This window comes from Rhododendron vialii, chromosome 11a (genome assembly GCF_030253575.1).
Source record: "Rhododendron vialii isolate Sample 1 chromosome 11a, ASM3025357v1".
Lineage (NCBI taxonomy): Eukaryota > Viridiplantae > Streptophyta > Magnoliopsida > Ericales > Ericaceae > Rhododendron > Rhododendron vialii.
In genome coordinates this window covers 19,465,392-19,749,738 of record NC_080567.1, presented here as the reverse complement: position 1 = coordinate 19,749,738, position 284,347 = coordinate 19,465,392, and the positions used below count along the sequence as shown (strand labels likewise).

Below are 284,347 nucleotides of genomic sequence, written 5' to 3'. Positions count from 1 at the left end.
ACTCCAGTGCTACCCGAAAGCTGGACCCCTAATCTCATTAGGGGTGATCGGCCTGTTCACATTGGGGACAGTGCCAGCTCTTCGGAGACAGCACTCGCCCTTGCCCAAGGTCTACTGCTCCCTGTGGATATGCAGAAGGAGTCTGAAGCTACTCCTGATCGGCTTGTCGCCACTGGACTTGTCAGTGGTATTAAGGTAATGTGACTTAACTTTTTCCACATAAGTCTTTGTGCATATTTCGTGTACCATGGATATTCTCATTATCTTCTATTCGGTGTTTTGTCAGTTCATCCAAAAGATGGTCTCGTTGGGCCAAAAGTTTGAAAATGCTGATAATGAGAGGATCACATTGCTGAACAACAATACCAGACTGCTTCGTACGATTACTAGACTTGAAACGGAAAGAGACAAAGCCAAAGCAGACTTCGTTGAGGCCAAAAACAAACTTGGAGCTGCTGAGGAGGGGCTCAATCAGGCACTGTTGGAGATCGATAACACCAAAAAAGCATCATATGAAGATGGCTACCAGAAGGGCTATGATGCCACAACTGCCAGTTACGTGGAACAGATGCCAGCTTTACAGGACCAAGTCTGGATTGCCAGCTGGGAAACCTGTCTGACAAAACTAGGGGTTGCTGAGGATTCACCCTTCTGGGTTGACAACGAGCTGCCTAGCACCCGTGTTCAAAACATTGAAGACACTCCAGAGCCAGCAGGTCATCCAGAGGAAGACTTTGAACGGCAAATTGAAGAATTTGCCAATGCTGAGGAAGATATCCCCACAGATGTGGATCCTACTGAAGCTCCTGCTCGGGATGTACCTACTGAGCCCATCAACTTGGATGAGAATGTAGTCGAGGGTGGTGCTGATACTGAGATCAACACTGATACTTCAGAGGTCCAGAATGTGGATTGATTTGGTAAGTATAAGAATTGTTTTGGTTGCTGGTCCTGCGTGACCATAAGCATACTTTGGCCCTGTGAGGCACCAGTTCAGTTTAAATACCTTGTTAACACAGGTATTCGGCCCTTCGTGGCATAACCTTATGTTTTGCTCGGCGTCCTTTGTTGCTGCAACTGTTCGTATGCAATTTTTCAATCTAAGTATGTCGTACCGTTTACGTATCATTCGTTTGCATAAGTATGTCGTACTTTTTAGCAAATCTTTCACGCCTGTTAAGTTTCACGTACTTAATGTTGTTTAAGTTTCACGTACTTAAAAACATTTGTTTCCCAGTGTCTCGTACTGTTTTAAGTTTAGTACTTTACAAGTGTATTCATACTTGTTAAGTATCACGTACTCACACAAAATCGCCTAAGTATCACGTATTTAGAACATCACACAAGTGTTTCGTACTTGTGTTTCAGTTTCACGTACTGAACTAAATGTGGCTTACATTTAAGTCAAGCCAATATAGGTTCTCAAGTATCACGTACTTAAAACACCATATAAGTATCTCGTACTTTGAACGTCCATACAAGTATTTCGTACTTGTATTTGTTTAAAAGAAAACACACAAGTATTTTCATACTTGCTAAGTATCACGTACTTTAAGAAAAGACATACAAGTGTGTTCATACTTGCATTCAAATGTATACCCAAGTTTCACATACTCAAAAGGTATACCCTGCTCCCCAATACGAATAAGGAGAACCAAACTCGTAGTTCGTATTTAAATACCACAACAGTTATTCGAAAGAAGTGATTGTATTCATAATCTGTAAAACGCAAGAGGGCGTTACTCGTACCCTTTTAAAAAATAATCAAAACTAGAACAAAGGAATTATATTCGTAATTCCCACACAATCACGTAGTGTAAATCCAAAACAGGATTTTAATACTTCTAAACAAAGAACTTTCGTAAATTATGAACATTCCAAGGCCTTGGAATTGGATCACCATCCAAATCTGCCAATCGATAGGCTCCTATGCCTATAATCTCAGTTACTCTATATGGGCCCTCCCAGTAGGCCCCCAGCTTGCCTTCGTTAGCCACCTTGGTGTTGCCGAGCACTTTTCGTAGCACAAGGTCCCCAACACCAAATTCTCGAGGGTGAACATGCTTGTTGTAGCTTTTCATCAGCTGTTCTTGGTAAGAAGCAAGATGTACCAAGGCTTTTTCTCTCCTCTCCTCGGCAAGGTCAAGCTCGATTTGAAGGGCCCTGTCATTGCCTCCACTTTCAACCAGAGCTGTCCTGTTGGTCGGCAGACCCACTTCCAGAGGTATGACAGCCTCTGTTCCAAATGCCAACGAATAGGGGGTCTCTCCCGTAGACCTCCTAGGCGTTGTTCGGTGAGCCCACAAAACTAACGGTAACTCATCAGGCCATTTTCCCTTTGCTTTGTCCAACCTCTTCTTTATCCCATCTAGGATAGTTTTATTGGATGCCTCTGCTTGCCCATTACTCTGAGGGTAGGCTGGGGTGGAATAAAAATTTCTTATTCCATATTGGGCACAAAAAGTCTTGAATTTCTTCTGAAATTGGGATCCATTGTCTGTAATCAATGAATAAGGGACCCCAAAACGAGTGATGATGCTTTTCCACACGAACCTTTCTATCATAGGCTCAGTGATTTTGGCCAGTGGTTCTGCCTCAATCCACTTTGTAAAATAGTCAGTTGTAACAAGCAGGAATTTTCGATTCCCAGTTGCTTTGTGCAATGGACCCACGATATCCATCCCCCATTGAGCAAAAGGCCAGGGACTTGTTAATGGCACCAGATCTTCGGCGGGGGTTCGAATCATTGGTGAGAACTTTTGACATTTCTCACAAATCTTTACATACACCTTTGCATCTTCTTGCATGTGTGGCCACCAGTAGCCTTGAGTAATTGCTCGGTGGGCAATAGATCTGCCTCCAGCATGGCTCCCACATGTTCCCTCGTGGATTTCATGAAGGAACTTCTGTACCATCTCAGGATGTACGCATAGCAAATAGGGACCTGTAAAGGATTTCCTATACAACTTTCCCTTTGGGGACAGCCAAAACCTAGCAGATTTGACCCTTATCTTGTGGGCCTCCTTTTTATCAGAAGGGAGTATCTCGTCTCGTAAGAACTCCATTATTGGGTCCATCCAACTTGGTCCTTGGTTCACGTCCAAGACCAAGTCTACATTACTTCCTATGCTCGGCTCATTTAGGTATTCTACCGCCACCCTTCTTTTGAACTCTGTTGGTACGGTTGCAGCCAACCAAGCTAAAGAATCTGCATGAGCATTCTGTCCAGAACTTATTTGCTCAATATATACCCTCTCGAAGGTATCGAGCAAGTCTTTTGCTGCCTGCACGTAGGCCATCATCTTTTCATTCCGAGTCTCGTACTCGCCGGACAGTTGATTCACAACGAGCTGGGAATCACAATACACCCTGACCCGTTCTGCCTTAAAGGTTTTTGCACTTCTCAATCCTGCCAAGAGTGCTTCATATTCAGCCACATTATTCGATGCACTGAATCCAAGCCGAACAGAGAGTTCAATCAGAACTCCTTGAGGAGGAAAGAGGACAACTCCAATTCCGGAACCAGTATTACACGCTGATCCGTCAACGAATAACTTCCATTCTTTGGGATCGTGTTCGGCTACGGGTTGATCCTTTAATGATGATGTCTTAGTTGCCTGTTCCTTTCTCGTAGGAGGCAAGGGAGCAACAGTCGGGGAAAACTCTGCCACAAAATCAGCCAACACTTGGCCTTTAATTGCTGTGCGTGGCCGATACTCGAGATCATACTGACTTAACTCTACGGACCATGTCGAGATCCGTCCCGAGAAATCTACCTTTTGAAGCAGTGATTTTAATGGATACTCAGTATAAACCACAACCTTATGGCTTTGGAAGTAGTGTGGCAATTTCCTGGTTGCTGTCCTAAGTGCCAGGACAAGTTTTTCTAAAGGCAGATATCTCGTCTCTGCATCCAACAATGTCTTGCTAACATAATAAATGGGGATTTGTTCGATCCCCAAATCCCTCAACAAGACTGCACTTACTGCATGCTCGGAAACAGCTAAGTACAGAATTAAAGACTCACCAGGCTGTGGAGTTGACAACAGTGGGGGCTCGGCCAAGTACTTCTTCAGGTCCTGGAAAGTTTGTTCACATTCTGCTCCCCATTCAAATCCCTCCCTTTTTTTCAATAACTGAAAAAAGGGTCTGCATTTGTCACTTGACCTGCTGATGAATCTGTTAAGTGCTGCTACCATTCCAGTCAGTCTCTGGACTTCCTTGGTAGTTTTGGGACTCTGTAGTCTTTGTAAGGCATCAATCTGATCGGGATTTGCCTCTATCCCTCTCAAAGTTACCAAATGGCCCAGGAATTTTCCTGAACCAACTCCAAACGCACACTTCGAGGCGTTGAGCTTTAATTTATACTTCCTCAGGATTTCGAACACTTCCTTTAGATCAGAAATATGCCCTCCCTTTTCTCGACTCTTTACCACCATATCATCTATGTAAACTTCCAAAGTCTTCCCGATGAGCTTCTTGAACATAATGGTTGCAAGTCTTTGGTATGTAGCCCCAGCATTCCTCAACCCAAACGGCATGACACTGTAACAGTATAACCCTCGTGGTGTGATGAACGAAGTCTTCTCTTGATCAGGTTCAAACATAGCAATCTGATGATATCCTCGATATGCATCGAGAAAACTCATTCGCTCGTAGCCAGAGGTTGCATCAACCAATTGGTCAATCCTAGGCAAAGGAAAACTGTCCTTAGGACATGCCTTGTTCAGGTCTGTGAAGTCCACGCAGACACGCCACTTTCCGTTCTTCTTCTTTACCACAACAGTGTTGGATAACCACTCTGGGTAATAGACTTCACGTATTGCCTTGGCCTCCAATAAACGATCGACCTCTTCAATCACTGCATCTACATGCTGCGCGGCAGCCCTTCGTTTTTTCTGAATGATCGGCTTGTGTTGAGGGTCAATGTTTAAATGATGACAGATCACGTCTGCATCCACCCCGGGCATTTCCTCTGGCATCCATGCAAAAACATCAATGTATTCCTTTAGAAATCTTATCGACTCAACCTTTTCGTCTGCTGGTAATGATTTTCCAATCAAAAAATATCTTTTAGGATCAATCTCGTTGATCTGAATCTTCTCCAGGCCTTCAACCACTTTTTCAACCGGGCTTCTCCCAACGTCCTCGATGGTTGGTTGATCTGGTACTTCCAGTGTGTGAACATGGTGGACCTTTGGGGCTGTTTTGATGATGGAAATCAAGCATTGCTGTGCCACCTTCTGGCTTCCTTTAAGGACTTCAATCCCATTTGATCCTGGAAACTTCACCATCTGGTGATAAGTCGAGGAAACTGCTCTCATTTTGTGCAACCAAGTCCTTCCTATAATCGCGTTATAGGAAGATGGGACATCGACCACCAAAAAATCTGTTCTCAGCACTACTGATCCGGCCCGAACAGGTAACGTTACCTTTCCGAGGGGCCAAACTGCTCCTGCACCGAACCCAATAAGAGGCGTTGTAGACTGTTCTAAGTCTGATTGGGCCAGGCCCAGCTTCTTGAATGCATCATAGTACAACACCTCTGTACAGCTCCCCGAGTCCACTAGAATTCTTTCGATGTCGTACTCCCCAACTCGGAGGGTTACGACCAATGCATCATTGTGGGGTATTTGGACCTCCGCCAAATCATCGTCACTGAATGCCATGCTCTCGTTGCATGCATTAGTCTCTCGCCCTCTCTTTTTTCCCAACCGCATCACGTGCTGATCATGCTTGACCTGTCTTTGCAACAGCCTCACCTCACTCCTCGTATAAGGTGCAGCCAGCCCATGTATCATATGGATCACGCCTTTAGGGTGTTGCTCGTAACCCAATTCCATGGCCTTCCCTTTCTCTTTAGGGTCCTCCTGGATAAACTCCTTGAGATAGCCCCGAGAGACCAAATCATCAAGGTGCCTCTTGTATACCTCACAATCCTCGGTCATATGGCCCCAATCCTTGTGATAACTGCAGTGCTGATTCGTAGCACGTTTTGCATCTTTGTCTCCACCTAGACTTGGGGGCCATTTAAAATATGGCTGATTCTTTATTCGATAAAGAATCCTGTATATTGGCTCTTTCCAAACCGTAGTGATAGAAAAGAAGGACTTGGGGTCAGGAGCTTGCTTGTCCTTGTATGCCTCCTTCTTAGCCTGCCCGTACTCCCTTCTGTCTTTGTAAGACTTGGGTTCTGGCTTATCCACCTTTTTGGCATGTGCCTTCTGCTGTTCGGCAACCGTCCTGCCATCCTCACGGAGTATGTCATCCTCCATTCTGGCGTGTTGCTCTATCCGTTCCATCAATTTAGCCAAGGTGGCTACTGGATGTTTATTCAATGAACGGCGCAGCTCCCCCCGAACAGGCAAACCAGTTTTGAACGTAGCAATTGCATACTCTTCACTGCAACTTTCAATCTCGTTGAAAGTTTCCCAGTACTTCTTTGCATAATCCCTGATCTGCTCGTTCTCCTCTTGCTTCATGGTGGAAAGACTCTCAAAAGTCTTTGAGGCCTTTCTGCTCGTTAAGAACTGAGCAGTGAATTCCTCTGCCAACTGCCTCCATCCTCGTATGGATCGTGGGGCCAACTTATGAAACCAGGATAAAGCCACCTTGCCAAGACTGGAGGGAAACATCTTGCACAAGATGGAATCATCCCCCTCATGCATAAACATGGCCTGTTGGTAATGCTGTATGTGAGCTACGGGATCCGTATTTGTCTCGTAAAGTACGAATGCACCGTGCTTCACTCTGCTCGGCAACCTTGCTTCTTGTAGCCTCTTCGTAAAGGGAGAGGCTGCAATATTACTCAGGGCCTTGCGTGCTACTTCTCATGCAGTCGCTGTCCCATCCTCTTGCTCCTTTGACTTGTGGGCCGAAGTCTTGACCCAATCAGCATCAGGTCTCTCGTACCTGTCTCGATGATGCTTTCTCGTGTCCTCTTCCTCGGGGGTAGAACTCCGGTCTCTGCTCCTCCTTTTTCGTGAAGAAGTCCTTCTCTCTGGTGTTCGGCTTCTACTTTTTCTTCCCCTTTTTCGTGGAGAAGCTTCATGACGCCCTATGACAGGACTTCTGCTCCTTCTTCCTCGTGAAGGATCTTTTCTGTATTGTACCATAGCATACCTACTGCCTCTAGAATTTCCTCGAGACAGGCCAGAATCCTCCGGATGCTCCCTAATTCTTTCCAATTCTCTGATCTCATGCTCTCGTTTTTTAATCAGACGAGCATATTCCTCGACTTCTTGCCTCTTTCTATCAAGAACGTCGTCACTATGGTGCACACTCCTGGAGTGCGCGATCGATTCATCCCTTTGACGGGATTTACTCCTTCTCGTGGATCTTGAAGCCGTCTCTCCATCTCCTCTATTTTTGGAGTTATGATGCACGGTAAGGGGGTGGTCCTTACTCGTGTTCCTTCTGTGCCCACCCTGGGGCTTTCTCGGAGCCCCAGGTGGGGATTTGTCCCTTCCCTCATCTAACACGTCTTTTGGTTCATGCGGTGTTGCTGGAGTTACTTCCACCATGGTCGTATTTCAAAAGGGAATTCTTTCGTTTCCCACAGACGGCGCCAATTGTAGGGGGATGAAAACAATTGACGCTTCGGATCAACTGGATTGCAACGGCTTATTCGTGCCTCTTCACCGGAACCCTAGCTCGACGTCTGAACCCTAATCTGCAAAATAGACAGGGGGTGAGTGCACCTTTGCCTCTCGTGGCAAAGGCCCTCCGATGCCTTTGTTAGTATCACATACTAGAAAACTCAGCCCTAATTATCAGTAGGAAAGCAATAATAATGCAACGTATTGCGTACCTCTCACCTCTAGGTTTTCCTCATATTTATAGATTTATGGATGCTTGCTGTCCAAGCATCCTTATTGCCATAGGATTCCTAACTCGTATAGGAAACCCAGGATATCAAGGAGTCTCGTTTCCTTTATCAGTTTATGGAAAAGAGTCCTTTTAGGATTCTTTTCCTTTAAGAGCCGAACATCCCATACTCGTTGGGTATCTTTCTCAGATCCTATATTCTTGGGATCTTTATCCCTATATGAGACATGACTATTCTGGAATCTCCCAGAGTATTCTCTCTGCTCCTACTCTCGATTGGAGTTCCATCTTTGTTCGGCCGTCTCATAGCCGAACAGACGGCTTGGACCAGTTACCTCACATGTAACTGGTCCTTGAGCCCGTACAACCTTCCTGGACCATTGACTTCTCATGTCACTGGTCCATATTGCCGAACACTTGTTTAGCATGATGACTGTCCTGTCTATATTCAAACTATGGTCCCACGTACCATTTATTCGGATATCGATTGCATTGCTTTCAACCCGTGATCACTCGTATCACGTGCTAGGTTCTTTACATCATCTGTTCGGCTGTATCATAACCGAACAGTCTATTTATAGCCATGACTTCTCATATCACTGGTCCATATCGCTGTTCACCGAACTACTCGGCGATAAGTCCAGTCGTATTTACCACGTGTTCCCAAACATCACGTGTTTGGTAACTAAATGTATCTGCTCGGGAATACCTCCCTACAAAAATCATCAACACCAAGAAAATCAATCAGTTCAACTTCAACAAAATCGTGGGATGGTGAAGACTCAACAGGAGTGCCGACAACATCTACAAAATTCTCATGAGGAGAACATTGGACAATAAGCTCATCATGGTATCCAGGCTCTGAGGTTTTTTTCAAATCCAAACCAACCTCTTCAATAATAATAAGCGGTTCTATTTTCTCTTCCTCAACATTTAATTTGGCCTCTTCAACATTGACATCATAAACCCAAGATTCTGAACTTTCGGCCAATTGATCAAAGTAATCCCAATTTTCATTAGCGGTTTTATCCGAAAATACACCATCAAACATCCTATCTACAAGCTGACGCGTTGTAGAATTTAAACTCTTATAGAAAATGGGAATAAGGTGCCTTGTTTCACAGCAATGCTGCGACCAATAGAGTATGGGATATCTAAACCGCCACCAACAACATGCAAAAGGCTCTTCATCAAGTTGATAAAAATTTACGATTTCATGTAGCAGCATATGAGTCTCATGAATTGGGGAAAACTTTTTGAAAAACTGATTTTCCATATCTTGCCATGTAACTATTGATCCTGGGTTCATTGAATCAAACCAACTCTTAGCCCTATCTTTCAAAGATGATGGAAATATCTAAAATAAGGCCACTTTATCATTCATGCAAAGCTCCTCAAGTTCTACGATGTGCGCACATGGATTTTCAGAGGCTAAGCCATGAAAAGGGGGCAAAACTTGAAGCATGCTCGGCTTAGCACTAAAAACACTGGCGGTTGCCATTCTACTACAAAGATAAAAGTATAAATTAAAGACAAAAGATGGAATACTTACAATGCGGTGTAAAACAATACCTCCAAGTTAGCTACCAATTGATTCCCCGGCAACGGCGCCAAAAATGCTTGCTCGACCAAAGTGTGTCGTAGTAAAGAGCGCCCCAAGCGTAGGGCTTGGTCAGTTGTAGCATAATAAACTCGAAAGTCCGAGGTCGAATCCACAGGGAGCCAATGGAGCTAGGCTGGAAGGTTTGCTTTACGAAGGGTTTTTAGCATTAGGACCGCCAACCTTTAGATTTGGCGTTAAGACGGCCAACTTTTGAGTGGTGAAATTCTCTCTACCTCCTAACGTAATTGAAAACGAAGATTGACTAGAAATTAAAAGCGGCAAGGTCTAGGGGTTCATTCCGCCCATAACTTAGGCCGTTCAATGCTTCTCTTCGATAACTCAAATGAGAGTCATTGTCATTTGATCCCACTCGGAAGATTTAACCATGAAAATCAAGTTTAACTCATACAACGGGGTTTGGAAATGGATGAAAACTCGTTTAGGCATTTTATCGAACACAAAGAGAGCCATGGTTCTAAGCATTGGGTGTGCCAAAAGACTTGTCTACACCCAATCAAAGAAGTTAACATCTCTAGGTTTAGACCAAAGATTAGAGCTTAACAAGTTCTTTGAGGCATTTTTGCAAACACTTAGAGTGACATAGCTCCAAGCATTATATGTGGCAAGAGATCAAGTCCTTGCCTACACGTAATCAAAGAGGTTAACAACCCTAGGTTTTGTTACATAAAAATTAACTTAATCCATTCACAAACCACATTAAGCACAAGAAATGAGAAAAGCCATTAAACTACCTAAATCATGGGGTAGAAATTACCCCATGACCAAGCCTTGAACACTACTCACCCTTAGTGGGTGTAAACATGAAGGGAAATGAGGAGAGATACGAAAACATTCACAAAAACGAAAATACAAACTAGATTAAGAAAGATCTTGAGTTAACTTACAACTTTAATGAAGAACACAAGCCTCCAAACCCTAGAAATCAACCTCTTTGGAAGAGAGAGTGAGAGCTAAGGAGAGGAGGGAGGTAGAGAGAGAAGTGAAATTGAAAGATAACCTACTAAAATGAGGTTAGAAAGTATTTATAGGCCCTCAAAGTCGGGTTACAAAGGTCCAAAATACCCCCAAGTCAAAGTGCAGTCGGGTACAAAAACGCAGATTTTTTCCAGGTTGTACCGGTACCACGAAATCTCGGTACCGGTACAAGTCTTGTTTCTCAGCATTTTGAACCAAATCTGCCCGAGTTGTACAGGTATCACAGATCCGCGGTACCGGTACATTGCTGGCAGAAAACTTCCAAATTGTTTTCTTCTTTCCAACGGCCACTTTGATGCCCCGAATAGCCTTCGACCCTTCTTTACATGCTCCTTGGGACTCGGTGGTGGGATGCCACATGGTCTTGGCTCTTTGGATGCTTTCGGGTTGTCCTCCTTAGCGTTCAAAACGTCTTATTTCCACAATTTTACCTATAACTCACAAAAACATAACCTCCGTGCAATATCATCTGAATAAAGCAAGTTACGCACGTGAGAGTGACAAAATAGGGATCGATAAGCCCATTTATTTACACTATCGAGGGCTTATCATGTGCCTGAACACACTACGTCGCGCGACGCATCGAAACGCCGTGCGGCGTGGTGCCTTCAGGACTGTGGTAGCTTTATTTTCTAAAAATGATTTTTAAGTCAAAACTTAACCAAATGGGGTTAAGCCTGACAGCAGAAAAAGTTTTCTCAAGGTCAGGACTGAGCCAAACCCAAGGAAATACCTTTGATCTCGAGCTTGGACGAGGACGGATGACGGTGGATGGGCGTCAGGACGGTCAGTTAAGAAAAGAAAGGTGTGGATGTGCGTAGTAGATGGGTAGATTAGGTAGTTGGGATCTTAAAGTGAGTAAAGGGACTCACTTTTAATGGTGAGGAGAAAAATGGAGGACTTTGAGAAAGGAGAAGCTCAGAGAATGTTTTTGGTGCAAACTTTCTCAAGACTTGAAAGTAAGGAGTGGGTGTGAAAGCATGATGAGAGAGAAAGAGAGTTCAAGGCTCATTTCCCTTGAGTGGAGGGGTGTATTTATAGGCAAGAGCCAAGGATTTTGAATTCAAATGGTGGAGGTATTTTCTGGACGGGCCAGAAGTGCATTTTCAACTTAGCCAACTTGTAGTTGTGGCTCAAGTGGGCGTGACCGACAGCTAGTTGAGCCAGTCAGAATTTTATCTAAAATGTTGTGTGGTTAACCTCATGACCTCGTGCGGCATAGTGAATTCTATTATGCCGTGCGGTGTAGAAGTGTTCCGCGCGGTATTCTAGGTCCAGTTCAGGGCTTTTGGGTTTTTGGCCTGGGCTTTGGGGTTTGGGCTGAAGGAGTCCTTTATCCAAGCTCTCAAAGGTATTGTTTCTTTTATTTCATCATTGGGATGTTCAAAGACCCTTCGAGGTCCTGATTGGGGTGTCTACAGTAGTCCCTCTTTAATGTAACTCGAACACCATTGATTGGTGTGAGTGACGCTTAAAGAATAGGCATCCCAATCCGTTGCTCTAAGATCTTTAAACGGAGACAAAACAAATGAAAACCGAAATGCAAGCAAATGACGATGTGGTCGTGCTCGTGGACCCACCTATGTACCGTATGTGCAAGGATCAGACCAACGTAGTTCAATCGGGACAGTGCAAACAAAACGAGTCCCAGAGAACAATTTGTAAAATTATGCAACCAATTTGAAAAGATTGAGTGCCAGTAGTGTCTAGTGTTATAAAATCCGTTAAACAAACGATACGAGATGAGCCCTCGGGAGGTGAAAAGTTCAAGATGAGCCGTTGGGAAGCGAAAATTCGAGACGAGCCCTCGGGGGTCAAAAATTTAGGATGAGCCCTCGGGAGGCGAAAATTCGAGACGAGCCCTCGGGAGGAAAAATTTTGAGACGAGCCCTTGGGGAGGCGAAAATTCGAGATGAGCCCTCGGGAGGCGAAAACTCGAGATGAGCCCTCGGGGGACGAAAATTCCAGATGAGCCCTCCGGAGGTAGATTGAGACAAGACGAGCCCTCAAAGGGTGAATATAGCGAAAGAATGCGAATACGGCGAGTCCTCGAGGGACGAAAAATTCTGCGAGTCTCGGATGACAATTAAAGAACCCTTCAACTAAGGCACAACATTCTAGCAAATTTTTCGACTGGAATATTTGATTTCCTAGGGGATTTTGGCGGCCGAATTGAACAATTTCCGAGAAAAAGGATTTAATCATGCAAAGCCATAATGTCGTGCGGCTCAGCATTCCAACGCACGACATTTCAATTTCCCATGCAACTCTTCAATTTTCGAGAACAGTCGGCTGGTTTAAGGGTGCCCATTAATACAGGCGTGCCCGTTCGTGCTTTTTACCGTCTTTATAAGGGTTGTGAGGCCTCATTCCCTGCACCACCACCGAAATCTCTTTACATCCTTCCCATTTTTCAAAAACAAGGTGCTTTGCGGCATGGCAGACAGCAGTGTTATGGCACGAGTGATCTCCCTCGAGGCTGAGATGGCCTCATACTGGGAAGAGATTGAATGCCTCACCACACAAATTCGAAGATTGATTTCGATGTTCCGTTCCCTCCGTCGCGCATTCTCTAACCTTCAGGATTTTGCCTTTGATCAGTTGGATGACAAGCACGACCCGAAGTATGCATCGGAGCGCGGGTCGGAGGAGACTGCGGAGGATTCCGAGGGGAATCCGAACAATTCGGATGACCACTCGGATGATGCAAATGACGCGTCCGGCGAGGGGAGTGATTGAAGGGGAGGATGAAGAAGAAGAAGAATAAGGGGGGCAGTAGGAATTTCTTTTTGTTGTTGATTTTGTTTTGTTCTTCTTCTTTTTTTTTTGAATAAATGTACTGAAAAGCTCTCGTGGTTTACCCCGGTTTATGAAATGAAAAACCCCCTTCTTCTATATTCCCATCTGTTTGTCTTCTTCCTATGAATGCGAACAAATCTAAACAACACATCCCCGAATATCAAAAACTGCTCTTAGAATCTGAACTGTTGAAATAACCTAGAACACCATGCGTAGTTTACAGAGGGGCGCACGTCATGACAGTTCAAAGAATTCTGCAAGTTCGATCATTATGCCGCGCGCCTTAGCCAAAACGTCGTGCGGCCTTATAAGCCATGAACTCGGTCCAGATTTAATTTCAGGCGAGCCGATTCGAGGGAGGGGTACATACAGGTGAGGCGTATACGATACACCTCACACCGTTCGAAATTCTCTCTCGCGCCCTCTCTCGTCTCTCGTCTCTCTCACAATGTCTCTCTCTCTCTCTTTCTCTCTCTCCCAGTCATCTCTCTCTTTCTCTCTCCCTCTCTCTCTGCCCTCTCTCTCTGTTCTCTCTCCCATATTGCGATCATGGACGGTAAGGAGGTACCCGGTGGTGATCAACTACCAAGGATCGAAGTTACATTACATCCGATCCCTCCAGAGAGCGAAGCAGTGATTAGGGATATTCTGGAGACCGTGGGGGTCTCGGCTCGGGCAGCCATGGCCGAGGAGGCCACAGCCTCAGCTGCCGCAGTGGCCGGCAGTGGTGGCGGTAGTGAAGTGGTGGCTGACTATGGCCAGGGCGCGGAGAGTTCGGGTGCAGTGGAGCCAAGGGGTGAGGACGTGGCCGCGGGCCAGTCGGGTGATTTAGAGGAGAGGGCCATGAAGGCCGAGGGTGGTGGCAGTTTGGACAGAATAGAGGAAGAGATGGAGGCCTCTCCCGTGAGGGAGCCTCGAGCCGATTTAGGGAAGGCCTCGGTTGTTGAGGAAGAGCCGGTGGAGGAGCAAGAGACACCGGCCATATTCGCAGGCAATGGCGTGGGCAATTATTTAGAGACAGCGTCCTTAGAAGACTTAGTGGAGACCTTGCGAGGAGTTCCTAGGTTAGCAGAGGCTTTGCTTGAGTCTCGTGAATGGGAATTACGAGCCAAGCTCGAGACTGGAGCGGCCGAGGGGCCAAAGGTTGAGGAGGAGGAGGAGGTTTTGGCTCCACGGAGGGCCGTGGTGGATGAGGCGACAATAGTCCTCTGGCGAGACTGGCCTTTTACCGAGGAGTCTTACGTGCCACTTCGGCACGCGGTAGTGCCTTCGCTACTAGACACTTACAGGCCAGAGCGGACTGCCTACGATAAGGCTTTAGTTCCGAGGGACCCACAACAGCACTTGTCCTTACGCCGAGACGAGGTATGCTTTGATATTCATATCTCAATACAATGTACCATGCTTTTCAATTCCATGCTTTAAAATATCACGCCCGTTCATTGAATCATTCCTCTTATTGTATTAGGAGATAAGGATCTTGTGCTACGGCGGTGCCGGCGATGTGCCCCAGTTTTGGGAAAAACTCCCGGAGGCCTCGAGGGAGATGGTGAGGGTGGCTGGTTTTGGAGAGTTCGTTGGGGTGTTGACACGGGCGAGCAACGATCACCAGGTGGTGAGGGCCCTTGCCAAGAGTTGGTGGGACACAACAAACTCGTTCCACTTCTCTTTTGGTGAGATGACGGTGACGCCATTGGACTTTGCGGTGATCACTGGTCTGAGGGTCGGAGGTGACCCTATCTCTTACGACGTTGTGGCGAGGAGAGACCCCGAGCTTCAGAGGCGTCTCTTGGGTACCGGCTGAGGGAAGAGAAGGGGGATGCGCCGTATGCTCAGCTGTTGGACTTTTGGACGGAGCCTCCGGTGGGTAGGGTTCAGGAGGAGCAGATGGCGAGGTGCTTCCTGTTGTACGTGCTCGGTGCGTCTCTGTTTCCCAATAGACGCAACCAAGTACACTTGTCATTCCTGCCGGCCCTAAGGAATATTGGGGAGATTGCTCGTTTAAACTGGGGTGGCACGGCTTTGGGGGCGTGCTACGCCTTCATGGGGTCTCTTTCCCGAGGAGCAGGGAAGAGCCTTGGAGGCTATTGGCGGGTCTGGGAGGTATGCTTCGAAATCCTGCTTCTTCCTTTTAGTTAGCCTTTCATCATCCTTTGTATTTCACGTGCTAACTTTTAATGCTTTAAACTTCGCAGCTTTGGACGTATAAGGTGCTGGATATGTACCCTCCCACGACGTCGTGTCCCGACAACACAATACTTCCTCGGGCCCTTCGTTGGTTAAAGGAATATCGTGGGGTAAAGAAAGGAAAGGGGGATTTGAATGCCTATTGACTGTATTTGGACGAGCTGCGTCCTGACCGGGTATCCATGCTTCCTTGGCTATTTAATTCATGTTCCCAACACATTTCTATTGAATGAATTCCTGATGCATGCTTCCCGTTGCAGGTACACTGGCGCATCTGGGATCGCTTTGAGATTCCATATGTGGGCCCAGAGTAGGGAGGTGGCGAGGGGGAGAGTGTTGCTTGAGTCCCCTTATGGTTGAGAGTGGTACCTGGGTGACCGGGTATCACGTTAGTCGTTAAGGCTGGACACTTTTTGAGTCCCTGGGCCACTTCTTCCTTCTGTTCAGAGGACGAGCTAGTGCACGCTGGAGGAGGTTGAGCGGTTCACGCTGCCGGACCCTTAGCTCGAGCCGCTATTTCAGGCCGGTGTTGACTATGCGGAGTACCAGGCTCAATACCTGATGCAGGGCTTTGGGATTCATGCTGCCTGGGAGGCGCAACGGCAGGCGCGAGGTGGTAGAGGTGGTAGGAGAAGTAGGGGAGGAAGAAGAGGAGATGGAAGAAGAGGTGGTGGAGGCCGTGGTGACGGCGCGGGTCAGAGCGGGGCTAGGTTGCCTGCGCTCTCCTGGACGGTGGATGTGGTGACCGCTCAGGGAGTCCCTGGCCTGGTGGAGGTGCCACATCCTACAGTCGAGCCTCCGGAGTTCCTTGCTCAGGTATGACATGCTTTAATTTGTGAATGTACTGTTGTTGCTGCCCATTCTAATTATCCTTTTTATTGCGCAGGTGACTCCGGAGTATGCTAGGGAGATGGCGGCGGCCATGATGGGCCTGGAGCAACTTGTGCGACAATATGCCATGGGCCACTCCCCACCGGTACTGACTCGCCACTACAAGAAAAATCACTTTTTACAGCGTTCTAAAAACGCTATTGAAGGGTATATATAGCGTTCCGTGGAACGCTATATTAGCCAATGTTGTTAAAAGTCTTGGACTTTAGACAGCGCTCTTTGCACGCTATAAATTTTAAAGTTTCTACAGCGTTCTTTGCATGTTATAAATTTGAAAGTTTCTATAGTGTTCTTTGCATGCTATAAATTTGAAAGTTTCTACAGCGTTCAAAGAACACTATAAATTTGAAAGTTTTTACAGCGTTTTCGAAACGCTATCTACTAAAAACTTTCTATTACCCACAATAAATTTTCTATAGCGTTTTCGGCCCGCTATCCATTGTAAATTTGCTACTACATTTTCAGCCTGCTTTTTTTTTTTTTTAGATTTTGTATTGCATTTTTGGCCCGCTATATTTGTTCAACCTTCCATAGCATTCCATACTGGCTATGTAAAATGATTTTCCAACTGATTTTTAACAGTTTTCTTTACTTTATACAACCCACAATCCAATAACCTGAGTAGCATTCTACGTAGCAAGCCCATACAATGCTAAAAATAAAAAAAGATGGCTCCAATGACTTCCTTGGCACATATTCACATATAGCATACAAAACCAACAAAATGTCTCCAAACATCAAAGGGATTACCATTACATAGAAGAAAATCAGTTTACTACATGTCCTTCCAACATTTCTATCTATCCCAAAAGTGGAGTACAAGCCTTGTCACCAAAAATCAACAAAAAGGCCCTCCGAAACATCTATCTATCTCAAAAGTGGAGTACAAGCCTTGTCACCAAATATCAACAAAAAGGCCTTCCGAAACATCTATGTATCCCAAAAGTGGAGTTCAAACCTTGGCACCATAATATTAATAAAAAGGCACGATTCAACCAAAATAGTCCTTCCAAAATATCTATCCATCCAATAAGTATCAACAAAAAGGCTTCAACCAACCAAGCGATCATGACAACCAACACGCTAGTAAGATCATACCTATATCTTTAGCAAAAAGTCACAACAGCACTTCTCTATCAACCCATAAACTTACATATGGTTGAAGCAAACATATCAATTTGATGGAGTCATAACAATTTCTACTAAACATCTTCTTTCAGATTAGTCGAAGGTGAGCTTGGTGTATCTTGTTCAATATTTTCCATATCATCCAAAAAATTGCATAATAAAAAACCAATGTAAATGACCAATGATACCGTGAACATATATAACAAGTTGATCGAACACACAAATAGCGAATGAGTTTGAATTTAATGCTCAAGTTGCCCCTAAATTTAATGCTTGCCTCCATGATATTCATCAAGAAGATATTCATTATAAGGGGCTTTTGTTTACTTAGACTCTATGAAGCACAGATACTCTATTTTGACCTCTGTATCACGTATCGGATACCGATACTCTCTGGATACATATCCAATATATTTTTTAAAAGTATTTAGCTCTTAGAATTATTTTTTGGCATCTCGATACATTTCGGACACGCGATTGACCAAGCTTTTCGCTGGTCCCTTGTACTTGAGTACTTTGGTGCCATCCATTGTGATTAGAAATAGGATTTCGGTGCTAAAAAGTAGCCTTTCATGACTCTATGCTCTAGCTTAAACTTACCCAAGACTGAAGAAGAAATCACTTCTTCAAGTAGTGGCTAACCAAGCACAATTGAGTCTGTGTCTGTGTAGTGGCAGTCCTCTCTTGAGATATAAGGGTACCTCTAGCTTAAACTTACCCAAGACTGAAGAAGAAATCACTTCTTCAAGTAGTGGCTAACCAAGCACAATTGAGTCTGTGTCCGTGTAGTGGCAGTCCTCTCTTGAGATATAAGGGTACCTCTAGCTTAAACTTACCCAGGACTGAAGAAGAAATCACTTCTTCAAGTAGTGGCTAACCAAGCACAACTGAGTCTGTGTCCGTGTAGTGGCAGTCTTCTCTTGAGATATAAGGGTACATATAGATCCTAGCAGAGGCAGTGATCACAGCAGCTAGTTGGACAGCAGAGTTCTTCGGTGGGTTCCAATAATGTGAGCTCATCCCGATATTGCTATGGTAGGCAACGATGTAGTAGTTATCGCTAAGCATATCACCGAATACCAACTCACTATGCCTAATCAAATGTTTGTATCAATCTTCATCGCAGACCTCGGTAGTCGTGCATTAAGGGTTAATGCCAAATCTACCGTATAGCGAATTCATAAGGATCTTGTACACATAGGCAAAGGCCTCATTACCAGATTTCCTTGCCTCTAACCTGCTCTCAAAGAGTGAGATAACAAAGTCCCTGAATGGGCTTTCCATCGGATACGCATGAGCGTAAATTATATATATGATATGATTTTTATTTACTTTTATATTCAACGTATCCCCCAACATATTGTATCCTTCTTTTTTATTCAATACCATATTGGTAACGGGCTGTCCACATAGATAGAGAAAAGCAACATATTCTTCTTTTTATAGTAACGGGCTGTCCACATAGATAGAGAAAAGCATCATATTCTTCTTTTTAAAAGCATGCATTACTTTGATCAAACACCTTCATAGTCAATGTTCCTTTCAAAGCTATTAACCGTTTTCTCCTAAAAATGACCTTATCGTCAAGTTTCTGCATTCTCGTCATGTTATGCCTACTAATGTCCTCCCAAATAGTTAACTAATGTTTCCTTGCTCCACTTGTGCAAGAGTCAGATTTCAAACAACATAGGTGTAGTGACCCATAATTTATTGTTTTAAAAAAAAAAGAAAAGAAAACTAGTGTCATTCTTGGAGGCAGACATGTGGCAATAAGGAAGCTAGGTGTACATGTCAGGTATGCGGCAAGTGTACCATAACGGGTCTTGTGATTAAATAAAAGAAATGGGATCGAGTCGGCAGCTTGTATTTTTATACATTCATGAATTTAATTTTACTTATACTTAGAGAGCACTAGTCACAATGGAATTTAAGAGAATCAAACCCCTTCTTCTTTAAGGTCAGGCCATTTGGCCGTGGAGTTCTTCTTGAGTTATTGAAGGCTTTTTATACACTTCAGACCTTGATGTTTCGGATCAGAGAGAGTATAATTTTTAGGATGGTTCTCATATCAGCAAGGTGATATTCAGGCATAACTTAAGGTACCGGGTAGTGTGCAATACATTCTAAGCTAAATCTCTTTGCAAAGAGTATTCTTTGATTCTCTCATATTTGTACTCATTTGATGTCTAAGCTTGTTGATTCAGTTATTGTCACTTCTTATTTCGTGACACAAAAAGTATTTGGCTGAAAGCCATGGAATAGATTGGTACATGTTTAAGCCCACCGGGTCATAGAGTTATGAAAGATGTTCGATGGACTGCCGCACGGGGCGTCCAGAATGTTTATGGGGCACATGTGCCCAATACAGAGTTTGACCTGGGTGGTGCTTGGTATGTTATCGAAATGAGGCGGGTATGAGGCTATAAATGAAAAGCGTTCAGAATGATCCTACTTGATTTGTTATCCTCGTTTATTGAGCATATTCTTATTGCTAGCCATGTTATTGTCCTCGTATTGCATATACTACCCGGGCATTTTATATTTTTCAGGTGCAGAGCAAGTAAGTAGGGACCCGAGTTGGAGTATTGAAAGACTCAATTTTAGAGATTGCTTAGAAAATCTGTAACATTTTGGAGTTTTTTTTGCCCACCATGTATATTTATCTTGAGGATTTGTAATTCTAAGAGATGTATTTATTTTGAGGCAATGTGAAAATTCGGGTCGTCACAATAGGCCAACACTAAACTAGCCAAAAATGGAGAAACAACATTGGTCAACACTAAACTAGCCAAAAATGGACAACACTAAAACTAGGTATGCATAAATTCTGGTATAGCAATCTACCCTCCAACATGGAGATCATTAACACGGGCAATCAGGCATACATTTATCATCCGAGAGAATACTTCGATATGGAGGAGAGAATAAAAGTATAATACCCTGGCGAAGAAGAGTCCATAATAACAAAGTCAGCAGGCCATGCGATGGTAGTTCCCACAACATCTTTGATATAGATCATATCACTTCGAGCCCTCCATAGATACACTTCAGTTTTCTTTGCTACATCCACCCAAATTTTCATTGCATTAGGTCCAATCGGAATACAATGAGCACATGAAGTTGGATCACTTGAAGCCCAACGCCCCTCAGCAACTACGTCTCCTGTCCCCATCCAATCTAGCAACTTGCACTGGGTAATGTCACTCTGAGGATGACTTCTTACCGAGGGAGAAATAATGGGTGTAGGTGTTGCTTCATTTGTCACTGGATTCTGAACCTAGAAAGTTCAACAACGGGAAACAAATAAAATGTCATTAATCAAACTAGTCCGAAATGACCACCAAGGAAGAAAATGATAACCGACTTACTTGGCTTTTCTTGAACTCGTCAACTATATTTTGCATATGCGACATTTGAGACTTCATCTTAGCATTTTCTTCATGTAATTGAGCAAACTAACCATTCATTTGTGATAATATAGTTAATCTTGTTAGTGTGACTCCTTTTCCAAATGTTCTTAAATGGCCACGCCCTTCAGCACCAAGCACTTTAGAAACAGCATCTTTTTTCAGATTAGTTGAATTCTGTCCATTCCGTTCAATTTTTCCCATATCTTCCTAAAAATGGCATAATAAAAAAACAATGTAAATGACTAATGAGATTGTCAAACATATGTAACAAATAAAACACACAAATAAAGAATGAGCCATGGCCTTACAATCTTTTGAGCAACATTTTTGTTCTTGGGTTTACCATTCTTGTCTCTATGTCCATCGGCCCAAACAACGGCTCTACTTATGGAGGTCACTTTTCTTTTCTTTTTCTAGAGTAAAAACAAATATCTGATCAGAATTCAATTTAAGTTATAGTTTGTAATAAGAAGTCCAATGACCTTTGATAATGAACAAAATAATAGAGGTATTACCAGTTCAGCAGTCAACAGTGCATATTCCTTATGACTCATAGTATGCTGCAGCTCCAACTGTTTCCTTCTCATATCTTTAAAGTTCTCGCTTGTCACCTAAAGTCAAGAATAAACTAAAATCAAAACCATTCTTTTGATCACAACCATTTTTTTTTTAACAGCGAAAATAAGGTTTTATTGATATCCAAAAGAACTGTACAAGAACTGGGAGAGGGAAAGGCATCACAACAGATTGCATGTGTCTGACCAAGGATTCCAAGGATCAAAGGTAATTTGTGGCTCCAATTAGAAGCACTGTACAAACATCCAACTCCTCTGTCAAGGTGTCAACTTAGGATGTGAAGCAAGTCCTAAATGCAGCAAAGAAGGGTAGTAGCAACTCCTAAATATAGCAAAGAAAAAGTAGTAGAATGGAGGCCCAATGATTGTGTTCCTCCCTGTGAGAGCAGCAGCAAATCCTAAATGTGTGTGAGAGCGGCAGCACTGGTCTATGAACTGTAGCCACAGATTGTGTACCCACCTAGAAAAGGCACTAGCGATCCCAAAATGCAAGTGTAGAACTAAAGAAACCCTTTAGAAGTGATCAGCTTCAAAGATTTGATAGATTTGGACCGTGGCCGTAAAAAACAGCCCCAAAAGAGTTGAAATGCACCAAATTGCAAGTCTAGAACTATTATAATACATCAAAAGTTATACAGAGACAGACTCAACCCAGAAAACCAAACCCAAACAAAATATATAACAAACTGCCTAGACACCAAACTCCACCAAGCAACCTAACCATAGAAACAACCACGTAGTGCGCACCTACTACTCCTAGTTCAATGGTATCGGAGTTCTCATATCTTTAAAATTCTCGCTTTTAACCTAAAGTCAAGAATAAACTAAAATTGAAACCATTCTTTTGATCAAAATCACTCTTTTAAAGTTATCCTGATCTTTTAGCCCTTGCCACTTTGTCTATTGAAATGCAATACCATTTCAATAGACGTGTTTTATTATCTATAAGATGAAGAAAATCGAGTACGTACAGAATTTTCAGGAATAAAGTGGTGGAGTGGGATGAACAGGGTGCACATACCTTGAATTGTTCACTAGTCTTTTCCTTCACAAAATTCTTCCAATCATGCAGTGATTTGACATTATCAGGCTGTAGCTTTAGCCTTTCCTCCTCATTTGAAGCATTTCATTTTTTTTACTAATATCGACTTTGAGGCTCTCCAATCTTCATTCATTCTCCGGAAAACCATTTGTCTATGCCATTCTTCATGAAGATTGAATCTTACCTAAAAATTTGAATGTAACTTGCATGAAATTCTATAATTTTTAATTCCACAAGTAATTTGGGGAAAAAAAAGAGTTGAAGTCATAAGATTCTATCATGTAACTCTATCATCATGTAACTAAAAGCATTATTGTTGGGCACTATACCATACCTTAATGCATTGCCATAGGATTTCTGCCATTCCTGAAGGAAGTTTTTACCAATCCGAAAGTGTATATGGTACAATCTCTCGAACTAGAGGTCCCAAGAAAGAAGACAACTTGATTGATCCCTCACCTATTGGTTGACCATTCTCATCAAACATAACTTCAATCCGAGTACTTCCATCTACAGCAATGGTTTTCAGCTTGGTCGGGCCTCTTTTGCGTTTGAGATTTTGGGACGCTTTTGAAGTGATTGTAGGAGTTTCTGTAGAATTTGGCATTGGATATGAATGTATGTATGAAATGTTACATAAAAAAAGTAAGCAAAGAAGAAATAAACTCATAATATTGTTTCTCACCTACGCAGCCGACAACCGTATGTGGGCTGCAAAACATGTCTGTTTGTTCAGTAGGTGATGTGGGAAGCTACTGAGCTTGGGTTGCTCCCTGGGGGCTGCCACCCTCTTCCATCTGGACTGCACAGTGCCCAATGTCGTTCTTTTCCTTATCATTACCTTTTCCGTTACCACTTTGATTTAAGCCAAACAATGACTTTGGCACATTCTTGATTCCAGCAGCCTTTAATTCTCCTAAGTTTTGTTCCATTCTTTTTTCCTTTAACCTTTGATAGCCTATCAACATTTTGGACAAGTGCCTCAGCTGGATATTCATGTTACTGAATACATAAAAGAAACAAGTTAACAAAAAATAAATCAACAATGTTCAATAATATAGCAGGAACAAGAAATTAACTTAACGAATATCCAAGTATAATATGAACAACAAATCAAGGCACGGTGGCAAGATATGAGCCAAAAAAGACAAATCAAAAGATCCTAGGAGGTGCCTTTAGTACAACATTCCAAAAGTTACAAACCAATAAAGATCTTAGCAAGATACAAACCAAAAAAGAAAAAACCAAAAGTTACAAAGCGCGATCACTAGAAATCCTCAATCCATGTACCCTCACAATCTCCTCTAACATTAGTTATCCTTCCATTATCATCGTCATCATTTATACCAAGGGCTGAAACATCTTGCGGCCTAAAAGCTGTATCCACAGTATCTTCGTACATTTCCAAGTCATAAAATCCCCTAGGAGGTGCCTTTAGTACAACATACCAATTCGAAGATTCGGTTTCCCTTGAATAAAAAACTTGCTTTGCTTGGGATGCAAGGATAAATGGATCTTTGTCATATTGGGTCTGACCTTGGCGTAGGTTAACAAGTGTAAAACCATCTTCCATCCTAACACCATGGCCAATGTTTGCCCAGTCACACTTGAACATTGGTAGTTGAAATGTGTGATAATCTAACAAAATTATATCCTTTATCACCCCGTAGTATGAAACTACATCAACAACTTGTGCATTGTCCTTCACACTTGATCTACATAGAGTTGCCGCGTCAATGGAAACACCACTATTTTGGGTTGATTTCTCAGCTTCCTTTGTGTGGAACCGCTGCCCATTGATGATATAACCCGTATAACTTATAGCATGCTTCCTAGGACCATTAGCAAGCCATTGTAGTATCTCCAATTCATTATTTGTGCTTGCTTTTATCTGAATCTGTTCAAGTATATGCAACCCAATTAATACTATACAGATTACAATATTAAACTTGATAAACCTCAAACAAAATAAGTGGTAACCTTTTCCCTCAACCATTTTGTAAAGTTGTCGGCGTGCCTCTTCAAAAGTAAAGTAAACTTTTATTTTTTTGAAGACCAAGACTAGCATCCAAATTCTTTAACTCCTATATATGCATCCTAATAGAAAAAGAAAGAATGAGTAAGTGATTCACATGTGTATGAGAATTCATGAATTTTGCAAGCAGAATTTCATCAAGCTTACTCCAAATAGGGTTCCACTATGGTTGTATTGAATAACACGTAACGATGTGCACTTTCTAAAACTTCATCAGTCAATGTGATGGATGTGGTAGCTGATATTGGACGACCTTCAAGAATTACATCGTTTGCAAAATCTTGATTGCGAGGTCCCCTATTGTTTGTTTCCACAGATTTCATATGTCGGCTGCAAAATGTTATGCACTCTTCTACGAGGTAGCGTTCTGCTATACAACCTTCAGGTCGTGCATGATTCCCAACACTTCATTTGTATATCTTCATATGTCTAATCATGAAGAAAGTACATTGACATTATACAATTATAGATGATGGACAGAACCATAGATGATGCATTAAAAAAATAACAAAAAAGGTTCACCTCTCAAAAAGATACATCCAACGATATTGGACTGGCTCGCAAAGTCGTGTTTCTCGTCCTAAGTGAATTGTTAAGTGCACCATGATATCAAAGAACGAAGGTGGAAAGAACCTCTCAAGCATGCATAACGTTTCAACCACCTCATCCTCAATGGATGCCATTTTTTCTTGATCAATAACTCTTTGACACAATCTATTGAAGAATGCACAAAGGCGAAGTATTGCATTTCTCGATCCTGTTGGTAGTAACCGCTTTAAGGCTACAAACAACAACTAAAGCATTAGCACATGACAGTCATGAGATTTGAGACCCGTGACCTAATATTCATCCATTGATATGCAATTCCCAATATTTGAACTATACCCATCAGGTACTTTTAAGTCAAACAACCTCTTGCAAAATATTCGCTTCTCGTCCTTGGACAGTGTATAGGAAGCTGGAGGAAGATATGTCCTAGACCCTCGATCTTGCGGATGCAAGTCATGCTTTATTTCTAAATCTTGCATATCCTTGCGAGCATTTAAACCATCCTTGAATTTTCCGTTAATATCCAACAACGTACCAATAGGGCTCTCAATAATATTTTTAATGATATGCATGACATCCAAGTTATTACGTACTAGCAATTCCTTCAAAGAATAGTAGAGAAACAATCATAAACTATAATAAGATCAATATATGTAAATATAAGATATAGATTGATCAAAATGCTGGTTGATAACACTTACCTCAAAATATGATAAATCAAAAAAGATTGACCTCTTTTTCCACCTTTGTTTATCTTCATTGTCTCGCTTTCATTTTCTATTTCCTTTTTTTCCGTTTCCACCTTTCCCCAATCATTCTTAATATCTTTTAGAGCATGCAAAATTTGTTTGCCATTCATGATTCTAGGTTTTTTCCCCTTTTCTTCCTTTCCATCAAACCATGATTATTTCTTCCTAAAGGGGTGAGACGGTGGAAGAAAGTACCTATGGCACAAATATACAGTTTTCCTACAGAATTTCAGCCATAGAAAACGTGTATTTTCACCACAAATAGGACATGCAAATTTATCCTTTGTCGTACACCCGGCAACATTTCCATATGCTGGAAAATCATGCATTGTCCACATCAAAATTGCCCTCAAATTGAATGTAGAGTTAGTGAACCTATCATAGACAAGTGCTCCGTTGGTCCACAAAATCTGTAGGTCTTCAATAAGAGGTCGTAGATATATATCAATATCATTACCCTGTTGCTTAGGTCCTGGGATCAAAAGTGTCAACAAAACATTTTCCTTTTTCATCCATAACCAAGGTGGCAAGTTGTACATAACCAACATAACGGGCCAACAACTATACGTCGAACTCAAATTTTGAAATGGGTTGAAACCATCAGTAGTAAGACCAAGTCTTAGATTCCGTGGGTCTGCTGAGAAAGATGGCCACTTATCATTGATTGTTTTCCAAGTTGGTGAATCTACCGGGTGTCGCATCTTGGCATCACTGCTTCTATGAGTAGAGTGCCATGTCAAATCTTTAACTACTTCCAATGACCTATACATGTTCTGAAACCTTGTAATTGTTGGAAAATATCTCAACATTTTGGCAGGAACCCCTTTTTTTATTTTTTGTGTGTGTACGTCTACCTTCCATCTTGAACAACCACATTTTGGACAATTCTCCAATTCTGCGTTCTCTTTCCTGAATAAACAACAATCCTTCACACAAGCATGAATTTTCTCGTAACCCAATTCAAATGTTTTAAGGAACTTTCTAACTGCACAAACAGAGCATATCAGTGAATTATCCTTGGGGAACATATCGTGAAGTTTCCCCAAAAGAATAGTGAAACTCTCATCTGTCCATTCACTTTGAGCTTTGATCTCGTACAAACTAACAATTGCTGACAACTTCGTATAGTTTTCACAACCAGGGTATAATGGAGTTTCTGCATCCCCTAATGCTTTTGCAAAGACCTCATCTTTAGCTTCGTCGAGTGGTTCAAGATGGTCTGTATCTCGTGCATAAGTCGCACTGTATAAGTTATGAGCATCTGACGTTTCCACTTCATTAGGTTTTTGTGCAGCACTTGGCTCCTCCCCATGATGAAACCAAGTTGTGTATGTAGGATTCATTCCATTTATGACCAAGTGTTCATAAACATCATCAACACGATGGTGACTCAAATTCCGACAATGTTTGCAAGGGCATAGAATCTTTCCTAAATATCCTGCGTTTTGATTAGCCATCTCCATAAAGTTCAATGCTGCGTTCAAATACTCGTCAGTGCATCTACAAATGTACAAGCTAAGTGTGTTAAATGTTTTAAGAATATGTAATTAGTTATCTATAGTTGTCTAGAAAAGTATTTTCTATTACCTATTCAAATGTACCCAATCTTTGTCCACCATCTTAACAACACCAAGCTTGTTTCCTGATATCACACAATCATACATGTAATATATTGAACCAGTAACACATAGAGTTATATCATTAATTGCACATATACTTAGAGGTACTAATCAGCATAATAAGCCATATAAGACATGTGGAGAAGATGGAATATCTCCTCTTATAAGATAGGGTAAGCCCATTCATCTTGGAACATTAACCGCGAACGATGCCAACAAAAAATCCTACAAATTACCCCATAAAATTCTTTATAGAGCTCATAAACCCAAATAGCATCAATATTATTGAGAGAGCAGTAGACCACTAGAATATAAACAAATCCAACCTCTATTCTCAATCTAAAACGTTCAACATAATCGGAAAGGTTTATCAGGAAAAAAAAAATTCAATTGTTCATACGTCACAAGAGTTGGAAAAAAAATCTTATAGGTGCTAAGGAAAACTTTTAACTTGCAAGTTTCAGTCTTTTAGACTTCAAATGTCCACATTCTGAAGCTTGAAGTTCAACTCCTAGGGAAAAAAATACCACTGAAGGTATTTCCATATAAAATGTTCAGACTAAGGACACATATCTCTATGGTTGCCATTTGCCATAACTAGGTGTTCTTCATTGCACCATTCACTTTCCAGTAGTAAGTTTCCTGATATAGTGTTCCGTTAAATGTATTAAGTAACAAGTGGGTATTGGATGGAACATAACATTGTTCAATGTCTTCTAATCTGGCAAGTGAATATGGGAAAGAATCCCAAAAAACCTATATATCAGTGAAAGAACCACAAGAATTGCTTATCAAATAAAATATGAAAGAATCATACAATGTACTATTGGTAAATACCACATAATTATAATTATGAGTCTTATACCAAGAAAGGGAATCAGTAATTCATTTCATCACAAGGATTGAACGTGAGGGATATACACATACTAGTAGAAAGAGATTTCCCTCAAGGAGAAAGGCTTTAGGACGTAAGTCAAAGACATAATTGATTGACAAAGAACCATTCCCACTACTTTACTGCCACCCCTTTTCCCCAGCAGGCAAATACATTTAGTGTTAAAACCTAAGGAGGGTCCAGTACCCAGGTCAGAGATGTAACCATGTAAATGTAACCATTATATTGTTGCCAAAATACCTCAATGGATTAAAAATGTGTTACCCATCCTTACAAGTGCAAATAATGCTACTTCCTTCAAAATTGATAAATCAAGACAATTATATGTGTACAACAAATTTGAGTAGGAACACCAAGTGTAGTTGATGTCAATAGTTGCTTTCCAAAGTTCGCAACTAGCTATGATTAAAGGCTCGGCCAATAAGCCTCTCCGTATATGCTCATGTTTCATTTAATGATCCTTCGTGTAGTATTTGTCTGTCAATAAGTCAACACGACATTTTGACATGCTCTATTATAAATAAATAAAAGATTCTAATAAAAAGTGTTCCAATAAATAGCGTTCCCTCTTCACTTGTCTATTATATCAACCATCATCTATCTCACGAGAAGAAGACTTCTCGAAACCTTAACGAGAGCCTACTATTTCATTTGACACCTCAACATGTTCCATAAGTGTACATAGGTGTCCTGAAAGTTTTCTAATGTGTCCCGACCATGTTCTAGAGTGCCTCATGAGTGTCCATATAAAAAAGAAAAGAACAACAAATATACACTTGATTTGAGTGTTGGACACGTGTCCAAACAGAGTGTCTGGCAAGTGGCTAACACTGGCATATGACCTCCAACATCTTCTTGCTTCATGGGTTGCAGTTATTAAGCATGAAAGGGTTGCAGTTCAAGATTGTATTCACCAAGTAATTCACATTCCTACCATGTGCTTATCCTATTGGAAATTTCACGACAGTATATGTGGTTAAGGAAAACCCAAGTGAAACTCTTGAGCATGGAATTAGTGGCAATGTTAATAGTCAAGATGTGAATCAAGGACGAGTTTTCTACAACTAGGGGAGACTGATGCAGCCCACTAGCTGAAGACATGATCAATAAGCCTCTTCATTGATGCTAAGTTTCATTAGTTATCTTTTAGTTTGTACTACAATTATGTCAGAAGTCCTACACTATATTTGATTTTCATTTACCATTCTTGGAAATACAATAATTATGTCAAAAGCTCTGTGTTAATGTATCATAGTATAGGTGGTGCTTCAAAGGCAGTTCGGACAAAATGCAACCAATAAATTATTGGTTAGTATATTACATCAATTCCAAAAATTATGTCTTACGAGTTACAACCCCTTTGAGGATTTAATTTCAGCCATGGAGCTTGTTCTTAGCATTGGCAGGAATTATTTAGACAGAAAACGTCATTGGATTATGGCAGTCTGTTTTGCTGCATCACTTTTTGCCCACTAAGGAAACTGTGGCACTGGAAGATGAAAATATTGAACACGTCTCCTTACATTAGCAGCTTACTAATAAAGGTGGTCAACATCCAACTGAACATGTGCACGAGCCACAAAGCATACTTTTATACGGTGGAAAGACAGACTTTGGTGTGCCAAACTTGGAAGAACCCAAAAGCCCTCTAGCCTTGTACAATACTGGCTATGTAATTTCAACCAATTCTTTAGTTCAGTTTCTTGCTGTCATCGTGTACCAGAGTAGTATAGATAAAGAAGGGTGGCATGATGCCGTGGCAGAGTTTTCATATTAGAAGTGGTAAAAAAGAAAAGTGGTAGTCAAGGTAGGCTAAATATATAGGTTTGATTTGGTCATACGAGTGAATCACCGAAGCGCGTGGAGCCTTAGGAGCTTCCAAAGTTCCCCTTACTATACAATGGAGCAGAGCGTTAAGAAAGAGAAATTCTGATCTCATTGCCTATTGGTACTTTTGATATGGAACATGGAATATGATTCTGCCCCCTCATCCCAAAAAGACTTTCTTTGACTAATTAGATTAGATATTCTTATTTAGTTAACTTTTGGTCCATAACAAAGACCTTATAACAAAACCAATTATGCAGCCCTTTGTAACAATGCAAACAAGCAATCAGTTAATTAACTTCAAACAAACACACGTTGCATTATTGTAGAACAACCAACCTATCCACTCTTGGGCACTATGTCAAGATAATGCATATGTAGGCAAGTAAGGCATGTACGAAAAATTAAATACTCAGCCAATCCTAGCAAAAATCAAATCAAACCTATTGAGCACTCTTTGAACTGGCTGTTTACTTTTATCAGTGCAATATGTATTCTTCTCTGACTGCGGAATCAAGAAGCAAAATAACGATGAAGGTCAAGATATTAATAAGGAAACAAAGGTTAATCCATGCACTTACAATAATACACCAATATTTGTGCATCGACATCAATAAGCAAATTATATTCTCTCAAATAATTTAGGGACACTAGAACCCAGCCATTAAAACACAACTAGTGGACCACTTCAAAGTTTTTCTTTATAGTTGTTTCACAAAAGGTAGGGTAGGAGCCCACATAACTTAAAATAAATTATGCTCTTTGCAGAAAAATAAATTATGCTCTTTTCTCTGCAAACTATGTATATAAAATGGAGATTTAAACAAGGTAGAACATTTAGAGCACATAGACCCCAAAAAAAACTCCTAATTTCTAACAAACAATGCAGAATCACAAACCCCCAAAATCCAACCCTATTATTGCTTAACCATACATTTATGTCTTTTAAATATTTAAGAAAATCACTGTCAAAATCACTGCGTTTGTGCATGTTCGAAAGCTTCTCACTCTACAACTGGGTTTGTGGCTGAATTTGCTTAATCGTACATGATCAAAAGCTTCTCACTCTAATTTCAACGTGGTTAAGTTAGTGCGATGATTCAATCTGATGGTTGATGGCAGATCTAAGGGGGGTGTGTGTGTGTGTGTGTGTGTGTGTGTGAGTGAGAGAGAAAGATGGGAACAAACCCATTTAGATTAGATTGTTGGAAAAATAGAGGAGAAAGGACCAAACCTTTGGGTGGAACACAAATCAAAACGTGATGCCCTTTCTCTCCGAGAAAATGGTGTAGATTTTTCGGCAACAGCACCGTGGAGGTGGAGAAGGAGGAGACGGTAGTGGTTGTGAAAATCGTTTTTGTGAGGTTTTCCGAGGATGAGTTCACGGCACCATATCTTCAAATGGATGGGAATCAGCGGCTGTCCATCTAGTTTAGAGATAGAGAGTGTGTTAGGGTTTAAAATTGGAATTGTAATATGTACGAAATTGGAGAGAGAGAAAGGATTTCCCACCAAGTGTTTTGCATCTGAAAATTCCCCACCGCCGAAAGACTCGCACCTTTTTAATTGGGTGAACGCTATAATTGAGTTTAAAGGAACGCTGTGAAAATCTTCCGCTCCGCTATAGTTCCGTGCACGTTATCTTAACCCAGAGATGCAACACTATTACAGTATTTTTTAAAGAACGTTATAAAATAAAGCTATTAAAACTCATTTTTGTTGTAGTGCGCGCTGGGGGGACAATGGTAAGCCCTTAAATCTTAGTCGTTTACCATTACCCTTACTCATGATTATGATGTGAATGCTATATGAATGCTATTGCAGGCTAGAGGAGGAGCTGCTCGGGGGCTACGCAGGAAGTCTGTTTGCATGCCTGTGCAACAGGCTTCTTCCGCTGGCTCTCAAGAGGAGCGTCCATCGAAGAGACAGCGACACTCTGGCGGCACCGAGGAGGAGTTTATTACCATTTCAGACAAGACCGAAGAGCCTACAGACATTGAACTGAAGGATACCTCCGGTAGTACCGTGCCTAGGATGACTCGCACTCAGGAGGTCGTCAGCTCTGAGGTGGAGAAGGAAGTTTCTGAGGAGGACGAAGAGGAGGGTGAGGACAGAGATGAGGATGAGGACTGAGTTTCCTCTTTTGCTTTTTGTCTTTTGATGGAGCATGCGTGCTTCCTTTTGTAGGGTGCCTGTTTACCCTTGGTAGATAGGATTTTGAGCATCAAGCTTGCAAGCCTTATTCTGCTATGTACTTCGCCGGATGAATGCCCAGGATTTTATGTATAGAAATCGTTCTTTCAATGTCCTTATCATCCAATCTCGAGAATGGAATAACTAAGACACTCACCAAAATGTACAACCAACCATAGATCATAAAACTGAGTCCAATGCGTGGTTTGCAATGATTGACATAGAAGTAGAAATCGAAGAAGTAATTGAACGAATTTGGAAAAATCAATGCTTTACCCAAAAATTTACATAAATGCCTTTGTCACGGATTTGAATACGACTATGATAGACTTCAAAACTTGATATGTATCCTAAAAGTTTGACCTTATGCTTGGAATACGCTAGAAAACTAGGAAGAAGTTGACTCTGGAAGGTGACAACTTCAAATTTTGACTTGGGACCCGAACCGGAACTTGGACTGAGTTATTTTCGACCAATATGACCTGTTTGACTCAAGAAAGTGACTTGAAACGGCTTAAAACGCAATTTGATGCTTCGACACGACTCAAGAATTAGATTATATAGACTTTTTGTACCACGACCTTGAATCTCGGGGGTTGACTCAAAACAAAACGTCCATGAAGTCCCAAATACTTGTTAGAGAGTGTTCTGGTGGTTGTCGGTGCCCTGTGATACCTCGAATCCATTACATGCTCTTGCTATCAAGAACTGCAGAAATGCAGACGTAGTATGCCGCACAGGTCTTCAAAACGCCGTGCGTTGTGTCATAAGATTCCATGGTATACCAGTGAGATACTATGCTGATTTTCTGGTTTGGATGTTCCACGCGTGGCTCTATTATGCTGTGCGTGGTTGTCTTTCTGACAGTCTGCATTTTGTTATTTCCCAAGACAGATTGCACGATGGTTGAAGTTTGACCTGTGCAATGGCATTTCTGAGCCAGTGCATATCTGCATTGTGCTTTCATGCTATGACCAAGCCTTTTTCCCATGCAAAACTCATGGAAAATTTGCACTTTTGAAACCCGAGGCTCTTTAAAAGTTGAAATTGTTTCTTCCATCCTTCCTATAAATCCAGGCCTTCTACTTCAAATTCTTTCTATCCCACTCAACTCTCATTCTTCTAAAGCTCACTCTTCCTCCCAATGGCCCTTTCGCTCACCGGTTCGCTCCGCTCATGGCTAGTTTCAATGGAAGGCATCGATTGGCTCAACTTCCGGGCTCATGGCCTCTATTCCATGAGGTACCTTCGCAACATCCGTCTTTGCCCTGAGCTCTTGAGGGCAGCTGCGAGTCTCTGGGATCCCAAGGTTCATGTGTTTCGTTTTGGCGAGCAAGAATTTTGTCCCACCGTGGAGGAGTTCCATGCGTACCTCGGCGGTTTCAGCTCGAGAGAAGTCATTATTTCTCCTGTTTGCGAGAGCGTCCACAAGGTTTTAACCACGGCCCTTGGTTAGCGATGGTCACCTCAACGTGATGCGACTTATTGAGATGTTTTCTCCGCCGGTGATCTTGCGGACATAACTTATCACACTTGGCGCATGATTACCTTTTGCATGTGTCTGCTTGCGGCCTACCTTTTGGTACCCTCCACTGGTCATGCTAACTCAGCTCTGGTCAGCATTGCCATTCAAATCGAGGCTCGAAAGGACGTGATTCCGATGGTTTTAGCTGAGACATTGATAGGTTTGGATAAAATTCGTTCTGGAGAGACTGAGACTTTCGGGGGTAGTCCTCTCCTCCTATAGGTTGGCTTCTCACTCAGCTCTCCTTTTTCGAGTCTTTCTCACGTTCTCATTTTACCTCAATGCTCGGTTCGGCTTTCTATGGTTTCTTACTTGTTTTTCTCTCTTTTGTACATCTGACTTTGTGATAAGGTAAATGTGCTGACCATTCCTCCGGGCAATTGGGCATATGAGGCTAGGTTGTTGTCTCTCCGATGCTTCGAGTTTGCAGATAGGCGAGTTCCTGAGTGGGTCAACTTCTTTAGGCGTCTGCGAGCTGAGATTGTTTCGTGGAAGCGTTCGTGGCTAGATCTTCCTCCTATGATTGTGCACTTCATGGGCCTCCAGTGGGTCGTCCTTGCTTGTTTAGAGGCCTTTACTTTCTATATCCCATACCGGATCCAGCGTCAGCTCGGCCTTAGACATGAGGCCCCTGCAGAGGTTATGGTCGATGTTGTTCTACCCTTGTTTCGTCATTCTGTTCTTTGCAACTACCAGCGGTTCTGGAGGACCCGTGAGGTGGCCGATACATATCCTTATCTATCTATAATGATTCACGGGAGCTACCGGAAGTGGCTTAGGAGAGATATTGCCGCAAGGGCAAGAGCTCAAGGAAACTGTCTCAATCCTACTACCCTAACCATGGAATAAATTGTGGACCCTGTTTTCATCAGGTTGTGCTTTTTGAAAATCATGCTCAGCCTTATGTATTAGAAGCAGTTATTGTAATAAAATGAGTTGTGGAGGGCTTTCCTCTTTTGATTCAGTGCTTTGAATTCTCGCAACCTGGATTTTTATTTTGATTGATCGTGATCGGGCCTCAGAGTAAGGCTACCTACGTATCCTTATGGCAAAGGAATCAGGTCATAACGTAGTTCAGGTTAAGGTTCGCTCTGGTTTTGACACTCTCCTTTTGCACTCTAAATTTTGCCTAGTACCGCCCTTCTGGATTTTCGGTCTAGCAAGCTCATTTATTGCATGCCTTAATTTTTGCCTAGGATGCCCTTGCAGGTTTTCATCCTAGCAGGTATTTGCTCTAACTTTTGCCTGGGTCTACCCGCCCTTGCGGTTTTCAGCCCAGCGAGCTTCTCTCAGGGATAATAGCGCTTGAGTTGATCCAGGATAATCAACGTTAAAAATTCGTTTCCATCCAAGTCAATAAGCTGCGTAGCTCTTCCAGATAGGATAGTCTTGATGATGTACGCCCGGACCACTTCGGTCGAAACTTTCCACGTGGATCATAGACTGGCGCCCTGATTTCCTTTAAAACCATATCACTTTCTGACAAGTCCCTAGGCTTTACCTTTTTATTGAACACGCGTGCAATTCTCCTCTGATACCCTTGAATATGATAGAGAACCCTCAACTGACGTTCATCAAACAACATGATCTCTTCAAATCGATTGCTTAACCACTCTGCCTCCTGGACCTCGCACTCGATCATAGTCCGAAGAGATGGAACTTCCAGCTCAATAGGAGTACAACCTACATACCGTAGACCAAAGAGTAAGGGGCTGCCCCTGTTGGTATACGTACGGACGTGCGATATTCCCACAAAGCTAGCGGCAACTGCTCATGCCAATCTCTTGCTGATTGAATGGTCTTTTCCAGGATGGCCTTGATCGTTTTATTAGCTGCTTCTACGGCTCCGTTGGTCTGCAACCGATAAGTGGTTGACTTGTGTACTTGAATTTGGAACTCATCCAAAACTTCCCTGGCTCTTCCCTTGATATGAACCCCATTGTCAAATACAAACACCTGAGGGACTTCGTATCAGTAGATGACGTTTTGCTTGATAAAGTGCGCAACTTGAACTGCGGTCAGTGTGGCGTAAGAAGCAGCTTCTACCCATTTCGTGAAGTAATCGATGGCCACCAAGATAAATTTATGACCGTTAGATGCTGCTAGTACAATTCGCTCGATGACATCAATTCCCTATACCGAGAAAGGCCATGGCGAGGTCATTTGATGCAATTCGGATGGTGAGACATGCGTGAGGTTGGCATGGATCTGGCACTTGTGGCAACTGTCACGCCCTAGATTTTTAACTTAATTAAATAATACATTTCAATAAAAGAGACTCGCATATCATATATGTTAACGAAAAGAGTTTGCCCCACCTGTTTAGTTTACAAACAAGTCCCCAAGTTTAGAAATTTTACAATCTTGGCACTCCGGCCCCAAATAGATCTTAAGTGCTTGTACGATCAAACCGTTAAGTTACAAACTGTTCAGTCAAAAGGAATTTCTATAATGTATAGTTACAAACTCATCTTTACCAAAAGAAAGTCAATTACAGAAGATGATTAAGTAACTAATGCAAAGTTAGCTCCCAAAAGTCTTTCTCTGTCAAGCACACGATACATGCAACCTATTGCCTGGCGTTTGAACCTGAAAAGAAAGATTGGGTCGAGCTACAAGCCCAGTAGGAAAATCTTTACCAATTCTATGTGCAAACATGAAGACGAGTGCAGAGAGATGAAAACATGAAGGTATAACTCAATCGATAAATATGAATCATTTCAAAGGGATGCCAATCATTCATAACAATCATTTTAAGACTTGCCACTATCACCAATTAACCACATTGTTCATTGTTCATAAGACTCGAGCAACGCTACGATTCGACACGACTCTTTATCACTAAACTCCACCATCGGTATTTCCACCCCTTGCGTTACCGTATTGCACTACAAGAGTCACCGTATTACCACCCCTAGCGTTACGGTGTGCACCAATATCTAGGATCTCCGTATTACCACCCCATGCGTTACGACACCATTTAAGTCTTCGTATTACCACCCCTTGCGTTACGAGACTTCCTAAATCGGCCACCGACCCAAACAACTATTTCCTCACTAAACATACAAGTTAAAGCTTTTCAAAAACCACATTCATTCATAAAGTATATCACAACATGCCAACAATATCACAATATACCACAAACGTTCAAAAATAATCATTCGTTCGCAAGTTGCATCTTATTGACACTTTAACCAAGTAAGCTATTATTCATTCCTTACTAACGGAAGGCTAACGGGTCAAAAATAACATCTACTAATCATAGAAAGTCATAATGACAAAACAAGGATCATAGGAGTAGCCAATAGATGGTAGGAGACCGACACACCCCCACTCTAACAGTCATAACTTTTTGTGTACTTATAGTCTTTAGGTTATTTTGGTAGCAATGGAAAGCTAATTTCAAGAGCTTCGAATCAATATAAAATTTGTATGAATCCGACATCAGACGAGAAAGTTATGGCTGTTTGAAGTTAGGCTGAAATCCGAAAGACGAGCAGAAATTCCAGAGAAGGGAGGGATCGATCCCCCCATCACCAAGGATCGGTCCCTGGGCTGGCTGGACCAGAAATGAAAGGGGGGATCGATCCCCTAAATTTAGGGATCTATCCTTACACGATTTGGGCAATTTTTTGCAGATTTCTGACAGCTTTCGAATGAACCAATGGAGACAATCAATGATCGATTCTTGCATAAAATCAACATATAAACACATAAAAGAGGTAAAGAAATCCCTACCTCGCGACGATAACCAAGATCTACAAGATTTGAGCAAGCCCTAGCTTCTTCGAACCTCAAAACTTCGATTCGAGCCTTACCCGTTGAAACCCTAGGATTTTCAGGCTTAGGAACGAGATTGCAAGGCAGGAGGGAGGTTGATTCTTGGATTTCTTGAGTGATGGAGTGGAGTTTTGTGAGATAGCAAGAAAGAGAGAGAGAGAGATCGATGGAGAGAGAGAGAGAGACGTGAGGGAGAGAGAAAAGAGGGAGTGAAAATGATTCTCTACACACACCCACATATTTATACCCCTATATTTTTATATTACATCAACACACCCTCAAATCTCACTTCTTTCACTTCAATCCTCAAATCAAATATCCACCCAATAAACCATACTTTCCAAATTTGCCCTTTTTACAAACATTTCAATAATTAACGAAATTTTCGGGTCTCTACAGCAATGCCGCACTTATTCCACACATTCTATCTCCATGGTAGACCAAAAATATCCCTGCCTAAGGATATTCTTGGCAAGCATCATGCCATTCATGTGAGGGCCACACACACCTTCGTGGATTTCTTCCATCACCCATCTCGCCTCGGTGCCATGGATGCATAACTTGTGCATGCCACAGTGCGACCTTCGATATAGATTTCCTCCGCAGATGATGTATTGAGCTGTCCTCCTCTAGAGGGCGATTTTGTCTTTCTTGCGTGCTTCAACGGGGTATTCTCCTCTTTCCACGAACCTCCAAATGTCATAATACCAGGGGTGACCGTCTTCAGGCTCGTCAACACCATGACATGCTGGTATACCGATGTGTCCCTTTGTTCGATCACAATTGGCCTTAGCTTGATACCAAGAGGGATTTCGACCATGGACGCCAGAGTTGCCAAGGCATTTGTAAATCGATTTTCGAGCCTCGGTACATGAGTGAAAGTCACCTTGTTGAAATGGGGGATGAGGTCTTCGAGGTCTTGATGGTAGGGCTTCAGCTTTTCCTCCTTGACTTTCCAGTATCCGTTGGCTTATGACACTACCAAGTTGGAGTTTCCCACCACTTCCAATTTCTCTATACCAATCTCAATTGCTGCTTCCATACCCACGATGCAAGCCTTATATTCCGTTTGGTTGTTGGTGACCTCAAAATTTAGCTTGAAGGCGAGCGGGATGTGAGACCCGTCGGGTGCTATTAACAACACGCCAATTCCAAACCCTTTATGATTCGCAGCGCCATCGAAGTATAACTTCCAAACATCCTCAGCCAGAGTCATTATGTCTTTATCGGGAAACTGAAACTCGACATCTTCACCTCCTTCGACTGGGCAGTCGGCCGGGCAGTCGGCAACAGCTCTTCCTTTTACGGATTTCATAGTGACATACCTTAATTCGAATTCTGCTAGCATTAGTAACCATCGTGCCATCCTCCCGGTGAGAGCTGGTTTCTCAAACAAGTACTTGAGAGGGTCCATTCAAAAAATCAGCCTCGCTGGGTAGGCTAGCATGTAATATCTCAACTTTTTAGAAGCCCAGACGAGTGCCCATCACGTTTTCTCCTACGGAGTATAACGCTTTTCACAACCCACCATCTTTTTACTCAGATAGTAGACAACCCTTTCAACCCCATCGTCTCTTTCCTGCGCCAGCATACACCCCGTAGAGGATGGAGTGACTGACAGGTATAGGATCAAAGGTTTTCCCAACACAAGAGGCGTCAATACTGGTGGATTTTGTAGATAAGTCTGGATTGCTTCGAAAGCTTTTTGGCACTTATCGTCCCATTTAAATGGCACACCCTTCTTGAGCAGGAGAAAGATTGGTTCACAAGTCGACGTTAGTTTGGCAATGAACCGACTGATAAACTGTATCTTACCGAGAAAACTCCTCACATCCTTTTCAAAGCGTGGCGGTTCCATCTCCAGAATCGCCTTGATTTTTGACGGGTCAACCTCGATACCCCGGGTGGTAATCATGAATCCGAGCATCTTTTTGGCTATGACTCCAAATGTGCATTTAGCTGGGTTAAGGCGTATTCTATATTTTCTGATTCTTTTAAAAATCTTACTGAGTGCAGGCAAGTGCCCTTCCCGTTCCTTGGCCTTGACGATCATGTCATCAATGTAGACCTCCACTTCCTTGTGGATCATGTCATGCAATAAGGTCGTGGCAGCTCGCTGATAGGTGGATCCAGCGTTCTTTAGTCCAAAAGGCATCACCCGATAGCAGGATGTTCCCCATTCAGTGACGAACGTGGTTTTCTCCCGATCTTTTGGGGCCATTAGGATCTGGTTGTACCCTGAAAAGCCATCCATGAAGGAAAGCAAAGCATGCCCAGCAGTGTTGTCAACCAGTACATCAATGTGTGGTAATGGAAAGTCATCTTTCGGGCTTGCTTTGTTGAGGTCCTTGAAATCAACACAGACCCTAATCCTACCATCCTTTTTAGGGACGGGTACAATGTTTGTGACCCATTGAAGGTATTCAGTTACCATTAGAAACCCTGTGTTGATCTGTTTAGTGACTTCTTCCTTTATCTTAAGCATCCAATTAGGTCTCATACGCCTCAGTTTCTGCTTTACAGGTTTTGCATCGGGGTAAAGGGGAATCCAGTGATCTACGATTTCGAGATTGATTCCGGGCATATCAGTGTGTGATCATGCGAGGACATCCTCGAAATCTTTTAGCAAACTTATGAGGGCTTGGCGCTTTTTGGCAGACAACGGGGAACCAATCTGAACCATTCGGGAATCCCCCTCATCCCTTGTAGGGAGGTATTCCCGAGAACATACATCTAGTTGCTGAACACGTGATGTTTGGGAGCACGTGGTGAATACGACTGGACTTATCGCCGGGCAGTATGAAGAACAGCGATATGGAACAATGACATGTGAAGTCCTTGGTCCATGCAATCTGTTCGGTTGAATAAAGGCCAATGACATGACAAGTCACTGGTGTAAACTATCTGTTCGGCAGATAAGAGACATTCTGATTACGTTTGGACCAAGTTACATGTGAAGTCCTTGGTCCCGGTAGTCTGTTCGGCAACGAGATGGCCGAACAAAAGAAAGAACTTCAGTCAAGTATTGGAGCATAAGGAACATTCTGGAAGAATCCAGAAACAATAGTATTCCGTTAAAGAATAAGATCCCGAGAATATAGGATCTGAGAAAGATACCCAACGAGAATGGGATGTCCGGCCAGTAAAGGAAAAAGAATCCTAAAAGGACTCCTTTCTAATAAACTGATAAAGGAAACGAGAATCCTTGATATCCTGGGTTTCCTATACGAGTTGGGAATCCTATGGCAATAGGGATGCTTGGGCGCCAAGCATACGAATGTCTATATAAACAGAGTAAAACTAGAGGTAAAAGGTACGCAATACTTTGCATTCATGCTTTCCTACTGATAATTAGGGTTTGACTGCTAGTACGTGATACTAACAAAGGCATCAGAGGGCCTTTGCCACGAGAGGCAGAGGTGCGCTCACCCCCTGTCTATTTTGCAGATTAGGGTTCCAACGACGAATTAGGGTTCCGGTGAAGAGGCACGAGAAAGCCGTTGCAATCCAGTTGATTAGAAGGCATCAATTGTTTTCAGCCCCCTACAATTGGCGCCGTCTGTGGGAAACGAACGAGTACCCTTTTGAAAAATAAGTACGATGGAAGAAGATCCAGCTACTCCATTTAGTCCGAAGGACCAGTTGGGTGGGGGAAGAGATAAATCCCCACCAGGCGCACCGAGAAAGCCTACTGGTAGACATGACAGAGGTAGCTCCAAAGAAAAAGGAGACAAAACTGCTACTGGCTCCACAAGAAGGAGTAGGTCACATCGAAGGGATGAGTCAGACATCCGTTCAAGAAGTATACATGATGACAATGATCTCCTAGATAAAAAAAGAGGAGAAATCGAGGAGTATGCTCATTTGATTAAGAAACGAGAGTATGAGATACAGGAGTTGCAGCAGATACGAGAGCACCCAGAAGATTCTGGACTTTCTCGTAGGCATTCCCCAAGAGATGGAAGGACGCTGGTAGTCCATAAGCAGACCCATTCACGAAGAAGAAGGAGCAGAAGTCCTGTTATAGGGCGTTATGAGGCTTCTCCACGAAAAAGGGGAAGAAGAAGTAAAAGCCGAACACCCGAGAGAAAGGCTTCTTCACGAAAAGGGAGGAGCAGGGACAGAAGTTCCACCCCCGAAGAGGAGGGAACTAGGAAGCATCATCGAGACAGGTACGAGAGACCTGATGTTGATTGGGTCAAGGCTTCGGCCCACAAGTCGAAAGAGCAAGAGGATGGGACAGTAACTGCATGAGAAGCAGCACGCAAGGCCCTAAGTAATATTGCAGCCTCCCCCTTTACAAAAAGGCTACAAGAAGCGAGATTGCCGAGCAAAGTGAAGCACAATGCGTTCGTACTTTATGAGACAAATACGGATCCCGTGGCTCACATACAGCATTATCAACAGGCCATGTTTATGCATGAAGGGGATGATTCCATCTTGTGCAAGATGTTTCCCTCCAGTCTTGGCAAGGTGGCTTTATCCTGGTTTCATAAGTTGGCCCCATGATCCATACAAGGATGGAGGCAGTTGGCCAAGGAATTCACTGCTCGGTTCTTAACAAGCAGAAAAGCCCCAAAGATTTTTGAGAGTCTTTCCACCATGAAGCAGGAGGAGAACGAGCAGATCAGGGATTATGCAAAGAAGTACTGGGAAACTTTCAATGAGATTGAAAGTTGCAGTGAGGAGTATGCAATTGCTACTTTCAAGACTGGTCTGCCTGTTCGGGGAGAGCTGCGCCGATCATTGAATAAACATCCAGTAGCCACTTTGGCTAAATTGATGGAACGAATAGAGCAACATGCCAGAATGGAGGATGACATACTCCGTGAGGATGGCAGGACAGTTGCCGAACAGCCGAAGGTGCCGGCCAAAAAGGTGGAGAAGCCAGAGCCCAAAACTTATAGAGAGAGAAGGGAATATGGGCAGGCTAAGAAAGAACCGTATAAAGATAAGCAAGCTCCTGATCCAAAAGCTTTCTTTTCTATCACTACAGTTTGGAAGGAACCAATATACAGGATTCTTTATCGAATAAAGAATCAGCCATATTTCAAGTGGCCCCCAAGTCTAGGCAGAGACAAGGATGCAAAACGTGCTACGAATCAGCACTGCAGTTACCACAAAGATTGGGGCCACATGACCGAGGATTGTGAGATGTACAAGAGGCACCTTGATGATTTGGTTTCTCGGGGCTATCTCAAGGAGTTTATCCAGGAGGACCCTAAAGAGAAAGGGAAGGCTATGGAGCTGGGTTACGAGCAAAACCCTAAAGGCGTGATCCATAAGATACATGGGTTGGCTGCACCTTATACGAGGAGTGAGGTGAGGCTGTTGCAAAGACAGGTTAAGCACGATCAGCACGTGATGCGATTGGGAAACAAGAGAGGGCGAGAGACTGATGTGTGCAATGAGAGCCTGGCATTCAGTGATGATGACCTACGAGAGGTTCAAATACCCCACAACGATGCATTGGTCGTAACCCTACGAGTTGGGGAATATGACATTGAGAGGATCCTTGTGGACTCAGGAAGTTGTACAAAGGTGTTGTACTACGATGCGTTCAAGAAGCTGGGATTGGCCCAAATAGATTTAGAGCAATCTACAACACCTCTGATCGGCTTCGGTGCTGGAGCAGTCTGGCCCCTTGGAAAGGTAACACTACCTGTTCGGGCTGGAACCGTGGTATTGAGGACAGATTTCTTAGTAGTCGATGTTCCCTCTTCCTATAACGCGATTATAGGAAGGACATGGTTGCACAAAATGAGGGCGGTATCCTCAACTTATCATCAGATGGTGAAGTTTCCAGGATCGAATGGAGTTGAAATGCTCAGAGGCAATCAGAAAGTGGCTCAATAGTGTTTGATTTCCATCATTAAAACAGCCCCAAAGGTCCACCATGTTCATACGTTGGAAGCACCGGATCAACCAACTATCGAGGATGTTGGAAGAAGCCCGGCTGAAAAAGTTGTTGAAGGATTGGAGAAGATTCAGATCAACGAGACTGATCCTGAAAGATATTTTTTAATTGGGGAATCACTACCAGCAAACGAAAAGGCTGAGTCGATAAGATTTCTAAAGGAGTATATTGATGTTTTTGCATGGGTGCCAGAGGAAATGCCCGGGGTAGATGCAGATGTGATCTGTCACCATTTAAACATTGACCCTCAACACAAGCCGATCATTCAGAAAAAACGAAGGGCAGCCGTACAGCATGTAGATGCAGTGATTGAGGAGGTCGATCGTTTACTGGAGGCCAAGGCAATACGTGAAGTCTATTACCCAGAGTGGTTATCCAACACTGTTGTGGTAAAGAAGAAGAATGGGAAGTGGCGTGTCTGTGTCTGTGTGGACTTCACAGACCTAAACGAAGCGTGTCCTAAGGACAGTTTTCCTTTGCCCAGGATTGACCAATTGGTTGATGCAACCTCTGGTTACGAGCGAATGAGTTTTCTCGATGCATATCGAGGATATCATCAGATTGCTATGTTTGAACCTGATCAAGAGAAGACTTCGTTCATCACACCACGAGGGTTATACTGTTACAGTGTCATGCCGTTTGGGCTGAAGAATGCTGGGGCTACATACCAAAGACTTGCAACCGTTATGTTCAAGAAGCTCATTGGGAAGACTTTGGAAGTTTACATAGATGATATGGTGGTAAAGAGTCGAGAAAGAGGAGGGCATATTACTTACTTAAAAGAGGTGTTCGAAATCTTGAGGAAATACAAGTTAAAACTCAACGCCTCGAAGTGTGCGTTTGGAGTTGGTTCGGGAAAGTTCCTGGGCCATTTGGTAACCATGAGAGGGATAGAGGCAAATCCCGATCAGATTGATGCCTTGCAGAGACTACAGAGTCTCAAAACTACCAAGGAAGTCCAGAGGCCGACTGGAATGGCAGCAGCACTTAACAGATTCATCAGCAGGTCAAGTGACAAGTGCAGACCCTTCTTTCAGCTATTAAAAAAGAGGGAGGGATTTGAATGGGGAGCAGAATGTGAGCAAGCTTTCCAGGACCTGAAGAAGTACCTGGCCGAACCCCCACTGTTGTCAACTCCACAACCAGGTGAGTCTTTAATTCTGTACTTAGCTGTTTCCGAGCATGCAGTAAGTGCAGTTCTGTTGAGGGATTTGGGGATCGAGCAAATCCGTATTTATTATGTTAGCAAGACATTATTGGATGCAGAGACGAGATATCTGCCTTTAGAAAAACTTGTCCTGGCACTTAAGACAGCCACAAGGAAATTGCCACATTACTTCCAAAGCCATAAGGTTGTGGTTTATACTGAGTTTCCATTAAAATCATTGTTACGAAAGGCAGACTTTTCGGGAAGGATCTCGACATGGTCCGTGGAGTTAAGCCAGTACGATCTCGAATATCAGCCACGCACAGCAATCAAGGGCCAAGTGTTGGCAGATTTTGTGGCAGAATTTTCACCTACTGTGGCTCCCCTACCTCCTACGAGAAAGGAACAGGTGACTGAGACATCATCCATGGAGGATCAACCTGCAGCCGAATAGGATCCCACGGAGTGGAAGCTATTCGTTGACGGATCAGCATGTAATACTGGTTCTGGAATTGGGGTTGTCCTTTTTCCTCCTCAAGGAGTTCTGATTGAACTATCTGTTCGGCTTGGATTCAGTGCATCGAATAATGTGGCTGAATATGAGGCACTCTTGGCTGGATTAAGAAGTGCAAAGACTCTTAAAGCAGAACGGGTCAGGGTGTATTGTGATTCCCAGCTTGTTGTGAATCAGCTGTCCGGCGAGTACGAGACTCGAAATGAAAAGATGGTGGCCTACGTGCAGGCAGCCAAGGACTTGCTTGATACCTTCGAGAGGGTATATATTGAGCAAATAAGTTCAGGACAGAATGCTCATGCAGATTCCTTAGCTTGGTTAGCTGCAGCTGTACCAACTGAGTTCAAAAGAAGGGTGGCAGTAGAATATCTAAATGAGCCGAGCATTGGGAGGAGTGTAGACTTGGTCTTGGACGTGAACCAAGGACCAAGTTGGATGGACCCAATCATGGAGTTCTTACGAGACGAGATACTCCCTTCTGACAAAAAGGAAGCCCACAAGATAAGGGTCAAATCTGCTAGGTTTTGGCTGTCCCCAGAGGGAAAATTGTACAGGAAATCCTTTACAGGCCCATATTTACTATGTGTACATCCTGAGATGGTACAAAAGTTCCTTCATGAAATCCACGAGGGAACATGTGGGAGCCATGCTGGAGGTAGATCTATTGCCCACCGAGCAATTACTCAAGGCTACTGGTGGCCACACATGCAAAAAGATGCAAAGGTGTATGTGAAGATTTGTGAGAAGTGTCAAAAATTCTCACCAATGATTCGAACACCTGCCGAAGATCTGGTGCCTTTGACAAGTCCCTGGCCTTTTGCTCAATGGGGGATGGATATCGTGGGTCCATTGCACAAAGCAACTGGGAATCGAAAATTCCTGCTTGTAGCAACTGATTATTTTACAAAGTGGATTGAGGCAGAACCACTGGCCAAAATCACTGAGCCTATGATAGAAAGGTTCGTGTGGAAAAGCATCATCACTCGCTTTGGGGTCCCTTATTCATTGATCACGGACAATGGATCCCAATTCCAGAAGAAATTCAAGGCTTTTTGTGCCCAGTATGGAATAAGAAATTATTATTCCACCCCAGCCTACCCTCAGAGTAATGGGCAAGCAGAGGCGTCTAATAAAACTATCCTTGATGGAATCAAGAAAAGACTGGACAAAGCTAAGGGAAAGTGGCCTGACGAGTTACCATTAGTTCTGTGGGCTCATCGAACAACGCCTAGGAGGTCTACGGGAGAGACACCCTATTCATTGGCCTATGCAACAGAGGCTGTCATACCTCTGGAGGTCGGCCTGCCGACCAACAGGACCGTTTTGGTTGAAAGTGGAGGCAATGACAGGGCCCTTCAAATCGAGCTTGACCTTGCCGAGGAGAGGAGAGAAAAAGCCTTGGTACATCTTGCTTCTTACCAAGAACAGCTGATGAAAAGCTACAATAAGCATGTTCACCCTCGAGAGTTTGGTGTTGGGGACCTCGTACTACGAAAAGTGCTCGGCAGCACCAAGGTGGCCAATGAAGGCAAGTTGGGGGCAAATTGGGAAGGTCCGTATCGAGTGACTGAGATTGTAGGCATAGGGGCCTATAGATTGGTAGATTTGGATGGTAATCCAATTCTGAGGCCTTGGAATGTCCATAATCTACGAAAATTCTTTGTTTAAAAGAAGCATTTAGTTCTGTTTTAGATTTGCACTACGTGATTGTGTGGGAATTACGAATATAATTCCCTTGTTCTATATTTTAGTTGCAAGGGGTACGAATAAACGCCCTCTTGAGTTTTACCGATTATGAATAAAATCACTTTTTTAGTATAATTGTTATGTTCTAATAATTTAGAATATTGGTATTTGTTTTAAATATGAACTACGAGATTAGTTTCCCTCATTCGTATTGGGGAGCAGGGTAAACAGTTCAGTACGTGAAACTGAAACACAAGTATGAAACACTTGTAAGATTTTCAAAACTTTAAGTACGTGATACTTAGGCGTTTTTGTGTAAGTACGTGATACTTAACAAGTATGAAACACTTGTATGGATTTTTAAAAGTACGAGAAAACTTAAACGTTATCCAACACATGAGTAGTTCTAAGTACATAATACTTAGAACTACTTCGGATCAAAGAAGTTACGTGGAACTTAACGAATGCAAGTACGAGACTCTTGTAAACGTTTATTGGCATGGCTTGAAAACATAACAAGTATATGTTAGCCACATTTATTCAAGTACGAGAAACTTAACAACGTTAAGTACGTGAAACTTAAACACAAGTACGAAACACTTGTGTGATGTTCTAAGTACGTGATACTTAGGCAATTTTGTGTGAGTACGTGATACTTAACAAGTATGAATACACTTGTATGTACTAAACTTAAAAAAGTACGAGACACAGGGAAACAAATGTTTTTAAGTACGTGAAACTTAGATTCAGTACCAATAATCATGTTTGTAGGATTTGCTTAAAGTACGAATACTTATGCAAACAAATGACACACAAAATTAAATTGATCAAAGTACGAAATACTTAGATTACACTGATGCTCCAAAACGAGGGGAGCCGAGCAAACTGTATAAAGTTAAGCCACGAAGGGCCAAAATACTTATCTTACCAGGAAAGTATTACCATACTAAGAATAAAGTACTGGTACCACGCAGGGTAAAGAAAGCTATGGTCATGTAAGACCAGCCGGATGATTTTTAAAACAAAACTACCTGTTTACTATCTTAATCCAGGTTCTGAACCTCATGAGGGACGTCAGCCTCAGCAACAGCAGCAACAGTTTGTACCTCTGGGATAACAATCTCAGTGGTCACTTCCCGAACAGATGGTTGCACGTCATTTTGTGATTCAACTTGTATTTCTTCATCAACATCTGCAAAATTGTCAATCTGTTGATCAACATCATCTGCTGGAGCTGCAACTTGGCGACTTGGTAGATCATTCTCAACCCATAGGGGAGAATCCTCAGCAACTCCTGCCTTTGTAAGGCACGCCTCCCAGTAAGCAACCCAGATTTGATCTTGAATATCAGGCATCTGCTCGACATAACTTGATGTTGTGGCGTCAAAACCCTTCAACCATCTTCAAAGGATGCCTTTTTGGTGCTGTCCATCTCGGCCAAAACTTGATGAAGGCTCTCCTCCGTGGTCTTAAGCTTGCCCTTTGTCTCAGACAAATCAGCTTTAGCTTTATCTCTCTCCCTCTCTAATCTCGTGACTGTTCGGATCAGCCTGGTGTTGTCATTTAAAAGCCTGATCCTCTCGGCTTCAGCTTCCTGGAATTTTTGGCCCAGTACAACCATTTTTTGGATAAACTATAGCAAATAACAAAACGTGAGTAACTTTTCTCTTAAATATTACAAAATTGGAGCTTTAAAAAGAGAAGTTTATGTTACCTTGATTCCACTGACGAGACCAGTGGACACGAGCCGATCAGGGGGAGACGAAGACTCTTTCTGTAAGTCAACAGGGAGTAGCAATCCTTGGGCCAGAGCAAGTGCTGTTTCCGACGAACTAGCACTGTCCCCGACGTGAACGGGACGGTCTCCTCTAGTGAATAGAGGAGTCCATGATTGAGGAAGTACTTGGGTAGTTGGTGAAACAGGGTGATGTGTTTCGGTATCTGCTTGAGAAGCAGTACCAGTTGGGTCTTCTGATCTAGGCCGTTTGTCTCTGTGAGCATCACTGGCCTCTATGGTAGTCTCCACTTCACGAGATGAAGTGGAGCGGTTCGAACCTCCTTTGTTACGACGGGGTGCAGGAGGGGCGTTCCCTGTGGAAGCTACCCGACCAGATCCCCGTCCCCGAGAAGAGACGGTGAGGAGAGAGCTGAGGTTTAAAGGTTGACGTGTCATGGTGCTTGAGTTAGGAGAAAATTGAGAGTAACCTGAAGAGGATGATTGATTGGTGTCAAGATTCAATACTGGCTGTTCGAGTTGAAGAGGAATGACCTGTCTGGATCTTCGAACTCTAACTCGAGGTAACGGAACACCTTCAGAAATAGGGATTTCACCCAATTGACCAGCTACAGTTACTCCTGCGTTAGCTCTTGTGCTCCTAGCCTGAGGAGCAGTTGATGTAGAGGCAGCACTGGTGCTAGGATGAGCAAGCCTCCTGCCGATGACACCTCTGTATGCAGTATCGTATCCCAGAAGCACGTCAGCATCACGACCCCGACCAGCTGTTCGGGTACCAGGCACGCCTTTATATTTTAGGACTTTGTTAATGTCCTCTGTTCGGATGTTGCTTGGTGTACGTCTGGGACGATGATTAACGTTTTCAGCTGCAAAATTCAAATTGAAAAACCAAATTTAGTTCATGAGAAAGCTACGAAAAAGCAGTAAATGAAGAATTGTAAAAGGGGAAAATCAAGAGCATACGTGGATAGCCCCATATGTGGGGGCAATGGAGCCCCAGCACTTGGTCATCTTCCCCTAAAGGCTCGAATGCTCCAGTCACATAGAGGAAGTCGATCTCATGGTCACGAGCAGAATCTGGCAGATTGAGCACGAAGCGCTTCTCTGCCCTCCTAACTTTGAAGTAGTAAGTATTGTACTCAGGGTTTAGTACTATACTATACCACCACTGGATGTCCCAGATTCCTAAATTGGTCTCTAGAATCCCATTTAGGGCTATAGTCCCCATTATCAGTCTGAAAACGTTCGTAGAAACTTGCATGGGTGTAAGACGGTACCAGCTTAAAATCTGGCGAAGTAATGGATGAAGGGGGAAACGCACCCCGCCTTCGACAATGGACACGATTGGGATACACATTCTATCCCACGATCCAGCATCCCTATCCGCTCCTAATGGGGCGAGTTCAAGCCCTACGTTTTCAAGAATATTGTATTTTTCTCTAAATGCCGCCATGGCAGCAGGGGTATCACAAAGCTTCCTAAACTTACTGGGTCTAGGAGGGTTGTCATCCGCCATGAGTATATTCAGAAAAGGAGAAAAAATGGAAATGGGTACGAATTGAAACCCTAGAAACGACCCACGAATCTGAGAATGAGATCTCAGATGGAAATCTAAGCAGACGAAATGGAGTGAGAACGAGAAATCTTACAAGAATACTGTGACGATTCCCTGGAGTGCAATCGAGTTTGCAGACGGCGGCGATGGCGGAAGGCTTGGAGAGAGAAGAAACTGAAAGTTCAAGTTATATTGTGGGTAAAAACCCAAAACAGCGCCCTTTCAGGGGTTTAAAAGTAAGAGACGGAGATGAAACGTCTCCTCCCACGCCGTTACAGGTTAAAGTGACGGAAAGCAGAAACCGTTCTGACGCCGTTTCATAGAACGTCAATTCGAAATTAATGCTAAGCATATGAAACGTGCCACGTGGAGTCATTTACCCCGAGATGGTATAATGACAGAGGCGCCAAAAGGCATCAATGAAATATTGAAATTATGACTGCACGGGATCAGAAGATTCTGATCTAAATAAATTTTTGTTTCTAAGCTTCATATATTGCCCCCGAACAGTGGTAACAAGATGAAGCTGGGGAGCAATTGTAGGGAGGTATTCCCGAGAACATACATCTAGTTGCCGAACACGTGATGTTTGGGAGCACGTGGTGAATACGACTGGACTTATCGCCGGGCAGTATGAAGAACAGCGATATGGAACAATGACATGTGAAGTCCTTGGTCCATGCAATCTGTTCGGCTGAATAAAGGCCAATGACATGACAAGTCACTGGTGTAAACTATCTGTTCGGCAGATAAGAGACATTCTGATTACGTTTGGACCAAGTTACATGTGAAGTCCTTGGTCCAGGTAGTCTGTTCGGCAACGAGATGGCCGAACAAAAGAAAGAACTTCAGTCAAGTATTGGAGCATAAGGAACATTCTGGAAGAATCCAGAAACAATAGTATTCCGTTAAAGAATAAGATCCCGAGAATATAGGATCTGAGAAAGATACCCAACGAGAATGGGATGTCCGGCCAGTAAAGGAAAAAGAATCCTAAAAGGACTCCTTTCTAATAAACTGATAAAGGAAACGAGAATCCTTGATATCCTAGGTTTCCTATACGAGTTGGGAATCCTATGGCAATAGGGATGCTTGGGCGCCAAGCATACGAATGTCTATATAAACAGAGTAAAACTAGAGGTAAAAGGTACGCAATACTTTGCATTCATGCTTTCCTACTGATAATTAGGGTTTGACTGCTAGTACGTGATACCAACAAAGGCATCGGAGGGCCTTTGCCACGAGAGGCAGAGGTGCGCTCACCCCCTGTCTATTTTGCAGATTAGGGTTCCGACGACGAATTAGGGTTCCGGTGAAGAGGCACGAGAAAGCCGTTGCAATCCAGTTGATTAGAAGGCATCAATTGTTTTCATCCCCCTACATCCCTCAAATTTATTGAAACAATTTTTTCTTTTACAGGCTGAGCATGCCTTTCCTCTTCCCTTTCGATTAGGGATCGGATTTCTTTGGGGACATCTCCATCAAAAATCGATCTCTTCATCATCAAGGTCAACACAATTTATTCTGAAGTCAGGGAAGTAGGCGGAATCAGATTCATTTATTTCATTGCTAGCGAAAGCCTCTAGGGCACCATACACACAGGTAGACTCGAATTCAAAGTACAGACTATGAGGAGTGGGGCCAAGGGGCACCGACTTTGACTCAACAGACTCAGAAGACTCGAATGACTCGGACTCAGATTTGGACTCAGCGTCAGACCCTTGGCATGTTACACTTGGTACGAAAGTCCAATTCTTGTAATCTCTTGCGGCATCCATGATGAGCGAAATTGGGTCTTCGGGGACCTCTTGTCCCAGCATCAACACTTCACCTTCTATGACTGTACCCATTGGCTCGTCCTCCTTGAACAAGACCGCTAGACTTCCTATGTTGAAAACCTCAATCCAATTAGCTGGCTTCCCTGGTACCTTTTCAGCCTTAAATTCTTACTCGCTTTCTGGCCAAACATCATTGGCGAATATCTCAAACCCTCGCAGCAGAGTATTAGTTTCCTTATCCCAAAATGGTTCTGGCTGACCTTGATAGACTTGATTTGCCTTCTCTTTAACAAAATAGTCTTCCAGTCTGTCTCCCTTGTTTGTCTTACTGCCATTTAAGGGCAAATAACCAAGGTCGGTAATACGCATGAGGGTTCCGCGGGCCTCAAACTTCGCAGGCCCTTGGAGGTTCTTTCCCAGTCCTAGACCTGGCATGTAGGACATTTTCTTCATTATCTTTATGGCGACATTGCTAATGACAAAGTCGTAATCAATTCTGACTGGGAAGACAGCATTAGAAGTATCCAACGAGAAACCTCCCAGAGCAATGTCTTCTTCCCCATCTTGGATTTCCAAAAGTGGGGTATTGTCTTCAGTAGGTGTGTGGATCCCAGAGTCTCCGTGAATGGTGAGCATTCCGGTCTCAAGTCCTAAATGGATTTTCTGGTGAAGAGTGGAGGGTACAGCCATAATGTCTGGTCAATGCAGCCAGGGCCTTCCCAGTAACAAGTTGAAAGAAGCGGGGATACTTACCACATGAAACTCGACCTCAGTTTAATAGGATCCAAAAGTCATAGGGAGCATGAGGGTTCCAACCACATCGCGATGAGTGTTGTCATATGCTCGGACCTTGAAATCTGATGGAGAGAAGTCCTTATTTTTGTACCTCAAGCAGTAAGCAACACGGATCGGGCAAACGTTGATGGCTGACCCATTGTCAATTAAAATCACTGGGACCCATTTGCCATGGCATTTTAGAGTGACATGGAGTGGCTTATTGTGATCTGTCCCTTCGGTAGGCAGATCTCGGTCGATAAAGGTTATGGCATGCTTGATGGGTATGGTTTTAATGAGTGCCACAAGCTCATCTGAGGTTATGCCGGAGGGAACTTCTAGGTGGGAGAGGTCTTGGATGAGTCCTTCTCGATGTCGAGTGGAATGAACAAGCACGTCCTAAACAAACATTTTAGCTTGAGTCTGTTCGAGCTATTGCTTGACCATCCCTTCAGGGTTTTTCTCAGGACGGGACGGTTCTTTGGCTGGTGGAGCGAAAGGTTGGAAAGTGTTTTTGGTCAGGATAGTGAAAGGGTTTGAGGGCTCTTTGGCTGGTGGAACTATAGGGTTAGAGGATTCTCCAATTTGGAGGTTGGGAGGTTGATAGACATGGCCACTCCTAGTCAAGTGATCGATCTGGTGGTACTTTGATTCTTCACTCCATAAGTCGATCGGGGCCTTGCGCTTGGTTCCGATAGAGGTATCCTGAAGGTTGGATGCTAAATCGGCAATAACCAAATCTTTCCAAAGATCTTCTGATTTCCATTGTTCAGCTTCCATTATTGCCATGTTCACAGTCCATTCCTTATTTTCCACTTTTATATTGATAACTTCGGAGTTGGCCCATGGTTTGGCTCCTGGTTCATCATGGCGACATCAACGTCTTTCGGGAAGGTGACCGAGGGTTCTGATCCCGCTTCTTCCACGATGTAATCCATGGGGTTAAACTCACTACTAGCTACCTCCTCCTCAGGTTCTGGAGGTTCATTGTAAAAGCTTGGATAAAGGGGGACAGGCTCCAGCCCACCATAGGCTGGCATCTCAGGTTGGTACTCCTCAGCGAACATTGCGGGTAGAGAAAACATGTCCAGCGGGTCACCCTTGGTTAAAAATTGATACTCAATCAGGGTTGGATCCCATTCCCACTCTAGAACTTCTTGAGGGATCTGGTAGTCATTGTTTTGCCCTTCAAACATCATGTATAGAGAAAACCCATCAAGGGGGTCAGCGTAAACATTCTGCCAATCAACTTCCCATGCAGACCCGAATGGTGATTCAGCATCCCTCTGGAAACTGGCTGCTTTGAATTCCTCCCAATTAGAAATGAGATCTCCCCATGTGTTTTCCTAATCCCCCAAGAAGCAAAGAGAAATTTCTTCAGAAATTGTCACAGCCGGCTTAGGCTCGGTATCGGGGGTAATGAAAAGGGTTGGGTCAAAATCTTGGGTGGTTTTGTCCGGTGTTAAGGTGATTTGGTTAATACGAAAAGGGGTATTGTATTGTGGTAAGGGGTTTGAAACGGTATTCAGTTTATCTGGAGGAGGGGTTTCAATCACCTTATTGTCGATGAGGTTTTGGATCTCATGACGAAGGCGAATGCAGTTATCGGTGGTATGGCTAGGCATCTGATGAAATTCACAACAAACACTTTGGTTTAGGTTTGGTGGAATAGTTTGTGGTGGTGGGAGAGGTTTCAGTGCCCGGGCTTCTACGAGTTTCTTGAGTAAAGTAGATCTAGGGGTGCTGAATTGGGTAAAAGCTCGATTCTGGGATTTTGGTTTTTCAGAGATCTAGTTAACTTCTACGGGCTTGGCTGAAGAAGTTCCGGCCTGATTGGTATTTCTGAAGAGGTCATTGCTGTTACCAGTGTACGCTTTTTTGGACTTCGATCCTGCTTCCTTCTTTTCCAAAGTACCATCCTGTAAGGCTTCTTCCACAGCCAATTCAGAGTCATAGAAAGTCTCGAAATTTGGTGCGGTCTGAGAAACAACCATGTATGGGGCAAAGGAACTTGGCAGGTTCTTTGTTATGATTCGTATCTGTTCCTTAAGATCCGGCTTGTTTTGCATTTGTGCAGCCTTCGCTGTCCAACGTTTTACAAAATCGGCAAAGCTTTCTTCTCGCCCATCTTAGTACTCTCCAGCTCTCTCGTGGTCATTTTTAGATCAACATTGAAATCATATTGAGCTACGAAGGCCGTCCCATTATCTTCCCAAGTCCTTTTCTTAGATGGCTCGAGGGTGAAGAACCATTGCAAGGCTGGCCCGGACAGAGACTCATGGAATAGTTGTGCCATGGCTTCCTTTTCAATCCCTCGCATGGTAAGGGATCCAACATGTAACACCATTTTTAATTGAGGTGCTTAAATGTTATATTTAATAACCTAAAGGGCTGGAGTACAATTTTTCTTTAAGATGGTGCATGTGTGCCGTGTGTGTTGTGTGGTGTTGAGTGTGTGTGTGTGTTCTTTTAAAACAAAAAACAAAAAAAATAAGAAAACCCATCAGGTTGTTCCAACGTGAGAGAGAGAGAGAGAGAGAGAGGGAGAGAGAGAGAGAGATCAGCCGTGAGGAGAGAAAGAAGAAGAAGAAGGAAGAAAGGGATTAAGGGTTTTGAAGCTTAATTAGGTAATTTACATCTCTTTTAAGTATTGAATTTCCTATTTCTCATGCTATGTTTTTTGTTCTGCATCTAGTTAGAGCTGGATTGAATCCATAGCAGAAGGTTTTTGAGCTTGGAGTTGAGTTTATTCCTGAAAATTCGTGTATAACATATGAATATGCATAACTATGATTTGAGCAGAGTTGAGTCTGTCCTGTTTTTGACGAATTTTTACCATTGACATACCGATCATGTTATTTTCTGGTATTTTTACTGTAGATGCGTCTTTGTGTGTAGTTTATGCTGTAAAAAGTTCAGAATTTTCTGAGAAACCTGGAAAAAGATAAAAATCTTGAACCGGACTGCAGTCAGATTCGCGTCTGTGCTGACAGCCCCGACACATGTTGGAAAAACGGGCATAACTTCTTGCTCGGGTATCGGTTTTAGGCACCGTTTCTTGATTCCGAAACTAGACTTGTATATCTTTCTGAATCTGTAAAGATTGTGCCTTAGTTTGGTCTGAGCAAATTCAGTATTGGTTCCGAAGTTAATAGTTTGGTGATTCTGAAATTCTGGGCAGGTTTTATAGCTGTGTTCTTCATCAGTTTTGTCATAGTTGAATATGCTTACTGACTATGGATGCTGTTGAGTCTTAAACCTTGATCAGTTGGTGTTGTTTTTGCGTTGGAAATATTGGAAAAGATTGAGTGTGTGATTTTTAATGAGCATTCGATCGCAGGCTGTTCTGCTGGGTCTGTAGTTTCTGTTTTAGATGTGTAATTTCAATTGAGCATATCTTAGTCATTCGGAGTCCAATTTGGGCAAATTTTATATCTAGATTGATGTACTAGAAGCCTTCTTGCTAGTGGTGGTGGTTTTGTAGTATTCTTTGAAACCTATAGAATTCTATAGTCAGAAATCAATCAGTGGTTCTGTTGATAATGTGTGAAATTGTGGAATTCTTGGTTTTGGGTACGAATTGGTGAATTTACTTTTGTTCGGCATACGTTAAATAGTTGAATTGATGCAGAACATTGTTAATGCATTTGTTAAAGCCTTAAAAGTATTTCTATACTAAAATGTTTGGCTTGTGGATAGGTGACGAGTCGGTGAATCAAGGAGCACCGAAACCATAGTTGTACTTTCTTTTGGAGTACGAGGTAAGTGTTTGATTCATAAATGTTATTCTATATTGAATTGAACTTGATTGTTGGCTTAGTGCCCGGTGATTGGCTTTATGCCATATGGCTTTATGCCTTAAACTATTGGCTGTGTGCCCGGTGATTGGCTTAATGCCAAAAGGCTTTATGCCTTAAATTATTGGCTTTGTGCCCGGTGTTGCTTTTAATTGCTTGGTTCACTATTTGACTGGTTGAAATATATCTTTTAGCTGCACCTTTAATATGGAATTGCATCCATGTCTCATAACACTCCTGGATTCCATTTTGGAATCCAGTTTTGCAGGCGTTGTAGATATCCACTGCTGATCGTCGTGGGGTTGTACGCTCGCTCAGGGTAGCATGTTGGGAAGGCTGGACTAGTTTTGGCAAAATTTTGTAGATAGGGATGTAGTTGCAGCCTATGTTCATATTTGGTTTATTGTATAGTTTAATGCTTTCTTAAGACTTCCGCTGTATTTGTAAGAACGTTAAGTTTTGCGTTATCAATAAAATGGTTGTTGGTTAATTTAGTTGCTAAAACTTGAGTTATAGAAATGGGTTGGTGGTTGATGTTGCACCCTCACGTCGGTTTAGGCTCATTTGAGTGCTGGCCCGGGGTGGGGTGTGACACAACATACCCCTGAAGATGTGCCTTTAGATCACCGGTGCCGTTAAACTTTGCAAAGTCCACACCTTTGAACTTTTCTGGCAATTTGGCGTTCGGGAATAAGCATAGTTTATTCATGTCGACCTCTCCTTTCCCAAGTTGCCTGGTTTCTTGAACAGACTCCTCTAGCTTGCAGATCTTGTCAACGAAAGCGGCCATCTTAGGATCCATTGTTTGCGTTTCTTCTTTGGGCTGCTCTAGTTGTGGTGGAGATTTGGTTTGAAGCTTATCACTAATTTCTTGCATGGCCTCTATCACCATGATTATGTCATTCTTCATGGACACGACGGAAGCCTTGAGCTGTGCATCGACATTGGCAATGAACTGTTTAAATTGAGTATCTAAGGCGACCATGTTTTGCTTAAGCTCCTTTACCTTATCTTATTGGTCAGCCATTGGTAAGGGGTTTTCAAGTGGTATTTCTGCTAACGGTTCTTGTGGTGTTTCTATTGATGGTTGCTCCTCCTATACTACCTGAACCTCAACCAATTGAGTGCCTTCCAGGGTGTCTTTGCGAACCAGTCTTAGGAGGGGGTGAAACCAATTGGGTACAGTTTCTTCTCATAGGCGATCAATGTTTCAGAACTGGCAGCAAAGCAAGAGGGAAAAGTCATGACTCATCACGGGTACGTAGCCTACCCTTTCTCGTGCCCTCTAGAAACTAGGCCTTAGACCTACCGTGATCCGAACCTCACTTAAGGTGTTCGCACAAAAGATTTTCGACAATCCGGGTAGGTGCTGTCAAACAGGTTAAATTTCGAATGTTTCGGAACCAGAGCCAATCTCCTTACCTTGACCATCAGAGGTAGAGCAATATGATTGCTGGAATCCAAATACGTACACACTTAAGGTTAGTCCTAGACCAGGGGAGCCGTTCGAGCACGGCAAACACCAAAGGTATCTCAAACTCCATGGATTTAAAGTCTCCTAGACTGATCGAATCGTAAGGGAGCCCTACCCTCTAGCCTATAGAATGCAATGATGCACGAATGATATGTATAGACAGAAATGAAAAGCACATAAACAGGATATATCACATAAGTCCTAACCACGGGTTTCTGTCTTAGTTGGGATGGTTCTATGCTTATGTACAAGTGCAAAGGTCGGTTTTGGTCTCAAAAGGGTTCCCCGGACTAGAACCAAGATGTACTCCCCATGTCAAGTGTATTGCAAGACAGTGGTCGAACAACACGATGGCTCATCATCATCGAGGGTTGCAAGGCATTTCGGGAAAGCTTGTCACCGATAAACTAGGCAAGATTGCCGAAACACACTGGCGAGACTTGTGCGGTGCAGAGTGTATAGGATAAAAGAGCTTTATTTTTCAAAAGATATAAAAAATTCCCTATCGAAAATGTTTTTCAAGCTTGGCTCATTTTATTAATCAAAATACTTTGGAGAAAACCACATAAGCGAACAATAGTAAAAGTCTCACTTCGGATTGGTCGGATGTAAAATCCTGTTACGTCACCATTCCGTTCTTCAGTAGCATGGAGCATACTGTTTTGACAGACTTTTACAATATTGTTCATTTGTGTATTAATTTCCAAACCTTTGATTAATGCTAAGTCCCCAGCAGGGTCGCCACTATGGGCTCCCTGACCGGCGCGCGCCCGAGAGAGTTGGCACCTGGATTTTTGAGATGGATGATCCGAGAAACCGATAACTCGTTTGAAAAAGGCTTTTGGTCTAGCGAAAAACGTCGAGACTTTGGGTCCGGGAGCCATGTTACGAATGGGGAAGGTTTTGTTGAAAAACACCACACTCGCCTAGTGAAACCGGTCTCTACTAAACATTTGCAAAAGAGAAAATTTTCATGAATCTTTTGGAAAATAGAGCTCTTTAATAAACAAGTAAGAGGGGAAGAGACATGGGAAATATATCACATTGACGTGTACATGGTGCTATCTGTATAGAGGTGATAAAGATGATGCAGTGCATAAAAGAAAAGGGAAGCTTCTGGACAAACTGTCTGGACCACTATGATCTCCTTCACGGCATACTGTAATGCCGCGCACGGCTTTACAATATGTCGTGCGGGGTATCTGTTCTGTTATCAGACTGTCATCAGCTCTTAGAATATTACGTGCAACATTTTTTTTTGAGAGGCATCCGAAGATTCTCAGTCATTGGATCACCTTAGGACAGTACCACTTCAACAAGTCATGGGCGTAAAACAACTTTTAGTACGTTTAACCGCTTGAGATAGTCAAGAAAACCTTGTTTATAAAATGGAACATGGCTTGTAGATATGGTCTTATTATCAAGACACTGATGACTGGTTCCTCAACAACAAGAATAGGCCTTATAAAAGATAGCTTTGGTTCAAACAGTTTAAAGAAGAAAACAATAGCTGATGAAGGGTCGTGCGTCTGAACACACTATGCCACGCGACGCATCGAAACGCCGCGCGGTGTGGTGCCTTCAGGACCATGGCAGCTTTATTTTCTAAAAATAATTTTTAAGTCAAAACTTAACCAAATGGGGTTAAGCCTGATAGCATAAAAAGTTCCCTCAAGGTCAGGACTGAGCCTAACCCAAGAAAACTTAGTTTTTACCTTTGATCTTGAGCTTGGACGAGGACGGATGACAGTGGATGGGCGTCAGGACGGTCAGTTGAGAAAAGAGAGGTGTGGATGTGCGTAGTAGATGGGTATATTGGGTAGTTGGGATCTTAAAGTGAGTAAAGGGACTCACTTTTAATGGTGAGGAGAAAAATGGAGGACTTTGAGAAAGGAGAAGCCCAGAGAATGTTTTTGGAGCAAACTTTCTCAAGACTTGGAAGTAAGGAATGGATGTGAAAGCATGATAAGAGAGAAAGAGAGTTCAAGGCCCCATTCCCTTGAGTGGAGGGGTATATTTATAGGCAAGAGCCAAGGATTTTAAATTCAAATGGTGGAGGTATTTTCTGGGTGGGTCAGAAGTGCTTTTTCAGCTTAGCCAACTTGTAGCTGTGGCTCAAGTGGGTGTGGCCGACAGCTAGCTGAGCCAGTCAGAACTTTATCTAAAATGCCGTGCGGTTAACCTCATGACCTCGTGCAGCATAGTGAATTCTATTATGTCGTGCAGTGTAGAAGTATTCCGCGTGGTATTCTAGGTCCAGTCCAGGGCTTTTGGGCTTTTGGCCTGGGCTTTGGAGTTTGGGCTGAAGGAGTCCTTTATCCAAGCTCTCAAAGGTATTGTTTCCTTTATTTCATCATCGGGATGTTCAAAGACCCTTCGAGGTCCGGATTGGAGTGTACAGTGAATTTTTCATGTTGTTCTGCTTGTATCGGCATCTTTTCAAGAGCATTATTCCAGCTTTAATAATTAGTTCAAAACAATTCAGAAATCCAACGTATCCTACGATGTGTCTAAAATAAGTAGGGACGGGTAGTTTCCGAGCTCAAAAGTCACCTGATTGCTATGGAGTTGTATTTATTTTTCACATGCTTTGTACAAAAATTACTATTTGTTGAAATGCTTCTTGAAGTACCCAGTTGAGCTAAATAATGAACCATTCATAAGGTATACGGTCTACCACAGTAGTGAACTTACGAAAAATACAAGCTTTCATATATTTCCTCCCAATTGAAGCGTTTATATTGATCGTGCGAAAATCAATCGGATAGCAACCGCAGTGAATGGAGATATAATTTGAGTGGTTGACGATTTTTTTAATTTGGTCGACAGATGCTCAATTTTATTCTTTGCAGGAATGTAGGAGTCATATGAATGCATATCAAGCTTTGGTTCAACTGACGTATTAGCGGATTGCAAGTTAGAGATCAAAGAGAGTTTTCCTTGGCATTTATTGGTGTTATCTTATTTGCTTCAATCATGGCCGAGATACTGCTACGAAAACTTGACCTTTATTTGAACTTATTTATCACACCACGGAGTTCGTTGAAGGTGATATTCAGAAGGTTCTGATCGTACAATTTTGTGTTTTTTTGACTTTAGTAAACTGTTTTGGAAGTTCTAAGCTGTTTTGGAGATGCCAAGTGTTGTATAAGATGTACTATTTTTGTAAGTGAAACTCTTCACTCACGAGCATCCAGTCAGTTCCATGTAAAAAAATATATTTTAGTTGAGTTGGTGGTTTAGTTTTATCAATGCTTGCGACTAGAAATTGCGCAACAATGCTAGGAGCGTATAGCATTCGCCAAAACAAGGATTTTTAGGGGCTTTTTGGTTATGATGCGAAAATTGGCTCCGAGTAAAATACAAGTTGTTTGGGCTAACTTCTTTGTCTCCATGGTCAAGGCAAAGTGTTTGCTTCCTCAAAAAATTCAAAACATCTTAAATTTGCATTTAGCCCGAAAATCCTTTCGAGGAGTTTGTCCGAACTTAGCCAAAGTGTAGTTTGTCCACTTGGCAACATCTCTCATTCCCTCTATATGACCATTTGCATACAACGAGGTACAAAACATGACGATTGACGGGGCAGGAATGGCCATAATTTGTGCAAATATGTACTCTCACGCGATCCGTCTCCATCATTGCATATGGAAGAAAGAGAGTCGACGATTTTTTTTCTTTGTTTTGTAGTAAAATAACTTAATCTTTGAATTAAATAATTTTTGTGGTCCTAATCTTGATAGGAACCCCAATTAACTAGGGAGGTCATCCAATGAGATGGTAGACTCTCGTGATCTTTTTCTCTTCTTAAAAAAAATACTTTTGATAGACAGAGCCTGGGTTTTTTTTTTTTTTTTATCAAATTTTGATAGATATAGACTGGTTTTTTTTATTATTATCAAATTTTCAGTTAATATTTTATATAATTCGTCAGTCTTCACTGCAGGGAAATATTACTGAATTACTAATATTCTTAATTTCTGATCAAACTCCATAATTGTATTGTACAAAAATGCTTTGATTTCTGTAATGACTCTTTGAAACCGTTATCCAACACATTTCTATACTTGGTGAGTTGGTGGTTTTGGTGCACCGTCTTGTGGTGCACCAACAACACCCTTATCCACCACATATTTTTGGAAGCCCTAGTACTTAGTGTGTGAACATAGGCGTGCGGCTCCATAGCCAAGGCTAGGTGGTCAATTGAGTTCACCGTACGATTTTTTTTTTATTTTACATGTGGTAATTTTATATCATGCTTCGTTTGAACACTTACTCTATATTATAAAAGACCCATCAATCCAAGTAATTCACATTGAATATTTAATACATTAGCCCAAAATAATAAGGTAAACACTCGTAATTAAGAATTTAAAAAATTAGAGGAAAAAAGGATCTTTTGGATTTGGTATCATGCTTTGCCTTCTCTCTAATGACAATCACTCATATCTCAAAAAATAAGAGCATAAGCCAAAAAAAAAAATAGTGCAAACTTTTTCGCCATGCATAGGATTTCCTACAAAAGAATATTAGTGTATTTATGCACCAGTTTAGTCTTTCTTGGCTCAAAATATTAAAATTCACTGTGAATAGTTGTCCCATCTTATGCATTTTTGTATTTTTTGGTCACATTATTAGCACTGATGTATAAAAATTTGGGTGTATATAACTGGTTAATAGAGCCAGTAGATTTATTAAGGTGATTTTTAACATCTTGTTTAAAATTCATGGAGCGCCCATTATATTTGAACCCTGAAAAAATGTGTGGTAAATATAGGCGTTAAGGTACCACGCGATGGTGCCGTAATACCATCGAATAATTACTCTTGTTTTTTACTAACAACCCTCCATTAATTATTTTTTAATAATTTTATGATTCCCACAACAACCCACTGAGTCTTTCAGTGATTGATTCGGTCTTTTCTCATCCACTTTCCTATATCTTATTTTCCTTAAAATTCCATCGTTCTTCTTATCTGCTTTTCCAAACAAGACCAAAAAAAAAAAAAAATTATATATATCACTTTCTTTGTCGACAATAAAATAAGGAAATTGATATTCGTGCTCCACTTTTTACTGATAACGCTCCATTTTGTTCATGAAGTGACTAATAACTTTCACGTTAAAATTGAAGCACCATCAGTAAAATATAGAGCGCGAAAATCAGATTCCTAACGTTTTCTCATCTTCAGTTGGAGTATTATATTCCACAAGGACATGCTTTGAACGGTATGCAAATCAACCCCTCTTGTATTTTCTTGGTGAAAATTATTTAAGTGAGACTTTTATGTGATAAAGTAGGTGACTCTAATCCTGACCAAGTGATTTTGGCTTGGAACTTAGATGTTTGTTTTATCTTAAGATTTCAGGTTCAATTTTCTTTGTCAATAATTCTCGGGGTCAGCTCATCCCCATGCGTAAGCGTGTGAAACGGCGGTTTTGGAAGGGACTATAAGAATTCGTCTGAGGTGCGAACAAGCTGACTCGGGACATCTTACATTACCAACAAACAAACAAACAAAAAGTAGGCGACTCTGTGACTTCCAAGTCTACTTTCACTTTTCCAAGTTCAAACTTTACGAGGAGGCAGTTCGTAAAACTCTCCTTGTCCTTACAAATTAGGACTATGCATCTGGAATATGGCATGATTAAAGTGATAAAATTTGATTTTGGTGTTCTACTTTTGTACGCATGCTATTTTGTACATTAAGTTATTAGTAACTTCACGTTATAAGTGGGCCTGAGTACAAAAGTGGAGCGCCAAAATAAAAACCATGATAAAATAATGTTTTGTTCTTTTTATGCTTCCAAAAAGGGGACAAAAATCAAACAATAAATTTTTTCTTTATATTGTGAATTTGTAATTTGGGCAAGTCTGAATTTCTTGGGGTCTTGTTTGGATTCTAATTAATTTCAAATTTGAACCTTTTGCAACAAGTAGTGTACTTTTTATTTTGGGGAGTGATTGTGCCACTCCCCAAATTGTTAACGGCAGGGGAGTGCCAAAATCAATATGGATTGATTTTGGCACTTCCCAATTTGTTAACTTTTGGGGAGTGCCAAAATCAACATTCAAATTGTTAACTTTTGGGCAGTGACAAAATCAATATGAATTGATTCTAGGGAGTGCTGTTAACAATTTGGGAAGTGACAAAATCACTCTCCTTTGTTTTACTAGATTGATATTAGATTTATAGCTACTCCAGATAAAATTATCTTCTACTTTTATTGCAAACACCTTTGTACAATGTTTTTGGCTCCATACCAGAAAGGAAGCAAAAAATTACTATACGTGATAAGTATTTACAACAACACTTTCAACGCAACCTCTATTCTACTATTTGAAATCTCTCTGTTACCTAAATCCTAATCTAAAAACACAAATCGCACCAAAATTTCACTATTCTTCTTTTCTCGATGAAAGTTAACATTGTTGGTTGTTGTTAGTGAGATTTGGACCCCTGTTAAATCCATGTAAATATATAGTGCCAACCACGTGACTATCACTCAACTTGAGTCCCGTCAACAATCTTTCTTAATTACCGTACTTTTTTAGTCTTCATAAGTTATGGGAAACATTATTCCATCAAGGACAAGCCCAATTGCCTAACCATTATAAACTTAGAAATGATGGCTATGCCAACCTCATTTGACTCCCATAGGGTTAGCAGGTATTCCACGCCTCCAAACACCAAATTAACTACCCTTCTTTTGCCCCCTTTCTTTTTGGCCCACAAAAGAAATGAAATAGATGGTTCACATTGGACTTCCAAGTCTTTGATATTTCACCATTCTAGATGCCTTTATAACTTTTCCACAAGTACTGAGAATACATTCATTCACCCAAGGGAATACACGTGAACATGATTACATTGGAGATAATTCAGGTTAACTAACATCACAGGCTAGAAATATGGAGTCACGACGGTGTAGCACACACTCGTAGTGCATTGGTGCAAATCTCTTATCCTAAAAAATAGTACTTAAATTTTGAAAACCATAAGCCTTATAGACCAATTTAAGCCTATGTTTGAGACTTTGTAGATAGAAAAGACAATTGATGCGAAATTAGCAAGTGGGAGAGAAATTTTGGGGGAAGTAATTGTTTTGTTCTGTCTTGTTTTTCAAAGAAAGAAAAGAAAGGAAAATTGATCGATTATTCATTTTTTGAGCTCATTGAAAAGAGGAAAGAATACAGAAAGGTAACTTATGTAAGGTAACAAAGAAAATGCTGAATCTTTGTGGCCTTTTGCTTGTCACAATCTTTGTGGCCTATACTTGGTCTCTTCTCGATGTACCATTTGTCGGGTTTTAAATAAAATTTTGTTGCTCGCCTATTAAAAAAAAAACAATGAAAATGCTGAATGAAAAATCAATAAAAGAAGTTAACTTTTGTTCTCATTTTGCCCTAAACTTTTTCTCTCTCCAAAAATAGCTAGGAACCAATCAAAGAAAGGAAAATTGCTCTCCCTTTTTGTGTTTCTTTACATTTCGAAGCATGATTTTTTCCATTGTTCAATTACTTATTTGCATAAAATAATTTTCTATAAGCAAGACACAAAATAATCAGAATAAGAGCAAGAATTGCCAAACATGTCACAAGTTATAATTAATTGCATAAAAGTTGGGCCAAATAACTATCAGTGGAACAATTAGTTGCGGTTGAGATTTCAAAACACGACGTAATTCATTGAAACTGTATCATAATCTATCCTTTAAGTCTATGAATTTCAATTTCAGCCAACCGCATTTCGAGCCTATTCAAGGGCTCCGTTGATGATCTGAACTGTTACTTTTTAATCAATTTACTTAGATTATTCATCAAAAAATCTAATTGGTCTAAAAGGAAAGTACGAAGTAAACGATACTATGTTACTTAACAAATACAATTGGATTTAATTTTATCATGAATAATCCGCACATGTGGACTAATAGAGAAGGATGGATCGAAAAATAATCAACACGTAAGCACACTTAAGTTAAGGGGGTTTTTTTTTTTTTTTTGTTGGTAAATGGAGATTTTATACCAAAAGCAGACCTTACAAAATGTCAAAATACATCAAAGGCATTAATCCCTAAGCAAAACAAACAAACTAGCAGCTATACAACATTTTACAAAGAATTAGGCCCTAATCAACAGTATATGGATATGGGGCCAGTTCCATGCATGAACACATTGAAAAACACATCATTTGTGTTAGTTTTGCGTGGAATCCATTTTGGAGTCTAACGTAAATGATCGAAACCGTTTAATTTATTAGAACATGTTTTTAAGAGTTTTCGTAAAAGATCAACTCATTTGGCTATCAGCAAAGACTTGATTGGTATTTGTCCCTAAATTTGTCAGGATAAAAACTTAATGAATTGATCAAGCAGATCAAGATATCTAAATAAGTTGATTTTTTATGAGAACTGGTGAAAATATGTTTTAAGCAAATTGAATGGCTCCGACTCCGATTATTTGCGTGGGACTCCGATTCCCCATATATATTTTTATACCACGGATCCTATAAGGGATCCCTTATTTTAATAAAATGCGAATGTCTCATTTTCCGATCAAATTTCGATGATCCGAACCGTTCAATGTGTTCAAATTGTGATTTTAACGGTCCTCACAAGAAATCAACAAAAAAAAAAAAAGAGTCCAGGTAGTGCTTCATCCGAGCAGTTTTCATTGAACGGTTCAATAAGACCGTAGAGAGAGAGACATTACATTAGCCTCCATAATGTCACGTGGTCAAACAAGCCCCTCGTAGTTTGAAAATTGGCAACATCACAGTGAGCAGTACCAGATCCAAAGGCACAATCCTTGCATCTGATGTGTTTGATGCACTCCCTCCTTTTCATCATCCCTATAGGAATAGTATATCATTTTTTTTTGTCTTCATTGCATCTAAACTAAGGGAAATACCATTTCATTGATTGCTAAGTAATTTTATTGGGAAATTTATAGAAATGGTCCTCCTAGTTTCATTCGAGTCTTATTTTCGTCCTCCAAGTATCAATTACAACTCTTTTAACCTTCAAGTTTGGTTTTTTACCAAATTGGTCCAATTGATAACTTTTATCAGCCAAATTGAATGGAAAAAATCTAATTGATGGCAATTTGCAAGTTGCAGTTCGTACCAAGTTGGTCCAATTGATGACGTCTTCCCTCAATCTAATTTTTTCCATCCAATTTGGCTGACAAACGTTATCAATTGGATCAACTTGGTACGAAAACCAAACTTAAAGGTCCAAAAAAGTTGTAATTGATACTTGGAGGATGAAAATGAGACTCGAATGAAACTAGGAGGACCATTTCTATAAATTTCCCAATTTTATTTGAACCCAAAAAAAATCTCTCTAATTCCTTTTTTTCCACGCCATTTCAGAATTGAACCTAAAATGTCATCATCTTCAAATGGTGTATTCACTGTAAAATCTGCTTATTGCTTGGAAAAAGAGAGCTTGATCAATGAGCTGGATAATCACGGAGCTCAAACTAGTTCTGCTAATGTGATGGCACTGATTTGGAAGAAGATATGGGGCTTGCCTATCCACCCAAAGATCAAATTTTTTGCTTGGAAGTGTTTCAATGAAGCTCTAGCAACCAACTCAGCCCTAACCGCTAAGAAGGTCCGTTCTGATCCAATTTGCTCACTGTGTGGAAATGCGGAGGAATCTATTTGTCATTTGTTGTTCCGATGTGATTTTGCTTCAAAAGTGTGGATTCTTTCACCTTTTCGTCTTAGACCTGAGGAGCTTGAAAACTGTAGACATATGTCTGACTGGTGGCATTGTATTTGCGATCGTATCCGTTTAGCTCATCTCCCCTTTTCAACATTGGGTCTTGGCCTTTCATATTGCTGGTGGATTTGGAAAACTCGAAACGATTTGGTGTTTAATGGTACAAGTTGGCCTGCGGAGGCAGTTAATGGAAAGGCACAAGCCGATTTTTTTGAGTTTCTAGAGGCTAATGTCAAGCCTTCCCCTACTCAAGTGGCTTCTTCAAATCCTGAGACTTTGGTTTGGAAGAGACCTGAGGAAGGCATGATAAAAATTAATGTTGATGCAGCGGTATCAAAGGCAACGAGCACTATTGGCATAGGAGCAATTGCTCGGAATGCGAACGGCTCCATTTTGGGAATCTTTATTAAGTCATATGAAGGTCTCACCTCTCCACGGCTTGCGGAGGCTATGGCAATTAGAAATGGAATGAATTTGGGTGTTGCTCTGAATGTAGGACGTGTTCTTATTGAATCGGATGTGGAATCGATTGTCCGAAGCTATTCCATGTCAAAAAATCCACCCTCTGATATTGCAGTTTTGGTACAAGATTGTTTAGCTTTGAAGGATTCGTTTCAGTTGTGTGATTTTAATTTTGTCAAACGTGATTGTAATAGAGCTGCACATGCTTGTGCAAAGAAAGCCCTTTCTTGTAGTTTGTCCGGTTTGTGGACAACTACCTTGCCCCTTTGGGGCTCCTTTCTCTCTGATGGTTAGGCGTTTTTCCGCCTTTCAGATTAATAAAATCTTCTCTCTTTTGTTAAAAAAAAAAACTTAACCCTAAAATTAAGTTTTTTTTTTTTTCCCCTTCAATCTACTACGGCACCACCGCCATCGACTACAAGCCGATCTATCTTGGCCAACTGCAACTTTGATCTCGTCTAGTTACTTATCGTCGATTGGAGATCACCCACCGGGTCACAAAGTAAAATATAATATAGTAAATTCACATGAATATATAGGGAAGAAAGAAAAAAAAAGAAGCTCACATCTCCTATAAAAGAAAGTGAGAAATTAATTCAATTTTCCCTAAATTGAAGTGTTTACTTACGTTACGTTACGTAATTAAGCCGTCAACCTCTAGCTTCTAGATTATTTCCACTAGGGTGTGTTTTTTTTCTCCCACACTTTTAATTAGGGTGGGCTTTGCATGTGTTGGAGGAAGTTGCTTTGAAGCAATTCTATGGAGACTAGCACATTATTCTAGATAGACTTCCAAGGCACTGCTTTACCGCTCTCTTAATTAATTTCCCCGTCCGTCTCGGCAATCTATGGTTCGGATTTTAAAAAAACTCTTTTATGGAAGAATCTGGAAAAGTTTTTTAAAATTCAAACCGTCCAAAATACTTTTGGGATGAGTTGAGAATGGCGGGAGAGCGGTAAAAGTGAATGATGGGTGTAAACCAAAAACATTTCCTCTTTGTTTTCATCTAGAACGATTACAGCAAACATGAAAACTATTTGTAATAAGGAAATCATTAACTACCATATATATATATATATATATATATATATATATACAGTTCCCATCTGGTAGGGGCGTCCGTATTTTCCTAAAATGCGGACTTTTCGTTTAAGCCGTTGGATCTCATCCAACGGTTGTGACAAAAAAGAAGAGTTCGCGGGTTAAAAGGGGACGGGTCGGGCAATATTGTGGGCGCGGGTCATAACAAATGGATCCGGTCAAACCACCCCCACAGCTTCCAAAATACGCTTCCAAAATACGCGTGACTGGAGAGAGAAGAAATCGACTGGAGAAGACGAAGACGACTGGAGAAGAAGAAATCGACTAAGAACAAGGTTTCTCTCTCTTTCCCTCTCTCTCTCTCTCTCTCTCTCTCTCTGGCTCGTTCTCTATCTCAGAAGTTAGGGGGGGTTTTTTCTTCAGATCTGCGAATAAGAACGATGAAGAAGAAGAGGACGACGACGGCGACGAAGAGAACGATTGAAGGTATTTCTCTCACTCCCTCTCTCTCTCTGGCTTCGAATCTTCATTTTTCGAGTGAGGGTTTTGCAACTTACATGTTTGATAATCTGCTTTGTTAGGGCTCGATTACAGAAGGTTCCGGCTTGATTACAGAAGATTAGGGCTCGATTACTGCTCGATTTGAAGGTCTCTCTCTCTCTCTCCAAATCTGTTCGAATCTGATTTTTTTTTTTCTGAAATTTAAAATCTGGACTTTTTTTTTTTTTTTAAAATGAACTGTTTTTTTTATCTGAGTTAGGGGTATTTTTGAAGTATGATTACAAAAAAGAGAGAGTAATATGCAGGGGCCTCTTCTAGGATGAATCACTTGATTTGAAGGTCTCTCTCGCGCTCTCTTTCACTCTCTCAGTACTTCTCAATTTGTTCTAAACCCAAAAAATTAGGGTTTCATGTTTAACTTGTGACTTGGGGATTTTGTTTGAAATAGGGTTAACACCAAAACGAAGTAGAAAAACAAGGATGACGAAGACACCCAAACGAAAAATTAGGTTTTATTGTTTTTTTTCTTTGAATGCGACGAATAGGAAGACGAAGAGTATGGGTTTTTTTTTTATTGAACGCAAAATTAGGTTAATGGGTGTATGGATCTGCTTTTGATTCTGATTTGATTCTGATTTGGGGAAATTAATTTTGCATAAGATCATTGAAATTTGATTTTGGGTGTATTATTCATAAACTGAGTCTAAGCATATGGTTTGGACCTTTCCATTCAAAAATATCAGTCTTTATTATCACCATAATTCCCTACATAATTTTTCCGGCTGGGTTTCAATTGCATGTGCCAGCTACTAGCAAATGTGTTTGGTGAGGAATTAACATGCTTCAATTAATTTTTGTTTCATTTTTTATAATTTAATTGCTCTTTTATTGATATTATCTATATTCGTGTTTCAGGATGACTTTGGAACTCGTGACAAGATGGAGATGAGTAATTTGTGTAGGAGAGAGAGAGGGAGCTGGACCTGTGCATGAGTGTATATAACTTGTGTAGAATGGCTTTGGACATGTACTTAATTTTAATTGTGGCTGTTTGGTACTCATTTGATTTGTAAATTGGAATTTGGAACTATTACTGGATTTTTGTTGACAAACAACAGTGTACAAGGGTAAGTAATTCTAGTAGGATTTGAAATTATGTTGTTCACGGCCAATGTAAGGAAGCTCTAGAACTGTATGGCAGAATGGAGACCTCGAATTCAAAAGGCACTCGGGAGTCATTTGCGAGATGGGGGATCTTTGAGTCGCAGGATGGGATTGGAGTATGGCTCCAAGGAACTCAGTTTCTTGTTTGTAGCATTCACTTCCACCAAATTGGTAAACGGCAGTAGTAGTCAAAAAGTGTGGAGAGGCTGTTAGATTTTGGTTATAAATAACATAATGAATTTTTGGGGTTTGTCGAAAAGGCGTGGGCAAGTTTTCTCTGGGCAATTTTTATCTATTTGTTTTGTTGATCAAGAAGTTCCTATTTCTCTCGAGTGAAAATGCTCAATGTCAAATAATATGCAAGTGAACCCAGCTTGGATGCTTTGTTCTTTTTTCTCCCTACTAGTAATGTGCACATGCTTTGCACGTGGAGCAGTCAAAGGGAATTTTTTTTTTTTTTATGAGCTTTAAATTCTGATAATTGTGACGAAGTTGTTCAAAGATATTTACTTAAAAAGTGTCAATTTGAATTCAAGAAACCTACAGGTATGGCTTCCATTCCAACATGGTACCATCTAAAATTTTTCGCGTTGTCTTCATAACTATAATCACCGTACAAATATGCCATTCATAACTAAATGTTAACAATTCAAAAGCCAAAAACAAATTTGAGTAATTATTCTTCTTGCCATAGGGAAAATATTTCATACCTAAAAAATACACACACCACTTAGCCCATCATATAGGCATAGTGTACATATTCACACACCAATGCTTGTCTATAGTGAAACAGAAGTATGGATCTGGAAATATATCAAGGGGAAGGAAAATATATGGGAATATAACCATTTGCGCATTTATTTTCCTTACGCAACCAAACTAACTTGCTAGCTAATTCTTTAATGAATCATGCGACTTGAACCAAGGCGGCAAACCAGCAACCCCTCTTCTAGATCCACTATGATCCTCCCAACTTATTGTCCCAACTTATTGAAAAGGCAGATACATTAACTTCAAATAGCTACCATAAGTGATGGCATAATACCAATTTCTCCTGAACCTTGTCCGATAAGTGACATGTCTCAACACTAAAACCTCTGATCCTCATGTTTTTGACACCTTTAAGGCACCCGCTGGTAAAGTTTCAATATTGTAAGATATGTCTCGATGGAATCCTTTGTCTTTGACACCTTCAAGCCAGAACAAGGAACTCTACTTTAAGTACTTTTGAATGGGTAATTCCAATCCACGCTAGTTTCTCTACAGCCACTGCTCTTACATTTGCATTAAACAAATTCTTTCCAAAACGATTCAGACAGAGACCATTAACACTCAGCAGAAAATATAACTTAAATTGCTTCTAGTGGAATGGATTGCCAGAGAGTATTGGATTTGAAGCAGCAAATTTGTTGCCCTAAATATAGTCTCTATCCTCATACCCAATGCTCAGAATCTTACCCACTTTGGTTGCAACATCTGTACCTCTAACCAATAACACGATTTAAATGGATACCACCATTTAATTTATAAATCAGCAATTGAATTATTAGCTTGAACCCAGCCCAACACAATTTTGGGTAATCAATGGGGTCCCCCAGTTCCTCTAACTGCTCTGTATTGGAATTTGATTTTCCATGGTTATCCACCCCCCATTCACTCCATTCTCAGCCACCAAACCAAAAAGCCATATTCTCAATTGAGGGACTTGTCTCGCAAATCACGAGTTCATCGGTTCATCTCCAAAAACTTGATTTCTATTATCTATATCGTCCTCCACTTCCAACTCATCATTATTAGCATCCAAAATTCATCCCCATGTACTGGTTTGAACAATCAGTTGCCAAGTCATCATCACCGAAATCATCTACTTGATCTTCTCGTTCACAGTGAAAAAGTATCAGTTCCATGACCATATTCAAACTTTTCCGGTTGTTTTGGAGAATATGGATATCATACCAATTTGAAGTGACGTTGAATCAGAAAATCGTGGTTCCATGGTTTCCATAGTGATGACGAAGACACTGCAGATACAAAGCAGATATTTGCCCACTGATATATCTTTGTTCATTTTCACGAGATAAATCGCATCCTTAATCTTTAAGTTTCACGAACTCCTTAATGCATTCCAAATGCTTGGTTACAATGAACAATCTTCCTTAAATGAAAGCTAAGCATTTTAGCGTGGTTTCATCAAGTTCAACAACTTCTACGTCCAACCTACCAATGTTAAGTTTGAGGACGACATGAAGGGGAACCCCAAAGTCAGAGATCCGTTTACACCTTTATGGGCTAACTTTTTGTTTTTTTGCCGAACTTTCTGTTTTTCGACTTCGATTTTCATTCAATTCAAAACAGTCACTATGGATTTAGTGTCCAAAAATGCTACGAACTGTTGGAAAATTTTAAGTGTAGAATTCAAGGGAAAAACGCAAGCAAAACACAAAATCTCTTATGTCCTCCTACAAATTAAAGGTTTATAATAATCCAATCAAAGTTTGCATGTCAAATTGGTTACTCAATAAAGCTCTCAACTCAAAAGGCAAACAAGACTTATATGGGCACACATAGTCTTTGATGGATTTGCAAAGTCAGATAGATGACTTGGTGTCCACCGAAACAAATTAACCTATAACATCTACTGTTAGGTCCTCTTTCTCTTTGATTAATTTCTCTTTGCAAACTTGTTTGGATTATAATCAATGGCCATAGCAGCAATTCATCAAACACAGTGCAATAACTATTTGGCGTGAGCCACATGACCAACAATATCCAAAACCCAGCATTAGATTAACACGTTTTAGGAATACTTACCATTTCAAATTGGTAGAACACTGGCCGGAAGAGATTGCGAGCACCAAAGGAGCCGCTGTGTGCTGCCATTGTGCGGTGTGCAACGTCGGGAGAGGGTCATCCGTAGAAGTCCCTCTGGAGAAGCCGGTGCATTTAATGTTGCATTTGGTGACTGATGTAACCGTTGTGCTATGGGTTTGGGATTTGGAGGCGCGACTGCACGAGAGATGGGAGTTGCATCGTTTGTCATTTTGGTGTTGTTTGGAAACATTGCAATAGTTGAAGCTTTGAATGGAATTTGGCAGGGTTAGTTTTTTTTAAAAGGCTGAGGGTTAGTTATTCTAGGTGTTTTGAAAGGGTATTTTTGGAAGATAAAGTGTACGAAACATTTTCGTACATTTAAAAGAAGTAGTATAGATTATGACAAAATAGGGCATTTTCGGATTTCCCTTTATGAACAATGATGCCAAACCTTGTAGAAGAATTAAATAGGCAGTGTCTGATTTATAATAAACAATGATCATTATCATCTTCGCAAATAAATAAGATGTAGTCATGTTGATGGAGCACAAACTGAAATTTCATGCAAAACTTCCCCATAAAATGATGCAATGTGCTCCTGGAGGAAACTGCCTATTCGGAAGGCAGATTTATGGCTGCAATCAGAGACCTAGACATCACCAACAAATCCCTTTTCAACAAAACCATTCTGGCTATTTGGACAAAACGTAGACATTTACAACAATCAATAAACTCGAAACTAACACTTGAATGAAAACTCCGAAAATTCAATTATCCAATACAAACCACTTCAAAAGGTCGATGGGACTGAAATTCCATCAAAAGAAGACAAATGAAAGTGTGGAGTACACAAATTACATAAATCTGGTCCCATTGAATTCCCAGTGTTGCTCAACAATTACATGCGCATAAATACACCAAGGTAGATTGCTTGGAGTACGACACTAGCAATCCCAATAATGATTACAATCCGCAAGCACAACGCCTCTTCGGTCATCCAGATGTGGCATTTGAAGAAGCGGAAGCCATGCCAAGCTTTAAGGATTGGTTTCTTCAAAGTAAGGATTGGATCTGAAAATTCTGACAAACATAAGAATCGAAGTAAATCGGTGTCTAGAATAAAATCAAAAAAATCACGACATGTAGGATTCAAAAATTAAACGGACAAAGATAGATCACTAACAGCAGTTAGCCAGAAGTCAGGAATGGACTTGATAATATCATTACACTTCTCATAAATACACCAGATTTGCGTTACCACGCAATTAGCACAAAAAATGGTAAAGACAACAAACCAATGTATTACAAACAACCCTGGCTCTCAAAACACCCAAATCTCCACCTTTATTGCCCCAAATCAGAATCAAAAGCAGATCCATACACCTGCAACCCTAATTTCGCGTTCAATAAAAAAACCCCTAATTTTCATCTTCCTGTTCGTCCCATTCAAAGAAAAAAAACAATAAAACCTAATTTTTCGTTTGGGTGTCTTCGTCATCCTTGTTCTTCTACTTCATTTTGGTGTTAACCCTAATTTCAAACAAAATCCCCAAGTCACAAGTTAAATATGAAACCCTAATTTTTTGGGTTTGAAACAAATTGAGAAGTACTAAGAGAGCGAAAGAGAGCGCGAGAGAGACCTTCAAATCGATTGATTCATCCTAGAAGAGGCCCCTGCATATTACTCTCTTTTTTGTAATCATACTTCAAAAATACCCCTAACTCAGATAAAAAAAACAGTTCATTTTCAAAAAAAAAAAAAAAAGTCCAGATTTTAAATTTCAGAAAATAAAAAAAAAAACCAGATTCAAACAGATTTGGAGAGAGAGAGAGACCTTCAAATCGAGCAGTAATCGAGCCCTAATCTTTTGTAATCAAGCCGTAACCTTCTGTAATCGAGCCCTAACAATGCAGATTATGAAACATGTAAGTTGCAAAACCCTAACTCGAAAAATAAAGATTCGAAGCCAGAGAGAGAGAGGGAGTGAGAGAAATACCTTCAATCGTTCTCTTCGTCGCCGTCGTCGTCCTCTTCTTCTTCGTCGTTCTTATTCGCAGATCTGAAGAAAAAACCCCCCCTAACTTCTGAGATAGAGAACGAGCCAGAGAGAGAGAGAGAGGGAGGGAGAGAGAGAGAGAGAGAGAGAGAGAGAGAGAAACCTTGTTCTTAGTCGATTGCTTCTTCTCCAGTCGTCTTCGTCTTCTCCATTCGATTTCTTCTCTCTCCAGTCACGCGTATTTTAGAAGCGTATTTTGGAAGTGTTTGGGGGGGGGGGGGTTGACCGTATCCATTTGTTATGACCCGCGCCCACAATGTTGCCCGACCCGTCCCCTTTTAACCCGCGAACTCTTCTCTTTTGTCACAACCGTTGGATGAGATCCAACGGCTTAAACGAAAAGTCCGCATTTTAGGAAAATACGGACGCCCCTACCAAATGGGAACTATATATATATATATATATATATATATATATATATATATATATATATATATATTATCCCCATGCATTACACATTTCCATGTTCATTTTGTAGGTATCTATGTGTTCTTTTTTATTTCGATGATGATGTATACTGTGTCGAATTATATTTTTCAGAAAAAAAAAGAAAAGAAATGAATGGCGAGAGTCTCTCGTAGTTCCGTTTCTCTTGCTACAGGTTTTCTTCATTCAAAATTTTAAATAGACATTGATGTCTGAACAACTTAATTTTTGCATAATCAGTGATAAAACATCTAATTTCAGGGGTAATGTGACCAACACTTCAGGCGCATAAATCAAACTACCCGAACCGCATATCGTGATCGTAATGGATCTTAGTTTTTTGTTACTCGAGGTATGGCCCGCCTTACATGATTATTTCTCCTTATGACGAAGACATATCTTGGAAGTTGGACCAAGGAGCAAAGAATAGTCAAAATCAACTAACAAAACCACCCAAGTCATTCATTCAAAATGGGAATATTCATCCTCTAGATTGATAGAGACAGAACTAAAATAATCAACGCTATGATTTATGAGTGAAGAATACCAGGACTCCTTTAATTGTTTTTTGACCTCGTGCACGTGGGGGCTTCTAGGTTTTAATATCTTTCCTGGGATGTCCTACGTGGAGAAATTTTTCAGTGCAGGGTAGGTATCACGTGGTGCCCGCTCGGCACATTCAAGCCGTCCGATGCGACTTTGGTCAACTCAGATTTAGAGAGAGAAAGAGGAGGGGTGAGAAGAGGGAGAAAGTTTCAATATGAGCCGTCCAAAAGTGCAACGGACGGCTTAGGAGTGCGCGGACACCACGTGAAATATACGCGGTAGACATGAAAAATTTCTCATCCTACATGGGCTTGCTTTGCCCATTAATATATCACACAAAATCTAGGGTGAGTTTCATATTAGTATATTTTTAAATCATCAGATAAATGCCAAAGTGCTATTTATTTTCACTAAAAATATCAAAAATATCATTTGATCCATTTAGATAAGGAAAATGAGTAGTCTTGAATAGTGGATATTTAGGACTAAAATAATGAAAATATTGTTTAGTTAGTACCGTGAAGTCACTCTTATATTGTAATGACTACAAGTAAAATACTATTGTGAGAAATTTTATGCTCCAAAACCTGCATAGTATTCTTTTTACACCCAAAAAAAGAAAATCTATCAAAGATTTTTTATTTAAAAACTGAAAGCGCTTGTCCAGCCTATTTACATTAACCGATTTCGATTTTCCTACCACACCTGCTTTATACTCCAATAAACCAAAAATACTCTTGATTAACTGTTCTTATATAACTCAAGTGTCAGGGCTAGCTTATGCGCACATCTACTATTTCTGAGAGACCCCAATTTGATCACCGTCAACTAGTGAGGGCCCATAATAACCGGAACAAAGCCCAAAAGAGTTGGCAACTGCTGGTTAGACCTTAGGAATTTGGAGGGATTAACCCCCAAATTCGAAACCGTAACTCCCAACCAAATCCCATTTGGTTCTCTTGAGTTAACTGTTGACTTCTATCAACCCACAATACCGCATCCGTTCCACTCTTTCTTCAAGGATCCCTGCCTCCATCCTTTCACCCATCTCTGGTGGCATTTTAGGGTAGTGTGCAGGCGACGTTAACTCAGATTTGGTGGCTCAACTTTGTTCCGAAGGCTACAATTCTGTGCTCTTCAGTCCATTCGACGTTGTTTGTACTCTGTCTGATTTGCCTCTAGGTCCTTCCTTCCACGTTCAATTCTCCCGGTAGGTGTAGAAGTTTAAGGTTGACGGAGCGTCGACCAAATAAAAGAGAAGGGAAGCCAATGGATTTATTTATTGTTTGTCAGTTTTTCTGTTATGTAGTTGCTTTTCCCTGCTTACTGTTTCTTTTCCCCTAGCTAGGTTTTCCCGAGTCCGGTTACCTCTATCTCAGACTCTAGTTTGCCCAAATCTGGTGGTGACTTTTGGCGAAAATTATTCTAGTGTTATTCATGAGTTAGGTAAGGTGTTGGTTTACTGGAATGCATCAAGATATTTGAAGTAACGTTGATGTTCTATTTCGTTATTTCAATTATTAAAATTAACGAGTTGGGAAGTTTTATTGTTTTCTAAGGATGACTTGGAACTTATTCAATTTTTCGAAAAAATGAATCATGAACTGAAACATCACTCTTCTAAGAATTTTTTTTTTTTTCCATTTCGCGGACTCTTCTTCAATCATGAGGCCTAAAAGTTGAAAACATTCAATAAACAACAATGCTCAAATACCAAATTTATACGTATCACTAAAGACAACCCCAGCAACTAAAAAAATAGGACTTACCACACATTTGATGTTTCATTTCATTTTTTCATTTTTTTTTTTACCAAATGACAAGAACTTCATTATTTTTTTTTCTAAGAGAAAAGAACAACATTAATAATATGGAAATTACAACGCAACACCCCACCATAAGTAACAATTAATACATAAGCATAACCACAAAAAGCAAACAAAAGACAAAACACAAGTAAGCGCGATATTAAACAAATGCAAGTCCGAAAAGAGCATGCAAGCTGAAACCGATATCTATTGACGGTGGTCAACTATATCAAACCTCTGCCACCACGATCAACCAAAACCAACCAAATACCCTAGATAGACAACACTGCGTGCATGCAAAGACGATCCTCGAAAGAAACAACCCAAACAACGGGCTAAGGCCAAAAAGTTCTAAGAGTGAGATAAAAATGAAAAAAAGAAATTCCAAGAGTGGGACACTAAGAATTGGAAAATTTTGTTTGTTTCCTTAGAAAATCATGGTGCACGTTACTTTCGTGGGACACTGCGCACACAACCAAAATACTCCATATAAATATTCCCAAACACACCTCATGTAGTCCACCAAATTTGAAAGTCAAGACCTTTGCCTCTTCACATTTTCCCGGGAAATAAACTCCCTGGCCTCCCGACCAACACTTCACACTCAGTTCACAACTGAAAAAAAAAAAAACCCAAATCCACAAAGATGACCAAACTACCCTCACCCTTCCCACCCCTCCCAGCCCCCTTCCTCTACTTCCTCCTCACTCTCATGCCCTTTCTTGTAATTTCGCAACCCCCAGCAGGCCAAACCCAAACAATCCTCCTCACCATCAAACGGCAGCTGGGAAACCCGCCGCAGCTCTCCTCGTGGAGCACCTCGTTGCCACCGTGTTCGTGGCCGGAAATCACCTGCACCGGTGGCGCGGTCACGGGGCTCAACCTCACAAACTACGACATCACAGAACCAATCCCACCGTCCATTTGCGACCTGAAAAACCTAACCGTGCTCGACCTTTCCTACAATTACTTCCAAAGGAATTTCCCCACAGTTCTCTACAACTGCTCAAACCTCCAGTACCTAGACCTCTCCCAAAACAACTTCGTGGGCCCCATCCCGTACGACGTCGACCGCCTCTCCTCTTCCCTCCGGTACATCGACGTCAGCACCAACAACTTCTCTGGCAACATCCCGCCAGCGATCGGCCGGCTGCCGGAGCTGCAGTTCTTGAAGTTGTACTATAACCTGTTCAACGGCAGTTTTCCGGCTGAAATCGGAAACCTGTCGAATTTAGAGGATCTGAGCATGGCTTACAATCCCCTGTTTCCGGCGAAAATTCCGCCGGAGTTTGGAAAACTTAAGAAACTGACTTTCTTGTGGATCACCTTCGCGAATTTGATCGGCGAAATACCTGCAAATTTTTCGGGCTTGTCGAGCCTTGAGCACTTGGATTTATCTTCTAATGATTTAGAGGGTCCAATTCCAAAAGCTCTGTTTCAACTGAAAAACTTGAGTGTTGTTTATTTGTATAAAAATCGATTATCAGGTGGAATTCCGACCCCTATCGAATCATTGAACTTGACCCAGATCGATTTATCGGCTAACAATTTGAGTGGCTCAATCCCAGAGGATTGTGGGAAGTTACAGCAGTTGGACCTCTTGAATCTATATTTCAATCAATTTTCCGGCGAAATTCCGGCGAGCATCGGATTACTTCCGGCACTAAAGAACTTTCGGGTTTTCTCGAATCAGTTGAATGGCACCTTACCACCTGAAATGGGCCTTCATTCCGATCTTGAAGCTTTTGAAGTCTCTGATAATCTGTTCACCGGCGCCTCGCCGGAGAACTTGTGTTTTCGCCAGAGACTGACCGGAGTTGTGGCTTTTTCGAACAATCTCGCCGGAGAAGTGCCTGAATCGTTGGCGAATTGCGTTTCTGTGCGAACGATTCAGCTCTACGACAACAACTTTACCGGCGAGATTCCGGCGGGTATCTACAGGTTGTTCAACTTGTTAAGTTTGATGATAAGTAACAATTCCTTTACGGGTAATCTTCCGAGTGAATTGGCTTGGAATTTATCGAGATTGGAGATCAGTGATAACAAGTTTTCGGGTCAGATTCCAAGTGCGGTTTCCTCTTGGGTGAGATTAGTTGTGTTCATGGCAAGTAACAATCGGCTTTCCGGCGAAATTCCGGTGGGTTTGACTAATCTGCCGCAGCTGACTACTTTGAACCTAGATGGGAATTCATTAACCGGAAATTTTCCCACGACGATTTTGTCATGGGAAAATCTCAACGCTTTGAATCTTTCGAGGAACCGACTCTCCGGTCAGATTCCGGCAGTGATCGGAACTTTGACAGACCTTTTGAAGCTCGACTTGTCGGAAAACCAATTTTCCGGTCAGATTCCGGCAGAGTTAGGCCAGTTGAGGTTGGCCACTTTGAACTTGTCATCCAACCAACTTTCTGGCCAAATCCCAAGTGCATTTGATAACTTGGCTTATGACACCAGTTTTTTGAACAATCCCAATCTTTGTGTCACTACCCCTATTCCAAATGTCCGATTTTGTTCATCCAAAATCCGAAAATCGGACGATTTGTCCCCCAAGATTCTCGTGTTGATTCTGGTTTTCGCGGTACTTCTGTTCTTCTTCACCACTCTATTGACCTTTTTCATGGTTAGAGACTGCCGGAGGAAGAAGCTCAAGCAAAACCTCGCTGCGTGAAGTTGAGCAATATATTGTTGGATTCCGAGTTCAAGGCAAGGATGGCTGATTTTGGCCTTGCCAAGATTCTGGCCAAGCGCGACAAGCTTAACACCATGTCTGCTGTCGCTGGATCGTTTGGATACATGGCTCCAGGTAAGAGGGCTTGCGTTATCTGCTATATTCGTGGTTCATTCTGTAGTTTATCTTGCGTCTATTATTTCCCTATTAAATGCGAAAAAATGGGTATTGACTAAACTATGTCCCACATTACTGAGTATGCTTATACGACAAAAGTGAACGACAAGATCGACGTTTACAGTTTTGGAGTCGTACTCTTGGAACTTGTGACCAGGAGAGAGGCCAACGACGGGGATGAGCACACGAGCCTGGCAGAGTGGGCGTGGCGTCAACACGGAGAAGGAAGTCCCGTCATTGAACTTTCCACAACAAGCGAACCAAGGAGCAAAAAGCTGCTCAAAATAGCTGCCAAGTTTAACCCCCAAGTTCCATTCCAATAGATAATCCTAAGGCTCAGAGCATCTTCCTTTTCCTTTTTTGTTCTTTCTTTTGGTATTGAGTACGTCTTCAACAGCCCAGCAAACAACAACAAGAACCGCACACTGAAGGACCCGTCGGGCACATTTCTCCCAGTTTCCACAACCCTTGCCCAAATCGACAAGATAATAAAAGTGTACCTCTCCCCTCGTACATGATCAACTATGTGAAGGATTCTTCTCCAAATGTTATGCTGTTGATTTCAGACTTAACCTGCTAAAAAACAAGGCAAAGAAACAACGAAATAGGATAGAATAAAGACAACATGCATCACGTCACAAAGCTTAGGGCTTCGAAATACATGCCTCATCTCGGGCTTCTGCACTGATTCAGAAGTTGCCCCACCTTGGGGTTCCACCACCACTCCAAGTGCAAGAGTAGGCTACAATATAAATCAAGTGGGAATAAGTTTTGGAACCAAAAAAAGGTTAACTGTAACGATGGGAATAAATAAATGGAGAAGGAAGGATTATGTATCCAAGCCTCGGACACAAAACATGTGTTAGGTTCTTAATCACAGTAACTAGAGATGTAGCACAAGCTGTGGTGCTGGACCAATTACCAAAGATACACCAGTTAGGAGATTCTGTGCAACAAATTAGAAATGAAATGATTATGGGAAAAATGGGGCAAAAAAAATTGTTCATATATCATCTGAAAATCAAGATCCTTCACCATCAGATTCTCTTACATGCGAGAACCCACAGACTATTTGATCCTTATCTTCTAGTTGCGAGCCATGCAACAAGGCTTAACATGCACACAAAATTCTAGTACCCCTTTCCGAATTTTCTCGAATCAAAGATGTAAAAAGACATCTTGGTCCTTGTTATGATGACCCCATCACAAAGCAAGAGATTGGCACAGGGAGAACAGCACATATAAAAGAATAATACACTAAGAATTGGAAATATACCAGGAAGCAGCAAAGAGTAGCAAAAGACAGGAGCAAGAAAGAAAAAAAGGCTTAGATTCACAACCTCTAACGTTTCTGCCAAGCTGTTTTCAAATACTCTGCTTCGATTTAAACACCCATTTTCCAAACGCGTGTCTAGATCTTCTGCACATGCATCACCCTGCAAGGATCCCGGCTCTCACTATCTTCAAAACTCTCAGTATTCTTACAGCCATCTGCGAACCCAAAATCCTGAAATGAAGGAACTCACCTCGCCATTGAGGGATTGAATGCTGAAATTTGATGCCAATGCACTATTGTCATTTTCCCCCTGCGCCATTTGCTTACATGGTTTCATCGGCTCTCCCACACCATCAATAGGACCCTCTTCCAGATTCAAAACCCTCCTAGTACATCCAGCCTCATTATAATCCATCTTGATCTTTGGTGAAGGCTCTAATTTAACCTCCACAGAGCATCTGGCCTGAGATGTTCCGCCAGATGTACTCATAACACTTGCTGGAGAAATGGACCCTACCCTCTGGGGGCTAATAGAAACCCGCTTCGCTGGTATATCTTTCTCTGCATCCACTAATTCAGAATCAATTTTCCTTTTGAGTTGTTTTTCCGCAGATTGAGACCTGCAGCCTTCAGCATCTTCTTCAAAAGTTCTTTCTGCCTGCTGGTTTGTGTGCCTCGATGGTCGTCAACATTTATATCCATCCGGAAAAACATATGCAGGAATCTGATTCCTACGAACATGAGAAACATGAATATCCATACCCGCTTTCCAGAACATGTACATGTTTACATCTTGCTTAAACTCCTCAACTATTGCGCGTGTTGGGATTCCACCCAAGTGGGGTGGTGGGCGCGAAGCACAGGATCACTCCTTACCTTATTTCCTCAGAGTATTAGGGTTTTATTTTTGCCTATATATTGATGTATATGAGAGCAAAGAGGTGTGTGACTGAAATCATGTGAATGAGAGAGGTGAGGTCGAGTGGGTGCCGGTGTGGCTCACCGAGAGGTGGAGAGCCGGTTGTGGCTCTCCCCAGAGAGGTTTTTTCATCTTGTATTATTGTGTAAATAATATTAAGAGAGTTTTTCCTCATATCATTGTGTTGTTGAGTGACCCCGGATCCTAACAACTGGTATCTGAGCACAGGAGAGCAAAGGGGGGTCACCGAAAAAAACATACGACCTCCATTGACGCACGGTTTGTGCGCCTCACAGAGATGATCGCCACGGTGTGTGGGCGGTCGGGTTTCATCCCCGGAAGAAGTCTCACAGGTGTTCGTGGATTGTAGGAATTACGGCATCCCAGGGTGTGATGCGGGCGGTCAAGCAGTGGAGGATCGCAGATAGAAATGGGTCTGCTGCGGACATCTCAGGTTTGAAATGTGGAGCATCCGGGTTTGGATGCAGGCACTTCGGACGAGGTGCGAGCACTCTATTGAGGGGGTGCTAAATATCGACGAGATGTCAATATTGCAGCCGGACAGCGCTGCGGGTTCAACTACGAAAGATCTAGTCTTGCAGGGAGACACTCGGTCAAGCGTGTACTTCATGAGGGGGTGCCGAGACATTGACTTAGGTAGTGATAACAGGCGCTTGCTAGAGTAGCTGAATGGTTTAACGATTACCCCACTTGGTTGGAAGGGGGTGATTGTTGGGATTCCACCCAAGTGGGGTGGTGTGCGCGAAGCACAGGATCACTTCTTACCTTATTTCCTTACGAGTATTAGGGTTTTATTTTTGCCTATATATTGATGTATATAAGAGCAAAGAGGTGTGCGACTGAAATCATGTGAATGAGAGGGTGAGGTCGAGTGGGTGAGCCGGTGTGGCTCACCGGAGCGGTGGAGAGCCGGTTGTGGCTCTCCCAGAGAGGTTTTTTCATCTTGTATTATTGTGTAAATAATATTAAGCGAGTTTTTCCTCATATCGTTGTGTTGTTGAGTGACCCCGGATCCTAACAACACGTATATCAAATTGCTGGCCTTCTTGAACTTTTACCCCCAGTTTCCTCTGCAAGCCCATGAAGAATGCATAATGCGGGCATGGAGCGGTGGAGAGCCGGTTGTGGCTCTCCCAGAGAGGTTTTTTCATCTTGTATTACTATGTAAATTAATAATATTAAGGGAGTTTTTCCTCATATCGTTGTGTTGTTGAGTGATCCCGGATCCTAACAGCATGTATATCAAATTGCTGGCCTTCTTGAACTTTTACCCCCTGTTTCCTCTGCAAGCCCATGAAGAATGCACAATGCAGGCATGGCTTGGATGAGTACCCATACTCATTGGGATAAGGGTGGCACTACAACATGCCATATGTGTCCCGTTCTATCTGGCAAAATGGCATGAAGAACAAAAAAAAATATTCCCTTTCATGATCAATTTCATGAGTTTGATAATCCTGTATAGAAATATGGGTATGATATTGTGTAACGCTATGTCCACCCTCTGCTTTTGACCTTTTGCATTTAGCATTTAATGTGGCGCACCCACTAATGTACAAGGGTTGTGGGACGTGCCCCTAAGATGGTAAATACAAACGGTCATTAGAAGTATTTGAAACCTATTCTGCTGTTTTTAGAAGTTTTTTTGATCGGCTGCTGTTTTTAGTTGTTGTCAATGTTGTTGTGGTCATATGATCTACAGTTGCTCATGATGGTGGTAGGATTTGAGGGTCATTATGGTTACTATCGCTATCAGATATTATTTCCGACAAGAACAGTTCCTTCTTCTTCTTTTTTATCCGCCCGACAAGAATAGTTCAATGGAGCAAAAAGGTGATCCATGTAACACCATTTGATTTTTGTAGCAACTGTCTAACTCAAATATTCAATATCAATTCAGAAAGTTATAACTCATGGTTTTCTAAATAACTCATTTGCATTTAACAAAAGTTAGGTGAATTTTTCATGTTGTTCTGCTTGTATCGGCATCTTTTCAAGAGCATTATTCCAACTTTAAAAATTAGTTCAAAACAATTTAGAAATCCAACGTATCCTACGATGTGTCTAAAATAAGTAGGGACGGGTAGTTTCCGAGCTCAAAAGTCACCTGATTGCTATGGAGTTGTATTTATTTTTCACATGCTTTGTACAAAAATTATTATTTGTTGAAATGCTTCTTGAAGTACCCAGTTGAGCTAAATAATGAACCATTCATAAGGTATACGGTCTACCACAGTAGTGAACTTAAGAAAAATACAAGCTTTCATATATTTCCTCCAAATTGAAGCGTTTATATTGATCGTGCGAAAATCAATCGGATAGCAACCGCAGTGAATGGAGATAAAATTTTGAGTGATCGACGATTTTTTTTAATTTGGTCGACAAATGCTCAATTTTATTCTTTGCAGGAATGTAGGAGTCATATGAATGGAGATCAAGCTTTGGTTCAACTGACGTATTAGCGGATTGTAAGTGAGAGATCAAAGAGAATTTTCCTTGGCATTTGTTGGTGTTATCTTATTTGCTTCAATCATGTCCGAGATACTGCTACGAATTGAAAACTTTACCTTTATTTGAACTTATTTATCACACCACAAAGTTTGTTCAAGGTGATATTTAGAAGGTTCTGATCATACAATTTTGTGTTTTTTTGACTTTAGTAAACTGTTTTGGAGATGTCAAGTGTTGTATAAGATGAACTATTTTTTTAAAGTGAAACTCTTCACTCACGAGCATCCAATCAATTCCATGTAAAAAAGCTTTTAGTTGAATGGGTGATTTAGTTTTATCCAGGCTTCGTGACTAGAAATCATGCAACAATGCTAGGAGCATATAGTATTCGCCAAAACAAGAAATAATCCAACTTGTTTGAAGAAATCAAAATTTTGAGCTGGGTTAGTGAAGTATGTTATGCGAACTGCCATACTCTTCTAAAGCTAACAGAAGACTGTATTAACCGGACAATTGGATTTTGTGAATGTTTCCAGGGACTATACTTGTAAGAAGAACCAATTTAGGGTGAGCTTGGATAATTTTTTTTAGGGGCTTTTTGGTTATTATGCAAAAATTGACTTTGAGTAAAATATTAGTTGTTTGGGCTAACTTCTTTGTCTCCATGTTCAGGGCAAAATGTTTGCTTCTTCAAAAAATTCAAAACATCTTAAATTTGCATTTAGCCCGAAAATCCTTTCGAGAAGTTTGTCCGAACTTAACCTAAGTGAAGTATGTCCGCTTGGTAGCATCTCTCATGCTCCCTATATGACCACTTGCATACAATGAGGTATTGAGGTACAAGACATGACGATTGACGGGGCAGGGATGGCAATAACTTGTGCAAATATGTACTCTCACACGATCCGTCTCCATCATTGCATATGGAAGAAAAAGGGTCGACGATTTTTTTTTCTTTGTTTAGTAGTAAAATAACTTAATTAAATCTTTGAATTAAATAAATTTTGTGGTCCTAATCTTGATAGGAACACCAATTAACTAGCGAGGTCATCCGATGAGATGGTAGACTCTCGTGATCTTTTCTTCTTAAAATAAAATACTTTTGATAGATAGAGCCTGGGTTTTTTTTTTTTTTTTTATCAAATTTTGATAGATATAGAATGGTTTTTTTTTTAAATCAAATTTTGATAGATACATATAATTCATCAATCTTCACCGCAGGGAAATATTACTGAATTACTAATATTCTGAATTTCTGATTAAACTCCATAATTGTATTGTACAAAAATGCTTTGATTTCTGTAATGACTCTCTAAAACCCTTATCCACCACATTTCTATACTTGGTGAGTTGGTGGTTTTGGTGCACCGTCTTGTGGTGCACCAACAACACCCTTATCCAACACATATTTTTGGAAGGCCTAGTACTAAGTGCATGAACATAGGCGTGCGGCTCCGTAGCCAAGGCTAGGTGGTGAATTGAGTTCACCCTAAGAATTTTTTTTCATTTTACATGTGGTAATTTTATATCATGCTTCGTTTGAACACTTACTCTATATTATAAAAGACCCATCAATCTAGGTAATTTACATTGAATATTTAATACATTAGCCCAAAATAAGGTAAACACTCGTAATTAAGAATTTAAAAAAATAGAGGAAAAAAGGATCTTTTGGATTCGGTATCATGCTCTGCCTTCTCTCTAACGACAATCACTCATATCTCAAAAATTAAGAGCATAAGCCAAAAAAAAAATTGTGCGAACTTATTTGCCATGCATAGGATTTTCTACAAAAGAATATTAGTGTATTTATGCACCAGTTTAGTTTTTCTTGGCTCAAAATATTAAAATTCACTGTGAATATAAGTTGTCCCATCTTATGCATTTTTGTATTTTTTGGTCAAAATATTAGCACTGATGTATAAAAATTTTGGGTGTATATAACTGGTTAATAGAGCTAGTAGATTAATTAAGTTGATTTTTAACATCTTGTTTAAAATTCATGGAGCCCCACTGTATTTGAACCCCGAAAAAATGTGGGGTGAATATAGGCATTAAGGTACCACTCGATGGTGCCCTAAGACCATCGAATAATTACTTTGATTCTTCTTACAACCCTCCATTAATTATTTTTACTAACAACTCTCCATTAATTATTTATTAATAATTTTATGATTCCCACAACAACCCACTGAGTTTTTCAGTGATTGATTCAGTCTTTTCTCATCCACTTTCCTATATCTTATTTTCCTTAAAATTCCATCGTTCTTCTTATCTGCTTTTCCAAACAAGACCACATATATATATACACACACACACACACTAGCGAATGCCCGTAGTGGACATGACATAATATTGCTTCAATTGACAACGCCAACTATTGACATCAATAACTAAATCCTAATCAACGAATCAAATTTAAATCAATCAAATCAAATTCTCCATCAAATTTAACATGCAAAATGAAAATGAACCGCCAAAACATGTGTTACATCTTTCAAAGATTTAGCCGCAAAGAGTATTCTCAAACAGAGAGAGAGAGAGAGAGAGAGAGAGAGAGAGAGAGACTAAAGGCGCATAAGTGAAGAAGTTATGAACATGTATTTTTTGCTCCATTGACATTGAGGTTGTTTTTTTTTCCCGTTGTACACTATTTATGTTCTAGCAAATTTTCCGATAACCGAAAAGCAATCAAGCCTTAGAATCTGATTTTATGCGTTAAAAACTACAAAATACACGAAGAAGTTCAAATAGGATATGGTTAGGCAGCAATAGTTGGCCAAGATTTCAGCTTCCAAACTTGAGGTGCATGTGAACTTGTCACAGTAACCAAGGAGCCATTTGCCTTCTCCTATTTTGAGACCACCACCAAAAGCTCATTTTCCCTTACTTTCATACCAGCTGTTGTGCCAAAACAAAATTAAGAATATAAACAAAACAACAAGCGAAAATCAAGAACACAAGATTTACGTGGTTCCCCAAACTGGGTACGTCCACGGGAGAAGAGCAAGAGGATCCACTATAATCGGGGAGATAACACACAGAGTCGGCTATACCCATAACTCTCATTGAAGTATCCAATTACAGATATCTAGGGACAAATCTCTGGCGGAATCCGATAGGGATACTAAAACCCTAGGTGGAAACCAATAGAGCATAAACCAAAACCCTAATATCTAATTTTCAACATGAGAAACCCCCTGGGGGCCTCTCCAAAGGGATTCACTCAAGAAGTCCAAAACCTAATGAAGAGAATAAGGCTATATTTATAGCCACATAGTCCTTCATAACCAATACTTGCACAAACAAAATTCCTTGCACCCAAAGTCTAAACCAACAAGGAAACAAATCTTTTAAGACGTCAAATATCTTTTCGACCATTCCAAATTCAAGGCAAATCTCCACCTTGACTTGAATTCCCTCGAACTCAACACTATAGGCAATCCTCTCCTTCAATCGCTCATCTCCCCAAAAGCCCCCACGGGGCAATCACCAATGGCACAAACGAGCAAGGCTTAAACACACCTGATTGACCTTGTAAACGCGACTTAGGAAACCCAGCCGCATATGCCTCCAAATTGAGCCTCTATCTTCCAATGGGCACCTCCCACTAAATACATCCCTCCCGAATACACACGAAGATCTGTTCAAACTCCCCACAGAGTTAATTACCGACTCCACCACAAAGTTACTCACTGAACAAGTATACCGATAAATGTAGTCTCCTCCTCAAACTCTCGACAAAACTTTATACTTCTCCTTCAACAAAACCCTTGAATAATCCTTGTTGAACAAACTTCTCAACTTCGTAACGAGTCGCCATTGAAACGATCACCAATTGCACAGTACACAACGGAAAACAAAAGCCTCGGATTGAAAACCCGGAGCTCTAATACCAATTTGTTGTGCCAAAAACGAAATTGAGAATATAAACAACACAACAAGCGAAAATCAAGAACACAAGATTTACGTGGTTTCCCAAACTGGGTACGTCCACGGGAGAAGAGCAAGAGGATCCACTATAAACGGGGAGATAACACACAGAGCCAGCTATACCCGTAACTCTCATTGAAGCATCCAATTACAGATATCTAGGACAAATCTCTAGCGGAACCCGATAGGGATACTAAAATCCTAGGTGGAACCCAATAGAGCATAAACCAAAACCCTAATATCTAATTTTCAACATGAGAGACCCCCTGGGGGCCTCTCCAAAGGGATTCACTCAAGAAATCCAAAACCTAATGTAGAGAATAAGGTTATATTTATAGCCACATAGTCCTTCCTAAAACCAATACTTGCACAAACAAAATTCCTTGCACCGAAAGTCTAAACCAACAAGGAAACAAATCTTTTAGGAAGTCAAATATCTTTTCGACCATTCCAAATTCAAGGCATATCTCTAACACCAGCTACCATCGATGTTTAGCTTCAGAGTACCTGCACCAGGATGATACCATTTAACTAAAATAGGAGAAGTCAAGAGGATTTGGGGGGAGGGGGAATTTAAATGCGCCAACACATTTAAATTCGTAAGACCCAATTTTTCTACAACTTACTAGAACGTTGGAATAAATTTTATTAAAAAAATTCCTATGCATCCAAGTTGTGAGTGGGTTATTCAAGTCACTCGTATAGAATTGCTCACATTATTCCTCTGCACCTATATGTATATAAGTTGAAGTATCCATTTTTAGATCATTGTCAAGTCCGAATGCAGATAAAAAAAAAAGGGGCATACAATGCTTTCTTATACTTCAAACAATACCACTTAATAAATGTTAAACCAAATATCTCAAAAGAATTGATGATAAGAACCGAAGAAAACTATACTATGAAGCACAATAGGAGGAGGTACTCATGATAAGTTTGTTCAAACCTTAACTCATGAAAACGAAACTTGAAAATTAACAACACATCTATATAATAAGACAGGACTAATTTTGAAACCAAAAGACAACCAACGATTCAGATTTATACCCTATATATTTCTCCACCCTCCATTCTACATTGGCATTTTGATAAATACATTACATTTTTATGCAGCCGCCGCCTCCTCCCCTTGAACAGCTTAGCCACCACCTCCCTCCCTTGCTTAACAACCAGAGAGAGACGCTCTCCCCGCTACCGCCATTCCCGTCCGTCCATGCAGCAGCCGAATCGCCGATCTCCACCTACATGCGCTACCTTCAAACAACGACCCAACAACAACTATGGCTTCCTCTGCCGCAAGCCTCCGTGGGTCAATCGCCCTTCATGCATTTCATGCTTTTAAGTTCCTCAATACACCTTTTTCCTCTTTCTCAAGCATTTCATGCTTTTGAGTTCCTCTACTTTCCTTGGTTAATCCCTTGCCTAATAGTCTGGATTTGGAGTTGCTAGATCGGACAATGAACTCTGAGAATAGGGATTTTCCCTAGTCATTTTATTCAAAAAGGAACACCGTGGAGTTGCAATATGTTTTGGATTTTTAGTTGTTGAAGAAATGATAGCTGATAGTTGGTTATTTTGAGTTTTGTGATGTATATAGTTGTGAAGAACCTAGGTTGGCTCTTTGTTATTAGTTTCTTGATTGGAATTGGGGGAAATTCTCCTCTTTATGGTGATGCAAACTAGAGGTTGGCTCTTTGTTATCAGTATCTCTATTAATCCCTAGGCTTATTTGGTATGTCATGGCTTAGGTTCTGCCTTATAATGCATCTTAAGTTCTATTTGTGGTCTTTGTTTATAACATAGCAAAATATCACTATTCATGGCCAAAATAAGGCAATGGCACAACCCATTGTAGAAAAACCAATGTAAGTTGACTCTCCATCGAGCTCGAAGAGGCTAGAATACTGAATGAATAGCTCAATGAATACACCAGAGCTTCAACCAACACTATCTGTTTTCAATTTTATTTGGTTCTATTTGAGGTATAATGATAATCGACCTTTTGTTTAAAATAGAGTTACTGAATACAAAATTCAATTGTTTCAATGGGGTGTTATGTTTGATAAGCTGCTTACTGAGTATGATGTTCCGTGGTGTGAACCTTTTTCTTTTTCTTATATTCATTTGGACTTACCATAATCTAAACATGGATACTTCAACTTATATACATGCAAGTGCAGTGGAAAGTTGTTGACAAGGGAGCTTTGGATTTGAACTACCACTCAAGTACGTCGAATCGCAAGATTTCAGATCCGTATGTATTCACTTATTATGCAAAGCACTAGCATAGATTTGCTCTTATGTTGTTCAATGCAGAGCACCGGTGTGCTTAGATTTGCTCTTCTGTTGTTAATTGCAGGCTTAGATTTTTACTGATGTAGTTGATGTAGATCATTGGCCGGTGTGTTTAAATTTTAAAATTTTGGTTCTTTGTAAGTATTTATGTTAAAAGTTTTTTTCAAATGCAATATTTTAGAATAAGCACTTGATTGTGGAGTCTTTGATTTGGAACAATTAAAAGCTGTGATTAGAACCAGAAATTAGATGGTAATTGATGTAATTACAAAGTACATGCTAGGATTAGTCATAGAAGGATGGAATCAAGTAACTTATGGCTAAACTTAATTTCTCTATAACCTGAAATTCTGTTTTAAAGTGCTGAAATGTTAGGTACATGCTGAAATCATAGTTTTTGTCACAGCTTTACTATTGATTTCTTGGAAATTAACTTCAGACACACGGGTACCATCTGTTCGATAAATTCCATGAATGAGAAACATAATGGTGGTGAATTAGTTTTGGATTTGTTTGGTCTAGGGTGAAACAATTCCAATTCAAGTATTCAACATTAGCTTTTTCTTATCGGTATCATCTTGATTATTATCATTGGGGAAAAGGAAATCATATGGGTAGCCCTGGTTGTGCACTTGGAGTTAGGAAGCCAGGTTAGAGAATTTTGCCAGGGTATTTCCTATATTCCGTTGGTGGGATATGGTAATTGCAACATATAGTTTAGTCCATTTGTTATTTTCTTCCTTTTATTTTTTATTACGTGGGCCATGTTCCATTGGAAATACTTGAAAGGTGATTGTATGTTGTTAGGATTGGAAATTGGAGAGAGGGCGAAAGTATTTTTCCAAGTAATGCAATAACAATTGTGTCATAAAACTTTGCAGGAGAATAAGTCATAGAACCCACCATTAAAACCACGGGCACGTTGAGAACGATCTGGGTTAATGAATTTTAGACCGGTCAAGTGAATCACCTCAAGACAAGTAGGCATCTCCCTCACCTTTAGCTTTTTTCTTGAGATTTGAAAGTGAGGCTTGGTTGTTGATTAAGGTGTTTTCCCCCTGCGTGATAATTATTTTGGAGTTGCAAGAGGTTCACGTTTTCTAGCACTCTAACAATCTGTGTTGATACTACGTTGTAGAGGTAACATGGAAAGAGTGGAAGTGCTTTTGGTGGATGATCGGTGTTCCACCACCGATCTTTCTTGCAAAGCTCCTATTCTTATGGAATTGTGGTGGTATGATCAAAGATCCCTTTGGGTAAAGTGCTCTCTTAGCTTCTTCTTCTTCTTTTTTTGTTATGGTATTAGTATTGGCTTTTGGTTGTTGATGTTGACATACTTTGGCTTTGAGTAACATAAGTGTTACCAACAAATTTTTTTAGTGGCTAAAGCTCAGTCGAAGCATGCTTCCATTTTGGAAAGGCAAAACTTTGATCACAGGTGTAAAAGTTATTGTAATTGATAAAAAAAATCTTCTTTGTTGTAGTTATGTTAACTTCAGGCTCCTAATATACTCAAAGGTACTTAATTTTTGGGTTTCTTTTTTAAGAGTATTGATTATATCCTGGGTTTTGTTTGTTATTTGGAGTTGGAGTTTTCATTGTTAGTTATATGGGTGTGTTTATTTTAGTATGAACATGAATTTTGACTTCTATGCTTTTACATCTTTTAAATTCTCTTGATCCCTTTTTCACTTTTTGCATTTGTGTATTTCATTGGATTGACCTCTACACTCATTTTATCGGTATGAGACGGTTGTGTAAGTCTAGGTTTAATACGTACCTCAACTCCAAGGACACGTATCTGTTGATGTGACTTAGTATAGTCTTTTTTCTGGCTATCATACTTTTTGATTGCTCTATTCAACGAGGTTAACAACATTTTAGAGTTCTACATGAGATATATTCGTCTGTATTGCTTTGTTTCCTTTTTTCTCTGATGGAATTGCCTCTCTCTTTTCATTGTGTGGCTTTGGGTTTTATTATATGTTTTCTTCATTGGTTGTGTTCCACCATACATGAAGTTGTTATTTTGTTTAACAGAATGAATTTGTTGGACAATTGAAGGACAAAGAGATAAGATGCTCAAGAGGTACTATGTCATTACTCATTAGTTGTGAACATGCCATATGTGCCATGCCAAAAAACCAAAGACCAATTGAATGTTTTCCTCTTCATTCAATCGTATTTATGTACAAAGAACTAAATGTTTCAAGTAGAAAAAGAAGGGGGGAAAAAGTGAGAAATAAATTGTATACTTGATGCACCATTACTACGATCCAGTTTTAGACTTCATTTTCCTTTTAGAACATCTAAAATTCCAACGCAGCTGGCTGTGAGAGTAGCTCAATTTTGATTGTAGCATCCATTGCTATGTAGCATGCTCACAGACAGATTTCTACAAAAATGTAGACACATATTTTAATTTCTATACAAAACTTATAAAAAGCAGTAGGCATGAAGGGCGGTGGGACTTGGCATACTTTGCTCAATGAGCTGGAGGTATTGCATAAATATTTGAGGCAGGCGTTTGTGTATCACGACATCATTAACGATGAGTTAGACACTTTTTTATTTTTTTAGTTGAAGTTGGTAGTAACTACTTAACTGGTTTGATCTGGTACCCTGATCGAAAAAGTTTCTCTTTCTAGGTAAGTTGATTTTAGAATGGAATGTGTTGTTAATTTTCAAGTTTCATTTTCATGAGTTAAGGTTTGAACAAACTTATCATGAGTACCTCCTTCTATTGTGCTTCATAGTATGGTTTTCTTCGGTTCTTATTATCAATTCTTTTGAGATATTTGGTTTAACATTTATTAAGTGGTATTGTTTGAAGTATAAGAAAGCACTGTATGCTTCTTTTTTTATTTGCATTTGGACTTGACAATGATCTAAAAATGGATACTTCAACTTATATCGATATAGGCGCAGAGGAATAGTGTGAATAGTGAGTAATTCTATGGGAGTGACTTGAATACCCCACTCACAACTTGGATGCATAGGAATTTTTTTAATAAAATTTATTCCAATGTTCCAGTAAGTTGTAGAAAAATTGAGTCTTACGAATTTAAATGTGTTGGCGCATTTAAATTCCCCCTCCCCCCAAATCCTCTTGACTTCTCCTATTTTAGTTAAATGGTATCCTCCTGGTGCTGGTACTCTGAAGCTAAACATCGATGGTAGCTGGTATGAAAGTAAGGGAAAATGAGCTTTTGGTGGTGGTCTCAAAATAGGAGAAGGCAAGTGGCTCCTTGGTTACTGTGACAAGTTCACATGCACCTTAAGTTTGGAAGCTAAAATCTGGGCCAACTATTGTTGCCTAACCATATCCTATTTGAACTTCTTTGTGTATTTTTTAGTTTCTAGGCATAAAATCAGATTTTGGGGCTTGATTGCTTTTCGGTTATCAAAAAATTTGCTAGAACATAAATAGTGTACAATGGGAAAAAAAAAACAACCTCAATGTCAAGGGAGCGAAAAATACATGTTCATAACTTCTTCACTTATGCGCATTTAGTCTCTCTCTCTTTTTGGGAATACTCTTTGTGGCTAAATCTTTAAAAGATCTAACACATATTTTGGTGGTTCATTTTCATTTTGCATGTTAAATTTGCTGGAGAATTTGATTTGATTGATTTAAATTTGATTCGTTGATTAGGATTTAGTTATTGTTGTCATTAGTTGGTATTGTCAATTGAAGCAATATTATGTCACGTCCACCAGTGCCTGCATTCGCTAATTCCATTCTAAAATCAACTTACCTGAAAAAAGAAACTTTTTCGATTAGGGTACCAGATCAAACTAGTTAAGTAGTTACTACCAACTTCAACTAAAAAAACAAAAAAGTGTCTAACTCATTGTTAATGATGTGGTGACACACACACACCTGCCTCAAATATTTATGTAATACCTCCAGCTCATTGAGCAAAGTATGCCATGACCCACTGCCCTTCATGCCTACTGCTTTCTATAAGCTAAACATTACCATGTTAAAAATAGACTGCTGCCATGAGTTGGTTTGTATGGAAATTAAAATACGTGTCTACATTTTTGTAGAAATCTATGTCCGTGAGCATGCTACATAGCAATGGATGCTACAATCAAACTAAGCTACTCTCACAACCAACTGCGTTGGAAAATCAGAGGACCTAAAAGGAAAATGAAGTCTAAAACTGGATCGTAGTAATGGTGCATCAAGTGTACAATTTATTTCTCACTTTTCCCCCTCCCTTTTCTACTTGAAACATTTAGTTCTTTGTACATAAATACGATTGAATGAAGAGGAAAACATTCAATTGATCTTTGGTTTTTTGGCATGGCGCATATGGCATGTTCACAACTAATGAGTAATGACATAGTACCTCTTGAGCATCTTACCTCTATGTCCTTCAATTGTCCAACAAATTCATTCTATTAAACAAAATGGCAACTTCCTATACGGTGGAACGCAACCAATGAAGAAAACATATAATAAAACCCAAAGCCACACAATGGAAAGAGTGAGGCAATTCTGTAACAACCCGGATCCTCAAGCACCACGATATTAAAAAGACCACAATTTGTCCTTTATTCCAAAAACTATATAATTTACAACTATCTTTAAAATAAATAAACAACAACCCACTCTCACAGCAAATCGGACAAGCTTATACCACCGGCACCTGTCCCGCTAACCAACCTGCAAGCTGGAGTCCAAAGGACCCCAGGAGTGTGTGAGACATAATAACGTGTACAATATCAACACTAAAATAACTCCACAACATCAACCACCATGTATTAACACCAACCACGAATATAACACCTTCCACATAAAAGGAACCACATATCCGGTCCTCCTCGGTATATGACGGGTGACATACCATCTCACTAGCCTCACCACAGCCCATTGGTCAACTTGTCTTTTGGCACAGCTTTTTAGCCTAATCACCCCGTCACATACCAAACAATTTCACGACATACGGTCACCACACATAACACAACCAACAAGAACCCAACATTAATATTGTACAAGAAATATGTATCTCACATTCACTGTCACTCAGATCCCATAACAACATTGGATTCCTTCGCCGATCATTGCTTCTCTCGGTTCCCTCTTGGAGTTTCTCATTGTTCTCTTAACTCCTCAAATAGGATTAACCTTATTCCTATATATATAACGGGATATCATGCCAAAGGCCAAAAGTCACTGGAAACCCTTGCATGCATTAATTCACCAAATTTCTACAACTAAGATGCTTAAATTCTCTCATGCTTGCACGTTTCACCAGCCAAGTCCAAAAGCCTACTAGCTTACAAATTACTTATTTACTCTATCTTTATCTTTCCCTTTTCTATTTATGCCAAAATACTTGCAACACTACAAGACAACAAACAAGTTACTAGGTCACTTAAACAAAACATATTTTACTAATTTAAAGTCATTCTTTTAATAAATGGGGTATTACAAATTCCATCACAGAAAAAAGGAAACAAAGCAATACATATGAATATATCTCATATAGAACTCTAAAATGTTGTTAACCTCGTTGAATAAAGCAATCAAAAAGTATGATAGCCAGAAAAAAGACTATACTAAGTCACATCAACAAATACGTGTCCTTGGAGTTGAGGTACATATTAAACCTAAACTTACACAACCGTCCCATACCAATAAAATGGGTGTAGAGGTCAATCCAATGAAATACACAAATGTGAAAAGTGAAAAAGGGATCAAGAGAATTACTCCCTCCGTTCCAAAATGACTGACCTTTTTGGGATTCCGTGTCATTTTATAATGCTTATATCTTCCGATTTATGAAGTTTTATGTTATTCTGAAAACTTTGTTTAATAGAACTAATTAAAATCTCTCAAACAAGATCCATATTGCATATTTGTTAACACTCACATTGAAATATATAAGCAATTGAAAATGACACGCTTTCCCAAAAAGGTCCCTCATTTTGGAACGGAGGGAGTAAAAAGATGTAAAAGCATAGAAGTGAAAATTCATGTTCATGCTAAAATAAACACACCCATATAACCAACAATGAAAACTCCAACTCCAAATAACAAACAAAACCCAGGATAAAATCAATTCTCTTAATAAAGAAACCCAAAAATTAAGTACCTTTAAATATATTAGGAGCCTGAAGTTAACATAACTACAACAAGGAAGATTTTTTTTTTTATCAATTACAATAACTTTTACACCTGTGATCAAAGTTTCACCTTTCCAAAATGGAAGCATGCTTCGACTGAGCTTTAGCCACTAAAAAAATTGTTGGTAACACTTACGTTAACTCAAAGCCAAAGTATTGTTGGGAAACGATTCCCAGAACCCAGTAATAACGCGTACAGATTAGACAACAATCATTGCAAAAAACCCTACGAGGCGGAATTAGAGTTTTACCGCAACTCCCGCGTCACGAACTCTGGTTGAACTTGTTACAGCACATCTTGCTGTATGCCACGAATACTGCTCGACCGTACCTTACGATCTTCTACCATATTCTCTTATACCTCGAATCACGTACCCGTTTGTGAAAACCCTACGTGATTGTTTGTTCTTTCTCACAGCCCACTTTTTTGATCTCTCAAAAACATCTTGTCGACTTAGAGAACGAAGCGGTATATTTATAGGGCTAGGGTAGGGACCGAAGGAGAAATAAATCTGGGCTCTTTGTGTAAATAAGAAATCTTAATCCCACCAGGATTCTATTTTTTATCACACAAATTACAATTCACCCCACTACAGATAGAATTGTAATTGCACTCCCGTCCTTATCTCAATTATATTTCGAGCTCCATGTTATTAAATACTTATTAATCTCCCCACATTAAGATCACAGATACCCGTTAATTAAAATAAATTACTAACAATCTCTCACTTAATCAACATCTTAACTTGAGACTATCCGCTTAACTTATTCGATATGTTGGATACAAATATCCACCTGCAGGGTTTGGCATAATCGAAACTTATAAGCTTATTCAAGGGGTATCATCAATCCCTATTGGGACGTAGATTCCATTAATAATTAATAGCTGTCATATACATAATGTTGCTACCCAACTCACCGAGACTATTGACCGTATAAAGATCTCACTCTTTAATAAATCAAAGTCAATAACATTAAATATATACTTCTAATAATTATCTTTGGATTAAGAGCATAAGTATTCATAATAACCATGAGATTACAATTGTCCTATAAAGTTAGTACAAAGACATTTACCTCAATGTGGTCCCGTTCAATATGCACAAAGTGTACTAGCACAATGAGTTGGAACTAGATCGTTCCCTATAGTCAAGACAGACCTACTAAACATTGTACTACAGCCCTACCGATGGTGTGTCCAGTTCCATCTAAGACTATGAACCATATCTTATGTTTCACAAGAACCGATGATCTGATCTTCTGTGTATAAGCCGAACTTTACACACCAGATCATCTACTTTGTAAAATAAAAGACACACATGCATAACATACAATAATATTATGCAAATATTGCCCATAAAAGATTCTCATCAGAAAGGGATAAAACTAATTAATACATAACAATATTAATCCATCATATAAAATCATAACTTTTACATAACCTCCTAACAACCTCCCACTCAGACTCAAAGTCATGCTGCCACGCATCTCACTCTCATTTCCTCTACATGACTATCAAAAGTCTTAGCTTGTAAGTTGTTCGTAAAAGGATCTGCTAGGTTGTTTACTAATGCGATCTTGGACACATCTACATCACCTCGCTGAACGATCTCTCAAATCAGGTGATATTTACGCTCAATGTGTATTCCTTCTTATGAGTCAATGGCTCCTTAGAGTTAGCAATTCCACCACTATTGTCACAATAGATATAATAGCTAATTGCACTAAAGGAATCACTTCTAGATCCATTAAGAAGTTTCTAAGCCAAACTGGCTCTTTGGCTGCTTAAGAAGCTACCACATACTCGGCCTCCTTGGTGGAATCAATCAATGCACGATTGCTTAATACTCCTCCAACTTATGCCTCCACCTCCTAAGGTAAACACACATGCGGAAGTAGACTTTCTGGAATCCTTATCTGACATAAAGTTCGAATCTGTGTAACCATAAAGTACCAGACTCTCTGATTGGAACACTGACATATGATCTCTAGTTCTTTTCAGATACTTGAGTATATGTTTCACTACAGTCCAATGCTCTTGCTCTAAATTAGACTGAAATCTACTAACTATGCCAACGGCAAAACAAATATCAAGTCTAGTACACATCATAGCAAACATGAGGCTTCCTACTGCCAAGGCATAAGGAACTGCCTTCATCTTTTCCATCTCCTCAGGTGTCTTACGGCACTGATCATTAGATAGGTTGATTCCATGTCTAAAAAGAGAGGAACCCTTTCTTGGAATCCTGCATGCTAAAACAAGCAAGGATCTCATCGATATAAGTAGCTTATGATAAGCCTAACATCCTATACAAGGATGTGACCGGCTTCTCCCAAGTCTTTCATATCGAACTAGCTAGATAGTCACTCTTTTACCGAAGACAACATTCCCACATCGTTTTCAATTAGTAGAATATCATCTACACATAGTACCAGGAACACCATCACTTTTCCGTTGCGCTTCTTGTACACACATGACTCATCCGGACATAAATCAAAACCAAAAATAAAACTCGATTGCTTGATCAAAACGGATGCTCCAAGATCTAGATGCTTGCTTGAGTCCATGAATAGACTCCTTAAGCTTGCACAACATGTGCTCTTGACTATTTGCTATGAATCCATCTGGTTCCATTATGTGGATGCAGATTTCACAGCCTTTTGCCAAAGTTCCGCATCTTTACTTTATAGTTCCTCATTATAGTTGCAGGGTTCAACATGTTGTTCTTCAGGGATCATATCATAAGATTCTCCCAAGAACGTATATCGATTGGGTGAGACAAAAACCCTCCCACTACGATGAGGTACCGGTGTGTCAACAACTCTTTCTTGCAGTGTAACCTCCTGTGCTATTGGTGTTGAAGAAGTCTTTATCAGTCCCTCTCCTCTCAATTTCTTTAGAACAATCTTGCTTCTAGACTTGTGTTCTATTACATAGTCCTATTCTAAGAACCGGGCATTAGTGCTAATAATTACCTTCTTATCCGTAGGACTATAAAACAGTCCACCTTTTGTTCCTCTAGGGGTACCCCACAAACAAGTAAACTTCTACACTCGATTCCAATTTATCTGTGTTCCCATTCAGCACATGTGCTGGACTACCCCAAACCCGAACATGCTGCAGACTAGGTTTACGCCCAGTCTATAGTTCTGTGGGTGTAGATGGTACTGACTTAGATGGTACCAAGTTAAGAATATACACTGTTGTTTTTAGTGCATGTCCCTAAAATGAAATTGGTAAATCTGAATAACTCATCATTGATCTCACCACATCAATAAGTGTCATATTCCTTCTTTTTGCTAAACCATTTTGACGTGAATAACTGGTGCTGATAACTGAGATGTAATCCCTTCAACTAACAAGTACTCCCTAAACTCTTCCAAAAGGTATTCGCCACCATGATCAGATCACAGTGTCTTAAGACATTTACCCAGACGCTTCTCCGTTTCCGCCCTATACTCCCTGAATTTCTCAAAGCATTTGGACTTACGGTGCATCAAATAAATATATCCAAACATTGAGTAATTATCAATCAAAGTGATGAAATACTCAAAATCACCTCTTGTTTGGATATTTATGGGTCCACACAAATCAGAATGAACCAATTTTAACGGCTCTTTGGCTCCATAATCTTTTGTTGAAAAAGGCCTTTTGGTCATCTTACCTTCCAAATATGATTCACAGACTGGAAGTTCCTTAACTTCTAATGAACCTAAAGGTCCATCTCTAACCAGTCTAGAAATCCTATTCAGATTAATATGACCAAGGCATAAGTGCCAAAGATACGTTTGGTTCAATTTAGAAGGCTCTTTTCTCTTACATTGTAAATTATTAGTGTTATTCAATTCATGTCGTTACACTGTAAAAAACATAGGATTAATAATGTAGAGATCATCCACCAATGAACCAGAACAGATAAAACGTTTATTTAACTTAATAACTATAGAGTCACTAAACTAAACCAAATATTCATCCTTAATTAACTTAGAAACTGAAACAAGTTTCTTCTAAGTGTAAGAACATAAAGACAATCTCTCAAAATTAATCTCCTATCATTACTAAAATTTAAAATAACATTTCCTACTACAACTGCTACCACTGCTGTAGCATTACCCATGTGCAAATAAATCTCTCCATCATTGAGTCTTCTAGTTTCATGGAACCCATGCAACAAATTGCAAACATGATTAGGGGCTCCCATTCCCATATCTACACACCAGGTATTGGTAGATAACACCACTAAACATGATTCAACGACTAGCGAAAAGATCTATCTTGATTATTCATTTTATTGAGATAGAATAAATATTCCTTCTTCCAGTGTTCTTGCTGCTTACAGTAAAAACACTTGCCCTTAGGCTTTTTCACTCTACCTTGAGGCACTCTAACTGACTCCACAACCTTCATCTAAGACTTGTTCTACTTCTTCTTGTCTTTCGACTTAGAAGTAGAATCCTTTTCTGCCACTAATACAGATGGTTTCTTCACACCCACAAGACCCTCAACTACGTGGAGTTCCTTAAGAAGTTTCGCCAAATTTAAATGCATTTTGTTCATACAATAGTTCAGGTGAAACTACTTAAAACTCTCAGACTACAGTGAGTTAAGAACGAAATCGATCTAGGTTTCTCCGTCAACTTCAGCTCTAAGGATCTCTAGTTCATTAAGAAGAGCTATCATCTTCAGAACATAATCCCTAATCGGGGTCTTTTCAACACGGTTGATACTCACTAATTTTTAAAAAAATTTGCTTCATGTTCTCTGGCATTCTCATCAGGTCTAGGAGGGCACACCTCAGACAACACAAATTTGTGCCCCTCAGCAGTTAACACAATATCCAAATTCTTTTTCCAGTCAATATAATTCGTAAGTTTATTTGCTTTGAAAATAATCGCAAGTGGATTGAAAGAACCTATTTTTGAATCTAAGAATCACATAACAACAATTATGAAGGGCAATAAAAACTTGAATTTCATTTTAATATTGATTCCCTCAACCACATGTTAAAAGAAAAACATTGGCAACCCTACACACCGTGAAGAGCATGCCTCGATGGGAAGGTCGTCTACTCTTCATCATTCATGTAGATAGGCACGACCTTTTAATTTTACTATCTAGACATTAGACCATGCCAAGCAAAATTAAATAGCCAATATTCATTCGGTCCTATAAATAATAACAGTGACTCAGATAGAGAGGATATTATTATTTATAGCTAAGTGTATACCATTACCTAGCTTTTAGACCTATTGTTCCGTTATGAACCACCTCAGATGGAGAAGTGATGCACACAACAATTATCTTAGAGCTACCCCTTTAGGAAGTTTGTACCGATGATGCCACAATTAATTTTGTCCGATAGGGTGGAAGGTTCTGAAATCAACACACAAAATTAATTATATAATCTACAGACTAGAAATGGAGGCCCTGGAATTTATTCAAAATAAATCCCTCTCCCACTTAGTTATTTAAAAAAATTTGTGCAAAATAAATCCCTCTCCCACTTAGTTATTTAAAAAAATTTGTGAGAGTTATCAAATTTTCGAGTTTGCAAAAAAACGCGATCTAGGTCAAAAGCCAAATATTACTATGTTGTCCCAATATGGTAAACTATCACACGTGCAAATAATATGGAAACACAAGTAATAAAGAAATATAAGATAAAAGAATCTAGCTATTATGGTCAAGGATGCAATCCTCGAACGACAAGGAATTCTTCCATAACTTGAAATCCTAAAATGAGAAGGAATCTTTCCATAGCTTGAAATCCTTAAGCATAAAGGAATCCTTCCATAACTTGAACTCCTTCAGCCATACTTGTGTGGAAGGCTTAGATACTTTGAATCAATCAAGGAAACATAAATCCAACCGTGCTTAGGCAAGAAAATTCGGATTTGATATATTCTCACTTAAATTGCACAGCCTTCAGTATTTTGGCCATATCTTCCTCATCCGATCTTCGATTAAAGTAATTCAAATTGAGTTGGATTCAAAATTCAATTATCTACAATTTCCGTGAAGAACAGAATTTCTAATTCCAACAATGTTTACTGGGTAGAAATAGTCCTACAATCAGACCCTACGAATCTGGAAAAAATCTGTTGCGACCCAAACAACTTGTATCTTCTATATCTACCATCTTCGATCTCCAAATAATCGTTGAATGCTATTACATTTGAAGAAACATACATACATCGATTTAATGCCCCCATTGGAGTTCACATGCTACGTTAATTATTACAACCACGAAAAATAATCGTGGCACCCAATAAATAACACATGCTACGTTAATTATTACAACCACAAAAAATAATCGTGGTACCCAATAAATAACAATAACCATGAAAAAATTATCGTGGGATCCAATCGCACAAAATCAACAAAAAATGATGTACCATAATAGTTGGGTAAGAATGCTGCAGAACAAGGGTTAGCACAGTTCTACGTTCTACCCTCTATGACCTACGGACAACATGGCCTGTTTAATCCATACGCGTGATTACAGCCTGCTCTGATACCACTGTTGGGAAACGATTCCCAGAACCCAGTAATAACGCGTACAGATTAGACAACAATCATTGCAAAAAATCCTACGAGGCAGAATTAAGGTTTTACCGCAACTCTAGCATCACGAACACTGGTTGAACTTGTTATAGCACATCTTGCTGTATGCCACGAATACTGTTTGACCGTACCTTACGATCTTCTGCCATATTTCCTTATACCTCGAATCACGTACCCGTTTGTGGAAACTCTACGTGATTGTTTGTTCTTTCTCACATCCCACTTTTTTGATCTCTCAAAAACATATCATCGACCTAGAGAACGAAGCGGTATATTTATAGGGCTAGGATAGGGACCTAAGGAGAAATAAATCTGGGCTCCTTGTGTAAATAAGAAATCTTAATCCCACCAGGATTCTATTTCTTATCACACAAATTACAATTCACCCTACTACAGAATTGTAATTGCACTCCCGTCCTTATCTCAATTATATTTCGAGCTCCATGTTATTAAATACTTATTAATCTCCCCACGTTAAGATCACAGATACCCGTTAATTAAAATAAATTACTAACAAGTATGTCAACATCAACAACCAAAAGCCAATACTAATACCATAACAACAAAAAAAAGTTAAGAGAGCACTTTACCCAAAGGGATCTCCAATCATACCACCACAATTCCATAAGAATAGGAGCTTTGCAAGAAAGATCGGTGGTGGAATGCCGATCATCCACCAAAAGCACTTTCACTCTTTCCATGTTACCTCTACAACGTAGTACCAACACAGATTGTTAGAGTGCAAGAAAACGCGAACCTCTTGCAACTCCAAAATAATTATCACGCAAGGGGGAAACGCCTTAATCAACAACCAAGCCTCACTTTCAAATCTCAAGACAAAAGCTAAAGGTGAGGGAGATGCCTACTTGTCTTGAGGTGATTCACTTGACCGGTCTAAAATTCATTAACCCAGATCGTTCTCAACGTGCCCGTGGTTTTAATGGTGGGTTCTATGACTTATTCTCCTGCGAAGTTTCATGACACAATTGTTATTGCAATACTTGGAAAAATACTTGCTCCCTCTCTCCAATTTCCAATCCTAACAACATACAATCACCTTTCAAGTATTTCCAATGGAACATGGCCCATGTAATAAGAAATAAAAGGAAGAAAATAACAAATGGACTAAACTATATGTTGCAATTACCATATCCCACCAACGGAATATAGGAAATACCCTGGCAAAATTCTCTAACCTGGCTTCCTAACTCCAAGTGCACAACCAGGGCTACCCATATGATTTCCTTTTCCCCAATGATAATAATCAAGATGATACCGATAAGAAAAAGCTAATGTTGAATACTTGAATTGCAATTGTTACACCTCAGACCAAACAAATCCAAAACTAATTCACCACCATTATGTTTCTCATTCATGGAATTTATCAAACAGATGGTACCCGTGTGTCAGAAATTAGTTTCCAAGAAATCAATAGTAAAGCTGTGACAAAAACTATGATTTCAGCATGTACCTAACATTTCAGCACTTTGAAATGGAATTTCAGGTCATAGAGAAATTAAGTTTAGCCATAAGTTACTTGATTCCGTCCTTCTATGACTAATCCTAGCATGTACTTTGTAATTACATCAATTACCATCTAATTTCTGATTCTAATCACAGCTTTTAATTGTTCCAAATCAAAGACTCCACAATCAAGTGCTTATTCTAAAATATTGCATTTGAAAAAACTTTTAACATAAATACTTACAAAGAACCAACATTTTAAAATTTAAACACACCGGCCAATGATCTACATCAACTACAACGGTAAAAATCTAAGCCAGCAATTAACAACAGAAGAGCGAATCTAAGCACACTAGTGCTCTACATTTAACAACATAAGAGCAAATCTATGCCCACCAGCCAGTGTTTTGCATAATAAGTGAATACATACGGATCTGAAATCTTGCGATTCGACGTACTTGAGTGGTAGTTCAAATCCAAAGCTCCCTTGTCAATAACTTTCCACTGCACCTGTATGTATATAAGTTGAAGTATCTATGTTTAGATTATGGTAAAGTCCAAATGAATATAAGAAAAAGAAAAAGGTTCACACCATGGAACATCATACTCAGTACGCACCTTATCAAACATAAAACCCCATTGAAACAATTGAATTTTGCATTCAATAACTCTATCTTAAACAAAAGGTAGATTATCATTATACCTCAAATAGAGCCAAATAAAATTGAAAACAGATAGTGTTGGTTGAAGCTCTGGTGTATTCATTGAGCTATTCATTCAATATTCTAGCCTCTTCGAGCTCAATGGAGAGTCAACTTACATTGTTTTTTCTGAAAGGGTTGATCCATTGCCTTATTTTGGCCATGAATAGTGATATTTTGCTATGTTATAAACAAAGACCACAAATAGAACTTAAGACGTGTTATAAAGCAAAACCTAAGCCATGACATACCAAATGAGCCTAGGGATTAATAGAGATACTAATAACAAAGAGCCAACCTCTAGTTTTCATCGCCATAAAGCGGAGAATTTCCCCCAATTCCAATCAAGAAACTGATAACAAAGAGCCAACCTAGGTTCTTCACAACTATATACATCACAAAACTCAAAATAACCAAGTATCAGCTATCATTTCTTCAACAACTAAAAATCCAAAACATATTGCAACTCCACGGTGTTCCTTTTTGAATAAAAGGAATAGGGAAAACCCATATTCTCATAGTTCACCGTCCAATCTAGTAACTCCAAATCCAGACTATTAGGCAAGGGATTAACCAAGGAAAGTTAAGGAACTCAAAAGCATGAAATGCATGAGAAAGAGGAAAAAGGTGTATAGAGGTACCATTTAAACATTCCAGCAATTGGCTGCCTGTGGGCTCCCCACCCCAGTGCGTGCCTTCGAAGAGTTGCCACCAGGATTTTTGAGATGGATGATCCGAGAAACCAAGAATTCGTTTGAAAAGGGCCTTTGGTCTAGCGAAAACATTGAGACTTTGGGTTCGGGAGCCACGTTACGAATGGGGAATGTTTTGTTAAAAGAAAAACCACCCCATTTGCCCGGCAAAACCGGTCTCTACTAAACATTTTCAAAAGGGAAGAATTTCATACATCTTTTGGAAAATGGAACTCTTTAATAAAAAATTAGAGGGGAAAGGGTCATGGGAAGAAATATAACACATTGACGTGCACGTGGTGCTATCTGTACAGAAATGATGATGCTGTGCAATGAAACGACTAATCAACAAACTATCTAAACCAGAACCATTCCCACACGGCTTATCATAATGTCGCGCACCGCCTTATGGTATGCCGTGCGGTCTATCTGTTTTGTTATCAGACCATCATCAATATCTAGGACAGCGAGCGGTGTGTTATATATACCGTGCGTTATTTATTGAAGATATCAGGAGTTACACAGCTACTGATCCGTCTTAGAATAGCACCATCTCTTCAAGCCATGGACGCAAAAAAAATAATTTTTAGCGTATCTGATCACTTGGGATGCTCAAGAAAATCTCTTTTTTTAGACATAAGACATGGCGTGTAGATATGGTCTTATTCTGAAAAGTATTGATGACAGTATTTCAACAGTACAAACAAACTTGGTGAAGAATGGCCGTGATCTAGACTGTTTGATCAAACAAATAATATAACTTAATAAAAGATCGCGCGCCTGAACATACTACGCCGTGCGACGCATTAGAATGCCGCACAGCATGGTACTTCCAGTACAGAGGCTGTTTTTGTTTTCAAAAATGAATTTTAAGTCAGTTTTAACCGAAAAGGGGGTTAAACCTAACTACAGGAAAGTTCCCTCAAGGGCCAGGGCAGGACCTAGCCCAAGCAAACCTGGTTTTTACCTTTGGTCTTGAGCTTGAATGAGGATCGGTGGTGATGGGTGAGTGCGGGCTAGATTGGGCGAGGAAGAATGAGTGTGGGTGTGAGTGGTTGTTGGGTATTTTGGTTGGTAAAGTCTCAAAGTGAGTAAAAAGCTAACTTTGATGGTGAGGAGAAAAATGGGACACCTTGAGAAAGAAAGTGTCTAGAGAATGTCTTTTTAGAACAACACTTCTCAAGGCTTAGAAATGGAAAGTGGATGTAAAGGCAAGAAGAGAGAGAAAAGTTAGGAGATTAGAGACCCTTTTCTCTTGAGTGGAGGGGTGTATTTATAGGCAAGAGCCAAAGATTTTGAATTCAAATGAGGGAGGTGTTTTCTGGGCGGGCTAGAAGTGCTTTTTCAGCTAAGCCATTTTGCACCTGTGGCTCAAACAGGTGTGGCCGACAGCTTACTGAGCCAGTCAGAACTTTTCCACAAAATGTCATGCGGTTAACCTCATGACCGCGTGCAGTGTAATAAGTTTTATTACGCCGCGTGGTGTAGAAGTGTTCCATGCGGTATTCTAGGTTCAGTCCAGGGCTTTTTGGGCTTATCTGGGTTTCTGGACTTTTGGGCTAAGGAAGTCTTTTTATTCAAGCTCTCAAAGGTATTGTTTCCTTTATTTCATCATCGGAGTGTTTAAAGAACCTCCGAGGTTCGGATTGGGGTGTCTATACTACCTTTGGATGCTAGCAAAGTGCAGCTTTGTAGTTGTCTATGGATGAACAACAGAAAACCTGGTGTTAGAGACCAAGAGAGTTATGTTTAGGAACAAATAAAAACAGATATGTATAAGCCTGGGAAGAAAAAAAAAAACCCTAAGCAAGGCTTCCTATTTTTCCCTATCCAAAAACCCTTAAGAGTCGGGATTCCATAACATACTCGCAGATCTTTCCACCTAGGGCTTGGCTGAAACCCTAATTGACCGGCCGCTGTTGATGGCGAAAACAGCAGGCTAGTGAACAACAGAGGGTATGGCAACTGCAGCGATGGGAAGCAACCGAATGGCAGCGACAATGATGGGAACATGAAGGGCGATTGACCCACGGAGGCTTGCGGCGGAGGAAGCCATAGTTATTGTTAGGTCATTGTTTGGAGGTAGAGCATGTAGGTGGAGATTGGTGATTCGGCCGCCGCATGGACGGACGGGAATGGCGGTAGCGGGGAGAGCGTCTCTTTCTGATTGTTGAGCAAGGGAGGGAGGCGGTGGCTAAGCTGCTCGAGGGGAGGAGGCGGTGGCTGCTACATGAAGGGCGAGGTTGTATTTGCACAGAGAAAGAGGGGGGGGGGGGGGGGAGGGGGGGGGGATTTGAGTGGACGAAGAATGTGTGATTGGGATTTCAATAGACGATGAATCCTTCCCTTTTATTGGAAGGATTTAAATATTTCCATAAAAACTGTTCTTTTTTTTCCATAAAAATGTAATGTATTTATCAAAATGCCATTGTAGAATGGAGGGTGAAGAATTATACAGGGTGTAAATCTGAACCGTTGGTTCTCTTTTGGATTCAAAATGAGTCATGTCTTATTATATAGACTAGCGAATGTCCGTGCCTTCAGGCTCGGTGCAACACATTTTGAAGACAACTAAAGATACGGGTCAAACAATGAGCAAATGGAGGACATGTTGAAAAAAATGGTTAGGAACAAAGTAAAATATGGTATATGCGCAAGTCAAATCGAGGTGCAAAAAATATTCAAGTAGGTCAAAAATTTAAGTGTACCACAGTTCAGGCATGGGCATCGATTCGGAGTCGTGCCTGAAGGCACGGTTTGAACAATTAGCACATAGAAATAAATAGTACTAAACTCACGTGCAAAATACGGCTCAAACAATCAGCACACGCAAATTAATACTAAACTTGCGTGCAATATACCAACCCCTGTCTAACAAATTCAACTATGCGACAAACAATAACGCAACATATCCATTGATAGAGACAGCTGTATAGCTTAAGAAAAATGATCACATAAACACTCAAAAAAATTGTTTTTGCTTAAATTTTTTTTGATTAACCTTTCTTTGAATACTCAACCAAAATATATATATGAACACCCAATTCTAGTAGCTTGGAACACCTAGCCCAAAAATGAAATGAATACTCAGCCTAAAACCAATTAAACACTCAGTCACAACCCAAGTACAGCTCATCAAACCACATGCTACACTATAGGTAAAATGTTGGTCTCGATGCAATATATTTTTTAAAACTTTGATATGCTAATTACCTGTGCCTGCAGCACTCCGCAACAAAAAGTTATATTTGTTAAGCTCCTACCTGTGTTTACATTACTACCAATGATAATCCAAATCACATATACTGAGTTAATTGCATTGATAGGATACACAGTAGACTATATTATTCCAAACCATAAAACTCAAAATCAATACCATGTTGCATTCATAGAATCCAATTTTAACATGCATAAAAAATCTAAAAATCTATATAGAGTCAAATCTGATACACAAATGTATGGGGAAAAAAGGTGTTCAACATAGGTCTTATTGTCTTGAAATTTGTCTCTCTATCTGCCTCCCAAGAGTTTTTATACCAACGCATATCTACTTCATCCAAAAAGTACAATTGGGAACATGAATAACAGCCTAAGAAAATAATTAATGAGCAAGCATTCCTCCTTGTAAAAGTAAAATGGTGACTAATAATAGTTTTCTTAATTCTAGATCTCGTTTATTCGTCTTTCAACACCTTCATGGTACGATCATGACCTTTGTAGATGTACTTGTGGATATACTTAACAGATCTTATTCCAGGATAAACTTCCACATTGATATGAGAATTATATTTTCTCAAAAGGTATGTATTGTATGGCACCACATCCCTTTTATCAATTCGTTGACCCCTTACAGTACAGAGGGAGTAGAGTAATAATGGCATTGGTAGGCATACCCCATGCATAAAAATACGATTAACTTCTTGCTCATCATGAATCACCACAATTACAATTTTTTCTCGAAGACACGTAACCTTTGTACTGAAAAAATAAAACAAAGCAAATATGAATCAAATATATAAATTCAGATTAAGCAATGCAATTGAGTAAACAGTTCTTACATTTTTCGCAAGTCACCGTCGAGCTGCATAAGAAAATGAAGAATTCACCGAATGCATAGGTAACAATTAATTTGATTATTACGACCAAAATATAAAATGAAACGGTTCAACTCACATGGCCATAGATGCTTAGATTATCCATGATTAGTTAAAGTCCCAAGAAGTTATCTGAAATTTGAAAGAGAGTAATAATCAAAAGTTATCATGGGAACAACAGAAAATATTTTAAATATATATATATATATAGAAACCCATAATATTAAATGAGTGACAACAACAACAACAAAAAAACACGAAACTCCAGTTTGCGGTGTGTTTGGTTAACATCATAATATTTTCATCGATGCATATATGGTAACGTTTAAAAAAGTATCAATAACTACACATGTTCTAATGTAACGAAGTTTTAAAAAATGAAAAAAAAAAAAAAACGGTTTACAATTATTCCATGTGTTAATTATGCCAAAAAATGTTGTTTCGACAACTATCAAGGAAAAAAAGAATGGGGTGTTGCCATTCAAAAAAAAGGAATAGGGTGTTAATTAGTTTTGCACTCTTTCTTTTCCTATGTCGGTAGATATTAAAAGACATAAAAAAATGCCCCTAGCATCAAGTAAACACCCCAATCACTCACAATTTTCTATAAACATGACTCTCATCATTCTCTTCTCTGTCATTTTGATTTCAGACTTTCTAAACATCCAATTTTATAACAGAGGCTCCACAATTTTTAAACACATAAAAGCAGAATAGTATCCGAAGGGGCTCCACAATTTTTAAACACGTAAAAGAAGGATAGAATCGGAAGGAGCGGCACATAATTCTTTCGCGTTTTTCAATAATAGAGAAAACACATGTAACAAAAAAAAAAAAGAGTAAACGCCATACTCTTAAGAAAGAGTAAATATTATAATCTTAATGAAAAGGAAATGAGTAGCAAATAATGGAAGAATAATGAAAAAACTCACCTCGGTGATTTCGGTGAAGTAGATTTTGGTGGTATTGAACTTTCCAAGAGAGACTGATCAAAAAAAAAAAACTTCCCAAGAGGGAGAGAGGAGGGGACAGGTAGAGAAAGTATAGAAGAAGAATGTGAAAATCATATAAATGATGTATATAAAATTTTATTTCGGTGATTCCGTGATGTTCGTTTCACAGCCTAGCTAGAAATAGGAAAAGGAATGTTGGCTGGTTTTGGTTTCAGTGATTTCGTACAAAAGTTATGATTTTGCTCTTCATTTGAAAAATGCCTTAATGGGTGCTGATTAAAAAAAAAAATTAATGCCCTAATGGGTGGTTTTTAATACAATGTCTTAATGGGAGTAAATCAAGAGTATAGCTATAGGGGAAAATAAAAAAAATTACCAATCAAATAAAATCACTCAAAAAATCATTTCTTTTAGAGACCATTGCTCTTTATTTCAAAAATGCATTAATGGGTGCCGATCAAAAAAAAAAATTAAAGCCTAAATAGGTGGTTTTGAATACAATGTCTTAATGGGGTAAATCAAGAGTATAGCTATAAGGGAAAATAAAAAAAATTACCAATCAAATAAAATCACTCAAAAAATCATTCCTTTTAGAAACCAATATACTGGGAAGAGATTTTAAAAAATGCCTTAATGGGTGCCAATCAAAAAAAAATTAATGCCTTAATGGGTGGTTTTTAATACAATTCCTTAATGGGAGTAAATCAAGAGAATAGCTATAAGGAAAAATAATAAAAAATATCAATCAAATAAAATCACTCAAAAAATCATTCCTTTTGGAAACCAATATACCAGGAAGAGATTTTAAAAAATGCCTTAATGGGTGCCAATCAAAAAAAAATTAATGCCTTAATTAGTGGTTTTTAATACAATTCCTTAATGGGAGTAAATCAAGAGTATAGCTATAACGGCAAATAAAAAAATTACCAATTAAATATAATCACTCAAAACTTCATTCTTTTTAGAGACCGTTGCTCTTCATTTCGGAAATCATGTAAACGGGGACTCTCATGCAGGAAATTTCGGAAATCATGTAAACGAAAATTTCGGAAATCTTTAAGTCATTACAATCAATTTTTTTTTTTTTACCCTCACTACAAATCAGGATATCAGGATTTGGTAAAAGTTCAATTTATCCCTCGGTTTTCTACCATGTAATCTTAGCCGTAGAAAAAATGTGTACTGACCCTAGGGTCCAAAATATTGAAGGAAATTTAGGGATTCAAAAACTTCCCTGTCATATTATATAGATTACATTTCCTAAAGTTGATTTGGTAAATCAAATTTAATGTAATTGAATCTTTCCTTTATTTTGCAATTTGAAAAGTTTTCCTAATGAATCTTCCTTCTTCTTCTTTTTTTAATTCGGTATTGAATGTGATTGAATTGAATGTGTTGGCATTTTCTAATGGGTCTTTACAATCAATGGCAAGTCTTTACAATCAAGTCTTTAATTCCACCCAAATCAAAGGTAAGACGGGGAAGGGTTGTTTGGGAAAGAGAGGGTTTGGAAATAGACCGAGAAAATATTAAGTATTTACGGGCCTGCCATTGTAGAATGGAGGGTGTATATTTATGTAGGGTATAATTCTGGACCGATGGTTGTTTTTTAGATTCAAAACCAGTCCTATCTTATTACATAGATATATCACTTTCTTTGTTGACAATAAAACGAGGAAATTGATAATCGCGCTCCATTTTTTACTGATGACACTCCAGTTTGTTCATGAAGTTACTAGAAACTTCACGTTAAAATTAGAGCGCCATCAATAAAAAGTGGAGCGCAAAAATCAGTTTCCTAACGTTTACTCATCTTCAGTTGGAGTATTATATTCCACAAGGACATGCTTTGAACAGTATGTAAATTAACCCCTCTTGTATTTTCTTGGTGAAAATTAATTGAGACTTTTATGTGATAAAGTAGGTGACTCTAACCCTGACCAAGTGATTTTGGCCCGGAACATAGGTGTTTGTTTTATCCTAAGATTTCAATTTCAATTTTCTTTGTCATTAATTTTTGGGGTCAGTTCATCCTCATGCGTAAGCGTGTAAAAAGGCGGCTGTGGAAGGGACTGTAAGAATTCGTCCGAAATACGAGCAAGCTAATCCGAGACACCTTACATTGCCAACAAACAAACAAAAAGTAGGTGACTCTTTGTGACTTCCAAGTCTACTTTCACTTTTCCAAGTTCAAACTTTACAAGGAGGCAGTTGGCAAAACTCTCCTTTGTCCTTACAAATTAGGACTACGCATCTAGAATATGGCATGATTTACGTGAAGGACTAGTATATCTTCTTCTTCTTTTTTGTCTTCATTGCATCTAAACTAAGGGAAATACCATTTCATTGATTCACTCTAAGTAATTTTATTTGAACCCAAAAAAAAATCTCTCTAATCCCCTTTTTTCCACACCCATTTCAGAATTGAACCTAAAATGTCATCATCTTCAACTTAACCCTAAAATTAAGTTTTTTTATTTTTTTTCTTCAATCTACTACGGCACCACTGCCATCAACTGCAAGCCGATCTATCTTGGCCATCTACAATTGATCTTGTCTGGTAACTTATCGTCAATCGGAGACCACCCACCAGGTCACAAAGTGAAATATAATATATGTAGTAAATTCACATGAACATATAGGGAAAGAAGGGAAAAAAGAAAAAAAAGCTCGCATGTCATATAAAAGAAAGTAAGAAATTAATCCAATTCCCTAAATTGAAGTGTTTACTTACGTTACGTAATTAAGCCGTCAACCCCTAGCTTCTAGATTAAGTTCAAGCCACCTTAGATTATTTAATTCCGCTAGGGTGTGTGTTTTTTCTCCCACTTTTAATTAGGGTGGGCTTTGTGTTGGAGGAAGTTGCTTTGAAGGTATTCTATGGAGACTAGCTATATGAGTGAGACACTTTGTTATATCAAGAAATAATGACATGTTTTGATTTTATATTTGTCAAAGACAAGAGATCTGGAGCTAGAAAACAAAATTAATCGTACATAACGTTTTGTACTGGTTACTTGAACAATGTGCGTATGGGTAATATTTTATTTATGTACTTCTCTTATTAGATAATTTTTCGCACATATACTAGAATGCAAGAGTTACGAGATGAACCCTTTGGATTAATTTTTTGGAGTTCGAGATGGAGCCAAAATAGTTGAGTTTTGTGGAGTACGGAGGATAAGGATATGGAAGGGACCGAGTTTAATCCTTGGATTGGTGGGGTATAATGGAGGATGAAGGCATGGAGGAGAGCTTAACCCCTACCGGATATGTTACTGCACATTATTCTAGATAGATAGACCTCCACCACACAATTTCACCGCTCTCTCAATCTCACAGTCCGTCACGACAATCAATGGTTCGGATTTTATAAACTCTTTTATGGAAGAGTCTGGAAAAGTTTTTTAAAATTCGAACCGTCCAAAATACTTTTGGGATGAGTTGAGAATGGTGGGGGAGCGGTAAAAGTGAACGATGGGTGTAAATTTTTTGTTGTACGAAGACGATATTTGACATTATTGTTTTTTCTATTTCCTACTATTTTGTACATGAAAAGCCAAGGTCTCCCCATCAGTCCATCTAGTTAACCAAAAACATTTTCGAATTCCTCTTTGTTTTCATCTAGAACGATTACAGCAAACATGAAAACTACTTGTAATAAAGAAAAATCATTAACTACCGTATATTATCCCCATGCATTTCACATTTCCATGTTCATTTTGTAGGTATCCATGTGTTCTTTTTTATTTCGTTGATCAGAATTTGATGTATACTTAGTCGAATCATATTTTGTCAGAAAAAAAGAGAGAAATGAATGGCGAGAATCTCCCGTACCGTTTCTCTTGCTATAGGTTTTCTTCATTCAAAATTTCAAATGGACGTTGATGTCTGAGCAACTTAATTTTTGCATGATCAGTGATAAAACATCTAACTTCAGGGGTGATGTGACCAACACTTCAGGTGCATAAATCAAACTACCCGAACCGCAGATCACGATCGTAATGGATCTTATTTTTTGTCACACAAGGGACGGCCCGCCTTACATGATTATTTCTCCTTATGATGAAGACATATCTTGGAAGTTAGACCAAGGAGCAAGAATAGTCAAAGTCAACTAACAAAACCACCGAATTCAAAATGGGAAGATTCATCCTCTCTCTATATATCTATATAATAGAGAGAGAGAGAGAGAGAGAGAGAGAGAGAGAGAGAGAGAGAGAGAGAGAGAGAGAGAGAGAGAGATCAACGGCATGAAAGTTCGCGTGAGTTGCCAGCAAAAGCAATCAACGGCATGAAAGTTCGCGTGAGTTGCCAGCTTGTGATTGTGAGTGAAGAATACCAGGACTCCTTTAATTGTTTTTGACCTCGTGCTCGTGGGGGCTTCTAGGTTTCAGTGCGGGGTACCACGTCGGGTGCGACTTTGGGCAGTTCGAATTTGGAGAAAGAAAAATGAGAGAGAAAGAGGAGGGGTGAGATGAGAGAGAAAGCTCCGTCTAAAAGTGCATCGTACGATTTGAGAGTGCCGGGCGGGCACCACGTAGGATATACCCACTCAACATGAGAAATTTCTCGTCCTACATGGGCTTGCTTTGCCCAATAATATATCACACAAAATCTAGGGTGAGTTTCATATTAGTATATTTTTAAATCATCAGATAAATGCCAAAGTGCTATTTATTTTCACTAAAAATATCAAAAATATCATTTGGTTCACTTAGATAAGGAAAATGAGTAATCTTGAATAGTGGGTATTTAAGACTAAAATAAGAAAAATATTAGTTAGTATCGTGAAGTCACTCTTATACTGTAATGATTACAAGTAAAATACAATTGTGAGAAATTTTATTCTCCAAACCTGCATAGTATTCGTTCTACACCCAGAAAAAAGAAAATTTATAAAGAATTTTTATTTAAAAACTGAAAGTGATAAACCAAAAATACTCTTGATTACCTATTCTTATATAACTCAAGTATCAGGGCTAGTTTACGCGCACACCTACTATTTCTGAGAGACCTCAATCTGATTACCGTCAACTAGTGAGGGCCCAAAATAACCAAAACAAAACCCTATATGGACAAAGCCTAAAAAAGTTGCCAACAGCTGGTGAGATCTTAGGAATTAGGAGGGATTAACCCCCAAATTCGAAACCTCAACTCCCAGCCATATCCCATTTGTTTCTCTTGAGTTAACTGTTGACTTCTATCAACCCACAATACCGCATCCGTTCCACTCTTTTTCCAAGATCTCTGCCCTCCTTACCGTTCCTTACCTCTCCTCCCTCCATCATTTCACCCATCTCGGGTGGCATTTAAGGTAGTGTGCAGGCGACGTTAGCTCAGATTTGGTGGCTCGACTTTGTTCCGAAGGCTACGATCCCGTGCTCTTCATTCCATTCAACATTGTTTGTACTCTGGCTGATTTGCCTCTAGGTCCTTCCTTCCACGTTCAATTCTCCCAGTAGGTGTAGTAGATCCTACAAGTTTTGGGTTGACGGAGCGTCGACCAAATAAAAGAGAAGGGAAGCTAGTGAATTTATTTATTGTTTCTTAGTTTTTCCGTTATGGAGTTGCTTCTCCCTGTTTACTGTTTCTTTTCCCCTAGCTAGGTTTTCCCCAGTTCGGTTACCTCTATCCCAGACTCTAGTTTGCCCAAATCCGATAGTGACTTTTGGTGAAAATATTTCTAGTGTTATTCATGAGTTTGGTGCTGGTGTTAATTTACTGGAATGCATCAAGACATTTGAAGTAACGTTGATGTTCAAATTCGTTATTTCAATTATTAAAATTAACGAGTTGGGAAGTTTTATTGTTTTCTAAGGATGACTTGAAACTTATCAATTTTTCGAAAAAATAAATCATGAACTGAAACATCACTCTTCTACGATTTTTTTTTTTTTCCCAATTCACTGACCCTTCTACAATCACGAGGCCTAAAAGTTGAGAACATTCAATAAACAACAATGTTCAAAGATCCGCAAGACTCAAAATATGTGGACCAAATTTATTACGTATCACTAAGGTCAACACCAGCAACTAAAAAAAAAGGACTTACCACACATTTGATTTTTCTTTTCATTTTATCATTTATTTTTTTTAGCAAATTGCAAAAACTTCATTTTTTTTTTTTAAGAGAAAAGAACTTCATTAATAATATGGAAATTACAACACAACACCCCACCATAAGTAACAATACATAAGCATAACCACAAAAAGCAAACAAAAGACAAAACACAAGTAAGCGTGATATCAAACAAATGCAAGTCCGAAAAGAGCATATAAGCTGAAACCGATACCAATTGACGGTGGTCCACTACGTCAAACCTCTACCGTCACGATCAGCGAAAACCAACCAAGTACCCTAGATAGACAACACTTCATGCATGCAAAGACGATCCTCAAAAGAAACAACCCAAACGACGGGCAAAGACCATAAAAAAGTTCCCAGAGTGAGATAAAGAAGAAAAAAAGAAGGATCCGGCTAAATACAACTGCGAATTTACTACATGTAGCCAATTCATAAAGAAGAATTCAAAAATTTCCTATTATGAATTGGCTATATGTAGTAGATTTGCAGTTGTATTTAGCAGCACCCAAAAAGAAATTCCATGAGTGGATGCACGTTACTTTCGTGGGACACTGCATACAGAACCAAAATACTCCATATAAATACACCCAAACGCACCTCATGTAGCCAACCAAATTTGAAAGTCAAGACCTTTGCCTCTTCACATTTTCCCGGGAAATAAACTCCGTGGCCTCCCAACCAACACTTCACACTCAGTTCACAACTGAAAAAAGAAAAACCCAAATCCACAAAGATGACCAAACTACAATCACCCCTCCCTGGCCCCTTCCTCTACTTCCTCCTCACTCTCACGCCCTTTCTTGTAAATTCGCAACCCCCGGCAGACCAAACCCAAACAATCCTCCTCACCATCAAACAGAAGTGGGGAAACCCGCCGCAGCTCTCCTCGTGGAGCACCTCGTCGCCGCCGTGTTCATGGCCGGAAATCACCTGCACTGGCGGCGCGGTCACGGGGCTCAACCTCACAAACTACAACATCACAGAACCAATCCCACCATCCATTTGCGACCTGAAAAACCTAACCTTGCTCGACCTTTCCTTCAATTACTTCCCAGGAAATTTCCCCACAGTTCTCTACAACTGCTCAAACCTCCAGTACTTAGACCTCTCCCAAAACTACTTCGTGGGCCCCATCCCATTCGACGTCGACCGCCTCTCCTCTTCCCTCCGGTACATTGACGTCGGCGCCAACAACTTCTCCGGCAACATCCCGCCTGCGATCGGCCGGCTGCCGGAGCTGCGGTTCTTGAAGCTGTACAATAACCGGTTCAACGGCAGTTTTCCGGCAGAAATCGGAAACCTGTCGAATTTGGAGTATCTGAGCATGGCTTACAATCCCCTGTTTACTCCGGCGAAAATTCCGCCGGAGTTTGGAAAACTGAAGAAACTGACTTTCTTGTGGATCACTTCCGCCAATTTAATTGGCGAAATACCCGCAAATTTTTCGGGCTTGTCGAGCCTTGAGCACTTGGATTTATCTTCTAATGATTTAGAGGGTCCAATTCCAAAAGCTCTGTTTCAACTGAAAAACTTGAGTGTTGTTTATTTGCATAAAAATCGATTATCAGGTGGAATTCCGACCCCTATCGAGTCATTGAACTTGACCCAGATCGATTTATCGGCTAACAATTTGAGTGGCTCAATCCCAGAGGATTTTGGGAAGTTACAGCAGTTGGAGATCTTGCATCTGCATTCCAATCAATTTTCCGGCGAAGTTCCAGCGAGCATCGGATTACTTCCGGCACTAATTAACTTTCGGGTTTTCTCGAATCAGTTGAATGGCACCTTACCACCTGAAATGGGCCTTCATTCCAATCTTGAAGATTTTCAAGTCTGTGATAATCTGTTCACCGGCGCCTTGCCGGAGAACTTGTGTTTTCGTCAGAGACTGACCGGGGTTGTGGCTTTTTCGAACAATCTCGCCGGAGAAGTGCCTGAATCGCTGACGAATTGCGTCACTTTGAGAGCGATTAAGCTCAACCATAATAACTTTTCCGGCGAAATTCCCGCGGGTATCTACACGTTGTCCAACTTGTCAGATTTGATGATAAGTAACAATTCCTTCACGGGTAATCTTCCGATTGAACTGGGTTCGAATTTATCAAGATTGGAGATCAGTGATAACAAGTTTTCAGGTCAGATTCCAAGTGCGGTTTCCTCTTGGGTGAGATTAGTTGTGTTCATGGCAAGTAACAATCAGCTTTCCGGCGAAATTCCGGTGGGTTTGACTAATCTGCCGCAGCTGATTACTTTGAACCTAGCTGGGAATTCATTAACCGGAGATTTTCCCATGGCGATTTTGTCGTGGGGAAATCTCAACACTTTGAATCTTTCGAGGAACGGACTCTCCGGTCCAATCCCGGCGGTGATCGGAACTTTGCCGGATCTTTTGAACCTCGACTTGTCGGAAAACCGATTTGCCGGTCAGATTCCGGCAGAGTTAGGCCAGTTGAGGTTGACCACTTTGAACTTGTCATCCAACCAACTTTCTGGCCAAATCCCAATTGCATTTGATAACTTGGCTTATGATACCAGTTTCTTGAACAATCCCAATCTTTGTGCCACTACCCATATTCCAAATGTCCGATTTTGTTCATCCAAAACCCGAAAATCGGACAATTTGTCCCCCAAGATTTTCGCGTTGATTCTAGTTTTCACGGTACTTCTATTCTTCTTCACCGCTCTATTGACCTTTTTCATGGTTAGAGACTACCGGAGGAAGAAGCTCAAGCGAAACCTCGCCGCATGGAAATTGACCTCATTCCAAAGGTTTAATTTCACCAAGGCAAACATTCTTGCAGGGTTGACGGAGAATAACTTGATTGGGAGTGGAGGGTCAGGGAAAATTTATCGAGTCGCAATTAATAATTCCGGGGACTATGTTGCTGTGAAGAAGATTTGGACCGAAGGGAAGTTGGACAACAAGCTAGAGAAAGAGTTTTCGGCAGAAGTTGATATATTGGGAACAATCAGGCATTGCAATATAGTGAAGTTGTTGTGTTGCATTTCTAGTGAGGACTCAAAGCTGCTTGTGTACGAGTACATGCAGAATCGGAGTCTTGATAAGTGGCTACATGTGAAGAAGAGGAGAGAGACTGATCCGGCTCGCCGTGTCATGTTGGATTGGCCTAAAAGGTTGGAGATTGCCATAGGAGCTGCGCAGGGTTTGTGTTACATGCACCATGATTGCACACCGAGGATCGTTCATCGTGACGTCAAGTCGAGCAATATCTTGTTGGATTCCGAGTTCAAGGCAAGGATGGCTGATTTTGGCCTTGCCAAGATTCTGGCCAAGCGCAATGAGCTTAACACCATGTCTGTTGTCGCTGGATCGTTTGGATACATGGCTCCAGGTAAGAGGGCTTGCGTTAACTGATATATTCATGGTTCATTCTGTAGATTATCTTGTGTCTATTATTTTCCTATTAAACGTTAAAAAAATTGGATATTGACTAAACTATTTTCTTGATTACAGAGTATGCTTATACGACAAAAGTGAATGAGAAGATCGACGTTTACAGTTTTGGAGTCGTACTCTTAGAACTTGTGACCGGCAGAGAGGCCAACGACGGGGATGAGCACACGAGCTTGGCGGAGTGGGCGTGGCGTCAACACAGAGAAGGAAATCCCATCATTGATGCCTTGGATGGGTACATCAAGGAGCCATTAAACTTGGAAGAAAAGTCCAGTGTCTTTAATCTAGGGCTCATATGCACAAACACACTACCTTCGTCCCGGCCTTCTATGAAGGAGGTTTTGCATATGCTTTGCCGGATTGGTACTGTGGAAGGTAGTGAAGTGAAGAAAGTTGGAACCGAGTACGACGCAGCTCCCCTCCTTGCCAGTGCCAACAAGTATCTGTCTAGCTACACGCGTAGCAAGAAGGTAGCAAATGAAGATGGCAATTATGTCGTCTGAAATGTGTGACGCTCGATTTTGTTGTCGAGAGAGAGAGAGAGATGGCAGTCCAGGCAAGTCAAGAATTTGCTAGCATCAGAAGAAGACAACAATCGTTTTTGTTTTGTAAGCAGAATGTCATGTTATAGGTAGTCGTAGAGATACAGGATGGATATTAGTACTTGTAAGATTTTCCAGTTTTACACTGTCCCAACAGCAATAACAGTCTCCTAAGCACAGCTTCAATATACCTTTGAGGGACCGAATTGTTTAGACTTGCAAATCCCCAAGGGGAAATGATGTTCTGGAGATGAGACTTGACCATCTAGGCAATCTTTTTTGCCCTTCTCTCATCAGGATTGGATTGTGTCTCCAGTTACGCTTGGTGATACACTACGAACACACATCAATGGTCCAAATTGTTCACTTTCAGAGACTAAAAAGACAATTGTCATATTAACAATTTGGTTGGTCAAATGATTATAGCCACACAATAACCTCTCACTTAAAATCAACGGTTTATGAAAATTTGCATCTCACTTACGAGCCCTCCAAAATGACCAATTATATAACGATCAACACTGAGCCCCCCAACAAAGCCCCTAGTTAGGCGATAGGAGAGCATCGAAAAATCTATGTCCAAAGCATTTCGGTCTCATGTCATGTGGCTCCTACACTGATGTGTCTGAATCAATGTACGAAAATCTGTGTCCAAAACACTTCCGTTTCCTCTCGTCATTCATATGCAAGTCAAACTAGTGTCTCCTATACTCAAATTGCAAAATCCGTATAACTATCTGGGCAATTTTTACTGCATCTGGAAATAAAACAATTTCCTCCACTCCACATGATTACTACTCATCGGAACAAGAACAAATTCCTAGTGATACCACAGTTGCATCAATTTTGTGTGCACCCACACAAGCACGAGTTGGTCTACCGGTGGATGCCAAAAGGAAGGGGAGAGAGAGAGAGAGAGAGAGAGAGAGAGAGAGACTACAATAAAATTGTATCATAAAAGCACAAGTACACCCATGTCACAAACGTTTGCTAAAAGTCACAGGGCCAAACATACATTAGGGTTTCCTAACAGGCCGAACAGACGTTAGGGTATCCTAACAACTCCCAACTCACCTCGACTAAACAAGCGACTACAATCAGTCCAAGTATTCCATAATATTACAGAAAGGCAGAAACTTTCCACAACAAACGAACCAAGGACCAAAAAGCTGCTCAAAATAGCTGCCAAGTTTAACCCCCAAGTTCCATTCCAATAGATAATCCCAAGGCTCAGAGCATCTTCCTTTTCCTTTTTTGTTCTTTCTTTTCGTATTAAGTACGTCTTCAACAGCCCAGCAAACAACAGCAAGAACCGCACACTGAAGGACCCGTCCGGCACATTTCTCCCAGTTTCCACACCCCTTGCCCAAATCGACAAGATAATAAAAGTGTACCTCTCCCCTCGTACATGATCAACTATGTGAAGGATTCTTCTCCAAATGTTATGCTGTTGATTCCAGACTTAACCTGCTAAAAAAAAAGGCAAAGAAACAACCAAATAGGATAGAATAAAGACAACATGCATCACGTCACAAAGCTTAGGGCTTCGAAATACATGCCTCATCTCGGGCTTCTGCACTGATTCAGAAGTTGCCCCACCTTGGGGTTCCACCACCACTCCAAGTGCAAGAGTAGGCTACAATATATAAATCAAGTGGGAATGAGTTTTGGTACCAAAAAAAAGTTAACCGTAACAATGGGGATAAATAAACGGAGAAGGAAGGATTATGTATCCAAGCCTCGGACACAAAACATGTGTTAGGTTCTTAATCACAGTAACTGGAGATGTAGCACAAGCTGTGGTGCTGGACCAACTACCAAAGATACACCAGTTAGGAGATTCTGTGCAACAAATTAGAAATGAAATGATTATGGGAAAAATGGGACGGAAAAAATTGTTCATATATCATCTGAAAATCGAGATCCTTCACCATCAGATTCTCTTACATGCGAGAACCCACAGACTATTTGATCCTTATCTTCTAGTTGCGAGCCATGCTACAAGGCTTAACATGCACACAAAATTCTAGTACCCCTTTCCGAATTTTCTCGAATCAAAGCTTTAAAAAGACATCTTGGTCCTTGTTATGATGACCCCATCACAAAGCAAGAGATTGGCACGGGGAGAACAGCACATATAAAAGAATAATACACTTAGAATTGGAAATATACCAGGAAGCGGCAAAGAGTAGCAAAAGATAGGAGCAAGAAAGAACAAAAGGCTTAGATTCACAACCTCTAACGTTTCCGCCAAGCTGTTTTCAAATACTCTGCTTCGATTTAAACACCCATTTTCCAAACGCGTGTCTAGATCTTCTGCACATGAATTACCCTGCAAGGATCCCGGCTCTCACTATCTTCAAAACTCTCAGTATTCTTACAGCCATCTGCAAACCCAAAATCCTGAAATGAAGGAACTCACCTCGCCATTGAGGGATTGAATGCTGAAATTTGATGCCAATGCACTATTGTCATTTTCCCCCTGCGCCAACTGCTTACATGGTTTCATTGGCTCTCCCACACCATCAACAGGACCCTCTTCCAGATTCAAAACCCTCCTAGTACATCCAGCCTCATTATAATCCATCTTGATCTTTGGTGAAGGCTCTAATTTAACCTCCACAGAGCATCTGGCCTGAGATGTTCCGCCAGAGGTACTTATAACACTTGCTGGAGAAACGGACCCTACCCTCTGTGGGCTAATAGAAACCCGCTTCGCTGGTATATCTTTCTCTGCATCCACTAATTCAGAATCTTTTTTCCTTTTGAGCTGTTTTTCCACAGATTGAGACCTGCAGCCTTCAGCATCTTCTTCAGAAGTTCTTTCTGCCTGCTGGTTTGTGTGCCTCAATGGTCGTGAACGTTTATATCCATCCGGAAAAACGTATGCAGGAATTTGCTTCCTACGAACATGAGAAACATGAATATCCATACCCGGTTTCCAGAACATGTACATGTTTACATCTTGCTTAAACTCCTCAACTGTTGCGCGTATGTCAAATTGCTGGCCTTCTTGAACTTTTACCCCCTGTTTCCTCTGCAAGCCCATGAAGAATGCACAATGCGGGCATGGCTTGGATGAGTCCCCATACTCATTGGGATAAGGGTGACACTGCAACATGCCATATGTGTCCCGTTCTATCTGGCAAAATGACATGAAGAACAAAAAAAATATTCCCTTTCATGATCAATTTCATGAGTTTGATAATCCTGTATAGAAATATGGGTATGATATTGTGTAACGCTATGTCAACCATCTGCTTTTGACCTTTTGTATTTAGCATTTAATGTGGCGCACCCACTAATGTACAAGGGTTGTGGGACGTGCCACCTGAGATGGTAAATACAAACGGTCAAAAGGGTTGTGGGATGTGCCAACTGAGATGGTAAATACAAAAGGCCAAAATAGAAGTTCAGCATAGCACTTTTGCTTAATATTACCGGTAATGGTAAAGAAATGCCAGTTTTACCTTGAGAGTAAGTTGTCTAAGCCTAGATTCCACCCAGCCTCTCCAAGCTAGTAAATCATCAGCATCAGCTGCAATTATGTCAATCTGCAGATAGTTTTTGTATTCCTCAAAAAACAGGTAAGGCTCACACAGAGCACTCCACTGGGCTTTGTTCAGCTCAATCTCCTGAAATACAGAACAGAAAGGCACAGCTGTAATTGGTCAAATAAAGCAGCACCAGCAGAGGAAAACAAAGAATTTTTTTTTTTCAATGAAAGAAAACAAAGATATTGCGATTCACCCTTTTGTCTGCTTACCTCACAGACCTTGTTACCATGCTGGAATTGGTCCATCATAACCCTAAGAGTGCTGGTAGAGACATTATAGCTAGAATTCATGCAAGGGTAGGCTGGGGTTATAATTGGCATATGATGAGTTCGATCTCGAGGGTTTCTCCGAGGGTCCCACACAGGAAAGCCAAGTTCATTTTCTTCTATTGGGCATAACATCACAGGGTTAGGCCAACGCCACTGTGTATAGACTCTGAAGAATCTAGAGACCAACATACTGGGAATTGCATTGGGATAAAGCTGGCAAATCCGAGCAACCAAAAGAGCCCAATTTACACCACCAAGAAATCCGGTAACCTATACCCAAGGGGTAAAAATGAAACACAACGGATAACATTACAGAAAAAATAAAATACAGAGACAATAGATAGAACTTAATGATGCTCTCTCACATTTGAATAAACTCCACGTCTTGTAGCCCAAAACTTCAAAGATCTGAGTGTTGTGCGGAAGTGCTACAATTTGAAAAGATCAAAAGACTGTTAAACAAATCACTGTTAAACATCCAAAGTTCACAACCAATATGATCACCTCAATATTTGGGACAAGTTTCAGAATCTGATCTGCAACCCTGCATCCATTAAGACTTCGAACAGTTTGCTCATCAATGTCATAAAGCACAGAGCCATCTGAGATGTCCAAATCCTGTCCAGATGCTAATTTGTCAGTACTAAAGAAAAAAAACTAGGTTGAACAAGCAATAAGAACTCTGTATCAATATGTTGCAACTAACAAAAGATGGAAAACTAAATGCAGGAAATATCAGCCAGGAAAATGGCAAAAGCACAAATGAGTCTGAGAAACAGATCTGACTAGTATATACATCTGTCCAAGATAGAGATATGACTTTCTCATAACATTCACTTCTAAGATCCTTTCCATTGTCCAACCAACCTTCAGAAGTAAAGCCTTAAAATCCATTTGTGGTCCACTTTAAGGCTTCAGAGAAGATCATGAAATCACTTTCACGAAGCATATCAAAATTAATCATAAATCATAATCCATTCGTTTTGTTGGCAACAAAGTTAACTTCTCAGCAATGACAGTGACTCACAAATTGCGAATACTAATTTGGTAAGAATGAATACGTGACTTATATGCCCGTGTCAACCAATATCTAGATCATTCAGAATTCTCCCCACCACCAAATTCAAAAAATGTAAACAAAGGAGGAGAAGGATGAAGTAGCCAAAAAATGACGAGATGCAATACCACGTTCTAACAGTAGTTTTCTTTCTTAATTTTTAACAGAACGATGGAATGAATCTACCAATAATTTGACAGATGAATGCAGTAACGTGGAATAAGTAACCCAAACAATATCACCAAACTTCAGAGAAGACAAAAACAAAAAACAAAAAAAAACCTGGAATAGCCTACTATTTCATTGGCTACATGTAAGAAATCAAAAGGTCAAAAAGTTTGACCCTGTGTTCACAAATCCAATTTAAGTTTGTACAAAAACAAGGGTATCCGATACAACTCAAAATTACAGCGACACCTTAATCTGGCATATAAGTAAGATCAGTTGAAACCACGGGTCATCATAGGACATAAAGTGCATGTCAGAAAGTCCCAACTACAAAGTTTTGCTTAAGACCAACAAGACGAATTGAAACTAAAAGGACAGAAAATGATTAGTACTCTTAGAATAAAGATAAGGCCATATAATAACAGAAACTCGGAGTAAACGTCCCTACCTTTCCAGCATAAACTAATTTTACCAGAACGCAATATGCAAACTCTTCATACTTAATGACAAGAGAGCTGATAAGAGACAACTAAGTAAGAAATCATCAACAATGTATTGACAATATCAAAATTTCTCAATTACCCAGTGATTCAGAGGAGCAGGTTCAGCTAACAGCTATGCATTCTACAGTTACTATTATTATTTAACAAAATACAAACACGGGACAAACGATAAGAAAATTGTAACTACAACCCAGCTGGTAACAAAGGAGAGCAAGCTTTAATTTCAATACCTTATCACGGAGAATGAAAAAGTTTGGCCCAAGCAGAACCAGATCGGCTACTGTCTGGTGCGTAGTGTCAAAAACTATAAACTGAAAAATTCCTATTGATGGAGAATTATGCAGGTAGAAGCTAGAATCAACAATGTCAAATTAACAGCATCAATATCTCAACATGTTCATTAAAAACAGTTCGATGTGTCACACAAAAATTATCCTTGGGAACGAAATCAATCAAACACCCATTCATAGTTTGAAAACAAGGAAAAAACACAAAAGTGCAGCGAGAGAGAATATCTATAACTCCTGGCTATACTTAATGGCATTGATGAGCAAGCAATTGAAATAACAATATCACTCAACACAAATGAACAGTCACATCTTCCCCATACGCAAGAGAGGTATCTCATACGACGTGCAAATGCGCAATGGTTGCAAAAGCATGCATGGCTCCCTTGTCAAGAAGGGCATTGCAAAAGCAAGAATGAGATTTCCAATTAGTTTAGATAGACTATTTGTTTCAACTCCCAATACATGATTTAGGAAATTAAAAAAACTAATACTAACTCACGAAAGAATACCACTTGCTACGTTCAAAATGTAGGAAAGCATATTCAATACCTATGTAGCACGGACATAGATACAAACACAAACATAATCACGGGAATTCTAAAAAAAAGGGGATACGGACACAACAGGGGACACGCCGTGTGTATATTTATTTATTTTATATAATATTTTTTCAATATCTATACAATAAGGGCTCAGTTTTCAAATCTTCTCTCTCTATAAATCCTAACCATTGATTTGCTCCATAAATCCTACAACTCTCTCTCTCTCTCAAACAATGGTAATTGCACAATTGCCACTCAGATCTCACGTTCAAAATTCAAATATCTCTCTCTCTCTCTCTCTCATATTCTTCTAGCTCTCCGCTCCCAAAGCAGACCCCCCCCCCCCCCCCCCCCCCCCCCCGATTTTTTTCGAGACCGAACACCCCTCTAGATCAATTTTGGTCACGAATCCAATCAACGACGACTCCTCTCTCTCTGTCATTCCAATCATGAAGCAAGTCTATTTCAGGCGCGCTCTCTCTCATGAATACACACTCTCCCAATCGCAGCCGATTCGAAACCAGGTTGACTCGATTTTTTTCCCTCAATTTAAATGGCTATTTCGATTGCAAAGCTCCCGTGACAGATTGGACAATGGTGGGAGCTAAACGTTCCATATTCTCTGCGTGCACGTTATTTTGAATTTTTTCACGACCCCTCGGTGTTACATGAACATGTTGATACTTTGTTCACGGTTACAGTGTTGATTTGCATGTGTGCTGATTGTTCGATCCGCGCCTTTGGGCACAAGCATGCACTAAAAGAACTATGTTTGAACCTAATTTTAAAAAAAATCATCCCGAATAATTCAGCTTTGTTGGCGGGGGTGGTCAATAGTTTCGTAATTTATTTAAGTTGTGTTCAAAACACGTTGCACGGCAAGCCCTAGTATGTGTATATAATTAAACTAATACATACAAACTATACCGGTATACTACCACACACACACACACATATATACCGAAAGAGAGAGAGAGTTACAGATGACATACATCAAATACACACACATATATACATACTGAGAGAGAGAGAGAGAGAGAGAGAGAGAGAGAGAGAGAGAGAGATATTGCGAGACTGAGAGAGGAGTCGTCTGTGAGAGAGCATATTGTGAGATAGGTGAGAGGAGATTTCATCATGAGAGAGAGGAGAGAGGAGCTGTAGATGTACTTAGGATAAGCTGATTAGGGTTTTCATCAGTCGATATATGTTTTGTATAGTTATACCTTTTAACCCAAACTTTAAATAATAACATATTTATCCCCGAAAAAATTTAAAAAAATTACATATTCACCCCCGCCGTGTCCCCATCCATGTCCCACTTGTGTCACCCCGTGTCCCTAGCCATGTCAATTAAATTAAATTATAGGACACGCCCCGTGGCATGTCGAACACATTTCTAGCCGCGTACCCCACGTGACCCCATGTCCCTGTGTCTGGACACGCCGATATGGCAACCTCTAGGAGTGTCGGTGCATCATAGTTCAATACCATTGCCAGAAAACATTCTGGAGCAGGGATTGGAAAGGGGAAGAATAAGATATGGCTCAGAATAAGAAAGATGAGAGCAAAGAAATTTAGTTTGCAACTATGCACAAAGAAATGTTTTCTACACTCACATGTGGTACAACCAATACTGATATACTTGCATAAAGGAGATCAATTGATATTCCCTGAAACTTAAACTTCATTACTGGGACATGAGCATCTGGAACAGGTTGAAGCTCAGTAACTTCTTCCATTTCAGCCAGCATATCATGCAATGTAATAAAGAAATCTTCCTGGGGACAAACAGCATTCAACCTTTAGATATAAAGCGTCTGGGTTTACAAATACAATAAGAAAGGATAACCCAAACATAACCAACCTCTCTATTCACATAAGATGGCCCAACACACAAGGTATCCATGTCAGACCCAGGCCCATGCACCTGTCAAAATAAAAACTTGTCCCTACATCCCCACTTAATGTAAAATCACTCACTAACAGTAGACGACAACCAGAGGAAGATAAAATAACTGGACGTGAAAATAGTTACTAGAAACAAAAGAAATTCATTAAGTCATGCACAGTTGTTGGTCATAGAACAGGAGCATTGGACTTGATCAAAACTTTTGCGTAAAGAGTTACATAAATAAGTTTATGTTTCCACGTCGTGTGGTTTGTTTTTTTGAGCCTCGTCGTGAGCTAGCTTTGTTTTTGCTGGTTTGATCTCTTCGATACTCCTAGTTTTTTTTTTTTTTTGTTTGATCAGATGGATCCTCCTAGTTGTGTATGTAGCTTTGCATTAGTATAATGAAAGAACGCTTTCTTGAAAACAGCAGAAAACTAGAAGAAAAAAGCCGTGAATTCCTACCTAATTCCAAATAATTTTTAAAAAATCGATACAGCTATTCTAGTACCCCAATAGAAGAAACGGTAGAAGAAAAAATGCTCTTACACCCAACAAAGAACTTACTCAAGCTGATACTTACCCCCAGCCGAAATGACCCAAAAGTAAATATTAAAGCATTTGCATCTTCCACCATTTGATCTGTGTAACCTCTCTGCTGTGTTAAATGCTTCACCCAACGTTTCACAACCTATACAATATAAGTAACTTTGTGACAAATATTCCATGCTATTGGAAAAGGCTGCAAAACATCAACTAAAGAAGACCAAGCTAATAAACCTGGTTACCTGGGTGGGTGTACGGCAAAATTAAATATAAAGAGACTTTAATGCCCTTAAATTAGGTCACATGCAAATCATGTGACCAATTTCTTTCTAGCGGTTGTGTGAGGGTTGGAATATGCCAATCAACAGTGCAGGATGCAGAGTGACACCGAGTGTAAAGTGTGGGGTTGCAAAGTGAACTTAACTCTACTAATTATTGATAAGCTCGTCTATTCAGTTAAGTGTATGGTTCCAAATTTACATAACAAACTTAAGTTTCAAGAACTGCATATGTGAGGGCTGGAATGTCAGTCAAAAGTGCAGGGTGCAAAGAGCAAATTGACACCGAGTGTAACGTGTAGGGGTGCAAAATGTACTTAACTCCACTAATTCTGAAATAAAATAGTTTATTCAGTCAAGTGAAAGGGTACAAGATTTGTGAAGTTCCCATGTTGGACATGTATTACATAATTCTAAAACTGCAGGATGTTCATTTTAAGCTATAATGCAGCATGCAATTTTTAAAATTTCCTCTATGTTTTTGCAATTTCTAGGTTTTATGGAGATGTGCTAATTGGCCATCAATTAACTGAAATATGGGTCAAGATTTGTCCGACAATTAGATATGCTTTCAACAATAATAAGCCATAAGGCCACAAGGGTATGCTACCTGTACACAAAAAAGCCACAAAAACAAAAAATACCCCATATACATTTATGAGTATCCATTGCTGTATTGTGCATCAAAGTAATCTTGCTTGGGTCTTCAAATGCGTTCATTGTTGATTTATGTCGCGTTAGATACTTAGATGTCAAAATCAAAAATCTTTAATTCTGAATCACATACTAGGTTGCAACACATTCTCTAATAAGGTCCAACGTCTACATAGATAGAACAACGTAACTCTCATCCACCATAGTTGTAACTCAGACTCTTATTCTTCATTTTTCCACAGGGTGGTGCAATTCTAAGTTTAGACAGTCCTTGTCAGCCATGGCCCATGTACAGGTCCAATTGATCCTTTTCCAACTCTATGGTCCTAGTTCATAACCCCAACATCTACCTATTAGGTGGAGTACAATCGATACTTTTCCAACTATTAATCTTCTCTTTCCACTCTTTGAAGTGTTCATAATCAGATTTCAGAAACTATCAATGTTTTTCAGAAAATGAAGTGTTTCAGAAACTGCAGCAAGTCTGGAAAGCATTTTTTTTCCTATGCGTGTGGAAGTAGAAAAACTGTTTCCCATGTGTGAAGAAAAAATAGTTTGCGAAACTAATTCTTAAAACTGTAACCAGAAATAACCACAAGTCCAACACACAACAGTATACAACTGAGCAAACGTAAACCTAAACTCCTTCACCAGCTGAACACAGTAAATATGAACAACTAAAGACTAAACTTTTATATTGTAGCTCAGCTCGCATGCAAAGACTTAAGTCGTGTCAATTTCTGATAAATCATACATGAGACTTTAACTAACAGCACATCCTGAGCCCAACTGACTGATCAAACAAAGCAATCAAAGCTAATTACCTCCTCTATGCGCCCAAGGACAGCTTCCCTCTTCGCAGCATCTTCGTTGCTCTCGTAAAGCCCCGAATCAATCAAAAGCTGTCGAACACCGAGACGCAAATAATCACAAAGCTTGCAACTTTGCAAACCACTCCACTATATTCTCCGCCAATTTACTATTTTTCTCAACTTCCAATTAAAACTTATAAAAAAAAAAAAAAAAAACTACCTTTTCCAAATCCGTGTTTCGTTGGAAATCCACCTCCGTCGGCCCCGCGACCGATATCGGCTTCGTCACGCCGTACTTCTTCGCCGTGACCGGAGCGGCCGGCGGCGGCGATGAACCATCTAGGCTCTCGGGCCCCGCCATTTCGGAACCAGAAAAACCCTAAGTTTTCACAAAGGAAAAAAAAAAACGGAAATTTCACGAGAATCAAACCCTGTAGAAGACAGATCGAGCCTAACACGTGCCAAACGGTAAGTTAACAACGTTCTAATCAGACAGCGAGGACTACACCAGTACACATATACACATGAACGTATATAGATAGTATTTGAATGTACAGATTCTCAACGCACGAATCACATGCATGTACAGAGAGAGAGAGAAAGAGAGGGACCAGATTCAGATGGTCCGGCGAGGAGAGAGAAGGGGGGAGGAGAGAGAGGGAACCGGGTTCATTGGGGGGCGGAGGGGCGGTTCGGGGGATTCCGGTGGTTGGCGTTAAGGCAGCGTTTGGGATGGGGAGTTAAATTTTTGGGGAGATCGTGCGGGTTCCGCCACGCTGTTGGTTTTGTTTGACTTTTCGTCTTCTGATTGCTTTTCTGGTTTTTTTTTTTTTTTTTTCTGTGGGCGGATTGGATTTTTTTCAAGTATAGATTTGCTATTGCCACGCAACTGGCTACTGCACTGCAGGCGCGGGTTGTCGTGCCATTTTGCCCTGGAAAAGGGGAAATACTGGTGATGACTCCCTTTTATTTATTCTCTTTAAGATAAGAGATTAGAGATTCTAGTTTCCTAATTTAGTGTACAGTACTAGTGAAAATAAGGAGCAATTGTTGCTGTCCAAGTACTATTAATTACTTTTTGTAAGTAATTCTGGTTTCCTAACTTGCACACACTCACTCGCAATAGGAGTAAGTCACACGCGTACTGGACCTAGCAATTCTATTTTTCTACTACTTTAATAGTGAAAATAAGGGGTAATTGCAGATATTCTCTATCGCAGTAATAATTGTTTTCTCTGGTTTCAAAACACCTAGTAAAATGCTTCAACCAATGGCGTAACTAGGAATTGACAATAATGGAGCACCTTTTAATAACACTTCAACCAAAAAAAAATCGTAATGAGCAACACCAAAATAATAAAAGAATGTTTGTCTTAAAAATAATAAGAAAAAGCTAACACATTTACTGAGAAATGTAGTAATTCCATAAACTATCAAAACAAACCAATTATTTGAATTGTCTCAACGGATCAAGTCTAATAGTGGTTAGATACACAATAACTAAAATGTCAATATTCAACAATCTTAATCCAATTAGAAAAAAATTAATATGTTTCTTTTCAAATTTTATTCTTAAACCTCTAACTTCGTCACTCGTTGTGGGTTCTATCGATAAAGATAAGACTACTTTCAAAATTGTGAATAATTAATGAAGTGTAATGCATATATCCCATAGTTTGGCCATTTACAAATTTGGACATTATACATTGGAGAATTTCAAATGGTAACTGGTCGCTTTTTTCTCATTAAAAACATCTAAGTGTAGTGGAATTGTTGTAATATTTGAAATATAAAAATTAAGAATGAAATGATATATAAAATGTATTAAAGTGATTTAACAAATAAAAATTTAAAATGCCAATTTATAAAAAAAAAATTTGCAAAATCTTTAATAATAATTTAAAAAAAAAAAAAAGAGAGTATTCAGTAGAGGCCATGCCCCACTCGTCCAGCCACGGGCTTCAACTGCATTTATCAAAGGCATTTAAAGAACATGTAAAATACATTTTGCACCCCGGCACTTTAACGAACATGTAAAATTAATACTTTTCTTTCAAATTTTATACTTATACCTCTAATTTTGTCACGTGCTATGAGTTCTATCGACAAAGACAATATTACTTTCAAAATTGTGAATAATTGATAAAGTATAATGCATATATGTAACGACCCGGATTTTGACCCAATTTTTTTTAATACAAATTTATACTGTTAAATTCCTAATTCAATAATTAATTAGATTGAATAATTAAAATTTATTATTATGTGTACAATTGATATTATTTGCACTATTGTATAAGATATGTATTTAAACTTTAGATATACAGGGAATCAAGGATTCATATTCGTCTATTATCTTTCCTATCTAAACCCTAAGTAGAATTCTATTCAAACTAACTCTCCACTTTTCTCTCTCATCCTATACATAAAAGCGTCCAGATACATTCTCACCATGTACATACATGCGTCCACATACATTAGAATTGAAAACCCCCCCAAATGTGGCACTTGTCCCCTATCTTTTTATCATTATCAGTATCACTCTCCTTTCTCATTCCACCACTTTTACACTTATCCTCTCACCTTCTCACTACCTTATTCTCTCTCATTATACATACCCACATAAATCTAAAAATTGAACACCAGTATATTATTTTACTCCCAATTCTATTGTTGAGTCTAGAATAGAGAGAGAGAGTTGTGACCGTAGGTGTGTGCACATCGTGAGTTTCGTGGGTACACCGCCGTTGCAAGCCTTGTCGGAGTGCCGCCGGACGCTGCCTCGAGATTTCAAAACCACCATGGCGATTTACGGACACCGTACAACACTTATCCGGACTTAGAATCGCGTTTGAGGTAGTTTTCCGGAAACCCGAAACCTTAATCTGCATTTTAATGGAGTTAGGACTTAGATTTAAAATTTATTGAAGATGATGATCTGCTGTTAAATTGTTAATCTATTTTTAGTCCTGTTTATATTAAAATTCAATCCGGTTGTGCTGGAATGATTAATGTTATACCCTGTGAAAATTTATGATCGTTTAACAAATGTTTAATTGTGAAATTATTATTGATGATGCATTGTTAATTTGTATTTGAGTGGACGTTTACGTGTTTAATAAATTATTGGGGTAAATAAATGTTTATGAAATATTCACAAGAATATTTTACTAGTAAACATTTATTTAGATTGTAAACAAGAAATATTTTAGATTATATATTAGTTAATCTTTAACTCTAATAAATATTAACTAGAATAGCCTCTCATAATTTTGTTGTTATAAAAATCTCATATTAATATTTAATATAGTTAGTAAATACTAAATTTAGCAATAAGTATTTTTTAATAAAAAAATTAGTTTGTAAAATCTATAAATAATATGAGAGTTAAAGAAAATGTTTAAATAGTAGAAATGTTTTATAAAATATCTAAATGAGAGAAATAGACTTAATTTTAAGTGTAGTAATTAATTGTTTGACTGAATATTATTTTGTTACTCGCATGATTAATTAATTCTATGACAGGATTAATTTTATCGCATAGTTATGTGTTGTTAGTACTATTAGTTGAAATGTTGAACCGTGTGATATTTTGTTGTGGCTGTAGATTGGACAAATAGGTTCCCGGGGTGGTTACGAGTAGTGAATCATGTAGACGATGATAAGTAAATGGAAAATGATAAAGTGTTGAAAGTGTGAGTACTGTGTGGATTGTGAATTGAGCCATGGCGATGGCAAGGATAACCTATGGGGCCCTGTGTTGAAATGGGTTACCTGAGGGGCCCGGTGTTGAGACGCTAATGTATGATACGTCATGGAAAGTTTCTCTTCGAGGAAGAGAATGGGTCCCATGAGACGTTTATAGTTAGTGAGACGTTAATGTATGATACGTCATGGGAAGTTTCTCTTTAAGGAAGAGAATGGGTCCCATGAGACAGTTATAGTTAGCGTGGGGTAGTGGATGTCCGACCCTAATGTACGATACGTCATGGGATGACTCGATCCTCCTGTTATGGTCTTAAGTGAGAACATGTTCGGTACATAACCTAGGTGAGCTCACCTAGGACCCTGGTGCAGGACAAGCAAGAGGAAGGGTGGACCCATGAGACGATTGTAGTTAGTGGATGTGGGAGGAAAGGATCTCACGAAGAGAATCCTTAGATTACATGTAAGATAATGGATAGTAAAGAAAAAGACGATGTGTTATTATTTTGTACCTTCGGTGTATTATGAATTATTATATTGTTGATCTGCATATTGTGGTATTGGGTTTTAGGATTTCTACTTTGTGAATTATCACTCAGGATACGTTTGTATCCTGGCAAATCGTTTGCTTCGGCGTTCAATTTGCCAGAGTGTGCAGGATTCCACAGTGGAGCAATTGATACAGGTGGGACCCCCTGGAACGGAGTCTGGGCCAACGTTGCTTGGAATTTGTGTCAAAACTAGAGTCGCTCAGGAGTTGCTTTTGTTAAATAAATGTACATAGATTTTTGTATTATTTTGAAATTATAATTTTTGTATAAGGATAAATAGGGGCCTAATAGTTTGTACAAAATTCAGTGTATTTTAGGGTTAATACTTTCGAAATTCCTTGAAAAATCGGGGCGTTACAATATAACTCATGGTTTAGCTACTTAAAAATTTGAAAAATATACATTGGAGAGTTTCAAATGGTAAGTGGTGGCTTTTTTCTCATTAAATAAACATCTCAGTGTAGTGGAATTATTGTAATATTTGAAATAAAAAATTGAGAATGAAATGTTATACAAAATGTATGAAGTGATCAAACAAATAACAATTAAGAAGTCAATTTGTAGGGGAAAAAATACAAAATCTTTAAGCCCTTGTTCGGTTGTGAATTTTTTCTAAACCCAAATCTACTCATTACCTATATTTTGAATCATTACTTTCATTTCTCTCTCCACTCATTACCCCTATATTCAATCATTAATCTCATTTCGCTCTCTATCTCTTTTCACTCATTACCCATATCTCCAATTATTATCCTATTTTCTCTCCACACTCATTATCTAAAAACCAAGGGAAATGATTTTGTCACTCCTTTTTTTGTTAACGTCACTCCCTTGCAAGTGTATTTTTGAGGGGAGTGACGTTACCAAATGAGAAAGTAACAAAATCAGCAGCCAAAGCCAAACCTAAGAATTTTTTCAAACCCACAACCGAACAAGGCTATTAGGAACGTTGAGTGGAAATTTTATTTTTAGATTTTTTTAGAGCTGTATTCTCATATGAAGCGAAGTAAAGTGAAATAAGATATTTTCCTATGTGTGTTTTCAGTTGTTAATTGTATGGAAAGAAAACTAAAATTCTTTCAGTTTAAAAAAAATAAATTTGTAGGAAAGTGTTTTCTAATAAAAAAGCTAAAATTCTTGATAACTAAACCTAAATTGTACTTAGAAAAAAACACAGTTATTCTACTCCCTCCGTTTCGATTTATTTATCCATTTTTCCTATTTGAGACCTCCTACAAAATCGTCTACACGTTTCAATCTATAATGTTTTATATATGTGTAACGCCCCGATTTTTTTCGGAAGCAAAAGAAAATAATATCTTAAGAAAATTTTGCTAAATAAATATAATTTTTCAAAAAAAAAAGGAGGTTTAACTATTACAATCTCAAGATAAATTTACTGATTTAAAATACATTAACTTCAGAGCTGACTCTAGGCTTGATACGAATCCCAAGCATACTCGATCTTCATTCCTTATATTCTTTCCATGTCAAACTGCACCATCATTGAATCTCCTCCGTTGAATCCTGCGCCCTCTGGCAAATTGATCGCCGAAGCAATCGATTTACCAAGATACAGACGTATCCTTGAGTGATAAATCACCCAGTAGCATAATCTAACCCAACTACCCCTCTTACTTTACAGCTAGCAAGCAACAGGATAATAATGCGAAAAGTAAAACAAAGATTTTTCACATAAACCGGTTCCTTACTATCCGTTAACCTATCGTGAAATCTAAAATCTCAACCGCGAGATCTTTCCTGCACAACCACTAGGTATGCTCTGTCCCATGAGATCACTTTCTTTTGTTGTCGCGGATTGCACCTAAGTTATGTACCTAGTGTGTATCCCTCTCATTACAACAAAAGGAAGTTTATCATGCCCGAATCATAACTGGGTTCGCTTATCTTATGCACCACTTCACAATTATCACTGGGCTTACTTTGCCAGCTTCAAATCACCGCTGGGCTTACTTTGCCAGCTTCAAATCATCACATCAACTCATCACATCTCAAAATCCCACTTGCAGGCAATCTAAAAATAAAACTTTCCACTTTATCCATTACCTAGCATCGTCTAGGTAAATTCCATTCGCATACCACCTCATGTCTTTAGGGTCCAATCTAGCATTCAAATCAAGTATCGGTGCAATATACAATTAAAACAAATAACAAGTAATGCAATCACATAATTTTTTATGAATGGGTTGTTGCCCTTAGTCTTGTATGGCCACGATGTCAATAATAAAGTAAGAACTTTAATAAAAAAAATTCTAGGCCCTCATCAAATATTTCAAGAAGTTAGATTAGTTAAAAGCTGATTAAATACATTAATTAGGTAAAAAATATTAGAATAACTATCATGACCTTGATAAGAGTCCTAAAGGTCCTACACGTCAAGTTCGAGTATCAAAAAGTGGGTCCGGAGGGTCGCGGAATCATTTTAAAAAAAGATATTAACGAAAGTTGCCGAAAGTAAAATAATTAGATAATAAATATTCTAATAAATAAAATATGTTGAGATTAACAAAGTTTCTTCTTAGGAGTGTAAAGAGTTTAAGAAAATTATACGGGCATTAATAACATAGTTTACAAGGTTGTAAAGTAATTTTGATTGGAAACACTTTAAAAATAATAATAAATAGTAAATAAAAAATATGAAATTAGCAAGATATCATCTTTGGGATGCGAGAAGTCTAGAAAAAATAGTTTGGGTGGTAAAAACGTTTTTGGGAAAGTCGTAAAGATTTTTCGTTTGTAAACTTTGAATGAAAACAAGTAAAAAAATATAATAAATAGAGAAAAAATATGATATTAACAAGTTATGATCTTTGAGATGTGAAAAGTCTAGAAAAAATAGTCCGAGTGTCAAAAATGATGTTCGGAAGGTCGAAAAATGGTTTCGAACCAAAACAGTGCAAACCGCAAGGTTGGACCGAGTTGACCTTGCGGTCCGCAAGGTCAGAGACCTGGTTCTTGCGGCTGGAGCAACCCGAAGGTCGCGGCCGCAAGGTCGCATCTGGATTTTGTTTTTTTTGTTCGTTTGGCTTCGGTTTCGTGCATGGGACTACAAAGGGGCTATGGTTAGGCCTAAAAACACTTAATATACATAGAAAGAAGGTTGGAATGGATTATAATACCTCGAATTGGATTGGATTGATTCAAAAACGAATTTGGAGTTTTGGAGAAGATGACTTCGGAATTTGGCTACGAGGGACCTTGGGGCCGAATTGAACATTGTTTGGTGATGTTTGGGGTTGTGGGAAGTGATTGGAATAGTTGAATTGGATTTCGGTTGGGTCTAAGTACAAAATCCACTTTTCTCTCTCTCATTTTCTCTCTCTAGAACTTCATGGATTGGAGCTCGTTTTGGCCTCGATTTTTCTCTCTTTTCTGGCTTAGTGAAGCGTGGGGGAATGGTGGTGTGTTCGTGGGTCTATGGGGAAGGGTTTATATAGGTGAATTTGGAAGAGGTTAGATAATAGTGAATTTAATGGAGTTGGGTTCATGGGATTTGGAATGGACGAATTGGGCTTGGTTTTAGGGTCAGGGAGGAAGTAGGAAATGGATAGGAAGGAATTAAATTCGAGTGTTGCTTGGCGGTGAAGGAAATTTTGGTTTGGAGCAAAGAGGGGATGAATTCTGTTTTCTTGGAGGTTAAGGAGATGGAGGGAGTAATGGCTGAAGAGAGAGTGAGCTGTGGGAGGGAAAGAGGGAGACATTGCAGGAGATTGAGATGAGGGAGGTGATGGGGTGCATGCATGCACGATGGAGGAAAATAATAATAATAATAATAATAATAATAATAATAATGCATGGAGTATAATTGCATGCATTTATGCATTTTAGAAGAAAAAAAGTAATTGTATTAAGAAAATAATCCTAATATTATTATTTTATTATTAGAAAAAAAATTGGGTCAAAAATCCAGGTCGTTACAATATGCAATATGGATCTTATTTGATAGATCTCAATAAGTTATATAATATGATATTTTCAAAATTATATAAAACATTATAAATTGTAAAATATAGATAATTTTTTGAACGACACGTCAAAATTGGACAAACAAATCAGAACAGAGAGAGTACCATTTTTCATCATTTCCATACAACTGAACGAGACTTTAGTTAGCATATTCTAACTCTCACACTTTAAGTTGTGTGTCAATGCGGCCATGCCCCCTCTGTTAAACAACCATAATGGCACCAAATTTTTGTCACATGATGTGCATGAGACCCAATTTAAGAGCACTAGAGTCTTTTTATTATTAATTCCTTTTGCACGCTATAAAAATTATACTTACAAAATGTGCTAATTAATCAATCTCATTTGAATGGGCTCCCAAATGACCCCTGAACCTAAATCGAAATAATGTACTTTAATCCCATTTGGACATACCGAAGCTATCAATCAATCCTATGGATTATTAAGAATACCAAAAAAACAGTATTTTATCTAGTGTTTCGAATTCATTCATTTCAAGATAACAATGTTCGGATTTTATCTAGGCACTTAATGATATCCAATTGAACTGATTTTTTGTACACTCGTTTTACTCGATGAACTCTACGAAGTGAACGTTTTTTTATCATCAGAGCAAGATCGGAGCGGTAGCAATTTATTGTGCACAACACGGGACTGCGCAGCACCGCCCTTCTGTACCGTTCGGTGGAAGAAAATTTTGTTTCTGAATAAGAGCATGCATTTGGTTAAAATAATAAATTTTGGAAGCATCTTACAATGGAACCTTTCCAGTAACTATGGAGGACAGTTTTCAGAGCTCTCTCATACGTGTAAATCTCACAAAAAGCTTCTATGAGTCAGAGTCTCTTGCATTGAGATAAATTGTTGACCACCCAGGATAATTATTGGAGAGGATCGATTGGACCCAACTATAACTATAGTTACTCCCAAATAAATTGCAAATTGTAAACATCTTTTTCAAAGGTTGCAAATAGTGAAAATGGACAAATAAATCGAGACGAAGGAAGTACTAAATTATAAACATACAATATGGACGATAATAGAAAAGTGAAAAACTTTGGATATAAAAAAGAAAGTCTCGCAAGAGTTGGGTATCACTACAAGAGCACAAAATTCTCTTGTAGTATTTTTTTTGCTAGAAACTACGTAAAAGTTATTTAACCTCCTTAAACAGATTACGCAAGTAAAATTAACTTATATTTTGTTTATTATTTTTTCATTCTGATAAAAAAAACTAATACCATTTGTTTTTCTTATCTTACTCTTATACAATCCTCTATTGGTCTGTGAATAAGTAAAGAAAATGATAAAAAAAAAAAAAAAGGTTTACATATTTTACACTTCTAATACACATTTTAACACATATTTTCAACCTTTAACAACAGTTTAGTGGGATAATATATAGAAGGTGTTTGTTAGAGAGACAAGAAAGGGGAAAACTGTCACGCCCTCGATTTTAAACATAAATATATAAATCATTTCGATAAAAGATACTCACATAAGGTAGATAATACCCAAAATGAGTTTTCCACCTGCTTAATTACAAACAAAGTCCCCAAGTTTAGAGAAATACATCATTGGCACCACGGCTCAAAGTAATTTAAGCACAAGTACGAACAAGTCTCTAATTACAAATGGTTTAGTCAAAAGAGATCAAGACAGATCAGTTACAAAATCATCTTTAACAAAAGTAGGTGATTTACAAAGATAATTAAATTACTAGACTTCATTAGCTTCAAAAAAAATCTTTGTATCCAAGCACACCATAGCATGCAATCTATTGTCCGGCATTAAGATCTGAAAGGAAGGATTTGTTGAGCTACACTAGTCCAGTAGAAAAATCTCTACAAAATCTATATGTAAATGAGATGATAAGCATGAATACCAAGAATCAAGCTAAATGGCTGATCCAATATAATACAAGCCAACACCATGTACAAGTATTAGATTGTAACATCCTATTACCTTTAGGTGGTTAAATGTTCTTTTTATAAACTATAGGAGTGTAGGTGTAATAAAACTTAAAAAAACACCTTTATGTTCTGTGTGTGCACGTGTAAAACAAATGTGGTGCTAGGGTGCATGTGTGTATATGTTATACATATCTATTGAAAAAAAAAACTCCAAAGCAGAGAACTTCTCTTCTCCGTTTCAGAGAGAGAGAGAGAGAGAGAGTCGGCAAGGGAGAGAGGAGGCTGGGGAAATTGAAAACCCTAACTTGGTAAGTAACTCATGCTTGTATTTTTGTGGGTATTGATCCAAAATCTATTATGTTCATGGATTGAGTTGTAAGAGTTTCTAAAATCAATTGGCTTCTACTAATTAGGGCTATTCCTTGTTGTTTTTCTTTAGGAAAATGTTTATCTTTACTAGAAGCTAAAGGATTGAATGTTAGGGCTTGAACTTGGCAACTAGGTTGTTATAAGTTGTGCTTCTGCAGGAATTTTACTATGGCGACTGTAAATAATGGATGTTTTAAGTGCCTAAACCAAGTGGTTATTGCTAGAAATTGCTTGCATATGCTGAAATAATAGTCTATAAATGCTAAAGCTGGGTTTAAGTTGCTAAAACTGAAGATAAATGCAGGAAACATGAATTAGAAGTGCTGAATCTGTTAACAGGTTGCTGAAAACTGCTGTTTGGATGATGAAATCGCTTAAATAACTGCTGGAAATCACTAGCAAGCGTAGGAAATAGGTTTTATGTGCGATAGTGAATGCTGAAAATAAGAATTATAGGTGTTATAACTATGCAATATTTGCTGGAAATTATTGTACTTCCTGAGAACATGCCTCAAAGCATTGTGATATGTGTTTATAATTGCTGAAAATGAGTTAGATGCCAAATTTAACTAAACTAGATGATGTGTTGCTGAGAATTAGTATAAAAGGGAAGTTGGAGCTTGTAGTAGCCTTGGTGCGGTTATTTAATATTTTGTTATGAGAATTTAGACTTTGTGCTCATATGTGTGGATTATATGCTAGGTTCGGAGGCGACAACGAGCACCACAACTCCACGTAGGGAGTGAGCTTGTGTTGGTTTTCCTTTTTGTTGGAGACCGAGGTGAGTGTTCGATTCATAGATGTTCTTCAATTGGATTGAATTTGTGATGTTGGATTGTGACTTCGTGTCGATGGGCAACAATGGCTAATGGCCAGACTTAGTGTCGTGCTCCTGACTTCGTGTCGAATTAATGGCTTTATGCCAAAATTATGACTTTGTGTCGAGCTAGTGACTTTGTGTCGGATTAAAGACTAAGCGTCGGTTATTTGCTTATGCTTAATTAATGGTTAATGGTGAACTTGGACTTATTGTTTCTATTGAACAACATCCATGTCTCATTTACACTCTTGGAACTCGTTTGGGGTTCCAGTTTTGCAGGTATAGGTTGGTGTCCACTACAAGTCGCGTTTTGCATTTTATGACTCGCTCGAGGAGGAGGCATGTGGGAGTCTTGTATTCCGACCCATAGTTGATATTTGCTTAGTTTAGTTTTGGACTATAGTTGATTATGTAAAGTTCATTACTTAACAGACTTCCGTTGTAGTTTGTAAATGAAAACTATTTTGAGATGTAAATAAAATGTGGCTGTTGAACTTCAGTTTTTAGTTATTGTTGGCATTGCTAGTAGCTGGTTGTCGTTGGGTTGTTGTCGCGTGTCGTATCAGGATAGGCTGATAAGGTGCTATTTCAAAACGGGGCGTGACATAGATACTCTCACATACACCTACACATGCATACACTCCTTCCAACAAATTTCCACCCCTTGCGACTTTGTGTTTCTACCCCTTGCGTCACAACAAACTCCACCCCTTGCAACTTTGTGTTCCCACCCTTTGCGTCACAATAAACCCCACATTCCACTTCCCAACTACAACCACATTACTATCACTATCAATTACCGACACCATATACTCATTGTTAGTAGCTGGTTGTCGTTGGGTTGTTGTCGCGTGTCGTATCAGGATAGGGCGATGAGGTGCTATTTCAAAACGGGGCGTGACATAGATACTCTCACATACACCTACACATGCATACACTCCTTCCAACAAATTTCCACCCCTTGCGACTTTGTGTTTCTACCCCTTGCATCACAACAAACTCCACCCCTTGCAACTTTGTGTTCCCACCCCTTGCGTCACAATAAACCCCACATTCCACTTCCCAACTACAACCACATTACTATCACTATCAATTACCGACACCATATACTCATTCCACACATACCAACATTATCAAACATGTCACAAATAGCTCATGAACCTCATGTATCAAGGCAAAGTACATCATTCATACGAATATGAAATCCATAAACCCTAAGTATTCCGCACAAGCCATATCTAGCAATCAATCACAAATATCACACGTAATCACCACATAACATGTAGAAAAAGAGAAAAACCCTACCTAAGTGGGTTTTGAGCAAAACCCTAGGTCTACCAAGAGATATATGCTTGAATCCACCAAAAACGAGCTCCACCCAAGCTTAGATACAAGATCTAGAGTGAATATAACCCAAAAACAAGATAAATGAACAAAGATCAACAAGTGATTGAGAGAAGAGAGAGAGAAAAACGTGGGTAAGAGCCCAAAGATAAGAGCAAGAACACAAAATTTACCCCTTGTTCTCCAAATGTAAGATTCAAGTAATTTTGAGATTGGAAACCCTTAGATCTTGAAGATTTGAGGTTGAAATCAAGAGTTTTGGGTAAGATTGGAGTGGGGTAGGTGAGAGGGGGTGTTTCCAAGTGTATTTCGGGGGTTTTGGGTGTGAGAAATGGTAAAATTGGGGTATTTATAGTGGTCCAAAAGCGTGCTGAAAAGTACAGAAAAACACAGCGGGTACTGGTGCTGGGCGACTCTTAGTATCGGTATAGGAGCCTTCAAAATGACGATTTGATCATGTTCTGGACACTGGGTACCGGTACTGGGCATCAAGCAGTACTGGTATCGGTTGGGCAGAAAGACGAAAATTTTGAACGGACACCAATTCAAACCCAACTTGATATCGACACCTCCAAACAACATTTCAACATCAAAATTCACATTTTACTATTCTCCGAGTGTCTGATACACCACAGTAATCATATACCCGTACACCCCCCACAAACAAACGTAAGGCTTTATTAATAATACGATCCTTTCACGCATTATACGATTTTCAAAATTATACTAAATTTGCGAGTCTCTACAGAAATCGAGGAGAGCTTATCCACTAACCTATTCATATCAACACAACAAAACCAAACCAAACATATGCATAGCTCTTCTATTACATACACATCTATCAAACAAGGAAAAGTCTGGCGACATCGCATCTTTTATGTCGCCTCTTTTATTCTATAAACACAAGTGTGGTGGTTCTCAAACAAGTGTTTGTGTGGCACGTACCACACTCACATGTAGGGAGTAAAAATGCAATGTCAATACCATTGCTTCTCAAACTCTACCCATCATCCCCTCCTTAACTAATCACCCTTATCCGCTCAGCAAATGAGCCATAAGTGCATGCGCAAGCAAAAGTGCGAGTAGAGTGCTAGAATTGTGAGCGAAAACATTTTGAAAAATTATGCCAGTGTTTCCGGTAGGGAATAAGTTAAGAATATTTTGTTGTTAAAAAAAGGGAATTGATAATGCCAAAACCTTTTTTGTTTCTGCCAAAACCTTTTTTGTTTCTGCCAAAACTCATTCATTGCATGACTTAATTGCCCTCCACTACATCACTTACTTTACAAAAATACTCTTTGAAATCCCTTAAGTGCAATGCGTTTTCCAGTTCCATGTTTCAAGCAAAAAATGCAAGAATTCATGAGCTAATTTTAGAAGAGAAGCAAATAAAAAGTAACCATCAAGCAAAAATGCAATTCATGAGCAAAACTAGAGGTAATTTGGAAAGAGACGTAATAAAAAATAATCCTCTGAATTTAAAGGGGCATTTTCGCAAAGTAAGTGGTATATAGTGAAGGACAATTAAGTCAAGCAATGAATGAGTTTTGGCATAAATAAAAAGGATTTTGACAGGAACAAAAATGGTTTTGGCATTATCAGCTCTCTAAAAAATTATAGGTTTTTTCCACGAGGGGCCGCTATTCGCAACCCAGTTCTTGTTACTCACAGTTGATTGTTACCTACAAACCACCATCTTATAAGGAATTGCTACTTACAACCAAGAAATTATCCCTAAACTCCCATTTTTGCCCTTCTATACAAAAAACATACAACCTAACAATCCGTTCCTTCTTCAATACGTTCGTTCCCTTTTCTAACCCAGGTTTTCTTTCTCCAGTCCACAGCTCCACCAGTCCGTTCCTTCTCTTCTCCAGTCGACAGCTACAGTCGAACCATTACCGCCACCATCAACCCCCACCGCACAGACAGCCCCACCTCCCGTCTCTCTCTCTTTCTCTCCCCCCCCCCCGGTTTCTTCTCCTCCTTTTGCCCTGTTTCTTCTTCTCCTCCATCAATCACCACCACAACACCACTCTCACTACACCACAATAGCAGTACAACTTTGAGGCAAAGGAGGTGTGAGAAGAAAGCACAACACGCCGGCATCACCAACTATTTCGAAGTTGAACATCGGTAAAATTTTGAATCTTGTTATTACGCGGGTTTTTTTTTTTTTTTTTTGTTCGATTTTTGTTTGAATTTTTTTTGAGAAACCCATAGTAAGTACGTTGCTATTTGATAAGCACCCGATATTACAATATAGGGTGCGCTAGGTCTTTAGTTTAGTCTAATTTCATTGCTAATTTGGTTATCTTTAACTGCTTTTTGCTCGTAGAGTTTGCTATTTCTGTTTTGTCGGAAATGCTTGCTCGACCAAAGTGCGTCGTAATAAAGAGCGCCCCAAGCGTAGGGCTAGGTCAGTTATAGCATAACAAACTCGGAAGTCCGAGGTCGAATCCACAGGGAGCCAATAGAGCTAGGCCGAAAGGTTTGATTTACGAAGGGTTTTTAGCGTTAGGACCGCCAACCTTTAGATTTGGCATTGAGACGGCCTACTTTTGAGTGGTGGAATTCTCTCTACCTCCTAACGTAATTGAAAACGAAGATTGACTAGAAATTAAAAGCGGCAAGGTCTAGGGGTTCATTCCGCCCATAACTTAGGCCGTTCAATGCTTCTCTTCGATAACTCAAACGAGAGTCATTGTCATTTGATCCCACTCGGAAGATTTAACCATGAAAATCAAGTTTAACTCATACAACGGGGTTTGGAAATGGATGAAAACTCGTTTAGGCATTTTATCGAACACAAAGAGAGCCATGGTTCTAAGCATTGGGTGTGCCAAAAGACTTGTCTACACCCAATCAAAGAAGTTAACATCTCTAGGTTTAGACCAAAGATTAGAGCTTAACAAGTTCTTTGAGGCATTTTTGCAAACACTTAGAGTGACATAGCTCTAAGCATTATATGTGGCAAGAGATCAAGTCCTTGCCTACACATAATCAAAGAGGTTAACAACCCTAGGTTTTGTTACATAAAAATGAACTTAATCCATTCACAAACCACATTAAGCACAAGAAATGAGAGAAGCCATCAAACTACCTAAATCATGGGGTAGAAATTACCCCATGACCAAGCCTTGAACACTACTCACCCTTAGTGGGTGTAAACATGAAGGGAAATGAGGAGAGATACGAAAACATTCACAAAAACGAAAATAAAAACTAGATTAAGAAAGATCTTGAGTTAACTTACGACTTTAATGAAGAACACAAGCCTCCAAACCCTAGAAATCAACCTCCTTTGAAGAGAGAGTGAGAGCTAAGGAGAGGAGGGAGGTAGAGAGAGAAGTGAAATTGAAGGATAACCTACTAAAATGAGGTTAGAAAGTACTTATAGGCCCTCAAAGTCGGGTTACAAAGGTCCAAATACCCCCAAGTCAAAGTGCAGTCGGGTACAAAAACGCAGATTTTTCCCAGGTTGTACCGATACCATGAAACCCCGGTACCGCTACAGGTCTTGTTTCTCAGCATTTTGGACCAAATCTGTCCAAGGTGTACAGGTACCACAGATTCGTGGTACCGGTACATCGCTGGCAGAAAACTTCCGAATTGTTTTCTTCCTCTAACGACCCCTTTGACATCCCGAACACTCTTCGCACTTCTTTAAAAGCTCCTTGGGACTTGGTGGCGGGGTGCCACATGGTCTTGGTTCTTTGGATGATCCCGGGTTGTTTTCCTTGGCGTTCAAAATGCCTTGTTTTTCACTTTTAACCTGTAAGGGCCAAAAATACCAACTCCGCGCAATATCATTAAAGTAAGTTATGCACGAAAGAGGGACAAAATTGGTATCGATAAGCCCATTTATATACACTATCGAGGGCTTATCAGGAAATCATCCAAATAAGGGAGTTTTAAAGTCCGAAGCCTAGGCAGGAATGGCTTGATGGTGACCTGACGGCTCGCCAAGGCAAGGCAAAGCTCAGCGGCTGGAGTTAAGGCATTCGGCATCGATGGGAGAAATTACCTTACATCGATGCCGAACCAATTAAGTGAAATCTGGCCTAAGCTGCTCGGCATCGATGGAAGAGAAAAAGTTACATCGATGCCGAAGCCATTATCACAGCAGCATAAACTTGTTGCCATCGATGCCGAGGGCTCTAGGAGGGTAATTTTGAAGCATCTCCTGAAGAATCTTGGGGGCGCATACGAAGTAGGATAGATTTTTGCTTACATCATTGTAGATCTAGATCTAGATTTATTTTTGTTCTTGATGTTCTTCATTTTCCAGTCTTGAATCTTTATTTTCTGTTTTCATTAATTAGTTTTTGGGTATTGTCTTCTTTATTAAAGTTGTAGTGAATCTTCCGATCTATCTTTGAATCCAATTTTCTTCTAGTGTTGTTAATTCAATTATGTTAAGTAGATTTTCGCTTGCTCCTATCTCAATAGATATGTGCGAGTAGTTTACCAAGGTTAGGTCATGGGGTGATTAACACCTCATGGCTCAAGTAGAATTGCGTTTTTCACCATAAAGTCTAAACCTTTGGTTCGAGAATCGATGTGGGGTTCGAGTTTATTTGTCAAATCGTTAAGGTGTTAATCTCCTTGATCATGTGTAGGTAGGAGCATTGCCTACCTACCACACATGATACTTGGAGCTCTGATGCACAAGGCATTTGCTAAATAAATTCTAAAGATAGCTTGGTAATCGAACCATTCTATTTTCCGATTTGAGAACCTTGATTGTGTATCCTGAACCGCGTATTTGGGTGAGAAATACAGTTTAACTTGAGTCGTGAGTATTAGCAATTCCTAGACCTAACCTGCCTTTTATCTTAGTTTATTCGCTTTTCAGTTTAGCCTATTTTAATTTCCACTACACACGTAAAACCAAGTTGGCTGTCTAAAAGCCGAAAGCCCTTGCTTGAATCTACAAATCCAGCAAAGCCGTATTAATTATTCCCTTACGATCCCGGTCTTCCGGATTATCATGCTTCAATTGACGTATTAAGCCCTACGCTTGGGGCATTATTCCATATATCGGAGCAAACGAAGCACTATTTCGTATATTTCAGATTTGATCGAACATTAGAGTCCGATTATTTTCCACAGTTTCGGATATTAAAGTCTGATTGTTTGCCCCCTATTCGGATTTTCATATCTGAAATTGATTGCCTCATTCGGATTTTAATTTCCGATTGGCCCCTATTCGAATATTATTAAAGTTGAATTGTTAGCCTATCCAAAATGTATTGCCTCATTCGGACTTTAAGCTGCTTTAATATCTGAGATTAGTTGGAAGCTCCCGATTCACCAACATGTTCATATATATGGAGTTACGATATACTGTGTATATGAGTTATTTTATGGAAAGATTATACTCCGCCACAACTACTACTACTCCTACTACTACAACTAGTTAACAATACAAGATCTTGGATTCTTATGCAATTCGTTTTTGTTCAGAGATCAGCTTTAAGAACCACTTTTAAAGATTTGAAACATTGCATGAAAGGATTTCCCTGCTTACATGCCATTAGAAGAAGGAAGCTATAAACAATGTCTCAGGAGAAGAATTTTTCCACATCAGCAATGAAAAGGTCACTGAATTATATCACTACAAGGCATGTTAAGATATATGTCACATCTTTAGTTTAGTAGACAATTCCAAAACACCAAATGTTGGAGGTAATTTAGATGGAATGAACATCTTACTAGACCATTCTTCTGATTTCTTTACCATTCCCGTACACAAGTTGATACCTTCTTAACTACTATGTCTAAAATATTCATTTAATTCAACCCACAAGCAGTTAACCACTACTAGGTGCAGGGCAACTTTCATACAAAGGGATTTGTGGCCCTCCCTCGGTCCCTCCTTTGTCACCATTTGACTTCTTCCAAATTGGTGAAAATATAAAGAACATGTAATATTTTTTACCCCTACTAGGTGTAGAGGGGCAGTTGCTGTAATATGTTTATGCTTCTTGTCAACTAGGTGTTTTCTATTCTTTTTATGGTTTGGAGCGGCAAATGATTGTCGTCTGGTTGGGTGCCAACCTCTCGTTGGAATGCTTCCATCTGTTGTGATGCTTTTTGCTCCTGTCCTTTTAAAATTTTTAATTTCTTCAAAGATCAACAGTATTATCTTTTTTGCCGTTGAAGAAAATATAAGAAAAAGAACATGTAATATGACCTGTAGACCTTCCATTTCAAACCAAAAAAAGACATCATTCCAGAACTCTGAATGAATTTTCTGTATAACAATTAGTGATTCAGTCATTTACCTTTGTCATAGGCAGTCCATTGTTGCATATCATGACATGCTATCCAATCTTATTTGAGAAGCAGCTTGTGCATCGCCTTTTTCTTGTGGCGCAGCTCATTGGTTTCTCTTAATCTGTCAATCTCAAAGAACAAGTCTATTTGACCCAATCTGGCCTGCTCATAAAAATATCGTAAGGATAGCCATTCAGTTCTCTGCCACCACTAAAATCAAAAGTAAACAATGAAGCATAAGAAAAACTTGCTTCGCCTCAAACCTCGCCTTCAAATATAAGGTTGAATACCCCAAGCGTAGGGCTAGGTCGTCGGTAGCATAATATCCGGAAGTCCGGGATCGTACCCACAGAGAATTCGAATGTAGCTTAATCGGATTGTAGGTTTTATAAGGTGGATTGTGGCGTTTAAGACGGCCAACTTGGTTTTACTTTGAAATGATGAAAATTGCCAAGGCAAAAGACTAGGAAAACGCCTAATTAACTTAAAGGAGGCAAGTCTAGGGATCGTCTAACCCTTGACTTAAGCCGTTACCGGTTCTCAATTATAACTCAGGCGAGAGTCACGACCGCGTGCTCACGCCCGGAAGATTTAGCTGTAAAAGACTACATTTATTGGAAGATGTGATTAACCGGAATTAAATCAACCTATTTTTGCTAAAGTATCTAACACGTAGGGGCCACGAGCCCTCAATATGTCGCTTGCCAAGACCGCTTGACTAAACTTCATACCAAGGAGTTAACACGCCTCGCTTAGACCAAAAAGGCTAGGTTAATGAAATTTCGAAAACCAAGATTTTAAGCCCGAAGGTTTGAGAACCAAATAACCACCTATGTGCTCGGGAAAGATTACCCCGAGACTTGGCCTATCAACTACTCACACATAGCTAAAGCATGAAAGAAAGCATAAAAACGAGACATGACTTTTAACCGATAAAAATGAAAACAAACTTGATATTATAAAAGATCTAGTCCGTAGGAACAACTTTAATAAACGAGAAATTAACAAACGAGAATTACTTACTTGAGTTCTTAAGGAAATAACTTGAAAAGCTTAAAAGACCATTAATGGAGGTAAAATAAAAGCTATTAAAGACCTAGATCCAAAAGGGAGAGAGGAGACCCCTATTTATACACAATGGGTTTCTCTCTCCTCAAATATCTAAAAACATACTATAAAAGGCAAGTATTTCATAAATGGAAAGCCCAAAAAGTAGCAAAATATCTGGCCGAAGGCTCTCCGTATCGATACAGAATAAGCAAAGTATCGATACCACGTCGTTAAGCTGAAAAGGCCAATCTCCCGTAACAATCTCGTATCGATACAGATTATGGCCGTATCAATACAGGAAGCTCTGCTTGGAAAGGTAACAAACGCGTATCGATACGCCTTAAATCCGTATCGATACGGAATGCTTATCTCTGGTTCTTCAAGCCAGCCTCCCAATCTTGACACCCGACGACCGTTGGCTTGCCCGATGCTCCTCGCCTTCGTTCTTTGGTCACTTTGGCACAAGTTCCATCGAGCGATGATTCTTGAATTAACTTGGGGGTTGACTTTGCACTCAAAATACGCCTTTTAAGGGTGTTTTGCCTGAAACACTGAACAAACTACCTTACGAGCAATATTGACTAAAAACGACAAATAATAGCTAAAAGCACTTCTACCTAACGGACTTAAGCACCATGATCAAGCAATCTTAGGTGCGTATCAAAACTCTTATGTTTTTAACTGCATAATATAGGTATTAAAGTCTGATTTTTTGCCCCCTATTCGGATTTTCATGTCTGAAATTGATTGCCTCATTCGGATTTTAATTTCTGATTGGCCCTATTTAAATATTATAAAAGTTGAATTGTTAGCTCATTTAGAATTTAATATCCAAAAGTTATTGCCTCATTTAGATTTTAATATCCAAATTTTTATACCCCATTCAGACATTACTATCCTATTAGTCCCCTCTATTTCGGTTATTAGAATCCGATTTACTTATCTTTATTCAGAACTTAGTATTCGATCCTCTTATCTTTAATTCATGTGTTCTAACCATAGTTATCAAATATTGAATCGAATTGAGAATTGGATTGACCTTTTTCTCAATTATAAAAGTTAAATTGTTAGCTCATTCATGTGGTTTCATATTAGTTAAATACAACAATGTGATAAACCTTGATTCATGTATAGATTCATATCGTTGTGTGAATCGTACGATTTTGACAACTATGGTTCAAATGTATTATTTGCAATGTACAGGAAATGAAACGAGTTGCTCCTGCCGTTTCTGCAAGGAAGATGAAGGCTGAGCAAGCTTTAGCTTCAAAAAGTAAACAAGGTAAAACACAAGGACAAAGACAGAGGCAAGAGGTTGGAGCTGAGGAGGATGTGGTAGTTGAGCAACATCGTGAGATAGACTATAGTACCTAGTAGGAAAATAAATACTATAGTATAATGGATATGTGCATGTAGATGTTAAGGATTTGTTATAAAAATGAAAGCTTATATAACATAATAAAGTTTTGCATGTGATTTCATATTAGTCAAATGCAATAATGTTTAAATAAACCTTGTTCATGTATAGATTCGTATCATTTTTGCGTGAATTGTATGATTTTGACAACTACGGTTCTAAGGTATTGTTTGCAATGTACAGGAAATGAAACGAGTTCTTCCTACCATTTTGCAAGGAAGAGGAAGGCTGCACAAGTTTTACCTTCATAAAGTAAACGAGGCAAAACACGAGGACAAACGCAGAGGAAAGAGATTGAGGTACATTCGAAGGTAGAAGAGGATGTGGAGGTTGAGCAACATGCTCAGGTAGAGAAGGATGTGGAGGTTGAGAAGGATGAGCCACATGCTGATCTACAGGAGGATGAGCCACATCATAATGTAGGGGGAAGATGAGCCACGTGCTAATGTAAGGGAGGATGAGCCATATACTGAAATTTGTGAGGATGTGCCGAGTAATGAGCTACATGTTGAAATTTGTGAGGATGAGCCACAAGTTGATGAACGGGAGAATGAGCGTGAGTCTGATCAACAGGAGGATGAGGCATATGAAAGTTAGAATACGATTCTGTGTTTCTAGTTTTGAATTTGATAGATATACTACTACTACTAGTAGTAGTAGTAGTAGTCTAGAATGTTTCGTTTATGTTTCATTTAGAATTCATTTATTAGACTAAACTATTGTTTGCAATATATACAAGAAACGACATAAGCCAGAGGACGGGGGAGAGGATGAAGACGGGGGAGAGGGCGTCAGGCGAGGCAAGAGGAGATAGACGATGAGACAGTTGGTCCACAAGACCGAAGTTTGTTAGTGGATTTTAGGAACCATGTTGCTGTTGATATTTGGAACGGTAGGGAGTGACCATTGTTGAAACTGCACTCACACGGACGTAATTTGATGAAGTGGTCAATAGCGGAGGCAAATGAGAGGTTACTTATGAGGGTCAGAAGTTCAGGTTGTTTCCACTTTCTCAGATTATTTCTTCATACTGCAACAAAGTATTATTGTCTACCTTTGTGGAGAGGTGGCATCCAGAGATAAATAGTTTTCACTTTCGATTTGGGGAGATGACTATTACACTGGATGACGTCCCGCAGCTTGTTGGTCTTCAAGTGGAGGGGTTAGCGGTGCATGCAGTGGAGAAAACGAGGGAGGAGTGTTTGGCAATAGTACAGAGGTGTCTTGGTGTGACGGCGGACGTTGCGGAGAATAAAGTTACAACAAACAATCGCATTGAGTTTGAATGGTTGAAGAAAACTTTTAGTGAGGTGGTAGATGGGGATTCGGAGGAAAGGGTTGATTGTTGTGCACGAGCTTACTTGCTCTATCTCTTTGGCAGCACTCTATTTTTTGACAAGACTGGGACGACGGTTTATGTTCAGTTCCTCCCTCTTTTGGAGGACTTGGGACGGGTTCGCAACTATGCTTGGGGTGTAGGAGGGTTGGGCCATTTGTACAGACAACTTGGACAAACAAGCAGACGTAATTACAAGCATGGATTCGGGAGCATTTTCCTATGTTTCGACACGCTAGGGACCCAGCCTACACGGAGGACCTACCACTGGCAGCACGTTGGTTGTCACGTCGGGAGACTACCATGGAGACCACTTACCACTACCGTGGGATGTTAGACGATCTACCGCCTAGTCAGGTTAGTGGAAAGCTTAAGTATGTTTTGAGTCGAATACTTATCTTCAAATACGAAATTATGTTTTGTAACGTGTTTTTTTTTGGCAGGTTGTTTTTGACCTGTACACAAATCGCAGGCAAGTAGTCGCAGATATTGTTTTTTATATGGGCTGCATCTGTGCCATGACCGTCCTTGAGCCATACCTATCTGATAGAGTATTGAGGCAGTTCAGCATGGTGTAATTGGTCCTTAGGTCTCCATTAGTCCCGTTGCGAGGTAGTAGAGGAGCTAATAGTCATTCGCACAGTGTGGTCTACGCGTACACAGATGGTCAATGGGAAAATTGGCGCAATCATGTCATGAATGCCGAGAAACAAGTTACGATTCAGCCTGGAGTCCCGTGGGAGTCACACCCTGACTACCTTCCTTGGTTTTTGACGGTCTCCTACTTCAGGGTCTCACCCCGTCCCGTAGAGGTGCCGTATACCGAGAGTGCCGAATAGCGCAATGCAACGGCTTTAGCTATTTTGGACAGTGTTTTGGGTGAGACTAGGGCTACGACTTCAACTTGCCCGTATGAACTACGACAATCACTTGTTGAAGTGCAGAGGACTTTGAGGGGACCGGAGGCTGCTGAAGCTAGCATAGCAAGCCCTAGTTCGGATCGTTACTTGAGTCGTTACACTAGGTGTCGGCACTGTGACCGTACTTGAAACTTGGTGTTCTATGACTTGTTTTTGATGGACTTTATGGCCTTGTATTTATTTTGGACACCTTATGGCCATGGTTTATGGACTACTTTTCGTGGTGGAATGACTTTTGTTTTATTGCGAATAACTATTAGGATATTTGTGATAATTGGATACCGTTAAAATATGAATGCTAAGTAGAGCACCAAAACGTAAATTTTATGGTTTGAATCATTCTTGATACTTTCCTAGGCACAAATAATTTGCTACACAATACTCGTATGTGAAAATTTAGATTTAAATGAGGAGTGTCGTAAGAACTGACAATGTTCTAGACAAACATAAAACACTACTAAAAACAAAGGTTTGCATAAATTTCATATTTTACAATAAGATTCTATGAACTAAAATTTTACATAAAAGTCATTCGAGCCAATCTAGTCTAGTTCAATTATGTCCGTCATTGCCACATCGTTCTCCACTATGTTTTTAAACTCTTCGATCTTATTTGAATATTGTGTATCTTATCCATCCGCGAATGAGTAGTGATATATATACCAATTCCTTGCAATAGGCGGAATGGGAGAATTTGGTCACAAATGTACCGTTACAAAATGATCGTCGTTAACGTGTCCGAGCGCGATCAAAGCGGAAAAATTTGAAATTTCTTTGAATAGTCATGTCGGAAAATTTTCTACACAAAATCCGTTGTCTTATTTGAAAAAATCTCGGGTGTCATTTAATAGTCCTGTCAACACGTATTTTGAAGAATAAATTTGCTCCAAATAATCCATTTTTTACTACAGAAAAATGCTAGCATCATTGAATTTTTGGACACAAACACGTTGTACGAGAAATAAAATTCCTACAAATATATATTTTCATGTTGGCACATTATACGAGAAAGAATTACATCCCATTTTAATCAATAATAAATAAAGGAGTTGATTTTCAAATTCGCCTTTTCATATCCATACTCTTTTCTGTCCATTACAGCCCATTCATTCGGAGAAAATTAAATTCGAAAATAAATATCCGAAATATATAACAAGTTTTGGATTTTAATTTTTGATTTATATACTAGTACTTGGATTTTAATTTCCGAACAGAATGAGAACTATCAGATAGAATAACACCAATCGGATACTAATGTTCGAACTGGATCAATAATTTCGGAAACAAATATCCGAAAGTTATACGCATGTTCAGACTTTAATATCTGATTTGCATACTTTTAATTGGATTCTAATTTCCGAACAGAATGACAACTATGAGATAGCATGACACCATTCGGATACTAATGTTCGAATTGGATCAATAATTTCGGAAAAAAAAATCCAAAATTTATACCTATGTTCGGACTTTAATAACTAATTTGTGCACCTTGAATTGGATTCTAATTTTCGAACATAATGAAAATTATGAGATAGCATGACACCATTCTAGTTTCTGAACAGAATGTCAAAGACTTGACAACTAGGAGTTTCAAACAGAAATACAATATAAGAGTTTCCTTGACGATCCGAAAACTACAAGCAGACGGAATCATCCAATTTTTATAACATTAGAACACATTATATAATGCAACACATTAAATCGTTTCTCAATCTAAAAATGGCTAATTGACATGGATGACCTCCTTTGTTGCTACGTCAACGCCGATGATCTCGTTGAACTTCTGAATGGCCGCAACATGTGTGCTGCATCCCAATTTTTAGCGATAGAAAGACGATGTCTTTTCCAATTGCAAGCTATTGGCGGCATAGGGGAACCTGACTTTAGGAATACCTATCATATTGCATTAGGTACTTATATAAGAGAAATTAAGTTGGACTTAAGGAGCTCATTCATTATATAGATGACAATATATCATTTACCAAAATAGTACCTGTACAAAGTGTCCACCGTCAACAAACCCGATAACAATAACCTTTCGTTCATGGAGGGTAAAGGCTTCGATCGGAGGGGGAGGAATGTAAGACATTGAATATTTGATAAATGGATAAGGACACAATTATAATCAGATGCTATGATGTGACCCATGTCTGGCATTGTCATCCAATATTCCTGGGGCGCCGAACTTTCATACCATGACAAGATGTGAAGTAATTCCCTAGCCCTCTGGCTCCCCCTACCACTTGTTTGTAAAGGTCTAAATGTGTTTCTAACTCTTTCAGTAAATCACTTCTTACCATTAACCACTCATGAACATCGCCCTTCATGAAACCCGACACTGCCAAAACCCACAATTCCCATCATCTTCAACATCCTTGACCGATTCTATGTAAGGTCTTATTGCTTCCGGAAACTGATTGATGAAGGGGCATATCAAAAGTTATGCTGAAACTTTTGCTTTCCATTTCAGATTGCGCCGCAGTTTCTCTTTGACGGGCTTAGGGGTGTGAAGGGAGGCCAGAACATGCTCAAACTTCAAGGATCCCTACGCGTCGAATTTTGTTCTTTGGCTGCATTTTTTTCTTTTGTTAACTTCCGACCGCGTGGTTGTGCATTCACTTTGGGTTCAAGGTGAGTACTACTTTTCGGATGAGCAAACTATTGCATTTTCTTAACATAATTAACATTTACATTATATTGATCTTCATTCAAGAACTTGTTGTAAAAACAATCAAAGTGAGCCAAAAGCGTCTCCTCCATCGAACTCTCATTCCGGGGTGCAAGCAAAGAAAGCCTCTTCCAATGGTCGTGGATTAACTCAATCGGTAGGGGGATATTTGCCATCTTGTAAGGAGCAATCTCATGAGCGCAAGGTAAACCATGGGTGTGCCTCAAAGAACACTCGCACTGACGCTTCGATTCCTCAAGCCATTCGACTTGATGGGATGCCACTAAAACAAGTGTCATGGTATTCGACGAAACAACTCCCCTTAGCATATCAAATAGAGTTGTCCTAAAGTCATGTTGCACAGAATTAAGGCTCTTCTCAAAAGAAGCTTTGACTTCAATAACTTGTAACAGCATTAATCATTGAATCTTCTCCTATATAGTATCAAAATTGCATTGCAAGTTTTCAAGATGATTTTTTAGTTTCGAATGTGAGCTCTCTGCCTTATGAATAAATATGGCAAGATATTAGCCGTACCAAATAACATGAATATATGAAAATTTTCCAAAAACGCGTGAATAACATGAATATTAAGGAAAATGTCAGAGTTACGAATGAAGCGTTTACCTGTTACTTGTTAGGTTTCCGAAATGCATGACTTTGTCCGTCCAAACTCCTACAAATCTCTCTTTGTAGGGTACTAACCAATTTTTCTCGACGTACTCAAGTGCTGCAGGAACCATTTCAAAATTACGCTTCAAAACACAAAGGCATTCCTCGGACTGTGCAACACTCGCTGAGAGGACGACTAGGCCCTAACTACAAATAAACTCCTCCCACATCTTATCATCAAACATCTTTCTACACTTGACTAATACGTTCTTACCAATATGCCACCTACATAGGAGGTTGGTAGCATGAGGGAAAACATTTGTGATGACATTCATAAGCGCCAACTCCATATCCGTGACAATAACGGACGGAAGTGCGTTGGGATCCATCATGTCTTTTAGCTTCTCCACAACCCAAGTGTAGTTTTTCGTTTTTTCACACTCCATGAAAGCAAACGCTGTACAAAAAGTCATCTTCGTCGATGTTACACCAACAATTTGAAGCAAAGGAAACTTGTATTTATTTGTTTTGTATGTGCAATCCATCATTAACACTCGAGGAAAAGCACGTAACATCTCCCCGGCAGATGTGGGAGACCAAAACAACTCTGTGACATTCTCAGTCTCGTTCCCATGTGTCCAATGAACATACTTGTACTTTTCTAGCCGATCCAACAAATGTTGCATTTGAAATTTTCCAGCTTTCACTATCACTCGGTACTTTTGTCGTACATTGTACACAGTTTTGATAGACGTTACGTTTTCATGATCTTGAACCTTCAAATGGGTTAAGATTTCTCTGGGTTTCACCAAAGCGACTGACAAATCAACCACCGTGCTAGTCTGTTCTGCCGACAACCTCCCGACATACGAATAACCTTTCAAGTACACCGCTGGAGGATGGTTGTGAGTGCCATTGTGGACAGAGACAGTCCAACCATCATTGCCCTGTACAGCTTTCAATTCAAATGAGCATTCACATTTTTTGGTGCCCGTAGACCGCACTCTCTTCTTCACAGCTACCTCCTTCCCATCAACCTTCTTCATAAACGGCCTATACTTACCGCTCCTTTCACATGAAAATCTCATCCTAGGTGTGCGATTCTTAATACATTTTTCAGAACCCTTAATCACAATGATAAGCCCGTGTTGTTTACCAATGCATCTTATTCAATCTACCAACGCTTCATCGGATGGAAAAACCTACACACATATGAAAAAAAATTATACCCCGTAATATAAGATTGCACATGATAAATGCTCTATCAAAAAACACTCACCGCCGTTGTAAAATACTCCATATAATCGTATGGAGGACGAGTGGAAGTAGGTTTAGTCGATGGCCCTACATAACTACCAAGTGTTTAAGTGTCACCCTGTAACACCCAAAGACAAACCAGGTAAGTGCAGAATTCTCTGCAATTTCATTCAGATATTAATATCTAAAAACTGGCACCAAATTCAGATATAAGAGTCCAACAATGTTGACAATATTCGGATATTAATATCCGAACATTGACAATAGTTGTACATAATTCAGACATTAAAGTCCAAAAAATTAGTAAAGTTTTGGCACTGTGTGTCCAACTGTGTAGGGCCATAACTGAAATTGAAAATGGAGGGCTTCTGAAATTGAAAATGGAGGGCGGGCTTACCTCTTTCTGCAGTTTTTGCTCCGTCACTACAACATCTGTGACTTGTTTCTTAACTTTCATTGTGTGATCTTACGACTCCAAATCGTGGTGTATTGATGGGTCAACTATTTCTTGTTTATCAATAGATGGAGAGGAAGCAATCGAGGTTTCCATTGACAATTTAGGAGGAAGAGGAGGGGAGAAAGATAGACAGACTTGGCTACTGGTGGGAGGGGCCTGCTGGTGGGTGATGGCAGCTGGGTAAGGATGAAAATAGAGGAGTTTGAATGGGGAGAGGGAGGGAAATCAGGAGTATGTGGTTGTATGGAAGGGGTTATGTAATACTAGTGCATGCAGGTGCCTGAAGGTACGGCTCAAATGATCAGCACACACAAATAAATTCTAGACTCATGCGCAATATATTAACCCCTGCCCAATGAATCCAATTATGCGGAAAACAATAACTCAAGCATATTCCTTGATTTGTTTAATTTGAACAAACAATTTTTCAATCCATAGTTGTCCGTGCTTGAAGGCACAACGCAATACGTTCACAACAAATGAGCCCATCCATGAAAGCACTTATTAAAAAGCAGTAATCTAATAAAAGTTTCTTGCACTATCAACAATGAAATTACATTCTCTTAATCAAAAATATTACTTAAGGAACCAAAACCGTTTCGAAGCTGCTATTCAAATCACAAACATTCACTAAGTTAATCAAAAGAGCTATAAATATGACTAAAGACTATTGAATTCAGTACAAAGTGGGAGAGTCTACCCACTAAAATTCAAACCCACCATAGTTGATGTAGCACTTAATAACTACCAACAAAAAAGATAGAATGGTAGCCAGCAGTATAAAAAGAATTGAAGAAGATAGAATGGGAGTCATTCGAAAGAGGATAACCAATAATATGACCTCCACCACCACCTTCCATCTCTGGATACATGCATATTGAATTTAAATGTTGGTGTAATAAGATTAAATAGAATCATTTGACTTTTGTTTAAAAAGAATCTGTTCAGAAATAACAAAACACTACCGAGAATATTTCTCGTTCAACTCTGAGGGCTTCCTCAAAAATCACAATCATCACCTCCTTCCTACTCAATAGAAAGTAAAAAACAGTTTATAAAAAATAATTAAGAACTATAGCAGAAATTGAAAATAAGTAAAGAGTTATGAAAACAATGTTATAAGATTTTACGAAATGAATGTAAACTCGCATTTCAAGTGACATCAAAGTACTCAACAGTTAGATAGATAATCAAATCAAATCATTGACTAAAAGTTGAGATATCATGTGCACAATCTATAGATTATTGGTAGAGAGAAAACAAAAAGAAAATAACGTATGATATGGTTTTTCATATTTTCCCTCTGGTTGCTCTTCATCGATATGACAATTTCTCTTGCAAAAAGAAAATATCAGAGGAAAGTATAAAAGAAAATCCAACCAATCGAATCTATCTACAAAACAAATGTTAAAATACAACATAGAGACGAAACCAAGGATCAAACTACTCACATTAATATATAGTTTTTCAGAGATTCAGTCTCAATATTGCTCATCCGAAAGTTGAACCACTCCTACATAATACAAAAAAGTCGAAGAAAAGAAACAAAAATAGGAATATAGGAGAGAACGCATAGGAGAATCAGTGTATCAAACCTACCTATACAGTTTCAGGGGGAAAAATAGGAGAAACCATCATTGTAGAGAACGCAATAGCTAGGCGGCCGGAAAAAAAAAAGAGAATGTCTTCCAAGAGGTAAACGTAGGAAAAAATAATATATATGAATAGTGTTTCCTACAATTTTAAATTTTGAAATGGAAGTCGGCAATTTCCCAAAATCAATTGTGACGTAGATGGCAAATCTTGTTCAAATTATATATGGGAAGTGTTTTATTTTTTTTCCTACTCAGCCGAGAGTTACTTTTGAACGAAGATTACCACATTTATCTTTGTCCAAACAATATAAGTTATTTACTAAATTGCCATTGATTTGTACGTGAACCGTGGAGAAATGTACAGTTGTTTTTTTTCTGGAAAATTATGCCACTAGGCTCCGTTCACTACCTACCCGGGAAAATCATTTCATAGCCACGTTCACCCAAACCTGAATGCTCCCCCGCTTCTCTCCCCTCCTCCGCACCCTCCACCCGCATTTCCCCGCCGACCCCATGGCGGCGCGCGCCGTTTCGCGCTCCTTATCCTCCCCCATCACCGCCTACTTTCGCCACTCTTCTTACTCGACTCTACTTCCATCTCCAATCCGTTTATGCGCCTCGCCCTTGTGTTTGGACTCCTCGGTGTTCGGTTGGAGGCTCAGCGATTCGCGACGCGAGGATCCGAGCGTCCCGAGAGGCCTTTTCGAAAAGTTGTTTGCGGCAGAGAGAGGGTACAGGAAGGTGCCGCGGGGGAGGCGGAAGCCGGCGAGGAGGAAGCGGAAGGAGTTGGAGCTGATTGTCGATATTTGCATCGAAGAACAATTGCCTGACGATTCGGAAATTTCGGTATCTCCTTCACTGTCTGTTTTTGTACTGTATATGCATCAGTGTATGATAGGCTCCGTTGATTTGTCAAGAATGTTGTCTAGGATATTGATTGTCACGAAAATAGTATATTGTGTTTGCTCATTTGACGAAATATTGGTAAAAGAAGTTGAAAATATATCAGCTCTGATTGTCTGGTCCGCTAAACGAGAACTTAAAAGATGACAAGAGGCATAACCAAAACCTCAAAATGCTATGGTGTCTACCCTTACGGTGTCTCTGTTATGCCTCTTGTGGTTTTCGGTTATGCCTTTTGAGGTTTTGGTTATGCCTCTTGTGATTTTCGGTTATATCATGTGTGGTTCCATGTTATGCCATGTGGGTTTTCAGTTATATCATGTGTGATTCCATGTTATGCCATGTGTGGATCTGTGTGTTGTGTGTTGTATAACATGGAACCACAAAGGTCATAACCGAAAACCACAAAAGGCATAACCAAAAATCACAAGAGGCATAACGGAGATGCTATAAGGGTATACACCATAGCATTATTCTAAAAAGATTACATACAATGAAGGAGAATGCTAAGGTATCACCCCTTTGTCGGGAATATTGTATCCCTGCATTAAACATAAGATGGCGTAAGAAAAAAATACAAATGGCATAATAGAAACCCCAAAAAATGGCGTAATAAAATAATACCATAAAATGGCATAACATTTACCTGAATAAGACATAACGCTTGTATCATGCATAACATTTTCAAAATCACTCTTTTTTACGGTGTCCACTGTGATAACATTCAACAATAAATGGTATAACATCTGCCACGAAAAGACATAACATGTTATGGTTTGGACAAACTGTAGACACTAAAATCTCAGTGCGGCTCAATCGCCGTCCATTTAGTCGAGATGAAACATAATACTATTGATTAAATTCAAGATCTTTTTCGCCTTTTGATTGCATGACTCGAATTTGCGTTACACACACCATAAGACGGGTTTACTTTAGAATTCCCCGTCAATGAATTCTTTTTATTTAAAAAATGTTCATTTCTTTTTAAAATACATTCTTTTTAACTTCTTGTTTTACGGACCATAATATCTTTTTGGGGCAGAGGGAGTAGTTGTTAATTACTCTGTAGGAAACTAGTTGAAAAATGAAGCTCATTGAAAATCGTTTATCTTATGTAATTCTGGTGGGAGAGTTGAAGACAAGGTCCAAACATTACCTACTAAAACAGTTAAAAGATGCAGGAAACTCATTGAATTGTTCGAGGTTGATGATAGATTGATAATACGACGACGTGGGCCTGGCCATCCTTCGTTTGCTGTCGACAGTCGAAAATTATAGGCCGTTTTATGTGGCAGTGATTCTGATTCACTCAGACTATGATGTTTGTGTATTTGCTTGTCCGTAATTTACATGATTGAAATGTTAGTTTGCCCAACCCGTGTCCACAGTCATTTCCAAGATAGATTTTTCTCGATAAGTGTACTACTCTCTCAGTAAATTGCTGTAAACTCAGAAGAATTTGGTTTGAGGGATATGGGACCACTTCCTGCAGAAGGACATTATAAAGGAAGTAAAAAGTAATGTGAATTCGATCGACTACCGACACTTGGTATCACCAACTGATGAGAAATCTAATGTTGAGGTAGTGAGAATTGCATGGTTGAGTTAGTGGGGACAATGGGTGTCCAATTGCCCATCCAAACTCCTTTGTGATTTTTAATGGGCCACTGACCAAGTAGGATGGTGTTACTGTTGCAGTTAATTTTAGCTTTTTTGTTCACAAGAGAGTGCGTAATAATGCATGATTTATACCCACCGGACATTAGTAAGGCGGGGCAGCTTGTCACAGATTTAGAATCTGACTGAGCAGGATAGTTCAATAGTGTAGCTCTCACGTGATGCTTAAGTACTTGGGAGAAAAGGAGGCAAACAATGATGTCATGGTTAATAGAATGTACTGTTATAATGCTCCCTCCAAAAGGAAGGAAAAATAATTCAGCATTAAACTGGACTACCATTCCGAAAGCATTTTTATTTTATGTTTATAATTAACTTCTGCAAGAATACCGTTAGAAAGCATCACACGTGGTAGCTTAGAAATCAAGCCAGATGTGTGGAGCCACTACTATAGTACCCTTGAAACAATCAAACTGAAACAAAAATGAACCTCGAATGGCAAAACTAAAAAGTCTACAACAAATAGCTGAAATGATGCTTTCTCTATTCTTGGCATTGAAACTTATGTTACTGGAGTATAACACTACCTGACTAGTGAGGTGATGAACCTTCTGACGAAGCAAACTGGAAACTGGTGAGATTTTGTGAATAGATTGTCTGTGGCAAATGATTCCCACGTCCTACAAATTCAATACTCGAAATTATTGCCGTCTCACTTGTGCATATATCAAATCAAGAACAAGAATTTCAAAGAGAAGTTGAAAGTGGACTCATATGGGTATTCTCTTTCCTTATTCTCCCCATAACCATGGCACTCTATGCATTCCCATCTTAACAACCTTGGAGGCTGAGCGATCCGATTTGGACCACCAAAAGCAAGTCATTTACTTATTGATTTGATTCCCCTTTGAGAATTGTCCTACTTTCCCTTAATCGGTACCTCTTTCTTATTTGCTCATTATGTAACTTCCCACGCGGTGTAAAGCTTCTAGTGCGATGTTTATCCTAAATAATCTGTCATTTTTAGGCCATTTAGCTATTTTGTTTTATGTGCTGACTTTTCTGCACATTGTAGGGTATTGCAGAAATACTCCGTCTAAATGCTCCGATGGCAATGAAGTTGGCACTTGGTCGCCTAAAGGATCTGAAGTCCAAAACAAGAGATCTCGCTATAGATGATGTTGGTTGTTTCGAAAGTGTTGAGTTATCATTAGTTCTTTGCAATGATGAGTTCATTCGCCAACTCAACAAGGAATGGAGGGATGAAGACCATGCTACTGATGTTCTTTCCATGTCGCAACATGTTCCTGAACTTAAAATTCCAATTGTAAGACCTCATTAATTGTGTGTGGAATCTCCTTCGAGGCAAAAACTTGAGATGCTCTTTATTGCAGCTCATGTTAGGGGACGTTGTAATTTCTGTCGAGACAGCTGCGAGGCAAGCAGAGGAAAGGGGGCACTCTCTTGTTGATGAGATACGCATCCTAATGGTTGGTTTACCAATATCTTTGTCGAATTACACCAATGATCCCATATCTACATACCTAACTCTTTTGCTCCTCTAGTATGCATCTAGTTTCCTTCAAATGTTTAGGGCTTCCTCTTTTCCTATTACATGGCATTCATATTTTTATGGTTCGAGATCTAGTACTTTTTGATTCTTTTAGATAATCAAATTGCCGCACAGAACGCCGCAGACACTCTTAACTATACTTAAAAGAAAATATGTGATTTGCCTTACAAAGCAACTACTTTGAGTACTTGGTTATGCTGAATGATATGTGAGGCGGAGGGGCATATGCTATTGGTCCCACCTCTAGAGATGTTATGAGAACAACTAAACAAGTCTCATGTGCAACCCCCACTTCCCACTTCCCACTTCTAAATAGGATTAAATAAAAATATATTTTTCTGCATCGATCTAATTCTAGGCCATGTATAATGTGGTACCCTCGTCTTGTGTTAACTGATTAAATTCTATTTTTGTTCGTCATTTTGTTAGAGTACTTGCAGAGAGAAATGAATAAAGGGAACAGAAACAAATTCAAGGACAGTAGAAACAGAGTGGTTCTATAATCAACTCTTTATCTTTGCTAACCAATCATTTATTAAACAGGGAACTGTAATTGTGCATACCGATGCTCTGGACTATCAATGACGGAAGCATGGTAATATGCACATAAATTGATTTGGGTCTCTAGGCCTGCCCTCTCTGATGCCATTTGGCTTTGATTTGGGAGCATGGTTTTACAACAAAATGTCCTTGTAGCTCCTCAGTTCTTGGAGGTTTAGGGGGACCACTGTTTTAGTGGTATTCTGAGAGCAGCCACTTTGTGCATATATTGCCCAAGGTTAGGTCTGTCTCCAATCATCCCCCGCCCATACCCCCAATGATTGGGGACTAGATGGGTTATGTTATGTTGTTGTTGTTGGAATTGTAATTGCTTTGATGGAGAATCTCACATTGCTTGGGTACAGAATGGGCTGTCGGACCTCTCCACCTACTTGCTTAAGCTTTTGTGTTAGACTTAAAGTTTTTTATGGTTTATCCGTGGCAGGTACATGGGTTGTTACATCTCTTGGGGTTTGATCACGAGATTAGTGATGAAGCTGAAGCAGAAATGGAGGAGGAGGAGGAATTGCTGTTGAAGACTCTTGGGTGGAAGGGGAAAGGATTGATCCGAAGTGCTTATGATGCTGATACACATGGAACTACTCATTTGGATAACACAGATGGTAATTTCAATGGTATAATTGCCCGTACATTTTTTTTTCTAATCATCCAATAAACATTCCTCTTGGCCAGCCACATCCTTTACCCATTAAGCTATATTTGCTTATTTGTGAGGTTGCAGAGTCTTACACGTTAATTGTTAAAAGACAGGAAGAAACAAGGCAGTCTACGATTCTACAAGCCAAAGTTTAGCTACATCTTCTGTGATATGGATGGTGAGACCTATCTGAAATGCCTCTGTTTATTGTTGTTCTTTGAATTTATCATCTGCTTATATTGCTTTACTATTCAAATACAAGGCACACTGCTGAACAGCCAAAGCCAAATTACTTCAACTACGGCACAAGCTCTGAGAGAGGCCTCTTCAAGGGGTCTCAAAGTGGTGATAGCCACTGGTAAGGTAAGCCGTAAGCACAGATGGGATTTTACCCTCCCTTTTCTTTTTTGCTGGTGGTTAATTTTCCTTCTACCAGATACTGATTCTTTATTGACACATAATGGTTACTTAGTGATACCTTTTGGAACAGACTCGTGCAGCTGCCATAAGTGTTTTAAAGATGGTAGACTTGGCAGGAATAGATGGTATTATTTCAGAGTTTTGCCCTGGAGTCTTTGTGCAGGTTTTCCTCTAACCCTACATCCTTTTTATATTTTGCATGTTTGGGTGCAGACATGATACATTGCTCTTATGGTATCTAAAAGCGTAGGCTATAACTTTCTTTACTTACTAAGGGTTTTGGAAGATGGCAGGTTGGGGAAAGAATAAGCTTTGGGTATATAGGGCTGTACGTAGTACGTATTTTGTATTGAAGGTTCTACACTCTACAGGTTGGTTTCTGATGAGTGATGGCTCTATGCCTCTATGCATTATGGGGTTTTCAGACAGGGACAGCAAAATATTGAATAATCCCAAAGGAATTCAGAGGGAAGGGGGACGATTATAATCATATAATGAAAAGAAAACAAAAATGTGGAGTTCTTCTATAGAAGCCTACTGGGCTGCAACTACTCCAGCTCAGCAAGAAAACAAAAATGTGGAGTTCTTGCATCTCGATGTATACGTAGTTCCACCTATGAATATGCTTACAGGCGGATCAAAAAAAAAAAAAATGCTTACAGAACTATCCATTTCGGACTCTAAACCTCTGCAACAGTTGGTCTTGCCATGAGGCAAAACTAATTTGAGCCGAGTTATCCCCTGAGCTGAGCTAGAGTGTGCCCAGAGGGCAGAAAAACCTTCAATTGTCACCACAGTTAACATGCTGCCATTGCTTCAGCAGGACTGCTGGTGACCCCTACTGTTAAGTGCTATGAATTTGTTATTTTTGCACAGTAGACAATTAAATTGCAAACTTGAAAGTTTCTACAATGAGTCAATGACCATCCAATGTACCTAAAGTAGCCAAGCCCCTATTACAAGGCACGCCTTGGGATTATTTGAAAAGCCTTAATGAATTAAAATTGCCACGTCTTGGTTGAACATGTGCCTGTACTGCATAATTCACCTCGGACGGAAGCACTTGACCTTGATTTAGATGCTTGTTGCAATAACTTGTGTAACATCATGTTCTGCACTAACATTGAGTTTGTCTCATCGCAGAAATAAAATATTTATATGGGTATGTGTGTAGTAACGAGTCTTTTATGTGAAGGATATAAATAACAACAAATTTTGCTCCTGAGGCTTCTTTAATATTTGTTTTTGGCCCCAATGGCATGAATTGTCGCATGCTAGAAGAAACTTGAATCATTTAGTCTTGATACCAATGAAATGTTACCAACACGTTTAGTAATTTTTTTCAAGGAAAGCATTGTGCCAATTCATTTGGCACATTGTTTTGTTTTCTGCACTCTTGAGATGTTCTTTCTATCTAGCTAGCTTGATCCGTCTAAGTGGTTGATACTATCTACTTTTCATTGCCTCTTGCCATTAATTCTCTGTTTGATTCCAGGGATTGCTTGTTTATGGCAGACAAGGTCGGGAAATCTTTAGAAGCAATTTAGATCCTAGTCTCTGCAGAGAGGTAATATTGTTGTATTAGTGAATTTTCTGGAGGTGTCCCAGTTTTAGTTTGTTTGTTAGCGTATGACGTTATCAAATGGCGTAAACAAGTTTAGGGAAATAAATTCTTTGCACGGATCATGGTCAGTGTTGCTTTGCGCTGGAGTTGGAAAATAATTCCCATCTTATATAAAGACTAGCCTCTTGCTGTTCAGCTGTACTGGGTGTTGAGCTGTCTTTCTCTTGTGCAAAACTTTGTTGACTTATTATCTGTAGCAAAGCGTCAGACTTCTGCTTCTGGGCCTGGTTTTAGGTGACAAGCAATGCTCTTGTTGCGTGGTGCTTTGTCGGTGATTTGTAACTTGTGTGCTTCTTCGGGTTCGTTTTGATCCAGCTTTTACTTGGTTGTTGAGAGAGTTTATTAGTCATTCATACAAGTAAACGGATAAAACTCATAGGAGTAGTTGTTTGCTTTCCCGCTGGCCCTTTATTAGGCAGGTATTCTGTGGCTTCAAACCAATTAAGATGGCAAAAGCTCTGAAAGTTGATCTCCTATGAACCTAAGATATTAAAAGGTATACACCCTGACAAGGATCTGAGAACTCACAAGCCTATCTTGATGAGTCATGAAGGACAGCTTACTCTTACTCAGGTTATAAGAACTCCTATGTAACAGAGAAGTGAAGATTTTTGCTTTGTCCCAATTGCAGGCATTTACTTACTCTCTGAAGCATGAAATTCCACTTATTGCATTCAGTGAGGATAGTTGCTTAACATTATTTGGTCACCCTCTTGTGGACACACTTCACACTTTAAATCATGAGCCTAAGGTATGTGATTCACTGATTTGGTTATTTCTTCGTCTCCCAGCATAATCGCTTGATTGAGTGCCTAATTGACCCTTTTTATTACTTGGTTTGCATGAATCTTTTGGGCAGGCGCAGATCATGCCTTCCATTGAGCACCTCTTGGCTGGGATTGACATACAGGTATGGTGTTTAAATTGGCAGTTCTCTTTTTGGGCTTGGACAGAACATACCCTTGGGTGGCCCAAATGTTTTTAACACTGGAAAGTGCACTTTTATTGTTTCCAAATTTCACAATGCCCCTCAAGTATGCCCATGCACACATTTCACTTTGAGTGTGGCAGTTAAGTTGGACTGCTTGTCCATATCACTGCTATGGTCTCTTTTAGTCTGTTTTGTTAAGTAATAATCTCACTTTTGACTGAGATTTCCGTTTGGAATGCAGGTGAGAAAAGAAAAGATTAGTGTTAGTTTGTTACTCACCTAATCTCACCACTTGAAATAAAAAATGGAATTGGGATTTTGTATGTGCATCATTCTCTTCATTACCTGACAATTCTTCTCATTTCCAACTTTAAACAAGTGAGGGTTTTCTTTTGCCTCCATTTCTTCTCATTTCTACCAGATCCCCCAAACCCCATTGGGCTGTCATTACTTTAGGAAGCATGCATGATTTTTTAATCTTATAAGCAGATCATTTTTATATGTCTCTTCTGTTAATAATGGAATGAGAAGTAGTGCTTGTCGTATGTGCATATGTTATCATCTGGAGGGAGAACATTGTCCTAGTAATTGGTACCCTCCTGGTGATCAAGTTACAATGAATCATGATAATATCTTATAATTTGTGTTGTCTTTGGTTTCTCTTGCTGTGTGGCACATGATCATCCAAATACACAGAAGTTGATATTCTTAGACACTGCCGAGGGAGTGGCCACTGCACTGCGGCCCTTCTGGGCGGAAGCTACTAAAGACCGTGCTACTGTTGTGCAAGCTGTGCCAGATGTGCTCGAAATTGTACCCTCTGGAACATCAAAAGGAAATGGAGTAAGAATGCTACTTGATCATTTGGGAGCCAGTCCAGAGGAGGTACGTACCAACAATTTCTTTTTCTTGTCTCATTGTTTAATCATCAACCAAAACACTTCTAAATGTGTCTCCTGGAGCCTGAGTTCCATTAACAGGAAATAAGAAAGAAAAGTGGTGACAAGAACCGATTTTCTTTTATTTTATGAGTGGACGAGACGGGAGGAATACTAGAGAAAGGCGACAAGAAGTTCGCCAAAAGAAAATATAAGCAAGCAAAGCTAATTAACGGATCAACATACAACTCACACACTGCCCTTCAATCTCTAGAAGTAAAATGGATAACAGCGGGAATTTGCTTAAATGAGGAAGAAAAGGAATCCCAAAATGACGCTCTATTCCACAATGACTCGATGTCCTTGAACTTGTGCAAAAAAAAAACCCAGAGTTCTGCTCCAACCAAATACGGAAGAAAATAGGAGTGAAGATATTCTACGATCCCATAACATTTTGCTTTATCTTACGCTGTTCGTTGTTGAAGGACAATGCCATATCTGAACCTGTTGTCTGGAAGTGCTGGAGAAATAAGACATGGCTGTATGAATCACTCTTATTAGCTGTTCATTTGTTGGCAATTTTTGTGGTTTTAGATAATGGCTATTGGAGATGGTGAAAATGACGTTGAGATGCTTGAGTTGGCTTCTCTGGGCATTGCTCTCAGTAATGGATCAGACAAGGCAAAAGCCGTAGCTAACGTGATTGGTGTCAGCAATGATGAAGATGGAGTAGCCGATGCCATCTACCGCTATGCATTCTGAGCTTTTCGGTTCAAGCAAAAAGAGGATGAACTGGCATGACTTATTTTACGTCGGGGCACAACACATGCTCAATATTTGTTGTTTAATTTGTCAGCTAGTGAACAGAAATGTCATTTTTTTTTTCATTACAAATATGTCATTGTTAACATATCCTCGGTAGGCTCATTTTTTTTATAGATGGATTTATTGTATCTCTGAATAAGATCTTTTGTTTCAAGGGTCTACTTGCAAGAGAAATTGACATGGTCAACCTGTCAGTTTTATTATGTACCCTTCTATGTGCAACCTTTTTTTTTTTCGAGAATATTAATGGTATAACTATGTTTCAATCATATATATACTTGAGCTCTTTTAAGAAGGCCCTGTTCTGTTAAAATTCTTATTTTTTAAGTATTTATTTTTCGTTTTACGAGATAGATCATTCTTTTACAATACATTACATTTAATTTAAATTATAAGTACTTATTTCCCTTAGTGTAACGGGGCCTAAAGATCCTTCAAGTATACACCTGAAATGTCACGGCAATTATCTCTGTGTTAACAATGGGAAAAATTAAGTGGAAGAGATGTACAAATTGAGTTTTCCATCAGACAACACAGTCATTTCAAAAATCAAGAGAATGTTAGTGCTCCTATTTAATGAGTGAACTGAGATTCCCATTTTGAGAAGGAATGAAGCAAAATTACATGAAGGCAAACAAGGCAATTAACTCTAATTTTTTCCATTGACTAGACAAAATAGACACAAATTTTGGAACATTTCAAAAAGGAAAGATAAACTACTACTACATTTTGGGACGGGGAGTGTAAATTAAAGCGAAAATGCTTCCAATTTCCATTACCATAACGTTCAATGCATTATGCATCGATGACTCCAATGGGAAGAGCTAAATCCCACATGGAGCTTCACCTGTCAAAATTGGCATCCCAAGTCTCTCCAAATCTTACCTTCAAATGTATAGCCAAAATCTTCTTGGATTTGGCATCAACCCATTTGCTTCAAATTTGACACAATCTATCAAATGCAAAAGTGACTTTTTGATATCTAATAGTAAATACAAGCCCTTTTGAGTTTTTTAGATTATGAGAGGAAAATTGACACATGATTGGAGAGGAGGAATGTCGTCAAACTTGAAGGTGTTAAATTGCCACATCATCCTTCAACTTCAAAAGTTTTTGTCATCTTCAAATTAAAACCAGAGGTTGAAGATATAGAATGAATTCAATGAAGCCGAGGAGCCTTTGCTTCCAAGGGGTCAAGAACTGGGTGCGGTTCCAGCTGCAGATTGTGTAATGGATGCTCAAAACTGGAGCCAAGGTATGAGAACACACACACAAATGTGTGCTGATTATATGCATCGACATATTACATCGACGTCATCAATATCGACGGAGAAAAGCAAATTTGAATCAGCTCCGAACAGTAAACAAGATAATTAGAGACCAATCAAACGAAAACACTTGCATTAAAGCCCGAAAAACTTTGATTGTCCACATATGAGTAAATATCGACATTAAACCCAAACTGAAGGGCGCGTAGAATAACATCATTTCATACAAGGAAGAGACCATACTCTTCCTTTTACAAGCAGCAATTCACACCCCAAAGTTGTTCAATACTTTTTCAAATACGTAAATACTACACCATTGCAACAACCCCAACTTCCAGTAGATAGATGCAAGCACCCGAAAGAAAAGAGGCAGCCAAAAAAAGAAAAGGAAAATAATGAAAAAAGAATAAAGCATACACATGACTAGAGACCCTGCTCAATGAGATAATCACCCAGCCTTTCCACAATCATGTTGCACTGGCCAGGAGTCATGGGTTCATCATATATTCCAATGATCAAAGCTTGATTGGTCTTCTTGATAGTTATACCACCAGGGCCCTGAAACCAATCCATTATCATAGTTAAGTTTTGCCCAACCGAGACAAGAAATATGGGCATATATGACTTATGTCATCGGGTTTAAAATTTATAGACCAAGGCCTATTGTCGCAATCTTTTCAGACTGAAATATGCTACCAGAAAAAGCTTGTTCCAAAACATGGTAATTTTTCTATTGACAGGGAAATTACAAAAAATTCTAGTGAGACTGTGAGTACAAGTTTGGCAACAGTAAAAAGTGGTCACTCCGCACAATGTTATACACTCAGAAAAATGTGCTTTTACATAACTATTGTGGAAAAACATATATCTACTGGACGTCTAGTAGCCCAAAGAAAATTGATCTATGTATTTTAGGCAATGTGATACACTGCATTCCCAATTGATAAATCGAAAAGAGCTGTGTTAATACAAATCAGGACAATAAATCCCATAGGTACACAGTAATTTGGTCAATTAAGTGACAAGGCAAGCTGCCAGATACCAGTGAGGAGAACACAAACTGGCATTAATACAACTCTGCAAACACAGAACCAGGTCACAGTGGCAATAACGACTCGTGCAGAGAACCACGTCCCAACTAACCGGTTCAAAGTTGAAACATTTGAAAATGCTTTCTTATATTAATATAAGAACAAAGCATGAAAGAAATAGTGTCTGAGTCAATTGACCCATTACCTTCTTTCCTCTTATGACAACCCCTGCTTCTCCTTGGATCACCATATATTTTGTGCTACCAAGGTACAAGCCAGTTGGTGCAAGTGTTCCAGGTTCAGTAAAATCATTCATAATACCTGTTATTTCCTCAGGCTTAAACTGCAAAAGCGATCAAGTGAAAAACAAACCTTAGTTAGACAAAATTATTTGGACTAAAACACAAAGAAAACTAATATGCTGATCAGTTGATGCCATTGAGACTGCAAGTGGATGGTCGAATTACTTAGTCGGAATGCAGAGCAAGGCCATGCATTCCTCGTTATATCCACAAAATTCAAGGGCATAGTTTCAATTATTGAAAACAGATTCAAAATTAATAAAATATTCCAAACTCGTGAATATTCCAGTCAGGTACATGATCTTAATTAGATTGTAGAGGTAAATATCGCCCGATAATTTATCTTCAACAATTCGAAAGACTATCACACACACATAATACGCCTCACCAAAATAGCTGATACTTGCCACCAGACTGCAAATTGTTGTTACTTGTTACTCCATGAATGTTGAACACATCGCCCCCAATTCCAAGCTCTAAATCGATACGATGGCGTCCTCCCCCATCATACCAGGGGCCATACGACTTTCGATGAAGGACTTTTGCAAGTAAAGTGACTGGATTAAGAGATGATAGCTTATTTATGAAGTACACAACATTATAAATTTGCGGGCTCTAAAATGTGCTTTTGACGACTCTCAATTTCTTGCACAACAGTAATTAACCGAGAACTTAATCCGAACCTAGAAAATGCATGATCAAAATGACAGGAGCACCAAAATCAAATTCTTCATCCTTGTGTGTTTTAGGACGACTTTTTGAAAACCCTACGTTGCCGAAGTAGCTTGAACTTCCAGTGCTTACTCCTTGTCCACATCTCTTTCCCTTTTTGTTAAGTGAAATTGTCCTCGAAGTTTATCGTCTCCGGTCCAGTTATAGGAGAACTGAATACGTCTATAGATGTATGTATAGCAAATGCAGAGCAACAATAGCAAAATCACCTCCTTAAGGTTTTTTTTTTATGTAATAATACCACTAGTTAGACTGTTTCTCGATTTGTGCAAGTCATCCTTGCGCGGGAGACATGCTAATCTTCTCTGTATCATTCCAATATTATTGAATGTCCCGGAGGGGGCACATACATGTACACATAAATAATCAAGTACGCACATAGACAAACTAAGATGAAAAGTTGGAGGCAACAACAGCTTTGCCAGCTTATGCCCTTGATGTATGAATTTATATCTAAGTCCGTGTATATTACTTTTATTCACTTCAGCGTGTTGTATTTACATAGATAGGATAGATACTCTAAGAGGATCTCTAGTCTTTACTCAGAATGTGAAACCGATATAGATGTGCGTAATACACCCAAAAAGAGATGTCAAAAACCATCAGGTGGTGCGTGGCTCCCTCCAGACCCTACACAGCTTCGCCCTGGTTTGTCCCTTGAATTGCTACATATCAAAAGAACATTTTCTTCGAATTGAGTTAAACTTCAGAGTCAGCGGCTGGAGATGGCCAAACCTCCCAAGAACTCAATACCGTCATGATATTTGCAAATTACAGGGACTAATTGCCTATTGGTAATAAGCAAAGAAGCTTATCAAAAGACTGCCAAAGTCAATGAAAGCATAAAATTAAACCTGATCAGGTACCAAGCAAACCGAAAACCAAAAAGTGCCAAAGTCACACAAAAGCCTAAAAACCTGATCACGTACCATTACCAAGCAAATCCCAATCAAAATTAGCCAAATCAATCAATCAAAATTAACCACGAAAATTGAAAAACAACTAAAATCCAATCATTTTCACAGTAAAAAAAAAATTAATAAACGAAATGGGAGGCAGATCAAGGTATCGAGCCCATTTTTTCAGTACTAAAGAACAAGTAAATCCAAAAGGTTCCAAAATGAAATAAACCCCTAAGGAAAAAAGTTGATCAGTTATCAAGCAGACCCAAATCAAAATTAGCTAAATCAAACTGATAACAATCGTTACAACTAAAATCTCGTCATTTCAATTGCAGCACATCCATAGACTGAGACAAAAAATACTAAACATCATGGTGGGTCAGATCAAGTTATGAATCCCAACTCCAGTAAATCTATACATACATAGAGAGAGAGAGAGAGAGAGAGAGAGAGAGAGAGAGAGAGAGAGAGAGAGTGAGAGTTTATGTATGACCTGAGGGAAGGAGGCGCTCTGGGCCCAGACGCTGCCGTCTTGGCCGAGGATGGCGGCGGAGGCGAGGGTGTTGCCTTCGATTTCGTACATCAATTGCTCGTCCACGTACGATTGCCACGACATCTTTCCTTTCTACTGTACTTCTTCGACCCTTTTAGCTTAGAAAAAACCCTTTCCTGCTCGATTTCTTCTTCTTGGATTCGTTTCGATGGTGGGTTTTGAGTAGCAGGTCTTGTGATAACGAAGAAAGGGAAAGTTCGGGAAATTCCACTATTTGACGTTATCGTCGGTTGTTCTAAAAAACAAGTGGAAAAAGTTGCGTTGAAAATAAGCTCCCAAAAAGCAGCTCTAGATTCTCTTTTTGCGGGAGTAATACTATGTGCAAAAAAAAATAGATAAAAAAGTATTTTTAAAGTGTACATGAACGGTTCAGATATACTGCACAATAAATTTGAGCCGTTTATGTACACTTTAAGGGTATTTTTTTTGTCAATTTTCTTTGTCTCTAACACTTCTTTAATAAAATGGTCTTTCCTCACGCTCACAATTATCGTAGACAGTCAATTTACTCTTTTACTTTGATGATTTACTCGGTAGATTCAACAAATGAAACGGTTTGAATTATATCAAGATAATATCTCGATTGAGCATACGTAGGGATGCAAACAAGTTCCATCTTTAAACTCTATCAGGCTCAACAGAGCTCAATATAATGTCGGTCTCATTTGAGTTTGGCTTAGGTTCGATTTGAGCTTGAACACTTTAACTCGAGTTCGTCTCACTTATTACAAGTTTTGAAGCTCCGGCTTCGCTCGTTAAATTCAAACAATCCGAATCCAAGATAAAAGCCCTTAATTTTTATTTTATTCGTTAGATATCTATACTACCTTATGTAAGTCAAAATTAAAATATGCATAGAGCACGATTAATAGGAAATTAAAAACCTTTTTTTGTTTTTGATGGGTGGGAATTGGGGGAATTAGCACATCCAAATCGCAATTCATTTCAAAACCATCGAAGTGCATTAATCACTCCCACCGACGCCCTCTCTCTCTCTCTCTCTCAAATTGGAGGATGGTGTTGTGCGATAGTGTGCGTAGTACCGTGCTGCGAACCTCTGAGCCGTCGGATCGTGCGCCTGGCGGTCTTGACAATAAACGACTCTCAATTGTTAGTTGCCGAGATAAGATCCGAGCCGTCGGATGCACATTCCGACGGTTCGAAAGTGTGCAGCACAGTCACAGTACAGTATCAACCCAAAGGCTCTCTCTCCCCCAACAACGCCACGTTCCTTCACTTGTCTCCACGCCAATCACTCCCAATCAACAGCTGACTACTTATTGCTAGGACAAAATATATCCCCTTTTAAACATTGCATGGGCCCTCAAAATGAAAAAATATTCAATGTCTTTGGGCACCACCAGGCATCGTTTCACCACATATTTTGATATAAGACCAAAAATAATTGCGTAGACTTCATTCAATGTGTGGTTGAAAAGGACATGCACCCACGGGACATGAAATATTCTCTCCTAAAAAATCCATGCTCCTTCAAAGAAAAACATGATTGGAATGGTTCATCATATACTCTGCAAAGGGAAAACATTCTCTATAGAAAGATGCTTAGGTATTGATAACCATTTCCATTCGACTTGATGTTTTGTTTTTTACGAGCTATTCTATGCGCTAAACCCTATAAAATAAACAGTTTAAATCACGTTTTTGAATTTGAAACAGGATAAGCCTGTCGTGCTCGAACTCTCATGCAAAGATAAACCTTTCATATAAGTATCTTGAGAATGGATTTGGGAATGTTGTAGGGCATCCACGCCCTACAACGTGTAGTGCGGTCGATTCGGTCATCTATTTCAGCACGAATAACTCAAATTTAATTTAAAATCTTACACATCAGAACAATCCATTGTTCGAATTAATATCCGAACCATGGATGGTTGTCTCAGCCCTACTATACTATGTAGGGCACACTTACAGGATTCCTGGGTCCCTTGAGAACAAAAAATGTTTGGGTACCGAGTAGGTACCATGAGGCTATGTCGACGTGGAGTCTGTTCGGCCCATCCTGACCGTTCAAAAGTATGTTGGATGGTTCAGATTGAAATCATCTCCTTTTTTTCTTTCTCCGAATCCGAACTGTCCAAAACTAAAATAAACATCCTATATGCACCAAACATTCGGCTGGCACCATTTGCTACCCACCCGGCATTAAAAAATTTCTCTATGAGAACGAGACCCCCTACTCCATTACAGAGATATACTCCTACCATATAAAGATTCCATCCATCCCCGCCCCCGCCTAGAAATGCAGACCCATCACGCATCACGAGGAGATAACCCCTGCTCTCCCGCCACGTGTCCCCATTCCTCCACTATATATTCCCCCACGGCCACTACCTTCCCTTTTCCATCACACTCCCCCAACCAACAGCAATCGTCCGATCACACCCTTCTCCATCACAGCCGTCCATCATGTCAGACCAATCCAAACCCACGACCCAGAAGCTCCACGAATCCGCCCCGGCATCACGCCAGGCCCTCCGGTTTCTAGCCGCGGCCGCGATAGGAGCCGGGCTCCTTTTCCTTTCCGGGTTAACCTTAACCGGGACGGTGATGTCCCTGGTCATCGCCACCCCGGTTCTGGTCTTGTTTAGCCCGGTGCTGATCCCGGCTGCAATCCTGACGCTGCTGACAGCGGCCGGGTTCTTGTTCTCCGGCGGGTGTTGCGTGGCGGCACTGATGGCGTTGTCGTGGATGTACAACTACTTGGCCGGGAAGCACCCGATGGGGGCGGATCAGGTGGATTACGCGAGGATGAGGATCGGGGACAAGGCGAGGGATATGAGGGAGAGGGCCAGGGAGTATGGGCAGTATGTGCAGCACAAGGCTCACGAGGCTACACAAACTCACGGGTCTTGAACTGATCAATGGCTGTGGAGGTGGCGGCTAATGCATGCATGGGTTCTGTTAGGGTGGCGCACTAGTTTGCACCTTTTTGTTGTCAATCTCTAGATCTCCTCTCATTCTCGAGTAATTATTCAATAATCTTAGTCAACGTCACGTGGTGGACATGCATCATGTGACGGTGTGATAGGAGCGCTGATTTAGTTTTCTTTCTTTCTATGGTTGTGCATGGAATAAGTTAAGTTGATGAGTTTATGTATTGTAGGATTTTCTGATTCAAATAATGGTTTCTTGGTGACTATCGATGAATGTGGTGGTTAGATTGATCAAGTTTCATGTGTAATCTCTGATGCAAATTAAACACACTTGGGGATCTCTTCTCTAGCTCTCTAGCAATTAAGTAATGAAGATGTCTCTTATGTGCAGATTTGTGGCATATGCACCACGTACGTAGGATAGAAAATTTACTACTGAAATACATTTGGTTATGTGTTTTATTCTCTCCGGCCGCCGGCGTTGTGGGTATAGGGTTGATTACATTGTTCGTGACGGTTTTGTCTTGTTTTAGCTATGTTTGTGTGTTGATGTTTGGGTTTCCGGGTATCGCTAATCGATCTTTGTCAACCGTCGTTTAGCCAGTTTACGATGTGATCTGACCAGAGGGGTTCTGTCGCCGTTTTTCTAGCCTTGTTGGCCTTTGTTTTTCCGTTTTTCATCATGCGCGCATGCACACACAACAACACAGCTGTCTTTTTTTTTTACCGACAAAAAGATTTGATTCATAACTCGACAAGGGTACATCGAGAGAAATAAAAAGAGAAAAAAACACTGGCCTCAAGATGTTTGCATGAGACAAAGTGATAGACCCAAAACAAGAAATATCACCCAAACAAAAAGTTGAATGAGACAGAAACCTACTACTACAATAAAGCATACAGATCATGGGTTTTAATGGTGATCTTTTGTTATTAATCTTGGTTCCAAAACCATGGTCTATCCGGTTTTCGATCACATTTTTTTCCAGTGATAAAAAATATTTTTGATTGCAGTTTTTAGTCGTGATCTTTTGTTACTAATCTCGGTTGAAAACCGTGGACTCTATATAGGTGAGATTGTATGTTACACTTTTCTATCACACTTTTTTCCGGTAATAATTTTATTTTGATCACAGTTTTTACACATGATAAAAGACTTTAAAAACTATGATTAATTTCCAAAGGATTGGTGCCAAAGCCGGGCTTCGGAGAGGACTCGAAAGATTGGTGCCAAAGTGAAATTAAGCACCAATCCTTCGAACCTCTCTGAACCCCTACAATCATACAAGAACAAACTTATCAAAATAGACAACAAGAAAACTTATATGCAGCTTCTTGCTATCAAATTTCACACATAGAGACAGTATTACCAACAAAAATTCATGATAAACGAGGGTCGAGGCCAGAATATATTTATTAAAACAACTATAAACGGTAAGGCATGCATGGGAATATGATGCCGTCAAATCTTTGTTCCTTTAGTTTTTGTAACAATTTTAAAGATTATAAAATTTTATTTTACCGTTCAAAAAAAAGGCATGCATGTATTAGTACTATGTATACAACTTCATCAAGAGAGAGAAAAAAGAAGTTGCGAAAACCAATAGTACTAGAAGGTGGTAATCCGTAATCAGTTATCACTATACCCATTTTTGGGATCTCTGATCTCTCTCCCATTGTCACAGCTTTCGTTGTGTTGTATTGGTGTGCCGATGTCTTCGGTTTCCGATTATGGCTGACTTGCCACCGTTTAAGGCGCGATACCGCCAGCGGTTTGGTTGTTGTTTTTCTTCTTTTTGTTTTTTGTCATGCATGCACACACTCTTACATCATCACACATCGGATGTTAATTGGTAATGGCTTGAGCAATTTTTCGTTCAATTTTTTGTCATAAAAATTGATTTGAATAATTAATCAAGTCCTTAATTACCAATATTCAACAGAGCTAATTTTCTATAAAAAATTTTGCAAAGGAAATTATTAAAACAAATTGAACGCATCTGATAATTTGTGTGGAACTCTGATAGTTGATCCCATATAACCCTGTGTACATTTGGTGTCCACCAAATGATGTACCCAGAGTCAGACTCATGTAGGAATCTCAGTATGCAAAAGAAGAAGAAGGTATATTACCCATTAGGCACTATTAATTAGCCTGTTTTGCTTCTGATAGGAATATTATTTCCAAAAAGCAGAAATCCTATTGGTACCGACGGGTACCATAGGGAAAATGTACCGACGGCCGCCGGACGGCCGTCTCCGGCCACCGGACGGCCGATCCGAGCCGTCCAAAAATTTTAAAAAATAAAATCGAGTGGGCCTACGCGAGAATCAATGGCATCCGAGGTGTGTAGGGTACTTGATCCGAGCACCCATTTTTCGTGTATATTTGTATATACGTGTATATACACGAAAAAGGGGTGCTCGGATCAAGTACTCTACACACCTCGGATGCCATTGATTCCCGCGTGGGCCCACTCGGTTTTATTTTTTAAAATTTTTGGACGGCTCGGATCGGCCGTCCGGTGGCCGGAGACGGCCGTCCGGTGGCCGTCGGTACATTTTCCCTATGGTACCGTCGGTACCAATAGCACTACTCTTCCAAAAGTTATCCCATCTCTTGTCCCTTTTATTTTTAATTTTTTTTAAAATTTCACTAGTTTGTTTTTTCTTTTCTTTTCTTTTTTATCATCAACTTGAACATGATTTTTCAGAAGCTGGTTACAGTCTTGAAATTTCTCTCAATGTATTGGCTGATACCAACTCCGAGGATCAGCCAATCCTCGAAATTACCTATGCAATATGCGGATAATTATTTGCCAAGTGGTGCTGTAAAAAAAACATTAGGTGACAATTTCTCAATGGTTGAGAAATCTTTAAGTATTTGACGTAGCGGAATTGATAAAAAGATTAGTTGCGTACTATTCGAACAAATGGAAAACTCGAGTCCATGAGAGAAAGAGACCAAGTTTGAATATTATTGATAAAAAGCTGCATATATAAATTTGGGACTTTTTCCTAAAATTGAAAACAGGAAAAAAGCAAGACTTTCCCAAAAAGAACCAACTAATAAAGAATTACGGCTAAGACTTATATATTAACGAATCAAAACTTTCCTAAAACGGCAAAAAACTTAAATTGAAGGAATTAGACCAAATAACACCATCAATCACGAACTTAGGGTCTTGAGTATTGACCGGAGCACAAAAATAAGTCCGCCCACCAAGTTTGGGCCTATTTCGAGCTCGTTAGAATTTTGTCAAATCGGGTAATCGAAAACTAAACATCGTTTGGGCTTCCAAAGCCTGACACAGTCCGACTAATCATGGAATTGGGCCTCCATGTATTCTACATCAGTATTTGAGTTGAAGATATCAAAAAACAATTACTCCGTATTGCATATCACCTAGTTATATGTACAATAAGTGTTTTATAAATTATAATTGAAGTAATTATTAAGCAATAAAGAATCATTTTTTTATTTTTTTTCCGCAAGGTAAAAGATGTACATCATTTTACATTTAAAATAGTCAAGCAGAAATATATTAAGAGCCATAAAAATAAAAGCTTGGAGGATCTGTTGTGGTGCACAACAAAAAATCACCCTAAATTTTTAATTTGAAGCACAGCAAATTACAGTTTTTAACACCTACTTTTGAGGTACACGGTAAAAATGTTCTTATAGCTGGTCAATGCAACCATAAAACATGCTAAGAGCAAGTTTACCGGTTGCTAGGTAAAAATGCTAGTAAATAGTGCATTTTTTTTTCATTTTACCTACTCATATATCTTTCAACACTACATCAATACTCTCTATTTTACCTATCATTTATTAAAATAGTATTTCTTTTTTGGAGAGAGAGAGAGAGAGGAGGAGAGAGAAAGCAATTGCTTAAGAATGACACATGAACAGTACATATATAGGTATTAATAGCTACCCATTTCTTTAAATCTATTTTACCTTCTCCTTTAACTCATCAACATCATAACTCATCAACATCATGTGACTTTTTGTGTTTTTGTTAGGTAAAATAGCTAAAAAAAGGCATTATGCCTCATCCAGTAAACTTGCTCTAAGTCTGGTCATGTTACATGATAGTAACTAATTAATCTTATTCTTGAAATTCATTTAAAACTTCAGAGTCAAAAAAAAGGAGAAAAAAACAATACTTCAAACAAAAATTCTACAACCACACGCACTTACTGTAACACCCCTGATTTTCGGTAAATAAAAAATTCGTTAAATATTTGAATTTTATTTTAATTACTTGGATTTGCTTTTAAAAATTCCCTTTTAATCCCTATAATTCGTCATAATTAGATTTAAGCCCTTTAAATTTTATTTCTTGACTAGAAGTCCTACATGGCAAGTAGAGTTAGTTTCCAACCGATTAATTGGAGAAACCGAACTACCAAATTACCTAGTTGCAATCTCCTAACCCTAGATGGACATTTTTGACCATCTTTAAGCCTTGTGAACCCATCCAAACCCCAATTGAACCTTTTGGACCAAAGGATGTAATCATTGCACTTTCATGACTAGTCAATTATTGACTTTTTTCCTCATCATTACATCTTCCTAGTTTATCTTTTCTCTTTACCCATTGAACGATAGTTGTTAGGAAAATTCTTACCCTTTGGATAATAGGTTTTGTTTCTAATCATTTAGTTAAGAAAACCTAAGTACCAATTAACTTAGTTACCTTTTCCTAGCATTACTACAATAAAAATGGTCTATTGCGACAAAAACTGTTGACGAAATCTAAATTTGTCGCCAAATGACACCTTTTGGCAAGGAAATTGGATTTTCGTCGTAAAAAGTGATATTTTTTGAGAGGAAAAAAATTCATCGTCAAATACTACTTTTTTGCGACGAAATTGCAATTTCGTCGCCAATAAGTACCCATAGGCGAGGAATTTTAAATTTCGTCGCCAATAAGTACCCATAGGCGACGAATTTTAAAATTCCTCGCCAATTAGTACCTCCATAGGTGACAAATTTTAAATTTCGTCGCCAATAAGTACCCTCGGGCGACGAATTTCAAATTTTGTCGTCAATAGTGGACATTAAATTTTATTTTTTAAAACTATTTGAAATGTGCGTAATTATCTCTAACTCAAATACCTGATCATAAAAAGATAAATAAAAAAATTATGGGGACTAGTCACTAGGGAGCCCAAGAATTGGCTACATTTGGATGAAAAAGAAAGTGACTTATTTTTTCATCTTTATTCAAAAAAAAATCGTATTTGTTGGTTTTGCGTCAAATTTTTTACTTATTAATTTTTTTTTTATAAGAGAAATCGGAAAAGTAAAAAATTATGATTAAAACTCGCAGTTTTTTGACTTGTTGTTGTCTTTTTTAAAAAAAATAAAAGTTTTGATTAAAATTTTATACCTTTTCAATTCCTCTCATCGAGACGAATCAATAAGTCACAAAAATTTGACTCAAAATTAACAAATGCAATTTTTTTTTGAATAATGACAAAATAAGTCATTAAGTGTCTTTTTCATCCAAATGGAGCCTTACTCTCACACTCAAGAGGCGTGGAGTGGCTAGTTTGGGTGGTACACTAGCAAGGCCGAGCCCATACCATAAAAAAACATAATTAAATAATGGGATTTGTAGGTTATTGATTGTGGTGGTGGTGGTGGTGGTGGTGGTGGTGGAGGAGGAGTAGTGGTGGTAGTGGGGTGGAGTTGTTATAGGAATGGTGGTCGTGGTGGTCGTGGTGGTGGAGGAGGAGGAGGAGTGGTGGGGTGTGGGTAGTGGAGTGGTGGAGGGGGTGGTACGTAGTGGAGTTGTTTTAGGAATGGTGGTGGTGGTGTAGTGGTGATGTGGTGGTGGTAGTGTGAGGGGTCGTGGTGGTTGTGTTGTAGTGGTGGTGGTGGTGTAGTGGTGATGTGGTGGTGGTGGTGTGAGGGGTCGTGGTGGTTGTGTTGTAGCGGTGGTGGTGGTGGTGGTGGTGGAGGAGGAGGAGGAGTGATTGTGGTGGTGGTGGTGGTATGAGGGGTCGTGGTGGTGTAGTGGTGATGTGGTGGTGGTGGTGGTTGTGTTGTAGTGGTGGTGGTGGCGGAGGAGGAGGAGGAGGAGGATGAGTGATTGTGGTGGTGCAGTGGTTGGGGTCTCACCTTTGGTGGTGGTGGTGGTGGTTAGGAAAAAAAACGAGTTGTAAATAGTATATATAATAAATATTATGCCTTTGTTAGTTGGGTGCTGGTGTAGTGGTTGGGTTCATGTCGCGTATGCAAGAGGTACAAGGTTCGAAACTCGGTAGGGGCTGAAATGGCGCACTATAGTAGAAGGGTGTTACTGTTTTTCGGAAAAATCACTAATTACGACGAATTTTTTTTTCATCGTCAAAAAAAATATTGCCGACAAAAAATTTCATCGCCAAAAAAAAATTAGCCGACAAATTTTTTTCGTCGCCACAAACCAAAATTGACGACGAAAAATTTCGTCGCCAAAAGCCAAAGAGCCGACGAAAAACAAAATTCGTCGTCAGGGGACTTTTTGCGTGAAACTAAAGTTGACGAATGGTGGCAACAAATTTTTTCGTCGTCGATTCCTTTGGTGACGAATTTTGCCTCTTTGCTGACGAAAAAAATTTGTCCCTTTATACAATTTTTGTTGTAGTGATGCATTTAAATATCATTGGACAAAAATAGTAATCATGATACTTTCAAAAGTAACACTCATAACCTACTTTAATCATTGCTACTTGACCATAGACTTACTTTCTAGGAAACTATTAACCATTGGTCCATGTGATTACCTTTGGAAGCTTAACCTTTAATCATGACTTGCTTTAGCCTTATAAGCCTACTTAGACCTAACCATGTCTAGTCACATCAAGACCTTAGAGCATCCACAATGTAATAATCAAAACTAAAAGGTTGCTAAAGTTAGCAATGTTTGCTCAAAAAAATACTCACATTGTAATAACCAAACTTAGCAACTCATCAAATTTTGACCTTTGAATAACCAAACTTAACAGCTTTTACCAATAACCAAAACTCAATAACCAAACCCAATAACCAAATTCAAAACTAAAAAAATTTAAAAACACCTCACATTAGAATCGTCTCATCGAGACGAATAATTTGGTGTGGTCGGGTGCGTGATTCGAACTCGTTTGCAATTGGACATAGATGCATTGCGTATTGTGGGGGGTTTTTTTTATAGGGATACAAAAATAACCAATGTGAAAATCAAGTTTGTGAGGTTTGATAATAAACTAAATGGATAATCAAATGCTGACGTGGCACATTTTGATTATCGATTTTTATTATTCCCATTGCGGACGCTCTTACTTCTCATCATTATTCTTTTAACTATTGGATAATAATTGTTAGGAAATTCTTCATCCCTTGGACAATAGACATTAGAAATTGCCAATAAATATATTGACTTGACAAGATAAGTCATATCAAATGTAGTTATCATTTAGCTTCCAAAAGAAGCAATCTTAGCCATGCCATGTATGCAAATCTAGAGTTATAGCCTTAAGCCTAATTCTTCTAGGGTTATTTTCCTAAATACTTATATATATATATACACACACACACACACACACACACAGAGTACAAGAGAGAGAGAGAGAGAGCGAGAGGGCCGAGAGGAGAGAGGGAGAGGGAGGCCGAGAGAGGGAGAATGAGGAGTGAGGTGTATGCTTGAGTGTTGTGCACTCCAAGCTACCCCATTAGCCTTAAGCTTATTTATGACTTGACAAACCTTTTCTAGTCAATTTTAAGCATAGAATCCTAGCCTTTAATCATCCTAGACCTAGCTCTTATTTACCCTAGATTTTGACTACAAACCTAGACTAGGATTGACCATACATAGAAGGCTATACCTTAACTTAATCAAACCCTACCCTAGACTTGTAAGATTTGCCAACCTAGACTATGATCACCTAGATTTTCCTAGAAAGCCTAAGATCCTACTTGATTTTATAGCCTTATGCCTAAAGATTGGATTTGACAAATCATGGCGAGCTTGAAAGATGAGATTTGACTACACAATGGAGCAAATCCATGGGAGAGAGAGAGAGAGATATATGGCCGGCCAAGGAAGGGAGAAGGAAGGCCAAATTTTTGCTATAAATAGCACTCCATTCTCACCATTTAACTCACACCTTCATCCTTCAACTTCTCTCTCTAGAAAATCCTTGAAACCTTACTTTGTTCTTCTTGTTCTTGAGTGTTCTTGAGTTCTTCAAAAAACTCAACCTAAACCACTCTTTCAATCCATAAAGTTTAGTAGTTTTAGTCACGAACTAGTTTCGAGAGAAACCTTTCTCATTCGAAACTACCGGAAGCTTACCGTAAGAAGTTATTTTGCCCAATCTTCAACTTACTTTCCGTAGTCGTCACTACCGCCAAGAAGAAAGGTAGAATCCATTGTCCACTAAACTCAACGTATAACGTAGAAACGTATGTTGGAAGTATAAGTAGATTTTTTGTATATAAGGTTATCTATCACCTATAAGTTTGAAATGCATGATAGTTAATAACTTATTTTCGCTAATGGAAAGTATGAGCATGCTGGAATAATCAACTTTTACTCTAATAAACATGTGTTGTTTTGAATTTCCCACAAAGGAAGAAAGAATGGTTTCGAAAGATAAGATCTTATCATTGATAGAAGTATTCGTATTTTGATCTTTAGGATGGTTATGAGCATGTATTATGAATTGTTTGTATTACTTGTCTTGTTGTAAAGCATAAGTGATTATCACTCCAAAGGCGTTCGTACATGTGGCGTTATGTTTTAAGTGGTGATTTGAGTATGATTAGTAACATAGAGTTAGATGATCTTGCTAGTTTAGTATCAAGATTACAATGAATGATTTATGTTTATTTCCGTGAAAAGTCCTACTACGGAGTTTATGCATGAAAACGTAACACGGAAATCGAAAAAGTTAGAAACATGACACCTAGGGTGTAGTTAATGAAAAGACATGTTTTGGAAAGGAGAAATGTTTTGAAAATCGCAATGTAGCCGAACATGGTAGCCCATTGTGTGGTGTGTGTGTGTTTGGGTGTGCCAATGAAAACTCGGCGCGATGGAACCATTGTGAGGATACTCGAGAGATCGGCGCGGCGGAACCAAGGTTGGGTGAGTAGCTTGGTTATCCGTGGAGAGGAGCCAATGCAAATTTTGTGTGCCAATGGAAACCCGGCGCGGCGGAACTATTGTGAGGATACTCGGGAGGCTGGCGCTGCGGAACCGAGGTTGGGTGTGTAAAATTACGATTTTGGAAATGTTGATATGATTATGAATTGTGGAAAATGGTGACACGATCTACGAGGAGTCGCGTAGGAGAAACTCGAAAAATCATGGATACCAACGTTAGTTTGGATAATGAATGTGGATATGTTATTATTAACTGTTTTGTCAAAAATGTATGAACCATGTGGAAATTATTGAATTTATGATTTTTTGTTCGTAAGTTAGGGATTAGTGGGTATAGGTTACTCTATTGAGCTTTTTGTAGCTTACGGTGTTACCTTTTGGTGACCCTGACTTATTATATTAGTGGCGACACTGGTATAATGTGTCAGATCTTATAAATGAACAGAGTGAACTCTACACCTTGGAAGTCGAGGAGCCGATGAGCTAGCCAGGATGGAGGAACAAACGGAGTAGTAGATAGAACCCTAGTTTCCCCCTTGTTTTGTTGAATGAAAGTACTTTTTGTAACAATGAGCCAGACTCTATTTAGTTTTTCAATGAAATTGTCTATTTAACGTTCCCGGAAATTAAGGACGTTACACTTACACAAAAATACTTTTACACATATACTCACATTCATGTTGAGATCCACACACGCTAAACCTTCGGTATGTGTGGAGTCCCCGAGTAAATACGAGTGTTTGTACTGGTAGAAGAATTGATACCTCAAAACCTCCATTAGCTATGAGAGGAACATCCCCCAAAGTTCGTCCGGCTGGTTTGTGGGTTCGATTCTTAAAGTAAGGTCGTAAGAACGTAATTACTTGTGAATTCCTTAGTCCTAACGTGGATGACCTGTCTTTAACTCGACCAAATATGGGATTAGTTGTTGTGCATATAAATTGACCCAGACATCCTTGAGCATCAGAAAAAAAAAAAAGACTAATAATCAAGGATGGAGCCAGAGGGACTAGTGGCGGCGGCGGCTACGACAAGAATTTTAGAAAATACAATAACTATATGTAAAAAAAATATCCCTAACTTATATAGACCCACTACCGCTAGATTTTGTTCATTATGTTTTGCTATATACTAGTCATTAATTCTCTAATTTTTTTTTTCAAGAAAAGAAACCCAAAGAAGTATTCCAAAACAAAATTCAATGGACCAAAGTAAAAAAATATAAAGGATGAGATCTAATTAAGGAAAAAAACTCCACAATTTATTTTTTTTTCTTCCCCAAAGTACTCTATAAGATAAAACTAAAAAGAACGAAAAAAAAAACCTAAAACAGCTTAACCTAAAGGTCATTTACTATAGTTTTTATTTTGTGCAAATGAAAAATATCATTTATTATAATTTTTATTATGTTATTTTTTTTTCTTTTAGAGTAGATGACTATTTATATTATAATATATAATATATCTTTATATTTTTTTAATATACATTTCCTGAGTTAAAATTCCGAATCCATCCTGCTAATAATAGGAAGGCCCTAATTTTTGGAAATTTGCGAGAGTGGTGGGCAATTTGTAGAAATACCCAAACCCTCGAAACTCAAAAATACAGAAGCAAAAACCTCTAACCCCGCCCAAAAAACCAGAACTTCCGGGGGAGAAAACTTTAAAGAGCATCCACTCTCTCTCTCTCTCTCTCCGACAGATTGTAACGATGGTACGCACTGTAATTATCTTCGAGCTTCTTCCGTTCGTCCTCAATGGATGGAATTCATATTTTTACGCAATTACTTCACCACGAGACACTGATCCGTAATGGGTTCGATTCCGTACTCTCTCTTTTTTTGTCTTTGATTTCAGTTCTCAATTGCGGCTATCAACGATACAGATGCGAAAGGCCAGTGGGAACCTTTAGCCCCAACTAAAGAAGCCCAGGCATGTCCCTCCCTCACCCCATCTTCTTCTCTCTATGTTCATATGAACACGTTTGTGTATATGTGTATATATATGTAAATATATATATATATATATATATATATATATATATATATATATATATATATATATGTATATAGGTGTATGTTGTCATACATTTCTCGTTTTGCGCTAAGGTGCGAAACCTGTCGATGCGGTAAGGAAAACTGGAAAAGAAAAGAGTATTCGAAACATGTGTTAAATGTTATGTTACCAAGATTTTGAAGTAATGCAACTAAACCATGTTACACAAAAAGGGTTGTCTCCACTGGCCAGGGGTTTTGCTCCCACCGTGGAGGTCTGAGTTCGATTCTTGGGTGTAGGCCAACCAGTTGAGAGGTGAAAGTCCATGTGGGTAGCCTCATGGGCGCATCTAGCTGTTCTCCCTCCTAGCTGCTTCTAACTGCTTTCCGTTGGTGTTGGTTCCATGCGGCCTGCCCTAGTTGTATTAGTCGCATCCCATTTGGGTGTGGGGATACCTCCTATGTTGTCAAAAAAAAAAAAACCAAACAAAACAAAACTAGACCTGTTCATGTAAATTTTCATGTGGCTGGCCGGCCCTAGGTGGACTATTCACAATTGTCCATTAGATCCAGAAATTTAAGAGAATGGGTGATAATTTTTCCGTGAAAAGTTTTTTTTTTTTGGTGTGTGTGTGCGTGTTTGCTATTGATAGTTCAACAAGTCATGAGGCAGTAATGGTGACGTCTTACTTGAAGACAACCTTCTATCAGCTAGTTACCCCTAGTCAGTCCACTATTACATTATATACATTATAAAATGCTGTACTTTTGGCTGCCGGGAAGCCTATGGAACCAGAAAGTTAAAGAGCAGGGTATTTGAAAGAGGGGTTTGATTTATGTTGCCTATAAAAAGGAATAACCAAACCAAACCGAGCCTTATATTCCAATCACTTGGGGTCGGCTGCATTAATTATTTTCCTCTATTGACCTCTGTCAAGAGCCACGCCTATAAAAAGGAATAATACTACTAAATTATCTACTTGTTGAATTGCTTAGATTATACATATTGGTCTAACAGAACCAAAAATTCAAGAAAATAGGTGATAATCTTTCTTTTAAAAGTTCATATGAAGGTATGGGTGATATATTACCTGAATACATCCACTCTAGTTTCCCCAATTCAGCCCACAAAAACATTAAATTATGGTCTATTTTAAATTTGGTTCTGGTAGGAAAAACTGTTGCAGAAAGTAAATTTTCACTGCTAAATAAAAGTGTCAATGGGTATAAACTATAGAATTTAATTCTTTACAATGTTTACTGGTTATAGACAATAGAATTTGTCATGTCCTTTAAATGTGTTATATGCTCTTGCTTTTCTTTTGTTCCTGGCAAACTTCATGATGCTATCTCATACTTTCCATATAGTAATTACATGTCATGCTAAATTTGAAATGATCAATTTCGGATATTTTTTCATATCTTATGTGGTGCTTTTCCATCTGGTCAATGCAGGAATTTCATCTCTCGCAACTGTATCATGAAGGACTTCTTAAATTACAAGCCAAGGAATACGAAAAGTCTCGCGAGCTATTAGAGTTGGTATTGAAAGATCCACTTATCTCCAGTGCTCAGGTAATTTGTTCTCCAAATGATCTCTAGTTGACAAGCAATTATTGAAGCAGTCGGCGGTTTCTTACTGATGCTTATCGTTGTATTTAGGTGGATAGTAGTGCAAGTGACGGTCATCTTTTACAGCTCAGGTTTAAATTTAGCCTCTTAACTATTATTCTCTTTAATTTTTTTCTATTATTGGTTTGTCTAATCTCTCTCTCTCCGCACGTTTAACTGTAGCCTCTACAACTCATTTACATTAATACAGCTATGGGCTTATTTTGTATTTCCCATATGACGTGCCAGTAGCAAGGCAATAAAGTAAGATGTTAGGTATAGGTACATGCCGAGTTTTCATTTATTGGTTGCAACTTTATTTTTTTAACAGATTTTTGGCGTTGAAGAACCTTGCCACTGTTTTTCTTCAACAAGGTCCTGCCCTTCATGAGAATGCTTTATGCTGCTATCTTCAAGCTGTAGAGATTGATGCCAAAGACTCTGTTGTTTGGAATCAACTCGGAACCTTATCATGCTCTATGGGCTTATTGAGTACTTCCCGATGGGCATTTGAGCAGGGGCTCTTTTGCAGCCCAAACAACTGTAAGCATTTTCTTAGCCTTTTGGTTTTAGTTAATCTTGAACAAGCATCTTTATTCGAAGTGCTGGAAGTCAGGTTCTTTCCTTTTGGACAATGCATGCAGGGAATTGCATGGAAAAACTCTTGGAAGTATTAATTGCTATTGGTGATGAGGTTGCTTCTCTTTCTGTTGCCGAATTAATTTTGAAGCATTGGCCTTCACATTCTCGAGCTTTGCATGTCAAAAATACCATTGAAGAGTCGGAACCAATCCCATTTGCTCCAAGAGGTATAGACAAACTGGAACCCAAACATGTTCGTCTTAAGTTCTTGGACAAGAGAAAATTAAGAGACCAAAATCTAGAGGAGGGTATTGCATCTAAAAAGTTGAACCAAAATATAGAATTGCAACTTTCAGAAGCTTCCTGGACATCCCTCGCTGATGCACTGTTGAGAATCTTACATCCGCCGACTGAATGCATTTCAGAACAAGGGTCTGACAAATTACACAAATCTGGTGACATTAGATTAGATATAAAATTGACACACTGTCCAGAAAATTCTATGGGGTGCATGGACAGGAATGGACCTAGTGTCATCTCAATTGGTGAAAGCATGTCCGTCAATGATTGTACCCCTGAGAAAGCAAGTATTTCTAGAGAAAAAGAAACAAATTTCTATGAAGAACAACCTCAAGAGAGACGGAGTAGTCGTCTTGAAAGGCTCAGGAGCCGTAAACCAGGTAAAGAAGAATTGGATTTTGCTAACAGAAAGGATCTGGGTAAAGTTGTATTTCAATTATTAGAACCTTTTATTTTGGGTGGAGAAGGAGATCAAGATAGCAATAATGTTGCGAGTTGTTCAGTACCTTGTCCTGACGCACAAGATACTGAATCTGATGACGTCACAAGATTTGTCAGGGAAGCTTCGAAAAACTATGGTGCTTATCACATGGGTCACTTGCTTTTAGAGGAGGTAGCAAGTAGAGCCATTTCATACCGGGACACCTTTACTAAGTTTTTGGAGTTGGAGAAATTGACAAGGCAATGGGCAAGGGATAGAACACCCGAATGTAGTCTTTTTCTTGCAGAGCTGTATTATGAATTTGGGTCGCATTCTTCCGACAACTCTAGGTCGTCTGACGACCTCATGGCTGAGGCATCTTATCATCTTTGTAAAATCATTGAATCTGTAGCCTTAGATTATCCATTCCACGTAAGTGGTGTCTTTGGGGATGAAACTATCTCTTTGACAGGTATCTCTCAATGCAATCCAGAAACTTCAGTTGGAACCAGTTGTCTGTTGACCGATAAATGTTCCTTCTGGATTCGCTTTTATTGGTTAAGTGGGCGATTGTCAATTCTGGAAGGAAACAAGGCAAAGGCTCAACAAGAATTCTCTATATCCTTGTCACTTTTGACAAATAAAGAACATATGGACAACCCTCTTGGGTCTCTTCACCTGCCACACTCCAAGTATAGTAAAGAGTTAACTGTGGATAGAGTTCTCCATGAAATTAATTTATTAGAGGTTGATTTCTTATTGAAGAAGCCTATCAGTGAGATGATTGAGAAAGAAAGGCATCTTGAGTGTGTAGATTTGCTTGCTCCCCTTCTCTTTTCTACGAAAGACATTCACCTTGGTATATCATGCGTTGCTGATAACAAAGGGGAAGATGTTGCTTCGGTTGAATTAGAGGCATTAGATATCCTAATCAAAGCATGTGAAAAGGCAAAACCAATGGACTCCGAGGTGTTTTTGAATTGTCACAGAAGAAAGCTGCAAATACTCTTGGTTGCTGCTGGCATGGATGAGTGTCTTGCTTCACGTAAATCAATTCACAAGATGTCGGAGTTAAAACCACTTTCTGCTTGTGAAACAGAAGCAAATGAAAGCCCAAGCAAGCATTGGAATCAATTGGTTGCAGAAGAAGTGAGGGCAATCTCTCTCTGTGCCTCCCAAATGAAGAACTTCATCGATTCATCTGGAAAATCTGTGAGTCCAGTTTATATTACAAGAACTTGATATTTATATTACTCGTTGTTCATCTACTTTCTTTTCAAATGTATCCCAAAACACTGACGGACCATTGGACACAAAAAAAGTTCTAATCAAAACCATGGTGATGAGATCATGCTACAGTTGTATTTTTGTAGAAATTTCAATCATATTTGGTTTAGAGGTACTTAGACTTGGGAACTGATTTTTTAATTTTTGTGGGGGTCATCTATAAATTGATTACTTGAACTCAAAATTTGTACTTATTGCAAGATAAAGAGTAAAATCTCAGTATTAGTCTCTAAAACCCAGAAGTTATCAGATGTTTCAATAGGTGATCACGTTAGAGGCCTAGAAACTCCAAATATTCAATGCGCGTCTTCTGTCCCATGGGTCTATGAAGCATGATCTAGCAAGTGGTGCTGATTTCTTGCTCAAGAATTGCTCATGCATTGTTGAGTGCATCCAAGATTATTGTTTAGTGAGTGTTGTCACTCTAGCGAATTTAGGGTCCACAACATCGCTGCATGATGGATAAATTTTATGAGTGCCAAGAACAGTAGGTGAAATATCTTTGCGTATTAGCTTACACGATCATGCTAGTTATTGTTTTTAAAGGTAAAATGTATTTTTGTTTTTATTGGTAAAACATATGAAAACTCTGAATTTCAGACATCTCCATTAATGATGCTTGTTAACTTTGAGCAACTAGCCACTAACTATAACACCTACTGTAAACTGATGATTCTTTTCCCAGCTTGCAAAGCGCATTAGTTGAAGCATCATCACGTAGGAACTTACAGAATCGTGTTAGTTATAATTGTATAAGACAAATGCGTTCCAATCGTTGTAGGCAAAATATATGAAAACTCTGAATTTCGAACATTTCAGTTAATGATGTTGGATTACGTTGGGCAATCAGCACATAACTATAGAACCTAATGTAAACTGATAATTCTTTTCCTAGCTTGCGGTGCTGCTCATCTTATTGAAGTCTTATGTCCCACATCACTTAGACACCCATGTCTGGTATAATTTAGGGGCCCCTCCACCTTCCAATTGGTTTTGTTTTGTGTTTTTTTTTTTATCTGACTTTTTTTGGTTTTGGGTTGAATGTGTCCAAAATATGGAATTGCTGAAACAGCTAATGAAGCTCTCATGTTAAAATAGCTAAGGACTCTCAGGGTGTTTCTACTTGTGTTCCAATCACCTGATCGAGTATTTATGAAGCATGTTGTAGCTAAATGCTTCTTCACCATTTCCCTCCACAACTTCGAACATGTTGCATTTGTACATCACAGTACTTTGAGATATGAAGAAGCTGCTTTTGAAAGGCTGTTCATAAAGGAGTTGAGTAGAGAGAGGAGAACCCTCTACTTGATTGTGTATTAGCGGAGATAAATCACTTCCTCAAAATGGCATGGATATTATATTTTTCCAAAAGTGCATTGAGGGAGGAGGCATTGTGATTGATGGACATCTTCATTGAAACAAAGGGAGTTTGAGATTCATTGTGCATTGAGGCCAGTGAATACTTACTATTCAGTTAATCGTCTATTCTTTTGTTCACTTTTCAAAAGCTCCAAATGCTATTCTTCCATTGCAGCATATGACTATTTTGATTTTGCAGAATGTGTTTGTTGCGAATCTTATGATGCTGAGAACCGCTGGTGATATTCAGTCTTTGCTGCTTGCTCTCATGTGCAACATTGCAAACATTTACTTTTCAAAGAAGTCTTCTGTGTCTGCAGTTTCAGATCAAATTGAACAGAGCCAAAGATGCTGCTTTATTGATGCAGCCATTGCTTTCTGGAAGCTTCAACATCTGAACCCCAATGTCCCTATCAAAACTCAAGTGAGTTGTACCAATTGAATATGAAACATGCTGCGAACTTAATGCGTTGCTTCATTCTTTTAACACTTAGTTTCATGGATGTATTATCTCAGATTGAATTGATCGTGGCGATGCATGACTTGCTCGCTGAGTGTGGGCTTTGTTGCGCAAACGGAGATGGTGAAGTGGAGGAGGGGACATTTCTTAAACGTGCAATAAAGCATTTATTGTCTTTGGATATGAAGCTTAAGTCAAACCTTAACAATTCTTCCGACAAGGGACTGGGAACAATGCAACGTGAAGACCAGCTTCCCCACAATAATCATGACAAGTCATCTGTAGATATATCATCATCAGATGCAGCAAATGTTGCTACAGCTGCGGGGAATTTTGCCATGGATCAGTCTGATATGGATAAAGAAGAAAAAGCAAGCAGTCAATTTAATGAATTGGGTGGTGAACTAATTGAAGATGAGAGGGAGGAACTTGAGTCAGGAATTGATAGTGCCTTGGACCAATGTTTTTTTTGTTTGTACGGACTGAATCTAAGATCAGATTCATCATATGAAGACGATGTAGTGCTACACAAAAATAGTAGTCGTGGTGATTATCAGACAAAGGAACAGTGTGCCGATGTTTTCCAGTATATACTGCCGTATGCAAAGGCTTCATCTGTTAGTGGATTTTCTGTTCCATTATTGCTCATTTTTCCAGTTTCATTGTATTTTCCGTGTCTATTAAACTTAATTATTTGCAGAGGGTATGCATTGGTTATTGGCATATTGCCCTTCAGACCTCCATTTGACTGCAAGTATTTTTGTGTTGCAGCGAACTGGACTGATAAAGCTCCGGAGGGTATTAAGAGCCATACGCAAGCACTTTCCACAACCACCAGATGATGTTTTGGCTGGAAATGCCATTGATAAATTCTTAGATGATTCACATCTGTGTGAGGATAAACTCTCAGAGCAAGCTGGGTCCGATGGGTTTTTTGATTCTATTATGAAGATAATATTTCCCAATGGGGAAAGCATCAAACAATCTAAGGCATCATCACTAGGGAGGTATTCATCTACAGATTGCAATGTTTACGTCTGATTTGAATTACATTTTGCTTCAAATGGATCCTTGAGTACATGGACTTTTAGTACTGAGAACGGACTATCTGTTTTTTCTGGTGTCAACTGATTGCAGTTCTGACCCATATTTGGAGGTTTATTGCAACTTGTATTACCACCTTGCACAGTCTGAGGAAACAAGTGCAACTGATAAATGGGCTGGGTTTGTAATAACCAAGGAAGGGGAAGAATTCATAGAGCACAATGCAAACCTCTTCAAATATGATTTGCTCTACAATCCTTTACGCTTTGAGAGTTGGCAACGACTTGCCAACATTTATGATGAGGTGAAGTTGCTGTTTATTACCTTTCTCATCTTGAATGATGTTGAAAAATGGAAGAGAGAAAACCTTATTCTTTCGTAGTTTCAGAATGCCCCCGGTTTAGATGTCTGATATTCTTCATTCCTCTTTGCCTTGGTTCTATGTATTCAGGAGGTGGATTTACTGCTAAATGATGGTAGTAAGCAGATAAATGTTGCAGGATGGAGAAAGAATGCTACTTTGCCTCAAAGAGTAGAGACAAGTCGTAGGAGAAGTCGGCGCTGTCTATTGATGACTTCAGCTTTGGCAAAGACACCAGTTCAACAGGTTCTACCCAGATTGATGTTGGTTTAGTAGTATATAGTTGACTAGACATGGTTTGTAAATTGAAGAATACAAATGCAACGGCAAACAATTTCAATATACAGGTCCACCAAGGCATGTGATGGTATGCTGTTTGGGTAATTACACATGTCGGTCATCTGATGTTGTGTTTCCAGAAAACCCTAGCACCCTAGCAATTTCTGCGTTAGAATGCATGTTCGGAAATGTGCTACATCTTCGTTCCATCGATGACTAGCAATCCTAAGCTATTCCAAAGCTTTCCCTTAAAGGAAAAAGTTATAAAGTAACTAGGGAAAAAATCAACTAGAGTGAAGGGTTGGTATAAACAGTGCGTGACAAGAAGAATGCACATAACCCTCCTGGAATTTTTCGTACAAGAATAAGCTGAAAGATTATACATTGTGCTATTGCATGTTTCTTGTTTGGATGAAGTACATTTAATATCGCAATATGTGGGGTGGGGTGGTGTTCACTCTAAACTCCTAAACTTCTCTCATTTGATATGGATTGTTTGGCTTAGGATGGACTTGCTAGCTCTCCTCTCTCTTTCCTTGTCACTGCACAAGAAACGCATGGTTAGTGCCTACTGACCGGAAGCAGCCGGCGGGCACTTCGATGACTAAGTTAGTTCCAGTACAGAGAAGGGAAATTGAACTTAGTAGGAGAAGAGAGCATACCCCTTAGAGTTTATCCTGGTAGTATTTATAGGAGAACGTGGCCAAGGTGTAATGTGTACGACCACGCCACCTGGCAAGATCATATTGGTGCTACATGGCCAAACCAAATTAATTGCTCCGTATTGGCGTGCCTCTGATCCCACTGCAGTTTGTGACTGTGACCTGACCATTACAGAGCATAAAGCTGTTGTACGACAAGGACCCACACCACGTGGCTTGACCGTACGGTTGTCGCTTAGCATGCGACCGCCCTGACCATTCAGGAGTTCATGGGCGGAGCGGCCCGGTCGGCCGGACGGATGATGGCTGCCCAGACCGAACGGGTGGAGCGGCCTAGTCGGTCGGACGGATGATGGTTGACCGGACTGAATGACAGACAATGGCTGGCCAGATTGAACAGGCGGAGCTGCCTGGTCGGCCAGACGGATGATGGCTGGTCGGACTGAACGGGCGGAGCGGCCTGGTCGGCCGGACGGACGATGGCTTCCCGGACTGAATGGGCAGAGCAACCTGGTCGGCCGAACGGATGATGGCTGCCCGGACCAAACGAGCGGAGCGGCCTAGTCGGTCGGACGGATGATGGATTCCCGGACCTAGACTTTCCAAAAATTAGAGCCTGCAATCCGGCCCGCTATAATAGCCCCTTAACTCCTGGGTCTAGTCTATTGTGACAAAGCGAGGGGTTGATCAATGTCTTTTGGTTGGTGGCCTGCGTTGTTCCAGTTCTATATTGATAGCCTTAGATCGTGCTGGCGATGCTCGACGCGTCATCCTTTTGGTGGTTGGTATTATTATTAGAGGGCGGGCCGCACGTGTTGGCTCAAAACCCCAATGGCACGTCCTAATGTTGTCTCGTCGGGTGACATGGCTATTTGTGATTGGAGAGAGTTTGAACTATTGCTATGGTCTTTTGATATCGGCGAGCCTGGGCAGTAAAAAAGGTTGAAGAATCTGACTAAACTTCAATGCGCCCAGCCCTAACTTGGCAAGCGTTTTAGAGAATATATCTAAAACAGCTCCAAGAAGAACAAGACCTGTCCCGAAGTGCTTGTATGACTTCTTAGGTTTGCCCAATATATGTACTCAACCCCTACTTTGGGTTAGCTCTTGATGGAACTCTCGGCCTAAGCCAAATTATCTTTATAGATATACGGAAAGTTTGGATGATTGATGCCCTTGCTGGTGTTCATTAGAGATCCTCTTGACTTGAAGAAAGCTGAGTCGAGTGTCAACATATATGGAGGGCTAGGCATACCGAATAGGGGTGATTCAGTGTTAGATGCCCGCAAGAGTGAACACTTATGTTCTCAGGGCCAGGCATACCGAATAGGGGTGATTCGGTGTAAGATGTTGCAAGGGTGAACACTTAAGTTCTCAAGGCTAGGCATACCGAATAGGGGTGATTCGGTGTTAGATGTCACAAGAGTGAACACTTAAGTTCTCAAGGCCAGGCATACCGAATAGGGGTGATTCGGTGTAAGATGCTGCGAGGGTGAACACTTAGGTTCTCAGGGCCAGGCATACCAAATAGGGGTGATTCGGTGTTGGATGCCGCGAGGGGTCAACACTTAAGTTTTCAGGGCCAGGCGTACCAAATAGGGGTGATTCGGTGTAAGATGTTGCGAGGGTGAACACTTAAGTTCTCAAGGCCAGGCATACCGAATAGGGGTGATTTGGTGGAAGATGCCGCGAGGGTGAACACTTAAGTTCTCAGGGCCAGGCATACCTCAAGCTGCTCGAGGCCCTGTTCCGGCTGCACTATCGCCGCCGCTCCTCCTCCTCGTCTTCCTTCGGTTCGTTATCTTTGTTGGTGAGATCGGCATCGGGGGCCGAGGAGGAGGAGTTAGGAGTGGATGAGGGTGGGGATGGCGTAGTTCATTTTCAGGGCTTGGACGGAGTTACCGACGAGGGTGATGTGGCAACAACGGGGTAGGGGAGGGTGGTGTCGGCACACGTGGCGAAGAACATCGTGGAGAGGCAGTCCTTGCATAAACCGTGGCCGCATTGGAGGAGGAGCGGGTAGCGGTCGTCCTCGTAGCGGGTTTGGCAGACAGAGCAGTAAGGGATCTTCAATTTGTTTTTTGAGGAGAGAGATTGGGTTGGGTTTTTGGGAAGGTTTTTAAGAGAGAATTTAATTAGAGAGGGGGAAGGAGAAATGGTAAATCCATGGATGAGAGTTGGTGAGGTGGGGATAGAGGAAGGGGGAATTTGGTGTGAGGATGGTTTAGGAGAGAGAAAGGGAGAGGGGGTTTTAGAGAGAGAAAGAGTGTGATGACAGAGATGAAGCACGAGAAAAGAACCTTTTTTTTCCTAGAGAAAGCTAGCAAAACAAATCTCCCGACACGACGACAACTTTCCGAGGAGAACTTTGGACACAATAAGAGTCGTTTGATGTACATGCTAACATCTGAGCCCTTCGAAGCACGTGAACCTAGTCGTTCGACATTTGAGCATACCTCTTAGAGTTTATCCTAGTAGTATTTAAAGGAGAATACCTGTCTTGGTGGCCAAGGTGTAATGTGTACGACCGCGCCACATGGCCAGACCATATTGGTACTACATGACCAGACCAAATTAATTGCTCCATATCGGCGAGCCTCTGATCCCCCTGCAATTTATGGTTGTGACCTGACTATTACAAAGCATAAAGCTGTCATACGACAAGGGGACCACACCACGTGGCTGGACTGTATGGTTGTCGCTTAGCATGCGATTGCCTTGACCGTTCAAGAGTTGACGGGCGGAGCGGCCCGGTTGGATGATGGCTGCTCGGACCGACGGGCAAAGCGGCTTGGTTGGCCAGCCAGACGGACGATGGTTGGCCGGACCGAATTGGCGGAGCGGCTTGGTTGATCGGACGTTCGGTCCGGAGTGGCCTGGTCGACCGGACAGATGACGGCTGCCCGGACCGAACTGGCAGAGCGGCCTGGTCGGTCGGACGGATGATGGCTGCCCGAACCGAACAGGCGGAGCGGCCTGGTCAGCCAACCGGCACATGGCTGGCCGGCCTGACCGAGCCTTAGTTACACAAAGCGGGGACGGGAGCGGGAGCGGGAGCGGGGGTGGGGTCGGGGGAGCGGGTGATCAAAGAAGTGTGGGAGCGCCATTGGGTGCGGTTAGGAAAAATTATTAAAATTATAAATATATATTGGGATTTTATATTGTTAAATGTCAATATAAAAATATTATTCTACCACATAAAATATTACTATTAAAATTATAAGTTTCTAGTTACATTTCAACATTTTTATTGTAGCACATGATTACACAATAGAGCTCTTGTGCATGTTAAGTAGGCGTAAAAGTTAAAGGCATTAGTATGACTCTAGAAGGTTAATATCAGATGTGCACACCAACAAGAACAAAACAACTTTAAAGGTACCAATTGTAGCTTGAAACGTAAGTCTCTCAACCATTTTTTGGGTGTAAGTTCCCGTATAGGTAAGGAACGAGTTCCCGTCGTCATTGGGACGAGTTTCTTGGAGTTTCCTTCGACGGAACGCGGAAACGCGTTTCCGTCGAAGAGACGTGGGCATAGTTGAAGGTTCCTGCAGCTAAGGACCGAGCGGCCTGGTTGGGCGGACGGATGATAGCTGGCCGAACTGAAGGGGCAGAGCAGCCTGGTCAACTGGACGGATGATGGCTTCCCAGACCGAACAGGCGGAGCGGCCTGGTCGGCCGGATGGATGATGGCTGCCCGGACCGACTGGAGTTTCCAAAAGTTAGAGCCCACAATCCAGCCCACTACACAATATATAGAAGCCTACCCCTGTGGTACCTCAGTAACTCAGTTAAAGACATGGGGCACCCATGTCCCTCCTCATACCAGATAAGTTAGATGCCATGTGACGATTGTTTGGATGGGTAACCATTTGAATGGACATTGAATCCAATGGTTAGGCCATTCTGATAAATTTTTTTGACGCAGAAAATCTCCCAAGTGTGGGTGTATCTTGTGTTGGATTGTGCACTTGCAAGCACCAGTAGCTTCTTGTGGAAATCGTGTTAATCTTGGATGCTAAGATGAAAGTTGGTTTCATCTTGGTTTTTTTTTTTATCCTAAGGTGAAGGTTGTCAGCAGTTAAATACTTTTTGTTTGCTTGCAGGGTGAGATACATGAATTATTGGCATTAGTGTACTATGATGGCCTTCAAAACGTGGTTCCGTTCTATGATCAAAGATCTGTTGTACCCTCAAAGGATGCAGCATGGATGATGTTTTGTCATAACTCCATGAGACATTTTAAGAAGGCTTTTGCCCACAAGTATATCTGCTTCTCCCATTTCCTGTTCTGTTAAGTTTTCGATTTTCATCTATTGAAATGAAGCAACAATATTCAGAGTTACTTTTTTTTCTTGCAGGGAAGATTGGTCTCACGCATTCTATACGGGTAAACTCTGTGAAAAGCTTGGATACTCAAACAAGGAATCCTTTTCGTATTATGATAAAGCTATTGAGTTGAATCCATCAGCTGTAGATGCTGTCTACAGGATGCATGCCTCACGCTTGAAATTACTTTGTACATGCGGTAAACAAAATAGAGAGGCTCTGAAGGTAGTCCTAGTGTGGAACTTTTCTTTGTTTTAATTTTTTTTTTAACTTTTCGCTAAATTGCATTCAGTGTAAATGTGCATTTATTCTTATCTCGTTGTGTTTAAATTGCACTGGCAGAGGAAAGATATCTATTATTTAATATGCTTATCTGCCTAGTCATGCAGGAAGAGATACAAAACTCATAATGACTAAATGCACACTACACTCTGGTGCATAATTGAATTATTATTTCTTCATCGTGACTTTTTTTACCTTTAGGCTCCGTTTCTTTTGATGCAAGTAAAACCTTCACATGAAAATAGTTTACATTCTTTTGTTTTCTGGCCTTTTTTTTTTTGCTTGGAAAAAATATTTTCTGGAAATAATAATCTCTAATGGGACTGCCACATCTGAATTCTTTATATTTTTAGTTTCCTCCAAAATCTCAACTGGGACTCACCTGATATTCTACACTCATGGATTATTCAGTCTCTCTACTTGGTTCTTTCTATCTTGTCATTGTATGCATCATGATTTCTCTTCAAAGTGGATCGACGAGACTGGCTTCTGTAAAGAGCAGTGCAATCCCTGGTTGTGGTACGGAGAGATGAAGAAGTGATGAGACGACGTGATGGATGTTTATAAAACAACTTACTGAAATTCGTTGAGTTAATCATTTTACGGTTTTTGCTGCAGATTGGTTTACAATGAAAACCTTTTCCTCTAGTTACGCACAACCAAACACAGGAAATTAGGAAAATATTTTGCAAAATATATTTTCAGTCCAAACAAATATATCCATTACTGTAGACCATATTTATACACTTGCACAAGAAATATAGGAGAGTTTCCTTGTCTTCATGATTCTTGTGTCTACCTCAGGTTGTTGCAGAATATTCCTCTAGTCAACCAACAAAGGAGAATGTCATGAATATATTTAACAAAATGGGTCCTGAAATCCCAGATTTGCATATGGATGTTGAGGATAAAAGCATTCAAGCTAATCCAGAGGATGCAAAGCTAGTAGATTCACATCTATTGGAAGAGGTGTGGTCTATGCTCTACAGAGATTGCCTTTCTGCACTTGAAACTTGCGTGGAAGGAGATCTCAAACATTTTCATAAGGCGAGATATATGCTTGCCCAAGGGTTTTACAGAAGGGGTGAGAGTGGGGATTTGGAGAGGGCAAAGGATGAACTTTCCTTTTGCTTTAAGTCCTCTCGCTCTTCCTTTACAATTAACATGTGGGAGATTGATAGTTCAGTCAAAAAGGGAAGGTACAACTCTCATATTAACGTTTTCCTTCGAACTATTTTTGTAGCACATTTGTTCCCCACATGATTTTGTTTTATGTTTGGCTCCATGAAATAATTTAAAGGAAACAGTGAAGTCACATGGTTGGGTAATTGAAGTAACAATGGAAGCCACTGTTATGACCTAATTGAGCTATTATTGTTTCGGTTTAAAAAGATCCAACTTATGTTAGTAATTAGCCGTATTACATCGACTCTTCTATCCCCCAGTATAAACATGACCACCAGAAAAGATTACTTTTTTTTTTTTTTGATTGGCCACCAGATAAGATTACTCAAGGAGATGAAATATTTGCGCAACCCTGGTACTCAAACTAGACAGCGTTATCCTCTTTTTGTTTACTATTTTGAAGAAAGAGAGGCTCACAATTCATATTAAAAAGACCTCTTCCACGGATGGGAGATGGAATGCTCTTCTTTTTTTTCCCCCGTAATTTTAATTTATCTGTTCCTTAGTAATAGCAAAAAATCTTGTCATAGTACCAGGAACCACAAAACATATTTAAACGTACAAGACATGTCTTTTCTCATGTACCAGATATTTGGATTCATTGTCCGGCTATCTAATATTTATGGTTTAGGGAGGTTCGACGCTTGAACATACCCCCACATCAGATGCCCATGCGGCATGCCCGAGTCCATGTGTGTTAGACAAGTATATCTCACCCTTCTTGACCGCATCTTTACAAAGATGAATAAGCTGATTTACCATGATTAGGCCTTGTGCAAAATAATTCTTAATGCTTTGAATGAGTACCCAGTAAGGCAGTAACAATTTGTGTTTTGGCTCTAGATGTAACTAATTCTTGAGGTATGCTGGGTTCAAAAAACATTTTCTATCCAGAATAAAGGGGGAAAAACAAAAATAAAAGGGATTACAGAACTTTTAATTGAATTTTTTTTTTGCACTAAATTCAAAAGCCAGTTGACACCTTTCCTCATCCACTTTCAGGCGCAAACCACCAAGTGCTTCTGGTAGCAAAAAGGTCCTTGAAGTGCACTTACCAGAAAGCTCACGCAAATTTATCACTTGCATCCGGAAGTACATTCTGTTCTATTGGAAACTATTGGAGGAGACCGGAGACATCTGTACTCTTGATCGTGCTTACATCTCTCTTCGAGCAGATAAGAGGGTACAGCCGAATTTTTCATGTTAATCATTTGCTTGATTACACATTGTAGGGAGACTGAATGTCAGTGTCAAGTGCTTGATTCCATGTATGTCGTAGAGGTACTGATAGTGGCAACTGTCTAATATGGGGAAATCATGGCTCTTCGCTGTGCTAGGAAGTGGATCTGTAGAAATCTTAGCGTCATTTTTTGTTCCTTCTAGGTTTAGGTCTTTTTCTTCTGCAGTAATTTCCCATGCTTAAGTTACCTTTCTTGTTGAAGAGATCCTTTATTGAGGGGATTTCCTTATTATTTGCTCTTATTTTTTTGGGTGGCCAAATGCTACGACACCTTTGTTGGTGCAACGACAAGTTTAGCTGCTCTGACATTTTTTCCCTTCAACTTATGCTATTTTGCTTCTTCAGGCAGCCTTTTTTGACAACACATGCAATTTTGTTACTGAGTACCCCTTTTGGACCAAAAATTCCCTGCACTTTCTTGAGGCACATGTTCAAGGGCTTTAGCCAAAGAGAGAGAATGAGGGGGTCTTCAGTGTGAGAGGTTTTGTAGGTTTAGAATAGAAGATTAGAGGCACCAAAATAAAATTGGAGAGACAAACTAGAAAGTGGTTCCATGTCGGTATGAGACGAGATGGTAATGAGGGTAAAAATGTCAGAGCAAGTTGCTTGTCCCTTTTTGGTGGAATTTTGGTAGTCCATTGTTTTCCATGAACACAGGAGCTCACAACTTTTTGGAACTTTTTACTTTTTGGCCAAAAGAACTGCCTACACATGATGTTATCACCTGATTTCTAATATAATTATGTATCCAGTTCTCCTTGTGCCTTGAAGATCTTGTTCCAGTAGCTCTCGGGAGGTATGTTAAGGCCCTAATTTCATCCATGCATCAAGCTGGTAATGTTGGCTCTGGAGCTGCAAGCTGCCCTGAGCATCTTTTGGAGAAAATTTTCTCCTTGTTCGTGGAGCAGATGAACTTATGGTCAGATATATGCTACTTGACCGATATCAGCAGCTCAGAATTATCTGAGAGCAGCTTATCTGGGTGAGTGATCATGGAAAACTTATCAAATATACTTTTCTCCGAAACATAAGAAGTCTGAAAAAAATTGAAGTGATCATCGCCATGTTACTTATTATGAACTGAAAATCTTAGACACAACCTATGTATGTCTCTTCCTTTCAGTTCATTGCCTCAATACGCATTTATGTATGAAAGTATTCACTGAAGTTTTTGTGGCTGGATTATCACATATAATTTTGAAGTCTCAAATTCCTAGAAGTTCTGGCACTTAAAAGTTCTAGTGTTCTGAGTTGGCTAATGTGTTGATTCAACGAATCATACCTTGGGCTGTTTCTATCTTTAGGAAATAGGCTGTTTAGATCAGTGTTGATTCCAACACTGATCTACATGAAGGAAATAGGCCCCTGCCCTCGTTGTACAAAGGTTAACATTTTGATTCCTTTTTGCAGATATCTCCACCAATATATTCAACTGTTGGAGAGTAATGTCAGGGTGGAAGTACTTGAAGGAATAAGCGAAAAGATACGGAAGCGTTTGAAGAACTCAAAGTTATCGACTGGTGACTGTGCCAAAGTATATAAGCACATCTCTGTTGCCTGGTATCGGTCACTTGTAATTAGCCTGACCTTGATCACGCCGTTAACTTCTGGCGTCACAAGTGAGATTCAGGTTCCTAATCAATCAGATATGTGTTCAGAGAGTAGCCAACTGCTGTGTGTTGATATACTTACAAAAGAATTGTGGAATTCTTCGCTTGAGGACCCAAACCATTTGAAAGACCTTGAAATAAAATGGGACCCGTTGTTGTCTAAGGTCAAGAATGTCCTAATCAAGAAAGCTTCAGTGCAAGATTTGGACACTGCTGCTACAATCCTTAGATGTTCTTTCAACTTCTGTAGGGACACATCCTGTGGGATGCTTCCGCCAGGTTTCAACCTGTACACGGTGCCATCTCAATTAGAAGCAGCAGGACACTTCTATCCAGGCATTGATGGAGTCCACCTTCTTGACCTAAGCATTCCGCGTAAGCTTCTTTTGTGGGCCTATGCACTTTTGCATGGCCGTTATGCAAACATCTCAGCTGTTACAAAGTATTGTGAAGAACATGCCAAGGTATTTGATCCAATTTTGTTTGTAGAGGTCTTTGGTTGACATGCCAAAATGAGTTGAACTCTAAATGAACCCAAAGGTCATTTACTGGTCTGTTTTTATAGAAACACATAAAAGTTGGAAAAGTTCTGTGCTGGTGCTTCTCTTCTCCAAATGCTCCATATTATCAGTTATTGCTTCAATTTAAGAAAAAGAGGAGTTTTTCTACCATTACCACCTCAGATGCGATCAGCACCAAGAAATGCTTCTCCTTCAATGTTTGCTCTCACGTTTGGCTGCTTCTGTGATTGACATAATTTTGGTTTCGGTGTGTGCGGAAGCAACCAACACAAACTTTGGCCATGGTCCTTTTACATTAGCACATATAGGGACAGTCTTGGATGATCACATAATTTACAGTAGCGCATATAGGGTATTTACGACTTTATAGAACTAATATATCTTTTGGATCATGGTCTTATATTGCAGTCGAAGCTCAAAAAGGGATCTGGAAGCTCATCAGGGCCCTCCAATACAAGTACGCCTGCTGCCGTCACTTCTCATAGAGGTCTACTTTGTCTTACTTCTTTTGGTCTTCATTTTTTCATGTTTCTGATGTTGCTTATTTTCTATTCACTTGCACTGCCCTCAGACGCCAAAACACCTGTAACTTGGGAAAACTGCTGTATTATAAAACTTTAAACCTTTCCAGATTGTAGTTTTTCCTTCCTCCCACTTTCACCACCTATATGTTTATGTGTTTTAAGGCCCTATTTTATCATTTTTCCGAATCAGTTCGCTCCCACTTTTCAAAAACTTGGCTAGTTGAAAGTTCTCGAAGCTCGTTTTCGAATTTTTTTTTTGAAGGGGAACACACTATTGAGAAAGCATTAATGAGCGTTTTTTTTCAAATTCTCAAAAATCATTCAGTCAGAAGTGAATAAGATATGAACACGATGTGTTTATAATGTGTCCGAATCCGAAAACGGTTTCTAAAAATGTTTTGCAAAACTTATTCTGAATAGAACTACAATGATGGCTTAGAACTATCAATATTTCTGGTCCCTTGTTTCAGTACTCTGTCCTGGTTTAATCGAATCCACTGGATTCTTGCTCATGGAATCCACTCTTTCTTTCTTTCTTTTTTGTTTTGTTTCCTTTCTTGGCTATTGGAGTGACGTAGTGTTAATGCATCAACTGTAGCTGCTGATTGTCATTCATAATGCTGATATTGTAGTTGACGAGAAAGATGGAACGAGTAAATGCAGTGAAGCTGATGCTGCTCCACCATCAAGCACTGCTGCTCCACTATCAAGCACCATGGCATCTGCTGCTCCATCATCAACCACCGTGGCATCTGCTGCTCCACCATCAAGCACTGCGACTCCACTATCAACCACTGTGGCATCTGCTGCTCCACCATCAACCACTGTGGCATCTGCTGCTTTGCCCCAAAATGGGAGTGACCAAATTATGGTATCTGCTTCGATGCCTGAAAATGAGAGAGCTCCAAGTGCGTTGTCCCCTTTCCCTGAAGCTGAGAGCACAAGTGGTCCAAACTTACCTTCAAGTGGTGAGAACTATGAGATTTTATCGGCTACTTCGCATCTGCTTCGCTTGAATAACACTGCTGAAGACAGTAGCAATGCGGATGTGCTGGATGGAGCAGATCCTGCGTCATGAACATGTATATATGTACGTGTCTCGCCATATATGTGCCTTGACCCGGTTTCATTGGAGGTATGGCTTTGCAATCGAAGAGCGTGTATATACGAGTGATGTGTCAGGTTTTTTTTTCCTTGCATAATGTATGGGAACATAGGAGACTGTGCTGCTTGTCGTTGTGAAGAGCTGACATGAATGTTCATATCTGATGACCGCTACATACAAGAGGTAGCATGAGTCTTTGTATCGGGTTACTAAACGAGGTTCGTGTTATGTCAATTGGAGAATCCGAGTTTCATAATTTTATGCTTTTTGATGGTATAAACGCATTCCCCTCAAACCATCTTTCTGTTGTTTGTTGTCAAGTATAAGAGAACCTTTAGGCAGGTTGTTTGACAGAAAATATAGTGGTTTTGTGACGTTTGTTTCATTCATTATCCCCTTGCTGGAAAGAGTCTTTAATCTGCATTGTGTCATATTGTATCGATTGTTTCGTAGCCCCCACACATGTATGTGGGTCTCACCACCTCCTGCTTATTACTTCCTACGACACATTTACGTGGGTTTCATGCATTTGAAAGTCCCACAATGGTGTGTAAATTCGAGCAATGACTTGAGGTTGCAATTCTATTAGAGAGATTTTGTATATATATAGAACTTGAATGTTTCGATTAATGTATTGGAAGACGCAAGGCCATGTTTGGTTGGTTGGAAGCCGTACAATATGGTTGTGCCAATTCTGAAGGCACATCACGTGTCTTGAGCTGAAGCTAAAAACAGTCCTCCCAACGTTAGAATACGTGGCGTTTTTCAGCTTACTGCATTTTGTGATCATAGTTGGCTGATTTAAGTGATTTTACAAAGCCGCAAGTATTAAGTAAAAGCTGCAACAAATATTGTGACAGATTCTAAATACTGGAAAAAGATGCAAGCAAGCGATCCAGAAACTGCAATGAAAAAGGACTGCTGCTGGGTTCCAATGCATTAGACTTTGCCTTAAAAATCATTCAACTTATTCACATGCTGCGGCATGTAAATTGAACATCCACATGACATCAGTGATAAAAATTGAAGTCAATTGCCCAAATCCTTCAGTCAAAGAGAGGAAACTCATAGATCAGAAGTGCACTGGATTCGCATCCGTTTAAGAACTACATCTAAGAACAACCAAGTTCCTCAGTATAAAACCCCACTATATGTCCAATTGAAATCCCAGCGACAATCTGGAGAAAAACCATACATTGTTGTAGTTCGCTAGTTCCCACCAAATAAAACTGTTTAACTCCTCAGTAACGAGCTGAAAGATTACTAGATCTACTAGTCGGACACAACAGTTTTAAGGGGCAAAGAGCTTTCAACTTCCTTGGTGGCAGAATTCCTTTCTGCAACCACTTTCGACATTCCAAACATCTGAAACACAGCCGAGATATCAATCAGCAGATCGGACACAACGAGTATTCCCAGATTTAGTCCTAGAGATGGCTAGAATCATGGAGTTGGACTAACCTTCTGGATAGTTTTCTTAAAGCAAGTCTTGTGTTCATCCATTGACGCATGAATAAACTCATCAATGTGATCCTTCACATCCTCCAAGAAAGTAGCCTCTTCCGACTTCTTCTTTCGGCACGAAGTGGTAGCTGGATTTGTGGCAGCTGGTTGTTGCTTTTCATGTTGACTTTGTTCCATAGCCATTTCTGCATAGGACAAAAGAAAGAGCTCAAAGACATCAGGTAAACAAGGTAACTTCAAATTGATGTTGGTAGAGCGAGTCCCAAGTGATACAAACACGAAATCAGAACTTTATACAGATATGTATTAATACCTACAAATGCTATAAAAATCCTGTCATCAACAATCAACTCTTCGGATAAAATAAAAAAAAAATCAACTCTTTGTAGCAAGTTTTCTTAGGTCATATATACTATATAGACAAATAGGCACTTTCTATAACCACACACACACACACACAGAGACCTTCCTCTCTACCTCCATTCCTTCTATTTGTTATCCGTATAAAATCACCATAGACTGTCCAAGTCTTCCAACAATCCGACTAGTTCTCAAGTAAAACATACAAAGCAAAGCACAAGGCAGGCATACAATTTATAGGGCTACAAGCCTAAACCTGTTCACACAAAAAACTACCGATTGAAGAGTCTAATGTTCTTGTTGCTACCACAGGATTCCCAAATATTATCACCAGCACAAAACATCAACACTGCAAATAAAACAAACAACTTTCACCACCATTGGCACATGCTTTAAGCATAATGAAACCAGAGGCAGAGCAACAGTGGCCACCAGAGACACAAACTGAATGGGCTGAATATCGTAGATCCTAAACCACAAGAAGCCCGTCCCATGAATCATCAAGGCTCCAAATCCCCTTTCTCTGGCTCTTTGTAGAGCCCAGCAGACCAATTACTTCGACTTCATTTATGATTGCAATTCTGATTCTGAAGTGCCATTCCGATATGATGACTTGAGTATTTGGAGCGCACCAATTCAGCCGTGAACTACGATTCTGCACTAGACATCGCTACCCACCATCACAAGACCAAGTAAGGCAAATTGACTAAAGCGTCCCTGAGGTCAAGCTTTCACTCCGCAACACATTCGGTACTTAGACAAGCTCAACTACAGCCCCATTGCTTATTATCAACTTCGGATAACAAATCATGTGATTCCCTAACATAAATAGCACCAAGTAAATGAAAGTATTCATATAAAATCGTCACCTATCAAGTGCACACATCCCACCCACCCAGTCACAACGATGTAGGTTGTTTTCACGATCTAGAACGACAAAGTCGTGTAAAAGTAACTATAGTTTACCTTGATATACACCATCAATCAACTACTAAACCTAACCGGGAGAACTCAATATATACAACATCCTTAATGAATGGAAAACTAAATCCACGCAGACCCAAATTTACATTGGGGCAAAACAAGACAGAATCACTCTCTTCTTCGTCATTTCCTACTTTTTCCTGCTCCCAACCACACACCAGGAAGCCCCACAACCATCCATTTGTTTAGTTAAAAGAAACCCCAGGGCTCTGAATTTAGACCCCATATCTTAACGAGGGATAGAAACTCAAGGGTAGAACTCACCCTTGAAAATATGCTTACAAGGGGAGGGTGCCAAGAGCTTATATACATTAGGCCAAACCCATGCTTAGGTGATGTAGGACTTTAGGATCGTAACATTGTAACATACCACCACGCTCCGCAACCGACATCCACGGCGACCCACTGTGACGTCCCACTTTTTCAGTAAAATAATAATAATAATAATATTTTTGACGCAAATAATTAAATATTTTATTTTCTTTTCAAACTTTTTGCTAAAAAAAAAAAAATGATGGGTTGATTATTTTTGGCATCAGTTACACATATCGCTTAAAATCCTAAGTTTGGTTAAACTTGGAATGGGTCCCCGCAAGTGATTAGTTAACGTAAAGAATAATGTTGGGTTGATTGTGTAAATAGACAAGATAAGTTTTAAGTTTGAACGTGGGCAGTTTGTTAGGATGAGGAAACATTTGAGAAGTAGAGTTGTTTTATTCTAAAAAGTTGAGAACGAGAGGGAGGAAGAGAGAAGCGGCAGTTGAGAGTTCTTCAGAATAGAGCAGTAGTGGTCGAGAAGTTTTGTTCTTCAGTAAGACTTTGATCACTTTTCTTATAAGTATTTTATTCTATTACCCTTATGGCTCTCCTCTTCATTTATTAGAAAAATTAGAGTTTTGTTTGGAGAAAGTGAGAGATAGGAGCGTGCATGTAGTGTTGTGTGTGTGCCGTGCGTGAAGGCGAGAGGTGATGGTGGTATTTTTAATGTGGTGTTGATCAGGTAATGGAGTTAATTTGATTAGTAAAGGTCCTGGTAAGTTAGTCTAGTTTTAGGTTTAGGAATTCAATTACTAGTAGTATATATATTCGTGTAGTATATATATTCGTTAACTGTTGACTAGTTACAGCATAGGGGATCATTCAAGCACTTATAATTCGATGTGTTTCTTTTATTTGCGATACAGACTAGTGGATTGTTATCAACGTCGTCGCATTTGGTTGCATCCTTTCGGATTTAAGGTGAGTGGTAAAGCATGTGATCCCTTCCTTTGGAAATCCTCTTGAGCCAATCTATTCTTGACAATTCGGTATTTGTTGTAATCCGATAAATATTAATCTTGTTCTTTGCTCTCATAATTATTGACAATTGACGTACCCTTTGGCATACAAGGTTATTTGATAATATTTGTGATTGATTGATTGCCCTTACTTTTATTGTCGTCGATTCGTTGATTTCTTCATATTATTATGACTCTGCAACGGCACGGAGAATAATCCTGGTGCAGGTGCCTCCGGCTCGCCGTTGTTCTATTTGTGTTTGGGACCATAGACTATGTTGATATTTATTAAAGTCCAAGGAAAAGACCCGTGAGATATCGTGGTGACTTTGGCCGCTAGGGAAAAGACTTGTGAAATACCCTGTGACTCTAGTGCTCAACGGATAGGGAAAAGACTTGTGAAATACCCTGTGACTCTATTCCGGATCGGCTTAGGGAAAAGGTCCCAGGCGCCATCCTGTGGTGACTGTAAGTACGATGTTGGATCCAACGAGCGAAGCCCTGAGAAAATATTTGGCAGTTGATAATTGGTAATTGGTGATTATGGTTCCCTCTTCAGTTTGGATTTCCATATAATTGTTGTTGGTCGTTCTTAATATCATCTGGCAAACTGTTTGATGTAAATGCTCATTAGTGTGATTCAATTATTGATCCTGGTATTCGTTAATCAATTGTTGAGGCCATTGATACTACTTGTTGGGCCGCTCATCTTGTCCTTTCTTATTTAGTTGTTGCTATTCGTTGACCCATCGATCATTACTATTGAAAACCATTTTTTTGGAGCACTTGTTACCGTTCATTTATACGTATGCCAGTTTGTATTACCCTTAGCATGTTTAACTACTCATTGAGCTCGTCAGCTGACGGATTTATTCCACATTATTTTTCAGGTTAGTTCATGGAGCATTATAGTGGACTCTGCGGCGTTGTCGGGACCTTGTGATTGGACCTCTAGGGCGTTTGCATTTTTATTTCTTTTATCATGTCAAAATGTTTTCGAACGTTTATTTATTAGCTTCCGCACTTTTATTTATTGGCAATTCTTGGGGAATTTGGAGTTAGAGAATATCGGATATTGTGGCCATCTTGTTATGGAAAAATATTGATTTTGGGTTTGCACATTTTGCTTTAATAAAATATCTAGTTTTTACTTTATTTGGTTTAAGTTGCTAAAACTATTTTTTTAACTAGGCTTCGTGTCCCATGATTGCTTCATGGTACACGGCCGGTCATGCTCCCGAATTTGGAGCGTGACACCCACTCTATCAACACTGACCCGATTGTAGCCCTTTCTCTCTTTTTTTGGCGGCTCCACCCACCTATCAGTATTCAATACTTTTAAGTAGGCTTACAAGAGGAGGGTGCAAAGAGCTTATATACATTAGGCCAAACCCATGCTTAGGCGATGTAGGACTTTAGGATCGTAACATACCACCACGCTCCGCAACCGACGTCTACGGCGGCCTACTCTATCAACACCGACCCGATTGTAGCCCCTCTCTTTTTTTTTGGCGGCTCCACCCACCTATCAGTATTCAATACTTTTAAGTATTTTAATCCAGCCTATATGTTGCCCCATCCGCGGGTCATATTGCAACGTGGAACCTGGCTCTAATACCAATGATAGAAGCTAATGGGTAGAAACTCACCCTTGAAAACCGGCTTACAAGGGGAGAGTGCCCAAGAGCTTACATACACTAGGCCAAACCCATGCTTAGGCGATGTGGGACTTTAGAATCGTAACGAGTTATTGTTAAAGTCGGGAAAGGGGCACCCCTGATAGATGCTAAGAAACCTGACCGACCCAAGTATGCAGGTAACACAGCCTTCATTACAAGTATTAGACCCTGGTGTCGATCTAACTGATTGCAACTGCTACTTTTAGAACCCATTTTCATCTACCAGTGCTAGTTGCTTCGGAGTTGAATAACCGATCATTCGATAGCTTGTCAGCACGCATACAGAGAGAAGCGTTTCTCGTGGGACGGGTAATTATACTATCTGGAAACTTTCCATTAAATCAAAAAATTACTGAATTTAGTAATCTTGCCCATACTACTACAATTATCATAGGACCAGGGCCGGCCCTGGGTAGAAGCCTAGAAACCAACTACTTCAGGGCAGCCCCCCAAAAAAATGCTAAGAAGAAGGCCTACGAACCTAAAATTGATTCAATCCTGGTGTGTGGATTGGATTTCAAGGAGTGATTATTTACAAGGCCCCAAAACATGTCATGTTTGAGCATCTAAATTAAGCATAACAAACAGCAAACAGAGATTGGTTGATATGGACGATGAGAGAGAGAGAGAGAGGGTACCTGCTCGATTTTCAGGTGAGATGGTTCCAATCGCGTAGTAACTTGTGTAATATGTGGTGACGATAAGTTTAGTACCTGTACAAAGAAAAACCTAGAATTTCATCCTTGTCCGAGGCTTATTTTGGATTCTGTCCTTATTCAATTTTTCCTGTTAATTATGGAATTTAAAAATTAAAAATTTCAATCGTCATTTATTTTTAAATAAAGATAAAAATAAGTTATTAATAAATTAACTATTTTTATATTTAATTAAAACAAATTGAGTTTCGATGTTAATTTTTTTACTTTAAGATTCTTCTCGCCATGACGTCACAATAATTCAAAAAAACAACGCAAAATAACAAATGAAAAAAATAAAAACAAAAATAAGCCGTTTTTCTTATTTAGCCAAAATATGCAGGGGTATTCCCCTTCATTGTACCTTTTTCAATTCAAAGTCACATAATTTTATTAATTTAAAACCCTCTCTATACTCCACTCAACTTCTCCTAAGGCTCTACCGTCTCCGGCCATTTTTTTGGGTTCAACACCATGCAATTGACACTTAATCAAAATGACAGATGATGACAATTCATTGTGCGTAAATAGATGCAATCAAACTCAACCAACCAATGCCTAAAAAGGCATTTTGCGGATAAAAAAGAAATTAAACCAACATTTTTTAACTAGACAACACTGTGATACCCTACGTAAAAAAAATAAAAATGCGGACTTATGTTTTGTTTGAAACTTGTGGAAGGAGACTGGGTTTTTGTGTTGGTGAAGGTCAGAAAAGGTTAGAGAAGTGAGGGAGAATTTGGGTCGATGGTGGAGGATTTCTGGTTCAACAAGGTGGAGAGAGAGAAGTTCTACATACGGTTGAGATTTTATTTTTGACACGTGTCAGCGTATAGAACATGACGGATCCTTCTCCCGTTTGAACATTAACGGAAGCTGACGGCAAAGGCATAATTGAAGAAAATTTTCGAACTTTGGAGGTTTTAATTGATATTAACTGAAGTTTGGAGACCCATGGGACATTGCGGTTTAAGTTCAGAGATTTTTTTTGAAATTTTCCCTATAACCAACCGGTTAATTATCTTCTTCCCAACTCTTGCCAACCTTTATGAACGCCATCCTCATCACCAAAATCGTCTTTTCCCATCACCATTTCAACTCTAAAAACAGCCATGAAACCAGTCCGAAAACCAATCCATTTGAGCTCTTAAATCAGCCCATGTTCCAACTCTGTTCCAGCTCCGAAACAGCTCAAACACAGCTCCATTTTCTCTCCAAAACAGCCCGAAAAAATCTGATCGTTCAAGCTCCGGTACCAGCAGCAAAACAGTCCGGGAAACAGTGCAAAAGCAGTCCCGAACCGGTCACTGATATAGCTCCATTGTCGTACGTTCGGCCCACAAACTTCACTGCATTTCCGTCGCTTCCCAGTTCCCACTAGAACTACCAGACCGAGGTAGTTAAATTCTACCTCTCTAACTATATATGTATATAGTTTGTTGACGATGGGATTTGAATGTCGCGAGGTGCTTATCTGATAGTGGAGTCTCAACTGTATATATATGATGAACACATGCACAAAACGTGAAAGCTGGTTGGTGGCCACAAAAAATAGGAAAAAACTAACATAATATTCTCTTCATGGATCATGACTTCTTTGGACTCAGCATTTGTAAAAGCGTACGTGAAAGTTTTGAACTGAAGGGATCGGACTAGAGAGAATGGTGGTGTTGGAGTTGCTCTTAGGCACAACAAATGATTGTTGATGATCGGCATCAATTTTAGGCTTAAAGTTGAACTCCATGGTTAACCTTTTACCATTATCTTGTGTTTCGTTAACCAAATATTGTTGGAGCAAGGAGCTGAATTTTTTTTTTCCAACTATCTATGGCCTATAAGGAAAAAGTCTTCGCCAAATTATTTTCACGGCTTGATTCTCTGTCGATTTTAATCCCCGATATCTAAGTACGAGTTATTGAACCCCCCGCGTCAAGACCATGATAGATTCATCGATGAATTTTCACCTGTTCTCTTACCTCCATTCGGGCTTGACATAAGAACAATATTGCGGTATCAAACTTCCACACCTCATTCTATATGTATTGGCAAATTTTGAAGGCCGTGAGCCCTCTGATTTGGGATCACATTTGATCCTGCCATTACTACGACTTAGTTTGTGCCCTCCTTTTACACCACAAATTATTGCCATGATTTTGTCATTGATAGGTGCTGAAAAGCACAAATTTATTCCCATTAACTTAGGTTTTGTCAGTCCTATCTATTGTTATTTAATGAGATTTAATTGGTTTGTAGTGTTTTAGGGCTTACGGAGCATTCGGACAGGTTTTGGAGTAATAATCGTGAGTTAAGGACGTTCCGGAAGGATCCGCGGCGAAAAGAGGAGCGAAAAGGTGAAAGTTGAAAATCTGGTCCGGACCAAGGCTATGCTGGTCAGGACGACCAAAACTGAAGCACGATATGAACAAGCTGTTTTTCTGGTCCGGCCAATGTAATTGCTGGTCCGGACCAGCGGACAGCAGCCGCTGCAAACGGAAATCTACTTTACATTTTTAAGTCTGATTGTTTTTGGGCCAAGACTATAAAAGGAGGCCAGAGCTTATTAGTTAGGTTACATAATGATTATTCCCAGCAGCTATTAGGAGCGGAAATATATTACGTTCTTTTCCAGCAACAATTAGAGAGAGAGAGGCAAGAGGATTTCAAGGAAATCTTTCATGTCTTCCATGTCTTTTTCGATCTCGATCACATCTTTCTTCTCCATGGCCGGCTAAACCCCTTTTCTAGGGGGAAGATGAAACCTCGCACCAAGTAACTCTATTTTATGTATGGGTTTTAGGTTTATTATTCGGATCGATTGTATAACTAAGAACCCTTTCCGTTTCAATTGAATGGAATGATTTTGATGATTTTAATCTATTGAGTATTTGTATGCATGTTTTCAAATACAAGTTATACAATGGTTTTCATCGATTGTAGTTGGAGTTCTGAGATAGAATATACTCGTAAGACGGGTCGTGCCGTTAGACGGCTAGATCGTACTTCTGAGACGGTCCGTGCTATGGGATAATCTATACCTTTTAACAACTCAATTATTTTCTAGATGATTATTGCTAAGGTTTGCAAGCCCTAATAATAATCCTTTCTGATTCGAATAATTAATCTTGCCTATGCATGTTGGAGTTACACAGTTGAGGTGGATTCGAACCCTAGATTTTCTCTCAAATCGTTACAAACTTTCCATTTAATTTATTCTCTTAGATTTAATAAATTCTCCAAATTCAAACAACCAAACTTCCTTTGCCCGAATTAATCTAAAAATTAATCGAATTTGTCGTAACTCAGCCATACTGTCTCTGTTGGAACGATACTCGGACTTGACCACTATTCTACGGAGTAGTAGTTAATTCTCAGTTTTATAAATATATTTTTGACACGGAACGACGCGGTCAGTCATCCGTCCTGAAATGAGAAGAGAATACGGTTTACGAAAACAACAAAGCAAGGACTGGATGCAAGGTTTATTGTCATATTCCTAGACTTCTGACGCACCCGCCAAATTCTTGTCCCGGCAGCTGCCTGCCTCATAGATGGAATCCCTAGGCTGATTGTTTGGTTCACAAACAAGCTATACCTGCCGTGATCAGGCAGTGGGGAAAATGAAGGACGAAGCGGACGGGGGGAGCCTCCGATATATAACGGAGATTGGAAGTTCCATGTGCAATCGGCGTATCACTGAGACCTTGCAGTGAACAATAACTTAAAAATCATTTCGCAAAGGAATAACAACATAAACGTGAGTAATCCAGAAAAGGCTACAAGCAATCCAGAAACTGCGATGGAAAAGCGCTGCTGGGCTCTGATGCGTACGACTTCGCCTTGAAAATCGTTGAACTTACTAACATGCTGCATGCAGCGACACAAACACTAAACAGTGGCCATCCGCGACACAAACCGAATGGGTAGAATGTCAGAGATCCTATTATAGGGTCGGTCAAAATCTTAACTATTGACTTGAGGAGACTTTTGACCAGCCAACCACAAAGAGATATGTGAAGGGGTCTAGAGGATTGACACGCAGCCAGGGACCCGAGCGGGACCAAATATCCTCCCGCGTGGGCCCATTCTCCTGCCGCGCGGTCCTCCAAGCCCCTCCACATGTCTTTTTGTGGTTGGGTGGTCAAAAGTCTCCTCAAGTCAATGGTCAAGATTTTGACCGACCCTACACCTATATACACCACAAGAGGCCCGTTCCAAGAATCACTCAAGGGCTCCAAGTCTCCTTTCTGTGGCTTTTGTGCCTACAATTAATCATTGAACCCAGATGACCAAACAACTTGACTTCATTTACGATCGGAATTCTGATTCTGAAGAGCCATTCTAATACGATGACTCGAGGGTTTCCAGATTATTAGAGCATGAAATTTGTTAGAACATGTGTGAAGCATATCTCCAACAAAATTCAGCGGTGAATTACGCACGATTCTGGACCAGACATGCATCGACACCCACCGTCTCAAGAACGGTCAATTAGGCAAATTGGCTAAAGCGTTCCCGAGGACCGAGGCCCACAAAATCTGCAACAGGAACAAACCGGAGGAACTATCGCTTCGCATCACATTCAGTCTACTTTAGTTAAACAAGCTCAACTGCAGCCCCATCACCAATTATCCAGTTTGGATTATGAATCATGTGATTCTCCAACATATTACATAAATAGCACCAAGTCATCTAAAATTATTCGAATCAAACTGTCACCTGTCAAGCACACATCCATGCACCCACCCAGTCAAAAGGATGTTGTACGTTGTTTCCATGCTCTAGAACTAGAAAAGTTTCGCATAAAAATGCCCATAATTTACCTTGATTCCTTGAATAAAGGGTGATGATATACACCATTTTTTTTTGGTACATCGGAAATTAATGATATGGAGTCGCACACCATTCTTCAACTAAGAAACGGTAAACCTAACTAGGAGAATTCAATATATACAGCTTCCTACTGAATGGATAACTAGATTTACGCGATCCCGAGTACATTGGGCGAACTGGCCAAGAGGAGTATGTGCACCACCACAACTTTTCATAAAGCTTGTATTTGAGCGAGCGCATCAAAACAACATAAAAAATCACTCTTTCTCCGTTATTTCCTTTCTTTTTTTGCTCCCAACCACACAACAAGAAGCCCCACAACCATCCATCTTAAGATTCTTAACAAGTTATCGTTGAAGTCGGGAAAGCGGTATCCTGATAGATATGAGAAACCTGACCGAGCCTAGTATGCAGGTTAACACAGCCTTCACTTCACTACAGGTATTAAACTTCAGGGTTGATCTAACTGATGGCATCTGCTGCTGTTAGTACACATATTCATCTACTAGAACTAGTGGTTGGAGTCAAATAGGCGATCAGTCGATAGCTTTGTATGCAGCTATCATGCACGCATACAGAGAGAGAAAGAGAGATGTTTCTCATTGTACGTCGAATCATATTTGACCAAAGTCAATGAGCGGTCACGTTACTCTTGTGACAAATGTATTGCGGTCAAATGAATGCTGATTTCCGATCAACGTGAGTTTTTTGCATCAACGTGAGTTTTTGTAATCTTTTCAAGACCTACAAAATGGAAGGATTGGATCATCCATAGTTTGTCCTATTTTATGTCACATGAAAAACACGAGAAAATATTACATAGAAGATTTTGATCTGTCATATTCGTTGCATGTGTGTTCAGAAGATCTAAATGTTTATACATTTAGTAAGATTTGTATAACTTGTTTATCATTAAAATTAGTTTGATCTAATAAACATAATCGAAAGAATTTCACATTTGTCCCGAAAACAAGATACGATACCACTGGTCTAATTAAAAATTAGACCAGTCTATAAATGAGAGCAAAACATAATAAATAAACCAGATCATCAAAAAAAGAACCACGGGATCTAACAATGGAGAGACTTCATTTAAGTGTTTGTGAAGTTCCACCATCACTTGGTGTAAACTCCATGAAAACTTGAGAGAATTGGTCATTTGTACCAGCATTGATAACACTCCTCATCACCCTTACATAATTGTAGTAGCACCATTTTCGAATGAACTTCTCAACATTAGCATTCACTATTCCACTTATATATACATTGTAGCAGAAAACTATTAGCTGCACATCAATTCCAAAAGGGTTACACAAGTTACACTCTTCCTCTATCTGTATCATTCTATTTTCCACCCGACTTGTCAATCATCCTCCTACTCGCTGACAGCTCAAAAAAGGAAAGCACAACTAAAAAAAAAAAAAAGATTAGCTCAACAAAGGTCATGACTGCCAGAAAAGTTCAAAGCGGTTACTGTACAATGAACGATCTTGAATCTCCAAATTTGCGACATGCCAATTGACGAGCCGAGATTGGATACATTTACACAAAACTAGTCCAACTGGAAATATCCACCATTCACTTTCATCCCTGCATGTAGCAACCACATGAAAAGAGGATATTTCACCATCTACCGAATAATTTCTCTGCATTTTTCCTCCACAGAAACTCAAAAGACAAGAAGAATTCTCACATGCTAAAATTCCACGGCTGAAAGCTCGGTTGTCTTTTACTTGACTGTGAGTTATAGTGGACAATACCGCACATAAATGCAACCACCTGGTAAGGGTGCAAAACCAATTAAGAATCATCACTATGCCAAATAAAATGAATACCAAAACTAAGTTTCATATTCTTGTAACTAATCACAAGCTTTAAACTACTCAGGTGTAACGGAAAGGAAGATTATTTTTGTAAAATGAATTCCCACAATCCCAACGCTGAATAAACTGAGATTTTTTCAACAATATCTGTTCTAGCATTTAAGGATTCCAAGAAACCAACAAACTGAAAAAGATTCATTGAACTTCAGAGCAAGGTACTTATTAAAATGACACCAAAAAAAAAGTCAAAAAAGAAAAGAAAAGAGGACAAGCAGATTTCAGTTCACTAATTGCACCTATATGCAAAAGGGGAAATGTAAGCACTTACCACATTAACCAAGGATGTCACGTTCCATAAGGCATAAACGCGTGCAAGTCCAGCAGAACGCCTAGGTCCATGACTGAAAAGAGCATTGATGCCAGCAGGGAAGGGAAGCAAAATCCCAAGCGGTAAAATAAACAAAACTAGAAAGACGTTCGCCAATGAAACTGAATACAACTGGAGCAAAGTAAGCAAAACTATACTGAAATCTCCTAAAAGTAGCATTGAGATGACCAAACCAACAAGATCCTGCAAGAAGCCATGCAAATTTCAAATTGTCGCCAAGAAAGACTTAGATAAATTCATAACTAGAAATACACCAACAAACCCACACACAAATACCCAAGATAAATTGAGAAAACTACCTGGTGTCCAACAGGTTTAGTGTTATGAGTTATAAAAGATAGAAGGTAGAACAAATCCATCTTCTCCTCCAGCATTTTTAAGCTATTAATATCTACAATAAAACCACAAGTCTTCTTCCGCCTCGAACTATTTTCACTGCTTCTCCAGCTTTGCCTTAAAAGCGTCTCTTCTCTTTGACGATCCACTGTAATTTCTTTATAGAAGCTGCTTGAACTGCAAAATGTTTTTTTAACAGGGAAAAGAGAGAACAAAATTAAACACTCAATACAATTAAGTTTCAAATGTTTATGTGAAGAAGAAGAATCAGAAGAAGCAGCTCAACACAATATTGGATGAACTGCTGAGGGTATGGCTAGATTTTAAAATAATGCATTTTAAATCCTCCCTCAATCTCATTTTGTTTCTCCTTCTTTGACTTTTTGATGTTTCCAGATTGTTTGTCGATTTTGAAAAATCAAAGAACAAAATCCCGAGAGATTCCCCTTTTGCCCTTCTCTCGCCAGTTCAAGTGACAAGTCTAACTGGAATTGAAGGGTATGTTTGGAAAGTCAATCTGTGCAATGATTGTCCGAAATGGACAAACTTGTTGGGAAGGACTGAAGGAGCGTTATTAAACTGAACTCTTATGCATATCCATACAGTAAGCTTTATTACTTGTAGTGTTATACATACAGTCAAGAACAAGTCAATCTAGGTATATTGGGTCCCCGTTTGTATCCATATAAAGAGTGTCTGACACCTCACAATTTTAGAAGAGTAAAGGTAACATAGGTCACATGTAGACTGGAGAATGGTATATATATGAGCATATGGATTTATTGTAACATGGATGCACGTATCCTGATATTTGCGGTTTAAGGAGGTCTAACACCAAAACACAGACACCCTATACTCATGAGTCATGACTAAATCCATTTAACATCAACTGGGGACCATGGCAGGGCAGAAGATAAATAATCCAAATACTATTCGAAACTATAAGCCTACATGAGAGCTCATAATATTAATCATTCCTGGTAGTATAATAGCTTGCCACCAGAGACCAAGAGCTGCATGACACAAACAGGAACGAGCCCTTCAACTAGCAGAGACGTCCATTCCTGTTTCTCCATTAAGTGGGGCTCTCAACCCAAAACAGGTTAAGAGTGGATATCCTTTTCATACTTGGAAACTGGCGCATATTAGAGGTCCTGTCCCCGACCATAACCCAGTTTAGAAACCATTCCGCACAAATATTGCAGGGTTCGGACCAGGTTACAAACGAACCACCCAGTTTCCAAATTAGAAACAGACGTGTTCTAAATTTCATAGGTGCAATAACATACAGAAGAAACATGCCTATTTTTCCAAGATGAAACCTAAGAAGCTTTGGCGGAAGCTTCTACAGTAAAACAGAACATGCGTCACACTCATACACACACATACGGGCATATTTACTCCACATTTAGAGGCAAGTGCATTTGTCATAATACCGTGACTGTTGGTCTGTTCTTGCTGCTTCACCACTCCTATCAATGCATGCAGGCTCAATTTCCTCTTCAACGGCATACACCAGAAGTCCATATTGACAATAACCACAAGCTGTAGCTTGAAACCAAGCAAGATCAACACGCACACCATGGATCCTCAAAGCAGGATTGGCATGAGTTCCAAGCCATCCAAGTACAGGCCGAAACATTACTTTAAGATGTCCCCTACGCACTAAGCGTAGTTGTGCATTCAAACCAGCCACAAAGCGATACCAAGTAGTTGGCGGCACAGACTGAGGGTAAAAGCATAGTAATCAAGGGCATTTTACAGAACATAGGAAGAAAGGAAGATGTGGGACATTTAGCAAAGAGGTTACTCAAAAACTCCATCCCACCAGGTATAAAATTACAAACCTGACTCATGAGACTAGTCACAATATTATCGCTGTGAAGTGAGAAAGAAGCCATGTAACTTCCATCTCCTCCAAAAAGCAAGGAGATTGGAAACCTTTGTTGAAGGCGAGGAGGAAGATCAGTTCTCTTTTCGTCCCCACCGAGAAAGAAGTCCACATATGCTAGCATTAGATCAGATGTTGCAGCTACCTAAAGTGATACAGACCAAAAAATCTGAGCTTCAGAAGTTTATGAATTTCATTGACAATATGCTATTTCATTGACAATAAGCCCCAACAATACATGCATGCCATTGCAGAAGATTCTACTATCCAAATTAATTTGATACTCAAAACAGTACCGTATTTGCCATTGATGTACTATAAAACATTACCCTTTACATACAGCAAAATCAACTAGGGAACTTGATATTTCGAAAACAAAATCAGGAAAATTGACAGGAGTTGATAGTTTAACAAATAAGTGTATCCCATATACTATATTCCTGTTTTGCAGCAGGATATGCAGCAGGACAGTAATGGTTAAGAATTTCTGACTATGCTAAAACTAATAGACCTTAAACACCAATAAAAATTGCTAGAAATGTCTCACTAAATATATAGTAATTCATGTTTATCCTCCCCCAAGCCCCCAAAAACATTATTTTTCTCTGCATTTTCCAGCATGTCAGCTACTAAAGCAATGAAATAGACATAAAAACACCATTTGAGTCTCCGTGCCAGGACCCTCAAAAGAACGAACTACCAAACAGGCGAAAGCTACCGCCAAATCACGAAAACAATAGTAGCACTATTACACCCAGCCATCAATGATGGAATTAGGAGCATAATCTCTAGAATCCAAATTTCTATTAACATAACAACTTGCAAAGTTATAAATTTATATGGAATCAATAAAAAGAACATAACGAAATATTCTGTAACCAAATGAATGAACAAGTCAGTAACACATACTACATTCATGATTAGTGGCCATCCCATTTAATTAAAACTTATCTAAATAAACAAACCTTGAGCCCTTCATAAAGAGCACGTGATCGACAAGAACGCAAGCAAGCATGGTCATACTCTGATCTCACGAATTCACGGAGTCGTTGTAATTTGATTCTCCGCCGCCATTGTAGCCATGACCATCCAAGAGGATATGCAAGAATGCAAAGAATGCTGTACAACGATCCCTCCCACCACTGGTAAGTGGCTAAGGCATTGATTTCATCCACAAATCGGTTGAATTCACCCTCATACCTGCCAGTTGAAATACTTATTGAAAAGAGGTTCTGCACTGTGTAATGTAATTGCTAAAAAACAAAAACTGAAACATGGGCAAAAAACTGTAACCATAGATGCTTGTTAATCAATTTTACAGTTTACCATCATGATTGACAACTCACCAAGAGAAAAACAAGAACCAACAAGATAAGGAGGAAAATGGAAAACAACTTACACAATCTCTTTTACTTGTTCTGGAGGAGTATGAGGAAGATGCCAAGGTTCGCTAAATGTATTTGGACCCATAAAATACATTCTATGCACATGACTCTGCGACTCTTCATTTCTGTTTGTTTCCAATACCTGAAAGTCAAACTGGTGCCTTACTTCCCAATGTCAGGGGGAAAGAGAGAGAAAAAAGGAGAAAGAGCATACGCAGGTTGGAGGCAACAGAACTGAATTAAATGGCCACAATAAATACAACACCACAGGAATAGTAGGAGGAAAACCTCATTCAATGACTCCAGGAAAGGAAAAGAGTGATCTATATGAGAGCCATGTTCTGTGGGAGCTGGGCCTGGTAATTCATCCACACCAACGAATTTCATCCGTGCAACACTAAGCACTAGAGCTAACAGGATGAGGAGGCCCACAAGAAGAAAGCCAAACAACCAAGGCCCACCAAATGTGTATACCAACTCTTCAAGAGCTGTATAACAGTTTGGCATGTGATAACTGTCAGAAATGCATTTGTACGGACAAGGTGTTTCAGCAATACCACCTGTTAGAGGGACAAGGTCATAGTCAAATAGCCTATATATATTCCAATTAAATTTGGTTAGCAAACCAATTTAAATAATCCAAAAGACATAAAGAAACAAGATTTAAAGGTAGGATAAATCATGCCAAAGCAGTGAGAATAAATGGATATTCCACAAAATAAAAAAAGGTTGCAAGTGCATACAACAGCAGGACTTTAAAGACTATAGAGCATCGAACACTACATGAATCATTAATATAGAGATACCTCGGACAGCAATATAAACAGCACGATGTGGAAGCTCATAAACTGGGCATTGACGACAAAGAGCTCTATCAGATCCCGTAGCATTCTTAAAAGTGCCAGCCGGACACTCCTGTAGAAGTGCAACTCTCATAAAACACATATCTAATCTGAGTTAGCAGATAGGGAACTGCTCAACAACTTCTATGTAGACAAGAAGAAAACATTTTCAATCGAGTGTTTATGATATCTCTAGAAGCATATCATGAAAAGGTTTCAATTTCCATCATATATCAAAATCTCTGACAAATAAGGAGACTGGATTGTAAACAGCCATTATTGCATGAAATGTGATAAAGATATTCTCAAATTCTAGCTGGCTTGAAGGAAACTCAGCTTCCTACCCATAGGCCAATTTGAAGAGCTTGGGGGAGGGGGAACTTGCAAGTATCTAAACTGGTATAAATTAGTTTTGCTGTACCTCAAAGTGAGACTGCTCACGAAAAGGAAAACTATTACGAGTAGAAAATATAAACCCACCTCACAGAATGTCCCGTAAAGCCCTTTTGGGCAAGCTTTTCCGGTCACTGTTCCATTTTCCCCAGCACCGCCCAAGTCTCGACCTATTCCTCCCCTAAAGCAACAGAAGAAAAGACCCAAATGTTGCCAATATATTAATTTCAAAATAATGTGAAATGTAAGCATCATGAAAGGACAATATATTGTCTCTCTTTGAGACCAAAAATGTTATATTTTGCCTGCCGCTTGGTACTAGTGAAAATGCAACCGGTAAGAACTCAGCTAAGCAGTCACATTGGACTAACAAAGCCAGCGGTGTGATTTGCTTCTCTTACACAATTCGTAAGGCCTTCAATTGAGATTACCAACATTGGGTCATCAGTCATGCCTACATCTCCTTTTCTCCATGAGTAAACTTTATGATAAACTCCAATTAGCAATAATCTTACATAAAACAAGAACACAATAAAGGAATGCCACCTGTGCACAAAAACCAAAGCAAACAGCCAACAAATAGAACCTAAACAGCGATGCCTCCATCTCCAAGAGATGAACATTAGCTCTTCATTCAAAGAGTCGACTGCAAATGGAAAGATGGCCTTTTAGCTAGTTTTGGACCTGCTGCTTGTTGAAGGGGTACCCTGTGCCAATAACAGGAGGATTCTCACACTAATGCTATAATGGCCCTCGTTGAGTTGGCAGTTGCTCATTACTTGATATATTCTGTGTGGTGCTTTTGAGATCTCAGTAGCAATCACATTTAAGTGGAAGACCATAACAGTAGGCAGAAACATGTTCATCTGCCGATTGGTTACAATTTCATTTCAGAGAAGAAGTTTCGAATTTATACCACAACTAATTTCAGCAGCTACCAAAAAAAAATCTAGTTATACAAATCACAAAAAAAATTGGCACACAAGAACCGTGACAGGAGTCTATACAAAATAAGTAAAAGAATGAAAATTGAAGGAAACTTCAAATTAGTATGTTTTCCAAAATTGTTATAATTTCCTGCTTTATTTTCACTTTTAAAACAAAACTCACTCAAGTTCTTTAATTATGCTTTAAATGATTCACAACACAAACTAAAATCGAGTACAGTTGTTTGGTGCTAGATCTACCATCAATTCATCCTTAGACTCCCTTCAAGCATTTCCAGGCAGATAAACTAAATTGAACCGTTTACCACTTAAGCATCACATAGCAATAGATGTAATTTAATCCAAAACATGAAGGGCAGAGAATCAAGATGGAAAGCAAAATCATTGCAAACAAGCCGAAGCTGAAATCAATCTGGAAAGAAGTCATGAGATAAATAGGAGCAAAAAAAGCAAATGAAGAAACTTTGTACAGGATAACTTGCTAAAATAATGTCCAACAGAAAACTAGGATTTCCACAAACCTGGTGTGGATGTTCCCTTTTACTCTAGCTATTGGTTGGTATACATCTCCAGTGGGAATGTCTGACCAATGGAAGTGAATCCGCCCGCCGCCTCCACCACCACCATTCTGACTACCAAGGCCCCCAGCACTAGAAAGAATGCCAGGCTCACTGACATTTAGCGAACGTAAAAAAACAAGAATAGTTCCACCAGATCCACCACCGGGACCTGCACTCGAAACATCTATTGTACTGTTACCTTTCTTCCTATTATTTTCTCCATAACTTTCTCCATCAGATGCAACAAAGCCTTCAACATACAAGTTAGACAAGGGATGCTCCCTTGAACCCATCACTGCATGGGAGAAAAAACGAAACAAAAACAAAATTTGAAAATGAACAATGCAACCTCCACAATAAAATGGATGTCAGAGTAACTATTCAGACTAACAATACTGGCAACTTCTCTAATCATATTCACACTTTGGGAAACAATTGTTAAGAGAACACGACCCACTTCACAGATATATAATTGAAAAATCACATAATATCCAATTGTCACCATGTTGATACTCTGTAAAATTGCAAGAAAAAGAGAAGAGGAAAAAGATGCTGAGGCTTTCACATTTAGTTTATTTTATTTTACCATGGTACCAAAACATAGTGATAGCATTGCAAGGCATTTAAGCTGCAACTTCAGTCAAGCTTACCTATGATGCCACCACCAGCAGTTGAACCAAGTAAGCTTTCAGTACCACTTCCACTACCAAGTTCACAAGGCAAGTCAGCATCTCCATATGCAATACCTCCCTCAATGCAGCTACCATTGTAACACCCTACTCCACCTTTACCACCATGCCCGCCACCACTGCCAATACCACTGTCTAAAACTGTTCCTCTACCCACACCACCTGTACAACCTGCACAAACACAGTTGTGGAATTACAACACTAATGAACTACAGTTAAGCCATAATAAGCACATTCTGTGGAAATGTTATTTTCCTCATCCCTTGACATCACGATTACTTTCCCTTTGAAGTAATAAATAAAGGATAGATAACAAAAAAACACCAATCAAGCTGCATTGGCGAGCAAGAGAGCAGAATCTGCCAATAAATCAGGAGTTAACAGGATTACAAAGCAAAGAAAAGGCATATACCCATCCCAGATGCACTAATTGATCCGAGAGACTGGATAGTTATTGTTCTTGCCCTATGGAAATGAACAACAGATCCTTCTACAATGCCTTCAACAAGGATATCTTCGACTCGGCAGATCTATTAAAGAAGATGAACAAATATGTTAGAAGGCCTAAAACATGAGCAGCCAAACCTATTATGAGCATTGAGCACTTTTTAGTTGAAAAAGACCTGAAGAGTGAAGGACAGTGAAGAGTTAACATTGCAATCTTCAGGCGGATGAAGTAGTTCTACGGGGCAATTTTGACGTTCACAGTTCAGCTTTGGCATCCTAACATCCATCGAAATAAGTATTTAGGTATACCACTAAAACCGCTGCTGAGGGTTTGGGACTAAAGAAATAAACAAAAAACTTACACATCATCAGCTGTTGCATTCGCGAGAGGACCTCGCATAATAGATCCAGGTCCAACCTTCATTTGGGAAGAGAGAAAAAACAAACGAGGGAATAAGGAAGAAATTAACACTGCTCAGCAAGATGTGCAAACAATGTTCAAAACTAGTGACTAGTGAGTATACAATGCTCTCTCGATTATGCCAACTCAAAAGGATCTGAGCAATTTTAACCAATTTCATAAGTCCTACATCCATCTCATTAAAATCAAATGACCATGCATTATTAATGTTCATGTATCAGCTGAACATGCATTACTATGTTCATGCATTATTAAGCAAATGGAAAAGGTCCACATTGGGTTTGGAGAGTAGTTCAAAACATGAACATCATTAGTTGTATCAGACTACAATGTTTATGTATCATTGATTCTAATGGAAAAATAACCATTGATTCTAATAGATGTTTTCCAAACACTCGAAGCCAATATTAAAAGGGAACAATTAAAATGGACGTTCACTTACATGGATACTATAGAACAGAGATAAAACCAAGCGCTGTGCCTCAATACTATCTCCTGGTCCTGATAAATTCAGTAAACCTTGCCCATGAACTCCCAAGTTTGCATTAGAATGTATGACAGATGACTCCTAAACAGGAAAAATAGCAAAGTCACGACACGAATGAGATATGAGTGCTAGAGAGTAAGACAATCTAGATAATGGAATAGCTAAAGCACCCTGAGAACAACTAGATTACTAGCTTCAAGCAATGATGTCTCCACATCTGCATCTCGACCACCATCTATAAGCATTGTCGAATTCCACATCAAGAACATTTTTACAGACATCCGTAGAGCTCCGTAAACCTGAAGTTGTCAAGCACAGTGATCAGACAACTTATAATTTCCAAATAATCAGAATCAGAGGGGCGGATATGCAGGACAAACTAACCAGAAATAAATTAGAATCACTAGATTTACTTTTTGTTTACATGAAATTCAAAAGAACAAAACATTGTATATTGTACCCGAATATGATGCGAGAAAGTTGAACATAAGAAACCCAACGGGAAACAACTTATCTTCAAACAAAACATACGTAAAGAGAAAACTGTTATCCTGAACACCAGGACAAGTGTAATAGAGTTTCCAAGTGCATGTGAAACACAATCCACCTCTGGCATTGATAAAGTTAAGGGATCAAAAATTGCCAAATCCGGGCCTAATGAAGCAGATCCAAACTGTCCACATCAGGTCCCAGTTCAAATAAAGTACCGCGAACGAAATGAGAAACCGATTCAAAATTAATTTCTCAAAATGGAGTGAGTCTTGCGCTCATATGTCTTCGAGTTCATACTTTCTCGGAGAGGGGCTAGATTTGGCAAGAGGAAGTAAAGGAGTGGAATTTGGTTGGCCCCATGAACTTTGAGGTGGACAATTGGAGGAAGCACAATATGAGGACTTTTGAAGTGCAGAGTAAGTTTCAGAATTTTACTTAGTTGATCCTTGGGAGGAGAAGTCCCTTCCTTGAATCGATATTCCAATTTTTGGAGTTTTCTGAGTGGCTTCTTGCATGGATTTTGTCGTAGATATGAAGTACACGGGTGGCACTCTGTTGGTGCCTCTCTTTTTCTTTTTTATGTATAATACCTTTTTTAACGTCCCAAGTAAGGCCACTACCCATGCTGATTTCTGTTTTGCCATACTTGTCGGTCAAGCTTTACCTGTCGCACCAAGTAATGGCCTCCCAAGAATGCTTATCTATGGCTATCTCCTAGCGAATCCAATATATCTAGATTATATTTAATTGATTGCGACAGAACACACACTTCAGACTTGATAGCATTCTCATGCTTTGCAGCCTAAGCTTCTCCCATCATAACAAACCATGGCCGTGTACTGATGAATCTGATGATTATGGTAGGAATCCCGATATCTATTTCTTTATCACCCTCCACAAAGAAATTCCTCTCACAAGAACCATTGCTCATAAGTTCAAAACTTCAGAAAACAATGTGTGTTTGGCTCCATCGAAGTGGAGTACAACAATAAGTTCACCAAAAGACTCGGGTATGGCAAAGCCATGACTCTCTGAGTTGTAGTGAACGAGCTTGGATTGGACTAACTGGCATCAAGAACCAGATCGAGCTGGCTGACTGAATCTAAATGAAATCATAAGTTATACTTCTACTGTGACTTAAAATGTTTGATTTTTATAGTCACTATTGAGAATAAGCTGTGTATAACATTCTTCACCAAAGATGAGAAATCTACAAGCAATCATAAGTTATAGTTAACATGAACTTACAAAGTTTGATTATATTGAGAATATGTGGTGTATAACATTCTTCAACAAAGATACCCAGTGCACGAAACTACACGTGGCGCCCGCGCGCGCGCGCGAGAGAGAGAGCATTTTTGAAGGCCACAGAGGTAATTAGGTACATATATAAAGTTTTAGGTACCTAACATATACGAGGTAGTAAGCAGAAGAAAAAATAGGCATACCTTAATTACAGATTCACTCATTAACAGCTCCTCTGCCCATAATTCAAATTCTGACAAAGGATAATGTGCCAATCCAAAGCTCAAAACTCCACCACTTAGGAGACTAATTTGTCCTTGGACCTAAATGGTGCTCAAAATAATTAGATCCCTGTATACAAACATAACCATCTTCCACAATTTCCTTTCAACAAAAAATAAAATAAAAAAGCATACAAGAATTTATCTTCTCTAAAGCTGTGAAATACTATCAACAGAAGTGGTAAAGCGTAGCTAAAACAAGCATTTGAGAAGTACTGAAGAGCGGCATAGTCACGTCCACAAGGATCAATCACGACTGCACAGTAAAGCTAACAATGACATTATGTAGTCCATGGAACAGACAAATGCTTAATTTCACAAAATAACGGAAAAACTAAAACAGTGTCAATCATTATGAACCTCTGTTAGTAACTTGGAATTATTCAACTATAAGATATCAATGTTTTCTTAGCACATGGGTGTGAATTGTGGGGAAGATTATGATAGAAGTGTGGCTAGAGGGAATGATACTGTAGCAGCCAGAAGACAAGATGGGGCCCATGGGAGAGATTTCTTCCTCTCTTAGTGATTGAAGGAGTGGAAGTTTCTGATCTGGTTCTTAGGAAAGTCAACCTTTAGTGTATGCCTAAGATTTTGCTATGGAAGAATGGAGGCAGCAGCTCCGAAGGTTCTGAAAACCTTGAAGGTAGGGGAAAAGAAGCCTGTAGCTAGAGAACTGCTTCTAATTCAGGAGGGCAGCAGATTATAGGGAAAAGGGAGTTGCGAAACTTGGCATGGTAGGTAAATTACTAATGGTGAAGCAAAGGGAGAGGCGCTCGTTTGGAGGAAGACCAGCCAGTAAGTTGTTCATTTCTCAATGACATTACTTTGGGGGTTTGAATGCTGAGTTGAAAAGGGTGGCCGTTTGGTCCCTCCTAGCGAATTGGAAGGTATTAGTGTGATGTAGAACAGTCTTAGGACACTTAAGAGTATTGCAACCTACAATAGAATTGGGTGGTTTTGGGCGGGGAAATAAGGATACTACTTGAGCAAGTGCGCAAAGAAGAAAGAAAAGAATGAGAAGAAGAAAGAGAAAGAGTGCTTCACCCCCGCAAGGGTTAGGCGATTTCTGCAAGGACCACAGCCCCAAATATGATGACCGCAGACTCAATGTTCAAATTCAATAATCAACTCTATTCGTAAAATGAAAGATTACATCAATATTTATAAGCCCTAACGTCTATTCTACTTTCTAGCTAGATAGAATGAAATGAATACATCGAATACAACTTGTGAATGAACCTAATGCAGACATTGACTAACTTATGTGAATAAACCTAAATAAATATGCATACATTGAATCTCATAATAAAAACATGTGTTTTATGCATCTAAATGCATATTCATGCAACTATTAGATTCATGGGATGAATGATCCCCTCTTCCCCTGATTAAGATCTCCGAAATAACCCAAATACCCTCATCTAACAATTTACTGGTTTTTGTTGTCCTCATCACTGTGGCATATTGTTAAGAAACAAAGATCGAAAATATTAGTGAGGAGATTGTGAGGAATGTTAACAAAAGTAGATCTGTGGGTTGGGTCATCTTCTGGTCTCCCACGCACGCAGGCAGGAGATGTTTACGGTAGGAGCATGATGTAGAAGGGAGGACATGTTTGCAGTTCTTTCATGTTCTGTTTGTTTAAGTGTGAAGAGGATGCGTACAGATGAGTGTCCACTCTAGTGTATCACCCTCTGGGGTTGGTGACAGGAGGGGGTTACATGAGGAGCTTGGGGCTAATGCTTCCCGTTGGTGTTGTCCATTGGGTTTGGGCAGCGAACTTACAAAATCAGATGCCCCCATGAAAGAAAACCAGGGCTACAAGGGAGTTTTCTTCAGTAATTGATATGGATAATTCTCTTTCGGAAGGCCTTACACTTGGTCCAATGGTTCTTCCATGTCCAGGATTCATAGCATCCTGGTCTCTATGGATTTGGAACAGCATTTTCCTACTGTTGCTCATTTACTTTTGCCGATACCCTCTCTTGGATCATGTGTTGCCATCAGTATCAATGGCACGACCCCATTCAGTTCAAGAATACGTAGCTTCAAGCGGATGGCTTCCACGATGCAATCACGGAGTGGCAGAGCGAATACCAGGTCTTTAGTAACTCAGGTTGGATCCAAGCAAAAAAGCTCAAGCTTCTCAAAGAAGATTTGAAGTCGTGGAACATAGAGAAGTTGGGAGTTTATAGGTTCAAAAGGCTACGGAATTAAAGATGCATGTGTCTTTGCAGAGAAAGAGGCTAGCATGGGCTTATCCAAAGAAGAGGTTATGAGAAAGGAAGACATGAAAAGACTTTTGGGGGGCTTGTTAATAATGTAAAATGGCTTGCAAGAAAATTTGATGGTGGCTTAATTGTCGCCATATTTTAGCGCTTGGGTTGTTTCAGTAATTTATTACTCTGGTGTTTTTACGAGTCTATAAATAGGACACAAAGTCTTTCCTTTCCTTCGAATATTCTGTTAATTAATTCTGCTGCATTTACGATGTATGAGTTATATTTATTTGGACCAGAAATTGTACATCCATTGAAGCAGTATTTCCAAGACGAACAACCATTTTTATCTCGTTCCAAACTCTTAGCAAGAAAGTTTGGACAAATTTGGCATGCAAGGAACCTTTACAGCCATAGCCACTATTAGGTCCACATTTAGCAAAATCAAAACGGGAAATCCACTGACCTGCACGCGACTCCAACGCAGGGGAACAGCGGCCTTGGCATGATTCCGGATATAAACATTCGTCATAAGTGGCTGGTTAGGGAAGTCCAGAAGAAGTGTGTCTGTATCAGTAGACATGTTGTGATTGCTAACTATTAGGCTCCGAGAAACAGCATCATAAAAAGTCCCGGCAGCACCTGAGTTTTGTGGGCAACCAGAACTTCTTCCTCCTGCAAGAATATATAAGCATATACTCACACACAATAATAGAAGGTCCAATGCATATTGAAAGGTTAAATGGGTATATCCCAGAGCACTGAAATTGTTTAAAAAGTCAGAGGACTATATCACGCTAAATTTGGCACAGAGAATCATCTCAATGACAAACACTCGGATGTTTTGGGCTAGGGTTTGGGTTGTTAGTCCAAGTATTGTGAATGAAATGCTCTACTTCACTTCACAACGTCCATTACACCCCAGAAATCGAGAAAGAAACATTAAGAAATACAAAAATTCGGCGGTGTCCCGCCTCCCAGGACATATGAAATATGAGAAACTGATATTCACACACATAGCTCCCCACAAAACCCAAATATTGAAGTCCACAAAGTTAGGTACCTAACATCCTACCTATTCGTACCCTCAGGCCAACTTGTTGAACATATAGCACAGTTTCATGAAGTTAACATTCCAAAAAACCAAGTCCACTGATCAAAAGATAGTAAAGAACCACGTCCACAACGAGTAGAAGGCAAAACTGTATTGACAAGGAAAAATGACCAATACGAGGCAGAGACTGCATATGAAACCTTTATCCTATCCACCAACCAAATGAAAAAGAAAAAAGAAATTTTTTTATATATGTATATCAGTCCCCTTCCACTATGGGATCCCTCAACTTGCTAAGTTAAGAACCTCCCCTTTCCCGATCAAATTTTGATGATCCGAACCATTTAATGTGTTCAGAACGTGATTTTAAAGGTACTGGCGAGAAATCAACTCAAAATATGACCGGGAAGTGCTTGATCCAAACAGTTTTTCATAAAGCTTGACAGGAACTGTTCTATGTAAAAAATTGTTTGGATCAAGCACTTTCCGGTTATATTTTGAGCCAATTTCTTGCAGGTACCCTTAAAAACATGTTTTAACCAAGTTGAACGGTTTGGATCATCAAAATATGATCCGGAAGGCTCCAAACTATGAGGTCCTTAACTTAGGTCCTCATTTTAAGGTTCTTATTAGAAGCTCACTGTGTGTGTGTGTCTATATATATGAGTCCCCTTCTCCTAAGAACCACCTTAACTTAATAAAATAAGGACCTCCCTTTCCCAATAGAATTTCAATATAGAATTTCAATGATCCAAGCCGCTCAATGTGTTCAGAACGTGATTTTAAGGGTACCCTCGAGAAATCAGCAAAAAAAAATGTCTGGAAAAGCTTCAACCGAGCAGTTTTTGTTTGTTTTTTATCGAACAGTTCAAATACAAATAAAAACTGCTCGGATGAAGCCCTTCTCCGTCATTTTTTTTGCTGATTCCTCACCAGTACTCTTAAAATCACGTTTTGAACACATTGAGCAGCTCGGATCATCGAAATTCGAACGGAAAATATGAGAAATGGAGAGGTCCTTATTTGAATTAAAATAAGGACCTCCTCATTTGAAAATGACTGTATATATATATATATATCATGTAACACAAAGTTACCAGCAATTAGCCTCTTAAAAAAACCTACATCAAAATGGCATATACACCAACATTATCCTGGTGTAGGGTAGAACAAAAGCTTGTTTTGGTGCAGGGTTAGAACTTAAGAAAGATTGGGAGCATTCTCATTGAAACTTTCAGATCTTTTGTTTCGGGTCCCATAAATCAAAATATAAAAATACTTGAAATAACAAATACTCATCAAATCATTCCCTTCTCCAATGAACCCAAACTTTTAACAAAGACAAGGGCATACACTAGTGTGAGAGGTTTTTTCTTTTCGACGTGGGAGTTTAGGCCTCCGGTGTGGCTCCTTTCCCCTCTTCAAGGGGATGGGTTTCCAATTTAATGTTTTTGCTATCTTTGTTTCTATTTATAAAATCGTAGTCCTATCGATTGACAAAAAAAAAAAAAAAAAGACAAGTGCATACACTGGTACACACTCTCTGAAGAACAAAAAGCAGTTTACAAAAGCCCTTAAACATGCTGCTATGGTTGATTAGCAGAGTCACCGTTAGAAAAGCTTGTCAAGCCAGATTTAGATGGGTAATGTGGAATGATTCCGGAGTAATATTTGGCATCCAAAACAAGGATAAACTTGTGTTAAACAATGAAGTAGAGCAAACTATTTGACAGCAACTATTCATGGTTTCAGCGAGAGAGTGCCAAAAAGTTAGAAGGGTAGGCCCCACATAACTAGGGAGTTTAGGATGAACTAAAAAGAGACTGTGGTCTAGGTGCGCTGTTATATATAGTGGTTTTGTACGGGACAATTACCAGCATGCCACGGGACTTGTGTATCTTGATTCCTTGAATTCATAATAAGCCTACCTATAACAGTGGTGGAACCAGCCATTGAGGGGTAGACAGCACAGCTAGAAATTTCTCAAAATATGGCGGTGTTACAACATGCTACAGTTCAAAATTTCAAAAATCTGGGTGTGGCCACAGTCCCTTGGTCTACACTAAGGCCACCCCTGAGATCCAACATATGTATCCCCGGGCAATCAAGCCAAATTTGCACGCATATATCTCGGCAATACGATGTCTTAATTAATTGTAATATGAGACTATGAATGCACAATTCACCTGCTAAACATGTGAACATATTTGACTTCCGAGCCACAGCCTCATTCAGTTCAGGCATGAGTGAAGACTGCTTTGTTTGGGTATTAAAGGCATAAAGGACAGTAGTACAACTTCAGAAGCAACACAGGATAAATTTATCTTATAGAGACAAATGGAGTTCTTTTTAGATCTCTGAATTTTGCAAAGAATATGCTATCCCAGTTAGTCTTTAGTAGGTAGCTATTCCAATCAATTTTAAATTTCATATTATAGGTAGCTAATCAAATGGATTCTCTCCTTTGGATACACAATCCCAAGAAACAAGGATGTACAGTTCCACGCCAGTCAGAACAGTCTGAAACCGACCATCCATGCCAGGATACGAGACAGATAGCCTTCATTCCGCCCTGTCCAAGTTTTCATACTATTCCGCAATTTGCATCTATTCCATCTTGTTTCAGAAATCGGTTTTCTGTCAGTTCAGCAAGAACCGTACTACCTTAAACCGTTACTGGACATCAGTCATCACTAGCTATTTCCACTAAACAACAGCTTGTGTATAAAGATTCCTCTCTCTCGACTCAACAAAACCATGTCCTTACTTTGATATTCAAACATATTGAAAACGGATCAAAGGGGGAGGTTTTTGGTGTACAGAGATTCAACCATGTTAGGCTATACAAAAACAAACAGGCATGTCCCCGTCAATCCCTGGTACTTGGTTGGGGTACCTCCCTGTTATTCTTCAGAATAGCTTAAGAGAACCTTAAGATATCATGGAAAAGTTAAAAACATTGCACGTCTAAGCAGAAAATAATATGTTCGCTTCGTGAACTGAGTGGAAAGGTACCAGTACCACAATCCAAGCTAAATCGAGAGCAAGGAGGACAAGTTCTTCTTATCACCAAAACAGAAATAAAAAATAAAAAGCTGTCTCACCATGAACAAGGACTTTAGGGTCATCATGTCTGCTGAAAATATCAACAGAGACTCTTCCACCTCCCCCACCAGCAAAACCATTACCCCCACAAGCACTTATCCTACCACTTCCAATCCTGCTCTTCACATGAAAAAAATGGATTAAAATCACTCCAGGATATATGCTTACCTGCGTGCATGTTTTGCATAAAAGCACGTATCTTAAGGCAGAAACTAACATAACGCAAACCCACGTATCAAAACCAAATCCTCTAGCCAGAGCAAATCTCTGTATGGACTGGCCCCAAAGAATGCTCAACAAAGAGATTTCCCTTGATGTTTACTCCTTGTTCAGGATAAAATTCAGCTTTTTTTATGGAATCTGTCGATGGATTGCTACAGTTTTCTTGTCAACTAATCAGGTTATCCTTTGTTGAGCATTCTTCCTATATTGAAAATTTTACCCAAAATGATGATATTGAAACAGATTAAAGACGATTTTTGCAACTAAAAGCTCTTTTTCCTTCAAAAAGTTACATAAATTACATCAAATGTAACTCCGTTGTTTCTTTATGCTTGAACTTGAATCGAAATAGGTTGAAAACAATTGTGAAGTTTCATAGGCTTAACTTATCAAGGGAAACTAGATTTCTTCATGTTTCTCAATGGAAAGAGAAATCACAGGCCAGGAACAAAAGCAACATATCTTTTTCCTACTCACATAGAAGCACCCATCTTAAATGACTTGTACAAAAAACTCTTGTTGAATTGCTAGAATAACAAGATGTTCAATTTATCAATAAACGCAAAGAATAAATGGAGGTCTGCTCGACACAAACAACATCATAAGAGCCATTAAAAAAAAAAGCATTAGAGCGTCTCCACGAGAACCTTCCCCACCAAATTTTAAGACATTTGAAGATTTAGGTAGTATTTGATTACTCCAGCAAATACTTCAAACAACATCAAGCCACCCTTGAAATTGTTCTCTCTCGCCTTCAAATTTGACACGTGAGAACAAACTTCATACACCAAACACTACAAAAAGTTTGAAGTCTATTGGAGTGCACTCAAGGTAGCAAAAGACAAAAACAAATCTTATAATATTAAAGTTTGATGAGTCTGTTGGGGTGCACAACAAAAGCGTATACTCCAATTGATAATGTAAGATAACACAGTACACTTTTGAGGTTAAATTTGGAGGCATCTGTTAGAGATGCTCTTAGTGGAAAAGATTGAAGTTGTAGACAAGCAGAACATCCATTCATCAACACCTCAATTTGTTGGAGTAAAAACTCAAAATGCCAGGACATGGCAGAAATGTTGCCAAACCCAACTTTTCCTTGAAATAAAGGAAGATTTACCAAAGGAGCAAGTAAAGCATCCAAAAGGTTGTAATATAACATAAGTAAATGAGGTTCGAAGAATTTCATCTTCATTAATTCTAATCCAAAAAACCAAAGCATCAAAGACGGAATTAGTACAGGTGGTACTTTCGCTTAAAGGTCTGTTTGGAACTTAGAGAAGGAAAGAGAAGAGAAGAGAAGAGAAAAGAAAAAAGGAGAAATGATGGGGATATTTTCTTTTTCTGCTGTTTGGTTTTATAAAAGAGAAAGAAAGATTTAAGGGAATTATGAGAGAAAATCAAAGTAATAAGGAAACTTGATTCCCATTTCGTTTTCTTGAATCTTTTCTTTCTCTTTCTACATTGTAAATCAAACAAGGAAGAAGGAATTTTTTGTATCCATTTACATTTCCTTCCCTAAGTTCCAAACAGACCCTAAAGGAATGGGAGAAAAAGTCCTCTTTCAACATACTGTTGACCTTCAAAAAAAAGGCAATAACAACCATCTGGACTCCAATTGCCTCAAAATACGTTATCAAATCTTACTGATCAAACAAACTTAAGAACAATAAAGCAGTATGGTAAGTATTAAGTACCTGGCATTCAACTCCAAACATAAAGTAACAAATTGGACAAATTTGGATGTTAGGACAACAGAAAGAGGAAACCAGCATCACAGGGCCTCATTACAAGGATGGTCCTTTCTTCTTCCACTGGTTTTTGAAGCAAATATTCATACCAAGCAACATATACTTCTATCAAATTAAAGCATGTACTCGTTGCAACAACTCTCAAAGCTAGGTTGAAAGGACTTCCCTTTTCCTAGGTAGAGAAACCACCAACCCATTTCATAGTACCGGAAAAAGTTGTTTTCCCCGTACTTAGGAAAGGAAAAACCACGGCCATGGGAATTTACGGAAACTAATGTTGTAAGAAAAGGATGGGATGTCTAAAGGCTAAGAAAGGCCATGCCAAGGTACGGAAAACCAATATTGAAGAAAAGGATGGGATGTCTAAATGCTAAGAAAGGCCATGGCAAGACCAATGTGTTTCAAAAGCATAATCATGGAGTACTTAGAGATTAAGGAAATAAAAACACATTTGAACAAGATAGGCTGGAAAGAAAGATTCGTTCAAAAGAAAACATTTACACAAGACCCTCGGCAGTCTTGTTAAAGGTGAGCTAGGTGCTGAGGCGAGGCAAAGCAATAGTGCCTTGAATACCTTGAGGCGAGGCGCGGTTCTTGAAATGCACTTGAGGAATGTGAGGTGCACACCTTACACCATGAGCCTTGCACCTTACAGATTATTTCCAGATCTTCTATACACATCATCTCATCAATCACTCGCAAGGTATTATAAGTTGAACTCAATAAAAACCTCCAAATTATGAGGGGTTTCGATTGTTGATGGTAGTTGCAACAAACGAGGACAGATCATGAGGCCCTAGTCCATGTATTCTCTTCATTTTTAGATAGTTTTAGTTTGTTCTTCTCTTTCTATGGTTTTATTTCCTTCTCACATTCTTCTCGTCCTTATTCTTCTACGTTTTCTTCCTCCTCCTCTGTTTTGTGTACAGATGAAAGATGAAGTAATTGGTCTTGAGGAGGATTAATAGGTGTGCAGGATTCTATATTTCATTGTCAATATCCATTATATTCTGTCTACAAAGCTAAACGTTAGCATGCTAACTTCTATATATGTTATGTTTTGGTCGATACATAATGTTTAGCTTATCAAAATTAAAAAATATATGTTTTTGTTGATACATAGGATAGCCCTATTGGAGGTCCAAAACAGTTATTTACAACCAATACCATACGCGAGAGCCAATGTTTAAGGATGGTGCTTAAAACTTCTCTCACTGAAATAGAGCAAGCGACTAGTCCTAAAAGAAATGGGGTTTGCATCTGTTTGGACCACCATTAACTCTCATGAACAGACAAACCTTCCAAACCGAATAAGCCAAAACTGGATCCAAAACATAACTCTAGCTTCCCTTCTTGCATACGCCGAGTTAATCTTCTTATGTTCATTATTAGCATCAACGCAATTTATTATCGTTAGATGTGCTTTCTTGTCTTTTGTTGGGTAGGAGGGGCAGGGTTCTCAAAACATCCCCCCCTCCAATTAATCTCAAAAAAGTCAAGCCAATTGCTATTAACTCAAATTACATTGAAATAAAGACGAACAGAACAACCGCCCTGCCTGCTTCCAGTAACTTTTTTTCCTTTCTACACCGCCAGAAACAACTAAAAGCCGAACACATAAATTCATTCATTTAGTCAAGTTAATAATTCAAATGGGAAATGATTAAGGGAATGCAAAACAAATTCACAGTTTCTGTAGCAGCAAAAATCATCCAAAAGATATAGAACCGAAATGAATAAGAGGGATAAAAAAAAAATGCAGGCTACAACACTAAGTCCTCATTTCAATCAATCAAAAAAAGGTGAAGAAATTACATCTTAGCGGCCTTGATGAAGATGCTGCCACCAGACCCACCTCCACCCCTATCCCCACCATCACCCCCATCAGCCAACAACCCACCATTCACCTCGACATAATTCCTAATCCAAAACCTAATCCTCCCACCCCCACCTCCACCATAATCCACCTCCTTGCTTGTCGTCCCGCCTTTACTCCCGTAACTCCACGGCTTCTGCAACGTCGACCAGGAATACGGATCGCCGCCCCAAACGTCATCTGGCAGCTTCTCCTTATCAGTCAGGCAACAAGCCCCTCTGCCCCCATGGCCCCCGCCCGCCCCGTCCACCCCCTGCGGCGTCCCACTGGTCTGGGCCGGCGGAGAGCCGCCCAAACTCGTCGCGTTCACCGCCGACCCGTTGCCGAAACTCGCGTTGTACGCCTCGAGCTCAAACGTACCGGCTAAAACGGTCGCGTTCTCGCCCAAACTGAAATTCCCGGTTATGTTGATCGAGATTTCACAACCAAATGACAAACAAGTCACGCTCCTAAATGGGAGGATGATAAAATTACCTTTCCCTTGTATGTACACGTCGCCGGTGAGGTTCAAATCGGAGACTATTTGGCAGGTGGTGTCGAGGGTTCCGATTCCGTTTAAATCGTCCTCGCAGGAGACGGAGGGCGGGCGCGGCGGGGGAGGAGGGGGCGACGGCGGAGAGTAGTCGTTGTGGAAGACGGAGTCGAAGGCGATGATGGAGAAATCGTGGGAGGAGGAGGAGGAACTAGGGTTTGGAAAGAGAATGAGGAAGTGGAGGAGGAGGAGAGAGAGTGAGAGTGAGAGGGGAATGATAGAATCCATTCAGTGGTGAGAGAGTTGACATGACCGTGAACGGAAGCTGGGAGTAGCGGAAGTGGATTGCATCTGTACAAGTGCTGATTCGAAGGGGGGGGAAAAAAAACCCCACAGTGTATCAGGAGAGGTATTGTGTGTGTGTTGATGTGATATAGTGTGTGTTTTTGTTTATGTATTTGTGGATGTGTATATGTAAGGGGAAGAGAGAGAGAGAGAGAGAGAGAGAGAGAGAGCTGAAAATGGAGGTGGAAAACCTCGACGAGGGAGGGAAGTTGCGTTGGTGTCGAAAAAGATTGAAAAGGAGAGAGAGAGAGAGAGAGAGAGAGAGCCGACAGGTGAGGGTAAAATCTAGGGCCAAAATCATCTTAACCATTTGCGTGGTCTTAATTTACTAGGAGTACCCTTTTTTTTAATTACAGTACTACGGAGTATTGAATTGTCTTAATTTTTTATTAATTTTAGATTTTCATCAGAACACTTTTGTTTTTGTAATCATTAATTGCAATAATTTTGACGGTAACAATATACAAATCGTTAATTTTTTCATTATAGTAATCATTTACATCGGACAATAGTTTTTACAATTTGTTCATTGAGACAAGAAATTGTTAACAAATATAATACATTATTCACAGTGGTATAACAAGAGATGATAAAAGGAAAAAAAAAAATAAAGAGTACAACAATGATGTTGAGATGACATATAAATATATAATTTTAGATTTTCATCAGAACACTTTTGTTTTTGTAATCATTAATTGCAATAATTTAGACAGTAACAATATACAAATCGTTAATTTTTTCATTGTAGTAATCATTTACATCGGACAATAGTTTTTACAATTTGTTTATTGAGACAAGAAATCGTTAACAAATATACTACATTATTCACGGTGATATAACAAGAGATGATAAAAGGGGAAAAAAAAAAATCAAAGAGTACAACAATGATGTTGACATGACATATAAATATAAATATAATAAGGATAATAATTTTGGCACTGTTTCTATTCTATAATTACATTATCCGTTTTTTTCATAAATTTTTAATGTTGTCTTTGTTATAGAGCAAAAAAATTTATTCATTAAGTGATGTATAATTAGATATTTAGATTTTAATCTTATCTTCTTCATTACATGATCTATAATTAAACATTTCATTGTCTAATCCAACCATTTCATAGAAGTATTTTCCTTTTCTCTCCTTTCACGATTCTCCATGTCCAAACACAGCACAAAAATTGTTGTTCTTGCACTTGTAGCGAAGATTGTTGCTCTCAAGACATACAAACATCTCATATCTCAATCCAACAATTTTATCATTTTGTTTTGAGAAACTTAAACCAGGTTGGGAAAGCACCTTATTTATGACATCTAACCCATTGAGATTCAACCCAGCCAAAAACAAGTTTTTTTTTTTTTATCGGCAAATTTTTTTTATTAATTTTTGCAAAATTACAAAGATTAAAAGGATAAGAACAGAAAGAAAATTAAAATTACTTAATCTCCACACTACTCGAGACTCAATCGCTAGTCCGACACCAACCAACAACCAAAAACAAGGTTACACACCCTTCGTACTACAAACCACATGTTATTAACCACACAACTAAATATTTAATACTCTACTTTTTCACAAAGTTAAAAAATACTTGCTATGCCATTCATTTTTTTTAATATTTTACCTGATGTTTCAACCATGTCAAAAATCACCTTTTTAACCATTGGTAAAAACTTTGAAACGCAGTTATCTTGAGAAAATGAGTACCTATTAATCCAGTGTTGTAATTTTATTTTATTTTTTTGACCGAAATGCGTTCCGAAATCATATCAACCCACCACCATTCAATACACTTGAAATTTTTTTATTGGTAAATGCTCCCGACGAGTTCTAAAATACAAAAAATTGGTCATTAAAGTGAGCGCAGAAAGGGCCAACAAATACGCAAAACTGATCAACGTTGGAATTCCATACTCTGGTCTCTACAGAGGATATATAATGTCCCTAGCTATATTATTGTAATTCAACTTTTCTTGAAACGTGAAAGAAATTGACAGTAAGTTTACATTGCAATTTTTCATCTCTATTTTGACACTTAATTGTCAATACGGGTTATGTCTCTTTTCGCATGTGACCAGTCATTTTCTTCTCTTTTCAAATTAAGAATCGCTTAGGATTGAAGGCACTCCTTTGAAAGACAGCTTCAAACTCAATTTTCAATGCACCCTTTTTTTTTGTTTTTTTTTGCTACGGCGATATACATCGGCGGGAGTTAGTGGAGGTGTTAGAGCTAGCACGGGAAGACCAGAAGCTATCCATAGCCCTGGTCCCCTAAAGGGTCTGCCCTCAGTGGGCTCGAACCCAAAACCTTCCACAATGGGGAGGCAATAACTGACCAACTGCACTAAGCAGTGGTTGTCTTCAATGCACCCCTTTTGAACAAGTCAAATAATTTAGTGTCTCTTTTCAAGTAACATACGTATACATAAAACCTTCCAATTCGGTGTTGCCATGACTTTTTCGTCATTCTTATCTCCATTGGAAACCAAGCAACTCACGGCCGCGAACTCTTTCCCCCCCCCCCCCCCCTTGAAGAAGCAACCATGCACGATGTTCAAAAAGAAAAGAAAAAAGAAGCAACCACGATATCTATAAAAATAAGACTAAATCTGTGCAAATACACCGAGCTGAGCCAATTTTTGTTGTGTTCGAGCTCGGCTCTGCTGTAAACAATCTGATAGTGACGCAGCCAGAAAATTAACGACATCGTTTAAGAACTTTAAAAAGTTAAAGTTCTTTTTTCTTTTTTACAAAAAGTAAGAAAATAAGCCCTAATTACGCCTATCCCAAAAAATCTTTACATTTCATCTTCATCTTCACACCCAAAGAGAGAGAGAGAGAGAAATACTAAGCGCACACTACTAAATTTACTAGCTACAACTAAATTTTTCACCCCAAGAAAATCTTTTGGTGACCAATAACTAATTTTGATTGGCAAAAAATCAGTTTTCATATTTTTAAATTTTTTTAAACAATGTTTATATATGTATTTTAATATCATGTTAATTGCATTTCAAAAAAATTAGCAAATTTTAAGGGAAAAAAAAGTTTTTTCACTTTAGAAAGTAAATATAAATATTTTTGTTTTCCTAATGTAACAAAATTTCTTGACTAGCTTAGTGGTAAGAACTTGGGAAATCAACTAAGGGTGCATGGGTTCGAAACTTGGTAATGACAAAAAAAGATGGTCTAGTAGATACAAAGAAAAGATCACGCGCAATGATTTTCTATATTAGTTTATGATGGTGTGTGATCATTTTGAACTTTCAATCACGGTTATAGACCGTGATCTAAAGTGACATACAATCATATCCAGAAAAGAGAAATGATCACGCCCAAGAGAAACAATCGCGGCTTATAACTGTGATAAAAGAGAAACGATCACACTTTTTGGCCGTGATTGTTTGTCTTTCAATCACAGTTTATAACCGTAACAAAAGAGAGTGACTTACAATCACACCCAGATCCATCACGGTAGCAAGAGCGTGATGGAAAACTTACAATCACGGTCAATAACTGTGATCTTTATAGTTTATTGTAGTAGTGAACAGAAAGAATGAGTATAACTTCTTTGGGGCGGTTTCGCCGACAACCAATTGAACACCTAAAAAAACACCTGAAATCTCAACCTCATAGTTCTCGATCAAATTATGATATGAACCGTTCAATATGTACAGAATGTGATTTTAAGGGAGTCGCGAGAAATTAGCAAAAAATATGACTAGAAAGTGCTTATTTTGAGCAGTTTTTAATTGAACCGTTCATCAAATCTAAGCTAAAAACTGCTCAGACCAAGCCTTTTCCAGTTATTTTTTTTTGCTGATTTCTAATACTTCCCCTTAAAATCACGTTCTGATCACATTGAGCGGCTTGGATCATTAAAATTTAATCGAAAACTATAAGGTATTTTTTTAGGTGTCTAATTAGTTGTCCACGGAACCATCTGGTAACTTCTTAGGATGCAAATGTCATGGCCATTATAGAAGTTAAGGGTACAAATAAAAGTGCAGTGGGGGCATGCGGCCACTGGTCCCACTTTAAATCCGCCACTGCAATCTGAGCCCAATTTGTTTCCTAAATGAGCCTATACCATCTAGCCAAGCTAAAACTCAAGCTGGTCAGGAGCTTGTTTGCAACCAGGGGCAGAGGTGTGTAGGGCCCCCCGGCCCGACTCTCTGACCGTCTGAGTTTTGAAAATTTTATTTTATATATATTTGATTTAAAATATTATTAATAATTATTCGTGTATAGTTACTTATAATCTTAATAATTTTGCTTTGATTGGATAAAAATTGGTTATTTTAGGCTCCGTTTGTTTGGATGTAAAATATTTTACCTATTTTTCTGTATTTGATTGTGTTAAAAATGAGGAAAATATTTTATATGTAAAACATTTTCCATCAATTGGATGAAAATGACATACTCTTAAATTTTTCGTAAGTTATTTTCCGAAATGAATCCGCTACCTTCTACTGCAATTCTCACTGCTCAGTTTCATCGATCGTCAGTTTTGACCCATGTTCAACCCCCCACTATTTTGTTGATTTCTGAAAATATTTTTAAGTACCAACCAAACACCGTAAAATAAATGTTTGAAGTTTGTTTTCTGAAAAAATGTTCTACATGGAAAATATTTTACATTGTAAAACATTTTATATCAAAACAAACGGAGTCTTACATTCTCATTTTTCAATTTCTTTCATAAATAAAAAATAAGCACGTGACAGTTGAAATAACCTAAAGAATCAATTCAATGTATAACTGTAATGAACTGAAAAGCAAAAAAACCTTAGGATAGAATAATTATAAGTTCCGATAAAAAATATATGATTGTTAAGCCAGCTCCCGTAACAAAATCCTGGCTCCACCACTATTTGCAGCCTTAACCGTAAGACATCTGTGGACGACTTTTTCGACTTGACAGATGGTGTGCCGTAGAGGAAATAGCCAAGTTGACGTGTTATTGTATGGGAGGAAAACAACTTTTATCGGTATTTTACAAAAAAAATTATAGTACTCCGTAATACTAAATCAGTAATGCTACACACACAGATTTTGTGCATAGATTTTTTGTGAGGCCCACTACGGGTCCCACACAAATAATTCGAACCGTTCATTAAATGTAAAACATTTTTTCAAGGGCCCCCGCAAAAAATTAGCTCAATCCGATATCTATAAGTATTTGATTCAATCATTTAACTTTTCATTATCCTGAGATTCGAATGAAAAGTTAAATGATTGAATCAAGCATCTATGAGTATCGGATTGAGCTGATTTTTTGCGAGGGCCTTTGAAAAAATATTTTACATTTAATGAACGGCTTGGATTATTTTTGTGGGACCCGTAGTGGGCCCCACAAAAAATCTGTGCACAAAATCTGTGTGTGTAGCATTACTGATACTAAATAGGGACTCGCAGTGCACGAGATCGGTATGCATGATCAATTTCCATTTCAACAACTTCAAGAAAATGGTAGTGCTGAAATAAGTAGTAGTACTGATTGAACTTCAAAGCATGTGCCACATGCTTTTTGAGTTGGAGAAGAGGAAACCATTGATACACTGCTCTATATGGGAAGAGAGAAAAAAAAATGTTTATGGAGCCAATCGCGACCGTCCAGAACACTTTTAGACGATCGCGATTGGTTACTGCTGAGCCTACTGTAAAGAACTTGTTTACGGCTGAACCGTGAATAAGTTTATCTCATATACATGGGAAAACAAGTTGCAAGGACACAAGGTTTTGGATAAATTGAAATTCTGATTTGGATTATGTAATACAATTGCAGTGTTCAATGCAGTTGTCAACTCCAAAGCAATATATTGCACCCAAGGGGAACCCAATTCGAGTGATTTGTGGTGGATCGGAACCCAGTTACTATAATCATAGTGACGGCCACCAGTGGATCGAAAAGTATTTGTGCCTAGGTTTTAGAATAGATGTGTTCAAAGTTGTCCGATACATATGAATTTCTTGTTATTTTGTGAGGTCCACGTTGATCAGCCGATTTGGACAAATATGCGTTTGAAAAGTTTTTTCGACAAACCAGATCATCCTAGATATTATATAAGAAAAAATACAGTATAATAACAGCAGAAAAACAACAAACAAAAACAAAATACAACAAAAGAAATCAAAAGAAAAGTCGTCTGGAGCCAAGACGCCGGAGTCGGACCCGTCAATCACACTCGTGAATGGAGGTTGGAGTAGCCAAATCTGGAGTGGCCAGGTATGGACCGCGTCCGAAAAGTTACGAGCATAAGATCTGTGCACGTTTGTGGATCAGCTGCTACGTACCAAACCAAATCTCTCCTTGAGCCCCATCTCCTTTCCATATCGGAAAATAGCGATATTGTTCTTCTGAGCTGCCCAGGACGCAGGTCCCAAGTTGTGCGAGGGACTGGTGGAAACGCAAAGTCGCGAATCTCTTTCTATAAAACTAGGTCTGCGCACAACAAAGACTCACCCTGAACGCCAACCCCTAAGACCCATGCATGCAACTGCCCGGCCGGCCGGTCACTTCGGCAAGGTAACTTTGTTTGGTTTTTGGCATTTTGCTAATGGATAGGAGGCAATACAGAGATCTTGTTTGCAGTGGCAAGACCTAACAAGCACAGATACTCACTGTTGGACAGCTGTGAGCACCAATATTAATCTTCATACACTGATCCACGTCCAAATCACAAATGTCTTAATTTCTTTGCATTGTTTTCACTTTTGGATGTACGTCTAAAATTGATTTTCAAACGTCTCTCTGTAGGATAAAAAAAAATCTCTCTCTGGGAATTCTATATCGATAAAAGATAAAGTGGAAGACAAGGTGGGTCCCAAGGGATATTTAAGTAATGTGAAAAGCCATACAGTATATAATTTGGGTACCTCGGGGGGTGTCAAAAACTTATCCCCTCCAATGGGATATCCAGAGAGATGTTCGAAAAACATTGACAAACACAGAATATCCCTCCACCTAGTGTGGGCATTAGATGTAAGGCTAGTTGAGAGCATGTTCTTGGGCGTAGCCAGGATATATTTGTTTTTTATTTAAAAGCGTAAGAACTTCAATAATGATAACAAGAAAAGTACAATTGATAGAGAGCACCGGTCACAAGCGAAAAACCAAAAACCAACAAAGGCCTAAGGAACATAGTACATAGCATTGATCTTCAAAACAAAAGGACATAGAAACTATATTATTGCCAGTAGATATGAGGGCGTCAACGACAAGCGAATACCAACAAAAGCCTAAGGAACAAAGCACATAGCACTGATCTTCAAAATGAAAGGACATAGAAACTATGTTATCGCCAGTAAATATGAGGGCGCCGACGACAAGCGAAGGCCTACCAAAGACTTACGAAACAGAGCATATATAGTGTGAGCATGTGTGTGCAGCAAGACCTAACAAATACACATGACACATACAACAAACATAATAATCTCAAACTAATGCATCTAAAAAGAATAATTGATATTCTTCGTACACTTATCCACATCCAAATCACAGATGTCTTAATTTCTTTGCAATATTTTCACTTGGATGTGTGCGAAATTGATTTTTGAATGTCTCTCTGTGTGAATTCTGTGTCGGTAAAAGGTAAAGGGACAGGTAAGGTAGGCCCCAAGGGGTATTTTGGTAATGTAAAAAGCCATATATAATTTGGGCACCTTAGGGGGTGTCAAAAACTTATGCCCCTCCAATTTTTTGTTCCAGTGAATGTGGTCAAGTGCCCCACTCACTTTGATTCTCACATGCTGCAATTTGATAGTTGTAATCAAATTTTAGTATATTGGCACCATAAAAATTTGAAATTGCTTCAACTTGTTTCAAATGCGTAGAAACTCTTATCAGTCTCTTCATTTCGTATATTGATAATATTACAAATCAGGCTATCATGCATTATTTTCCAAGTATGTTAAGTTTTTTTAACCAATTGTATAGCAAATTTATCATTCTGTAGTTATTTTAAATGACCTTTTAATTTGGTTATTTTGTTGGAAAGGCAAATAGAAAAATTAACTTGCATATAAATTTAATTTTTGACCTCACTAACTAAATTTTTTGGCTCCATGCTCCCTACCTCTGTCTCCGTTACGAGGTGCAGAGACACGAAGCTAGTGTTGTTTCGCAAACAAAAAGTCTAGGAACATACCTCTTGGACACAACTCTGGGCAAATTTGTGTTCGAAGGACTGGGAAATCCTATAGTGCAACACCCTGCAAGGCGCACATTAGCCGTCGATCTCGGTAATGAATGATTGAGATATTGTTTTTAATTTTGACCGGTAACAAATAATTTTTACCGGTCAAAATTGTTTTAATCTGAACCGTTGATTGATGAGATCGATGGCTGTGCGCTGCTTGCAACCCATGTAGGGCACTCCGCCCTACAGCATCCCGAGTCTATGTCCGGATTAATGTTTGATGTATGCAAATCTACATGCATTGAACTCTGTACACAATTTGTCTAGAGTTGTGCTTTAAAATTGGTGCATTGCATTGTTCTTAGGTGAACGCAGTACACTACAGCGTTGTGTCTGAAATGTGTGTCACTCAGGGGTTATACAATATGAATATTACATTTGTTATACCAAAAAGGGATCGATGTTAAAGATGATTAATTTGATTGTACACTCTTTATGGAGAATATAATTCCAACATTGTGAGTATTGATTTCCAATCAACGTCAGTTTTGGAATGAATAACTTGCCCAACAAGCCCTAAAATGAAGAATCCAAAATTACATATTTGCGTGACAACAACTGATCTTTCTACTTCCTTGATAGCAGCTGCCTGCCATCATTGCTAATTTTGATGAAACTATCCATCAATTCAACTATGCTTACTTTAGCTACTTAACCCTAACCTCTCCCTCTATCAAACCAACCACTGGTCAAGATCAATTGGGGGATGGTATTGTGCAATGGTATGCGCAGTGCCATGCTGCGCACCTCCGAGCCGTCGGATTGTGCATCCGACGATTTGGATTTCATCTCGGTAATGAACGGTTCTCGATTGTTGATTGCCAAGATGAGATCCGAATCGTCGAATGCACGATCCAACGTCTCAGAAGTGCGCAGCACGGCATCAATCCGAAGTCCGGTCAAGATAAGGAAAGGGCTTCAAAAAGAAACAAAATACAAAATACAACCCTCAAAATAGAGTATATTGGTGATAAAATCCTCCGTACTCCTATTTTAGTGCATTTCCGGCCTTTGGATAAAATAGAGTATATTTATAAATTTTTCATGTAATCCAATCCTCAAAACACATTGGTGATAGCTAGACACATGGATTTCAGTACAAAGGAATATTATTTTGAGGAACCCAAACATCACACACACACACATATAAAAGAAACAAAATACAAAAGGACACTATCGGTTTAAAAATACACCAAAAAAAAAGTAACAAACAAAATACAAAAAACAAAAAAGCCACCGGAAACCAAAACGCTGGAGCCAGACCTATTGATCACACTCGTGAGGGGGGTTGGAGTGGCCAGCCAAGTGGAGAAGCCAAGTACGGATAGAGCAACTCTTGAGATAGATCCGCCACATTAACTTGAGCTCGTTCATGCAGCAAGCTGAAAGGCCGAAACCACTAACTAACGCCGCCACTGTCGCCGCTGAGCTCAAGGGCGGTGCCATGTTAGGGTCCAGGGGGGCCCACCCCTGAGCGTCTGAGTTTTAAAATTTTTATTATATATACCTGATTTTAAATATTATTAGTAATTATTCACGTATAGCTACTCATAATCTTAATAATTTTGGTTTGATTTGATAAAAAAATTAGTTAATTTGCATTCTCATTTCTCAATTTCTTTCCTAAATAAAAATAAGCACGTGACAATTAAAGTAGTCCTAAAAAAATGATTGGTATACTTTAGTATCATTAGGCTATAATCATTTTAATGTAGAAATGTAATGTATTGAAAAACAAAAATCTTATTACATTCTGATAAAAAATATATGTCTATTAAGTAGGCTCTCTCAGAGTCCTAATCCTGACTCCGCTACTACTGAGCTGAGTGGATGGAAAATCCTACAGGGTATTTTTGCCGCACGACACCCACCCATCTGAATCCTTTGGAGAGTTAGATAAGTAGTTTTTTTTTTGTTTTTTGTGGAAAGGAAATAGCCAGGTAGTTGAGTGCAGCATTGTGTTATATATACTACTAAAAGAGTAGATGTAACATGTAATTGCTTTTTGTACGGAAGAAATGAAAAGTCAACAAATTTTGTACCTTCACTGATCAAAAAGTGGTCACTTCATGAACTAATTTTCATAGAATTCATCTAAATATGAAAAGGATAAAAATAATTTTTAATACATGAAATGGGCTACGTAAAAAGACTAATATACCCCCTCAAGTAAAACCCTAAATCCCCAACCCCAAATCACTTTCTCCTCTTTTTCCATCCAAACACACCATCGATCCCAACCCACGAACGACTTACCTCTCTCTCTCTCTCTCTCTCTCTCTCTCACACACACACACACACACACACACACACACAAGCAAAATCACCCCCTTCGATCAATGGAAAAGGAAAAAAGAGAACTGGTTTTAGTACATAGTGGTAGTAGATATCTCTGGAGAGAAAAGGGAGCCAGTTGAAAATGAACTCTGAAGCGATCCGAAGCTCCGTCGGGTTGTAACTGAGCAGGAACGGGTTGTCTGGTCGAGCTCGGAAGTTGTTGTTCATGGCTGCTTTCGGGTACTGTATCGAGTTAACTCGGGGAACCCGATGGGTTGATTTGAATTTTGAGAGAAGATGAAAATAAAAGGAAAAGAAACGAAGGGACACCGCCGGCTAAGAGTGGTGAATCAGTTCTCCTCTTTTGCCCTTTTCTTTACAATAACCCATTCCTGCAAAATCACCCTCTCATGTGGGTCATGTGGTTGCTGGTTGCTCCTTCAATGGATTGCCCCGTGTATGAACCTAAGTTGTCTCGTGTATGAATCTAAGTTGTCTCGTATATGAACCTAAGTTGCCCCGTGTATGAACCTAAGTTGCCCTCTAAGTTCAAGACAAGAGGGGTATTTTTGTCTTCAACACCATGTCTTGAGAATTAGTGTTTTCCTTCCCATGAAGGGGCAATTCCGAAAAAGTACTCCAAGACTTGGTAATAATTTGCCCCAAGGGCCACTGAACACCAATTTCCCCTTGATTGTTTTCATACAGTACACTACTTAAATTCTGCAGCAACTCATCAACACTAGTAACAATATTCACTTGAGCTAGAGCATAACCTTCCAAACGAGAAAAAATGAACTCGTTCAAATTAGAACTTGGTGCCGGTCCTCCGATCACCATCACCCAAATGTTTTGGCAACCTGAGACCGGTCCCCGTTCGGATTTTGCACACGGTTGGAGCCCTAGGATGCCTACCACGTGCCATTTTTTGACAGTTTCAAGCCATAGAGTTGGGCAAAAATCCACCAGGTTTGTACTCATATTGGCAAATGATTTGAGACAAATTTAGAACCATAGTATTTAGCTTTTATTTTTCTAGCATGAATCTAAATGGTTATCATAACACATGAATTAATCAGCAATGGGAATCAAAAGTATAGAGGTTTTTCAAACTCAAGGAGGATCGTGACATCACACACAAAGTGTTTGGGTGATTTTACAGAGATTATCCTTTAAAGAGGTAATACGAAGTGAATGTAACGATATTTAATGCGTAGTAATAAAATTTCCTTTTGCCGAGAGAAAAAGAAGATAATATAAATTTTAAAGCTATGCATGTTTTACAATATAGTTGAGACCTTTATGGACATGCAAACTCTTTTCCACTAGGTTTACTTTTTTCTTGGACTTTTCGAGTTCAAATCTTCTGTACCTCCTATATTTCTCTGTACCTTTCTTTCCGTGCATTTTCGGCCGTTGGATCAAGTTAAATTTTATTATCACTTAAAAATTCTACATGATCTAATGGCAAAAAAACACACCGGTACATGGGTACACAAAATTTTCAGTATAGAGGATTTGAGGGGAGATCGACTTTTCTGTAAGCAAGATCCTCGTCAACTGAGAATATGAGGTTTTTGTTTAGTTTTTAAACCAGTTCCAATAGAATTGTACCAATTAGTACATCTTGAATCTTTTAAATAAATAAAAAATCTTAAAAAGAGAGGCAAGGTTGTTCTTGTAATATTGATTTTGGTTAATTGTTAATTTCTAATTCACACTAGAGGTTTGTTTCTTTTTTATATTTTCTCAAGGTAAATTCCGAAGTAATGGCCTTTAACAAAACATCCAAATCACGAAGAACTCAGAAGAAGTATTCATTGGCTCCATTTCTCTGCCTTATCTTCCTGGAAAAGAGCTGCCTTTGGTGGTGCAATGTATGGCCCCCACTTAAATGTGAGAGTGTGTGCAAGTATTTTGTGTGAAATGTGTATGGTTCTAGACTTTTCGCATTCACTAAAATTGAAGAAAAAAAGGATAGAAAGGTGAAAAACAGTGTTAGTGTATCGACTGTCGCGTATAATATTGGTTCATATTGTAGGATTTACATCACAATTACCATAATATATCTGTTGAGGTTTCGGGGGCGCTACACCTAAGAGCATCTACAATGTAATAATCAAAATTGAATAACCAAAAATTGCCACATCATCTTTTGATTATCCATTTAGAGGTTGTTAAAATTAACAATGTCAAGTCCCACATTGTATACTTTTTGCCCATAATCAAAATGGGTTAACAAAAATTTAAATCTAATGGTCAGTTTTTTTCTTCTCAATTTAATGGTGTACATTGAATGGCATTTTAGTAAAATAAGTGAAAGTGGAGAGCATTTTTTAAGATTCATAAAGTGGTCAATATTGTCAAATGCACAACCACTTGCCAAAGTGGAGAGTGAGTTTTACTCTCCCATGATGGGTGTACTTGATTGAGAAGATGTAAGGTCCAATAAATTTGGTTATTTGCAAAAAGTTGCTAGTTTTGATTATTCAAAGGCCAAAATTTGATGAGTTGCTAAGAGGTTGCTAAGTTTGGTTATTACAATGTGAGCACTTTTTTGAGCACACAATGCTAACTTTAACAACCTTTTGGTTTTGATTATTACATTGTGGATGCTCTAAGCTCCCTTCGTGAGTGTTGCTCACTGACCTCAATACAGTATAGTTGTCCAAGTGACAAACCAAGTCTCTAGCTAACAGAAACTACTTGAGTCCCACGGAGAGCAGGTTTGGGATTCAGGGCTATGGATAGTCTCTGAATCCCCTCCCCTAAGCCCGCTAATGTGTATCGTCTGGAAAAAAAAAAACCATAAAATACTCGAACAAGAGAAATTACTAAATTATCCTTATTTCTACATTCCATTTTTCCATATGAAGGGTAATTTGATGATTTCACATGAATAAAGAAAAGAGAGTGCAAAATGGATAAAAAGTAAGTGTGAAAATTACTTATCCTCAAACAATCACAGAGTCGAAGTGAATAGTTGGAGTTGTGTATTAATAAAAAAAAAAATTTGAGAAAAAGAGAAAATCATTGATAATATGAAAGTACAGGAGACATATCCAACGGAGATACAACAAAAACCAAAAAGCACACAAAGTTTATAACCTCGCCCATTCCAGCACCAGCAAAAGATCCATCAGAAAATAAAATCAGATGAAGGATACTATATAATTGTGTATTAATTCGTAATGGCTGCTAGTAGTTGGAAATGAATTTTGGGTAAATTACATTAAACTCCCCCTCAACTATCACCAATTTTTGAGTTACGACCTTAAAGTAAAAACTCCAACACTTAACCCCATTCAAGTACTATATTGATTACAAATTTGATGTAACGGAAAATTCTAATTCACCTATTTGCCCTTCAATCATTGAGCACACATCTTCTCTTCTCTTTCTCAATAGTCAAAACCCATCACCTACGTACAGCTGATTCCAACATCACCAATGGTCCTCACACTCCATGCATACACCATATATAGGATACCCTCCTGTAGGAAAATAGTGTGGAAAACAATAATGAAATTCACTAATTTCTGGAAATTACAAATTTAGGGATTTACAATTTGAACATAAAATTACAGTAAATAGAACTTGAACTATAAAGGACCAAGAATTTGCAAACCGAGACCTGTTTTGTTCAACGGTGCCCTTAAGACAAATTCGCCGCCTCACCGGTGCTGGAGGTTGTGTCAGTGTTTATCTTCCAGGGTTGACTCGGTTACCACTCAGCCGCCGGAGCACCGCCGTAGATTGCCCGTCGAACGAACTTATGTTTGTACTCTCTCTCTCAAAGGAAGAACGATATTGCAGAAGCCGAAGAGCTTTGGATTTTCAGTGTGGTTTTTGGTGTGTTGAAACCAAAGGAAGAGGTTTCCTTTTATAGCTGAAGGAGGAGCCTTTGCCATGAATGCTGCAATGATGGAGGAGCCTCTCAATCAATAGAGGAATTGATTCTGCAATTCAATTCTGAAATAAAACTGATACAGTTATTATTCCTAAAATTGAATACGCAATCATGGGTAATAACTCTAGGTAATCAACCCAGCTTTGACCATCCAACCGTGCACTGTTGTTGGTCCGAAACCCACTTTAAGAGAAAATTTCTCATTCATCTCTCAATGGAATTTGTTCATTCTTTCACCGGTTTAAACTCCTTAGCAAGGAGTATCTAAAACCCACTTAGGCCCACCTCGCGCGATGTGGGTCCCACCAAATTCTCTTCGGTTACAATTCCATTTTTTCAACAATCCCCCACATGAATAAAATTGGCTGAATTCGACTCGGGAGACAAAGCTGACACAAGTGAGAGTACAATGGAAAAATTCTGCATAGGATAGGTAGCTTTTGGCCTTGAACCTTCCCTTGTGAATACCTATCAAATTTACTGGCTGACCAGTGAACATGTTATCTTGAACTATTCTGCCGTTTGTGTAAACCGAGACAACAGGCATCACACGAAACTTCTCCCAACACAGTTCAGTTCTCACTGTTGGGTTCGTTTTGGCCATGACACCCCTTCCTGGTTCTGCAAGTATTTTTTCGAGAATTCCGCCTTCCTAAATTCTCAAAGAAGCGACCTCACTTCATACTCACATAGGTGATCTTCTTATAAAAGGTATCCTGCTATACCCCGCCTAGCATTCCAGCGCATAAGAGTCATTAGAAGCCAACGCTTAACCTGTTTCCATTTGCAGGTATCACTGTTTCGCACCATAGGAACGAGCAAGAGAGCATGTCTCTGCAGTGATCGTTCTCCATTACTCACAAGTAGATTGTCCATTGAACCTAGATCTTGGGATCTCCAGTCAGCTAGGTTGGGTTTCCTTCACGGTAACACGAGCGTAATAGGCTTTAGCCCCATTCCTTTCGATGCTTTCTCAACTAGCTCTTTGTTTAACCCTTTGGTTAGCAGATTTGCAATGTTGTCCTTTGACTTCACATAGTCAACAGTAACAACCCCAGTTGAGAGTAATTGTCTAATGGTATTGTGTCTACAACGGATATGCCTAGACTTACCATTATACATATTACTTTGTGCTTTTCCTATTGCTGATAAACTATCGCAATGGACGCAAATTGTTGGCACGAGTTTCGACCATCTTGGAACATTTTCTAGAAAATGGTGTAGCCATTCTGCCTCTTCAGTTGCTTTATCTAAAGCAATGAATTCAGATTCCATCGTAGAACGTGCTATACACGTCTGTTTTAAAGATTTCCAAGAGACAGTTGCACCGCCAAATGTAAAGACATATCCACTTGTGGATTTCGAGTCTTTCATATCTGATATCCAGTTTGCATCACAGTACCCTTCTAGTACTGCTGAATTTCTGGTGTAGTGCAGTCTCAAATCACGAGTACGCCTTAAATAACGTAGTACGGTCAGGCCTTAGATTACTCGTGTATCTACTCAGTCTGCTAACTGAATAGGCTATGTCGGGCCTTGTACAGCTCATCACGTACATCAGACTCCCAATTATCCGAGAATACTCCAATTGGGATACCCCTACCCCCACATTCTTGGATAAGTGGAGATTCACATCCACAGGAGTCCTTGCTATACTCGTATCAGACTTGCTGAACTTCTCAAGAATCTTATCGACAGAATGAGACTGAGATAGTGCAAGTCCATCAGATGTTCTAGTGATTTTAACACCTAGTATTACATCTGCAAGACCCATATCTTTCATGTTAAACTTCGAGTTCAACATCTTCTTGATAGATTTGATAATCTTATCATTACTACTAACAATGAGCATGTCATCAACATAGAGACACAAAATGACGTACCCTTTTACTGTGTCTTTGACACATACACATTTGTCACACTCATTGATTGTGAAACCACTTGACATCATAGCATTGTCAAATTTCTCATGCCATTGTTTTGGTGCTTGTTTTAGACCATACAAAGATCTAAGAAGTCTGCAAACTTTCCCTTTTTGACTTGGTGCAGAAAAACCCTCGGGTTGTTCTATGTAGATTTCTTCATCTAAATCGCCATTTAGAAAAGCTATTTTCACATCCATTTGATGTATCTCAAGATTTAGCAGAGCTGCAAATGCGATTATCATTCGAATGGATGTGATCCTAGTGACAGGAAAATAAGTATCAAAGTAGTCTAGGCCTTCCTTTTGTCTATAACCTTTAATGACAAGCCTAGCTTTGTACTTATCTATTGATCCATCTGCTTTCATCTTCCTCTTGAAAATCCACTTGTAGCCCAAAGGCTTACTACCAGGAGGAAGATCCACCAATTCCCACGTATGGTTTTGCAGAATGGAATTAATTTCACTCTTAATAGCCTCTTTCCACAAAGGACCCTTAGGAGAGCTCACAGCTTCCTTGAATGTCCGAGGTTCACTTTCTAACAGATACGTTAGGAAGTCTGGATCAAAGGATGTTGATGTTCTAGCCCGTTTACTAAGTCTTGGCTCAACCTCAACTTCTTCCTCTTGGTCTTGACTATTTTCATATGCAGTCTCCAAAATCCGCTTCAAGGAACTTGACTCTTTTATAGATCTATAAGGAAATATGTGTTCAAAGAACATCACATTCCTAGATTCCATGATAGTGTTCTTGTGAATATCTAGTATCTCAGATTCATACACAAGAAATCGATAGGCAGTACTGTTATGTGCATAACCAATAAATACACAATCAACAGTCCTTGGCACAATCTTTTCCTTTTTAGGTGGAGATACAGTTACCTCTTTGTGAGACACCCCCACATTCGAAGGTAACCGTAAACCACACACCTCAGCATAGATTTAATCCAATGCCTTAGTACTTCTTTCAACTCATTGATAAGAAGTCTTTGTCACTTGGACCCTCACAAAGTAATCATTTGCCTATCCTACTCATTCCTTAATGAGAGGAACTTGTTCCCGTAGAAACCACTGTTGGCGCACCAAAATAGCTTGGGACAATACCATCACAAGTATTCCCATGGTCGAAGCTGAGTAAACCATTCCAGAGGCCAAACGATCCATGATCCAAGGCCGAGTCGCGCACGACTAACCATGGCCAAATCTGGACAATTTACCAATAATCCATGATCAAGTCGTGCACGACTAATCAAGGCCATAGCCCAACAGTTTATCACAAAACCAAATCGTGGACCAGTCGCGCACGACTGACCCAAGGCCAAAGCCACACAGTTTCTCCTTTTGTTCTGAGCAAACGCCGAGCAATCCCACCCATGAGCTACAAAATAACCATGCTCCAAAAAGCTATGGTCCATTATTTTGCATAAACAATCTGGACACCATCTTGTGGAGACATCAGAGAACACTTCCACCAAGACAAGTTAAGTCCACGTTGTTCTCCACAATGTACAAAAGGAACCAACAATGATCTCATTCGGTACAAAATGTTTTTCCCAGAAAACATGAGACATTGGCAGATAATTGCAACAATTATGAGACAATAACATAGCAGTTATGTCATTACTAAGTTTTCCTCGAATTTTGTATACTAACATGCCGGCAATAAAGATACCTAAACAATCATAATATCTTGCAAAAGAGAAACTGCTCTACAATAAATATTGCCATACTATTACTATTGCTTTCCTGTGAGAACTCTATTGTTCCAAACCCAAGAGTCCTAAACTCCAAAACCAACTAATCAGGACAGTAGGTTAGCTGAATTGGAAAAATCCAAGTGGAATATAGACAAAACACTATATGCCAACTAATGACAAACAAGTCAGTAAAGAAAACAAATTAGCAAATCAAATCAGCTAATTTTTAATTACCTGTGCACTGACTTATGGAAACAAAGTGTTAACCCACGTTTTCAAAAATCTCAAAATATATCCCACTGACGAAGAATAAAAGTAGTATTCTAGATACTCAGTAAACCACACCAACAAGCTTTATGCAAACTAATTAACAAAACAAAGTCAGAGGAATGTCAACTAGCAAATTCAAATAGCATATAGAAAAGGTTATCGCACTGATTTTCCTCCCCAACAAAACACAGTAGGCATTTTTTTTTCAGAATAGATAATCCGAAAACAGTAATGATTCCGAGAAAATTTTCTCAATCTATTTCCAGAAAACTCAACGTAAAACTGTTTTATAAAAACACTATTTTCCAAAGATAAGAGTTTGTCTTAAGATTGTAGGAAAATAGTGCGGAAAACAATAATGAAATTCACTAATTTCTGGAAATTACAAATTTAGGGATTTACAATTTGAACATAAAATTACAGTAAATAGAACATGAACTGTAAAGGACCAAGAATTTGCAAATCGAGACCCGTTTTGTTCAACGGTGCCCTTAAGACAAATTCGCCGTCTCACCAGTGCTGGAGGTTGTGTCGATGTTTGTCTTCCAAGGTTGACTCGGTTACCACTCAGCCGCCGGAGCACCGCCGTAGACTGCCCGTCGAACGAACTTGTGTTTGTACTCTCTCTCTCAAAGGAAGAACGATATTGCAGAAGCCGAAGAGCTTTGGATTTTTAGTGTGGTTTTTGGTGTGTTGGAACCTAAGGAAGACGTCTCCTTTTATAGCTGAAGGAGGAACCTCGGCCATGAATGCTGCAATGATGGAGGAGCCTCTCAATCAATAGGGGAATTGATTCTGCAATTCAATTCTAAAATAAAACTGATACAGTTATTATTTCTGAAATTGAATATGCAATCACGGGTAATAACTCTGGGTAATCAACCCAGCTTTGACCATCCAACCATGCACTGTTGTTGATCCGAAACCCACTTTGAGAGACAATTTCTCATTCATCTCTCAATGGAATTTGTTCATTCTTTCACCGGTTTAAACTCCTTGGCAAGGAGTATCTAAAATCCACTTAGGCCCACCTCGCGCGGTGTGGGTCCACCAAATTCTCTTCTGTTAAAATTTCATTTTTCCAACACCTCCTCCACCCATTATCCCCTCCATTCCGCACCCAAACTTCCCAATTTCGCATTACCAGCCTATATGAGTTGCGGGTGATCGAGCGTGCCTTGGTTCAAATTCATTACATTATTTGGTTGTTAAAAAATAAAAAAGGCAGACAGGGGCATTAAATCTGAAATTTATGCCAATGCAAAATTTAATAAACAATAGTGAAATCGGGTCTTCCACTCTTAAAATCCTATAGAGTAAACGAAGCATAAGTTGGATAAGTACATGCAAAAGAGAATAAGTTTAGTCACTATGTTAAAAAAATAATGAATAACTCAAAAATTGTAGGTTAGCAAAAAGAGATTTAAGGAGACACTTGCAAATCTTGTTTCAACCCATGAAAAATTACACAAGAGAATTCCACATACATCCAGATAATAATTGATGTAAGAGCTAGAGCTGCAATGTTGGAAAAAGTAATTAAATATGAAAGCCAAATAGAAGGGCTACAAATAGTAAAAGCAAAGAGGGAAAAAGAATTAAGTGGGGAAAAAAACCCTTTCTTTTAAATGTAAAATTCTAGATTAACCATTATCTCCAAAGGAATATAAACAGTCATCGGATACAAAATAAGCCATTAATTAGTATACGTCCAGTTGCCAATTGTTTCAAATCGGTTTAGCTTAACTGTAAATCTGTAATATTAGTCGGTTAATCAAAAAATCAGAAAAAATTTAAAGAACTAGTCTTTATCTTGTTTCCCAATTCGAACACAAAAAAAGAAGCTCATAATGTAGCAGATTAACATACATTAGTGAAATCATACCACACTGACAATCATATCGATCAATGGGACACATTGCTCTCAAACCTGCAATTGTGATAGAAGAAGAGAGGGACGTCGTTAGCTCTATCGGAGGAGGCAAGATTACCCCACTGTTACTATAGTTGGAAGTCTCATATAGAAACAAACCCAAAAAATATGTCAAACACATTACATCAAATCATTTAAAGACAACAACTACTCTCTTGGCAAATGTAATGTCATCTTATTCTTTATTGACTTCCCCCATTAGATATCAGTCAAAGTTCCATTGTATTGACAATCTATGTAGTCAGCTATCTTTTACAGAATCGTAGATGCCGCATATTATTTAATTGGTAGAGTAACAAATTGGAACCTGAAACAACCACCAATGCGAGTGAAGCAAAGCAATAAACACAGAATCACATTTTAACATAAGTTTTTCATCATTGAAGAATAAGGCACGTCATATGTTCTTGTAAAGCACAAAATTAGTACAGGAATTTCAACGAGCTCAGAAACCAGATAAAAAAAAAAAGAATCAGCAATGAAGGTACTATAAAGCTTTTTGCGTAGGCGAATGATAAACTAAGCCTAAGAAGGCAAAATCATTGCATGGATTTATTTTATTTCCCCAAATTTCTAGACAGAACCAAAGAGCCACAAGCAAGATTCTTGAAATCGTAGAACCAGAAACCAAAAAGGCCACACTGTTCACTTGCACGACAACTAACAAGCACCATAGCCTCTCATTAAACAACACACAACAAGAAGCAACCCTAACCCTAAGAAAGAACACTCGATAAGCAAAACCCATCTACTAAACAGTAATATCCCATCTCCCAGGCACGCATGGTAAACTGTGTTTGTATATTCCCAATTGACATTCCAGCGAAAACATTAACTCACTCACCAAAGTAAGCACAAGAAGGAAACACATACAGGAAAATGAAAATCTACCCACACCGTCAAAGTAGTCAGAGTTTCGAGCAAAGTTAAGTTACAGAACAAGGAAACCAGGTATATCCCTTTCTGCGCAACAAATTTACCTATGGTCCCTCACACAATCAAAAGAGCAAACCAAAAAGCACGTAACAATTACCTCAAACCAGATGCAAATAGCAAGCTTTTCCTTCACTGCGAACCCAAATATAGTACCCCAAAACCAACACTTGAGAATATAGACCAACATCAAAACCCTCGATCAACAACAAAGAAACCATAAACACGCAATTGCACAACCAAATGACCCTCACGAAAAAACACGCAACTGCAGAAACACGTACATAAATCGACATAGAAATAGAAATCCAAGAAACAGTAACCAAACCTGACGGAACAAGTAACAAACGCCAATTTCACCACTAGAGAAACGAAAGGAACGTCATCAAATCACGAAGTCTACGGCGAAGAACCCCCCAACAGTGGCACACCCTACAATCCAAAAGCGTATATTACTTGACAACCAAATATACAAAAGACAATGGTTAGTTGAGTATTTGGATCGGCCAATCCTTAACGGATAAAAATTGGCCTTTAGCCTCTCTATCTTGAGTATTCATATTCACCAAATACAAATATTTCATGATCGTGGCTTGTGGGTAGACATGGCATATGTGAATGCACGTATGCGTTGGTGTGTAATAGATTTTTTCCTAACAATTCTACTCCTATAAGTTTGCCCTGGAAGTAGAACCACAAAAAAGAAGAAATGCTATGAGATGGTTATCCACATTATTTCCCATCTTTCATTGATGAATCATCATACTTGCAAGTTGAAGTACAACAAACCCAAAAAGCCTATGGTACAATTATGTAACAACTCCTGAAAGAAAAGCAGAACTTAGTTTTTGATCTTATAAAGCTTGTTTTTTTTACATGGCTTACAGATTTTCCTCAAGATTTGGTCGAGACAATGTCACCCACTGATTTTGCCAGTTGATGAAAAAAGTAGACGACAATTACATAGAATAGCAAAAAACCCACACCTCCGTACTCACTCCGGTCACATGCACACGAGAAATTGAACAACAAAATCACAATAATCGATCTACAAATCTGTTCAACCGTCCACAAAACGTAATCAACCTACGAAACGTGATCAATCTAAAAATCTATTCCCACCATGTGCGCAAGAAAAAAGGAGAAGATAGACTGGACAGAGGGAAAACGACTTTAACCCTAAAGGGACAGAATCTGACCTGGTGTGACCACCCTAAACCGCTAACACCACCGGAATAATCGATCGGCTTACTCCCGCAGCAAACTGTTGGGGATTCGAACGTCCAAACCCACAAGCAAACGCACACAATCGAAGAACAAACCAAGAACAGAAAATAATATAAAAAGTAAGAAAAGAACAAGACACAGAGATTACGTGGTTTCGACTTAAGTTGATTGCTTAATCGTACGTACACGGGGTGCTGGGGTGTTTTCACTATGATGAAAATATGTCAGAGTTACAAAAAGAGGCAGCCCTAGCTTTGCTTTTATATGCGCAAGCAAGCTAATACTAGAAAATCCTAAAAAACGCTAAAACCTGCGTTGGGCGGGACCCAAAACCTTCCGGGTCATTTTTTACTGCAACTCTAAAATTGTCTTCACATCTCAACAATCTCCCACTTAAAGACATGATCACACATCTAGCCAATCATCAACTATCATTAACACCACCAGCACCCAGCCTCCCACTCAAGCTTGGAGACCCACAGAAGCTGAACAAGACTTCAGCTTTTCCACAGTAACCACCTTCATAAACATGTCTGCCGGATTATCCCTTATGTGAATCTTCTCCAAAGTGAACTGCTCATCCTCCAACAAAGAGCGAATAAAGTGATACTTTATGTCAATATGCTTGGTCCTCGAATGAAAAGCTGCGTTCTTCGCCAAATGTATTGCACTCTGACTATCGCTGAACAATTTGCAATTGTCCTGTTCCTTGCCCAACTCTTTCATGAAGCTCCTTAGCCATACCATCTCCTTGCACGCCTCCATGGCTACAACATACTCCGCCTCTGTTGTGGAAATAGTCACTATTTTTGTAGCCGCAAGACCCAATCAGCTGCTGCACTCCCCAATGTAAAAACATACCCAGTAGTGCTCTTCCTGCTGTCAATGTCCCCTGCTAAATCCGAATCCACATATCCTTGCAAACAAATATCAGAACCCCCAAAACACAAAGCCAAATCAGAAGTACCTCTCAGATACCGCAAAATCTATTTGATTGCCTCCCAATGCTCCTTGCCTAGATTTGCCATAAACCTGCTAACAACTCCCATTGCTTGAGCAATGTCTGGCCTCGTGCTAACCATAGCATACATCAAGCTGCCTACCGCCGAGTCATATGGAACTTTGGCCATGTAGTTCTTTTCTTCATCAGTTACTGCCCCTTTTTCCCTCGAAAGCTTGAAGTGACTTGCCAATGGTGTGCTAACAGGCTTAGCACCTTCCATGTTGAACCTTTTGAGCACCTTTTCAACATATTCCTCCTGTGACAACTTCAACTTCCGGTTCACCCTGTCCCTACTGATTCGCATCCCAAGGATTTTCTTCACAGAACCCAAATTCTTCATTGCAAACTCCCTGGACAGCTGTGCCTTGAGATTAGCAATCTCATCCATGCTTGAACCTGCAACAAGCATATCATCTACATACAACAAAAGTATGAGATACGATTTACCAAGCTTCTTAAAATAACAACAGTGATCCCCATGACATTTACTGAACCCCGTATTTGTCATAAAGGTATCAAACATTTTATACCACTGCCTAGGCGCCTGTTTCAACCCATACAGACTCCTTCGAAGCTTACATACCTGATCCTCATTTCCTTTGATAACATAACCCTCTGGCTGATGCATATAAATATCCTCCTCCAAATCCCCATGAAGGAAAGCAGTTTTAACATCTAACTGCTCTAAGTGCAAGTTCTCAACAACTACAATATTAAGGACACATCTGATAGTACAAATCTTTACCACAGGAGAAAAGATTTCGGTGTAGTCAATATCTGGTTTCTGCTCAAAACCCTTTACTACCAACCTCACATTGTACCGTTTGCTCCCATCAGATTCTTCGTTAAGCCTGTATACCCATTTATTGTGCAAAGCTCTCTTTGCTTGCGACCTTAGTGTGTGTTGTAATAAGAATACCCCAAGCGTAGGGCTAGGTCGGTTGAAAGCATAATAATACCCGGAAGTCCGGGATCGAATCCACAGGGAGCGCATCCATAACTTGTCTTAGAGATTAGCTTGTGTAGAGATTTTAGCGTTAGGACCGCCAACCAAACTTCGGCGTTGAGACGGCCAACTGAAGGATTTAATTAACGGGCTACTTAACCTAACTACGGCTTTTTAATTGGAGATTAAACTAAAGGCTAGGTTTAGGGATAACTAACACCCATAACGCAAGGATAAGCTCGATTCTTCTCTTTTTAACAAAAGTGTTAAACATGTCTAGGGTTCTTTTGGAGCATTTAGACAAACACAAGGAGGGACATAGCTCCAAGTATCAAATGTGGCAAGAAGCTTAACCCTTGCCTACATTCGATTAAAGAGATTAACATCTCAAAGTTTTGATACATAAAATTGACCCTAGCACATGCTTAAGCTATAAAAACGAAAATTACATGAGAAGAACAAGCAACACCCTTGGTTACGGGATGCTAACCATCCCACAACCTAACCTTACTACACTACTCACACATATCGAAAGAAGACATGAAATGAGCAAGGGTAAAAATTAGGAGAAAACTAAACATTGATTAAATTCAAAATAAAGACAAGATCCTCGAAGAGAATGAGATTCCTTACAACTTTAATGAAGACCAAAAGCTTCGGAAATAAATCGATCGTACCTAAAAACCTTGCTCAAAACATAAATGAAGAGAGAGGTGGGAGCTAGCTTTAATGGGGGTAGAGAGAGAAAGTGCCAGGGAAAGAATACCCCTGGTGAAATGAGGTTTAAAGGTATTTATAGCCCCTTAGAGTTGTGTTACAAAAGTCCCAAATGCCCTTAAAATATCCCAAAGTTGGGCACAAAATCTACAGATTTTCCAGTTGCTACATGTAGCAGGGTTTAGTGGTACATGTAGCAAACCTCTTAGATTCAGTTTTGATCCGTGGCTACATGTAGCAGGGAAACAGCGGTACATGTAGCAAATTCCGAAACTTCAATTTGGATCTGCGGCTACATGTAGCAGAGAAACAACACTACATGTAGCAAACTTGATTTTGAAGCTTCTGTTCGCTAGGTACATGTAGCAGAGAAACAACGCTACATGTAGCATCTGGGCAATTTTCAACCCTTCTTCTCTTCATCTTTTCTTGGCCATCCGACGACCCGAGTACCCTCCGATACATGGATTCAAGATTCTTGGGACTCGGCGGCGGGGTGCCACATGGCCTCAAGAATCTAAAACACTCTTGGTAACCATCCAAAGCGTCAAAGCATGCCTTATTTTGCATGATTAACCTGAAAATACCAAAAACACAACCTTCGCGCAAAATCAATCAAATTAAACAAGTTAAGCGCGTGAGTGCGACAAAAATGAGAGAGATAAGCCACTTTATTTACACGTTTTAGGGCTTATCACTCTTCCCCTTGGGCAACTAAACCAAGTCCCAAGTCTGGTTTGATGAGAGAGAATCTATCTCATCATCCATTGCTCGCTCCCACTCTCCCTTGGTCTCCACCTGTAATGCTTCCCTAAAACATTCTGATTCACCACTATCAGTTAACAACAAATAGTGTAAAGCGGGAGAATAACGCATTGGTGCTTTAACGGTACGTGTAGACCTCCTGAGTGGAGGAGTCTGTGGATCTGCATGTGGAGTAGGTTGTATATTAATATCCTGAGGCTGTGAGACATTACTGTCAGGGATCCCTTCAAACTCTACAAAGTCTAAATTTTCATTAGCCTCCTTGGGTTGATTCTGTCTGTTTCTATACAAAACAAACTCATTAAATACCACATCCATACTCCTGCGTGTTTTTTGATTTTCAAAATCATATAGCCTATACCCATAGCTATCAGTACCATAGCCTATGAACATGCACTTTCGAGACTTAGCATCAAGTTTACCCCTTTCACTCGATTCAATATGCATATAGGCCATGTAACCAAATACTCGTAAATGAGATAAATTTACCTCTTTACCTGACCAAGTCTCCTCTGGCAATCCATTGTTCAAAGGAACTGAAGGTCCCCTATTGATCAAATACGCCGCTGTATTTACTGCATTAGCCCAGAATTGCTTAGGTAACCCAGCATGTAGCCTCATACTCCTTGCGTGCTCTAGGATCGTCCTATTCATGCGCTCAGCAACTCCATTCTGCCTTGGCTTCTTTGGGATCGTTTTCAACCTTCGAATCCCATTTGCAGCACAGTAAGCCTCAAACTCACCATCACAATACTCGCCGCCATTATCAGATTTCAGACACTTTAATTTTCTTCTCGTTTCATTCTCAACTAATACTTTCCAATTCTTGAAAACACCAAACACATCAGATTTATGCTTGAGAAAATAAACCCATAATTTTCTAGTAGCGTCATCAATGAAAGTAACAAAATAACGTGAGCCACCAAGAGAAGATACCTGAGGTGGTCCCCACACGTCTGTATGAACCAGCTCCAACTTCTCTGATTTAGAGTCTTTGCCACCTTTGTAAAGCTAACTTTCCTCTGTTTCCCGAAGATGCAATCCTCACAGAAGTCCAAGTCCAGCGACTTACAACCCGGCAATTTCCCTTTTGACAACATTACTTTCATTCTGTTTTCGCTCATGTGACCCAGCCTACGATGCCACGTAGTACAATCAACCGCTGATGCTGCCACTGCGATGCTACAGTAAGTACCCGAAGATACATATAGGGTTCCTTCCTTTCTACCACGAGCCACAACCAGTGCCCCTTTGCTCATCTTCCAAGCGTCTGATGTAAACAATGTGACCACTCCACCCTCTGACAACTGACCCACCGAAATAAGATTCCTTGTTAGACTAGGCACGTGTCTAACATCCTTCAATTTCAATACTGTCCCGTCTGTCTGAGTCATATACACATCCCCTTTCCCAATTATGTTGCAAGCTTCATCATCACCCAGATAAACTTTTCCAAAGTTTTCCTGCACATAATTCTGTAGCACATTCATGCGCAAAGTAGCATAAAATGAGGCTCCCGAGTCTACAATCCAAGACTCATCGCGAGAATCCAGCGAACAAATCAAGGCTTCATTATCCGATTCCTCGGAAACATTGACGGTGTTCTTACCCCCCTGATAATTCCTGTTCTGCTGCTTTTTCGGTGGTGCCTTACAGTCTCACTTCTAATGCCCCATCTGACCACAATTCCAACAACCTTCAGGTTTCACTTCTCTACTACGAGATTTACTCCTGCCCTTGTTGCCTCCCCTATTCGCAGACCTGCCTCTGTCCTCTGTACTAAGTGTTGAACCCGAAGCAACATCCTCACCCGATGCTCTCCTCCTAGCCTCTTCTCCTAATATCAATCCAGTAACATCCTCCAATTTAATTGTTGCAGACCCGGAGAATTACTCACTGCCACGACAAGTCCATTCCAATTTTCTGGCAAACTCGATAGTAGAACAAGAGCTCTAATCTCATCATCAAAATTAATACCCACGGATTCTAACTGATTTGTGACCGTATTAAATTCATTCAGATGTTCGACAACAATAGAGTTTTCAGGCATCTTTAGGTTAAACAATTTTTTCATAAGATATACCTTGTTCACCGCATAAGGTTTCTCGTACATCTTTTCTAGGGCTTTGAACAAATCTGCTGTAGTCTTTTCTTTGGCAATATTCGACGCAACCGACGACGCGAGGCTCAATCGCACAGTCCCCAAAGCTTTGCGATCCAAAATATCCCAATCTGCTTGCTTTATGCTTTCTGGTTTCTGGTTTCGTGTCACTGATCGGAAGATATAGATCCTTCTGATACAAAATATCCTCCATCTGCATCTTCCAGAAAGCATAGTTCGTACCATTGAACTTCTCGATCTTGTATTTTTCTTCAGCCATTGTGTAAACCCTTGACCTCCTAACCCGGAGCTCTGATACCAATTGTTGGGGATTCGAACGTCTAAACCCACAAGCAAACGCACACAATCGAAGAACAAACCAAGAACAGAAAATAATATAAAAAGCAAGAAAAGAACAAGACACAGAGATTACGTGGTTCCGACTTAAGCTGATTGCTTAATCGTACGTCCACGGGGTGCTAGGGTGTTTTCACTATGATGAAAATATGTCAGAGTTACAGAAAGAGGCAGCCCTAGCTTTGCTTTTATATGCGCAAGCAAGCTAATACTCGAAAACCCTAAAAAACGCTAAAACCTGCGTTGAGCGGGACCCAAAACCTTCTGGGTCATTTTTTACTGCAACTCTAAAATTGTCTTCACATCCTAACAACCCACAAACGCTGTTCTCTCTGATCGTCCGTCGCCTACACTTCTCGTTCTTCCGTTCTTCTGTCGGTGTCCAAGACTATCTCCTCTCTCTCTCTCTGCTATCTGCTCCAAACCAGACAAACGAATGGGAAAGGGAAATGCGGAGGCGTGGCTTGATCTCGGCCAAGTTCTTCGCATCCTCTGGAAGCATCTACTGCTTGAGAGAGGAAAAAGAGAAACCATAGATCTACACGTGTAAACGACGTCAGCACATTATAACAAAAAAGACGAAATTACCCTCAATAACAAAACAGGCAGCTGCCCAATCGAAGGGCACAATTGGAAAAATCGAACAAATTATGGCAAGCGTTCCAATTGCTTTTGTTCTCTTAGTTTTAAATAAGGGTCATCATCGGGTCGGGTCGGGCCGGGCCGCCAAGGCACTACCCAAGCCCACCCACGGGCCGGGCCGATCGGGCTTTTTCTTTTTTGCGGGCCGGGCTACCTACTATAATTTGAAGCCCAAGCCCGGCCCACGGGCTAGCCCAATTGACGGGCTAGCAGGCCAAAAATCGGGAGGGCTTAAATTTCCTTGGGCAAGGAAAAAAAAAGAATTTTGTGGGATTTAGGGCTAATGGGTGGGCCCGTGGGCGGGCTTTTGGACGGGTACCACTAGCGGGCTACCGAGCGGGCTCACTGGTCGGGCTTACAAGCGGGCCGAGTAAAAATTTATAGGCCCGAGCCCGCCCATTACATACTATGGGCCGGGCCGGCCCACCCGTTTCATGTGCTCGGGCTAGGTAAAAGCCCGATGGGCCGGGCGGGCCGCGGGCCTTCGGGCCAAATGATGAGCCTTAGTTTTAAAGCTTTAGATATATATTATTATTAGAGAAGATGTCAACATATAGGTTAACACAAAATTTTAGTGGGACCCATTTTGGAGTCCCTTGAAAATGATTAGAGCCGTTTAATTTGTTTAAAACATACTTTTAAAGGCTACCGTAAAGAATCAACTCATTCACAAAATGTGTGTCAACTTTTGTGTGAGTGGAACCGATCCCTAACATAAAAGGGTAAATAACGCAAGAGAAAATGTTTCCTCTAGACTACCCGGTAAACCAGTGTTGTCCGGAAAACCTATAGCCAGTGATGACGTCACCCAACTAGGTAGCTTTAGCACTATCACTGGTTAAATGCAACAACTATGGTGGGACCGGCTTTAACCTTAAGTTAAAAATTAGTGCATTGACGCAAAAAATTATGTTTATCAGATATCGTTAGCTACATCAAAAATTAAATTTTAGTTTATAAAATAGACAGTTATGGATAGTTTAACTTTAAATTTATCTACCGTCGATTTTATAATCCAAATCCATTTTTTATATATCTATCCATGTCTAATAAAGCTATTGTGAATACATACTATTCTGCGAGCTCAACAAGATGAACGATTCAAATAACTGCAATATACGCACGATGGGCCTCACAATTGGTAGTGGTGGAAAATTTGGGATTTCCACCTTAGGTGGATAGAATTTAAACTCATAACGCAATTAAGGGCCTTTTAAATGGTTTAAAAAATGAAAAGTAAAAATTGAAGGAATTCTTCAGTCATTAGATTTTCTTAATCATTCCATGTGCTACACACATGACATTTTCCATCCAAAATCTTGACAGAAGGCTTACGGAAAGTGCAAAGTAACAAAGCTGTGTACTCTAAGGGGGTTAAGTAGGGCTGTCCATGAACCCGACCCGACAATAGACCCAACGAACGGTTCCGATTACCCTTATCGATCGGGTTCGGGTAGAGTCAGTCGGATTTTGCAAATTGTCGGTCGAATTTCGGATGTACTGGATAAACTGTCGGGTGACCCGACCCGATCGAGACATTTGTATAAAAGAAAAAAACCCCTAATCTTTATCCATTCAGTCCGCCTCTTCTCATCTTCTGGTGTCTCCGCCTCTTCTCATCTTCTGGTGTCTCTTTCAACCCCTCTCCTCCACCTCTGACTCTTCTCCTCCTCGCATGCCACCAGGAGTTCAGGACCACACCCTTTCACCTCCATTACTTCTTTCTCTCTCTCTCTCTCTCTCTGAAATGGAGTCCCCTTACGCCACAGGACGACGGAGACAAGACCAAACACCAGCTTCACCACCACTCCTCCGCCGGCTACAGCGGCAGCTCCACCTCATCCTCGTTGCAAGCATTCCTAGCCGCCTGGGCCTACCTTGCCCGATTCCTCCTTCGCTAGCCGTCACCTCCTTCACCGCCTCTGGACCACTGTAATTTTGGAAAAAAATTTGATTTTCAGGAAAAAGGTGTGTAGACAGTAGATTTGTGATTTTGAATGGTAATTTTGTAATATTATGCTGTTAATTGTGATTGTGAGCTGATTTGTGAATGTGATTGTCACTGATTATGGGTTTCGATCTCTCTCTGCCTTCTGATATTTCCGTACGCTGGTCTTTTTTTTTTATAAATCCGATGACCCGACCGAACCCGACAAATCCAACCCGACCACGTTTCGGTCGGTCTCGGGTGGACATTTCAGCAACCCGACTGAGGTCGGGTCGGGTCCAACCCGACCCGTGGACAGCCCTAGGGTTAAGTGTCCGAGTTTATACATTAAGGGGGCAACTCGGAAATTGGTGATAATTGTGGGGAGTTTAAAATAGAAATTTACCCATGATTTTTATTTTTGTACTCAGTTTTTTTTTATAAATGCACTCTAAAAGTTTATTTCTTAAGCCTCATTTGGCTTTAAAAGTGGAACAATAACTTTTTTTGGTCTTTATTAAAAAAAAATTTGCATTTGTTAGTTTTGCGTCAAATTTTTGTGACTTATTGATTTGTCTCGGCGGGAGAAATCAGAAAAGTAAAAAATTTTGATCGAAACTCATAATTTTTTCAAAAAGACAAGAATAAGAAAAAAAAGTTGACTTATTGACTTATTTTTGTCTTTATTCAAAAAAATATGAGTTTCTATCAAAAAATTTTACTTTTCTGATTCCTCTCGTTGAGACGAATCAATAAATCACAAAAGTTTGAAGCAAAACTAACAAATGCAAAAAAAAAAAAAATTGAATAAGGACAAAAAAATAAGTCACTCAACTTTTTAATCTAAACCCACCCTTAGAGCTCATTTGGATGCCACACTATGAAGGGGTATTGTCCAATCCCTCCTTCTAATCTGTGGGGCCGGTTCTATGGCGTGGTTTGAGAAGACAAAAACCGAGGGGATTTGATAATACCTCCGCCTCCATAACCCCCTGAGGGGGGCTTATATATGGCTAGGGTTTGAGCCGGTATTGTGGAATCCCCCCTCCTAATACCTCATCTCTCTTCCATTTCAACTACTCCCTTCGTTCCAATTTACTTGTCTCAATTCTATTCTTAACTGGATTAAAAAACTAATTATATCTTTAAAGTGATAATGAATTTTATATCTTGTTTGTTCTATAATTCAATGTTTTCGAAATCACCTAAAATATTAGAAATTACAAGATATAAGTAATTGAAAAGTGGCACGAACTCCAAAAAATAACAAGTAAATTGGGATGGAAGAAGTACAAAACAATCTTATCTCCCCATTTTATCCTCCATCCAAACCAAGTATTATTTAATCCCTCCGTTACATCAATGTGGGCCCACCCTTCTTATATAATACCCTCTATTTTTAAACCCCTTTTTACATAATACCTCCAAATCTAATTTCGCATCCAATCGAGCTGGGCTTAAAACTAGGCAGGACTGCTCTACCTATGTTTGAGGGGGTTAAGCGAACCCCTTGGATTTAAATAAACAATAAGGTACACTACACTAAACCACTACACCATTCACTATATTTTTTATAGGGCTCATTTCGGGTCCCATAAAAAATACAAAAAAAATATTCATAAATTTTAAAATAATATTTTAAGGAGTCTTGTAAAAAATCAGCTCTAACGGGTATCGATAAGTATTATTTCTAGATTTGTAGGAGCGAAAATACTAAACTGCGCAATTTCGAATATACGAACCTAGAAATAATATTTACCGATATCCGTTAGAGCTGATTTTTTACAAAGCCACATAAAATATTATTTTAAAATTTTTGGATATTTTTTTATATTTTTGTGAAATCTTAAATAGGCTTCACAAAAAATGTAGTGGATGATATAGTGATTTAGTGTAGTGTATGTAGCATCTCTATTAAATAAAATCCTGGAGCTGTCCCCTAAATTAGGTACAACACAATTCTATTACACACAACACAATACAACACAATTCTCAAAAGTACATTAAAAGACAAATGTTTGGGTGTATTTATAAGAAAGTGAAGTGTGAAAAATCATTTTTATCTCATTACTTCTCTATTCCTAATTTCCAACCGCATGGGCTTATCTGTATTCACACGTGATACTCGGATCATTATTTTTTTCCCCAATATTCTATGCATCAGTGGGGGGTTAGCGGAGAAGTTAGTAGATTAGTCCACACTCCATAGGGAGTTTAGAAGTTGTCTATAGCCCTCAACCTCAAACGCCTTTGATGAGACTTAAACTCTGGCCTCCTTTGTGAGATGATCAGGAAATAACCGTTGGGCTACAAGCCCATTCGTCGATAACTTGGTAATTTCGGGGTGTCCCCTTATTGTAGGATTGTAGGATTGGATAAGTCGATGACTAGATAATTCAATAACTGGTAATTTCAGGTTTCCTGAATTGTAGGATTTGATAAGTCGATAAGAACCGGTATTAATTGATGAGATTCCTTAATTATAGGAGATTGGATAAGTCCCCCCTGGAAACCTATATAAATTATGCACCCATTGTCCTTTGTTCTCCACACAACAAATATCCCTTTCATTCTCTCCTTCTACCCACACAAAAAAAAAAATTAAAAAAAATTAAAAAAACCACTCCTCTTTAATTTCACAAGCAATTAACATGGCATCCGAAGCTAATGCAGGTATTACACCATTCTCATTCTTTCTCTGTTCATTTTGACATTTCCCCTTTCAACATAGAAGAAAAATAAACATCTCGGAGTTTCGGAATCAGTCGAGGTGCGCGCGCAAGCTGATCCGGGCATCCGGTTGTAAAAAAAAAATGAACAAGTCTCGTTTTTTATTATTATTGTAATGTGTGTAAATCAGAGAACAATTTTGTTTTTTTTTTAAAATTTGGGAATCGCAGAACAAATTAAGAGCAACAATGAGGCCTTCGCTGTCCCGGACAACAATGCTTTTGGTCACTCTTTCAGGTCATCTCTCTCCCTCTCTCTCTCTTTCTCTCATTTTCTCCGTCATTTGTCAAGGAATCAAAGAAGATGTTGAGATCAAAGGCTACAATTAATTGAGAGATAGTACCTTACAACGCCTCATTACGGAGGCATTCCATCTCGACCGTCCAAAAGTGTTTTGGACGGTCCGGATTAAAAATAATCTATTACCGCTAATATATATCTATTAACGGTAATAAATTATTTTCAATCCAAATCATTCAATACAGTTTTGGATGGCCGAGATTGAGCTCTTTAAATTTTCTTTATAGAAATCTCGTAATGAAGTTTTTCTCCAATTAATTAACTTAAATAATTTCATCTCTCTCTCTCTCTCTCTCTCCGTCATTTGTCATCAAGGAATGAAAGAAAGAAGACGTTGAGATGAAAGGCTACAATTAGCTACTATAATTAATTTCAGGGACTATGACAAGGAAAGCGAGAGAAGAGCTGGCGTGGAAAATTTCTACAAGACCAATCACATCAACCAGACTTACCAATTTGTAAGTTTAGTGTCCATGCAATTACATAGGAGTAATTCTTAATCAAAAAATCAATTAAATAACGTGGTTTTAGTTTTCAAAAAAAATAATAATAACGTAGACATGATTTTAGCACAGAAACTTAGCTCAGAATTAGGTGGAAGTATTTCTAAATTACAAACTATCATACAAGGCATTTTAATTCATTTTTTCATCAATACAATGGGCATGAAAAACATGAGCGCAGTCGGAGTCTTCGTGGTCCAAGATAATAAAACCATCAGTAAGAATACATAAGCACGAGACTTTTTTATAGTACCGGCGAACTAGCTAGATGGCGGCGGCAATGAAATCTGGCCCGCATCGAAACAGAAAAGCACTATGAAATATCAAGTCAACCATTGCATACATTACAAATTGAAACCCTACAAGGCCAATCACATCAACCAGACAAACCGCGTCAACCAGAAATCCAATATCGCATTTTTTTCAATCTAACTAACTAACTAACAGGATTATATTATTCATCCTGAATCATGTCACAATGGTAATTCTAAATTACAAGCCCCGATACATAATAAATGAAACCCTAGTCTTCCTCTAAAGAAATGATATTGGTACCGACAAAAGTCTTGTGTAACAATGGTACGCAATATTATGGTGATGATGGATGAAGGCAAAGAAGAAGAAAGAGGAGTATGGAAAGCTGAACAGCGCGGAAATGAGCATCTGGGACTGCTGCGAGCTCCTCAACGAATTCGTCGACGAGAGCGATCCGGATCTCGATGAACCGCAGATCGAACACCTCCTCCAATCCGCCGAGGCCATCAGGAGGGACTACCCCATTGAGGATTGGCTGCATCTCACAGCACTTATTCATGGTAACATCTCTGGCCCTAAAAAATCAAACCAAGACGTTTTAGTACGTTCGTTTATACGAATCCAAGACGTTTTAGTACGTTCGTTTATACGAATGGCGGTCCAAACAACTGTGCCCAGAATCATTTTAGGCTAATTTTTATTTGCATGCAGATCTGGGAAAAGTATTGCTGCATCCCAAGTTTGGAGGGGAGCCACAATGGTGTGTTGTTGGTAAGTTTTTGCCACCGTTGATTTGTAGGCGTCGGCAATTTAACGTATGAGATCCTTTAGCTGGTGCACATTGATTTATGATCACTTTGGTTTTCTTGTTTCCATTTACAGGTGATACATACCCACTGGGATGTGCATTTGATGAGTCCATTGTCTATCACAAGGTATGCACCCTTTCATATCTTTGGTCTCACCCACAACCAATTTTGGGCTTTTCTCTTGATACAAGACTAGTGTTGGGAAGCCCATGGATCAAACCCAACTTGGTATCAGCCTCAAGTTCGAACTAGGGTCCTAATTCGGAATTTCCTAATTTTTACTCTTAGGTAAGATTCTCCATGTTGTCGCGTCATACTGCTAGTGGACGACGGAATTGGTCCTTCAAAAATTACTCAGGTGTGCATAAGCCGACTTGAACGCCCTGAGATATCAAAAGCTAGTTACAATAATGTTGTCACATCACACGACTGTACTATATCAGTCAACCGATTGATTACTTCAAATCGTTTGTAACATCGTCATACCAAGGGAATGGGAAGGAAAGCCACCAAGTTGGGTTTTGATATAGCAAATTAAGCTAGCAAAAGTATGCCTAATTGCATTACATTAATTTCAGTGGTTGATTTTTGTCACATGTTTTGTTTTAGTACTTTGGTGAGAACCCAGACTCCAAACATCCAATCTACAGCACAAAGCTGGGAGTCTACAAGGAAAATTGTGGGCTTGAGAATATCACCATCTCCTGGGGTCACGACGACTACATGTACACGGTATGTCCCTTTAGCCCATTATATATGTAAATTTTTTTTCCAACGCATTTCCAATCGAGTTATGGAACGAGCAAGTTCTAGAACATACAAATCTACACGCGATCGCAGGTACGGAGATAAGGGGGCATGCATGAATTAGGGATAGGGTTGCAAATGAACCGCTCGACTCAACTCGTTTATTAATTGAGCTGAGCTCGAGCACGAATTTTAGGTTTGTTTACTAAACGAAGCAAGCTCACACTCAAAAGCTCAGCTCGGCTTTTTTATAGGCTCATCTCATTTTAAAAAGGCTCATTAAATAAATTAGTCAGGCTCAACTTGTTTATAAATAAGCCGAGCTCGAACACTATAAGCTCGGCTCGACTCTTTTGCACCCCTAATTAGGGATAGATGATCCATCATTTTTTTAAATAACTCAAGTGTTTGGGCCGCTTACGCACACCTCCACTAATCTTAGATGCCCAATCTCACAATTCACTTGTGGGGAGCCCAATTAAAGTCGGACTGACCCAAACAAGTTAATTCCACCCGGGAGGTACTAAAAATAGTTGGGGCACTAATTTTAGGGAAAATGACGGCCAAAGACATGTTTTGATAATTAATATCCGTCAAGGACGTTTTCAGCAATAACAATTGTTCTTAACATGTTCTTGGAGGGTATTAACTATTAAAATACGTCCTGGGCCGTCATTTTCCCCTAATTTTATCACTTTTTTTAGGAGGCCTAAGGTGACCACCTTTTGTGCCTTAATTCAGAGCCGAGCCAAATATAAGCCCAAAAAATATAACTAGGGCCTTTTCTTCAAAATTCGCCTCAGGCCTTTGCGATGTCAAGGCCGACCCTGAATGTCGTTCGTTTCTTGAAAATCTATGTATTGGACAGGTGATGAAGGAAAGTAAGACAACTTTACCCCCAGCTGGGCTCTTCATCGTCAGATTCCACTCCTTCTATGGTATGCCTCCTTACATCTAATTAGAAAATACGTATTAACTTGAATCATTAAGGTTAATAGTGATTAATACAGACTACTATGATTGCCTGGTTTATATCCAGCACTGCACAGGAATGGGGCTTACAGCTACTTGATGAATGAGGAGGACAAGGAGAATCTCCACTGGTTGAGGATCTTCAAGTAAGATACATACAATCTCCCTCATTGTTAAAGTTTGGTATGAAGTCTTAACGAGTACTTCCGACTTTTTCTCTCCTAAGCATAGTTCGGGTAGCTTGATTTTCTAAATAGTTTTGTCCGACGTAAAAGTTTACTGAGTTGAGTTTGGAATATGTTCACAATTTTAACAAGTACTTATAAAATCACAAATCAAATAACCCTTATTTGTCTCGAAAGTAACCCCTTAACGAAAAAGCTTCACTATTTTCCCTCTTAAGAACATTTAATTTGGTGATTGTATGCAAAATTTAGGAGTAGTTTTCATTTTGACTAACAAACATTTCTCAAAAAAAAAAAAAAAAAATGGACGAAAAAACAGCGTT

General features: G+C 39.5%; 16 protein-coding genes, 5 long non-coding RNA genes and 2 other non-coding genes across 34 annotated transcripts in view; 12 read left to right on the top strand and 11 right to left on the bottom strand.

Moving 5' to 3' along the window:
• Positions 1 to 20,198: 20,198 nt before the first annotated feature.
• On the bottom strand, positions 20,199 to 23,252 carry LOC131307354 (uncharacterized). 2 transcript variants are annotated; one of them, XR_009194102.1, is made up of 6 exons: positions 23,144 to 23,252; positions 22,793 to 23,049; positions 22,438 to 22,642; positions 21,357 to 21,452; positions 21,150 to 21,254; positions 20,199 to 21,048 (listed from the first exon to the last, which is right to left on the bottom strand). XR_009194102.1 is itself a non-coding variant. In XM_058333827.1 (4 exons), exons 2-4 carry the CDS (start codon positions 21,426 to 21,428, stop codon positions 20,887 to 20,889), a joined length of 339 nt encoding a protein of 112 aa, XP_058189810.1. In that variant the 5' UTR covers positions 21,429 to 21,452; positions 22,438 to 22,766; the 3' UTR covers positions 20,199 to 20,886. The 2 variants fall into 2 exon arrangements, 1 of the variants encoding a protein (XP_058189810.1); XM_058333827.1 differs by lacking the exons at positions 22,793 to 23,049; positions 23,144 to 23,252 and having other exon boundaries at positions 22,438 to 22,766.
• Positions 23,253 to 25,332: 2,080 nt separating this feature from the next.
• Positions 25,333 to 28,756, bottom strand: LOC131306966 (uncharacterized). The gene is made up of 7 exons (XM_058333397.1): positions 28,570 to 28,756; positions 28,412 to 28,473; positions 28,028 to 28,166; positions 27,862 to 27,921; positions 27,379 to 27,433; positions 26,004 to 27,291; positions 25,333 to 25,644 (listed from the first exon to the last, which is right to left on the bottom strand). Exons 1-7 carry the CDS (start codon positions 28,754 to 28,756, stop codon positions 25,333 to 25,335), a joined length of 2,103 nt encoding a protein of 700 aa, XP_058189380.1.
• A 27,606-nt stretch (positions 28,757 to 56,362) lies between these two features.
• On the top strand, positions 56,363 to 57,037 carry LOC131307357 (uncharacterized). Its single transcript, XR_009194105.1, has 2 exons — positions 56,363 to 56,497; positions 56,794 to 57,037. It is a non-coding gene; the product is annotated as an uncharacterized LOC131307357 (long non-coding RNA).
• Positions 57,038 to 69,499: 12,462 nt separating this feature from the next.
• LOC131307355 (uncharacterized) lies at positions 69,500 to 70,891 on the top strand. The gene is made up of 4 exons (XR_009194103.1): positions 69,500 to 69,572; positions 69,661 to 69,723; positions 69,819 to 69,885; positions 70,654 to 70,891. It is a non-coding gene; the product is annotated as an uncharacterized LOC131307355 (long non-coding RNA).
• A 3,550-nt stretch (positions 70,892 to 74,441) lies between these two features.
• LOC131307356 (uncharacterized) lies at positions 74,442 to 75,969 on the bottom strand. The gene is made up of 4 exons (XR_009194104.1): positions 75,874 to 75,969; positions 75,711 to 75,773; positions 75,549 to 75,615; positions 74,442 to 74,784 (listed from the first exon to the last, which is right to left on the bottom strand). It is a non-coding gene; the product is annotated as an uncharacterized LOC131307356 (long non-coding RNA).
• Positions 75,970 to 79,056: 3,087 nt separating this feature from the next.
• On the top strand, positions 79,057 to 81,455 carry LOC131307351 (receptor-like protein 52). The gene has a single exon (XM_058333824.1). The coding sequence runs from the start codon at positions 79,197 to 79,199 to the stop codon at positions 81,216 to 81,218; it is 2,022 nt and encodes a 673-aa protein (XP_058189807.1). The 5' UTR covers positions 79,057 to 79,196; the 3' UTR covers positions 81,219 to 81,455.
• Positions 81,456 to 81,745: 290 nt separating this feature from the next.
• On the bottom strand, positions 81,746 to 83,486 carry LOC131307352 (uncharacterized). Its single transcript, XM_058333825.1, has 3 exons — positions 82,922 to 83,486; positions 82,736 to 82,831; positions 81,746 to 82,137 (listed from the first exon to the last, which is right to left on the bottom strand). Exons 1-3 carry the CDS (start codon positions 83,159 to 83,161, stop codon positions 81,964 to 81,966), a joined length of 510 nt encoding a protein of 169 aa, XP_058189808.1. The 5' UTR covers positions 83,162 to 83,486; the 3' UTR covers positions 81,746 to 81,963.
• An 8,526-nt stretch (positions 83,487 to 92,012) lies between these two features.
• Positions 92,013 to 94,352, top strand: LOC131307353 (uncharacterized). The gene is made up of 3 exons (XM_058333826.1): positions 92,013 to 92,249; positions 93,429 to 93,546; positions 93,671 to 94,352. The coding sequence occupies exons 1-3, from the start codon at positions 92,164 to 92,166 to the stop codon at positions 93,893 to 93,895; spliced, it is 429 nt and encodes a 142-aa protein (XP_058189809.1). The 5' UTR covers positions 92,013 to 92,163; the 3' UTR covers positions 93,896 to 94,352.
• A 1,732-nt stretch (positions 94,353 to 96,084) lies between these two features.
• LOC131306965 (VQ motif-containing protein 9-like) lies at positions 96,085 to 112,050 on the bottom strand. The gene is made up of 10 exons (XM_058333395.1): positions 112,024 to 112,050; positions 111,909 to 111,931; positions 111,064 to 111,127; positions 109,930 to 110,073; positions 109,717 to 109,899; positions 109,515 to 109,571; positions 107,800 to 107,826; positions 105,860 to 105,958; positions 105,584 to 105,701; positions 96,085 to 96,720 (listed from the first exon to the last, which is right to left on the bottom strand). Exons 1-6 carry the CDS (start codon positions 112,048 to 112,050, stop codon positions 109,524 to 109,526), a joined length of 489 nt encoding a protein of 162 aa, XP_058189378.1. The 3' UTR covers positions 96,085 to 96,720; positions 105,584 to 105,701; positions 105,860 to 105,958; positions 107,800 to 107,826; positions 109,515 to 109,523.
• A 7,540-nt stretch (positions 112,051 to 119,590) lies between these two features.
• Positions 119,591 to 123,130, top strand: LOC131307350 (receptor-like protein kinase 5). The gene is made up of 2 exons (XM_058333822.1): positions 119,591 to 122,338; positions 122,461 to 123,130. The coding sequence occupies exons 1-2, from the start codon at positions 119,719 to 119,721 to the stop codon at positions 122,901 to 122,903; spliced, it is 3,063 nt and encodes a 1,020-aa protein (XP_058189805.1). The 5' UTR covers positions 119,591 to 119,718; the 3' UTR covers positions 122,904 to 123,130.
• A 746-nt stretch (positions 123,131 to 123,876) lies between these two features.
• On the bottom strand, positions 123,877 to 217,603 carry LOC131307342 (nuclear poly(A) polymerase 4). Of its 5 annotated transcripts, none has more exons than XM_058333810.1 (14): positions 134,118 to 134,311; positions 133,727 to 133,885; positions 133,519 to 133,596; positions 131,800 to 131,907; positions 131,193 to 131,255; positions 130,945 to 131,106; positions 127,273 to 127,386; positions 127,134 to 127,196; positions 126,709 to 127,038; positions 126,413 to 126,577; positions 125,365 to 126,084; positions 125,179 to 125,274; positions 124,502 to 124,578; positions 123,877 to 124,412 (listed from the first exon to the last, which is right to left on the bottom strand). In XM_058333810.1, exons 2-14 carry the CDS (start codon positions 133,865 to 133,867, stop codon positions 124,385 to 124,387), a joined length of 2,145 nt encoding a protein of 714 aa, XP_058189793.1. In that variant the 5' UTR covers positions 133,868 to 133,885; positions 134,118 to 134,311; the 3' UTR covers positions 123,877 to 124,384. The 5 variants fall into 5 exon arrangements, with proteins under 5 accessions (XP_058189793.1, XP_058189794.1, XP_058189792.1 ...); XM_058333811.1 differs by having other exon boundaries at positions 123,877 to 124,409; XM_058333809.1 differs by lacking the exon at positions 134,118 to 134,311 and adding an exon at positions 217,594 to 217,603 and having other exon boundaries at positions 123,877 to 124,578; positions 133,727 to 133,897.
• On the bottom strand, positions 159,524 to 161,568 carry LOC131306964 (PKS-NRPS hybrid synthetase cheA-like). The gene is made up of 4 exons (XM_058333394.1): positions 160,692 to 161,568; positions 160,496 to 160,598; positions 159,892 to 160,213; positions 159,524 to 159,613 (listed from the first exon to the last, which is right to left on the bottom strand). The coding sequence occupies exons 1-4, from the start codon at positions 161,566 to 161,568 to the stop codon at positions 159,524 to 159,526; spliced, it is 1,392 nt and encodes a 463-aa protein (XP_058189377.1).
• On the top strand, positions 164,183 to 173,961 carry LOC131307344 (endoribonuclease YBEY, chloroplastic). 2 transcript variants are annotated; one of them, XM_058333814.1, is made up of 12 exons: positions 164,183 to 164,635; positions 167,385 to 167,636; positions 167,704 to 167,799; positions 168,868 to 169,045; positions 169,190 to 169,258; positions 169,343 to 169,443; positions 169,571 to 169,663; positions 170,996 to 171,067; positions 171,756 to 171,875; positions 171,984 to 172,034; positions 172,752 to 172,940; positions 173,528 to 173,961. In XM_058333814.1, exons 1-12 carry the CDS (start codon positions 164,243 to 164,245, stop codon positions 173,693 to 173,695), a joined length of 1,782 nt encoding a protein of 593 aa, XP_058189797.1. In that variant the 5' UTR covers positions 164,183 to 164,242; the 3' UTR covers positions 173,696 to 173,961. The 2 variants fall into 2 exon arrangements, with proteins under 2 accessions (XP_058189797.1, XP_058189796.1); XM_058333813.1 differs by having other exon boundaries at positions 168,868 to 169,057.
• Positions 168,462 to 168,569, top strand: LOC131309036 (small nucleolar RNA snoR100). Its single transcript, XR_009194710.1, has one exon. It is a non-coding gene; the product is annotated as a small nucleolar RNA snoR100 (small nucleolar RNA).
• LOC131307348 (uncharacterized) lies at positions 172,041 to 172,312 on the top strand. Its single transcript, XR_009194100.1, has 2 exons — positions 172,041 to 172,211; positions 172,255 to 172,312. It is a non-coding gene; the product is annotated as an uncharacterized LOC131307348 (long non-coding RNA).
• LOC131307346 (profilin-like) lies at positions 175,132 to 178,869 on the bottom strand. Its single transcript, XM_058333817.1, has 3 exons — positions 178,487 to 178,869; positions 176,263 to 176,400; positions 175,132 to 175,584 (listed from the first exon to the last, which is right to left on the bottom strand). Exons 1-3 carry the CDS (start codon positions 178,607 to 178,609, stop codon positions 175,450 to 175,452), a joined length of 396 nt encoding a protein of 131 aa, XP_058189800.1. The 5' UTR covers positions 178,610 to 178,869; the 3' UTR covers positions 175,132 to 175,449.
• On the bottom strand, positions 177,333 to 177,435 carry LOC131308996 (U6 spliceosomal RNA). The gene has a single exon (XR_009194670.1). It is a non-coding gene; the product is annotated as a U6 spliceosomal RNA (small nuclear RNA).
• Positions 180,765 to 181,706, top strand: LOC131307345 (oleosin G). Its single transcript, XM_058333816.1, has one exon. The coding sequence runs from the start codon at positions 180,974 to 180,976 to the stop codon at positions 181,418 to 181,420; it is 447 nt and encodes a 148-aa protein (XP_058189799.1). The 5' UTR covers positions 180,765 to 180,973; the 3' UTR covers positions 181,421 to 181,706.
• LOC131307341 (calcineurin-binding protein 1) lies at positions 192,111 to 212,154 on the top strand. Of its 2 annotated transcripts, none has more exons than XM_058333807.1 (19): positions 192,111 to 192,293; positions 192,437 to 192,511; positions 194,029 to 194,148; positions 194,236 to 194,276; positions 194,516 to 194,727; positions 194,829 to 196,699; positions 198,333 to 198,557; positions 198,650 to 199,210; positions 199,365 to 199,600; positions 199,731 to 199,941; positions 200,089 to 200,244; positions 205,046 to 205,203; positions 205,301 to 205,493; positions 206,355 to 206,749; positions 207,738 to 207,918; positions 208,728 to 208,957; positions 209,386 to 210,049; positions 210,515 to 210,563; positions 211,263 to 212,154. In XM_058333807.1, the coding sequence occupies exons 1-19, from the start codon at positions 192,291 to 192,293 to the stop codon at positions 211,706 to 211,708; spliced, it is 6,027 nt and encodes a 2,008-aa protein (XP_058189790.1). In that variant the 5' UTR covers positions 192,111 to 192,290; the 3' UTR covers positions 211,709 to 212,154. The 2 variants fall into 2 exon arrangements, with proteins under 2 accessions (XP_058189790.1, XP_058189789.1); XM_058333806.1 differs by having other exon boundaries at positions 210,515 to 210,593.
• On the bottom strand, positions 212,750 to 218,271 carry LOC131307347 (uncharacterized). 4 transcript variants are annotated; one of them, XM_058333821.1, is made up of 4 exons: positions 218,138 to 218,190; positions 214,116 to 214,378; positions 213,197 to 213,384; positions 212,750 to 213,100 (listed from the first exon to the last, which is right to left on the bottom strand). In XM_058333821.1, exons 3-4 carry the CDS (start codon positions 213,380 to 213,382, stop codon positions 213,008 to 213,010), a joined length of 279 nt encoding a protein of 92 aa, XP_058189804.1. In that variant the 5' UTR covers positions 213,383 to 213,384; positions 214,116 to 214,378; positions 218,138 to 218,190; the 3' UTR covers positions 212,750 to 213,007. The 4 variants fall into 4 exon arrangements, with proteins under 4 accessions (XP_058189804.1, XP_058189802.1, XP_058189801.1 ...); XM_058333819.1 differs by lacking the exon at positions 214,116 to 214,378 and having other exon boundaries at positions 218,138 to 218,271; XM_058333818.1 differs by lacking the exons at positions 214,116 to 214,378; positions 218,138 to 218,190 and adding an exon at positions 217,981 to 218,112.
• LOC131307349 (uncharacterized) lies at positions 215,677 to 216,975 on the top strand. Its single transcript, XR_009194101.1, has 2 exons — positions 215,677 to 215,782; positions 216,711 to 216,975. It is a non-coding gene; the product is annotated as an uncharacterized LOC131307349 (long non-coding RNA).
• A 5,967-nt stretch (positions 218,272 to 224,238) lies between the features above and the next one.
• LOC131307340 (uncharacterized) lies at positions 224,239 to 246,875 on the bottom strand. Its single transcript, XM_058333805.1, has 22 exons — positions 245,821 to 246,875; positions 242,032 to 242,147; positions 238,340 to 238,548; positions 235,574 to 235,693; positions 233,804 to 233,932; positions 233,589 to 233,714; positions 233,088 to 233,143; positions 232,902 to 233,001; positions 232,691 to 232,808; positions 232,240 to 232,449; positions 231,551 to 231,884; positions 230,170 to 230,263; positions 229,654 to 229,762; positions 229,136 to 229,407; positions 228,862 to 228,989; positions 228,428 to 228,662; positions 227,419 to 227,607; positions 227,008 to 227,297; positions 225,535 to 225,748; positions 225,176 to 225,418; positions 224,718 to 224,803; positions 224,239 to 224,614 (listed from the first exon to the last, which is right to left on the bottom strand). The coding sequence occupies exons 1-22, from the start codon at positions 246,639 to 246,641 to the stop codon at positions 224,467 to 224,469; spliced, it is 4,347 nt and encodes a 1,448-aa protein (XP_058189788.1). The 5' UTR covers positions 246,642 to 246,875; the 3' UTR covers positions 224,239 to 224,466.
• Positions 246,876 to 280,074: 33,199 nt separating this feature from the next.
• Positions 280,075 to 284,347, top strand: part of LOC131307339 (inositol oxygenase 1-like) — a 4,832-nt gene continuing 559 nt past the window's right edge. The window contains exons 1-9 of one of the 2 annotated variants that reach the window (XM_058333803.1): positions 280,075 to 280,196; positions 280,424 to 280,490; positions 280,930 to 281,011; positions 281,667 to 281,871; positions 282,023 to 282,082; positions 282,194 to 282,246; positions 282,730 to 282,852; positions 283,736 to 283,805; positions 283,907 to 283,985. In XM_058333803.1, the coding sequence (XP_058189786.1) occupies positions 280,175 to 280,196; positions 280,424 to 280,490; positions 280,930 to 281,011; positions 281,667 to 281,871; positions 282,023 to 282,082; positions 282,194 to 282,246; positions 282,730 to 282,852; positions 283,736 to 283,805; positions 283,907 to 283,985 (761 nt within the window). In that variant the 5' untranslated portion in view covers positions 280,075 to 280,174. The remainder of the gene's footprint in view (positions 280,197 to 280,423; positions 280,491 to 280,929; positions 281,012 to 281,666; positions 281,872 to 282,022; positions 282,083 to 282,193; positions 282,247 to 282,729; positions 282,853 to 283,735; positions 283,806 to 283,906; positions 283,986 to 284,347) is intronic. The other variant, XM_058333804.1, reaches the window with a different exon arrangement.

Excerpts from the sequence above, each read along its gene's own strand:
- LOC131307354 (XM_058333827.1), bottom strand. The coding sequence starts at position 21,428 with ATGAGAAGGAAACAGTTGGAGCTGCAGCATACTATGAGTCATAAGGAA. Across the intron at positions 21,255-21,356 it reads CACTGTTGACTGCTGAACTG|AAAAAGAAAAGAAAAGTGAC; the intron begins GTAATACCTCTA and ends TTTTTACTCTAG. Across the intron at positions 21,049-21,149 it reads AAAATGTTGCTCAAAAGATT|GAAGATATGGGAAAAATTGA; the intron begins GTAAGGCCATGG and ends TGCCATTTTTAG.
- LOC131306966 (XM_058333397.1), bottom strand. The coding sequence starts at position 28,756 with ATGAAACATGAGCATATACGGAGAGGCTTATTGGCCGAGCCTTTAATC. Across the intron at positions 28,167-28,411 it reads GCAGTAAAGTAGTGGGAATG|GTTTTTTGGGATTCTTTCCC; the intron begins GTTCTTTGTCAA and ends ACTGATATATAG. Across the intron at positions 27,434-27,861 it reads TAAAAGACTGAAACTTGCAA|GAAACAAGCTTGGTGTTGTT; the intron begins GTTAAAAGTTTT and ends GTGTGATATCAG.
- LOC131307351 (XM_058333824.1), top strand. The coding sequence starts at position 79,197 with ATGACCAAACTACCCTCACCCTTCCCACCCCTCCCAGCCCCCTTCCTC.
- LOC131307352 (XM_058333825.1), bottom strand. The coding sequence starts at position 83,161 with ATGAGTACATCTGGCGGAACATCTCAGGCCAGATGCTCTGTGGAGGTT. Across the intron at positions 82,832-82,921 it reads TTCAATCCCTCAATGGCGAG|GGTGATGCATGTGCAGAAGA; the intron begins GTGAGTTCCTTC and ends GGATCCTTGCAG. Across the intron at positions 82,138-82,735 it reads GCTTGGCAGAAACGTTAGAG|CCTACTCTTGCACTTGGAGT; the intron begins GTTGTGAATCTA and ends TTTATATTGTAG.
- LOC131307353 (XM_058333826.1), top strand. The coding sequence starts at position 92,164 with ATGCAAGTGCAGTGGAAAGTTGTTGACAAGGGAGCTTTGGATTTGAAC. Across the intron at positions 92,250-93,428 it reads AATCGCAAGATTTCAGATCC|AGGTAACATGGAAAGAGTGG; the intron begins GTATGTATTCAC and ends ACTACGTTGTAG. Across the intron at positions 93,547-93,670 it reads ATGATCAAAGATCCCTTTGG|TGGCTAAAGCTCAGTCGAAG; the intron begins GTAAAGTGCTCT and ends AAATTTTTTTAG.
- LOC131306965 (XM_058333395.1), bottom strand. The coding sequence starts at position 112,050 with ATGGATAATCTAAGCATCTATGGCCAT. Across the intron at positions 110,074-111,063 it reads GCGGAGTGCTGCAGGCACAG|CCACCGCCTCCTCCCCTCGA; the intron begins GTAATTAGCATA and ends TTCATGTAGCAG. Across the intron at positions 109,900-109,929 it reads CCACCTACATGCTCTACCTC|CCTCCGCCGCAAGCCTCCGT; the intron begins CAAACAATGACC and ends TAACTATGGCTT.
- LOC131307350 (XM_058333822.1), top strand. The coding sequence starts at position 119,719 with ATGACCAAACTACAATCACCCCTCCCTGGCCCCTTCCTCTACTTCCTC. Across the intron at positions 122,339-122,460 it reads GTTTGGATACATGGCTCCAG|AGTATGCTTATACGACAAAA; the intron begins GTAAGAGGGCTT and ends TCTTGATTACAG.
- LOC131307342 (XM_058333809.1), bottom strand. The coding sequence starts at position 133,867 with ATGGCGGGGCCCGAGAGCCTAGATGGTTCATCGCCGCCGCCGGCCGCT. Across the intron at positions 133,597-133,726 it reads GAAACACGGATTTGGAAAAG|CTTTTGATTGATTCGGGGCT; the intron begins GTAGTTTTTTTT and ends GGTGTTCGACAG. Across the intron at positions 131,908-133,518 it reads TCCTTGGGCGCATAGAGGAG|GTTGTGAAACGTTGGGTGAA; the intron begins GTAATTAGCTTT and ends TATATTGTATAG.
- LOC131306964 (XM_058333394.1), bottom strand. The coding sequence starts at position 161,568 with ATGAGATTTTCATGTGAAAGGAGCGGTAAGTATAGGCCGTTTATGAAG. Across the intron at positions 160,599-160,691 it reads GATGTGGGAGGAGTTTATTT|CACTTGAGTACGTCGAGAAA; the intron begins GTAGTTAGGGCC and ends TGGTTCCTGCAG. Across the intron at positions 160,214-160,495 it reads GGAAACCTAACAAGTAACAG|GACAACTCTATTTGATATGC; the intron begins GTAAACGCTTCA and ends ACATGACTTTAG.
- LOC131307344 (XM_058333813.1), top strand. The coding sequence starts at position 164,243 with ATGCTCCCCCGCTTCTCTCCCCTCCTCCGCACCCTCCACCCGCATTTC. Across the intron at positions 167,800-168,867 it reads ATGAGATACGCATCCTAATG|GTACATGGGTTGTTACATCT; the intron begins GTTGGTTTACCA and ends TATCCGTGGCAG. Across the intron at positions 171,876-171,983 it reads CTTTAAATCATGAGCCTAAG|GCGCAGATCATGCCTTCCAT; the intron begins GTATGTGATTCA and ends TCTTTTGGGCAG.
- LOC131307346 (XM_058333817.1), bottom strand. The coding sequence starts at position 178,609 with ATGTCGTGGCAATCGTACGTGGACGAGCAATTGATGTACGAAATCGAA. Across the intron at positions 176,401-178,486 it reads AGAGCGCCTCCTTCCCTCAG|TTTAAGCCTGAGGAAATAAC; the intron begins GTCATACATAAA and ends TCGCTTTTGCAG. Across the intron at positions 175,585-176,262 it reads TTGTCATAAGAGGAAAGAAG|GGCCCTGGTGGTATAACTAT; the intron begins GTAATGGGTCAA and ends GATTGGTTTCAG.
- LOC131307345 (XM_058333816.1), top strand. The coding sequence starts at position 180,974 with ATGTCAGACCAATCCAAACCCACGACCCAGAAGCTCCACGAATCCGCC.
- LOC131307341 (XM_058333806.1), top strand. Across the intron at positions 200,245-205,045 it reads CAAAGACACCAGTTCAACAG|GGTGAGATACATGAATTATT; the intron begins GTTCTACCCAGA and ends GTTTGCTTGCAG. Across the intron at positions 207,919-208,727 it reads CTCTTCGAGCAGATAAGAGG|TTCTCCTTGTGCCTTGAAGA; the intron begins GTACAGCCGAAT and ends TTATGTATCCAG.
- LOC131307347 (XM_058333818.1), bottom strand. The coding sequence starts at position 218,065 with ATGCTCAAACATGACATGTTTTGGGGCCTTGTAAATAATCACTCCTTG. Across the intron at positions 213,385-217,980 it reads CAGGATTGAATCAATTTTAG|AAATGGCTATGGAACAAAGT; the intron begins GTTCGTAGGCCT and ends TGTCCTATGCAG. Across the intron at positions 213,101-213,196 it reads TTAAGAAAACTATCCAGAAG|ATGTTTGGAATGTCGAAAGT; the intron begins GTTAGTCCAACT and ends GCTGTGTTTCAG.
- LOC131307340 (XM_058333805.1), bottom strand. The coding sequence starts at position 246,641 with ATGGATTCTATCATTCCCCTCTCACTCTCACTCTCTCTCCTCCTCCTC. Across the intron at positions 231,885-232,239 it reads TGCTGGTGGTGGCATCATAG|TGATGGGTTCAAGGGAGCAT; the intron begins GTAAGCTTGACT and ends TCTCCCATGCAG. Across the intron at positions 228,990-229,135 it reads TCCTGGAGTCATTGAATGAG|GTATTGGAAACAAACAGAAA; the intron begins GTTTTCCTCCTA and ends TTTGACTTTCAG.